The 249,116-nt window shown below is 59.7% G+C and overlaps 5 protein-coding genes, 4 long non-coding RNA genes and 1 other non-coding gene across 48 annotated transcripts, besides 34 other annotated features; 6 read left to right on the top strand and 4 right to left on the bottom strand.

Annotated features, from left to right (window-relative positions):
* Positions 5,650-5,799: a silencer, noted in NCBI's record as "fragment chr12:132949478-132949627 (GRCh37/hg19 assembly coordinates)". NCBI's record gives its function as "represses an EF-1alpha promoter that drives an FKBP-Casp9 reporter gene in an ReSE screen in K562 erythroleukemia cells {active_cell/tissue: K562}" and the evidence as "EXISTENCE:reporter gene assay evidence [ECO:0000049][PMID:32094911]".
* Positions 38,923-39,559: an enhancer, noted in NCBI's record as "H3K27ac-H3K4me1 hESC enhancer chr12:132982751-132983387 (GRCh37/hg19 assembly coordinates)". NCBI's record gives its function as "activates a minimal SCP1, AML or CMV promoter by ChIP-STARR-seq in naive H9 embryonic stem cells {active_cell/tissue: H9 hESC(naive)}" and the evidence as "EXISTENCE:reporter gene assay evidence [ECO:0000049][PMID:30033119]".
* Positions 47,701-47,839: a silencer, noted in NCBI's record as "fragment chr12:132991529-132991667 (GRCh37/hg19 assembly coordinates)". NCBI's record gives its function as "represses an EF-1alpha promoter that drives an FKBP-Casp9 reporter gene in an ReSE screen in HepG2 liver carcinoma cells {active_cell/tissue: HepG2}" and the evidence as "EXISTENCE:reporter gene assay evidence [ECO:0000049][PMID:32094911]".
* On the bottom strand, positions 57,265-70,774 carry LOC105370092 (uncharacterized). Of its 8 annotated transcripts, XR_007063544.1 has the most exons (5): positions 69,853-70,195; positions 64,816-68,969; positions 63,737-63,879; positions 61,735-61,869; positions 57,265-61,650 (listed from the first exon to the last, which is right to left on the bottom strand). XR_007063544.1 is itself a non-coding variant. In XM_047429966.1 (4 exons), exon 4 carries the CDS (start codon positions 67,124-67,126, stop codon positions 66,062-66,064), a length of 1,065 nt encoding a protein of 354 aa, XP_047285922.1. In that variant the 5' UTR covers positions 67,127-67,820; positions 68,713-68,969; positions 69,853-69,949; positions 70,563-70,774; the 3' UTR covers positions 57,265-66,061. The 8 variants fall into 8 exon arrangements, 5 of the variants coding, with proteins under 5 accessions (XP_047285922.1, XP_047285921.1, XP_047285920.1 ...); XM_047429966.1 differs by adding an exon at positions 70,563-70,774 and having other exon boundaries at positions 57,265-67,820; positions 68,713-68,969; positions 69,853-69,949; XM_047429965.1 differs by having other exon boundaries at positions 57,265-67,820; positions 68,713-68,969; positions 69,853-69,949; positions 70,071-70,195.
* Positions 61,433-61,967: an enhancer, noted in NCBI's record as "H3K27ac-H3K4me1 hESC enhancer chr12:133005261-133005795 (GRCh37/hg19 assembly coordinates)". NCBI's record gives its function as "activates a minimal SCP1, AML or CMV promoter by ChIP-STARR-seq in naive H9 embryonic stem cells {active_cell/tissue: H9 hESC(naive)}" and the evidence as "EXISTENCE:reporter gene assay evidence [ECO:0000049][PMID:30033119]".
* Positions 63,197-63,366: a silencer, noted in NCBI's record as "silent region_5116". NCBI's record gives its function as "represses an Ori minimal core promoter by ATAC-STARR-seq in GM12878 lymphoblastoid cells {active_cell/tissue: GM12878}" and the evidence as "EXISTENCE:reporter gene assay evidence [ECO:0000049][PMID:35858748]".
* A 3,819-nt stretch (positions 70,775-74,593) lies between the features above and the next one.
* On the top strand, positions 74,594-79,764 carry LOC112268102 (uncharacterized). The gene is made up of 2 exons (XR_002957440.2): positions 74,594-74,865; positions 75,090-79,764. It is a non-coding gene; the product is annotated as an uncharacterized LOC112268102 (long non-coding RNA).
* Positions 76,764-77,451: an enhancer, noted in NCBI's record as "H3K4me1 hESC enhancer chr12:133020592-133021279 (GRCh37/hg19 assembly coordinates)". NCBI's record gives its function as "activates a minimal SCP1, AML or CMV promoter by ChIP-STARR-seq in primed H9 embryonic stem cells {active_cell/tissue: H9 hESC(primed)}" and the evidence as "EXISTENCE:reporter gene assay evidence [ECO:0000049][PMID:30033119]".
* Positions 78,139-78,826: an enhancer, noted in NCBI's record as "H3K27ac-H3K4me1 hESC enhancer chr12:133021967-133022654 (GRCh37/hg19 assembly coordinates)". NCBI's record gives its function as "activates a minimal SCP1, AML or CMV promoter by ChIP-STARR-seq in naive H9 embryonic stem cells {active_cell/tissue: H9 hESC(naive)}" and the evidence as "EXISTENCE:reporter gene assay evidence [ECO:0000049][PMID:30033119]".
* Positions 78,827-79,513: an enhancer, noted in NCBI's record as "H3K27ac-H3K4me1 hESC enhancer chr12:133022655-133023341 (GRCh37/hg19 assembly coordinates)". NCBI's record gives its function as "activates a minimal SCP1, AML or CMV promoter by ChIP-STARR-seq in naive H9 embryonic stem cells {active_cell/tissue: H9 hESC(naive)}" and the evidence as "EXISTENCE:reporter gene assay evidence [ECO:0000049][PMID:30033119]".
* Positions 82,469-82,518: a silencer, noted in NCBI's record as "silent region_5117". NCBI's record gives its function as "represses an Ori minimal core promoter by ATAC-STARR-seq in GM12878 lymphoblastoid cells {active_cell/tissue: GM12878}" and the evidence as "EXISTENCE:reporter gene assay evidence [ECO:0000049][PMID:35858748]".
* Positions 82,549-82,618: a silencer, noted in NCBI's record as "silent region_5118". NCBI's record gives its function as "represses an Ori minimal core promoter by ATAC-STARR-seq in GM12878 lymphoblastoid cells {active_cell/tissue: GM12878}" and the evidence as "EXISTENCE:reporter gene assay evidence [ECO:0000049][PMID:35858748]".
* Positions 83,853-84,162: an enhancer, noted in NCBI's record as "active region_7376". NCBI's record gives its function as "activates an Ori minimal core promoter by ATAC-STARR-seq in GM12878 lymphoblastoid cells {active_cell/tissue: GM12878}" and the evidence as "EXISTENCE:reporter gene assay evidence [ECO:0000049][PMID:35858748]".
* Positions 93,524-100,014, top strand: LOC124903060 (uncharacterized). Its single transcript, XR_007063546.1, has 2 exons — positions 93,524-95,924; positions 99,134-100,014. It is a non-coding gene; the product is annotated as an uncharacterized LOC124903060 (long non-coding RNA).
* Positions 98,207-98,771: an enhancer, noted in NCBI's record as "H3K4me1 hESC enhancer chr12:133042035-133042599 (GRCh37/hg19 assembly coordinates)". NCBI's record gives its function as "activates a minimal SCP1, AML or CMV promoter by ChIP-STARR-seq in primed H9 embryonic stem cells {active_cell/tissue: H9 hESC(primed)}" and the evidence as "EXISTENCE:reporter gene assay evidence [ECO:0000049][PMID:30033119]".
* Positions 98,492-98,611: an enhancer, noted in NCBI's record as "active region_7377". NCBI's record gives its function as "activates an Ori minimal core promoter by ATAC-STARR-seq in GM12878 lymphoblastoid cells {active_cell/tissue: GM12878}" and the evidence as "EXISTENCE:reporter gene assay evidence [ECO:0000049][PMID:35858748]".
* Positions 102,077-102,126: an enhancer, noted in NCBI's record as "active region_7378". NCBI's record gives its function as "activates an Ori minimal core promoter by ATAC-STARR-seq in GM12878 lymphoblastoid cells {active_cell/tissue: GM12878}" and the evidence as "EXISTENCE:reporter gene assay evidence [ECO:0000049][PMID:35858748]".
* On the bottom strand, positions 104,154-107,345 carry MUC8 (mucin 8). The gene is given in 8 exon segments (XM_047429967.1): positions 104,154-105,640; positions 105,642-105,884; positions 105,886-105,924; positions 105,926-105,964; positions 105,966-106,004; positions 106,006-106,167; positions 106,169-106,261; positions 106,698-107,345. Coding segments are annotated over 8 exon segments (1,167 nt in total). The 5' UTR covers positions 107,115-107,345; the 3' UTR covers positions 104,154-105,505.
* Positions 112,425-112,926: an enhancer, noted in NCBI's record as "H3K4me1 hESC enhancer chr12:133056253-133056754 (GRCh37/hg19 assembly coordinates)". NCBI's record gives its function as "activates a minimal SCP1, AML or CMV promoter by ChIP-STARR-seq in primed H9 embryonic stem cells {active_cell/tissue: H9 hESC(primed)}" and the evidence as "EXISTENCE:reporter gene assay evidence [ECO:0000049][PMID:30033119]".
* Positions 112,927-113,426: an enhancer, noted in NCBI's record as "H3K4me1 hESC enhancer chr12:133056755-133057254 (GRCh37/hg19 assembly coordinates)". NCBI's record gives its function as "activates a minimal SCP1, AML or CMV promoter by ChIP-STARR-seq in primed H9 embryonic stem cells {active_cell/tissue: H9 hESC(primed)}" and the evidence as "EXISTENCE:reporter gene assay evidence [ECO:0000049][PMID:30033119]".
* Positions 114,646-114,775: an enhancer, noted in NCBI's record as "active region_7379". NCBI's record gives its function as "activates an Ori minimal core promoter by ATAC-STARR-seq in GM12878 lymphoblastoid cells {active_cell/tissue: GM12878}" and the evidence as "EXISTENCE:reporter gene assay evidence [ECO:0000049][PMID:35858748]".
* Positions 121,870-121,999: an enhancer, noted in NCBI's record as "active region_7380". NCBI's record gives its function as "activates an Ori minimal core promoter by ATAC-STARR-seq in GM12878 lymphoblastoid cells {active_cell/tissue: GM12878}" and the evidence as "EXISTENCE:reporter gene assay evidence [ECO:0000049][PMID:35858748]".
* Positions 122,190-122,259: a silencer, noted in NCBI's record as "silent region_5119". NCBI's record gives its function as "represses an Ori minimal core promoter by ATAC-STARR-seq in GM12878 lymphoblastoid cells {active_cell/tissue: GM12878}" and the evidence as "EXISTENCE:reporter gene assay evidence [ECO:0000049][PMID:35858748]".
* Positions 122,390-122,839: a silencer, noted in NCBI's record as "silent region_5120". NCBI's record gives its function as "represses an Ori minimal core promoter by ATAC-STARR-seq in GM12878 lymphoblastoid cells {active_cell/tissue: GM12878}" and the evidence as "EXISTENCE:reporter gene assay evidence [ECO:0000049][PMID:35858748]".
* On the top strand, positions 122,909-217,946 carry FBRSL1 (fibrosin like 1). 24 transcript variants are annotated; one of them, XM_011534812.3, is made up of 21 exons: positions 122,909-123,619; positions 140,010-140,146; positions 140,911-141,108; positions 158,492-158,581; positions 160,711-160,746; positions 180,761-180,790; positions 200,239-200,284; positions 202,684-202,999; positions 203,093-203,298; positions 203,826-203,894; positions 204,065-204,282; positions 205,046-205,102; positions 205,228-205,380; positions 206,848-206,916; positions 207,077-207,106; positions 207,251-207,322; positions 209,557-209,689; positions 214,071-214,274; positions 214,499-214,582; positions 214,820-215,024; positions 215,729-217,946. In XM_011534812.3, the coding sequence occupies exons 3-21, from the start codon at positions 140,917-140,919 to the stop codon at positions 216,534-216,536; spliced, it is 3,018 nt and encodes a 1,005-aa protein (XP_011533114.1). In that variant the 5' UTR covers positions 122,909-123,619; positions 140,010-140,146; positions 140,911-140,916; the 3' UTR covers positions 216,537-217,946. The 24 variants fall into 24 exon arrangements, 23 of the variants coding, with proteins under 23 accessions (XP_011533114.1, XP_011533105.1, XP_011533110.1 ...); XM_011534803.4 differs by lacking the exon at positions 140,010-140,146; XM_011534808.4 differs by lacking the exon at positions 140,010-140,146 and having other exon boundaries at positions 214,197-214,274.
* Positions 123,997-124,560: an enhancer, noted in NCBI's record as "H3K4me1 hESC enhancer chr12:133067825-133068388 (GRCh37/hg19 assembly coordinates)". NCBI's record gives its function as "activates a minimal SCP1, AML or CMV promoter by ChIP-STARR-seq in naive H9 embryonic stem cells {active_cell/tissue: H9 hESC(naive)}" and the evidence as "EXISTENCE:reporter gene assay evidence [ECO:0000049][PMID:30033119]".
* Positions 125,274-125,343: an enhancer, noted in NCBI's record as "active region_7381". NCBI's record gives its function as "activates an Ori minimal core promoter by ATAC-STARR-seq in GM12878 lymphoblastoid cells {active_cell/tissue: GM12878}" and the evidence as "EXISTENCE:reporter gene assay evidence [ECO:0000049][PMID:35858748]".
* Positions 170,801-171,302: an enhancer, noted in NCBI's record as "H3K27ac-H3K4me1 hESC enhancer chr12:133114629-133115130 (GRCh37/hg19 assembly coordinates)". NCBI's record gives its function as "activates a minimal SCP1, AML or CMV promoter by ChIP-STARR-seq in naive H9 embryonic stem cells {active_cell/tissue: H9 hESC(naive)}" and the evidence as "EXISTENCE:reporter gene assay evidence [ECO:0000049][PMID:30033119]".
* Positions 171,303-171,802: an enhancer, noted in NCBI's record as "H3K27ac-H3K4me1 hESC enhancer chr12:133115131-133115630 (GRCh37/hg19 assembly coordinates)". NCBI's record gives its function as "activates a minimal SCP1, AML or CMV promoter by ChIP-STARR-seq in naive H9 embryonic stem cells {active_cell/tissue: H9 hESC(naive)}" and the evidence as "EXISTENCE:reporter gene assay evidence [ECO:0000049][PMID:30033119]".
* Positions 183,450-183,663: a silencer, noted in NCBI's record as "fragment chr12:133127278-133127491 (GRCh37/hg19 assembly coordinates)". NCBI's record gives its function as "represses an EF-1alpha promoter that drives an FKBP-Casp9 reporter gene in an ReSE screen in K562 erythroleukemia cells {active_cell/tissue: K562}" and the evidence as "EXISTENCE:reporter gene assay evidence [ECO:0000049][PMID:32094911]".
* LOC124903061 (uncharacterized) lies at positions 185,060-187,254 on the top strand. The gene has a single exon (XM_047429968.1). It carries the CDS (start codon positions 185,153-185,155, stop codon positions 185,912-185,914), a length of 762 nt encoding a protein of 253 aa, XP_047285924.1. The 5' UTR covers positions 185,060-185,152; the 3' UTR covers positions 185,915-187,254.
* Positions 192,650-192,949: a silencer, noted in NCBI's record as "silent region_5121". NCBI's record gives its function as "represses an Ori minimal core promoter by ATAC-STARR-seq in GM12878 lymphoblastoid cells {active_cell/tissue: GM12878}" and the evidence as "EXISTENCE:reporter gene assay evidence [ECO:0000049][PMID:35858748]".
* Positions 193,220-193,299: a silencer, noted in NCBI's record as "silent region_5122". NCBI's record gives its function as "represses an Ori minimal core promoter by ATAC-STARR-seq in GM12878 lymphoblastoid cells {active_cell/tissue: GM12878}" and the evidence as "EXISTENCE:reporter gene assay evidence [ECO:0000049][PMID:35858748]".
* Positions 193,830-193,899: an enhancer, noted in NCBI's record as "active region_7382". NCBI's record gives its function as "activates an Ori minimal core promoter by ATAC-STARR-seq in GM12878 lymphoblastoid cells {active_cell/tissue: GM12878}" and the evidence as "EXISTENCE:reporter gene assay evidence [ECO:0000049][PMID:35858748]".
* Positions 193,910-194,249: an enhancer, noted in NCBI's record as "active region_7383". NCBI's record gives its function as "activates an Ori minimal core promoter by ATAC-STARR-seq in GM12878 lymphoblastoid cells {active_cell/tissue: GM12878}" and the evidence as "EXISTENCE:reporter gene assay evidence [ECO:0000049][PMID:35858748]".
* Positions 194,380-194,429: an enhancer, noted in NCBI's record as "active region_7384". NCBI's record gives its function as "activates an Ori minimal core promoter by ATAC-STARR-seq in GM12878 lymphoblastoid cells {active_cell/tissue: GM12878}" and the evidence as "EXISTENCE:reporter gene assay evidence [ECO:0000049][PMID:35858748]".
* On the top strand, positions 214,755-214,819 carry MIR6763 (microRNA 6763). The gene has a single exon (NR_106821.1). It is a non-coding gene; the product is annotated as a microRNA 6763 (primary transcript).
* Positions 217,947-225,788: 7,842 nt separating the features above from the next.
* Positions 225,789-227,222, bottom strand: LOC124903062 (uncharacterized). Its single transcript, XR_007063549.1, has 2 exons — positions 226,099-227,222; positions 225,789-225,931 (listed from the first exon to the last, which is right to left on the bottom strand). It is a non-coding gene; the product is annotated as an uncharacterized LOC124903062 (long non-coding RNA).
* Positions 226,886-226,935: an enhancer, noted in NCBI's record as "active region_7385". NCBI's record gives its function as "activates an Ori minimal core promoter by ATAC-STARR-seq in GM12878 lymphoblastoid cells {active_cell/tissue: GM12878}" and the evidence as "EXISTENCE:reporter gene assay evidence [ECO:0000049][PMID:35858748]".
* A 1,388-nt stretch (positions 227,223-228,610) lies between the features above and the next one.
* On the top strand, positions 228,611-234,546 carry LOC105370094 (uncharacterized). Of its 3 annotated transcripts, XR_007063548.1 has the most exons (4): positions 228,611-228,732; positions 228,806-228,952; positions 229,136-229,237; positions 232,825-232,909. It is a non-coding gene; the product is annotated as an uncharacterized LOC105370094 (long non-coding RNA). The 3 variants fall into 3 exon arrangements; XR_007063547.1 differs by having other exon boundaries at positions 228,611-228,952; XR_001749425.2 differs by lacking the exon at positions 228,611-228,732 and adding an exon at positions 234,355-234,546 and having other exon boundaries at positions 228,943-229,237; positions 232,825-234,075.
* Positions 233,689-234,224: an enhancer, noted in NCBI's record as "H3K27ac-H3K4me1 hESC enhancer chr12:133177517-133178052 (GRCh37/hg19 assembly coordinates)". NCBI's record gives its function as "activates a minimal SCP1, AML or CMV promoter by ChIP-STARR-seq in naive H9 embryonic stem cells {active_cell/tissue: H9 hESC(naive)}" and the evidence as "EXISTENCE:reporter gene assay evidence [ECO:0000049][PMID:30033119]".
* Positions 234,225-234,759: an enhancer, noted in NCBI's record as "H3K4me1 hESC enhancer chr12:133178053-133178587 (GRCh37/hg19 assembly coordinates)". NCBI's record gives its function as "activates a minimal SCP1, AML or CMV promoter by ChIP-STARR-seq in naive H9 embryonic stem cells {active_cell/tissue: H9 hESC(naive)}" and the evidence as "EXISTENCE:reporter gene assay evidence [ECO:0000049][PMID:30033119]".
* On the bottom strand, positions 235,909-243,340 carry LRCOL1 (leucine rich colipase like 1). Of its 7 annotated transcripts, NM_001195520.2 has the most exons (6): positions 243,081-243,340; positions 238,905-239,022; positions 237,464-237,589; positions 237,220-237,342; positions 237,012-237,134; positions 235,909-236,162 (listed from the first exon to the last, which is right to left on the bottom strand). In NM_001195520.2, the coding sequence occupies exons 2-6, from the start codon at positions 239,007-239,009 to the stop codon at positions 236,160-236,162; spliced, it is 480 nt and encodes a 159-aa protein (NP_001182449.1). In that variant the 5' UTR covers positions 239,010-239,022; positions 243,081-243,340; the 3' UTR covers positions 235,909-236,159. The 7 variants fall into 7 exon arrangements, with proteins under 7 accessions (NP_001182449.1, XP_011533082.1, XP_047284001.1 ...); XM_011534780.3 differs by having other exon boundaries at positions 235,909-237,134; XM_047428045.1 differs by lacking the exons at positions 237,464-237,589; positions 243,081-243,340 and adding exons at positions 237,618-237,776; positions 238,024-238,119 and having other exon boundaries at positions 235,909-237,134; positions 238,905-238,993.
* Positions 236,389-237,015: an enhancer, noted in NCBI's record as "H3K27ac-H3K4me1 hESC enhancer chr12:133180217-133180843 (GRCh37/hg19 assembly coordinates)". NCBI's record gives its function as "activates a minimal SCP1, AML or CMV promoter by ChIP-STARR-seq in naive H9 embryonic stem cells {active_cell/tissue: H9 hESC(naive)}" and the evidence as "EXISTENCE:reporter gene assay evidence [ECO:0000049][PMID:30033119]".

Genomic DNA, 249,116 nt, shown 5'->3' on the forward strand with positions numbered 1-249,116 from the left:
ACGCCATTAGCACGGCCATTCTGTGAATGCACAGCGCACCGCATGGCAGGCAGGGATGAGGTTCATGAGCGCAGATGAACCAGCACTGGGAATTTTAATTTTTATTTTACTTGAAATTCAACACCAGATATAACAGCGACGCCTGGATGGAACGCGCTTCCACATTCCATCACAACAGAAGCGATCATTTTTAGCAGACGCCCCGTAGGCGGCAGGCCCAAAGGTTGTGCAACTGAGGGAGGGGAAAGAGGCCACAAGCCCAGTCCTCCGGCACAGCCCCTGGCGGGAGATCCTAGGAACGCAGAGGGAAGTTGTCAGACCCAGGGCAAAGGCGGGAGCGGACAGGCTGAGCAATGGTCGAGAGATGTTTCTGGACTTGGCCGCATCCACCAGCTCCCAGCAGAGGGAGGAGGAGGAGCTGAGCCTCTCGGGCACCACCCCAGGATGCCTAGAACCGTGTCCCGTGGCTCAACAGAGTGGACTCCAGGAGTCAGGGCCACGGCCATGAGGTCTCATCGAGGTCTCAGCCCTCCTCAGAGCAGCCATGACCTCCGACCCCACAGCCCCCCACCTTCCCACTCCCTGTTCTCCCGTCACGGGGTTGCTCTGTTTCCTGCCTGAGTTCTGGGGTGACAAGGACAGGAGGGGATGCTGTGTCAGCACGCAAGCCCTTTACTCCATTCTCCCCGGTCACAGCAGAGAAAACCGACCAGGCGTTGGGAGAAACAGCAATGCCCAGCGACTCCCAGTGACCCCAGCAACGCCCAGAGACCCCCAGCGACTCCCAGTGACCCCAGCAACGCCCAGAGACCCCCAGCGACCCCAGCGACCCCCAGTGACCCCGAGCACGGACCCGGCACGGCTCTTCCATCCACCGCTGGCTTTGTCTGCTCAGCACCCGTCTCTCCTCTCTTGGAAACTAAACTCGATTCTAGATTTCCCTCCCTAGAATCTATCCCTCCCTCCTCAGCCCTCGATTTCAGTATAAGATGGTTAATTTTAGATGTCAATTTGGCCAGGCCATGGTTTTTGGCTAAGACCAGTCTAAATGTTATGAAGGTAAGTTTTAGATGCAATTAATTTTTTTTTTTTTTTTTGAGATGGAGTCTTGCTCTGTCACCCAGGCTGGAGGGCAATAGCACAGTCTTGGCTCACTGCAGCCTCCACCTCCCAGGTTCAAGCAATTCTTCTGCCTCAGCCTCCTGAGTAGCTGGGTTTACAGGCGCCCACCACCACACCCAGATAATTTTTTGTATTTTTGGTAGAGACGGGGTTTCACTATTTGGCCAGGATGGTCTCGATCTTTTGACCTTGTGATCTGCCCACCTCGGCCTCCTAAAGTGCCGGGATAACAGGCGTGAGCCACCGCACCCGGCAGCAATTAATTATTTTTAATTGTGGCAAAACATGCGTGACATAAGGTTTGCAGTTTTAACCATTTTTAACCATTCTTAAAACTGCATCTTCAGCAGCAGGAGGCACATTCACGTTGCTGTGCAGCCATCACCAGCACCCACCTCCAGAACCTTCCCATCTTCCCAAACGGAAACCCTGTCCCCATGAAGCGCAAACTCCCCACTGCCCTCCCCCGGCTCTGGCAACCTCTGTTCTACTTTCTCTAAATCTGATGACTCTGGGGACCTCATGTAAGTGGAATCACTGGCTCAGTTCACTTCGCCTAACGTCCTTGAGGTCCATCCACCTTGCAGCCTGCATTAGAATTTCCTTCCTTTTTAAGGCGGAATAATGTCCCATTGTATGGGTAGACTGCATTGTGTTTATCTGTTCACGTCAATGGACATCTGGGCTGTGTTCACCTGTTGTCTGTTGTGAATAATGTTGTATGAACATGGCCGTGCAAATATCTCTTTGAGACCTTGCCTTCAATTTTTTTTTTCTTGAGACAGAGACTTGCTCTGTTGCCCAGGCTGGAGTGCAGTGGTGTGATCTCAGATCACTGCAACCTCCGCCTCCCGGGTTCAAGCCATTCTCCTGCCTCAGCCTCCTGAGTAGCTGGGATTACAGGAGCCCGCCACCATGACCGGCTAATTTTTTTGTATTTTTATAGAGACGGGGTTTCACCATGTTGGCCAGGCTAGTCTCGAACTCCTGACCTCAGGTGATCCGCCCGCCTCGGCCTCTCACGGTGCTGGGATTACAGGCGTGAGCCTCCGCACCCGGCCGTTGCCTTTAACTATTTAGGGTGTCTACCCAGAGAGGAATTGCTGATCCTACAGTAGCTCTAGTTTTAATTTTTCGAGGACCTTCCACACTCTCTTCCGCAGTAGCTACGCCACTCTCCTTCCCACCAGCAACGCACGAGGATTCCAGCTTCTCCGCATCTTCACCAGCACTTGTACTTCCTGGTTTTCGGCAGTCATCTGACTAGGTGTGCGAGGTGGTTTCTCACTGCGGTTTGATCTGCACGCCCCTAACGATGAGTGATGTGGAGCATCTTTCCATGGGTTTGTTGGCTTTGCAGAGCTTCTTTGGAGAAGATGTCTATGTCTCCATTTCCTCTTTGGAGTAATTTGTATTTTCCCAATTTTTAAATGTTTTGACATAGAATAATTGTATAATATTCAAGGGTTACATAGTGCTCTTTTGATACATATAACCCACACTGATCAGATTAATTAGCATATCCATTGTTGAATCAAGTTTGGCCTAAAGCTGCAACCTTACACATTTTAAGTTCGGCCTGAAGGTTTCTCCGTACATGGTGAACTGTAGCCTACATGGAGGTGCAAACAGACCGTCACCTACTCTCATGCCAATCACTGAGCTTTGGCCAGTCGCAGGTGGTCAACTGTTCAAACCGTGTTCAAATAAGACAAATGCCGAGCTGCCGCCAATCCAGCCATTTCTGTCCCTCGCTTCTGTTTTCTGTACATCACTTGCCTTTTCCCGTCCATAAATCTTCTTCTGCCACGTGGCTGCGCGGGAGTCTCCATACCTACTCTATTTGCAAATTGTTCTTTGCTCAATTACACTCTTTTAGATTTAATTTGGCTGAAGTTTCTTTTTTTAAACACCATTGTCTCAAACACTTATCATTTATTTCTGTTAGGAACATTAAATGTCCTTCCAGCTGTTTGAAACTATATAACATATGAACTCTGGTCATCCTGTAGTGCCATAGACACTCACACCTCCCCCCCACTGACTGGTAATTTTGTTTCCTTTAACAAATCTTTCCCTCTCCTTTCCCCTCCCCTTCCCACCATCCAGTATGTTCTGTTCTAATTTTTACTTCTTTGAGGTCAACATTTTTTAGCTTCCCCATGTGAGAACATGTGATATTTGTCTTTCTGTTCCTGGCTTATTTCATTTAACCTAATGTCCTCCAGTTCCATCCATGTTGCCACCAGTGACAGGACTCATTGTTTTTCATGGCTGAATAGTATTCTGCGGTGTGTGTGCCACACTTTCTTCATCAGTCATCTGCTGTCGGACACCCAGGTTGGTTCCATATCGTGGCTGCTGTGAATGGTGCCGCAGTCAACACAGGGTGAGGATGTCTCTCTGATGCACTGACTTCCTTCCCTTTGGATAAACACCTAGAAGTGGTTTCTGGATCGTGTCTGCAGTTTGTTTCCCGAGTAGCCTCCGTGCTGTTCTCCACAGCAGCTGTGTTCGTTCACCTTCCCACCAACAGGGCGGATTCCCTTTTCTCTGCATCCCTGCCAGCATTTGTTACTTCTTGTCGTTTTGATAATAGACCAGTTCTGACTGGTATAAGATGGTATCTCCTCATGGTTTTGATTTGCAGTTCCCTGATGGTTAGTGATGTTGAGCATTTTTTTATAGATCTGTTGACCATTTGCATGTCTTCTTTTGAGAAATATCTGTTCAGATCATTCGCCAATGTTTAAATCAAATTGTTGCTGTTTAATCTGGTTTTTTGCTGTTGAGTTGTTTGAGTTTCTTGTATGTTCTGGACATTAGCCCCTTGTCAGATGAGTAGTTGGCAAATATCTTCTCCCATTTGGTAGGTTGGCTTTTCACTCTCTTGATTGTTTCCCTCACTGTGCAGAAGCTTTTTAGTTTGACACAAACTCCCTCGCTGTGCAGAAGCTTTTTAGTTTGACATAAACTCCATGTGTTTATTTTTGCTTGTGTTGCCTGTGCTTTTGTGATCTTACTGATAAAATATTTTCCGGGCCAATGTCCTAAGGCATTCCCCCTTTGTTTCGTACTTTTGGGTCTTCTACTTATGTTTTTTATCCGTTTTGAGTTGATTTTTGTGTAGGGTGAGAGGTGGGGGTCTAGCTTCATTCTTCTGCACATGGATATCCAGGTTTTCCAGCACCTTTTATTGAAGAGGCTGTCCTTTCCCCCAATGGGTGCTCTTAGCACCTTTGTTAAAAATCAGTTAGTGCTAGATAGAGGGATTAATTTCTAGGTTATCTACTCTGTTGCATTGGTCTATGTATCTGTTTTTTTAACGCCAGTACCATGCTGTTTTGGTTACCACAGCTTTGTCATATATTCTGAGGTCTGGTTATGTGATTCCTCCAGCAGGCTTTTTTTTTTTTTCTTTTTAGATGGAGTTTCACTCTGTGGCCCAGGCTGGAGTGCAGTGGCACAATCTCAGCTCACTGCAACCTCTGCCTCTTAGGTTCAAGTGATTCTCCTGCCTCAGCTTCCTGAGCAGCTAGAATTGCAGGTGTGTGCCACCACATCCAACTAATTTTTGTACCAGCTTTGTTCTTTTTGCTGGGAATTGCTTGGGCTATTCTGTGTCCTTTGTGGTTAAGAATGTTAATATTAAGATTATTAAGATCTTTTTAATGTTAAGATTTTTTTTTCTATTTCTGTGAATAATGTCATGGGTATTTTGATAGGAATTGCATTGAATCTGTAGACTGCTTTGGGTAGTATGGCCATTTTAACAATATTAATTCTGACCCATGAGCATGGGATGTCTTTCCATTTGTTTGTATCGTCTTCAATTTCTTTTACATGATTATAGAGACTGAGAAGTCCCACAGGCTGTCTGCACGCTGGAGAAACAAGGAAGCTGGTATCATGTCTCAGTCCAAGTCTGAAGTCCTCGGAACCGGGGAAGGTAATGGTGTGACTCTGAGTCCAAGGCTGAAGGCGTGAGAACAAGGGGTGGCGGATGCTGGCCAAGCCCTGGGGGCCAAAGGCCAGGGAACCTGGAGTTCTGGTCTCCAAGGGCAGGAGAAGAAGGGCATTCCTGGCTGAGCACGGTGGCTCACGCCTGTAATCCCAGCACTTCGGGAGGCCGAGACAGGCAGATCATGAGGTCAGGAGATTGAGACCACCCTGGCTAACACAGTGAAACCCCGTCTGTACTAAAAATACAAAAATCAGCGGGGCGTGGTGGCGGGTGCCTGTAGTCCCAGCTACTCAGGAGGCTGAGGCAGGAGAATGGCGTGAACCCGGGAGGCGGAGCTTGCAGTGAGCTGAGATCGCACCACCACACTCCAGCCTGGGCGACAGAGCAAGACTCTGTCTCTAAAAATAAAAAATAAAATAAGAAGGGCATTCCTGCTCCAGGAGAGAGAGAGAGAAAGAGAGGGTGAGAGAGAGAGAAAGAGAGGGCGAGAAAGAGAGACAGGAAGGAGGAGGCAGGGAGAGGAGGAGAGAGAGAGAGAGAGAGAGAGAGAGAGAGAGGGAATTCACCTTTCCTCCACCTTTTCGTTCTATCTGGGCCCCCAGCCGACTGGATGGGCTAGGGTGGAGCTTCTCCACTGGATGGGCGAGGGTGGAGCTTCTCCACTGGATGGGCGAGGGTGGAGCTTCTCCACTGGATGGGCGAGGGTGGAGCTTCTCCACTGGATGGGCGAGGGTGGAGCTTCTCCACTGGATGGGCGAGGGTGGAGCTTCTCCACTCTGTCCACCAACTCAGGCATCACGCAGACACATGCAGTAAGAATGCTTCACCAGCGTTCGAGGTATCCCTTAACCCAGGCAAGTTGATACCCAAAATTAACCATCACAGCCACTGAGGTTTGGCAGTAGCTTTTCCCTGCAGCGACCCCCAGCCTAGGTTGACTCGTACCCTGAAACAGCGAGGGAAGAGCTCCACATCCAGCAGGAGGAGACTGGCTGGATAAATGCGGTGTGTTTAAACAATGGCTACCCCTCCGGCATTTAAATCATGTTATAAAAAGTATAATGTATACAGAATCTATTACGTTTTTAAAATGTTACAAACTCATGCCCAGTATGTGCTCGGTTTTGTAAAATCGAGGCGAGTTATGTGGAATGCGTAACCGAAATGTAAAGTGTGATTTTCATGGAGCTACAGCTTTAGAGACAACACTTATTTTCTTTTTTATGCTTCAGTTTATTTTACAAGTTATCTACAATAAACATCAATTACTGACATAATCAGAAAAAGTTTGCTTTATTTTTCTACATGCGAAAGCACAAAGAACAATAAACATGTCACAGATGTGGCACATTTGCGCACAACCCCATTTTTAACACCGAGGACACCCCCGTCTCTCTGCTCTGCCCAGCCAGGTCCAGCGTCCTTGAGCCAAATCTCTGCAAATGTTCCAGTCAGGACAGATTAAGTTTCACCATAAACCAGCAGCTCATCTTTATTTCTAGGCAATTTATTTAAGAGCCTCCTAAAATCTACTAACTTCCAGGCCGAAAATCATTTAAAATCAAATGAGTTTCCTCGCCGATAAAACTTGAGATCATCCTTCAGCTTTGGAGATAATAGAACTGAGCGGTCATTTCCTCCCCGCGCTGAGGGAGCTGAGTGATGGAGAGGCGGCATAGGTCCTCCGAGGAGGCCCCGTGAGCCCCATGGCTGTTTCCCAACGCCAGCGGAAGAGGGAGGTTAGAGGCTCCCTCTGCTGTTATCCTGCGGGTGGAGGAAGCCCTGAGCATCCCCTCCAGCCCCTGAGGCCTGAGTCCTGGGGGGCCCCCCGCCCCCGCCAGCCCAGCCTGGCGTCAATCCCGCTTATGCATAGCCCAGACCACCCCCTGCCCAGCGAGCTCCCCTGAGGCTCTTCCTCGTGGCAAAAGAGATTCTCAGAGCCCTCTGCAGAGTGCCAAGTGCGCAGGGAAGTCACAGCTGACCCGTCACCCCAGCCCCAACTGCTCAGTGCCCCAGACCTCTCACTGCGTGTGGCCCAGGCCCTGCAGAGTCTGCCCCACCCCCTCCAGCCTCCTTTCACACTTCCTCACTGCATCAGTTTGCCTTTGTAGCAATAATGCTTAGAAACAAATCACCCGGAAACTCTGGTTTCAACCCGAGTATGTATTTAGCTCACAAGCCGCAGGTCAGGGGTCAGGCTGGGCTCAGCAGGTGGCTCTTCTGTCCTCGCCGGGGTCACTCGGGACTCACTCACTCGTCTAGGGCTGCTTGGCTCTCGGCTGCCATCAGGCAGCTCTGTCCCATCCCTCGAGTGTGTCTCATTCTCCACCGGGGAGCCTAGACACCGCTCGGAGAGGGTGACAGGAAGAGCCAGCAGGTGCCTTCCCAGCCTCCGCCCGTGTCCCATCCCACGGCCAGACACAGAACAAAGGAACGGGAAAGAGACTCTAGTAGGGTGAGCAGCTGAGTCACATCACGGGGGTGGGAGACAGGTGGGTGAGAGCCAGGGGGACGAAGCAACCCCTCCCTCAGCGCCTGGGCTGGGACCCAGTGGCCACTACTGACCGAGGCCCGCCCTCCTCACAGCTCAGCGGGCAGCGCCACTGGCCCAGGCGGCCTCACCTCCCTCCTCTCCAGCCACACCTGCACCCAGGACAGTCGTCCCCTCCAGAGAAGCCCCCAAGAGCACCGCAGCCTGAGTCACAGCCTTTGACACACTCTGACACTTTCCTTCCCACAGCTGTCACAGTTTGGGACAATAAATGATTCCCCAGTGCATCAGCCCAGGATGGAGGCCGCAGGTGGACAGAGACCTTGACCATTGCATTCCGCCAGGTTGGACCTCCTGGCCCAGGGTGTGGCATGGCAGGTGCTCAGTGGACCCTGGCCGGCAGAACAAACAGCAGAGGTGCCATGGGGATGGCCTGGGGGACAGAGCAACCGATGGAATGCAGGCGATTTGCTATACGTGATTTACTCCTCACCTGAGGGGGCCGAGCCGCGGCCCTGGCACTGCTCCCTCCCTCCCTGGTGGAGGGCCCTGTCCTGAGGGTGAGGCCAACGCCTGCCCTCCCCCCACCCACCCAGCCTGGCCCATAGGGTGCACTCACCTCACCCCATCATGAAGGACTCAGGTCCAGGCCCCTGCTCCTATCTCCAGCCCTGCTTGTGAATTCTGCACGGCAAAGAGAGGGCCCTTCCTGACAGCACGGGCTCAGCCTCCAGGAAAACATGCTTGGGAGAAACTGAGTGATGTGGATGAATCTCGCTAGGCAAATCGACCATGATTATTCACTACAGCACCCCAGAGCAGTGCCCTCTGGATTCTCATTGTCATTGTGATACGAAAATACATTATTTTTAAAGACTGTTGAGTGAGTCAAACCCCAGCACTCTCATTAATGTTCCCAGGCTCAGAGAAGCAAACCCTGGAGAGCTTCATCCCCCCAGCTCTGCCTGCCTGAGGCTTAGGAAACGGCCAGGACAGGGGAGAGCCTGGGGGATGCGGATGCTGTGGTTGGCTCTGTCTGGCAGCGGCAAAGGCTCCAGGACTCTGCACAGAGCCCCAGACCTGGGGCCTCCCCAAGGAGTGAGGGACACCCCTCCGATTTCGAGAAATAAAACCTGCAGGGAATTCACACTGTTGTGGGAGACCCAGAGCCCAGCGCCCCGGGCAGGGGCCATACCCAGCTGCGTGTAGCTGAAACCTGATGAAATAGCCGCCCCGGGCAGGATCACACCCGGCTGCGCGTAGCTGAAACCTGATGGAATGGCGGCTGAACACCTGCTCCTCAGAGTGTGGCCCCGACCAGCTGTGTCTGCATCACTCAAGAGGCCCTCGGGAATGCAGAGCCCCAGGCCCCTCCAGAGCTGCTGAGCCTGAATCTTACCAGCGTCTTGTGTGTTTTGTCACAGTCCCCAGAGGATCTCTACTCACAGCAAGAAGACCACGGGGAACCCTGCATGGCTCAAGGCCATCACAGCTGAGTTCTCTGCAAGACGATGCCGCTGGTCTCTTCCTCATGTTGCAGGACGCAGCCCCAGCCATCAAGGTGCCAACAGGAAGAAAGGGGGACAGGGGGCAGGGAGAGGGAGAGCATCTGAGGAGAAACGTCCCTTTAAATCCCCATAGACCAGAATCCGTCCCGTGGCCACATCTAACTGCAAGGGACATTTCCAGCTGGGCACACGGCTGCCCTGAACAGAAGCAAGGTTTGGTAAGAAGCGAGGTAGAGGGGAGTCGCTGTGTGGCAGGCAAGGTCTGCTACACCAATACGCAAAGGGTGCACATGGTGGTTCCCCACCACCCCACGCCCACAGGAGTCCCCACCTGAGGCCGGAAGAGGCGACCAGTCTGTGGCAGACACCCGGAGGGAGGAGTCCAGAGCCACCCACATGACACCAGAGCAAAGGGGGTATCTGGAAAATTACACTCCAAATGCCAAGGTCAAGATCACCTGGACACTACAGGGGGAGTGAGGAAAGAGAGATGGAGAGAGACAAAGAGAGAGACCGAGAGAGAGGGAGACCGAGAGACAGGTAGACAGAGAGAGAGGGAGGGAGACAGAGAGAGAGAGACTGAGAGAGAGGGAGACCGAGAGAGAGGAAGACAGAGAGAGAGGGAGGGAGACAGAGAGAGAGGAAGGGAGACGGAGAGAGAGGGAGACAGAGAGAGAGGGAGGGAGACAGAGAGGAAGGGAGACAGAGAGAGAGGAAGGGAGACAGAGAGAGAGAGAGAGAGAGACAGAGAGAGATACAGAGAGACAGAGAGAGAGGGAGAGAAGGGGGAGAGAGAAAGAGACAGAGAGGAAGAGAGAGACAGAGAGAGAGGGAGGGAGACAGAGAGAGGGAGGGAGACGAGAGGGAGGGAGACAGAGAGAGAGGGAGGGAGACAGAGAGAGAGAGAGAGAGACAGAGAGAGAGGGAGAGAGAGAGAGACCGAGAGAGAGGTAGACAGAGAGACAGGTAGACAGAGAGAGAGGGAGGGAGACAGAGAGGGAGAGAGACAGAGAGAGAGGGAGAGAAGGGGGGAGAGAGAAAGAGACAAAGAGGAAGAGAGAGACAGACAGAGAGAGACAGAGAGAGAGGGAGAGAGAGAGAGAGACAGAGACAGAGAGAGAGAAACAGAGAGAGAGAGAGAGAGAGAGACAGAGACAGAGAGAGAGGGAGACAGGGAGAGAGAGAGAGAGAGACAGACACAGAGAGAGGGAGAGAAGGGGGGAGAGAGAAAGAGCCAGAGAGGAAGAGAGAGACAGAGAGAGGGGGAGAAAGAGAGAAAAAAAACAGAGAGACAGAGAGAGACACAGAGACAAAGAGAGAAGGAGACGAGAGAGACAGAGACAAAGAAGAAGGAGACACAGAGAGAGGGACAGAGAGAGAGGGAGAGAAGGGGGAGAGAGAAAGAGACAGAGAGGAAGAGAGAGACAGAGAGAGGGAGAGATAGGGAGGAAGAGAGAGAGATGGAGGGGGGAGAGATGGAGAGGGAGAGAGAGAGGGAGACAGAGAGGGACAGAGAGGGGGGGAGAGAGAGGGAGAGAAGGAGACAGAGAGAGGGAGAGAGAGAGGGACAGACAGAGAGACAGAAGGAGAGAGAGACAGAGAGAGGGAGAGATAGGGAGGGAGAGAGAGAGAGACAGAGAGATGGAGAGGGAGAGAGACGGGGGAGAGATGGAGAGGGAGAGAGAGAGGGACAGAGAGGGGGGAGAGAGAGGGAGAGAAGGGGGGAGAGAGAAAGAGCCAGAGAGGAAGAGAGAGACAGAGAGAGGGGGAGAAAGAGAGAAAAAAAACAGAGAGACAGAGAGAGACACAGAGACAAAGAGAGAAGGAGACGAGAGAGACAGAGACAAAGAAGAAGGAGACACAGAGAGAGGGACAGAGAGAGAGGGAGAGAAGGGGGAGAGAGAAAGAGACAGAGAGGAAGAGAGAGACAGAGAGAGGGAGAGATAGGGAGGAAGAGAGAGAGATGGAGGGGGGAGAGATGGAGAGGGAGAGAGAGAGGGAGACAGAGAGGGACAGAGAGGGGGGGAGAGAGAGGGAGAGAAGGAGACAGAGAGAGAGGGAGAGAGAGAGGGACAGACAGAGAGACAGAAGGAGAGAGAGACAGAGAGAGGGAGAGATAGGGAGGGAGAGAGAGAGAGACAGAGAGATGGAGAGGGAGAGAGACGGGGGAGAGATGGAGAGGGAGAGAGAGAGGGACAGAGAGGGGGGAGAGAGAGGGAGAGAGGGGGCAGAGATGGAGACGGGGAGAGACAGAGAACACATGCAAAATACAGGCAGAAGACAGAAACACAGGAAACCTAGTTCTAGGACCAAAGGAAGTTTTCTATAATTTTTTCATAGCAAAACAATTTCATAATAACCTCAGTTCAATAAAAATAAGAACTTAAAATAATAAAATGAATTCATATGAAGAGAGAGATTACAGATCTTAGGAAACAAATCAAGGACCAAAATAACACCATTAAGGTCCTAATAAAGAACCTAAAAGTGCTGAGAAATATAATAGCACCATTAAAAATCAATGTTTTAAGAATTCCGTATCCTACTTTTATTTGTAAAACAACCCTTTTCTTATTATAGAGTAATAGATACGCATTGTAGAATATTAGAAAATATAAGCAAAATGAGAAAACACTTGTGGTCAGGAGTTTGAGACCAGCCTGGTCAACATAATGAAACCCCGTCTCTACTAAAAATACATGGCGGGCCGGGCGCAGTGGCTCATGCCTGTTATCCCTGCACTTTGGGAGGCCCAGGCGGGTGGATCACCTGAGGTTAGGAGTTTGAGACCAGCCTGGCCAACATGGTGAAACCCCATCTCTGCTTAAAAAAAAAAAAAATTAGCTGCATGTGGTGTTGTGCACCTGTAATCCCAGCTACGCGGGAGGCTCAGGCAGAAGAATCACTCCAACCCGGGAGGTGGAGGTTGCAGTGAGCCAAGATAGCACCATTGCCCTCCAGCCTGGGGGGCAAGAGCGAAACTCTGTCTCAAAAAAATAAATAGAAAATAAAAATACATGATGGCACATGCCTGTAGTCCCAGCTGCTCAGGAGGCTGAGGCAGAAGAATCACTTGAACCCGGGAGGTGGAGGCTGCAGTGAGCTGAGATCATGCCACTGCACTCTAGCCTGGGAGACAGAGTAAGACTCCGACTAAAAAAAAAAAAAAAAATTCCACGTTTCCACAGTGCAGACCCTTCAGCCTCTTCCTTATGCAAACACACACGCAGGCACACATCTGCATGGACACCTGGCACATGCTTCTCGCTGCTGCCCGCTTAGATCAGTCCGTGGTCCCCTTCGTTCCATTTCACTCTGTTTTGACTCAGTTAACACCCAGACCTGAATTGACCTAAAAATTGTCCCGGGCAGCAGGTCTGTTGAAAGCAGAAGCCATCGAGAGCCACCCGTGGCCCTGGGCTGTCGCGCCCCCGAGCAGAGTCCGGCTTGCTGAGGGGACCCAGGACACCCCCGAGCAGAGTCCAGCTTGCTGAGGGGACCCAGGACGCCCCCGAGCAGAGTCCGCTTGCTGAGGGGACCCAGGACGCCCCCGAGCAGAGTCCGGCTTGCTGAGGAGACCCAGGACGCCCCCGAGCAGAGTCCGGAATGCTGAGGGGACCCAGGACGCCCCCGAGCAGAGTTCGGATTGATTGCTGAGGGGACCCAGGACGCTTGTTGTGCAGGTGCCTCGATGGTCCGGTTGCTCCGCCTGGTGTTCTTAGCTTGTCCACCTCTGGCATTATCTGGAAACTGCAGGTTACGTTAAAGGCTTTCTGAAATCATGTGAAGAGTCTGGCGTGTCCGCTCTCCACAGGTCGCGTTGTGTATGTGGAGTTGCGTCACACCAATGACATCTGGCTGCGCCGCTGTGAGCGACGGTGAGATCAGCCTGGAAGGGAGGACCACGCTCTGCCTCCTGCATTTCCAGCCGCCTCTCCACGCCCACATCCGGAAGATCATCTTCATGGCGTTGCACGGGCGCCCTGTGGATGTGTCTCCGCGTCCGTCATTCCCGGAATTGTTTTAATGCTAGTTAATAATTATTGCCTGGAGCCACAGTGTCACCAGCATTTACTAAGTTATATTTTTCTAATTCTATTATCATTTCTATATGTATTATCTGCCACTGAAAATCAAATATTGCCAAAGGAGAAAAGCTTGAAATAAGCAGAGTAAATGTAGATGAAAAAGACGACTGAGAGAGAAGCTAATCAATGTAAGGAAAATGGGTTTCCCTGAAGTCAACAGCCAGAAAGTGGAAGATTTAGTGTATCCAAAGACAAATTTCTCTAAAATAATAATAATAATAAACACATTGGACTACCAGATCTGAAGAGGGTATTGTTTTCCAGAACATGTTGAAAGAAAACACCCAACCCTGAATGGATGTTAGTTCAGCCCCTGAACCCTGAAGGTAAAGAAAACTCTTTATGCAACAAAAAGGAAAACATTAACAAGAAAAAATGAGCCACGCTGGCCTCAGATGTTCCCATCAATCTTTGGAGCCAAAAGACACATGAAAACCGCTGTTGGGTATGGAGGGAACAGCTGCAGGGCCACAGAAGACATACCCAGCTAAGGCTGCACCCGGCACACAGGAGACAGAAAACATACTCAGCTAAGGCAGCACCCAATACACACAAGACAGAACACATACTCAGCTAAGACAGAACCTGGTGCAAAGAAGACAGAAGAGATACCAGCTAAGGCAGCACCCAATACACAGAAGAAAGAAGACATACTCAGCTGAGGCAGCACCTGCTACACAGAAGACAGAAGAGATACTCAGCTAAGGTAGCACCTGGTACACAGAAGACAGAAGACATACTCAGCTAAGGCAGCACCCGATACACAGAAGAAAGAAGACGTACTCAGCTAAGGCTGCACCGGATACACAGAAGACAGAAGACATACTTAGGTAAGGCTGCACCTGGTACACAGAAGACAGAAGACATACTCAGCTAAGGCAGCACCCGATACACAGAAGAAAGAAGACATACTCAGCTAAGGCTGCACCTGGGACACAGAAGACAGAAGACATACTCACCTAAGGCTGCACCTGATACACAGAAGACAGAAGACATACTCAGCTAAGGCAGCACCCGATACACAGAAGAAAGAAGACGTACTCAGCTAAGGCAGCACCCAATACACAGAAGACAGAAGACATACTCAGCTGAGGCAGCACCTGGTGCACAGAAGACAGAAGAGATACTCAGCTAAGGCTGCACCCGATACACAGAAGACAGAAGACATACTCAGCTAAGGCAGCACCTGGTACACAGAAGACAGAAGACATACTCAGCTAAGGCAGCACCTGGTACACAGAAGACAGAAGAGATACGAGCTAAGGCTGCACCCGATACACAGAAGACAGAAGACATACTCAGCTAAGGCAGCACCCGGTACACAGAAGAGAGAAGAGATACTCAGCTAAGGCACCACCCGATACACAGAAGACAGAACACATAGTCAGCTAAGGCAGCACCCGATACACAGAAGACAGAAGACATACGCAACTAAGACTGCACCTGGCACACAGCAGACAGAAGCCATACTCAGCTAAGGCAGCACCCAGTACAAAGGACACAGAAGACGTACTCAGCTACGGCTGCACCTGGTGTACAGAAGACAGAAGACATACTCAGCTAAGGCTGCACCCGGTACACAGGAGACAGAAGACGTACTCAGCTACGGCTGCACCTGGTGCACAGAAGACAGAAGACATACTCAGCTGAGGCAGCACCCGGTACACAGAAGACAGAAGACATACTCAGCTAAGGCAGCACCCGATACACAGAAGACAGAAGACATACTCAGCTAAGGCAGCACCTGCTACACAGAAGACAGAAGACATACTCAGCTAAGGCAGCACCCGATACACAGAAGACAGAAGACATACTCAGCTAAGGCAGCACCCGATACACAGAAGACAGAAGACATACTCAGCTAAGACAGCACCTGGTACACAGCAGACAGAAGACATACTTAGCTAAGGCAGCACCTGGTACACAGAACAAAGAAGACATACTCAGCTAAGGCAGTACCCGGTACACAGAAGACAGAAGACATACTCAGCTAAGGCAGCACCCGATACACAGAAGACAGAAGACATACTCAGCTAAGGCAGCACCCAGTACACAGAAGACAGAAGACATACTCAGCTAAGGCTGCACCCGATACAGAGAAGACAGAAGACATACTCAGCTAAGGCAGCACCCAATATACAGTAGACAGAAGACATACTCAGCTAAGGCTGCACCCGATACACAGAGGACAGAAGACCTACTCAGCTAAGGCAGCACCCGGTACACAGAAGACAGAAGAGATACTCACCTAAGGCTGCACCTGATACACAGAAGACAGAAGACATACTCAGCTAAGGCTGCACCCGATACACAGAAGAAAGAAGACGTACTCAGCTAACGCAGCACCCGATACACAGAAGACAGAAGAGATACTCAGCTAAGGCAGCACCCGATACACAGAAGAAAGAAGACATACTCAGCTGAGGCAGCACCTGGTGCACAGAAGACAGAAGAGATACTCAGCTAAGGCTGCACCCGATACACAGAAGACAGAAGACATACTCAGCTGAGGCAGCACCTGGTGCACAGAAGACAGAAGAGATACTCAGCTAAGGCTGCACCCGATACACAGAAGACAGAAGACATACTCAGCTAAGCCTGCACCCCATACACAGCAGACAGAAGACATACTCAGCTAAGGCAGCACCTGGTACACAGAAGACAGAAGACATACTCAGCTAAGGCAGCACCTGGTACACAGAAGACAGAAGACATACTCAGCTAAGGCAGTACCTGATACACAGAAGACAGAAGACATACTCAGCTAAGGCAGCACCCGGTACACAGAAGACAGAAGACATACTCAGCTAAGGCAGCACCTGGTACACATGAGACAGAAGACATACTCAGCTAAGGCTGCATCCGATACGCAGAAGACAGAAGACATACTCAGCTAAGGCAGCACCCGATACACAGAAGACAGAAGACATACTCAGCTAAGGCAGCACCCGATACACAGAAGACAGAAGACATACTCAGCTAAGGCAGCACCCGGTACACAGAAGACAGAAGACATACTTAGCTAAGGCAGCACCTGGTACACATGAGACAGAAGACATACTCAGCTAAGGCAGCACCCGGTACACAGAAGACAGAAGACATACTCAGCTAAGGCAGCACCTGGTACACATGAGACAGAAGACATACTCAGCTAAGGCAGCACCCGATACACAGAAGACAGAAGACGTACTCAGCTAAGGCAGCACCTGATACACAGAAGACAGAAGACATACTCAGGCAAGGCAGCACCCGATACACAGAAGACAGAAGACATATTCAGCTGAGGCTGCACCTGATACGCAGAAGACAGAAGACATACTCAGGTAAGGCTGCACCCGATACACAGCAGACAGAAGACATACTCAGCTAAGGCTGCACCCGATACACAGAAGACATACTCAGCTAAGGCAGCACCTGATACACAGAAGACAGAAGACATACTCAGCTAAGGCAGCACCTGGTACACAGAAGACAGAAGACATACTCAGCTAAGGCTGCACTTGGTACACAGAAGACAGAATACATACTGAGCTAGGGCTGCATCCGATACACAGAAGACAGAAGACATACTCAGCTAAGGCAGCACCTGATACACAGAAGACAGAAGACATACTCAGCTAAGGCAGCACCTGATACACAGAAGACAGAAGACATAGTCAGCTAAGGCAGCACCTGATACACAGAAGACAGAAGACATACTCAGCTAAGGCTGCACCCGATACACAGAAGACATACTCAGCTAAGGCAGCACCTGCTACCCAGAAGACAGAAGACATACTCAGCTAAGGCAGCACCTGGTACACAGAAGACAGAAGACATACTCAGCTAAGGCTGCACTTGGTACACAGAAGACAGAATACATACTGAGCTAGGGCTGCATCCGATACACAGAAGACAGAAGACATACTCAGCTAAGGCAGCACCTGATACACAGAAGACAGAAGACATACTCAGCTAAGGCAGCACCCGGTACACAGAAGACAGAAGACATACTCAGCTAAGGCAGCACCTGGTACACATGAGACAGAAGACATACTCAGCTAAGGCTGCATCCGATACGCAGAAGACAGAAGACATACTCAGCTAAGGCAGCACCCGATACACAGAAGACAGAAGACATACTCAGCTAAGGCAGCACCCGATACACAGAAGACAGAAGACATACTCAGCTAAGGCAGCACCCGGTACACAGAAGACAGAAGACATACTTAGCTAAGGCTGCACCCGATACACAGAAGACATACTCAGCTAAGGCAGCACCTGCTACCCAGAAGACAGAAGACATACTCAGCTAAGGCAGCACCTGGTACACAGAAGACAGAAGACATACTCAGCTAAGGCTGCACTTGGTACACAGAAGACAGAATACATACTGAGCTAAGGCTGCATCCGATACACAGAAGACAGAAGACATACTCAGCTAAGGCAGCACCTGGTACACAGAAGACAGAAGACATACTCAGCTAAGGTAGCACCCGATACACAGAAGACAGAAGACATACTCAGCTAAGGCAGCACCTGGTACACAGAAGACAGAAGACATACTCAGCTAAGGCAGCACCTGGTACACAGAAGACAGAAGACATACTCAGCTAAGGCAGCACCTGGTGCACAGGCAGAGGTGCTCACCCTCCAGCACGAAGGAACGTCAGCGCACAAGAGCCCTTCCTGAAAACACAGATTCCAGCCGGCAAAGCAATCCAGAGTGGATTCCGACTTCAGGAATAGAGAAGTGGCGGCCACTGTGTTTACTGGGAGCACCGGGTGGTGGAAAGACGGCCCATACCCAGTGGCGTAGGAATTATCGTCACAGAGTGCAAACCCACGTTGCAAAGCAAGACATTCTAAAAGGAAGGATTTAACCAACAACCGTCAGAACGTGGGAGGAAAAGAGACAGGCGGAAGAATCAACACACGAATTCTTCACGTTTTACAGCCATGTCTAAAAGTGTCATATATCCTTAAAAGATGACTCGCAGCTTGCAACGCTTTGTAAACTTTTTACAACAGCCTTAGAGAGTGCTCTCAGAAATAAGTTGACAGAGAACTACGCATTTGCAATTCAAAACTCCTTGAGTTTTCTCATCTGAAGCTCAAGTGAATGAAACATAACTCTGACTGAAAATAGCACCTGCAGCGTGTTCACATTCGAAGAGTGTTTCTGCTTCTCCGTTACTCACCTGGAGTCACAGTCACCGGAGGCCAGTGCCAGCTTTTCCTGGGCGAAGGCATCTTTTCTTGGCACATTTCTGCATGGATTAAATTCTTTGTAATGAGCATGTGTTATTTTTACAGAAACAATCAGGTACCTTAAACAGGGAAAACACAGAGAGGCTGGAAGCGAGCCTGCAGGATTTTACGCATTTTTAATGCTGGGTCATGACCAAAGGAACATTTCCACACTGTTCAGTTTTTAAAAATCTTTTTAAAGGAGAGGAACGCGGCTCCACCTTTCATACTGTATTTTCCTTTGTCTGTTTCTCATCTGATGAATTTCATCACAGTCCATGGATCCAACACAGCAAGGCGGCCTCACCGCCCTCAGGAGAGGGCCCCTCTGTCCTGGCTGTCCTTCAGGTGCAAAGTGATTCCCAGGGCTCCGGGAACATCCGCGTGCCTGGACGGCCCAGGTGGCATTGAACCAGCCACTGAGGTCACAAATGTCCCACAAGGAGAACAAAGGCCAAGAAGGGGTCAGCCGTTGGCCCCGGGCCAGGGGGTTCCTCCTGGTGGGCAAACTCAAGATTTCAGCCACTGCAGTGCAATCCCTGAATTGGGGCTAGAGGCACACGGGCAGGGATTGGAGCTAAGGGGGTGTTGGGGATGTGAGCGAGGCTCCTGCCGCCCCCAGAACGCAGAGATCAAAGACCCCAGAGCAAGCCTGGATTCCTGGAGCCCCGGCCTCGGAGCCGCAGCCGCCCTGTCGATGAGATCGTGTCCCTCCTCCACCTCTGCCCTCCCTTCCTCCTCACAGTTCCCACGATGCCGCAGATGTCCACCGGTCACCCCACCCGGGGCTGCAGCAAATTAATCCACAGCAGGGGCCCCTGTGCCCCAGGGCTCTGAGCCGGCCTCACGCCCTGTACCCCCGCCCGTCACCCCAAAACCTCAGCAGCTTTTCCCTCCTCGGGCAACTGGCTCCCTTCGGGCCTAGGCTGTCACCCTCCCTCCGGCCTCGGCGCCTCAGTGCCTCAGTGCGAGGAGAGAGAGTCGCCTGTGTGGAGCCCTGCACTGCAGGGGAGGGCGTGGGGAAGACAGGGGTCTGGGTCAGGGAGCCTGGCCTGCCGCACAGGGGCCCCCCTCCTGGGCTAGAACGCCAGAGACAGGCACTGCCCAGCCACCAGGAGCTGCTCGCTCTGGACGGGAGATTGTGTTTCTGAGGGCAAGGAAGACGAAGAGGTTCCCCACGGCCCTCCCTTCTCAGCCACCCGCACCCCAGCACACACCAATGTCTCGGAATGATCTCGAAGGACGTGGTTAGTCGCCAGGACATAGGGCCTAGAAATTCTGCCACAAGACGCTCGCACCTCCCACCCCTCATGGGGCAAGGGGCTCGCCAGGCCCTCTCAGAGCGGGAGAAAAGCACAGGCCAGGTCCTAGGGAAGGGGGTGGCCGTGATCCGGGGTGAAAATCCCTGTGGAGAGGCCGTCACAGCTGGGGTCTGGAACCAGCACGTCCTCCTGGGATGGGGAGAGGGCTCTGGCCCACGCACCGCCCATGTGCAAACTCTCAGCTCAGGGAAACTCGCTTGCCCACTCAACAGGCTTCCTGAGACGGCACCGTGGACAGAAGGCATGTGGACCGAGGGCACAGCTCAGGATAAATACGCCGCGTCCCTGCCCTCCAGTTGACCTGGCAGTGGGTGAGGTGTGTTAATGTCAGAAAGAAATGAGCTCCATAAAGGAAAACGAGTAGCAAAGGAGGAGGCGTCGCTTGAGTGGGTGGCGGGGACGGTCCGGGCCACTGCACTTCCCCCGAATGAGGAGTGGGGCGAGTGGGCGGAAGGGAGGCCCCCAGAACCACTGACCACGCCCACGCCCACGCCCCAGGGCCTGCAATGGGGCCTTGTTTGGAAATCGATGTCATTGCAGATGTACTGGGTTAGGGATCCAGAGATGACACCATCCCGGATTTAGAGGGATCCTACATCCAATGACAAGCATCCTATACATAAGAGAGAAAGGGGAGGGAGATGCGGGCTCAGAGAGAGGGGAGGGAGATGCGGGCTCAGAGAGGGGAGGGAGATGCGGGCTCATAGAGAGGGGAGGGAGATGCGGGCTCAGAGAGGGGAGGGAGATGCGGGCTCAGAGAGAGGGGAGGGAGATGCGGGCTCAGAGAGAGGGGAGGGAGATGCGGGCTCAGAGAGAGGGGAGGGAGATGCGGGCTCAGAGAGAGGGGAGGGAGATGCGGGCTCAGAGAGAGGGGAGGGAGATGCGGGCTCAGAGAGGGGAGGGAGATGCGGGCTCAGAGAGGGGAGGGAGATGCGGGCTCAGAGAGGGGAGAGAGATGCGGGCTCAGAGAGAGGGAAGGGAGATGCGGGCTCAGTGAGAGGGGAGGGAGATGCAGGCTCAGAGAGAGGGGAGGGAGATTCGAGCTCAGAGAGAGGGGAGGGAGATGCGGGCTCAGAGAGAGGGGAGGGAGATGGGGGCTCAGAGAGGGGAGCGAGATGTGAGCTCAGAAAGAGAGGATGGAGATGCGGGCTCAGAGAGAGGGGAGGGAGATGCAGGCTCAGAGAGGGGAGGGAGATGCAGGCTCAGAGAGAGGGGAGGGAGATGTGAGCTCAGAAAGAGAGGATGGAGATGCGGGCTCAGAGAGACGGGAGGGAGATGGGGGCTCAGAGAGGGGAGGGAGATGTGATCTCAGAAAGAGAGGATGGAGATGCGGGCTCAGAGAGAGGGGAGGGAGATGCGGGCTCAGAGAGAGGGGAGGGAGATGCGGGCTCAGAGAGAGAGGGAGATGTGGGCTCAGAGAGAGGGGAGGGAGATGCGGGCTCAGAGAGAGGGGAGGGAGATGTGAGCTCAGAGAGGGAGGCCATGGTAGGCAGCAGCCGAGGCTGGAGGTCCCACCACAGGCTCAGAGCCACAGGCGGCGTCAGAGGCAGAGAGGCCTGGAGTGGGGGGACTCTCGCTCAGCGCCTCCAAGAGCGTAGCCAGCACTCCTCGGCCTCAGCCCTCAGGCCTCCGGAATAGAGGGAAGGCAAGGTTCTGTGGATTCCAATGGCCCCGTGTGTGCTGTTCTAGGACAGCTGCTGCAGGAAACACATTTGAGGATAAAGAAGCAGCTGTGGGCAAGAGTTCTGGGCAGAAGGAGGAGCAGGTGCAAAGGCCCTGGGGCAGGGGCGGCATCAGGGCTGGAGGCTGAGGGATGGACCTGCAAATCCTGCACAACTTCCAGTGCAGAGGAGGCTGCTGCAGGTTCCCCGGCAGAGAAACAATGCTGGAGGCCTCTGTGTGAGGTGAGATGCACAGTGTGGCCAGCAGAACAAGAACTAGATGGGGACAAACACAGAGGCCGAGATGCAGGGCAGGGGTGGCACAAACCCCCACAGATCCAACCCTACAGACCCAACCCTGCAGACCATCCCCTAACCATCCCCCACAACTCCATCCCCAACAGGCCCATCCCCCACAGACCCATCCCATGCAGACCCAACCCTACAGACCCCACAAGTCCATCCCCTAAAATCCATCCCCCACAGGCCCATCCCCACTGGGAAGGGTGCAGGAGGACAGGCCACAGCTGCTCCTGAGAAGACACCAAAGGCAGGAAGGAAGCGTCGGTGCATGCAAGAGAACATTGGAAAAAAGCCACAGAGTCGTTTTCCAGAACTGCGAGCGGGTCAGAGGCATCGGCGTCGATGCCCCACGACGGCTGCAACGAGGCTTCTGCAGATCTGAGTTCACGGAAAGGACCATGAGGAGACACTCCCTCACCCCGAGCTGAGCCCACGCCCTCAGCTTCTGCGGGAAAATCATTTTCGAGTTCTGCATGTGTCCAGGTGGCCACAGCTCAGGGCTCGGAGAGGGCTCCGCCCTGCGGTTCTGAAACCCAGCAGCCACGTTAATTGCCTCTTAACGCGCGCTGCATGTTGCTGTATGAAAACAATCGGCATCCAGGCACTGTCCTCTGTCCACAGGTTGAGATTTGATTACTTTTTTATCTCTAAATTAAATTCCTTCTCGTGCTTGTCTTGTTACATCAAATCTCTTTAAATCTTAATAGACTGCAGCTCCTCCCTGCAGCTCAGGCCCCTGATAACAGCGTCTGGTACTCACGGGGCCCTGGGCCTCAAGGCAAGGATGAGGGAAGGGGATCGCCAGGGATGCAGCTGGATCCGGGGACCCGGACGCTGAGGCAGAGGAGAGAGAGTCCTGGGACCCAGGGAAGGTTCTTGCTCCTCAGAACTGCTGCAGACACCAGCAACAACCCAGGCCTCCCAGCACCTTAGAGGGGCCTCCCAGGGCAGGAACAGCACCAGCACCTGCAGAAACGGTTCGCCAGGCTCCTCCCCACTTCCCAGGCTCCTCCGCCCTTCCAGACCCAGCTCCAATCTCGCCCAAAGCTCCCCGAGCCCTGCCCCCACCCCCGCCCCCGCCCCCCACCTGGGCTCAGTCCAGCCAGGCCGACCCCAGCCCCGTCCTCTGCACACAGGGCCACCTAGCACAAAGGCCTTGGCACTCCTGTGCCTGCACCAAGTTTTGGCCTTTCCCCCAACCCCGTCTAGCTGGGAGTGGGGGTCTCAGGCCTGTGGCAGGCAGGAGGGCACAGCCATGGGCCGATGGGAAATGCAGTGGCTGACAGAAAGTGTCACTCTGGCAGGTGACAGGGTGGGCGGGGCAGGGCCGGGACGGGAGGTGGGCTTGCCCCTCAGCTCTCATCCATGCACTCTTCTGAAATTATGCTTGGAACTTGTACTGCGTCAATGACAATCACGGGCTGCCTGTCTCGGGTGTGCGGATGGGGCCTGGAACATGGCCTGCGTTCATCTTCTGAAACCAAGGACCCCACGCTCCCTGGCACAAAAGGGCTCTGGGGAGGCACAAATGGCCCCTGGTGGCCGCTGTGGCGACTGTGGCCTCGGGGCCTCCTTACCTGGGCCAGGTTAACCACCCTGTAAGCTGCACTGCACGGAGTACCAGGCACCACGTGAGCTGAGCTGGAGCTGGGGACGCAGGAGGTGCCGCAGCCCCAGCTCACAGGCGTGTCCCAATTCAAGGCCCCCGCAAACTGTCACAAAAGCAGGAGGAGGCACCAGGGAGAGAAGGGCAGGGCTGGAGATCCACAGCCGGCCGAGGGCACGGGTGTGGGCAAGGCCCTGTCCACCCAACAAGGGCCACCCTGCAGCCTCTGGCTAGCCTCCCCGTGCCCAGGGCTGCTGCCTCTGCTTTCAGGAGGAGCCACATCACCTGACTGAGGTGAAAGTAATTCTAAGTAACCACAGACTGAAAAAGAGGAGGACGGCTGTGTGGAGAGAATTTTGGTTAAGGGGTCCCAAGGCCCCCTATTCAGCTGACCCCACTCCTGACCCTCCCCTGTCCAGGCCCTAACACAGCCGTCACCCCTCTCTGCTTATGAAGAACCTCATATGGGAACACGGGTGCTCCTGGTTTCTCTGGCTGCAAATTCACGCCTGCACTCTGAGAAGAAAAGCAGATGGGAGATGTGTGATAGGTGCCTTCCAAAGCTGTGTGTGACAGGCGCACTCGAGCACAGCCGGACGTGGTCAGGGATGCAGCCACACCAGGATGTGCTTTCAGAAATCCTCCTTAATGCTTGCTCAGATGGCTGGGATCATTATTTATTTGCCTATTCTTACCTTTTGCTATTTCAGAGTGAAACACATTATCCTAAGAAGCTCCCTTTTCGAGGGAAGAAAAAGGAAAGAGGTACCGATTTCAATGTTACAGAGGGAAATTCAGAGTGGAAACAGAACGCCAGACGCTGCCCAGGATGAGGGTCCAGCGAGAGCAGGTGGCTGCAGCCAAGGTGACAGCAAAAGACCCCCAAGATCCGCCACCCGAGCACGTGCGCCCGTCAAGCTCCACCATCCGAGCACGTGCGCCCGTCAAGCTCCACCATCCGAGCACGTGCGCCCGTCAAGCTCCACCATCTGAGCACGTGCACCCAGCAGACGAGACGCAGCCGAGATGACAGCAAATAAGCACAATCCATTCACCAGACCCCAAACACCGCCACTGGAACACAGGCGCCCAACAGGCCAGACGAAACGCCGCTCTTGACGCCTCATGGGACCATCTCCCCTCACCGGGCCCAGCCATCACACTTTCTAACACTGGGGGTGGCTGCAGGTGATAGAGACCTGGAAGAACTGTTGCCTCCACGAGAGAGGCGTTTGCTCTCCTTCCCTCGAGAGCAGAGGCCGAGGGCCCAGGGCCACCATGACGAGTCCACTCCTCCAAGTCTCCCAGGCTCTGGGGCCCAGGCATCCTCTATCCGGCCACACCGTTCTCCCTGGAGACCCTCTGCCACCCCACTCTCCCCCGGGACCCTCCGCCACCCACTCTCCCCGGGGACCCTCCGGCCACCCCACTCTCCCCCGGGACCCTCCGGCCACCCCGCTCTCCCTGGGGACCCTCCGCCACCCCACTCTCCCCCGGGACCCTCCAACCACCCCGCTCTCCCCAGGGACCCTCCGGCCACCCCGCTCTCCCCAGGGACCCTCCGCCACCCCGCTCTCCCCCGGGACCCTCCGGCCACCCCGTTCTCCCCGGGGACCCTCCGCCACCCCGCTCTCCCCCGGGACCCTCCGGCCACCCCGTTCTCCCCAGGGACCCTCCGCCACCCCGCTCTCCCCCGGGACCCTCCGGCCACCCCGTTCTCCCCGGGGACCCTCCGCCACCCCGCTCTCCCCCGGGACCCTCCGGCCACCCCGTTCTCCCCGGGGACCCTCCACCACCCCGCTCTCCCCCGGGACCCTCCGGCCACCCCGTTCTCCCCGGGGACCCTCCGCCACCCCGCTCTCCCCCGGGACCCTCCGGCCACCCCGTTCTCCCCGGGGACCCTCCACCACCCCGCTCTCCCCCGGGACCCTCCGGCCACCCCGTTCTCCCCGGGGACCCTCCGCCACCCCACTCTCCCCCGGGACCCTCCAACCACCCCACTCTCCCCCCGGACCCTCCGGCCACCCTGCTCTCCCCGGGGACCCTCCGCCACCCACTCTCCCCCGGGACCCTCCGACCACGTTGCTCTTCCCAGGGTTCTGGCACAGCCCACAGGACATCGTGGGAATGCCTGGACTGCGCCGCCCCTGGAGCCCATAACCTGTCACTCTCATCTCAACTCCTGTCAGCGAATTTCCTCTTTGTGTGTGTGCGTAAACCACTTTGAGGTGTGCTCTGTCCCTGTGATTAAACACCTGGTGGATTATCAAAGCTGCGTGATGTCAGGGCTGTGATGCCTTTGTAGCAAGGTGAAGTCCTCAAGTTTCTGAGTTCAGATCCTCCGCGTGGACCCTGGAGCGTGGGGGCCACAGGGCCCAGAAAGTGCCTCAGCGTCGGACGACCGTGGAGCCGGCAGATGGCGCCCAGCAGCAGGTATCCCGGGGGACCTACCGGCTCCAGCCTGGTCTACGACCCTCACTGAAGATGCTCTTACCTGTAGGAAGGTGCCGGGGACCCAAATGACAAACATCCCACTGACTTGGGCTCCAGGAACCATGTGTGGTGCTGAGGTTCAGGCGGCGTATCCGACTGGACCATCTTCACTGCGATGGCAGCAGCTAACCTAGACTGGCTTAAGTAGAAAAGGAAATATGTTGATTTAGGTCAGTGAAAAGTCCAGACGCTGGTGGGCTCAGGGAGTGCTGGACACAGAGCCTGGTGTACCTGGGAGGATGCTCACCTCCCCAGCCCTGCTCTGCTCTCCCAGTTCCAGTTTCAAACAAGCTGCCCCCATGGGGCAAGACGGCGGCAGAGGTTGCAGCCAAACCCTCCTGGAAGTGGCTCCAGCCCAGGGTCATCGGTCAGAACTTGTGTTCGGGAAGAGGCAAGGCTCTGGCCAGCTCAAGAGCAGAACATGAGGCCCCTCAAAACACCGGATGGGGAAGGGAAAGGGGCTCAGTTCTCAGTGACAGTGAGACACAGAGACTGTGAGATGGCGTCATGCAAACGGACGGGGACGGTCATCCTCAGGGTGGACGGGCGCTGACTCACCAGGGAGCCACCCTGGAGAGATGGGAGGCGGGACTCAGAGCCAGAGGCAGGGACCGAGCCTCCAGACCAGACTGAGGACTGACTAAACAAGGAGAGGCGAAAGCACCTCCGCATGAGACAGGCCACCAGGGCCAGGTCCGTTTACCGTTGGGCGACCACACCTTTCCATAGCAACAACCCCACGACCCAGGAGTTACCACCTTTTTCTGGAAATGTCTGCCTAACCTGCCCCTTCATCTGCACGAAATTAAGCGTGGGTATAAATGAGGCTGCAGAACTGTGCTGTGCGGCTGCCCTCGACGCCCTGCCTATGGGGGGGCTGCAACCCTGCACCTCTGTAAACCTGCTTCTCCCACCACCAGCTGGCTCTTGAATTCATTCCTGAGTGAAGCCAAGAAGCCTCCCGGGCTCAGCCCCAGTTTGGGGCTCCCCTGTCCTGCATCACTGGGGGAGAGTGAAGGAGAAAGCCGAGTCACCCTGGGGAGGCCGAGTCAGTCATCCAAGAGAGAACGGGTGCTGAGTCACCTGGGACAGTGGGCGCCGAGTCACCCGGGGACAGTGGGCGCCGAGTCACCCCGGGGACACTGGGCGCCGAGTCACCCGGGGACAGTGGGCGCCGAGTCACCCCGGGGACAGTGGGCGCCGAGTCACCCGGGACAGTAGACACCGAGTCACCCCGGAGACAGTGGGTGCTGAGTCACTCTGAGACAGTGGGTGCTGAGTCACCCGGGGACAGCCACAGGCTCCATGGATTAAGACCCGAGGTCTTCAGAGGCCGTCACTGGCCTCCCACAGAGACCTGTACTGGAGGTGATGCTGACCAGCTCTGACTAGTGCGTTGCAACCGGGGAGCCGCTTAGCTGTGCACAGCCTGCAGTGAATCCTGAACTCCATCCTTACGGCGTTCTACACACACAGACACACAGACACGCCAGCAAACCCATATGCACATGTACATACACACACATATATGCACACATGCACTTCCAAACACACTTCTACACACATGCACACACAGACACACAGACATTCCAGCAAACCCATATGCATATGTACACACACATATATGCACACATACACATATATGCACACACGAATACACATGCAAGCACATGTACATGCAAACACATCTGGACACATGTAAACACATGCCACACACATGTAAACACATGCCACACACATGCTTGTATACACACATATACACACATGCCCCGCATACACACGTGCACAGATACAGAGCTATACACGTCCAGACATGAACACATACATGTACACATATGTGCACACATACATACACACTTGCAAATGCACATGCTCGTACATGGGCTGCATGTGTATGCATAGATACATGTGAGCACGTACATATGCACACACATGAAGTCACACATAGACATACAGACGTGCATGGATTGTGAACATACATATACACATGTGTGCATGTATGTGAACAAATGCACCTGTGCATGTATGCAGGTACACATGCATGCATACACAAACATGCACATATACACACATACACCTACATACATGTGAACTCAAACATGCACAGACAGACACCCCTGGTGCTTCCTGGGATCGCCTCCCAGTAAGCTACAAACACTTAGGCCCTTGTCTCATGCTTTCTGGGAGAGCCCCAGCCAGTGCCAGGGAAGCCTGTGCCCCCCCCGGCCCCGTGGGTCACCTGCTCACTCTGACCCACCGACGCAGCTGGGGGAAGAAACCTGCTCACTGGCCAGTCCAGGTCGTTGGCCCTACAGAGCGAGGGGTGGAGCCAGCACCTCTCGGGCCAGATGCAGCCTGCGGGGTGGGAGGTTCCTGGAGGAAGACGCAGGGCCCTGTTACCAAAGGAAGGGTCCAAGGATGCCAGGAGGCAAAACAAGAGACATCCAAGTAAAGGCTGGGTGTGCAGGGAGACCCCGATCGGCCCACTCCTGCATGTTCCACAGATACGGCATCTCAGGGACGCCAGCGCCCTGGGACCCGCATCGTCCTGGCTTTGAGGGTTCTGTGGTTCCATGTGTGAAAAAAATGAGCACCAATGAGCAGGATGCGCTCCTCTCTAATCTGCCTGATGCTTGATCCCGCAGCCAGCTCTGGCTGGTTTCCTACCACCTGTCCCCGGGGCCAGCGCACCCATGTCCAGTGACGCAGTGGCACGCTCCCCCAAAACGTGCAGGCACTTTGAATATGCGTAATTCAAAATGCACATGTTCACAGAAACAGGAGTGGCACGGCAGGGGTGGCGTGGCCCTCCACCGAGCAGAGGAAGCCTGAGAAGGGCCCAGTGCCTCCACCACCAGCTGAACGTGAAGGCAGGGAAGCGCCGGGGGCTCAGACCTGAAGTGCGCAGCCATGCTGCCTCGGCATCACACTGAAACCAGCCCTGGGTAAGCGTGTGTGGGAGAGAAACACACTGTAACCTGGACCTTGGGCCCCGGTCCTTCACAGCTCTGGAGTCACCCACGTTTCCTTAACGTCCAAATGAGGCGGCCTGGGTGCCCACCCCACCTGCTGGGAGGACCCGGCAAATCCCCCGCAGCCTGTCAGAAGCCCGAGGACCCCGGCCCCCATCTCCTGCCTCGTCTGTGGGACATTCTCCTTCCGTCTCACTCCCCAGAGCAGGCGACGGCCCCCGCGGCACTGCCGAGACCGGGAGGTTGCAGCAAGACACTGACCAAACATCTTCAGGAAACAAGCGAGTGAGCAGCTCCGCGGAACGTGAGGCAGCAGGAGACTCACGGGGGTCTTTGCGTCCCCACCCCTCCGCGGACCCTGGATCTCCAGGGACCCAGCCCCTCCAGCAGCAAGGCCTTCTCCTGCAGCCACTCCCATGTGCTTGGGACAGCCCTACTGAGGAGAGAGGCCATTTTTCTTATTGTCTCCTGTCTCTGAAGAGAAGGAGGAAGTAAAAGCTGAAAAATAACAGGAATGAAGTCAGTGGCAAGATCAGCCGGTGCCACTGATGACCAGAGGCCTGAGGTTAAAAGATTATCCCCCCACTCTAACCACATGTGCTCTCAACCTACCGCGACCCTTTCACGTGGAACCCCTTAGATTTGTAAGCCCTTAAAAAGGGCCAGGGAATCTGTCTTCGGAGAGCTCAGTTCTTGAGACACGGGTCTGCCGATGCTCCCGGCCGAATAAAGCCAAATCCTTCCTTAACCCGGTGTCTGAGGGGTTTTGTCCGCGGCTCGCCCTGCTACACCGCAACCATCCCCATACCCCCAAATCTAGAGAAGAGGAAAACCTCTGCCTGCCCCACTCGATCCTCTTCCCCGCAAGCACCTCGCTTGGCCAGCAAGGTGTGAAGGAGAAGTCTCCGTAAGAGGCAAAGGCAGAAATAAAACAATTCACGAATTCATTTCCTGAATAGAAACAGATTTGGTGCTTTTAAAAGCTGGTCTTCTTCTTGTCGTTTACATTTTTATGAAATTAACCTGTGTCCCTAAGTTTTAGAAGTGAGACCACAGTGAACAAGCAGCTGTGGCCACCCTCCCCTGGCCCCCCTGGCCTTTCACCTGTGTCTCCGGGCATTTGTCTACTCGGCCGCCCTCCCCGGGCCCCCTCCTGGCCTTTCACCTGTGTCTCCGGGCATTTGTCTACATGGCCGCCCTCCCCGGGGCCCCTCCTGGGCTTTCACCTGCGTCTCCGGGCATTTGTCTACGCAGCCGCCCTCCCCGGGGCCCCTCCTGGGCTTTCACCTGCGTCTCTGGGCGTTTGTCTACTCGGCCACCCTCCCCGGAGCCCCTCCTGGCCTTTCACCTGCATCTCTGAGTGATTGTCTACACAGCCGCCCTCCCTGGGGCCCCTCCTGGGCTTTCACCTGGGTCTCCGGGCTTTTGTCTACGCGGCCACCCTCCCCGGGGCCCCTCCTGGGCTTTCACCTGCATCTCTGGGCATTTGTCTACGCGGCCACCCTCCCCGGGCCCCCTCCTGGGCTTTCACCTGCGTCTCTGATTGTCTACACAGCCGCCCTCCCCAGGGCCCCTCCTGGGCTTTCACCTGCATCTCCAGGCTTTTGTCTACGCGGCCACCCTCCCCGGGGCCCCTCCTGGGCTTTCACTTGCGTCTCCGGGCTTTTGTCTACACGGCCACCCTCCCCGGGGCCCCTCCTGGCCTTTCACCTGTGTCTCCGGGCATTTGTCTACACGGCCGCCCTCCCCGGGGCCCCTCCTGGGCTTTCACCTGTGTCTCTGAGTGATTGTCTACACAGCTGCCCTCCCCGGGGCCCCTCCTGGGCTTTCACCTGCGTCTCTGGGTGATTTTCACCTGCATCTCTGAGCATTTGTCTACACGGCCGCCCTCCCCGGGGCCCCTCCTGGGCTTTCACCTGCGTCTCTGGGCTTTTGTCTACACAGCCGCCCTCCCCGGGGACCCTCCTGGGCTTTCACCTGCGTCTCTGGGTGATTTTCACCTGCGTCTCCAGGCGTTTGTCTTCACAGCCGCCCTCCCCAGGGCCCCTCGTGGGCTTTCACCTGTGTCTCCGGGCGTTTGTCTACACGGTGGGCAAGAGGGACCCACCAAGCAAGGGCGGCACCCACCCTGCTGGACGCAAGTCTTGGCCCTTTGCCCTGGCCCCTCAGTTTCTCATGGGAACCCCCTTTCTCAGCCTGGGGCAGGTGTGACTGGCTGCCAGGGCTCCAGGCTGAGGGCTGCAGGGGAGGGGGCTCCACTTACAGCCAGGGACTTTCTCTTCTTGCTCCTGTTTTCCCTGCACTCTCTCTGTGGCCTCTGACCCCGGCGTGGGTCATCCACCAGTGTCCCCATGGCCTCTCACCCTGGTGTGGGTCATCCACTGGTGTCCCTGTGGTCTCTGACCCTGGTGTGAGTCGTCCACCTGTGTCCCCATGGCCTTTGACCCTGGCGTGGGTCATCCACCTGTATTCCCGTGGCCTTTGACCCTGGCGTGGGTCATTCACCTGTATTCCCGTGGCCTTTGACCCTGGCGTGGGTCATCCACCGGTGTCCCCGTGGCCTGCGTCCATGCTCCAGCCGTGTCCCTCCAGGGCCTCCCGGTGTTGTGCACTGAGGTTTCCCAGCTGTGACTTTGCCACTTAAGGCAGAAACAGCTGTTGGGAAACACCTGAGTTCTTGAGCACCACCTCAGAACACCAGGCAGTTCTGCCTCCCCTGGCAGCCACCACGGTCGGCGCTGCTGCTGTACAGCTACACCTGCCACGGCAGCGCAGCCACCCAGGCCACGTAGAATGCTCCAGAGGCTGCCCAGTCTGTGATCCATGGCACAGATGTGGGGCCGCCCGCCTCCACCTGGTCCCGGCTCCAGCCCTCACTGATGTGTGATCCGGGGGTGAGGCTGCTGGCCTCTTGGTGCCTCCATGGGGACGGGTCTAGACCTGCCTCAGAGGCGGCTACAGGGATGGGAGGGATCCTCCACGAGAAGTGCTTGGAGGGTTCCCTGGACCCAGCAGACGCTCCAGAAACATGCGCTAAACGTTAACACAGGGGATGTGAGTCGGCACGAAGGTTTCAGATGTTCTGCTGTCTTCATGCTTCTTTCTCACAGTGTATGGCGCTGGTCTGTCAGGGGGCAGCAGGCGTGCCGGCCCAGCCCCTGCCCACACTTAGCTGCCGCCAACTTCTTGGAGCCAAGTCAGGCCAGACCCGCCCCGCCCTGACCCGCTGAGCGCATCCCGTCCCTCCACATCCCAGCTGCCCTCCTAAGGGGACGACGCAGGCTCAGACCCCAGGCCCAGCCCCCGGACCCCGTGAGGAGGAGGGTGAGGAGCACCCCCCAGCAGATGCCAAGTGCATGTGCTCAGCAGCACCAGCTCCGGCGAGCTTGGCTCCTGCACCAGGGCCTTCCTGGTGCTTCACACCCTGATCAGGGGAAACATGGATGCAGCATCCAGGGAACTTTCCAGAGGCTCATCCAATGAGTGGCAGGCTGGGAACCAAATAAGGAACTTCTGCCTCACCCGGCTCCCGCCCCCACGCACCCCCACCACTCATGTTCTTTTGCAAGAGGCCCTCCCTGCAGGGAGACATGGGGTCTCACCCCTCCCTGAGAAGCCCACAGGATTTGGGGCTTCAGTGGGAGTGACATCAGGTCTGGAGGGCGATGTGGCGTCTACCCGGGCCTCCTGGAACACAGTGCCCTCTGAGGTGACGCCCAGGCACCCCACGGAGAGGCCGGGAAGCCCGTTCCCCAGGACTCCAGCCCCTCCAACGCCTGAGTCTCCAGGAACCCGGGCTCACTCAGAACCATCTGCGGACCCGCGGGCTCCCGGACGCCTGGGAGTCAGGAGGAGCTGCCACCTGACCGCTGAATATTCTGACTGCCGCCTGCCCACGCCCGGGTGCGAGGGAGCCCAGCGGGAGGGAGACGTGCGCCCCCCATCCCGCCCCAGTGCAACCTGGACAAGCACATCCAAATCGCTGGAGGAAAGAGCAGGACGGGAGGGTTGGAGCCCACCCCAAACCCCTCTTTGCCTGAATGAGAACATGAAGACACACGGACAGAATTGCAGAGTTTAACAATCCAGCGACGGCTGCTCTCAGCAGGGGTTCCCAGTGCCAGCTGTGCCACACGCCAGGCAGCGGAAAAGCAAATTAGCCCTGGAGGTCTTCGCTCAGTGGCGGGTGCGAGGAAGCCCATCCCCCTCTCTTCTCGGCCCTCTGGCCCTGGCTGCATCCCGGCCTCTGGGTGTTCCTGCCTCGGGCCTCGCACAAGCCGTTCCGCGGCCTCCGTGTGGTGCTTCCCGGAAGCCAAGCCAGCCCCTGCCTGACCTACGGATCCCTGCCAAAGTCACGCTTCACAGAGGCCCCTGAGCCTCTCCCAGACCCCGGCGGGCTCCTGACATCTTTTCCGCTACCCGCTCCCGGCACATATGGGTCGGGTGTGCAGTGGGAAGCCCAGAGCCTGCTGTGTAGCAGAGAACCCAAAGCGTAGAGCCCAGAGGACCACTGTGCTGTGTCCACAGATCTGCAGTCTGGGCAGGGCGTGGCCGGGAGGGGCCTCTCTGCCCCGGTGGGGGTGGGGCCGCTGTAAACAGGGCTGGCCCTGGCTCTCTCCCTGCTGGGACCCCCGCAGTAAACAGGGCTGTCCCTGGCTCTCTCCCTGCTGGGGCCCCCGCTGTAAACAGGGCTGTCCCTGGCTCTCTCCCTGCTGGGGCCCCCGCTGTAAACAGGGCTGTCCCTGGCTCTCTCCCTGCTGGGGCCCCCGCTGTAAACAGGGCTGTCCCTGGCTCTCTCCCTGCTGGGACCCCCGCTGTAAACAGGGCTGGCGCTGGCTGTCTCCCTGCTGGGGCCCCTGCTGTAAACAGGGCTGGCCCTGGCTCTCTCCCTGCTGGGGGCCGGGGCCTCCTTTTCTCTCCAGGGCCTCTCCATGGGCTGCTTGGGCTTCATCCCAGAATGGCAGCTGCATTCTAGGAGCCCCAAGCAGAAGCTGCATCACCTGGAAGGTCTAGTTTCACTCCCACCGAAATCCCAAATCTCCCCAGTTTCACAGGGGACACAGACCCTTCCTTCTCAGGAGGGACCTCCTGCAGGAGAACCTGAGTGGTGGGGTGTTGCATTATCTTGAAAATCCAGAAGCTGCCACTCAATCACCTCTTGAAGAATGAATAAGCAAGTGAATGAACGAACTGGTGGAGAAGACGTCGAATAACCACCAGAGGAGGGGCCGTCCCTACAGGAGGAGGCTGGGCTGTCCAAGCCAAACTGGTCCCAATCCACTCATACACCTGCCTACTCACACATTCACCCACCCATCCAAACACACATCCACTCATCACCATCCACCCATCCATCAACCTATCTAGGCATTCACCTATCCACCCACCCACCCATCCACCCACCCACCCATTCATCCAATAACCCACCCACCCATCCATCCAATAACCCACCCACCCATCCATCCAATAACCCACCCATCCACCCATTCATCCACCAGCCAATCCATTCACCCACCCACCCATTCATCCACCAACCGATCCATTCATCCACCCACCCATCCAAACACACATCCACTCATCCACCATCCACCCATTCATCAACCCATCTAGGCATTCACCTATCCACCCAATAACCCACCCACCCATCCATCCAATAAGCCACCCATCCGCCCATTCATCCACCAACCAATCCATTCACCCACCCACCCATCCATCCATCTATCCACCCACCCACCCATTCATCCAATAACCCACCCACCCACCCATTCATCCAATAACCCACCCACCCACCCATTCATCCAATAACCCACCCATCCACCCATTCATCCACCAACCAATCCATTCATCCACACACCCATCCATCCATCTATCCACCCACCCATTCATCCAATAACCCACCCATCCACCCATTGATCCACCAACCAATCCATTCACCCACCCACCCACCCATTCATCCACCAACCGATCCATTCATCCACCCACCTACCCACCCATCCAAACACACATCCACTCATCCACCCTCCACCCATCCATCAACCCATCTAGGCATTCACCTATCCAACCATCCCCCCATCCACCCATTCATCCACCCACCCACCCATCCATCTATCCATCCACACGCCCATCATCCACCATCCATCCACCCATTTATCCATCTAGCCATTCACCCATACACCTACCCACCCACCTATCCACTCACCCATTCATCCACCCACCCATCCATCCATCTATCCATCCACACACCCATCCACCTGTCTACACACCCATCCATTCACCCACCCACCCACCCATTCATCCACCATCCACCCATCCATCAACCCACCTAGGCATTCACCTATACACCTACCACCCACCCACTTATCCACCCACCCATTCATCTAATAACCCATCCTGGACAACTGCTCCCTCCCAGGCAGAAAACCTGTGTTCTCATGGACCTTATATGTGGCCAGGGAGATGAAAGGTGTATGGAGGGCTCTGCCAACTGTGGGAGGGGGCAGACCTCTGAGGAGAGCTGATGTCCAGTGAGGGTCCCATCCCCAGCTGCCCAGGTGAGGACCAAAGTCACAGACAGATTTTCCTGTCTGGCTGGGCAGCTGTGGCCTCAGGGGGCTGGAGAAGGCCTGATGTGGCCTCACAGGCTGCAACCCAAGCCCCTGCCTCCACCTCCCCAACTTGTGGGGGGTGGGCAGTGAGGAGCCGGGGCCACTGCGGGGGCCGAAAGGACGTCCATGCTGAGCACGCATCGGCCGGCTTTGCATTTCAGGGAGGTGACAGGAGATTTGCTTATGTGTTTTATCTTTCACCCAGGGATCAGTAAAATGTAGTTAATTTTAAAAAAAAGACCACCAGTCTGTTCTGCACACTTGGTAAACGTGGGAGGCGTCTGCATCACAGCCGTGGAGGCAGGAGGGAGCAGGGACGCGCAGGAGGCCCTGCCAGGCGGCCGAGGAGGAGATGAAGGGACCCCTGGCGTCCTCCTTCCCAGGAGCAGCTTCTCCATGGACAAGAAACTGAATTCTCCCTGGAAGGAGGTGGCGTCTGGGAGGAATCACAGCCCTCAGACCAGAGAGCAGGGCATCTGCGAGGTCAAGGAAGGCCAGGAGCCGCAGGGCCGGGTGCACGGTGTGGAGTCTGCGGAGGGGCAGGTGGTGGGAGGCGCGGGGTGAGGGCTCCGGCCCTGCACTCACAGTGATGCTGTGGGACCAGCTGCTGGACTCTGGGAAGGAGAGAGGGGGCGGGAGGTCCTGAGGTGCAGCCGGAGGGGTAGCATGGTTTGCCCAGGGGGACCCCAGGCAGCCGCTGGAGCTGCCGTGGGGCCCAGGAGCCCTGTGGGGTGAGGCAAGTGTTCCAGGAGGCGGCCAGGGACCCTGCTGGATTCCAGGATCTCAGGGACCCAAGTAGGAGGCCCGCCTCATAGAGCCATCAGGGTAAACAAACAGCATTTAAAGGCAACAGAACCCTCGTGTTGAGGGCGCCTGGCCCTGGTGCGGAGCTGTGGTCTTCGGGGCTCAGAAAACAAAGCTTTCCCAGGACCTTGAAAATGTTTTAGACCAAAGAACAAAAGCCCTTGCTCCAAAGTACAAGAAAAGAAAACTTCGTCTTAGAAATCGATCGGGTTGGCTGACATGTTTAAAACCGGTGTCACCATATCAGGGAGGCAGGACAGTGTCTGATGCCACCAGGGCCAGGCCGACTTCCCGCCCTGCTCAGTCCCGGGCCCCGACGGACCCCTGTGCGGAACGACTCTGGGTCCCACAGAACGGCCTTGCCCTTGAGTTGCCAGCGGCTGCCTGGTGGGGATGGATGGAGGGTTGAGCCTCGTTCCCTGAGAGAATGGGTGGATGCATTCGAACCCCAGGACCTCGCCCAGGAGCCAGGGAGGGAGGGCACAACTTGGGGAGGTGAGGGGCCTGGGGAGGCGAGGGGGGCATGGGGAAGTGAGGGAGCCTGGGGAGGCGAGGGGGCCTGGGGAAGCTCCCAGCCCACGACAGGACCAGTGCTGTCACCTGGAGACCGGGCGCTGACGGCGGGAACTGCAGCCGCCACTCTCGTGGGGGTCTTGTGCTTTGGTGCCCGTCAGGGCCCAGTGAAGATGCGGAAATCCGCCAAGCAGGGCTAAGGGCCCAGTGAGGACCACGGAGTGAGGCGGAGGCTCTTCCCACGGAGGGGACCCAGAGCGGCAGGAACCGCCATCCCCCAGCCTGCAGGTGTGGGAGGAGAGGCCGCCTATGCAGGGACACAGCCAGGCCAATGACATTGGGGGACGGAGACCCCGACCTCTCGCCTCCCAACCTCTGACCTTCTGCAGGTGCCACAGGGGCTGAATCTGACCCAGAAGCCTGTGGCCAGTGCCACAGTCACAGCATAGGTGGGAGGGCATCTCCCCAGCCAGGGTCAGCCACCTGGGTTGGCTGCGGGTCAGGACATGGACAGGCTGAGCCACGTCTACTGTCTGGGGAAACACTAGGGTCTGTGGGTTCCTCCCTGGTGGATCCTGAGGGGCTGTCTCTGCAGGGTACAAGGCTGTGTCCATAGGCCCCGGGGTCCCCCAAGAGCTTCTGCTGTTCTGAGGCTCCTGCGTCCAAACGGGACCACTCGCCCTGCCCTGGAGCCCTAGCAACCCCACTCTGCTCCAGTAAGGAGCAAATCAGTGGCCCAGGACCACGGAGCCACCCCCACCCTCACCACCAGGCCCCAGCAGGGCTAGGCCAGAGGCCAAGGTGGACCCAGAATCCTGAGGACCCACGAGGCTACAGGGTCCCTTGCCCAGACTGCAGGCAGGAGCCCCCCACCCTCAGCCCCCTCTGAGGACCTCCTGCTCCCAGCAGCTCTGCAGGTAAAATGCTGCTTGATAAACACGCTCCTGTGTCTCCTTCCCTGGCTCTGTGCTAACGAGGGGGCGTGCAGAGCCGGCGGGGGGGGCGTCCAGAGCTGGGAAGGGGGTCGTGCAGAGCCGGGAGGTGGGGCTTGCAGAGCCGGCAGGGGGGGGCGTGCAGAGGCGGGAGCGGGGGCGTTCAGAGCCAGCAGGGCCAAGAGCAGATGGCAGCAGCTGCAGGGGCACCAACAGCCAGGCCATGATGCCGCGATGGCCGTGGAGGACTCGGGTCCCTGGCCTTCTCAGGAGGGGCTGCCTGTGGAGCACCGCCGGGTCCCCCGGGTGTGTGCACAGAGACAGAGGCTGTACTGGGAGGTCCTGGGAAGCAGGCGGCCCAGCTGTCCCCGCCGAGGGCCCTCCCTCAGCTGCCCTGGTCTGGCCTGGGGAGCTGCTCCCTGATTGCAGCAGCCGGGGTCCTCGCTCTCCGACTTCTCCTTGGGTCCAGCCCGTGGGGGTCACCGGCAGGATGGAGAGGTGGGTGCTTCCCTGCCCCATGCCTTGGGGCTGTATCCCTGCCGCAGCTCCTGTCCACTGGAGGCCCTTTGTCCCCAGCCCTGGCTCTCCTGGGTTCCCAGAAACTCCACTTCCTCCCCTCTCCCTTCTGGGGCGGGCACATGTGGAGCTGCAGTCAAACTCTCAGAGACAGAAAGCAGAAGGGAAGCCAACGGCTGGAGATGGGGCGCCGTGTTTCGTGGGGACCAGGTTTCTGCCTGGGAAGATGGGAAGGTTCTGGGCACCGCGACGGAGGGAATGTGCTTCACGCCACGGAGCTGTGCACTTGAAATGGCCCCGGGGTCGATTTTATGTTACGTGTATTGCAGCACATTTTTTAAAATAAATAAGTTTTTTAAAGCAGACGGCAAAAATGCCAGGTGCGCTGGACCTCGTTTGGGCAGGAAGGGGAGTGGCTGCCTCCTCTCTGCCACGGTGCAGCTCAGGTGCCCGAGGCCCGGCCTGTGCCTAGTGAGGGCTGAGCACATACAGATGGGCTGTTTCTGACAGGCAGGTTTAGGCTCTCGGGACAGCAGAGGCAGCCTCGGGGCCTGGGGCTCCCACCCCACGTGGCAGGGGTGTGCTGGGAAAACATGGGGCTCCAGGCGTGTCTAAGGCAGCACCTACCCAACCCGCAGGGCCCTGGGCTGGGGCCTCGCTCCTGCCCAGTCCTGGCCCCTGGAGGACCCTTTTGTCTGGCACCTCTCCCACAGAGCCCCCGATGCCTGCACCGGAGCTGAGGAAGCCGCCGTCCAGCCCTGTGGAAGGTGACGCCCTTTTCTGTTCAGAAGACAAAGCCGAGAATGCGGCAATGACCTGCGCCCCAGAGGGGATGACCTGCGGGCCACCCTGACCCCGGCCCGTTCCCCCACTGCCAGCCCTGTGGGCCTGACCCAAGGCTCTGTCCCCCAGGGAAGTCCAGCCACATCCTGCCTGAATCACAGACCCCAAGAAGAGTGAGACGAGAGGCCCGTGAACAGGACCATGGGGCAGGTGGGCAGAATGACCCACCGTGTGGAGACAAAGGCCCCCCTGCCTGGGGAGAAGAAAACACAGGCCCCCTGATCGTCCCGAATAGAGGGGCCAAGGGGCCTAAAATCTCCCTCCCCCAAGCTCCAAGCACCACAGCAGACGGGGTCTCCAGCCCTGGGGGTAAGAGATGGCCCACAGCAATGAGCCGGGCTTTCCTGGGTTGGTTTCATAGCTGAGCCGCCTTGAGCTGGGGGACGCCGCCCTCGACATCCCCAGCACAGACGCCGCCGTCGACGTTCCCAGTGCAGACACCGCCCTCGACGTTTTCCCAGCCAGGACGCCGCCCTCAACATTCCCAGAGGGGACGCCGCCCTCGACATTCCCAGCAGGCGCAGCTCAGGAGCACCTTGCCATCTGCAGCTCCCTGGGGGACGAGAAGAAACAGCAGCCACCCCTTTCTCGGGCACCTTCAGCTCCGCCGAGAACGCCCGACACTCAGAGACCCTGCTCTTTGTTAAATGGGAATGAGACATGACACAGACGCGGGGCAGCGGCCACTGCAGCACGGGTTGTCCACTGCCCAGCTCTGGGGCCAAACCCTCGGCGTCGCGCAAACCATACCTCCCGCGTGACGGCCGTGTCCGGCCTGCTCACCTGTGCGAGGCAGCCCTGCAGAGCAGGTCACCAGGCCACAGGAGCACCAGAAGAGAAGCCACGTCCACTGCGAGGGCCATCCGGTGTCATGTCCCTGCCTCCACTCAGCCCCAGGCCCACAGCTGCAGCCACGCAGCCCCGCACAGCGTCACCGTCTCCAGGATCCATCGGCAGTGGGGGGGGCCGTCTCCCACCTCCCTCCTCTTACCTCCCCCCACCTCCCCAGGGCACGCACTCCCTGGCTCCTGCGCGATGCCCAGCAGGGTCCAAAATGCACCTGGATGCCCGGGAGCCGTCGTCCGCCCCACAGGCAGCCCCAGGAGCCATCGCCCGCCCCAAAGGCCCCCCCGGGAGCCGTCACCTGCCCCACAGGCCCCCCCAGGAGCCGTCGTGCGCTCAGTCGGGTCGTAGCCTTCATTCCCGTGGCTGATGATCCAACAGCGGGGACCTGTGCGGCCCCAGCACCCGTTCCACTGATGCTTGGTGTGGGCGGTGGCTCGACCCCTTCGACCGCGCACGTCATACAGGGGGTGGTTCCTCCAGCACAAGCCGCGTGTGGCGGGCAAGCCCTGAGATGGCCCCAGCGCCCCCGAGGTGCCTGCACCCCTCCCGTGAGGGCGGGGCCGTGATGCGAAGGGCTCTCCTGCTGGGTGAAGTCTCCTCGTGGCGTTGGCGGTCGGGCAGTTACTCCGCCATCAGCCCCAGAGGCTCGGCAGAGTCTCCTGAGCTCCCGGAAGGGAGTCCGGTGCTGTGAGGGCCGCGAGCCAAGCGGGAGGCTCAGGGCCTGTGTCTATTGCAGCCATTTGGCCAAGGATGTTTCCTGAGGACGATGTCAACGAAGGGAGGCCGCCTGGGGGTGGGGCAGGTTTCACAGCCTCCCATGGATGTGGGTGCAGTGGGGCCAGTTCCAGCTCTTTGTATCCCACGAGCCAATAAATGCCTTTTTGGCACTGGAGCCAGTTTGAGGGATTTTTTTTTCTGCTATTTGTAACCAAAGCCTCCTAACCCATCAGGATCCCTAATAGAACAGCAGGAGGGGAAAGAGAGAGCTGTGGTGCCAGATAGGACAGGCATGGGACCCCGGCCCCGGCCCCTCCCCACCAGCCACATGACGGAGGCTCTGTGGGGGCACAGGGAGGCCACATGTCCCCAGTAGGAACATTTGGGTTGGAGCCAGGCCAGGGGCAGCCTCACAAGTTAAGACAAGAACATACTCTCTGTGGCTCGAGTAAAGATAGTGGCGGGGCCGGGAAGACAGCCCAGCCCCAAGTCCCCATCGGCCTCCGTGCCCGGAGACCAGAGACCCCTGTGTGGGGGTCCCAGCACAGAGCCCAGCTGCCTTTGTAATGAGGGGAAACCAGCGGAGCAAGGGGTTGGGAATAGAACCAGCTGTAAGAAATGGTCCAAATCCCCAGGTAGAGGTACCAGGGGGTCAAGCCCCCTCACCTGGTCTCTGCCCAGATGTTTGCTTCCAGGAAAGCCATGCGTCAGTCAGCTGGGACCCACCGAGTGACAAACAGCCCCTCATCCAGAGGCACAGAACAACCGGCCCACAAAATGGCAGAGCAAGCTCAGTGTCACGTTGTCACCACCCCAGGACCCTGCCAGAGGACAGACAGGACAAAGGTCCTCAGAGGGCCACACATGACCACTGCTGAGAGACGCTGGTCACGTCCACTCAGCCAGACCTGTCACAAGGCCCCACAGGAAGTGAAATTCCATCTGCATCCAGCGTGGGAAGAGGCAGAACATTCAGGGAGGACCACCAGGGCCAAATGTCCACACGGCCCCAGGGGAGCAGGCAGGGCCTGGGAGGCTCAGACCCCGGTTCGGGCCAGAACATGGACCCCAGGGCCAGCACCACCCGGAGCCCCGAGGGGCTGCCCACAGTCTAGCGAGTAACGGCTGAGGGGCTTGGAGCCTGTGTGCCTCAGTTTCCTCACCTGTGACGTGGGCCATGATAGCACGCCCCTCACAAGTGTCCTGGGGGCCAAGTGAGTTCAGAACACTGCTCAGAGCTCACCTGCTGCTGATGACAAGTCGTGTCACGGGACCTGTTGTTTTATGACACACTCAACCCCACCCCACATGGAGCCCCGTCCAGTCAGCCGGCCCCGTTCTCTGCTGAGCCACCAGCCCTGGGGGTGGCCGGGCCAGGCAGGAGCCCCACAGAGGCCCCTCAGTGAGCTCAGCGCAGGCCCAAGCACCGCCGGTTTCTCTGCCGTCCACACCGTCCCCAGACGGGCCGCACCCCTGACGCAGGGAGGGCTTCCAGGCTGCACTCGCCCTCGCCCTCCCTGCCTCTCGCTCAGAACCTGTCCTGCCCAGCCCTGCATCCCATGTCCCTGCCTCTGGTCCCGAGCCCTGCCTGCCCCCTCCAGCCCCTCACGTCTCTAAGCCTGAACCTCCCTCACAGGCGTCACTGCAGCCACCCCACAAATCCTTCCTGATACCAAAGGCCAGCAGGCTGGGGGACATTTGGGAGGGGCCGGGAGCAGGCCCTGCCTTTGCTGCAGCCTGTGGGGGGCTTCTGGGCGGGAGAGGTAGGGGCAGGCCCGGGGGATGGGAGCTGTGGGGCCAGCCCTGATCCGCTCCTCCTGCTGGGTCCTGGACACAGGATCGATTTCTCCCTGGGATTTGGGCGTCCGAGTCAGTGGGGACCTGTGCCCCCAAACCCCCTCAGCAGCAGAACGCAGAGAGCCGCGGTGCCATCTCCACCCTGGCTTTCCAGGCCCTGGAGGGCAAAGGTCAGTCAGATGGAGGGAGCCCGGGGTCCCTGGCAGGAGTGTGGCCAAGTCCCAGCAGCGCTGCCCCGAGAGAGGAGGACGGCGCAGCTCCATTGCTCCACCTGCCCGGCTCAGGGATGGAACCCAGAGCTGCCACCGTCCTGTGGGTGACGGCAGAACATCTGGCTGCCGGGTGGCCTCCGTAACCGCCACACACCTGCCTCTGCTGGAATCACCTGAGGCTCTGGTGCCTCACACGGATTGGCCAAAACAGGGAGCGGAGCCGGGAAGGCCACGGACATCTGTGTGGTGTCACGAACAAGGTCCGGCCACGTGTGTGGGAGACGCGGGCGCCGAGGCAGGCGCCAAACTAAGCCCGGCCACCAAGGGGACGCCCACACCCCACCTCCGTGGTGACCCCTGAACCCCCGGAGCTCACCATCCACACCAGGGTGAGAGGAGAGGATGGGCAAGGAACCGTCAACCAGAGGGGATGCTCAGCTGCGTGCACGTGGCGGGTGGTACATGGGGGCTCGGGGAGGCACCCAGAGAGGATGCGTGTGTAGTGCAGAAAATGAGGCTTTGGGGCCCGCACACCGAGCCCAGGACAGCACGGAGGCGGGAGACACTGCCAAGCCCCCCTCACCCTCCTTGATGGACGCCCCAGAGTCTCACCCTATCCCCTCCCCAGCTCAGGGCGACAGGAGCCCAGCCACGTGCGTCCCGGGGCCGCCATCACAGCCCCTCAGAAGCCGCCTTAACACGGACTAATCCTGCAGACCTGGAGCTGGGAGCCGAGGGTGGGGCCTCTGCAGGGCCGGGTGCTTTGAGGCCCTGAGGGAGAATCGTCCAGGGCCCGTGTCTGCCGCTCCCAGGCTGGTCAACACCTTCGCCTTCCCCCAGCATCCTCCCTGTGAGCACATCTGTCCAAATCCTGATGTCAGGACAGGGTCACACTGGTCTACGCTCCACTCCGGAGCCAGTTACTTCGGCAGCAGCTCTGTCCCCGTGAAGCCACGTGTGGAGGAACGGGGGTGAGGATGGCAAAGGACCTTTTTGGGGGATGTGATTCAAGCCGTAGAGAAAGGAAACCCCAGCAATGACTGAGTTGGGATTTCTCACCACCTAGAGCGTGGGATCGAGCTCTAGAGCCGCGGAGGCAGGGATGGGAACCGAACTCTTGTCCACCGAGGAGCCTGGGAGGAGGCGGCCACACCACACCCCAGCCTTAGAGGGACCTGGCCTGGCCCTCGGTCCGCAGGGGGGCCTTGGGTCACCCCCAAGGCATCCTGCTTCCTCCCACCCCCGGGCAGTACAGGCCACTCCTCCCTGGGCCTGTCGTCCTCCCAGGGCTGCAGGGTGGACCCCCTGGGGGGTCTAGAAGGGCTGATCCAGGCCCCTGTGACCAGTTCAGGGAGCACCTCTGGGGTGGCGGTGCAGGGCTTTGTACTTCTCAAAGCTGTCGGGTGGTTCTAGCACGTAACCAGGGTCTAGAACCCCACACACACACAACACAGGCCCACATGCACCCGTGCACATGTGCACACACACACCTCCCCCCCACACATACACGGGCACCCACACACACACACAACACAGGCCCACACGCACCCGTGCACACGTGCACACACAGCCCCCCACACACACACGGGCACCCACACACACACATGCACACACACAGGCCCACACACACACACGCGCACACACACACAGGCCCACACACACACACATGCACACACACACGCACACACACACAGCCCCCCCCCACACACACACACGTGCACACACAGGCCCACACACACACACAGGCCCCCACACACATAGGCACACACAGACACACACACAGGCACTCACACACACACAGGCCCACACACACACATGCACACACACATGCGCACACACACAGGCCCACACACCCACACACACACACAGGCTCACACACACACAGGCTCACACACACACATGCAGGTGCGCACACACAGGCACACGCACACTCAGCAAATCAAGTGACTTCCCAGAACAAAGAACATCCACTTTAAGATAATTTGCTGCCTAGACGGTGAAGAGCCAGCATTTTTCAAAAGGCAGCTTCATTTAATCACAAACAAAACTGAAGTGCTGCCCCACGGCCTGTGTGGTGAGTGGAGGAGGGATGTGGACGCCAGGCTCTGCCCTGGCCGGCCCTGACTGTGGAAAGGAGCAGCTTGGGAGGAACTGCCTCCTCGGACAGGGCTTGGCCAGTCAGTTCCACTGACCAGAGGGTCTGGGGTATTGGCTATGGGATCTGGGGGAGTCCAGCCGGGGGTCACAGGGTCTGGGGGTGACAGCCAAGAAGGCTAGGGGTGTGGGCAAGGGGGTCTGCGGTGTCGGCCAGGGGGTCTGAGGTTTCCTGCTGGGGAGTCTGGGGGCCAGGGGGTCTGGGATGTGGGCCACAGGGTCTGGGGGTGTCTGGCTGGGGGTCTGAGGGTGTCAGTCAAGGGGTGCATGGGTGTCCGACTGGGGTCTGGGGTGTCAGTGGGGGCCTGGGATGTCAGTGGGGCCTGGGGTGTCAGTGGGGTCTGGGGTGTCAGTGGGGTCTGGGATGTCAGTGGGGTCTGGGGTGTCAGTGGGATCTGGGGTGTCAGTGGGGTCTGAGGTGTCAGTGGGATCTGGGGTGTCAGTGGGGTCTGAGGTGTCAGTGGGATCTGGGGTGTCAGTGGGGTCTGGGGTGTCAGTGGGGTCTGGGGTGTCAGTGGGGCCTGGGGTGTCAGTGGGATCTGGGGTGTCAGTGGGGCCTGGGATGTCAGTGGGGCCTGGGGTGTCAGTGGGGCCTGGGGTGTCAGTGGGGTCTGGGATGTCAGTGGGGGCCTGGGATGTCAGTGGGGTCTGGGGTGTCAGTGGGGTCTGGGGTGTCAGTGGGATCTGGGGTGTCAGTGGGGTCTGAGGTGTCAGTGGGATCTGGGGTGTCAGTGGGGTCTGGGGTGTCAGTGGGATCTGGGGTGTCAGTGGGGTCTGGGGTGTCAGTGGGGTCTGGGATGTCAGTGGGGTCTGGGGTGTCAGTGGGGTCTGGGGTGTCAGTGGGGCCTGGGGTGTCAGTGGGATCTGGGGTGTCAGTGGGGTCTGGGATGTCAGTGGGGTCTGGGATGTCAGTGGGGGCCTGGGATGTCAGTGGGGTCTGGGGTGTCAGTGGGGCCTGGGGTGTCAGTGGGGCCTGGGATGTCAGTGGGGTCTGGGGTGTCAGTGGGGGCCTGGGGTGTCAGTGGGGCCTGGGGTGTCAGTGGGGCCTAGGATGTCAGTGGGATCTGAGGTGTCAGTGGGGGTCTGGGGGTGTCAGTGGGGGCCTGGGATGTCAGTGGGGCCTGGGATGTCAGTGGGGCCTGGGGTGTCAGTGGGGCCTGGGGTGTCAGTGGGGGCCTGGGATGTCAGTGGGGCCTGGGATGTCAGTGGGGGCCTGGGATGTCAGTGGGGCCTGGGGTGTCAGTGGGGCCTGGGGTGTCAGTGGGGTCTGGGATGTCAGTGGGGTCTGGGATGTCAGTGGGGGCCTGGGATGTCAGTGGGGTCTGGGGTGTCAGTGGGGCCTGGGGTGTCAGTGGGGCCTGGGATGTCAGTGGGGTCTGGGGTGTCAGTGGGGGCCTGGGGTGTCAGTGGGGCCTGGGGTGTCAGTGGGGCCTGGGATGTCAGTGGGATCTGAGGTGTCAGTGGGGGTCTGGGGGTGTCAGTGGGGGCCTGGGATGTCAGTGGGGCCTGGGATGTCAGTGGGGCCTGGGGTGTCAGTGGGGCCTGGGGTGTCAGTGGGGGCCTGGGATGTCAGTGGGGCCTGGGATGTCAGTGGGGGCCTGGGATGTCAGTGGGGCCTGGGATGTCAGTGGGGCCTGGGATATCAGTGGGGTCTGGGGTGTCAGTGGGGCCTGGGATGTCAGTGGGGCCTGGGATATCAGTGGGGTCTGGGGTGTCAGTGGGGCCTGGGGTGTCAGTGGGGGCCTGGGGTTGTCAGTGGGGCCTGGGGTGTCAGTGGGGTCTGGGGTGTCAGTGGGGGCCTGGGGGTGTCAGTGGGGGTCTGAGGTGTCAGTGGGGGTCTGGGGTGTCAGTGGGGGTCTGGGGGTGCCATGTTAACCACTGTAGGCTGTCCTGCAGAGCTGCCTGGGCTGTTTTAGGACGTTGAGGTTCCAGAGCAGCAGGAGGTTCCCAGAAGACAAGCTGGGCTCCAGCACCAGGACCTGGGGTTTCTGGCCCAGAGACCACAGCCCTGTCTGTGCCGGGCGCTGAGGGTACGGCAGGTCGTCCTGGCGGCCTTCTTGCCAGTCCTGTCAGGTATCAGGAGCCTAAGAGGCTGGTGAGGGGCTGCCTGCCCACCCTTGCTGACTCCGGAGGGTAACCCAGCTCCTGCCCCGTCCTGGCCCTGCTCTCCGGAGTGGGCTGTGGTCGGTGGTCCAGGGCCACAGAGCGCTGCTACCCTCTAGTGGGTACCTGGGGTCCTGCAGCTCAGAACCGCGACCCCAGCCCACGGGAGTCTCTGCGTCCACGCACCTGGACGTCCTCCTGCGGCAGGCGCCCCGGAGGCCCCTCCAGTGTTCCCACCTCAGCTCCCGGGAAGACCTCAGGGTCTCCCCCCACCAAGGCGCTTCCCCCAAGGGCCCTCCCTGCAGCCCGGGACCCGCCACACCCTGTCCCAGCTGCCGCCCCGTGCTCGGTGATTTCGAAGGACACTGGCTGAGGTTTCTACACTATCCCTCAACCGGGGGCTCCTCCAGCGACCACAGTGGAGTGGAGGGTCTGGGGCCTCCGTCCAGGCTGCGGTGGTCCATCCCTCTGCAAGCCGCTGTTTCTGGGCTCCACGCTCTGGCTTCGGAAGTGGGAGCGAGTGTTGAAATCCAGCCACCTTCGGGGGAAGGCCAGTAGCTGGGGTCCCGCCCTGCAGGCCTGTCCCGGCGTACAGAGCAGGTGACAGCTTCCAGGAGAAGGTGTGTTCTGGGGCTTGAAGGTGCCGGCGTGCAGGGAACAGCAGGTCACAGAGCCCCTGGAGACCCAGGCAGGAGGCAGACCCCACCTAGGCCCGGGTCGCACGCAGGGCAGGGCAGAGGCTGTGGGAGCCGGGAGGAGGCCCGGGGTCTGGGGAGCCCTGCCCCACCCCAGGGAGCTGTGGAGCACCCCCGACCAGGCGTGGGTGAGGCTCTCCCCTCGTTTCACGGCCGCCATGCACAACCCGGGGCCCCCGTGGGTCTGGGGCCAGGACCCAGTTTCCCTGAGGTTGAGTCTCTGTGATTTCTCCTCCAGCAGAGAGAAGGGCCTGGGCCTCGGCACCTGCACCCCTGGCACAGGGACAGTTCTGGGAAGGGCGTGGTGCCCGTCCTGGTGGCTGGAGGACGGGACTGACCCTCTGGCCACTAGGGGTCTCTCTTGCTCCGCTCTGTGCCAGAGCCGTCGCCAGGAGCCCTGGGATCCGGAACTGGGGCAGAATCCAGGAGCAGGGTGGGCCCCGAGCTCTCAGGCAGCGCTGCGGCTCCGCCCACGGCCCCTGGCAGAGTCACTCAGCCCCAGGGGCCCGAGGATGCCCCCACACACACCTGGCATGGTCGGGGTCTCTACACCTGGCATGGGGCTCCCCGAGGCTGGCTCAAGGCTGGTGGGGCCAGGGAGTCTGCATTCCTGACGTGCTCCCAGGTGACGTGGATGCTGCTGTTGAGGGACCCCAGCTGGAGAAGCCCGGTCCCAGGTGTACCCCCCTCCCCACCCCGGCAGCTAGGCCTCTGCCTGAGAACCGCCTCAGGATCTGTCCCTGCCCAAAGTGCTTCCCCAGCTCTACGGGTACAGACTCCTGGTGCTCTCCTGGCCCTGCACCTCTCCACCCTCTGCCAAGGGTGTCCCGTCCCATAGCCCTGAGGCAGCAGCTCCCTCTCGGATGAGCCACACCACCAGCTCCGTCTCCCGTGCCCTGGGGTCCTGGCAAGTGTCCTGGGGCCGGCGGAGCTGCCGCCCCATCCTCAGGCTGCAGAGGGTGACACGGCCATTTGTCCAGGCTCCCCACCAGGCCCCTGCAAGGACAGTGCGGAAGGTCGGCTGTGGTGGCCTCTGGTGAAGGATGTCCCCTCCCCCAGGAAGTCAGGGGCCCCTTGCCCTCACTGTAGCAAACACACACCCGGGACCCTCTCCCAAAGTCACGGCCACAGCCAGGCTGGGGAGGGCACGGCTCCCACCCCACTGGAGGACGGGGCTGCAGGGCTGTCACATGTGAGAACCTGGTCACGGTGGCGTCTCTGGGGACCAGGCAGGAGTGTCCAGAGAAGAAAATAGACTCACTTCCCATCGTTTTCCCTTTTCTGCAGCTTAAGTTATATTTGACCCAAGGCCAGAGCTCAGTGAGGTGCCCTGGCCTTTTCAAGGAGAGGACGTATTCATTGCGCCACTCCAAGTTTGCCAAGTGCAAATGGCTGCTCTCATGACCGCCGCTGACTGGCTCCCAGCACGGCTTGAGCTGTTCTCTAAAAGGACGTCAGGCCAGCCTAATGATTAAGGCCAGCTCGGGGCAGGTGGGTGGCCTTCCCAGGCAGGACCGCCCTAGCAGCCTGGCCCCAGAGCCCTGGAAACCTGGTCAGCAACTCTGTCCTGGCCTCCCAGAGAGGCCCCCATGCCCGGGGGATCCGAGTGTCCCGGCTCCCGGCTGCCTAACGAGCCACCTGGAACTTAGTAACAGCCCACCCCATCCTCGCGAGTGAGAAGGATTCTTGGTTACAGGTGAGCCACAGCCCACCCAGCTTCGAGCCAGGGCAGGGGCCATCTCCAGATGTGGGGAGGGGTGCAGGTCCCGGGTTCTGAGGTTTGGAGGAGCACGTGGGGACACGGCGGCAGCCGTCTCTGGAAACACGACTGTCTGTGGTTTGAGGAACGCGTTGCCACTTCCCGATCCCGGACAGAGCCTTCTGCTGGACAACAGGCCACAGACGCAGCCAGTGCCCCCAGCCTGAGACCCCCACTCAAATCCAGCAGACCCTGAGGAAGGAGAGCTCAGGCCGAGAGAGGAAGGGAGGGGGCCCGGTCAGGTCTCTGGAGTTTAGACCTCATCCCTAGAGGGAGGGGGGCAGCAGAGGGTCCTCCCTCCCCACCCCACAGTGGGCTCCTACAGCAGGAGAGGCCTCTAAAAAGACTGATGGCCGGCAGCACCCAGTGTGGGAAGGGCCCCACACCCCGGGGGTCAAGGCCAGAGGGCGCAGAATGGCCCCTGAGGGATTATAGCCCGGGGCCCTGACGCTCCCTTGCTGCCTAGTGCTACTGCCTTGGCCCACCCCTGCCAGCCCCCAACACCCAGGGGTCCGCATGGAGCCCCCCACCCCCTTGCTGGCGGCAGCCCCAAAGAGGCAGGGCAGGGGGTTCTCAGCCAAGGCTGACCAGTAGCTCAGCGGGGCCCCGAGTCCCGCCGTGGCCATGCCACCAACCTGGAACCAGGCCTGGTGGGCAGGAGGTAGAAACGGACAGATCCCACCTACCTCTGCCAAGACCACACGCTGAAGCCAAACGCCTCCCACCCACCCAGCCCCACGGTGGTCCAGCCACCGTCCCGGTCTCTGCATCAGGGTCCTCTGTCCCAGCACAGCCAATAGCTTGAAATGACACCTCCACTACGTTGTTCACAGTGCTGGGGTCAGGGACTCAGGGGGCCTGGCTGGGGGGTCCTCACTGGGGTCTCTCGTGTTGTGCCGCTGGCCAGGGCTGTGTCCTATGAGGGTGACTGGGCCGGACGTGGGAAACCACTGGCCCAGTTGCTGGCTGGGCACTCCCTGGCTTGGTGGGGGTCTCCCCAAGGTCCCCCACACAGTGGTCCCGGGGTCAGAATCCTCAGGCAGTGGCCACCCCTGCAGTGCAGTGGCTCCAAGAACCAGGCAGAGGCCTTGGGCCTTTCAAGAGCCGGCCGCGGGACTAAGCCCACAGTGTCACCCCTCCACGGTCCACAAAGTCAGGAACGGCCGGACCCAGCTCTGTGGGAAGCATGGCAAAGCCAATGGGTACAGATTTCAGCACCGCCCCAGCCTCCTGCCTGTCCCCTGCCTGTCCCCTCCTCCCACGGCCCAGCCTCCTGCCCAGCTGGAGCTGAAACCAACACCTCATGTGCTTAGACCCACAGCACCTTCCTGCTTGCAGGTGAAAGCCCGAGCCAGGGCCTGCAGAGCCTGCGGGACCGGCCCAGCTTCCCCTCTGGCCTCTCACTGTGCTGCCCCGGCCGTGGCTGCACCACCTGCTCTGCTGCAGACACTTGGAGCTCTCCCACCGCCAGGCCCTTCCCCGCCTGCTCCTCCTGGCTCTCCATGCGGCCAGATCTCGCTCCGTGCGATCCGTGTGTCTGGCGTGGTCTCGTGCACACCTTTGCTTCCCATCTACTCTGTCCCCACAGGGATCTGAGGCAGTGGGACTTGTCCTCTGGTTTCCAGCTACTTCCCCAGCAGCTGGAAGGCTGCCTGGCACTTACAGGCAGAGCATCCCTCCTGCAAAAATCCAAAATCAGAACGCTCCGGAATCTGAAACTTTTTGCGTACTGGCATGAGCTCGGATGAAATGCATGAAATGCCCATTGGAAGAGTTTGCATTTCAGAGTGGATTTTCAGATGAGGGATGCTTAACTGAATAAGTACAAGTCAAATATCTAAAATCAAAAAAGATTACAGGTGCGGTGGCCCACACCTGTAATCCCAGCCCTTTGGGAGGCTGAGGTGGGAGGATTGCTTGAGCCCAAGAGTTCAAGACCAGCCTGGGCAACATAGTCAAACCCTATCTCTACAAAAAATAAATGACTAGCCAGGTGTGGTGGCACGTGCCTGTAGTCCCAGCTACTTGGGAGGCTGAGGTGGGAGGATCGTTGAAGCGATCAGGTCAAGGCTGCTGTCAGCTGTGATTGCACCAGTGCACTCCAGCCTGGGCAACACAGCAAGACCCTGTCTGAAAAAGAAAGAAAGAAAGAGAAGAAGGAAGGAAGGAAGGAGAGAGAAAGAGAGAAAGAAAGAGAAGAAAGAAGGAAGGAAAGAAAGAAGGAGAGAGAAAGAGAGAAAGAAAGGGAAAGAAAGAAAGATGGAAGGAAGGAAGAAGAAAGAGAGAAAGAAAGAAAGAAAAGAAAGAAGGAAGGAAGGAAAGGAAAAAAGGAAGGAAAGGAAGGAAGGAAGGAAGGAAGGAAGGAAGGAAGGAAAGGCAGGCAGAATCCAGGGCTCCTCTAGACCTCTTGGTGGAGAATCTTTATTCTAACAATACCCGCAGTGGTTTGCTGCATGTTGAGTGTTGAGAAGCTCTGTTCCATGAAGTGGGCCCTGGGGAAGGGAGTTCCGTGGGGAGGGGGTGTCTCTCCAACAGTCCACAAAAGAGAAACAGGGAAGAAACACCGAGGGGCTCAGAGGTCAGAGGCTCCTCCTCCATACCCTCTGCAGCCTGAGAGCTGAGTAAGTGTGACGGTGGTTGTGAATTTCTCCAAATATATTGTCTTGTTGATGTAAAGTTACCCAAATAAACTCTGGACCCTGCAGCATTCAGTGCCTGCTGAGATCCCTTCAAAAAGGCATAATTCAGGGCCGGACGCGGTGGCTCACGCCTGTAATGCCAGCACTTTGGGAGGCGGAGGCAGGTGGATCACAAGGTTGAGACCAGCCTGGCCAGCATGGTGGAACCTCATCTCTTCTAAAAATACAAAAAATTAGCCAGGCGTGGTGGCGGGAGCCTGTAATCCCAGCTACTCAGGAGGCTGAGGCAGGAGAATTGCTTGAACCCAGAAGGCAGAGGTTGCAGTGAGCCAAGATCGCACCACTGCACTCCAGCCTGGGCGACAGATGGAGACTCTGTCTAAAAAAAAAAAAAAAAAAAAAAGGCATAATTCAGCTGCCACATGATAACTTTCAATGGGCCCCTCATTTTACCTGCAAACTGAAAGGGGGGTAACTCCGAGCTGCCCTCTAACCTTTTCCTTCCTTCCTCCACTCAATTTTCTTGCCCCAGGGAGATGCTCTGAGCCCTCTCGCACCTCAAACCCTGAAATCCATTCTCCAGCCTGAACCCACAGGGCAGCTTTCTTCTCTCTGCCTCCCCGTCCAGATGTTTTCTGTAGATGACTTGGCGTCTGGCTGTGCCCTCCCAGCCCTCTGCCGCCCACACACTCCGTTTCGTGAAGGCTCTATTCTTCCTGATCCAGCTTCCTAATTTTTTTAATCGGAAATGTTCCAGGAGCTAAATTGGCAAAGACCCTCCTTTATGGATGAAAGGGAAGGAAAACAGAAAGCTTTCACCTGTTCCTGAATCTTGCCGTGGTCAGTCACGGTAACACGTGTTGCCTGACAATCCTTTTGTGAAGGCGGAACAGCCATCGGGTTTTGGACCGCTGGCTGGCTGAGCGCATTCAGGCCGGTTAATTCACCAAAGCACAAAAAGCAAAGCCGGAGTTAAGAGATGCATGTTCCCATGACCAAGAAGCGGAGAAGTGGTATCAACGGGGCATTGTTAGAGCTATTTCAGCTGCAGATGTGTGGAAAGAAGTGAAATTTTTAAAAAAGCTGCATTTTAAGGTAAAGAAAATTAGCCACAGAGGAAACGTGATGCATGGTAAGTATGAATAACAGCATAAAGGCTGGGAATAAATGTATAACCCATATACATGCTCTTGAAAGACTATTCAATGGTCTCTATCAGGGATTATTTGTTTGGTTGCAAAACCTAGAAACACCCTCATAATTGGAAGCCACATTCAACTCAACAAATTTTTTTTTTTTTGAGACGGAGTCTCACTCTGTTGCCCAGGCTGGAGTGCAGTGGCGTGATCTCAGCTCACTGCAACCTCTGTCTCCCAGGTTGAAGCAATCCTCCTGCCTCAGCCTCCCGAGTAGCTGGGATTACAGGTGGCCACCACCACGCCCGGCTAATTTGTATTTTTAGTAGAGACGGGGTTTCGCCACGTTGGCCAGGTTGGTCTCAAACTCTTGACCTCAAGTGATCCACCCACCTCAGCCTCCCAAAGTGCTGGGATTACAGGCATGAGCCACCGTGCTGGGTCTAAAATGTTATTTTAAAAAAGGAATCAATTGTTTTGTTGTTGTTGTTGTTTGGAGATGGGATCTCACTGTGTTGCCCAGGCTGGTCTTGCCCCATAATCAAAATGTTCCAGTGCGTCAGGTAAGAGTTGATCCAGCATCTCAAATGTTGCCACACTCTGCCTCACACAGCTGGGTCAAGTTCAGGCTGCAGAAGAGGCTGCGTCAGGTGACCGGTCAGGCACATAGCTACTTCCTTCCGATGCTTGGCTGTGTCCTGGCCAGTGGTGAGTTCAGAGTGGACCAACATCTCGTCAATTGGGCTTTATGATTTCGGGGCCTGGCCAATGTTGGTGTTTGCCTTTGTGATGACTGTGAGAAAAGACTTTGAAGCAAATCAATGGTGCAAAATATTGAAGGAGAAAATGTCCAACTTACTATTTAAATCCCATTAGCAGAGTCAACATTGCCATGCAAAGGGAGATTGCTAATTTAGTTTATATATATAGAGAGAGACAGAGTTTCGCTCTTGTCGCCCAAGCTGGAGTGCAATGGCACGATCTTGGCTCACTGCAACCTCCACCTCCTGGGTTCAAGCGATTCTCCTGCCTCAGCCTCCCGAGTTTCTGGGATTACAGGCACCCGGCACCACGCCCAGCTAATTTTTTGTAATTTTAGTAGAGACGGGGTTTCACCATGTCGGCCAGGCTGGTCTTGAACTCCTGACCTCAGGTGATCCACCCGCCTCGGCCTCCCAAAGTGCTGGGATTACAGGCGTGAGCCCCTGCACCCAGCTGAGATGGGTAATTTGGGATAACGTCATCGATTCATTAAGACAGGTCCCGCAGATGCATTAACCCACATCAGAGGAAACAGATGAGAGGACGCTAGAAATGGGGCTGGGAATCCCCAAAAATCCCCAGGAGACCCCCCAGACAGGAAACTCCTGTGGATGTGAGATGCCCACTGGACATCGCAGAAGGGCATGGAGCGGGCAGGTGGGTGTGAGAGGCTCAAACCACAGGAGGCATCCAGGCCAGTGAGAGAATAGGCAGGAACAGGCATGGAAGCCACGAGGCCGGGTGAGATGCCGGGGGTGAGTGTGGACGGGGCAGTGAGAGGATAGGCATGGAGGCCATGAGACTGGATGAGATGTCAGGGGATGAGTGTGGATGGGGTATCCACAGAGGAGAGACAGAGGAGAGGCTGTGGGTACCAGGTCCTGTGACCGGATGAGAAGCCAGGGGTGAGTGTGCATCAGGCAGAGGAGAGGCTGTGGGCACTGCGTCCCAAGGCACCCCCTCAGGAGGCGGAGGGAGGAGAGAGAACCAACAGCAACCAGCCCCATAGCAGGAGGACAGTGAGAAGGAGGGGATGGGGGGTGCCTGGAAGTCGAGGGAAGACACCGATTCCAGGGGAAGGACTGGACGGGTCGGCGTGGAATTAGGACACCCGGCCACTGCGACAGGCTCAGGAACAAGCACAGACCTCAGAGGCTGGCTGACATCATTCCTCCTTCGGATCATGGCCTGGGAAGCCCCATGGCATCTCCACTGAGACAGTCACACAGTCAGGCTCCAGGGAGGGGAACAGACTCCACCTCTCAATGGGCAACAGTCAGTTCTGGAAGAGCAGGAGGTCCTGGAAACACCTGGGGAAATGCGAGCAGCAGCAGGATGCTGGACGGCTCAGCCTGGCTGGCCCAGGGTCCAGACCCTCCCACTCCATGACCAGGGGCGGCAGCTCCCCCTGCAGACGGGTATCCTTGCCGGGGCCTGACCTGCCAGTCCACACTCTAGGAGCTGCCACTGGCAACTGTTCCACCCCACACCAATGTGTGTCAGGGTCTTTCTGATGCAAGTTATGGAAACCAACTCACAGAAAACAAGGGGATGAAGGACTTTTAAACACAGGCATCTGGGCGCCTCAGATTTCACAGAGGGCTCAGATAACATCATCAGAGCACAGTCATCTCCGCCTCTCTCTCTCTCTGCCCCTTTCCATCTGTTTCTGCCTCTCTTTCTCTTCTGTTTCTCTGTCCCTGTCTCTTTATCTCTATCTCTGTCTCTGTCTCTCTCTCTTTGCCTCTCTCCATCTGCTTCTCTCTCTCTCCGTCTCTCTCTCTCTTCTCTGTTTCTCTGTCCCTGTGTCTTTCTCTCTTTATCTCTATCTCTGTCTCAGCCTCTCTTTGCCTCTCTCCATCTGCTTCTGTCTCTCTGTGTCTCTCTCCCTCTGTCTAACTCTGTCTTTGTTTCTCTGTCCCTGTCTTTCTGTGTATCTCTCTGTCTCTTAATCTCTATCTCTGTCTCTGCCTCTCTCTCTCTGCCTCTCTCCATCTGTTTCTGTCTCTCTGTGTGTGTCTCTCCCTGTCTCTCTATCTCTGTCTCTCTCCTGTTTCTCTGTCCCCGTCTCTCTGTTTCTCTATCTCTATCTTCGTCTCCGCCTCTCTCTCTCTCTCTCTCCATCTGCTTCTGTCTCTCTGTGTCTCTCTCCCTCTGTCTCTCTGTCTCTCTCTTCTGTTTCTCTGTCCCTGTCTCTCTCTGTCTATCTCCATCTCCATCTCTCTCTCCCTCCTGCCGACCCAGCCCTGTCGGCCTCAGGCTGCTCCACTCCCTCTGGGACCCCAGGGGCCTCTGCACCACCTGCAGGTGCAGACTCTCCCCTCCTGCTCCTGCGAACCCCGCCAAAATCCCAGGCCTGGCTTTCATTGGGCTAGCTTGGATCACGTGCTCATCACTGAGCCAATCACGGTGTCCAGGCGACCCAGAGCCGAGACGGGAGCCAATCAGCAGCGCTGGGTGTTACACTGGGCAGGGCCTGGGTGGCCACGCCCCTCCCCTGAAGAAGGCGGACCAGGGCAGGGAGCAGCGGCCCCGGGAGGGCGGGGCGGACGGGGTCCGCGGAGGGAGAGGGGCAGGGGGTGTGGCGGCTGCAGGCGGAGCAGGGGCTGGGCCTCCCGTGGGACCGGAAGGATTGTGCGGTGCCCAGGACAGGGCGGGACTTTCACAAAGGGCGACAGGAAGAGTGAATTACCGGGCCCCAGCTCTGCCACTGTGCTGTGTGGCCTCGGGCAGATCACTCAACCTCTCTGTGCCTGGTTCCCCGCCTGTGAAGTGGGGCCAGCAAGCGGGTGCTGTGGGGTTCACCCTGATGTGTGCGTGACTCAGAAGGGCGGCTGCACCTCTAAGTTACTGTCACAGCAGAGACCTCCCCTGGGCGAGGCAACTGGATCCACAGAGAGAACATGGGCTGCCCTCCAGAAAGCACCTCCTGCCCGCGGGGCACGCGGAAAAGGCCCAGCAGTTTCCCTTCCCAGGGCGGGAGCTACGCATCCAGGACCCAGCTGCAGACCCACAAGGGCCTGGGCTGCGGGATCCCCAGGCCAGTGACCTCCACCCTCGCCTAATTGTCCCAGCTGCGTCTCCTTCACGCCTAGTTAGATTTTGTTGTAAAGAGATAAAAGGCTGTTACTTTGTATCAGCAAGGCGTCTTTTTCTGCAGGACTGAGTTCACGAAAGGGGAAGGCGGTGGGCGGGGGAGTAGAAGGAAGCGGGGGCCGTTAATAGACTTTGGAATAAAATCCTGACAGACTCAAATTGATTCTGCAGCCTGAGAAAAATGGAGTGCAGAGGAAATGAGATTTATGCGCTGTTAACTCTGCAACTGCCTCTCAGTGTCTGCACCAAAGGCTGTTAAAATGGTGATCTTTAGTCACGTATGGAAATTGTGTGTGAAGAGACGGATGAACCGTCCAGGAGCAGGCTCCTTCCACGCCGTGTCTTATACACAGTGATATTATTATCAATGACATAATGCATTATGGGTGTAATTTAATCCGAGCATCTAAAGGTACACGCAAACCAAAGGTTCCTGGCACATGTTCCACGCCTGTGATTACCAGAGAACTCTGGGGGCTGTGAAGACAGTGGCGGGCCCATCAGTCACTGGCGCCTAGTGGGCTGTGGGGGTCTCACCTCTCCCAGCTTGGGGTGGGGAGGGCTGGACCCACTTTTACTCACACGCCAGCCCCGATCCAGGACACTGCTCAGGAGACCAGGCCCTCCCTCGGGGACAGGGCCCTGGGGGATCGTCAACTCCTTCCACAGCAGGGCAGAGCTGTGCCCACCCTGCCACGACCAGCTCCTCCACAGATGCCTCCTGTGGTGTTTCTTGTCATTGCTTCTGGGGGACCTAGGAGTAAGGTGTTCTGGACATCGCTGAGAAACAGCCCTGGGCCCCACTCCCCTCATTGGAGAGGCAGAGCCCTATTCATGCTTGAGGGAGTGTATCAGTCAGGCTGGGCTTGGCTGGGCTGTGTAACAAACAGCCCCACACCACAGCAGCTGAGCACTTCACAGATGCATGTCTTTCTCACATGTGTGTCCAGCGTGGGCCAGCAGGTGCCTTTGCTCTTTGTCATCACTGGGGGACAGGGACCCAGGTGTCAACACACATCCACAATCCCCAAAGCAGGAAGCATCATGAACTCGTGTTTAAAGGCTAGAATTTCATTGGCCAAAGCAGGTCACATGGCCGGGCCTAACTTGGAGAGAGAGGGAAAGCATAATCCTAAATGCGTCTGGAAAAGGAGGCCAAAATATTAGTGGGCGGCGCCACTGACTTCCACGTCTGCCTTCTGGACTAATCGACTGTGTTCACTCCCCGTCATGGCTCCCCAGGTGAGACGACCCCAAATCACAGCCATATCGGGTCTGGGTGACCCCAGACACCTCTTCACCGGAGACTCACAGACTGAAGAGATTGGTCATTGCCTCCCTCATGCTCGGTGCACAGTGGGTGGCAGGGAATGGACATGATGGCCCCAGCAGCAGGGAGAGAGAGAAGGGAGATGGCGGCAGTCGCTGGTCCACAGAGGACCTGAAACCCCCGGGAAGGCCCCTGAGCACCCACCCTGGTGCTGGTCCACGCTCCCTCACTCAGTCCAGATTCAGTTCCTACCTGAAGGTCACCTCCCTTTCTGCCATCCTCCGAGGCCCCTGGCTCTGCCCTCCGAGAGGTTTCTGATTCCTCCATGACCCTTCTCGGCCAGTACGAGGTGGGTACCCAGGACACGCCTTCCTTGGGGCCGGTGAGTCTTCGCCGCCCACCTCCTGGTCGCAGGAGTTAGTGGTGGTTTGCATTAACGCACACGTTTCTCTTGTAGACTGAGTGGGTGCCATCCTGTCATCGCGACTCTCTCGAGACCCCAGGAGCTTTCTCATCTCTGGCTTCAGCCAGCTCCACATGCAGCAGCCACCCCTGCAGCTCCTCCGCCATCGACCTTCCCAGGGCCACAAAGCCTTCCGCCCATGCCGATGGCTCAGCTGAGTTTCAGGGACGTCATCCTCCTCTCCCTACCTGGTCACTTTCCCCTGCGCCGTTTTGTCCAAGTGAAAATCACCATGCCCACATGGCACCTTCACCATGAGACGCCTCGATGCACGGGAGATGAACAAGGCTGTGACGCCGTGCCCTGCTTGAGACTTTTGTCAGTGCACTTTCTTGATCACTTGGAGTCTACAGTCAGCCGGCTCTTCCAGCTTTCTGGGAGTGTCATATTTTGAAATCTCCTTGTTCACTTTCACGCCTGCTGGCAGGATGGACAATTCCTGTCTGGGTCTGGCTCCTCAAAAGATCTCACTGGCATGTCTGCCGACGTGCGATTTTCCAGCCTTTCCCTAGAGCTGCGGTTTCGTCAGGTTCATGGTCCAACTTCCAAGTTGCCGAGTCCAGTCTGACCGAGTGTTCCACACCGAGTGTGCTCCGGCCTCTGCCCCGCCTTCTCTCTGTCCTCCACGTGAGCAGGACACGTGCTCCAGGTGCCCTGTGGCTGCGGCAGCACCTCATTTCTTGGAGCTGGTTTCTGCGCTGTCAGGATTGCTTGGTTCTGCTGCTCTAACAAACAGTCCCCAGACTCAGTGCCTTCAATGGCGAAGGCGTATCTCTCACTCAGGCAACTGCTCTCACACGTCCTCAGGGGACCTGCTGTTTGTCCTCACTCAGGGATGCAGGTGGAGGAATGATCTGTTTGACACACCTTTCTGCGAGGACTCAGTTGGCCAGAGGAGATGTGGCGAAACGCGCTGGGCGGGGGAGGCCTCTGCCGGGGTGGACCGGGGCACCTGCTCACATTCCCGCAGCAACGCAGGCTCAGGCTCACGCTTGGATTTGCCCTCCACTCCTGCGGTTTACTCCTTGAACAAATGTTTGCTGAGACTCCACCGTGTGTCAGACACTGCTCTAGGCCCTGGGGGTGCTGCAGGGGAGAGAGAAGACACAGGAGAACCCTGCTTTTGTGGAGTGTGCGTCCCAGTGGCAGCGGGGGTAGGTTGACAGCTGGAAGGGCCCGATGCTGATGAATCCTGCAGAGACAAATAAGCAGGAGCGGCAGGGACACGGGAGGAATCTGAGGCTAAGCAGAGAGATCAGGGAGGGGCTCACTGAGAAGCTGATGTTGGAAGGCGTGAGGGAGCAGCATCTCAGGCAGAGGGAACCTCCTGTGCAAACACAGTGGGAATGTTCAGGAAACTGCCCCATGTGGCTCAAGGCCAGGAAGCAAGGAAAGAGCAGGCGGTGGCCAGGGGGTGACGAACGGGGCGGGGCCTGGGGCGGGTGGCCGGGGGGTGACGAACGGAGCAGGGCCTGGGGCGGGTGGCCGGTGGGGGGGTGATGAACGGGGCGGGGCCTGGGGTGGGTGGCGGGGGGGGGTGACGAACGGGGCGGGGCCTGGGGCTGGTGGCCGGGGGGTGATGAATGGTTCAAGGCCTGTTGGGGGGGTGATGAACAGGGCAGGCCTGGGGAGCAGGCAGTGGCCAGGGGGTGACGAACAGTGCAGGGCCTGGGGTGGGTGGCTGGGAGGTGACAAATGGGGCAGGGCCTGGGGCTGTTGAGACACTAGGAGCCATGAGCAGGGAAGTGCTGTGAGCTGATCTGGTCTTGACATAATCATGCTGGCTGGGAGGAGAGGGCGGGGTGAGCCTGCGGCATCTACTGACTCCAGCATCACAAAGGGTCCCACACTTGGCAGCTGAAAACAGCACACACTTATCAGCTCCCATTTTCCTTAGATCAAGGATCAGGTATGGCTTGGCTGGATCCGCAGGCTCAGGGTCTCACAGGCTGCAATCCGGACTCAGCTGGGCAGGGGTCTCATCTCCCATGGGGAAGAAATGGCTCCGAGCTCAGGCATGTAGTTCTGGGCGGGATTCAGTTCTTCAGGGCCTCAGCTCCTCACTGGCGTTTAGCTGGAAGCCGCCCTCAGTCTCTTGCCCCATGGCAGCTCTCGGCACAGCCACTGGTTTCACCAGACCGTGGGAGAGGGTGAGAGGGATGAGCAAGATAGACCAGGGTCTTTCCGCGACCAGATTTGGAAGTGACACCCCATTGCTTTTGCCATTTTCTATTCATTTGAGATAAACCACAGGTCCCGCACATGCTCAAGGGAGGGAGCGCACAAGGACTGAGCACCAGCAGGGGCACCACGGGCCGTGTGAGGCTGCCCCATAGAGGGCGAGAGCAGCAGCTGCTGGCTACTGCACCAGTCCAGGCCGGAGACAGCAGTGTCTCGGACCAGGTGGCCGGGGTGGAGGCCGTGAGAAGCCATCGGATGCTGGGTACTTGCAGACAACAGGATCTGCTTCAGGCTGGGAGGAGAAGAGCCGCGCCTTGGCCTTCACCTGAAGGGGGCTGCCGTCACCTGAGATGGGGCAGCCGTGACCCATGACCTGAGATGGGGCAGCCCAGCTCCACTCTAGACAGGGTCCCTCCCGTGCCCTGGGACCTTCCTCCCAGTAGAAGGTGAGGAGAGCGTGGTGGGAAACGCAGAAGGCTTGTGAGCAGCGGGCAGGGCAGACAGTCCTCACGGGGAGACACCCCACGCCCAGCTCCAGCCACCCACCCGGGGCACAGCGGCCTGCCTGTTGTCACTACCAAGCTCGCCACCACATGAAGGGGCTGCCCCTGCTGGGAAGCCCTGCCAGCCCCAGAACCACCAACCCTCCCATTAATCCGCTTTAAACCCACGACGAGGTGGGGGCCCGTAAGCAGCTTTTCAGGTGAGAGACAATGTCCCCACGCAGCGCGTTGCCCAGGAGACCGCAGGGCTGAGCTGCAGGCTGAAGTCGGCCCGCTGTGTTTACGCTTCCGTATGTGTTCACCCTGCTCCACCCCAGGCCCAGGAGGGATTCAGAGGCTGAATTCCTGAGAGCACAAGAGCACAAAGAAAAACTCATGTGGGCAAACGCAGACAGGGAATTCGCTGTCAGTCCCAGTTTCCCCACGTACCTTTCGGCTCAAAATACTCCCTGATCTGCTCATCCCAACAGGTCCCAGAAGGGAGCAGAGCCAACAGCCAGCCTGGGAAGGCGCCAACTCAGACAGAAACTGATCCAAGCCCTCGTCTCTGTTCTCGCAGATGGCCTGGGAAAGGAAACCTGTCCGAAACCTGCCTGCGAGTCCCATCTGACAGCTGCCAACGGCAGCCACCCTCCTCCCTCCCTGACCACACGGCCTCTTCCCGACGGTGACGCTCAAGCTCCTACCCCACGCCCTGTGACTTGCCGACTTGCCCACCTCCCCACCTCCCGCCCACTTCCCCATTTTCACACATGAGGGTTCTCCCATCCTCAGGCCTCAGCTCAGATGTCCTTTCCATGGGGCCTGTGGGAAGCAGCCACCTGCGGCCACTCTCCCTCTCCCAGGGCACTGGTCACTTCCTGAAACCCGCTCCTGGCCCTCGCCCGTCTCCCTCCCCAGGCTGGAAGTTCCCAGGTCCCAGGCCTTGAATTTCCCCAACAGCCCCTGTGGCCCTGCCCACAACAGGAAACCGCGGGAAGGCAGCAGAGCCCAGGGTGCTCCTGTGGGATGCCTGCCTGACAGCGGGGCTCAGGCAGGGACCCTGATGGGCTGCAGCCCCTCAGCAGCCTGCGTCCTCTGGGCCTGGGGGAGCCACTGGTGTCAGGAGCCTGCGGGTGGACTCTGGACAGGAACCTGGAATTCCCTAGTTCCTGGGAGGCAGCCACCAGATGACAGCGTAGGCACGTCCTTGCCCGCCCCCTCCAGCACAGCCCCCAACCCCGAGAGGACTGGGCAGATGGCCAAGAAGGGGAAGGTGCCCTCCCCCATCCTGAGCAGGCGGCCATGAGGCCTTGGCAGACCTCCCACCCTGGAACTGGGCCGCTGGAGCCTGGGGTAAGACATGTGGAAGGGCCTCGGCTCCTCGTGCCTGGCACTCAACACACCTGAGCACACCTGCAGACACCTAGGCACATCGGCACACACCTGGGCACACCTGCACACACCTGGGAACCTCTGCGCACACCTGAGCACACCTGCACACACTGGAGCACACCTGCACACACATGGGCATACCTGCACACACTGGAACACACCTATGCACACCTGCACACACCTGCAACGCTCATCGTCCCTATGTGACCTGGAGCAAGTTATCTAACCTCTTGGTGCCTGAGCTTCCTTATCTGTAAGGTGATAGTGATGATGCCCCCCCCCAGAGAGCTGTCATGAGAATGAAATGAGGTGACGCCCTTACAGGTGTGTAAGGGCGATACCTGGCACACTGTGGGGCCATCTGAGGGTTGCTCATCATCCCCCATCCCGGGAGCTTGCCACCGTGCCCGGGTGTGCAGCCCACAGACAGCTGCAGCTGCCATGGTCACATGAGATCACAGAGAGGCAGGTCTGGGAAGGGGCTGCCAGCCCTGGTCTGGTGAGCGGCAGGTGGAGCGCCAGCTGCAACGCGGTGGGGAGCAGTGAGGGGCGTGGCACAGCAGGCAGGAGCCCGCGGGGCGAGGCGGCGGCCCGCAGACAGCTGCAGCTACTTCCTGACTCGCAGGGTGTGGACTCAGCCTTGCTCCACCTTCTGTTCTTTTAAAGAAAAGCTGGGGCCGGGCGCAGCGGCTCACGCCTGTAATCCCAGCACTTTGGGAGGCCGAGGTGGGCGGATCACGAGGTCAGGAGATCGAGACCATCCTGGCTAACACGGTGAAACCCCCGTCTCTACTAAAAATACAAATAATTAGCCGGGCGTAGTGGCGGGCGCCTGTAGTCCCAGCTACTCAGGAGGTTGAGGCAGGAGAATGGCGTGAACCTGGGAGGTGGAGCTTACAGTGAGCTGAGATCGCGCCACTGCACTCCAGCCTGGGCGACAGAGCGACACTCCGTCTCAAAAAAAAAAAAAAATAGAAAAAAGAAAAGCCGGAAGTCTGGATTTGGGGGCAAAGGTCCCACATTTAGAAACACCATGCTGTTCAGATTTGCAACATACCTGCCGTTGGCCACGGCCCAAGAGCCCGGGGGTGACGTCGACCTCAGCACTGAGGTGGGCTCTAGAGTGCACACCTGCGCTGCACGTTCTGTGAGTGTGCACCCGCCTCCCGGCAGGCCTGGGCTCCTCCCACAGGTCAGAGGCTGCAAACGACAGGATCTGCCTGAGATGGGGCTGCCGTGAGAAAGATGTCTTCTCTCTTGGATTTAGGGTCCACCGAGAGAGGTGGAGAGGAAATATCATTCCCCGGCCTAACCATATGAGGACTGCAGTGACGGCCCCCGCCAGCACCTGCCCCTCCTGCGGGCTTGGCTCCCCGGCAGGCGCTCCCCAGATGCGGCTTGGTCCGTGCTGAGGATCCAGAGACCTAGGTCCAGAGGCTCAAGTTTCCAGGTTTGGAACTGGCGTCTACTAATATGGTAGATTGTGCCAAAAATGCACACATGGCCGAAACAATATTTTCAGTCCTGCGTGTTCTTCCAGACCTTTGCCTTCCCCCTCAACCCCCCCGTGGAGAGGAGCCCCGCTCCCCGCTGCCTGAATGCACGGCCTTCATGGCGGGCTGGGGAGGAGCACAGGGCAGAAGGCTGCAGCCGGCCCACTTGGCCTGCTCCGGGCTCTGGGCTCTGGGCTGGGGGCTCTGGGCTCTTACTCATGGAACCAGCTGCCAGGCTGTGTGGGAGCCCAGACCACACAGAGGAGCCCCTGCAGGTGTCTGGTCACAGCCTGGCCAGGGCTCAGCCGACAGCCACCACGACCCACCAGGTGCCTGAGCGTTGGGCGAACTCGGCCCCCAGCGTGTGGGCAGCCCCAGCTCCTGCCAAGTGTAGCAGAAACAAGCCGTCCGCAGCAAACCTGCCCGAGCTGTGGATTCAGGATAAAAATCATCCCTGGTGTTGCTGCAGGTCACAAAGTGTGGGGGTGGTTTCTGGGCAGCAGCTGGCGACGGGGGCAAGTGCCCAGCACCCAGTGACCCTGTGCAGCTCAGCCTCCTCCTGGAACTTTCACGCCTGTAAACTGGGGACCATCAGGGGCCCCTCTCTTAGGAGCGTTGGAGGGTTCCGTGAGTATGTACATACGTGGTACTGGGTAGAATGGTGTCCACCCAGAACCTCAGGCTGCGGCCTCATCTGGAAACAGGGCCTTTGCAGGTGGAGTTGGTTAAGATGAGGCCCAGCTGATGAGGGTAGACCCTAAATCCAAACACAGGCATCCTTATAAGAAGAGAAAACAGAGACAAGGAGGAGACGCAAGGGAAGGAGGCAGAGACTGCAGCGCTGCAGCCACAGCCAGCACCTGGGTGCCAGCAGAGGCCAGACCGGGTGGCAGGATCCTCCCCTGGAGCCTCGGCCCCACGATGCCTGACTCCAGACTCCTGGCCCCAGGCTGGGAGCACGCGTTCCGCTGCGTTTCGTCACTAGCGTGCAGCAGAGGCCTGTGAGCATTGGCCGCTGCCTGTCCCGTTCCCTCAAGAACTTGCTACTCTAGATTCTCAGAGGGATGGAAAAGTTAATTTTTAAATTACACCGAAAGAAAATCCTCCTGCTGCAGGCCCGCTACCTCCTAACGAGACTCCTGGGTTGGAATCTTCTAGAAAGCACGTTCTGTGCTCAGTAGAGATGGTAGTTTCTCATGGGTTTTCCTAAAATTAGGGGCACCAGAGGGGGTGGGACGTGGGGCCCCTGACCAGCCCTGAGCACACACAGCCACAGCTGGTTTCTCCAAGATGCCCAGCACAGAGGCCCAAAGACAGAAGGCCAACCACAGGGCACAGCTGTCCTGGAGGCCCCCGGCGGCTCCGCAGCCCTCCCTGCCTGCTGCTGGAGGCCCCTAGCAGCTCCCTGGCCCTCCCAGAGCTGTCCTGGAAGCCCCTGGCAGCTCCGTAGCCCTCCTGGCCTGCTGCTGGGCTGCTGAGGGACCTCAGCATTGGCTGCATTTCCAAAACCAGCAGCTCAGAGGCCCTGCAGGAGACGCTGCCAAGTGGGGCCCCGAGAGGGACTGGGCTGCAGCTGTTTGGAGCCTTTCTTCCAGTGCACCACCTCCGCATCTTCCCTCCACCCCCGCCCCTGCCGTGGGGAGCCCTGCCGACGGCGTTTAACTGACTGTGTAAGGCTGGGCCTCTTGCCCTCCCACTCCTGTCCAGAACAGTGAGGACCTGTTCCATCCATCAGAAAGGCCTCCGCAGAAGCCGCGAGCCGTGCCTTCGCGTGTGCACACCTGAGAGCTCACGCGTGTCTGTGGGTACTCAGGGTGCGATGTGTACACAGATCTGAATGCAGACGCACGTGCCCATGAGCACGCACGTCCAGAGAGACGCACGTCTGCTTATCCACAAGGTGCACGCGTGTCTGGATCCGCACAGGTGCGCGTCTGCTCGTGGACACGCAGAGGCGGGTGGGGCTGTGCACGTATGCCTGTCTGCACAGGAGGCTGGAAACATAACCGCATGTGACTTGAGGGCCTGTGTGTGATGGTGTCGGGGTCTGCGGCGTGCCTGGTAGGCATGTGTGTGTGTTTGCCAAGGTTACATGTGCCTGTATGTTCATGCTTATCTTGGCGTGTCTGCATGTTTGGTGTACAGAGTAGATGTCTGTGTGCATGTGTGCATATGGTGGGTGCAGGGAAAGAATGTAAGATCGGGGAGCTGGAAAGGACACGCCCTCGCCTGGCCAGCCGAGGATGCCTGTCCTTGGTTGCCATGGCAAGCCCTGGCATCTGCACGTGGCCTCGGCACAGCCCCTCCCCCCGGGTCTGCTCCCAGGGCCCCAGGCAGGCGCTGCTTACCAGGGCAGGTGCTTCCCCCGCGGGTGTGGCAGGCTGGGGTGGGAGCTCATGGGCCCCTGCACCTGCAGAGGGTCTCCCCATCACCCTGGTCAGGTGCTGGAGGGACCCCTGAGCTGCCCCCGTTGTCCTGGCCTGGGCAGAGGCAGTGGCAGGCAGACAGCCCTGGGCAGGGACACACCTGGAATCAGACCAAGGCTGCGGCACAGCCCAGCAAGCAGGGCGTCGGCCTGTGGTTTCTGACTTGAGAGTCACTGGGCGACAGTATCTCCGAGGCCAGAGCAGTCCCTGGAGATGGAACGGGCATTCTCCCAGGGTGCCCAGAGCCCAGGGAAAGACGGGGACGGCAGAAGGAACTGCAGGTGGCGCCCACAGGTGCGCAGCTGAGACCCCATCACCACATCCCGGGGCCGTCAGGCATGAGTTGACCCTGAGGTGACGTCGGCGCCATGCCTGGGGTGACATCGGCACCATGCCTGGGGTCACCAGGGCCGTGCTGAGCCAAAGCGCCCTGGCAGCTGGCTGCGAAGCTCGTGCACCCACGGGTGCAGCCACGGGGCTGGTTCTGACCCAGGCCACGCCCGCCCACTCTGCAGCCTCCGTCCTCATTGGTACAACAGGGGCAACGGGGCTCAGTTTGCGTGTCCTGTTCCAGAAAGTTCTAGAGATGGCCTGTGCCCTGTTGCTGCTGTCACTGTTGCTGCTGTTTCATCTACACTGAAGATCTGCTGTGAGTGTAGCCGCCTTCATCCGTGATCTCAGCTGGATCTTCCATCGGGGAGCTGGACGTGCTGCCTCACCTGCACTTCTGTGTGATGGAGGTGGCTTCTGTCCCTAAACCTCAGGAAGCCACCTCTGCCAGCTGCCAGCTTTTCTTCTGGAGCTTCCTCACCTCTCTCAGCCTCCACAGAATTGAGGAGAGTTACAGCCTTGGTCTGGATCCGGCTGTGGCTTGAGGAGACGTCGTGGCTGGTTTGATCTTCTATCCGACCGCCACCACGTTTTCCACATTGGCAACAGCCTTTTCGCTTCCTTCCCAATCGTGTGTCCACTGGAGTAGCACTTACACTTTCCTTCAAGGACTTTTCCTTTATACTCAAAACTTGGCTAACTCTTTTGCACAAGAGGCCTGGCTTTCCGTCTGTCCAGATTTTGGCATGCCCTTCTCACCAGGCTTAGCCATTCCTAACTTCTGATTTGAAGGAGAGACCTGCAACCCTTCCTACCATTTGAACATCCGAGGCCACTGGAGGGTATCACGTGGCCTGACTTCAGTGCTCTGTGTCTCAGGGACTAGACAGGCCTGAGGAGAGGGAGAGGGATGGGGAAGCTGCTGGTCGGTGGAGCAGTCGGAACACACAACATGGATGGATTAAGCTTCCTGTCTTATATGGGGACAGTTTGTGGTGCCCCAAAACAATGATCATACTAATATCAAAACTCACTGATCACAGATCACCGAACAGATATAATAAAGATGGAAATGTTCTGGCCGGGCGCAGTGCCTCACGCCTGTAATCCCAGCACTTTGGGAGGCCGAGGTGGGCGGATCTCATGAGCTCAGGAGTTCGAGACCAGCCTGGCCAACACGGTGAAACCCTGTCTCTACTAGAAACACAAAAATTAGCCAGGCGGGGTGGTGGGTGCCTGTAATCCCAGTTACTTGGGAGGCTGAGGCAGGAGAATCACTTGAACCCGGGAGGCAGAGGTTGCAGTGAGCTGAGATCGCGCCACCGCACTCCAGCCTGGGCACCAAGACCGAAACTCCGTCTCAAAAAAAAAAAAAAGAAAAGGAACATGTTTGAAACTGCAAGAGCTACCAAATCATGACCCGTGGCGACGTGAGCACTGGCTGTTGGAAAAGTGGCATCGACAGACTTGCTCCACGAGGCGGCCGCACCCCCAGTGTGTGAAACACCCACAGGTGACTGCAGTGAGCGAGGCTGGCCTATGAGCCCGCCAGGTGGAAGTCAGCATTTTTCTCTCTTAAAGGGGCTGTGTGGATTCCAGCACGTTACAGTCAAGGCAGCCAGGCCCCCAGCTTCACTGCGGTAGGAGCGGAGGGTCGGCTCAGAGTGGGCCCCGTTTACTGACCCCGTGCTGTGGCTCTGCAGACACAGCCCGAGCCCCCAGCGCCAGCCCAAGGCAAGCCCCATCCTCGGGGTCCCCTTCCTGCGCTCAGCCCAGCCCCTCACCTGTTGCAGCAGAGAGTTTACCACCCCGGTGAGCGGTGCCAGCATCTCCCAGCCTTCACGACATCACGGCCTGGACACGTGACCTCGCTGGTGGGAGCCGGCATCCGTCATCATCGTCCTGATTGTAGGGCCCCGGCAAGTAGCGGCCTCTCCGGAGAACACAGACGAGCACCATGCAGAGAAGTGTCGTGGTTTCACTCACCCTCACATGCCCACGGAGAAGCAAGACTCCACCTTGGTCCCAAAGGAGAGAGAACCTGACCCCAAAGGAGGGAGAGACCCTGAGCCTGAAGGAGAGAGAGACCCTGAGCTCGAAGGAGGGAAAGACCCTGAGCCCGAAGGAGAGAGAGACCCTGAGTCCGAAGGAGAGAGAGACCCTGAGCCCGAAGGAGGGAAAGAACCTGAGCCCGAAGGAGAGAGAGACCCTCAGCCGGAAGGAGGGAAAGACCCTGAGCCCGAAAGAGACAGAGACCCTGAGCCCGAAGGAGAGAGAGACCCTGACCCCGAAGGAGAAGGAGAGACCCTGAGCCCAAAGGAGAGAGAGACCCTGAGCCCGAAGGAGAAGGAGAGACCCTGAGCCCGAAGGAGAGAGAGACCCTCAGCCTGAAGGAGGGAAAGACCCTGAGCCCAAAAGAGACAGACACCCTGAGCCCGAAGGAGAAGGAGAGAGAGACCCTGAGCCTGAAGGAGAAGGAGAGAGAGACCCTGAGCCCGAAGGAGAAGGAGAGAGAGACCCTGAGCCCGAAGGGGAGAGAGAGCCTGAGCCCGAAGGAGAAGGAGAGAGAGACCCTGAGCCTGAAGGAGAGAGAGACCCTGAGCCCGAAGGGGAGAGAGACCCTGAGCCCACCTGTCCCCCCGGCCCGCCAGGCTCCCTCCTGAATCGAAGGGCTCTGCTCCTGCCCCGAAGGAGAAGGAGAGACCCTGAGCCCGAAGGGGAGAGAGAGCCTGAGCCCACCTGTCCCTCCGGCCCGCCAGGCTCCCTCCTGAATCGAAGGGCTCTGCTCCCGCCCCCCAACCCCCACTGGCTCCCCTGCACCCTCTGCTCGGGGGCAGCAGAGCCGGCTTAGAGGCACCTGGCTTCAGCCCCAGGGCTTTGGGGTAAGAACACAATGAGACTGGGTAATTCTCACAGAAACTTACTTCTCACAGTGCTGGGGGCTGAAAGTCCAAGGCCAAGGCACCCGCATTTGGTGAGGGCTGCTCTCTACCCAAGACGGTGCCTGGCGTGCAGTGTCCCCTGGAGGGAGAAATGCGGGTCCTCAGGAGGCAATGGCGGGAGGGACAGACCCCCGATAAGGCTCTTTCTGGGGGCACTAATCCCATAAGGAGGGGCCCTCAGGCCAGTCACCACTTCACACCATCACATCGGCAAACGCAGGTTCCTGGCTTATTTCCTTCTCCCCAGACTCCACCCCCGACCTCACACAGAGCGGGAACTCAGTAGGTATCTGTCAAATGAATAAACAGAAGAAAGGAATGTGGGGGGTGGGAGGGAAGCACTGGAGAGGAGGGGAGAGAGGATGGAGGGGAGAGAAGAAGGAAGGGAGGGAGGAGGGAGGGGAGAGACGAAGGAAGGGAGGGGAGGGAGGAAGGAGGGAGAGAGGAAGGAAGGGAGGGAGGAGGGAGGGGAGAGAGGACAGAGGAAAAAGGAAGGCAGGGAGGAGGGAGGGAGAGAGGGAGGGAGGAGGAAGGGGGCAAGCGCTCAGTGGTGAACGGCAGACGGGTAGTGGCTGGCCAGGCCTGCCCAACACAGGGTTGGGTTGTTCCTGGGGCCGGGGACCCAAGGCTTATGCAATCAGGAGCCAGGCTTTGTGGGTGCAGGAGCCGGAGAGCAGCCCCCAGCCACACACCTCAGGCTCGGTGGACATCTGGGAGGGGTGCCTGGGCCGGTGCAGGCGAGCACTGCGCTGCCCCTGTGGCCCCTGAGCCAGGGCTGAGGCTGAGCGGGTGCTGCCTGCCTGCCTGCCCTCTCAGCCTGGGTCTGGGAGATCCACAACCACAATGGGGGTTCTCTGAAGCTCAGGCTGGAAGAGACGCCACGTGGAGGAAAGCGGAGGAAACAGAATTCCCAGAGACGGAGCTGGAGCCTGAACAACCTCCAACTGCAGCCTGGGAATCAAGGGCCAGGTCCCTCCTCCAGCGCTGTGTTGATCATGCTGGTGCCTGAACAACCTCCAACTGCAGCCTGGGAATCAAGGGCCAGGTCCCTCCTCCAGGGCTGCGTTGATCATCACGGAAAGTTGTGCAGCCAGGGGAGGAGGCTATGTGGCCCCACGCCCCACCGCACGCTCCCACCGCCAGCTTCTCTCTGGAGCTCTGCAAGGATGGGCTATGATCACCCGTGATACTGATCTGCCGTGTTTCGTGTTTAAATTGCTGAGCTGCAGCGTGGCTTCGTGGGGGCTGGCAGGAAGCTGGGACACCGCAGATGTGGAACAAAGCAAGAGGCCGCTCGAGGGTCGTCGGGAAAACAGTTAGAACCAATGAATGCTTGTCACCTTCACACTGCCTCCCACCACGGCAGGGTCCATGGCCACAGCCAGCGTTTGCGAGACCCCAGGCCTGCGGACGGTGGGGCTCCCGGGGTCTGAAGGGTTGGGGGCCAAGCACTAGCAAGAGTCAGGAGATTTCTGGAGACTGAGGTTGAGGTCATCGAGGACACCTCTGTTTGCCCCTCTTTCAAGTAAATGACCCCATCCCCCCAGCGGAGGGCAGGAACCCAGTCCTCGGGTTGGGGCTCAGGATCACTTCCAAAGGTATCCCTGTTTCCTGCACAGCCACAGGCCCTAGAGTAGAGCTGGGAGGGCTCCAGGGTGGGTGATGGGGCACGTGACACCAGTACCGCTATGCGTCCGGCCCACCCGAGCCTCCGTGCTGTGCAAGGAGCGGGCTGCACCCCAGAGCTCCCCGGTGGCTTCGGGGCGGCGGGCAGGCGGGCGGGCGGTCTGACGAGGCCTCATGTGTCCCACTCTCTCCCTGCGCGGGAGCCACGTGTGCAGCAGCCACTGCGTCTCTCGACAGCCCCTGAGGGCTCGGGGCCGCCGCCCCGTGAGGGAGGCGAGGATGTCCTGCCTGGTGGCCTCCGGGGCCCCTCGGCCCTGCCCATGCCTCTGGGAACATCTGTCTGCCGATGTTCATGTCAATGGCTTCCTGCTGGTGCCCTTGGTGACTGAGAACACCACTGGGTCTCCAACGCTGACTGAAGGCAGCCATGAGGCTGGAGGTGATGAAGCTGCAGGCAAGAGGGCCTCATGCAGCTCCGTATCCTAGAAACCAACACCCACTGCCGCCCGTCACCCCCAAGCCACCTGCTCACCCCACACCACCATGGTCCACAGTACTCACACCATCACTGGCCCCAGTGGCAGCACCGCCAGACACAACACCACCGCCCGCCCCAGACCAGCCCCACAGCACCCCCGGCCCTACCACCATCCCTGCCGCCAACACGGCCCCGCTGCCGGCCGGCTTGTCTTTGCCACCGACAGGCTGAGCATGAGCCCCCACGTGGGGCCTGGCCCAGTGTTGGGGAACCCAGAGTGAAGTTGACAGCCAGGGGCCCTGCTCAGGCAGTTTCTGGTCCAGGGACGGTGAGAGGCAGCGACAGATCAGCACACACGTGTGGCCTCGCCGGGGCCGGCTGTGGATCGCATGAGGCCTGGTGCAAAACCAACGGGCAGGGCCCTCGTTCTAAAAGCAGAAAACGGCGTGATCACAGGAACTGCGTTCCTTCCTTCCTTTTTTTTTTCTCTTTTTGTGACAGGGTCTCCCTCTGTCACCCAGGCTGCAGTGCAGCAGCACAATCTCAGCCAGAAGGGGGAGAAACCACAGTGAGCTCGAGCTCCACAGGCTGCAACAGGCGCAAGGCTGGGTCCATCTCCGCTATCCACAGACCTAGGAGGAGACGCCGCGGTTCCTGAGTCTGAACTGGAGGTAACAATATTCCTGCTCTGAGGAGCTCCCGGAGCTGCTCCGGAAATGGAGAAGGTGGCTGGAACTCTGTCGTCTGAAAGCGAGAGCTCACAGTATAATATACGAGCAAAAAATATAAAACTATGGCCTATCACTTCCAGACATGGGAGATCCAACCTCGTTCTCCATCCCCATCCTCCCCCATGGTGGAGGCTCGCAAGGCCCTGAGGCTCGCCAGGATCTCCAGATTTGGGGAAGGTGAAAGCCGTCTTTACCCTCCTCTACCTCGAACTGGACCGCCTGACATCTCAAGCCAGGAACCACCGCGCAGGGGCGGTCATGGCGAGGGACTCACAGCCTGGGGGACGCACACCGCATTTTTTAATGGCTCTAGTTTTATCAAAAGTAAACATCCATGTGGCTTAAAAAGCCAGTTTTACGGCCAGGCGTGTGGCTCACGCCTGTAATCCCAGCACTTTGGGAGGCCGAGGCAGGGGGATCACTTGAGGTCAGGAGTTCGAGACCAGTCTGGCCAACACAGTGATGTAGCAGGACAAGCCGCAGACAAAACTCCTCAGACACTGAGTTAAAGAAGGAAGGGGTTTATTCGGCTGGGGGCGTCAGCAAGACTCCTGTCTCAAGAGCTGAGCTCCCCGAGTGAGCAATTCCTGTCCCTTTTAAGGGCTCACAACTCTAAGGGGGTGTGCATGAGAGGGTCGTGATCGATTGAGCAAGCAGTGGGTACGTGACTGGGGGCTGCATGCTCCGGTAGTTAGAACAGAACAGAACAGGACAGGGATTGTCACAGTGCTTTTCCATACAATGTCTGTAATCTATAGATAACATAACCGATTAGGTCAGGGGTCAATCTTTAACTACGAGGCCCAGGACACGGCGCCGGGCTGTCTGCTTGTGGATTTCATTTCTGCCTTTTAGTTTTTTTTTTTTCTTTCTTTGGAGGCAGAAATCGGGCATAAGACAATATGAGGAGTGGTCTCCTCCCTTAGTGAAACCCCGTCTCTACTAAAAATACAAAAATTAGCCGGGTGTGGTGGCAGGTGCCTGTAATCCCAGCTACTCGGGAGGCTGAGGCAGGAGAATCACTTGAACCCAGGAGGCAGAGGTTACAATGAGCTGAGATTACACCACTGCACTCCAGCCTGGGCAACAGAGCGAGACTCTGTCTCAAAAACAAAAATGCCAGTTTTACAAGGCTGCTACAAACAAGAGCGGCCCCACCTTCTCATCCATCGTTCTCCCTGGAGACAGCCCCGTTTAGACTTCTCTCCCCTGATTCCCGAAACGCAGCCCCGGGTCTCTGCATGACAAGCAGGGCTTGCTGCTCCCCGGCTGTGTAGCACTAACGTTGTCTTCCGACTTCGAACTGTGAAGCAAGGATTCCTCTCTGGTCTCCCCCACCATAACCCACCCCACGTGGAATCTGAGGCCATGTTAAACATGCAGATTCCCTGGCTCTGCCGGTCTTGGGCAGGCGGTCCTAACACACACAAGGCTCTGTGGTAAGGGCCAGGGCCCCAGAGTAGGGGGTCCCTCAGGGGCTCTGAGCTGCGGCTCCAACAGAACCTCTGTCCGCTCCGCTCCCTGCAAGGGGCCTCCGGCCCTTGTTCTGCTCATCCGGACCACAGACCTCTTCTCGTTCCTGGGGAAGGACAGTTGGCCTCCGGCCTGGAGCTCTGTCTTTAGTTTTTTAGCCTCAAATCTGCCAGCTTCAGGTTTGGGGACTCTGCTGAGGCAGACTCGGGGGTGGCTTGACCCTGCCAGCGAGTGGGTTGAGGGCGTGTCAGGAGCCGGGTGTGGGTTGAGAGCACGTTCGGCGCCAGGCACAGGGGCTTCGGTCGGCTTATGTGCTCTTCCCGGGAGCTCCTCAGAGCAGGAATGTTGTTATGTCCATTTCAGATTCAGGAACCGCGACATCTCCTCCTAGGTCCATGGAGAACAGAGATGGACCCAGCCTTGCACCTGTTCCAGCCTCCAGAGCTCGAGCTTGCCGTGGCTCCTCTGCCTGTCTTCAGATGGGAAGAGCTGGGCACTGGCCTCTACCAATCCCTCCCCACTCAGCCATCCGTCTGAGTCCAGTGCCATGGGCCCTGGCATTCAGCCATGTGTCCAGGTTCAGTGCCACGGGTCCTGGCGTCAGCAGCTCCGGCTCTGCCAGAGGCCAGTGGAGGCACCCTGGTTCCCACGCCCTCCCTGCTCCTGCCATGCGTCCGGTCACAGCAGGTTTGCGGTCACCCTCTGGGTCCCTACCCCGGCCACCCACTCGTCTGGTCAGAGCAGGTTTGCGGTCACCCTCTGGGTCCCAACCCCGGCCACCCACTCCTCAGGCTTCGCTCTCCTAGGGGAGGCTCCCAGATCACTGGGTCTTCCTCACCTGCCTCGGTGGAATCCCGGCTGTTCGCAGCCGCACTGGATGAAGCTCTCGTCTCCTCTCTGGTTCCTCACAGGTGTCGGTGGACTTCGGGGAAGGCAGGTGCAGCCTCCTGCGTTGGCTCCATCGCCTCTGGCCAAGGCCATGGCACACACTCTGCCCGCGTTCCTCTGCACTCCCAGGAAGGCGATGCCCCCGGCCCCAGCCTCGGAGAAGTGGACACGAAGCCCCACTTGCTTTGTGGCCGGTTCCATTTTAATTTGGTCTCAACGGAGTAGAAAATGGGAGAGAGCCGGCGCGTGCTCCAGACAGAAATCAGCCAACGAGCCCATGAGACCCCAAGTCACTGAATCCCCCCACACTCTGGCGTCTCTGAACAACCCGCAAGGACGTCGGTGCCACGGCTGCTCTGGGGTCTACAGTGCACGTCCCCGTGGACCCCCGGCTCCTGCAGGTGAAACCCACCACTCCACGGTGATACAAGAACCTTCCCACGTCCCCATGTCTCTCTGCATGGCCTGGGCACCATGGCTGCCACACTCTATGCGTGTTTTAAAACCCACAGTGCAGGCCGGGCGCAGTGGCTCATGCCTGTAATCCCAGCACTTTGGGAGGCCGAGGCGGGCGGATCACAAGGTCAGGAGATCGAGACCATCTTGGCTAACATGGTGAAACCCCATCTCTACTAGAAATACAAAAAATTAGCTGGTGTGGTGGCGGGCGCCTGTAGTCCCAGCTACTCGGGAGGCTGAGGCAGGAGAATGGCGTGAACCCGGGAGGTGAAGCTTGCAGTGAGCCGAGATCGCGCCACTGCACTCCAGCCTGGGGGACAGAGCAAGACTCCGCCCCGAAAAAAAAAAAACCCACAGTGCACTGTGAATATTTTGTTTAAACAGTCAATTACCTTCGACGGATACTTCATCCATTTGTCAAATCTCAGGTATCTAATTCACCACGCCGTGGCTGTTCCGGGGGCTCCGCGTCTGTCGTCCCACATCTGCGCTGCTCCTGCCGGGAGGACACGCCCGTGCCCCACAGCGGGTCCGCTCACCACTGCTCTTTCAGGCATTACCTCCGGAGACACTCGTTCCACCTTTGTCTCTGAGAGATGTTCTTGCTGACAGGTTTCTTCTTACGACGCTGCCCTTGCGTGGGTTCACTCGCGTTGCTCCTCAGGAGAAATGAGAGCGTGTGTTTTCCTCCGGTGACCTGGAAAGGGACCTTCTGTGGCTGGCCGGGCACTCTGGCTTCCATGGGCCTCTGTCCCATTTCTTCGCCTTTCATGTCCTTGAGGCTTGTTGAGCTTCTATCATCTGTGAGTTCACAGTTGGCGTCAGATTTGGAAATTTTGGAGTCATGATTTTTTCATATCTTTTCAGTGTCTCCATGGTCGGCTCTTCTTCAGGGACCCCCATACGTATTACGGTTGTGCGTGGGGTACTCTTACACTCACGGGGGTGCCGGGCCCCTGGAACCTGCAACTCACGCAGGATGCTCTTTTAACTTACTCTATTATGTTTCCTGTTTTATACGGTGCTGTATCGTTGGCTCTGTCTTTAAGATCATTCACCTTTTCCTCCATGTGTGGTCTGTGAACCCCATCCATTGTAGCCTTGATTTCTAGAAGTTTGGTTTGCATATTTTTAAATGGTCTATGTTTCTACTTAGCTCTTTCAACACAGGGAATGCAGTCAGGATGACTGTCAGTGTCTGTCTGGCGATTCTAACACTTGTGTTAGTTCTGACCAGGATTTCGCAGTGGATTTTTCCTCCCCTTACGGGTGGGTTTTCCTGCTTCCCCGAATGTAATCTTTGAATCGATGGCAGACATTGTTAACATCGCCTTTGTTGGGTGTGGATGTTTGTGTTTATGTGGAAACATTCCTGCACCTTTTTCTGGCGTGCGGTTCAGTTACATGGAAAAGGTTTGGCCTCTCAGGTCTTATTTTAAAGTGGCCGTCAGGGCCGAATGTTCTGCCCATTTTGTCCACACTAATTATCCCTCTTTGGGGAGCAAGACCCTTGTGAGATGCCACCGCCACCCTCGGGAGGCCTCCAGGCTGGGGGACGGGCACTGTGGGCTGCTGGTGTAGGGCCGGACGCTCTCTGACAGTGTTGCCCCTGGCCTCCGGCGGCTTCCTCCCAAGCTGGGTTGGGGCTCTTCTGAACGCTCCCCTCCATGCCCTGTCCTGGGAACTTTAACCCTCTGGGCCTCCCGGAGCCCTCTGTCTCCCCTGTCCCAGGGGGTCTGCTGGGCTCCACCGGGCCCCGCCCTGAATGCAGCCTGGAGCAACGCTGGAGGCCGGGGCTAGGAAACTGTGAGCCCCGCCTTGTCTGTGTCTTTCTCAGGGATTCTCGTCCTTTCCAACCTGGTGCCCGATGTCCGGAAGCACCTCTTCTGTGTTTTCAAATGGGAGAGCGAATCCAGTCCTTTTCACTCCATTTTGGCCAGAAACAGAAGTCCTCCGTGATTTATATTTTTACTAGAATCTTTTAAAGGGGCACAAATGGGGGTGTTTTGCAGGCATACAGAAGCCCCCGTCACTCCTCCCGCCTTGTCTCTGAACCGCTGTGGGGTGGGGAGGGGTCTCTTCTCTCTCCAACCCACATCACTTTCACCCCCCGCCGGCCAAGGCTGCGTTTCCCTCGCCCCCACCCCAGTCCCCCGCGTTGGTAGTGGGATCGGTTTGGTATTCTGAGGCTTCTCTCATTTCTCCTTTATCACCATCTGCCCCACAGCAGGCAGGCCCGGAGCCTCTGCAGAAGGGGGAACCGGGTGCAGGCCCAACGCCGGTCTCTCAGTGTGGCAGCCTTGCGCGCGAGCAGAAGCAGAAGGCCTAGTTCCTACTCTGCAGCCTTGGCTGCCGGGCACGGAGAACGTTTTAGCAGAAACACCTCTGCAAAACCACTTCCTGGCCCGGGCCCAGCCAAACACCATCTTCTCCTCCACCCCAGGGCTCCGCCCCCATCTCCAGGCTCAGCCCAGCACCCCCACCCCCGAAACCCCCAGCCCCACTGCATCTGCCCTGGCCATCTGCCTCCGCCCTGCCTCGCTAACACAGTTATTAATGAGCAATTTTCCTGTAATTACAACGCAGTTATGCCAGTTACCCCGACCTGCTGACAGAGAGCATTCACTTCCATGTGGCACTAGCCCCCAGGCCTGAGAGGACGCAAACACTTGCCCCTCATTCGCTGCCCCCACCCCCACTCTGCCAGCCAGCACCACCCTCCACCCACTCTAGGCCCTTAAGAAAGGAGGGAAGGGCCGCGGGGAGGAGCTCTCAGATCCCGAGGCCCCACTCCCCCTGCAAGGAAGGCTGTGAGCTCGGCCCCAGCCCACCTGCCAGCTCCCCAAACACCTCCCACCTCCCTCCGCCGCCTCCTGAAGGGACTACACTCCCCTGGCTCCTCCAAAATCCGCTAATGAACAGCAGGCGCAGAGGCTCCGCCACCGGCGTGCTCCTGGCCTCAGCCCTCCCTGTTCTGAAACCGCCTTTGCTAAGACGGTAGTAGTGAGGAATCACGACAGTGGCAGAGGCCAACCTGACCCGCTCCACCTGCCTCCACCCCAACCCGCCCGGCTGCTTCCTGAGCGTGGGCCAAACTAACTTTGACAGGAACTTAGTTTACAGTTTAAGTTGGGAACAAAAAGGATAACAGCCCCTCCCCAAAACAGATTCCCTCCTCGCTTGGGGGGACCAGTCCCGTTGTAAAACCGACAAATAACAGCAGGATTAGGAATTCCGGCTCAGGATTCACGCAGCCAGACGCCACAGGACTCCTCCCCAGCCGCTCCTGTATATGACGTCACCGCCGTAAGACCACAGGACACCGCCCCAGCCGCGCCTGTAGATGACGTCACCATCGTAAGACCACAGGACCCTTCCCAGCCGCTCCTGTATATGACGTCACCGCCGTAAGACCACAAGTCACCGCCCCAGCCGCTCCTGTAGATGACGTCACCACAGTAAGACCACAGGATACCGCCCCAGCCGCGCCTGTAGATGACGTCACCATCGTAGGCCCACAGGACCCTTCCCAGCCGCTCCTGTGGATGACGTCACCGCCGTAGGACCTAAGATTGATGCTGGAGAGGTTCTTCAGACCCTGCGTTCTGACGGCTCCGCTGGCACCACCCAGACGGGTAAACTAGCTCTTCCGGTCTGTGGCCCTCACAGGAACCGACTCGGTGCAGGAGGACAGCTTCAGCCCCTGTGATTTCATCCCCGACCAACCAGCCAGCACTCCCCACTCCCTAGCCCCCTGCCTGCCAAACTATCTTTTAAAAAACTCCAGTTTCCAAATTTTCAGGGAGGCTGATTTGAGTAATAATAAAACTCCAGTCTCCTGCTAGCTGGCTCTGGATGCACTAGACTCTATTGCAATTCTCCTGTCCTGATAAATCGGCTGTCAGGCAAGAAGAACCCGTTGGGTGGTTACAGTTTCAAGGCTATATTCAGAGAACTATCCACTAATAAAATCTCTGTTTATGCAGTAGGTCCCACCCCACACCCTCCCTGCTCAAACTGCTGCAATCCCGGCACAGCTTTGTTGACAATGTACCCATCAGCCAACAAAATGTAACAAAATGCACTTTCTTTTAGTTATCTCCTGCTACGTAATAAACTTCCCCGGGAGGTGGAGGTTGCCATGAGCCGAGATTGCACCATTGCACTCCAGCCTGGGCAACAAGAGCAAGACTCCGTCTCAAAAATAAATAAATAAATAAATAAATAAGCCTCCCCGGAGCTTGATGGCCTAAATAGCAATCTACCGTGAGTGCTCAGGGCTCTGGAGTTGACTGGGCTGCGCTGGGTGCTTCCTGCCTAGGGTCTCCAGTGTGGTTGCAGCAAATGCAGGCTGGAGCTGTCCAGCATCTCTTTCTGAGTAGCCTCTCCACGCTCAGCTTGGACCCCCTCACAGCATGGCTGCCAGGGTCATCAAGCTTCTTGGCAGGCAGCTGGCCTCCCCTAGGACAAATCCCACAAAGCTGAGGCAGGAGTTCCAGGGCTACTAAGACGCCGTCTCAGAGTCACAGTCTGCCACCTCCAGCTCATGCCACTGGCTACACAGGCCCAGAGTCCGTGCGTCTGGGGAGGCACCATCCTGAGAAGCCATCTTACGAGTGAGAAGTGGGTGCCAGGAAATGGGGTGCCACCATGATTAGCACCCCAAATATGTGCTGTCACCTTTGGAGTCACGCAGAACCTGGGGGCCTCCAGGAGTCTACGGGGGATGGTGGGAAGGCTGGGGAGGAGGATGGGAAGGAGACCCCCGCTGAGGGCAGGCGGAGCGCTGGGGTGGCACCACCTCTGGCTGCGGGGAAGGTCGTGGCCCTGCGAGGACCTGTCTAGACAGAGGCTGAAGTTGGGGGCGGGGAGGTGGGGGGCAGGCACGTGAGGAGCCGTTGAGTTTGCAGAATCTGGAGGAATCAAGAGGGCCCAGGACAGTCTTTTAAGCCAGTACCAGGTTCTCAAAGTGAGAAATGGCCTCTGGCCTAAGGGTGAAGACCTCAAAGGCGTGGCTGAAGCAGCTTTATTGAGATTTGCAAGATTCACAAGCTATCTTTTAGACTCGATACAGTCAGGCCTCTGGGAACCTCGAGGGCGCCCTTCCGCAGCCTCCTGGGTCTCAGCCCAAGGAGACAAGAGCTTGCCCCAGCGAGCAGGTGTGGGTTAACTCAGTCACGCCCGCAGGAGACACACAGGGTTTCTGCAGAGAGCTCTGTTGTGGAAGTGCCGTCAGAGAGAGGCGGCTCGGTGTGGAAACAGGCCTCTTTATGCTCAGGAGGCAGGCTGAGAAGCTGCCCGGCCACAAGCACAGGCCACCTCTTGCAGAAGAGGGACCTTAACTCTGACCTCAGCCAAGAGCCCAGGAGACACAGCCTGGGGTCACAAAGAGTCAGCTCCTAGGAGCAGGCGGTGCTCACCTAGAAGCTGCTGGTGTGGACCTGGCTGGAGCTCAGGTTTCTGCCAACCGTGTCTGCTCCTCCTGTCCCTGCTGTTTGAACGGGGGTGTCGGCGTGTTCGTCCCGCCCCTGCCTTGTCATCGCATATTGGGTCTAGGGCCCCAGAGAAGTGCACGCCTGTGATCCCAGGCTTCTTAGTTCAGTTCCTCAGATGGAGATGTGGGTGAGAGACGCTGAGGGCCTCCTCCCCAGCCCTCGTTCTGATATGATCAAGGACTCCAAGCCTGGGCCTGAGGATGCAGCGGAATGAGAGGCCGAGGTCTCTGGAGATTGAGTGTGTTTTCACGTGGAGCTAAGGGTCACTGAGTGAGAGGGTGGCCGCCCCTTGTGCTGGCTTCTCCCTTGATGAATCTGGACTGGCCCCGAGCTACAGACTGAATCATCCCAAACTGGGAGACTTACACAAGCCTCCCTCCGGCTTCCAAAAGTTCCTTGGCTTGAGGATAACTTGGCAATCTCCCCTTGTGGAAGGACCCCAGTCCAGGATGGCCTCATCTTTGCTCATCACATCTGCGACACGGCCCTATTTCTAAATAAGCTCACCCTCTGATGACCCTATTTCATTCTTTTGAGACGGAGTCCCGCTCTGTCACCCAGGCTGGAGTGCAGTGGTGCGATCTCGGCTCACTGCAGGCTCCGCTTCCCGGGTTCAAGCCATTCTCCTGCCTCAGCCTCCTGAGTAGCTGGGACTACAGGCGCGTGCCACCACGCCCGGCTAATTTTTTCTAATTTTTAGTAGACACGGGGTTTCACTGTGTTAGCCAGGATGGTCTCGATCTCCTGACCTTGTGATATGCCCGCCTCGGCCTCCCAAAGTGCTGGGATTACAGGTGTGAGCCACTGCACCCGCCCTTTTTTTTTTTTTTTTGAGACGGAGTCTTGCTCTGTTGCCCATGCTGGAGTGCAGTGGCACAATCTCGGCTCACTGCAACCTCTGCCTCCCAGGCTCAAGCGATTCTCCTGTCTCAGCCTCCTGAGTAGCTTGAATTACAGGCACATGCCACCACACCCAGCTAATTTTCGTATTTTTAGTAGAGATGGGGTTTCACCATGTTGGCCAGGCTGGTTTCGAACTCCTGACCTCAGGTGATCCGCCTGCCTCGGTCTCCCAAAGTGCTGGGATTACAGGCGTGAGCCACCGCACCTGGCTGAAAAATTTATTTTTTTAAAAAGAGAGAAGTGCTTAGGAAATTCAATAAACTTACCTTTTTTTTTTCTTTCAAAAATTGCCCCGCTTGGAGCATGCTTTGAAAGTCACAAATAAAGGCTGTTATGTCGTGGCATTCAACCATTTTTGTCTGAAAAGCAACTTCCAAAAATCAGCTGTAGATTCATTGTGTTTCTTTCTAAAAATGAAGTGTTGTAATTAACACTACCCAGTTTCATAAATAAACAAAACATATTTTCTTGCATTCTAGTTTCGGGTTTCAGGATGAAACCTCCATCGATATCTCTAGTTCCTTCAAGTCTGCTGAAATGTCACCTTCCCTGCGGCAAGCATATTTTAGGTAAGGCGTAAATGCAGCCTGCCCCTCCCGGCACCCCACTTCCCCTTGACTTATTTGAGTGATGTGTTTACCTGTGATGACCGCGGCTCATATCTCCCCACCAACCTCCGGGGGCCCCAGGAGGGCAGAGAGCATGTGCTGTGTTCACTGTTGCTTTGAAAGTGCTTAGAACTGTGTCTGGTACATAGTAAATGTTCAATTAAATTTTTTTTTTTACAGTTTCACTTTTCACACTTAAGCGTTTAATCCACTTGCAGTATAGTCATCCCTCGATATCCTCGGGATTGGTTTCAGGACCGCCCTTGGATCCTGAAATCAGCAGGTTCCCAAGGCCCTGGTATAAAGTGGCCTGGTATTTGCATAGAGCCTACCCACCTTCTCCCAATACTTTCAGTCATCTCTGGATGATTTGTAATACCTAATGCCATGTAAATGCATCCCCTGGCGTTCCCGGATACCTGCCTGCATCACACAGTCCCTGCCTGTCCATCTCGCAGCTTTACAGCCCAGGAAGGCCCAGGCCCGGCTCCTCCCGACCTCTCCCGAAGTCCCTTTCCCCCAGCCTTGGTCCCAGAAACAACCAGCTCGAGGTGGGGGCAGTGAACGCTCAGGGTGGAGTTGCAGGCTAAGCCCTCCTAAGCTGCCAGGGAGAAGCGCTTTTCTGCCAGCAGCTCTGCGGAGGAAAATTGATTTCCTTGGTAATGAAGTGTTAACCCGCTGGGGGTGCTCGGAGCCGCGCCAGGCAGGCGGGAGGCCCCAGTTTGCACAGGCAGTCTTCCCAGACATGTCTCAGAGTCCTCGTCCCAAGCTGCCTGGGGCCCCGGGTGGGCCTGGAGTGACCAAGGGCACACAGACCTGCTTGCGGGGTGAGCTGAGCCGGCAGGGCCCAGCTCCCCAGGCCGGGAGGCTCCATCACCTCGTAATCATCTGGTGGTCTGGTGCCTGCCGGTCCAGGAGAGTCGCACACACAGTAAAATCCTCCAAAATCAAACACAGCTGCTTTTGCTCCTCCTGGAAAGGCAATGAGAAGCCCCAGAGGAGGTTAATGAAGTGCCTTGGAGCCCTCGGCCTTAGCCTGCAGCTGCTGATTTTCCAAGCAGGGCCATCTGAATGGGGGAGGCTTCTCCCAGGGTCCCTGGGCTGATGTAGGGGCTCAGCCATCTCAGTCCCTGAGGCTGGACCCCTCCTTGATGAGGGTCATGGTCCGACAGGGAGGGCCAGGCAGCATCAGCGCAGGTGTGGCCACTCCCTCCCTCCCCTCCTCCTCTGCTGGCCCCATGGCAGCCCCCCAGGAGCTACACAGCCTTGAATCCCCTCAGGGAGGCCCCCAAGGCCCGTTTGGGGAGCTGCCCACGCGGAGCCCAGCACGCCCGCCCGGCTTCTGCAGGGAGGGGCCCATCTCTTCCTGGCTGTGCTGGGTTTTCCAGTGCAGGCCAGAGGGGAAACTCCCATGATCGAGCCCAGCTGAGCCCCCTGCTCCAGCCCTGGGGGGCCGAGGAAGAGCAGGTTCTGAGACCCCGACCAGCTCAGGGCATCCAGGAGGGGCCAGGGCACCCTCTGTGCGGCTGGGGTGTCCTCCCAGTCTCCCCTCCTGCTGTCACTGGCCCGCGAGGCATCTGGAGGGCCCACACCTGCCAGTGACCCCTCTGGGGGGTTGTCCCAGGCTGCGCTGACTTCCTTTCTGTGGCGCGGGTGACACAGACGGCGACTCTCCAGGGCGGGGCAGGGGCTGGCAGGGCCGCCGGGTGTTCCCTGACCCTGGAGGCTTCGGGGAGGGAGGGGAGGACGCCAAGCAGGGGCGGGAGCTTAGAGTCCCCCCCACAGCTCATCAGGCCACGCGAGTCCTGCAGGGTGGTCTGGGATGGCCCCTCACCCTCTGACGTCCTCTTGGGCTGGGCCAGTGAGGAGCAGCCACAGGAAGGCGGAGGGTCGGGGGTGGAGGTTGGAAGGCAGAGGGCGGAGGGCGGGCGGGGGCATCCATTCTCCCGAACAGGGGTCTTGCTGCGCGACTCTTCCATCTCACGCTGCCGGACCTGTCTCTTCCCCGCCGTCCACGCTGGGGACGGTTTTAGTGATTTCCCCGGGTTCTGTGCCCTAAATCCTGCCACACTTCAGCCACATCCCCCTCATTACTCCTAATTTGGATTCCCAGGTGGAGGGGCCAGCCCACCCTGGCTGCAGTGGGAGGGCAGCCCCTGAGTGCACAGCCTGTGGCCCACAGAGGACGGGGTCTGCGCTCTGAGGAGGGTTCCCGGCCCGCATCGGTCAAGGCAGAGATGAGGAGGAGGCCATGAGGCTGGCGTGGTGTGGCCACAGCCCAGCTAGAGGGGAGGGCATTTGCACGGGATCCAGTGGTGTTTCCCCAAATTCGCATCCACTGAAACCTCGGAACGTGGCCTCTGCAGGTGTGATGTGAAGTGAGGATGAGGTCATCTTGGATTGGGGTGGGCCCTAAATCCAATGACTGGTGTCATAAGAGAGGAGAGACAGATACACACAGAGAGGGGATGACCGTGAAGAGGGAGGCAGAAACGCACACAGATACACACATACTCAGGGAAGAGGAACAACAGGCCAGAGGGGCCGTCAAACCCTCTCGGGGGTTTGAACTCCACCTACGGCGTGTTTCAGTCTTAAAATGTCCATGATTCTTTTGTCACGATTTCCAATTCTCTGATGAAATTCTCCCTCTTACATATTGTCTTGAATACACCGATGCTGCTGTTTTAAACTCCCGTCGCTGCTGCGTCTGTTTCTATTGACTTTCCTCTGCTGCTGCTGCTGGCCTTATTACCTGGTCCTGTCACCCCCATGCCTGGATATTTTTGATTGAATGCTTGGCGTTGTGAATACACATTTACAGTGGGCTTGGGTGATGTTGTCTTCCTCTGGAGATGAGTTGCTTTTCTTTAGGATGGTAGTTAGGGTTAGGGGTCGACTGCCATGACCCCATCAGGGCCGGGACCACTGGAGGCCGCCAGTCTCCACGAGGGCGGGAACTGGAGGCCGCCGGTCTGCATGAGGCTGCTCTCCTCTGGTCCCCCTCACTCCCAGGCTGCGGCATTCAAGGGCATCAACAGAAAGCCTGATGCAAGTTCTTCCCTCCCAGCTCTGACTGCCAGGAAACCTGAGGCTGCCTCAGGGAAATGAGGTCTCCTCCTCCTCCTTGGGGCCGTCACCCCTCAAGTCCCAGCTGCCTTGGTTACTCTCTGGCACCTTTGAACTGCCACCTGTTCCTCTGGCCCAGCTTTGAAAGCAACTCCCAGGAGCAGGTGTGCTTGGACCCTGCGGCCCTGCGGACAGACCCCTCACTGACCTCCCCTTCATTAATCCCATCCAAACGAGGCCACGTTCTGAGTTCATCCTGGTGAATTTCGGGGACACTCTTCAACCCAGTGCGCCGTCCCCCACAGAGCAAGCCAACATCCTGATGGGGCAGCCTTTGCCACTTTGCCCCCGCTGGCCCCATCACACTGCCCCCCAGCCACCACACCTCCCGGAGGGGCCTCACACGCTGCAGCCCTCCATCCTCAGGCCTGGCGTTGGCTGCTCCTTGGCTTGTGTGCCCCTCCCTGCACCCCAATATGCCAGGATCTCCCCGCACCTCCTCATTCTACCATCACCTCACGGAGACATCCTGGTCACCCCGTGAGGCATTGCTCACGCCCTCCCCGGCACTCCACAGCCTTGAAGGGCACTGACCGCCAGTGCCTCCACCCACTGTGCCTCCTGCCCAGACTGCAACCCCCCAAGCCAGGGCTCGTCTCCGGTTCACGGCTGTGTCCCACATGTCTGTGGTGCCTCCCAGCTCCAGGGAGGTCTGGGTCCTGTCGGGGGGTGGGGGGCAGCCTCCGTGGCCAAGGGTCTCCCAGGCTGCTGTCAGGCCAGGCTCGCCAGCCGGGCTCCTGATCACCTTCCTGGGCCAGCCTCTCCAGGAACCCAGGAGCCAGAGGGCGGCTGATGTAACTGAATTCCAGAATCCGTCATGAGCCGGGAAGTGAGTGCCTGCGGTTTGTGGGGCTGAGGTGACCGGCCAACGCCTTTGGGGCTTTGTTACTCCTCACACGGGGAGGTTGATTGGAGCCAGGAGCCCTGCAGTGGCTCCAGGCCTGCTGCTCCAATTAACCTCCCTGGCCCTGGGGAGCCGGGCCTTAGGGCTGGGGCTGGAGGGCTGCTGGCATCGGTGCCCGGGCTCAGCCTGCAGGTGGCAGGCCCTGAGGTGGAGGGGAGCATCCCGCAGCCCTGCCGCTCCCTCTGGGTGCTTGGCCTGCACCCTGCCAAGGAAACTAGCTAGTTAACCATCCCAAGTGCATCCCAGGGGCTGGGCAGAGCACAGCAGGCTTGGTCAGCAGTGATGGGGTGGAGAGATGCCTGCTCGGAGCCAGGGACACAAGACAGCTGTGGCCGACTCTGCCCCCCACCCCCAGCCCGGGCCTCCTGGGAAGGCCGTGTCTGAGTTCATGGGCCAGAAGAAGAGAGATGGATGGAGTCAGGCGGAACAGCTCTTGGCGCCAAGGAGACAGCCAGTCTTAGGTCCTGAGGAGGGACAGTTAGGGGTTAGGGTTAGGTGTGATTGGTGGTGGGGGTGAGGGGCGTGGGTGTTGTTAGGATTAGGGTTAGGGGTAGATGTGATGGGTGTTGGCGGGTGAGCGGGGAGAGAGTTAGGTTTAGGGTTAGCGCTAGGATTAGGGTTGGAGTAGATGTGATGGGTGTTGGGGGTGAGGGGGCGGGGATGTTAGGATTAGGGTTGGGGTAGATGTTATGGGTGTGGGGGTTGAGGGAACGGGGGTGTTAGGTTTAGGGTTGGAGTAGATGTGATGGGTGTTGGGGGTGAGGGGGCAGTGGTGTCAGGTTTAGGGTTAGTGCTGGGATTAGGGTTGGGGTAGATGTGATGAGTGTTGGGGTGTGGTCGCAGGAGGATTTGGCTTTTATTCTGGGGGAGGTGCTGCACTGGGCTGCACAGGGTACCAGCACCGGCCTCCTCTGACCAGATGCTATTTAGACCCCTCCCCCAACCCCTGTGTCCTTGGAGCCCCTCCCTCTGCCCAGCGTCCCTCCCTGAGTTTGCTCTTCTCTGTGGTAAGAGTGAGGGCTGCCTTTGGCTTCCAGGCAGGCAGCTTGGAGGGTGGGCAGGGTGAGGAAGTGGGTTCTGCATCTCCCGGGGAGTCTGAGGCCAGAGGCAGCTCTGAGCAGCCCGGCCGTGCAGGGGGCAGCTGGGGGAGGCTGCGGCCACCCCAGGGCTCTCCTCCATGCTAAGCCAGCAACTGGAAGGCCAGGGGTAGCCGGTTGCAGATGGGGTGGGAGCCAGGGTGACCAGCCACCCGTGTTCCCCAAGACGAAGTGGGCCGTGGGGGTCCCAGGTAAACATGGGGGAATCTGTCACCCTCTGAGAGCAGAGTCCAGTGGGGACGATGCAGGTCTGGGCACGACCTCTGGGAGGGGCAGCAGGTCAGGGGGACCCCTGGTTTCCAAGGAGCAGACACTGCCAGGGGAGAGGAAGCTGTTGACCCTGGTCAGAGGCCCAGGCTGAGGAGAGTGGGGTCAGGGCCACCAGGAACAGCCGGGGGCAGTAGCTCCAACCTCACAGCAGCACCTGGACAGACACCGACTGGGGACCACAGAAAGGTCTAGGATCCATGAGTTATGCCTGCCAACAGCAGACCCTGTGTATGTGTGCATGTGAACGTGTGTGAACATGTATGTGGATGTGTGTGCGTGTGGACATATGTGTGTGCATGTGGATGTGTGTGCGTGTGTTGTGTCTGCATGTGTGTGTGAACTTGTGTGTGTGTGCATGTGTGTGCATGTGAACGTGTGTGTGAACATGGATGTGTGCATGTGGGCGTGTGTATGCAAGTGGATGCGTGTGCATGTGGATGTGTGTGTGCATGTGTGTGCGTATGTGTGTGGACGTGTGTGATGCGTGTGGATATGTATGCATGTGCATTGCGTCAGTGCATTTGGACGTGTGTGTGAACTTGTGTGTGTGTGCGTGTGTGTGCATGTGAACGTGTGTGTGTGAACATGGATGTGTGCATGTGGACGTGTGCGTGTGGTGTGTCTGCATGTGTGTGTGGACTTGTGTGTGTGTGCGTCTGTGCATGTGAACGTGTGTGTGCATGTGAACATGGATGTGTGCATGTGGGCATGTGTATGCAAGTGGATGCATGTGCATGTGGATGTGTGTGTGCATGTGTGTGCGTATGTGTGTGTGGACGTGTGTGATGCATGTGGATATGTATGCATGTGCATTGCAGCAGTGCATTTGGACGTGTGTGTGTGGATGTGTGTGCGCGTGTGTGCATGTGAACGTGTGTGTGAACATGGATGTGTGCATGTGGACGTGTGCGTGTGGTGTCTGCATGTGTGTGTGGACGTGTGTGATGCGTGTGGATATGTATGCATGTGCATTGCATCAGTGCATTTGGACGTGTGTGTGTGGACGTGTGTGATGCGTGTGGATATGTATGCATGTGCATTGCCGCAGTGCATTTGGACGTGTGTGTGTGGATGTGTGTGCGCTTGTGTGCCTGTGGGCGCGTGTGTGTGAACACGGGTGTGAGTGGGTGTGCACGAATCTGTGTGTGTGTGTATGAACATGGAGCTCAGTGCGGGGTCTGCTTCCCCTCCAGTCAGAGCTGCCCTGGCATCTGGCTTTGACCTTAGGATGGGGCATGACCTCGGGAGGCCGTCCACTCTCCCTTCGTGCCGTGGAAGCCCTGGGGACTCAGGGCTGCGTGAGAGGAACCGTGCGGCAGCCGGCAACAGCTCCCAATGTGTGAGTGAGGCCAGGTGAGACCTCCGCCCAGCTGAGCAGCTGATGACCGACACAGAGGTGACCCGGGGAGCTCAGCAGAGGGGCCTAGACAGCAACTCCCTGCACCTGAGGCTCACAGACCCTCGGCAAGCACAGGTGTTCACAGTCTCACAGCAGAAGTGAGGTTCAGACGCTGGACCCCAGCGCACTCATCTGCCAGAGAAGAGGTCAGGGCCCCACAGGGCGAGGGGTCCATGGGGGCGAGAGGCCTGGTGTGGCTGAGGGTCCTGTGGAGCAGAGTGAGGAGACAGCTCCTGCCCTCACCCCAGGCTGAGCAGGACCACCTGGCCGGGGGGTGTGGAGCTCCTGGTGCTGGGTGCTGTCCCCAGGACTTGATGAGGCTGAGTCGTGCCCCAGACCAGTCTCATCCCGGCCCCAGCACCCAAGAAGGTGCCTCTGCGTGGAGAAGGGAGCTCGTGCTGGATGGAGGTCAGACGTGGCCGCCGTGCTAATCCCCAGAGCCTGCGCCTGTGTCGGGTTACCGGGCGGGGGAGTTAAGGCTGCAGATGGAAAAACTGCTAATCAGCTGACCTTAAAACACAATTACCCGGATTATCCGTGGGCCCAGTGCAATCACAAGGGTCCTCGAATGGGGAGGAGGAGGCAGGAGACGAGGCCGGGAGACGCTGCAGGGAGTCTCTGCGGCCGCCGAGGCTCTGAAGACGGAGGGAGGGCCTGGCCCGGACGGGCCACTCCTGGGGCTGACGAGGCAGGCGGCGGGTCCTCCCCAGGCCCCAGCAGAACCGGCCTTGCTCGCCCCACACTGGGCTTCCAACCTCCAGAGCTGCGAGATGATAAATCTGTGCGGCGTTGCGGTCACTTGCTCCGGCAGCCACAGGAAGCTCTCACATGGTGAGGCGTCGGGAGAGAGGGCTCCGTTGGCTTCCACGCCCCCCAGTCCTTGGGCTCGAACGGGCGGGGGAGTGGGTGGGTGGGTGGGTGGACGGGCGGGCAGGTGGGTGGATGGGCGGGTGAGTGGCTGGGTGGGCGGGCGGGCAGGTGAGTGGATGGCTGGGTGGGTGGGTGGGTGCGGGAGTGGATGGGTGGGTGGGTGGACGGGCGAGTGAGTGGGTGGGTGGGTGAGTGGACGGGCGGGTGAGTGGCTGGGTGGATGAGTGGATTGGGTGGACAGGTGGGTGGATGGGCGGGTGAGTGGATTGGGTGGACAGGTGGGTGGATGGGCGGGTGAGCGGGTGGGTGGGTGAGTGGACAGGTGGGTGGACGGGCAGGTGAGTGGGTGGGTGGGTGGACGGGCGGGTGAGTGGGTGGGTGGATGAGTGGACGGGTGGGTAGGTAGACAGGTGGGTGGATGGGCAGGTGAGCGGATGGGTGGGTGAGTGGACGGGTGGGTAGGTGGACAGGTGGGTGGACAGGCAGGTGAGCGGGTGGGTGGGTGAGCGGGTGGGTGGGTGAGTGGACGGGTGGGTAGGTGGACGGGTGGGTGGACGGGCAGGTGAGCGGGTGGGTGGGTGAGTTGACGGGTGGGTAGGTGACCAGGTGGGTGGACGGGCGGGTGAGCGGGTGGGTGGGTGAGTGGGTGGGTGGGTGAATGGACGGGTGGGTAGGTGGACAGGTGGGTGGACGGGTGGGTGGGTGATGGGTGAGCGAGTGGGCGGGTGAGTGGATGGGCGGGTGATGTGGCTGGGCGGGCAGGTGGGTGGACAGATGGCTGTGAAGCTTCATATCTTAAGTAGAGAGAGATGCAGATACGTATTGAAATCTCAGCCTTATGAATACAGGTATATATCGAATCCGGTTTCCGCTCCTTCAAACATTCTGTGTGCTGTCAGTATTGATTGAGCATTTCCCACACACACGTAGCATTCCCTGTGTGTCTGGCACTCTTCTCCACACTTCTTTAACTCATCTGGTCTTTGCAGCATCCACGAGGGAGGTGCTGCTATCCTCCCCCTTTACAGGTGAGGAGACTGAGGCCGAGGGATGGAGTGATCTGTTGGGGTTAGTGGCTGAGTGCAAATATGAACGCTGCCAGCAGCACCTCAGCCCTGTGCTGGCCTCAGGCCCCGGCTGCACTCTGCTGGGTCCACCCCACCACAGTGCACCCTCCATGCCGTCCGCTCCCAGCTCATTGTCCAGGAGTGGTGGTGCCCGAAAGCTGAGCCTGGGACAGGCCCCTGGGACCTCAGGGGTTGGGGGGCAGGAAACTGAGCATCACACTTTTGGCTTTAACAGCAAGACACTGCCTCTGCGTCCCACCTGCCCGTGAGGTGGAGAATTCCCTACACAGGATATGGGTTCAGATGCTGGGTAGGCAAAGAATGGCCAATGGCCACCGCACCTGTCCTGTCCGGAGAGGGCAGGATGCCTCCCCTGTGATGGGTTTTATCAAATTTCTCTTGAAATTCCTTTTTTTTTTTTTTTTTTCTTTCAGAGACAGGGTCTTGCTCTGTCCCCCAGGCTGCAGTGCAGGTGCGATCTTAGCTCACTGCAGTCTGGAATTCCTGGGCTCAAGCCGTCCTCTGGCCTCAGCCTTCGGAGTAGCTAGGACCACAGGTGCCACCACCACGCCCAGCCCGATTTCTCCAGTTTTGTGTGGTCTAGTTCTATTCCGCACTGCTCAGCACACAAAGGCTTTTGTGTCTGCTGAACCTTTGGAAGGCACAGGACATTTTTGTCCCTTTATAAACTCAAAGCATGATCCTATCTATGTTTAAAAAGCAGACGCGGACAGCGGCGGACATGAGGAAAGGCCAGAGGCAGCAGCCAGCCCATCTCAGGCCCGTCACCGTGGAAGCAGCGGCCGGAGGAGCCACAGAAAGCAAAACTCCCAAAGCCGCCCACGTACTTCGGGTCTTAGCTTGGATCTCCTGGAGACAGGCCCTGCGAAGGAGCTGGGCTGGGAGCAGGTTTATCAGGGCGTGATCTTAGGAGGCAGATGTAGGAGGTGAGGAAGGCAGGGTGTGTAGAGTGCAGCTGACCCAACCGGCCCGGCCGACCCACAGGACGCCCTGGGCTGAGACGCTGTCAGCACTGCCCCAGGCTGAGACCACCTTGGGAGGGGTGTAACCTTGTGCAGGGGGGCTCTCTGCAGCGGAGGGCAGTCCTGGGGAGGACACGGCTGAGGACACATGCAGTGACGTCCCAGCGTTCCCAGCAGTGGGGAGGGTCGGGGGGGCATCCAGTGCCCACGACACTCATGAACACAAAAACCAACCAGAGAAAACCCAGTCTCCAGCAAAGAGCCGAGTGCTGAGTGTGCAGCGTTCTCCGCCTGTCTCTCCCCCTTTCGCACCTCTATCCCAGGCAGGCCCTCCCTGGCCTTGCCACCATGCCGGACCACCGTGTGGACCCTGTGCTCACCCAGGCCTCACCTTTCAGCCCCCTAAGCTGGGCCCAAAGCAGCAGACTGTGTTATGGAGGGTGCTGTGGCTCACGGCCCCCACCCCCTGCTAGGCAGAGTTGCCGGGTAAAAGACAGGATAACCAATTAAATTAGAACGTCAGAGAAACACAGTGATTTTTCTTTTTTTCTTTTCTTTTTTTTTTTTTTTTGAGACGGAGTCTCACTCTGTCACCCAGGCTGGAGTGCAGTGGCGCAATCTCGGTTCACTGCAAGCTCCGCCTCCCGGGTTGACGCCATTCTCCTGCCTCAGCCTCCCAAGTAGCTGGGACTACAGGCACCCACCACCACGCCCAGCTAATTTTTTGTATTTTTACTAGAGACGGGGTTTCCCCATGTTAGCCAGGATGGTCTCGATTTCCTGACCTCGTGATCCGCCCACCTCGGCCTCCCAAAGTGCTGGGATTACAGGCGTGCACCACTGCACCTGGCCAAAACAGTGATTTTTCACATGAGTTCATCCCAAAAGGTGCATGAAACCAAAAAATTATCCATTGCCAGCAGGGGCTGCGGAGGAGGGAATGGAGAGTTATTGGTTAACAGTCACAGGGTTTCTTTTTGGGGCAATGAAAAAGACTCAGAAACAGATGGTGGCAGTGACGGCACAACAGTGTGACTGGAATTAAGGCCACTCCAGGCACGTTCACAACGGTTACAATGGCACATTTTATGCCATATATATTTTACAATTCTTAAAAAATAATCCCAAAAACTTCTGAATCTTACACTTTAAATGGGTAAATCGTGTATGTGAATTATACGTATCTCAACAACACTGCTGTTTAAGCCAATCAGAGCCCTTCCCTGGGACTTTGGAACCAGGTTGTGGAAGAAAGCTCACCTCTCTCCAACAGGGGGTGCTGTAGGGCACGTTTCCATATTTCACGCCGCCTGGGAAGAGGCTGTGCCTGGAAAGACACGGGACAGAGAGACAGAGGGACGCAGCAGCAAAAGCAGCTACGGATTCCTAACCATAGGCCAGGCACGGCAGCTCATGCCTGGAATCCCAGCATTTTGGGAGGCCGAGGCGGGCGAGATCACCTGGATCTCAGGAGTTCGAGACCAGCCTGGCCAACATGGTGAGACCTTGTCTCTACTAAAAATACAAAGATTAGCCAGGCGTGGTGGCACGTGCCTGTAGTCCCAGCTACTCAGGAGGCTGAGGCAGGAGAATTGCTTGAACCCAGGAGGTGGAGGTTGCAGTGAGCCGAGATCGCACCACTGCACTCCAGTCTGGTGACAGAGCGAGACTCCATCTCAAAACAAACAAACAAAAAACAAAACAAGTCCTAACCGCATGAAGCACGTTTGCACCCCCCTTCCAGCTGCTCCTGAGGCCCACCCACACCTGACCTCCTGAGGAGTTCTTTGTTCAGCCTTCCTCCAATTGGACAACCTCCAGGATCCTTCCAGTGTGGCCCTTTTTCTGCCCAAGTCAGTTGAAGTTAAAGTTGGGTGTCTGCCATTTGCAGCAACAGCAAAAAAGGAACATTCAGAGACACGGGTGTCTGGAAGCTCGTTCACCTGTGGGTTCTCCATAACCTGAGATAAATGCTGGAGTTCAGGGCAGCTCAGGAAATATTTGATGTATAAACAAAGAAAAGGACAGCTTGGTTCCTGACAGCTGTGGGTGCCAGACCCCTCAAGTCTGTCTCCTGACCTGAGCAGGCAGTTCGTGGCCTCAGCCCTGAGTGAGGGGCCGCCAGGAGCCTGGGGAGGGAGGATCAGGGCTCGAGGCCCAGGAGCTGGAGAACTGGGTCGCATCCCCCTTCTGTGGCTCCCTCAGCTCTGGTAGGTGATAGTGGCATTCCAGACAGCATTCTTCCAGTAAGATGTGGCCTGTGGCAGAAAACTCAGCTTACGCAGTGAGGGAATGCAATGAACCGTGCATCTGTGAAGTCCATGAGCAGCGTCAGCTTCAAGTATGGATGCATCCAGAGGCTACCGGTGTCCTCCGGTCTTTGTCTCTCTGTGTCTTTGCCCACCATCCTCCATGCGAGCACACAAAAACCCAAGCCTACACCTCCTGCCCCAAGACCTGAGGGAAGGAGGGAACTTTATTCCACTCACTGCCATCGAGGTCCTGGGCCATGCCCCAAGACTGGGCCAATCGTGGGGCAAAGAGGAACGGGGTGCTCCCACTGGCAACGCCTAAGGGACACACTCACACCTGGACCCAAGGATGGAGTTGAACCTCCCTAACTTCATGGGCGGAACACAGGAGAGCAGCGTTTCCCAGAGGAAAATGGGAAACTGTTGCCAAAGGCAGGGCATGGTACACAGTGCTACTGCCCACCACGTAGCCACCCGCGCCTCCTCTGTCCTGCTCAGAGAACCCCAGTTTTGTTCCAATAAGAGGCAGAAACCTCTTGGTCTCAGGAAAGATAGACTCCATCCCCCAGCCTTGTGATGAATTCTATTTGGGTTGAGACAGTCACAGTAAATCCATCCCCTTTGCCTGATTTCCACTTTCCCAGCTTCCTTCACCACAAGCAATGCCATGAGACACTCTTCTGGTCAATGAGATTTGAGAAGCCAGGTGGGAGCTCTGGCTGCTACACCACTGCTTACTTGCCTCTCTGCACAGGGTGCTGGAATGTGGACATGATGCCTGGAGCTGCAGCAGCCTTGTTGGGTCAATAAGACATCAAGTAGGAGAAACAAAAGCCAACACTGCTAGTAATATTCTATTTCCTGATTGTTACATTTGTAACATGTAACACACAACATTTTGTGAGAATTCAAGGAGCTGTGCATTTTTCTGTTAGTGTGTTATACCTCACCAAAACAGTTAGGTAAAAATCTAACACCCTGAGGATGGCAGAGCAAACCCCTGAAAACATGGGTGAACTGGTTAACCAGCCTCAAATACTGTAACTCGGAGCTTCTGATTAAGAGAATCAAAAGCCTTTGTTGCTTAATTACTAGGTTTTCTAATACTTGCAGCTGAATGCATTCTTGATTAACCCAAAGAATGACTGGAAGCTGGGTGGCAAAATACTAAGGTGCGCTCTTCAGGAAATCCCCACAGCATAAGGCTGACCATGAAGAGCAAAGTGCCCTCCCCCTTCCTGCTGACGGGTGAACCGCCCAGCACAAGGGCGCTCAGCCCTGAGAGCCATGCCTTCCCCATTCTCAGCTTCAGCAGGGAACTTGCCATTGCTGGACAGAAACTCCACTCCAGATGTCTCCCAGCCTTAGTCTTGTTCCAGAGATGCTGAGATTCAAAAGGCCCCCTGGGCAAGCACCCAGAAGGTGAGCTCAGATGTGGATGGGGATGCTGCCTGGGGACAGTAAACTAAGAGGCTCTTTCCTGGTGCCAGCATATCCAGCTTTCTCTCCTGGCAGACTCTTCCTCCCACAACCCCCTCCTTGTGAAAGCATAGCTGAGTTCTCTTTGAGAAAAAGAGTACAACACAGATTGGACACAGGCATTCTGACCACCCATACATACCAGCCAGTGACCCACAGTGTGCCTGAGGAGAAACAGGGGAGCCTAACTAGGAATCTGAACTGGATTAAATAACAGCACTATCACCATCATCATCAGCATCACCATCATTATCAGTACCATCATCACCATTGCCATCATCACCATCACCATCACCATCACCATCATCACCATCATCACCATCACCATCACCATCATCACCATCAGCATCACCATCACCATCATCACCATCAGCATCACCATCACCATCACCATCATCACCATCACCATCATCACCATCATCACCATCACAGTCACCATCATCATCATCACCATCACCATCATCACCATCATCATAAGCATCATCACCATCATCACCATCAGCATCACCATCATCACCATCATCATCACTATCATCACCATCACCATCATCACCATCACCACCATCACCATCACCATCATCACCATCATCATCACCACCACCATCACCATCATCACCATCACAGTCACCATCATCACCATCATCACCATCACCATCATCATCACCATCAGCATCACCATCATCACCATCATCACCACCATCACCATCACCACCATCACCATCACAGTCACCATCACCATCACCATCATCACCACCATCACCATCATCACCATCACAGTCACTATCATCACCATCATCACCATCACCATCATCATCATCACCATCAGCATCACCATCATCACCATCATCATCATCACCATCACCATCATCACCACCATCATCATCATCATCATCATCATCATCATCATCATCATCATCATCATCATCATCATCATCATCATCATCATCATCATCATCATCATCATCATCATCATCATCATCATCATCATCATCATCACCATCAGCATCACCATCATCACCATCACCATCATCATCATCACGATCACCATCATCATCACCATCACCATCATCATCATCACCATCACCATCATCACCACCATCACCATCATCATCATCACCATCACCATCATCATCACCATCATCACCATCACCATCATCACCATCAGCATCACCATCATCACCATCATCATCATCATCATCACCACCATCATCACCACCACCACCATCAGCATCACCATCACCATCATCACCATCATCACCGTCACCATCATCATCACCGTCACCATCACCATCAGCATCACCATCATCATCAGCACCATCACCACCGTCACCATCATCACCATCATCACCATCACCATCACCACCGTCACCATCATCATCACCATCATCACCACCATCACCATCATCATCACCATCATAATCATCTCCATCGCCATCATCACCAGTGTCACCATTATCCTGTGCTCTGGTTCCCAGTTGGGCTCAGCAGCAGCAGCCCCAGAGCAGGTCCTAGGGCTCCTGGAGAACCGCCTTCCTCTCCACTTCCTGTCTGCATCCCCTTTCCATGGCTGCCTCGTTTAGCCATGTTCTGGCACCACTAACTTCTCCCTTGCCCTTGCCGGCTTCTGGGTGGTGGTGGCTTCCCACAGTGCACATCCCTGGGTCCTCAGCAACCCTCATGGGCTCCCGTCCTGCCTGCCCCTGGAGAAGTCAGGCCTCATTAGCCCCCTCACAGCCTGTGCCTGTTTCTTGCGGAGACCCCCGCTGGCATGGGCTTAGTGAATACACACAGAACAGGCAGGCAGGCCCGGGGGCTTGCATCTCCAGGGAGCCCAGAGCAACAGCCCCTGCAGGTGCTCCCAGAGGCGGAGGACGACCCAACATCACCCGGACAGGAGGCAGGCTCTGTGTGTAGGAACACTCACAGAAGAGGCGCCGAGGCAGCCCAGTCCCCATGCAACTTGAGGGGGCCCAGGCCCCAGTGTGGACCTGAAAGTCTCGGGGGTTGGGGATGGTGAGTGTCCATGTTTAGGTGCAGGTTGGAGAGGAAGCAGGCTCTGTGTGTAGGAATACTCACAGAAGAGGCGCCAAGGCACCCCAGTCCCCATGCAACTTGAGGGGGCCCAGGCCCCAGTGTGGACCTGAATGTCTCAGGGGTTGGGGAGGGTGAGTGTCCATGTCTGGGTGCAGGTCGGGGAGGGACAGTGCAGGCCGTTCTGGGGATGGGCCAGGTAGCCCATAGGAAGAGCCTGCACACCTCGCTCTCAGAGGCAGGGCCCCGGGGCGGGAGCTGCCTTGCAGGGGAGGCCAGGGCAAGGGGCCCATCCCCCAGGGCCTCTCGGCCACCTGGAGTGCTTGCTGCTCAGTTTAATCCTTGTGTGCTCAGGAGAGCACTGACAGGAAATGAGTGTTCTGCCATGTGGGAGAGCTGCTCCCTCCCTGGAAGGGGGCACCCCTGTGTGCACAGAGCCTGAGCCCCTCCCTTCACTGATGGGAGCTTTCCCGGAGCTAATCCCAGAGGAGAGGCCCTGCCAGGCGTAATCTTGGATCAGATGCCAGGGAGTGAAGGATGGTGACACCCCCACACAGGCCTGATGTGCAGGGTGAAGGCAGACGGCAGCCCAGGGGTCTCTCCTCCCCTGCCAACCTCCGTTCTGTGCCCTGGCGGTGACTTACAGACCCTCACCGGACTGCCCTTCAGCTTCCTGTAAGATTTGGTCATGGAAAGCTGTGTGGGGAGCCTGGAGCCAAGGAGAGGGAGGTCGGAGGTCAAAGGTCAGAGGATTTATCCTTGACTCCAGAGGCTTTGAGCTGACCACAGCCCCTCCGGGTGGCCCGCTCCTCCCTCCCTCCCCTGGGGCCTCTGTGTCCTCATCGTCCCCTCAGCCTGGCCCACTTTTCTGGAAGTCTTCCCCAGGAAGGGCAGAATGGAAAGTGTGGTGAGGGGTCCAGGCACTGCAGCCTCCCTGGGTCTCTGCTGCCCGTCCCCCTCCTCCTCTTCCTCTCTCTTCATCTCTACTGGATGCTTTTCTCCAACCATTTCTGTTTCCCATTTCTTCTGTCTCTCACTCTCTTTTCTTTGTGTCTCTGTTTCTCTCTGTTCCCTGCATCGGCTTCCTGTGGCTGCCTGTGCCTGGGGACACCTGTGACCAGGAACTCCTGTGCCTGGGGACACCTGTGACCGGGACACCTGTGCCTGGGGACACCTGTGACCGGGAACACCTGTGCCTGGAGACACCTGTGACCGGGGACAGCTGTGACTGGGACACCTGTGACCAGGACACCTGTGCCTGGGGACACCTGTGACCATGGGTGCCTGTGACCAGGGACACCTATGCCTGGGGACACCTGTGACCGGAGACACCTGTGACCGGGGACACCTGTGCCTGGGGACACCTGTGACCTGGGACACCTGTGACCGGGGACACCTGTGACCAGGGACACCTGTGCCTGGAGACACCTGTGACCAGGGACACCTGTGACCGGGGACACCTGTGACCTGGGACGCCTGTGCCTGGAGACACCTGTGCCTGGGACACCTGTGCCTGGGGACATCTGTGACCAGGGACACCTGTGCCTGGGGACGCCTGTGACCTGGGACACCTGTGACTGGGGACACCTGTGCCTGGAGACACCTGTGACTGGGACACCTGTGCCTGGGTTACCTATGATCAGGAACACCCTGTGCCTGGGGTCACCTATTACCAGGAACACTGTGACCAGTGACATCCGTTCTGGGGACACCTGGACTCAGTCGTGAACAACCCCAGGCCAGCCGTGCAGGGAGGTCGGGCTTCCTCCATGGCACGGTGGAAGGAGAAAGCTGGGTGAGGACCAGGCCTCAAGGACTGAGGCCGGGATTGGAGCTTTGCCAGAGCCCGGAGCAGCTCCAGGTCCAGGCTCCTCCCTAAGAGCTGAAGGCCTTGAGCAACTGGCAATTCATTCTCACCTCGGGGTAATGGGATTACAAAAACAAAATCCTTCCATGTAGGGGCTGTCATCGTAGTAAATGAAATAAAAAGACAAGCAACCCAGTCAAATGTGGACAAAGGACTTGAATAAGCATTTCCCAAAGTAGATATACGAATCCCCATGAGCACATGGAGAGAGACTCAGACATCATGAGCCATAAAAGCAACGCAAACCCAAACCAGAGGGACAGTCTGCTCCACATCCACTTAGATGGCTATGTTTCTTTTTTCTTTTTTTTAAAGGAAAATGTTGGGGATGTAGAGAAATTGGAATTCTCACACATTGTTGGCAGGAATGTGAAATGGTGCAGTCACTGTGTTAAAACGCCTGGCGGCTCCTCAGAACGTTAAACGTAAAGTCACCATTTGACCCAGCAGTTCCACTCCTAGGCGTATGCCCAAGAGTGCACAGGAACGTTTATTCCAGCACTGTTCATAATAAGCGAATAGCAGAAGCAACCCACATGACCATCAACTGATGAGTGGGTTTCTAGCGGTGGATTCACACAGCAGACTATTAGTCAGCAGTAAAAAGGAATGATGGCCGGGCACAGTGGCTCGTGCCTGTAATCCCAACACTTCGGGAGGCTGAGGCAGGTGGATCGTCTGAGGTCAGGAGTTCGAGACCAGCCTGGCCAATGAGGAGAAACCCTGTCTCTATTAAAAATACAAAAAAAAAAAAATTAGCAGGACATGGTGGTGCAAACCTGTAGTCCCAGCTACTTGGGAGGCTAAGGCAGGAGAATCACTTGAACCCCAGAGGCAGAAGTTGCTGTGAGCCGAGATCACGCCACTGCACTCCAGCCTGGGTGACAAGAGCAAGACTTCATCTCCAAAAAAAAAAAGGAAGTAAGTACCGATATAGATGACAACATGGGTGAACTTAAACATCACAGCGAGTGAAAGAGGCAGGCACAGAAGACTGCACGCAGGTGTGTGAAATGTCCACAACCGGCAGATCCACAGAGAGATGCAGGTGAGCAGCCTGCGGCCAGGACCAGGGCTGGGGTGGGAGGAATAGGGGGAGGGACAGCTAGTGGGTCTGAAGTTTCTTTTAGGGATGATGAAAATGATTTAAAATTAGATGGTGGTGATGGTTACACAACTCGGTAAATATATTAAAAGTCACTGAACCGCACACTTCAATCCATAAGTGAACTTCAAGATTAAGTGAGTTATGCTTCTCAGACACATAGTCCAATGACTGCCATGTGCGTTGACTCCCTCACCCTTCCAGTCAAGACTGATTATGCACCTGCTGTATGTATACACTGTCCCAGACACAGGGGACCCAGCACTGAAGAATGGGACAGATGCCCCGCCCTCAGGAGTGCACAGCCCAGTGAGGAAAACATACAACAAACAAGAACATTTACAATATCCATGGCCAGGCATGGCGGCTCACGCCTGTAATCCCAGCACTTTGGGAGGCCGAGGTGGGAGGATCACTTGAGGTCAGGAATTCGAGACCAGCCTGACCAGCATGTTGAAACCCTGTCTCTAGTAAAAAAAAAAAAATACAAAAATTTAGCCAGGTGTGGTGGTGCACACTGTAATCCCAGCTACTCGGGAGGCTGAGGCAGGAGAATCGCTTGAACCTGGGAGGTGGAAGTTGCAGTGAGCCAAGATCATGCCACTGCACTCCAGCCTGGGTGACAAGAGTGAAACTCTGTCTGAAAAAAAAAAAATAGGCCGGGCGCGATGGCTCACGCCTATAATCCCAGCACTTTGGGAGGCTGAGGCGGGTGGATCACGAGGTCAGGAGATCGAGACCATCCTGGCTAACATGTTGAAACTCCGTCTCCACTAAAAATACAAAAAAATTAGCCGGGCATGGTGGCGGGCGCCCGTAATCCCAGCTACTTGGGAGGCTGAGGCAGGAGAATGGCGTGAACCTGGGAGGCGGAGCTTGCAGTGAGCCGAGATCGTGCCACTGCACTCCAGCCTGGGTGACAGAGTGAGACTCCATCTCAAAAATAAATAAATAAATAAAAATAAATAAGATAAAATATGTATAGTAGGTCTGGGGTGATTCATGCCATGGAGAAAAAGTAAGGGAGGGGGTGGGACATATGGGGCACAGGGCACCAGGGGGGCCAGGAAGGGTCCCCATGCACAGTTACGGCCAACTGACCTTCAGCAAAGGCGCCAAGGACACACGACGGGGAAAGGGGCATCCTCAATAGGTGGTGCTGGGAAAAGTGGAGGAGGATGAAAGGGCCTCATCCGACACCACCTACGAAAATCAACTCAACACGGATTAAAGATTCAAACCTAAGACCCGACACCATAAAACTCTTAGAAGAAAACGTAGGAGGAAAACTTCTTGAGGCTGGTCCGGGCAATGATTTTTTTAAAATATGGCCCCACAAGCACAGGCAACAGAAGCAAAAATAGACAGTGAGAGTGCAACAAACCAGAAAGCTTCCGCAAAGGAAACCAACAGAGTGAAAAGGCAACCCCCAGGGGGAGGCGGGGGTATTGGCAGGGAAAAGGCAGAACCCACGGGGAGGTGGGGGTATTTGCAGGGAAAAGGCAACCCCCATGGGGAGGTGGGGGTATTGGCAGGGAAAAGGCAACCCCCATGGGGAGGCGGGAGTATTTGCAGTGAAAAGGCAAAACCCCAGGGGGAGGCGGGGGTATTTGCAATCCATGTATATGATGAGGAGTTAATTTGCAAATTGTAGAAGGAATTCAACTCAATAACAAAAACAAACAAAAAAAATTTTAAAACGTGCAAAGGACCTGAATCTGCGTGTCTCGAAGGAAAACATGTAAGTGGCCGAAGTGTAGACGAAATAACGTCCAGCATCACTAATCATCAGGAAAATCAAATAAAAACCACAGGAGGTACCAACTGGCACCTATTGGGATGACTGTCATCAAAACGCAAAAGATAGCGAGTGTTGGCGAGGACATGGAGGAAAGGGGCCCGTTGCACTCTGTCCCTGGGAACGTCGTTGGCACAGCCACCATGGGAGACGGCAGGGAGGTTCCTCAAAAATGTGGAAATAGAGCTCCCACCTGATCCAGCAATCCCACTGCTGGGTGTATATCCAAAGAGTTGAAATTAGCGTGTAGGAGAGGCGTCTGTACCCTCGTGTTCATCGCAGCACTGTCCCAGCAGCCAGGACACGGAATCAACCCAAGTGTCCATCAACGGATGCATGAATGAAAATATGTGAGAAATATACACACACATGCATGCACACACACACAGGAGTGTTATTCCACAGGAGGGAAAGGGAAGGGTGGGGAAGGGAGGGGAGGAGAGGGGGGAGGGGAGGGAAGAAATACACACACATGCATACACACACACACACACACACACACGAGTGTTATCCCACAGGGAGGGAAAGGGAAGGGGAGGGGAAGGGAGGGAGGAGGGGAGGGAAGGGAGGAGGGGAGGGAAAGGAAGGGAAAGGGAGAAATATACACACATGCATATATACACACACACACACACAAGCGTTATTCCACAGAAGGGAAAAGGAAGGGGAGGGGAAGGGAGGGGAGGGAGGAGGGGAGGGAAAGGAAGGGAAGGGGAGAAATACACACACATGCATACACACACACACACACACACACACACACACACACGAGTGTTATTCCACAGGGAGGGAAAGGGAAGGGGAGGGGAAAGAAGGGGAGGGGAGGGAAGGGGAGGGGAGGGAAGGGGAGGGGAGGGAAGGGGAGGGGAGGGAAGGGGAGGGGAGGGAAGGGAAGAAATACACACACATGCGTACACACACACGTATACACACACATGCGTACACACACGTATACACACACATGCGTACACACACGCGTATACACACACATGCGTACACACACATACAGGAGTGTTATTCCACAGGAGGAAAAGGGAAGGGGGGGAGAGAGAGAGAGACAGAGAGAGAGAAAGGAGAGAGAGAGAAGGGAAGGGAAGGGAGGGCAGGGCAGGGCAGGGCAGGGCAAGCCCGCCATTTGTGAGGACACGATGAACCTGAAGGGCATTTGTGGTAAGTGAGATAAGCCAGGCACAGAAAGACAAACAGCACATGGCCTCACTCGAGTGACGTGTGAAAAAGCGGAACTCACAGAAGCAGAGTGAACAGTGGCTGTCAGGGCTGGAGGGGACCGGGAGTTGAGGGTCACAGGGAACAAAGGTGCAGTTATGAGATTAGCGGGTTCTAAGATGTAATGAACGTGGTGACTACAGCTGATAAGAATGTGTCCTTTATTTATTTATTTTGAGATAGGGCCTCCCTCTGTCGCCCAGGCTGGAGTGCACCGCAACCTCCGCCTCCCAGGCTCAAGTGATTCTCCAGCCTCAGCTTCCCAAGTAGCTGGGACCACAGGTGTGCACCACCACGTCCAGATAATTTTTTTATATTTGTAGAGACAGGGTCTCACTATGTTGCCCAGGCTGTGTGTCCTCTATTTAAAATTTAGTGTTCTCACCACAGAAAGAAGTAACCATGTAAGGTGATGGGTGTGTTAATTAGCCCAATTGTGGGACTCATTTCACAATGCCTACGTGTGTCAGGTTGTGATGCTGCATACCTTGAGTGCACACCGTCCTGAATTGTCAACTATACCTCAATAAAGCTGGAGAGAGAGAAAGAAAAGAAAAGGTATCCTGGGACGGTGACGTGGGTAACGGGCCCCAGGACACTCACAGAGAGAGGGAATGCAGGTGCAAAGGCCCCGGGGCAGTGACAAACAGGAAGCAGGAAGAAGGGCCAGGGTACGGGGATGGGGCCTGGCCGACCTCCATGCCCAGAGCCTTCCTTTCCCGAGTGGGAAGAGCCGGGAGGTTCCTGCGGAACAAACGCCTGGGTTGAGGTGGCGCAGAGCCCTGAGGGGGCTCAGGCGAGGGTCCAGGCCAGGTGGGCAGGCGGGGGCAGCACTCTGCAAGGGCAGGAGCCATCAGGAGAGCATCGGCTGTCCCTGGGGAAGGCCCCTCATGGAAGGAGTGAGCCGGTAACAGGGAGTTGGGGGGCGGATTTGGGGGTCAAGCACAGGCTCCTGAGCGGCCAGGCGGTGAGCGTCTGCACTGCCCTGCAGACCTCAGGCATCACTGGCATCTTGAAGCAGAAATGACATAATCAAGTTTTGCTTTAGGAAGAAATATCTCTATCCCCAAAGCCAGCAAACATATGAAGAGATGCTCGAAATCATCAGTCATCAGAGAAATGCAAATTAAAGCCACCACGATGATCCCGTCCCACCATCTAGCTGCCAAGATGAGAGGCCGGATCTGCCAAGTCCTGGCAGGGGTTTGGGAGCATCCCCTGGAGGGACGGAACCCTCGTCCACTGCCCCCTGCCCGAGGAAGGGGTGAGGCGGCCCTTAGGGAGAGCAGCTGGAGCCGGGGAAGGGCTGGGAAGTCCTCACCCAGGTCCATGGGGGCAGGTCCAAGGCTGCGCACCGAGGCGCCATCATGGACCCCTTCTCTGCCGGCCGCCTGCAGTTCTGGGGCTCAAGCACAGGGTGCCCTGCCAGGGAAGGTGCGGCAGGAGATCCAGCCCCTCCACCAAAGCCTGCCTGGAGAGAGAGGAGGGCCTGTTCCTCATCTTTCTTCTGATTTACACAAAGGCACGATGTGGGCCGGCAGGAGACCTGAACCCGGGGTCCCTTCCTGGAAAGTGCGTGGGCAGCTCGTGAACCCGGTGTCCCCTCCTGGAGAGGACGTGGGCAGCTCGTGGACCCGGGTCCCTTCCTGGAGAGGACGTGGGCAGCTCGTGAACCCGGTGTCCCCTCCTGGAGAGGGCGTGGGCAGCTCGTGAACCCGGTGTCCCCTCCTGGAGAGGACGTGGGCAGCTCGTGAACCCGGTGTCCCCTCCTGGAGAGGACGTGGGCAGCTCGTGAACCCGGGGTCCCTTCCTGGAGAGGGCGTGGGCAGCTCGTGAACCCGGTGTCCCCTCCTGGAGAGCGCGTGGGCAGTTCGTGGACCCGGGTCCCTTCCTGGAGAGGACGTGGGCAGCTCGTGGACCCGGGTCCCTTCCTGGAGACGACGTGGGCAGCTCGTGGACCCGGGTCCCCTCCTGGAGAGGGCGTGGGCAGTTCGTGGACCCGGGTCCCTTCCTGGAGAGGACGTGGGCAGCTCATGAACCCGGGGTCCCTTCCTGGAGAGGGCGTGGGCAGCTCGTGAACCCGGTGTCCCCTCCTGGAGAGGACGTGGGCAGCTCGTGAACCCGGGGTCCCTTCCTGGAGAGGACGTGGGCAGTTCGTGGACCCGGGTCCCTTCCTGGAGAGGACGTGGGCAGCTCGTGGACCCGGGGTCCCTTCCTGGAGAGGACGTGGGCAGCTCGTGAACCCGGGGTCCCTTCCTGGAGAGGACGTGGGCAGCTCGTGGACCCGGGTCCCTTCCTGGAGAGGACGTGGGCAGCTCGTGGACCCGGGTCCCTTCCTGGAGACGACGTGGGCAGCTCGTGAACCCGGGGTCCCTTCCTGGAGAGGACGTGGGCAGCTCGTGAACCCGGGGTCCCCTCCTGGAGAGGACGTGGGCAGCTCGTGAACCCGGGGTCCCTTCCTGGAGAGGACGTGGGCAGCTCGTGAACCCGGGGTCCCTTCCTGGAGAGGACGTGGGCAGCTCGTGGACCCGGGTCCCTTCCTGGAGAGGACGTGGGCAGCTCGTGGACCCGGGTCCCTTCCTGGAGACGACGTGGGCAGCTCGTGGACCCGGGTCCCCTCCTGGAGAGGGCGTGGGCAGTTCGTGGACCTGGGTCCCTTCCTGGAGAGGACGTGGGCAGCTCGTGAACCCGGTGTCCCCTCCTGGAGAGGACGTGGGCAGCTCGTGAACCCGGGGTCCCTTCCTGGAAAGGGCGTGGGCAGCTCATGAACCCGGTGTCCCCTCCTGGAGAGGACGTGGGCAGCTCGTGAACCCGGTGTCCCCTCCTGGAGAGGGCGTGGGCAGCTCGTGAACCCGGTGTCCCCTCCTGGAGAGGACGTGGGCAGCTCGTGGACCCGGGTCCCTTCCTGGAGAGGACGTGGGCAGCTCGTGGACCCGGGTCCCTTCCTGGAGAGGACGTGGGCAGCTCGTGGTGGACGTGCACTGGTTCCGTCAGGGCTGGCATCATTTGCTGCAGGAACAAACAGCCCCAAAACGGAGCCACTCGCAGCCACACAGGCTCACTGCTCACCCACGTTAGGATTTGCGGGGCTCTGGTCCACTTCATCCCCTGCCGCCAGGCCCCAGGCCTGGGCGGCCTCCCTCTCACCGCGCCTGGGTGGGTTTGCCCGTCCTCAGGGCTGTGGCCTGGCTGCGCTCCTGGAAGCCGGGGCCCCGTGTATCTCCCTGATTCCCCGGTGGGCGTCCAGCAGAGGCCGGTCAGGGCAAGAATGCCCGACCCTCAGGGTCCTCCTCAGAGTCGCTGCGGGATCACTTAGGCGCCTCCGGAAACAACACTGTCTTTGCACTGGAATTTTCAAAACAAGACTGCCCTTCCCCTCCCTCCGCGGTGCCCTTCCCCTCCCTCCGCGGTGACCCCGCCCCCTCCTCCGCGGTGACCCCGCCCCCTCCTCCGCGGTGACCCCGCCCCTTCCTCCGCGGTGACCCCGCCCCTTCCTCCGCGGTGACCCCGCCCCCTCCTCCGCGGTGACCCCCGCCCCCTCCTCCGCGGTGACCCCACCCCTTCCTCCGCGGTGACCCCGCCCCCTCCTCCGCGGTGACCCCCGCCCCCTCCTCCGCGGTGACCCCACCCCTTCCTCCGCGGTGACCCCGCCCCCTCCTCCGCGGTGACCCCGCCCCTTCCTCCGCGGTGACCCCGCACCCCCCGCGGTGCCCCTCCCCCTCCCTCCGCGGTGACCCCGCCCCTTCCTCCGCGGTGACCCCGCCCCCCTCCTCCGCGGTGACCCCGCCCCTTCCTCCGCGGTGACCCGCCCCCCCTCCGCGGTGACCCCACCCCTTCCTCCGCGGTGACCCCGCCCCCTCCTCCGCGGTGACCCCACCCCTTCCTCCGCGGTGACCCCGCCCCCCCTCCGCGGTGACCCCGCCCCTTCCTCCGCGGTGACCCCGCCCCCTCCTCCGCGGTGACCCCACCCCTTCCTCCGCGGTGACCCCGCCCCCTTCCTCCGCGGTGACCCCCCCGCCCCCTCTCTCCCCGGTGAACCCTCCCCCTCCCTCCGCGGTGAACCCTCCCCCCCCCGCGGTGAACCCTCCCCCTCCCTCCGCGGTGCCCCTCCCCCTCCCTCCGCGGTGACCCCGCCCCCTCCCTCCGCGGTGACCCCGCCCCCCTCCTCCGCGGTGACCCCGCCCCTTCCTCCGCGGTAACCCCTTAGAAGCTCTAAATGGCGCTGATGTGTGTTCTTAGGAATATGTTCTCAACCTTCAAAGCTCAAAAGGCTCACGTGATGGTGTCTAAGCAACGTGTGCGCATCCGTGAGGACGTGGTATCTGCATCCGGGTGGCCGGCGTGTCCCTCTAGAAACGAACAGGCCCCTCCCGTCCTCCATGGCGATGTGGCCCAGGCACACCCTCATCAGCACTGCAGGCCCCGGCATCTGAGCAGCCATCCCTGCAGGAAGCCCCTGAGGCTTGGGGTGGCCATTGCCGCCACATGGTCCTGCCAGCCTCACTGCAGGTCTCCTGCCTGCGGCTTTGGCGTGTCCACCACACTCAGCTACCGTGCAGGTCTCTTCAGGCCACCACAACAAACGACACAGGCCAGCGGCTCAAACCACACGCACCCGTCGCCCACCCCGGAGGCTGGGGCACCCGTCGCCCACCCCGGAGGCTGGAAGTCTCCACCCTGGGGCCGGCAGGGCAGGTTCATCCTGTGCCTCCCTCCTTGGCCGGCAGTCGGTGTCTCCTCTGTGCGTTCACCTGGTGGCCCCCTGTGCCTGTCTGCATCCTTACCTCTTCCTTGTCCTTCACGGGCTGGTCATCACGAGCCAGTTATCACCAGCCAGTTATCACGGCCGGTCATCACGGGCGGTCATCACGGGTGGTCATCACGAGCCAGTTATCACCAGCCAGTTATCACGGGCCGGTCATCACGGGCGGTCATCACGGGTGGTCATCACGAGCCAGTTATCACGGGCCAGTCATCATGGGCCGGTCATCACGAGCCAGTTATCACCAGCCAGTTATCACAGGCCGGTCATCACGGGCGGTCGTCACTCTCAAAGCCGCTCTCCGGGGCCTTTTCCTCCCTGATCGCCTCTTCGTATTGTGTCACCCATGGGACTGGATCAGGGTCCACCCCAACAACCTCGCTTTACCTTGACACCCTCATTAAAGACCCCTTTATGCAGTCACATCCTGAGGTCGTGGGGGTGGGACTTCAGCATGTGGATTTGTGGGGGACACAGCCCAGCCATCACAGCTCCCGAGCCCACATCTCCTCGGAGCCCCTGGCGGCCCCCCAGGAGTCCCCTCACCCACGTGCTCAGAACTGAACTGGGGACTTCTGGTCCATGTCCAGCAGAACCTGACTCCATCGCGGTCTCCAATGCCCATGCCGGACACCCCACGGCCCTTGTCCTGTGATCCCGAACCTCACGGCTGCCGCCCCCCTCACGGACCGTGCAGCCTCTGACCCCACAAGTCTTCCTGAAGAGGTCCTCAGACTCGCAGCTATGCAGACCAGGCTGTCCCCGCACCCTGCGCCCTGGCAGGAGCCCCCAGAGGCCAGGACGGCTGGAGTCCCCCCAGCTTCCATCACTGTCCAGTTCTCCCCAGCCTGCCCTCTCCTTCCTCAGACACATTCACCCCATGACACCTGGCCTGTTGGAAACAACCCAGCCCTGAGCTGCCCTCAGTGCTTCCGGCCCCTCATGGGATGCAGCTTCCCCACCAGCCCCCAGGCTGGGCTGCACCCCTCCTACCACCGGCCCCTAGGCTGAGCTACACCCCTCCCAACGCTGACCCGGCCGCACCTTCCTCCTCCCTCCAGGTGGCTCCCGGCTCCACTGGCCTCCCCAGCTCTGGGCCTCTCTGCAGGGCCCCCTCACCCCGAGTGCCTCCTCCAGGGGAAGCCCTGGAACGCACAGATCAGATCGGCTCCTACCCCTGAGCTTCCCTCCCCAGCCCTGCTGCAGCTGCTGCGGTTTGCTTGGGTGGGGCCTGTGCCCCGGGTCAGCGTCCACCCCCTGCACGCCGCAGAGGTTCTCCAAGTCCCTGCAGAACCAAGGGCCAATTTGCAGCCTGACCACACTGCAGCTGTCACACAGCCTGGTGGAGCAGTGACGTTTGGGCTGATTGTGGTGGCTCCTCCCAGGTTGGGAGCCTCAAAGTGCCCTCCCATCCCCCACCCCTCCCCCACCACAGCTGAGGCACTAGGAGGTCCTCCCCAATCATGATCACCAAGATGCATCCCCAACTGTCCTCTCACCCCACCTGCATCTCTCTCCCCTGCCTCCTCAGTGGGCTAGCCTGGGCTCCTCCCAGGATCAGTGGGCTAGCCTGGGTGTGTCCTCTTGGGATCAGTGGGCTAGCCTGGGTGTGTCCTCTTGGGATCAGTGGGCTAGCCTGGGTGTGTCCTTTTGGGGCCAGTGGACTAGCCTGGGCGCATCCTCCTGGGATCAGTGTCTGGAGTTGGGCTCGTGATAGGTTCACAATCACTTCCATCCCTTCTGTGAAGCACCACAGCTGGCCAGACCCTGAGGTAGGGGTGAGAGAGGCCGAGGTGGGGGTGAGAGAGGCCGCCACCCCCAGCACTCTCCTGCCCCACAGCCTGAGGATCTGCCTGGGCCGTGCACCTCGGGGGCCCTGGGCTCCATCCACTACATGTGGTGCTCAGCCGGGGGCTGATTCTTGAGCTCTGGCCCTGGGGATTCCCCTTCTGGATACACCTTTTCCTCTTTCCTGACTGCACAACCCCACACAAGTCAGGGCATTCTGAATTGTGACAGAAAAGGCAACAAAAGTGGTTGAAGCCAAGGGAGAAATTAGTGACTCACATAACCAGGACGTCCTGGAGTGGGTGGCTTCAGGTCTAGCTGGATCCAGGGGCTCAAAGGACGTCATGGGGGCCTTGCTTCTGTCTCCCTCTCACCTTCACTCTTGGAGTCAGCTCCACTCTCAGACCAGCTCACCCTTCCCGCACGATGCCCACAGGGGCCTGGTTTCTATCCTCCCAGGAAACATTCTCCCCAGGAGCCTCCAGGAGGAACCTCCTGGCCCACACCTTGATCTGGGCCTCATGAGCACCGTCCAGAGGCCACCCCCCTCGAGGTATCCCACGCACCAGGCCGCCCCCCTCGAGGTATCCCACGCACCAGGCCGCCCCCCTCGAGGTATCCCACGCACCAGGCCGCCCCCCTCGCGGTATCCCACACACCAGGTTCTCTGCTGGGAACCGTTTTCTTCACGCCACTCATGTGAGCAGCTCCCTGTGCACCAGGTGATGTTCCAGCCGCGGGGGTCAGCAGTGAAGGGACAGTGTCCCCGGGGCTCACGGTGTAGTGCAGGCAGCACTACACCAGTGAGAGCCACCATCGGTCTTGTGGGCACCAGCGTGGGGCAAGGTGACCTGATGCCACCCTGAGGAGCCCTGCCATGCCCCTCCGAGAAGGCATGAGTGGAAGCTGCCAGCAAGGAGAGAACACAGGCAGAGGCCCCGAGGCAGAAGCCGCTCTGAGGCGGGGATGCAGGGTGGGCAGGGGTGGAGAGAGTGCCCAGAGTTGGTGGGGGGGGGGGTGTCCCAGGACTCAGGCCGCACTGGGAGTTGGCATGTGCTTCTGAGGATGCCCGTCTATCTGTGCAGGCCACGGGGCACCATCCAGCCCGGCAGGAGCAATGCTCTCAGAAGGGAACCTGCGTTGTATGACTCACAACCTCCCAGACCTGCCTTAGGAATGAAATTCAGACCTCCAAACTGACGAGGCCACAGGAGGCTGGAGTGGGCCAGAGTGGACTGTAGGAGGCAGGAGTGAGCCGCAGGGGGCAAGAGTGGGCCGCAGGAGGCCGGAGTGGACCACAGGAGGCTGGAGTGGGCCAGAGTGGGCCGCAGGAGGCCGGAGTGGACCCTTCCTTGTGTCGCCTGCACGGCGGGCTGCTCTTCTCACTTACGCTCCTGATGCAGGGATTGCAGCCGCCTGTCGCTGGAACACCATCTCCCTTCCTGCAGCTGCCGTAATGAACCACCACACACTGGGCTGTTTAAAACCACACACTTACCTTCTCATAGCCTGAAGTCCCAGAGGGGCTCCTGGGGCTGACGTGGAGGTGTGGGCAGGCCGGGTTCCTCTGCAGGCTGTGGGAGGGTCCCACCCTTGAATCTTCCAGCGTCCGGAGGGTGCCGAGCCTCCCACAAGGACGCTTGTGAACACATCCAGGGCCGCCTGGACCATGCAGGGCTCCGTCACCATCTCAAGATCTTCAGCTCAACCATATCCACCAAGTCTCCTCACCACGGAAGGTGCTACATCCCAGGCTCCTGGGACCGGGCATGGAGCTCCCGGAGCCCAAGGCTGGTCCCCACGGCCTCAGCATCCTCCCTCAATGCCCTGAACAGGCTGGTGAGGGTTCAGGCCTGCACCTCCGGCTGTGGCTCTCAGCTCTGCCTCACTTCCCAAACAGCCAGGAACAAGTCCTGTTGGAAACACTCCCCTACTGCCCTCCAAGTGAGCCCCCATGCTGGTCAGGTACAGGCCACCCCTGCCTCTCCCTGGGCCCTGTAGCAGCCTCCTTGGCCCCTCAGCACTTCTACTCTTGGCCCCTGGCCCACGGTCTACAGTGCTGTGCAGGAACCCTCCTAACTACAAGTCAGATGTCGGCACTCTCGCCCCAAACTCAGACTGGAGAAATGGGGAGGAAAGGGCTCCAAGGGCCGTCCTGGGAGGATGTGTGGGCTGCACACCATGACGCTGGGAAGTGCATGGGGGGAATAGGGAGGTGGGGAGCTCAGCTTGGCCCCTCGCCTCACCCCTGACCTTGCCAGAGGATTGAGCTCTGCAGATGCAGCCCCCCCAGGGTCGCAGGTGGCCCTCACAGCCCACCCCTCCAGGGTCACGGGCGGCCTCACAGAGCCTCTGGGAGAGCCACAGGGATGCCTGGGCTGCCGCGGCACCACCACCTCACGCACCCCAGAACACACGCCCGTATCTTGGTGCGCTCCAAAGCTCACACTTGCTGAAAAAATAAGGTTCCGAGTGTGGCGGCAGGGGGCCACCTTCCAGACCTTTCTCCGCACTTTCGGACACTCCCAGGGACCCTCGGGAAAGGCATAGCACCGTCCCACGGGGCTCCTCCCGCTCACACGAGCGGCTGCACCCCTCCTGCCGTATGGCCTCTTCCCTCCGCGACGTCACCTCCAGAGCAACCTCGTGCCTTAGCCGCAGCAGCGTTTGCGCTCAAGGATGCCGCCGCAGCGAGCCTTTTCCGTAACAAAGGCCACGGGGACTGTTTCTAATGTTCTATCGCAGATGGGGCTCTGGGGCAGCTGCTCTCCTCCAGGGTTTCTAATGAAACTCCCGGCTCTCAGCCGGGACTGTCCCCTGTGTCCTCCAGGAAAGACACTGGCTTCAGGGCCCGTTCCCACCGGAGCTGCTGCATCCGACACGCTGGTCGGCTTCTGTGGGTTAAGTTTGGGTTTGTGGGATCTTCGAAGGACTGATTATGCATTCAGGAAAGAGAAACTTCCAGACTGTCCACGAGGCCCCAGGCCCCTGTCATTTCCTCCTGGCAGCACCCCAACCCTGGGGCACGGTGCATGAGCGGGCCGGCCGTCCACACCCTGTGTGCCCCAGGCTTCCCTGCAGCTGGGCTTCCAGGTGGCCCTGCCAACTGGAAGGGAAGCTGTTCGGCCTCCACACCAGTGAGGCTGCACCCCTAGGGACCCAGCGGCCCCCTCCCATCAGCAGCCCTGGCCCCTGTGCACTGTGGGCCTCCCTGAGGCTGTCCTGCTGGGCTCTCATCTGTGTGGGGTAGAAGCTCCCCTTCTTGGGAGCACCCTGTGGTCGTTTCCCAGGCTCCATAGCAAAGTGCAGTGGAAGGCTGGGTGCAGTGGCTCACGCCTGTAATCCTAACAATTTGAGAGGCCGAGGCGGGTGGATCACTTGACATCAGGAGTTCAAGACCAGCCTGACCAACATGGTGAAACCCTGTCTCTACTAAAAATACAAAAATTAACCAGGTATAGTGGTGAGCACCTGTAAACCCAGCTACTTGGGAGGCTGAGGCAGGAGAATCGCTTGAACCCAGGAGGCAGAGATGGTGGTGAGCTGAGATCGCGACACTGCACTCCAGCCTGAGCAACAGAGTAAGACGCCGTCAAAAAGAAAAAAAAAGTACAGCTTAAAGCACAGAAATGTCTTCCCTTGAGATTTAGAGACCTGATGTCCAGAACCAGTGTTATTGGAGCCACGCTGCCTCAGGAGGCTCCAGGGGAGGACCCGTGTCTCTTCCTGTTCCTGGTGGTGTTGGCCTTCCCGCCTGTGTGGTTGCGTCGCTGCAGCCTCTGCTCCCGTCCCCACACACCGTCTCCCCTAGGCCTGTGTGTCTTTTCACAAGGGGGCCAGTGTTTGGATGTAGAGACCAGCCAAATCTGGGAACTTCATTTTAACATTTGCAATTACATCTGCAAAGACCCAATTTCCAAATAGTGTTACATTCTGGGGTTCTGGGGGTTGGGACTCCAGTGAGTGATACTGAGGACACACGGTAACCCATAACACAGCCTCCTCACTTCCTTCACCTCCAGCACAACTGTGTTAGTCAGGGGTCTCCAGAGAGACAGAGCCAACATGACACAGAGAGAGAAGTGAGCAGGGTCTGTTAGGGGAACCAGATGATGGAGGCTGGGAAGTCCCACAACAGGCTGTCTGCAGGCTGGACAACACCGGATGCCGGTAGTGTGGCTCAGTCCACGTCAGAAGGCATCAGAACCCGGGAAGCTGATGGCGCGACTCAGCCCGAGGCCACAGGCGTGAGACCCGGGGCTGCCAGTGCGAGTCCTAGAGCCCAAAGGCTGGGGCGCCTGCAGTTCTGTCTGAGGGCAGGAGAGGAAGCGTGCATCCCAGCTGCCGTGGGGAGAGACACATTCCCCTTTTCTGTTTCTGTTCTCTCCAGACCCCAGCTGGAAGGTGCCACCCACACTGAGGGCAGGTCATCTTCACCTCCGCCACTCGGACACACACTGCAGTCTCCTCTGGAAACACCTGCACAGAGGCAGCCAAAAATCATGCTCTGCAGGTCACCAGGAGCTCCCCAGCCAGTCCCATTGGCCCTGGGAGTGTCCCAGCCCCCTCATGTCCGGTCCCATTGGCACGAGAGCATCCCAGCCCCCTCGTGTCCAGTCCCGTTGGCACTGAGAGTGTCCCAGCCCCCTCGTGTCCGCGATGGCCGCACAGCCCTTCCGACATTTGTGTACCTGTCCCCACGTTAAATGCCTCTCTGCCTGAATACAGACATGTTTTTGTTTCCCCAAACTGATGCTGTCACGTTGCAGCCAGAGGCCAAATCCATAGGATGCAAGTAACAGAACATCCAACAAAGAGCAGCTCAAACTGTACGGACAGCTACTTCCCGGATGAAATGTCTGGAGGTAGCTGGTCCAGGCCGCCAGCTCCCCATTCTGTTGTCTCTGTCTTTCTGCCCCACTGTGTCAGCACGTTGGCTCTTCCTCCTGGAGCTCGCTGCCTCATGAGTGCAAAAAGGCTGCCACAGCTCTAGGGAGCATATGCTCACAGGGCAGCATTCAAAGCCAGGAGTGGGGCGAGTGGGCAGGATGAAAAACGGATGACATCTTTGTGTGTCCTTCTCTCTTCATCACAGAGGGGCATCTTCCCCAGACGCCCTTGCAGACATTGCCTTATACCTCACAGGCCTGGCTCACCCATCCCCTGGTCTCACATGGGGAAACACAGTCACCCAGGCTCCAGCCGGGCATGACTCCTCCCTGGGGTGGATGGGAGCCCTGCAGCTGACCTGCAGAGCTGAGAAGAATGTGAGCGCTCACGGCCGCAGACACTGAGATTTGCCATCGCTGGGACACAGCAATGACTGACAGATGCGCCCAGACCTAACTGGGACCTAACCTGGAAATAACCGGAACATAACAGGACCTAACCCGGACATAACCCAGAAATAACCGGAACCTAACCCGGACATAACCCGGACATAACCCGGACCTAACCGGGACCTAACGCGACATAACCCGGACCTAACCGGGACCTAACCTGGACGTAACCAGGACGTAACCTGGATGTAACCCGGACATAACCAGGACCTAACCTGGACATAACCTGGAAATAACCGGGACCTAACCCGGACACAACCTGGACATAACCGGGACCTAACTGGGACATAACCCGGACATAACCGGGACCTAACCAGACATAACCCAGAAATAACCGGAACCTAACCCGGACCTAACCCGGACATAACCGGGACCTAACCAGGACATAACCGGAACACAACCGGGACATAACCTGGACATAACCAGGACGTAAACCGGACATAACCGGGACATAACCGGGACCTGCTGGGCATGGGAGGTGGGAACAGCTCGGGCCCAAGAACCAACAGTGTGGCACAAGTAGCAGAAAGGTGTCCAGAGAGCTGCCCGGGCCTCAGAGACTTGTGTGGGGCAGCCGGGACACGATGTCCAGAGAGCTGCGTGGGGTGGCCGGGACACTGCGGGGAGGTGGGTAGGTGGGGTGCAGACTCGAGCCCCGGTGCTGGTCCAGTGAGGCAGGTGGGCCTCAGGTGGGGACCTGGCCCCCTACGGTGTCCGTTCCCATCTAGTTTTAGGGCCCGCCTCTGCCTCCTCAGTCTGTGGTCTCGGTAGACCGAGGCCTGTCAGTCACAGCTTCACACCCCCGAGCTGCAGGGACTTGGCGGCCTGAAGATCCCATTCAGAGAGGACTCGGGACTTTGCTCAGAGCTTCATAAAATTCTATTTTTCCTGTCGACATTGAACCCCTTAACTCCCCACTTAAAGCTGAGGCTGCTGGAACCCCTGTCCCTGAATCCAGCCCTGCCTGAAGCCAGGGCGTGTCGGGAACCCCAGCGGGTACGGGGTGCTGCCTGAATCCAGCCCTGCCTGAAGCCGGGGCCTGTCAGGAACCCCACGGGGTACGGGGTGCTGCCTGAATCCAGCCCTGCCTGAAGCCGGGGCATGTCGGGAACCCCAGCGGGTACGGGGTGCTGCCTGAATCCAGCCCTGCCTGAAGCCAGGGCGTGTCGGGAACCCCAGCGGGTACGGGGTGCTGCCTGAATCCAGCCCTGCCTGAAGCCGGGGCCTGTCAGGAACCCCACGGGGTACGGGGTGCTGCCTGAATCCAGCCCTGCCTGAAGCCGGAGCCTGTCGGGAACCCCACGGGGTGTGGGCTGCTGCCTGAATCCAGCCCTGCCTGAAGCCGGGGCCTGTCGGGAACCCCACAGGTACGGGCTGCTTTGGGTTTGCATTTCTGCCACTTTCAAGGGAAAGAGCCCAAGCTAATCCCGGCTGCTTGTCCCTGGCCTCTCCTCCTTCCCACAGCCTGACCCCACACCAGGCTGGGCACCCCACTGCAAGGGGCAGACTCGGGGGCCAGGGCCTGGCACAAGGACCCTCCTCCCAACCTGCAACGTCCCTTTCTGGTGTGAGCACCTGTGCAAGCTTGTGCACTCTCACACTGCACACGGAGCATGGCCAGCTGAAACACTCTCCAAGGAGAGCCAGGGAGTGGCTGCCAGGAGAGAAAGGTAAGTGTGGTAACGGGGAGAGCCAGGCGCATGGGAGCTCACGGACATCATGACGGTGACATAGCGTCCTGAGGAACTGACTGGGAGACTCCAGTGCTCCTGACACAGACTGGGAGGGGCAGTGGCAGGAGGTGGCTGGAGCCCACGGTGCTGCAGGCCTGGAACGGCCCAAGCCCGCTGAGGTGCGGGGACAGGGGGTCTGCAGCAGTCACACGACGGCAGGAGTGTAACCTGGCTGCTCCGTGTGGCTCCCTCTGCCTTCTGCATTCCACTCCTGCTTTCCAACATGCCTGCTGGTTTTCTGTGGTCAGCCCTAACCCAGAGCCATCTGGCGATGAAAATTCTAAGAAATTCTCTGCTGCTCAGCAGGGCCCACCTCACGCAAAGCCACCATCAGCCTCAGGAAGGAGTGGCATTGGGTTAGGGCTTGGGGGAGAGGGAGGGTCCAGGGGAAAGGACGGCAGGTCTCAAGCCCCTGCGGAGGGAACACGCCTGCTCCCCTGGGTGAACAGGGAGGGGGCGGCCCGCAGAGCTGCAGCAGGCTCGGAACCAGGCAACAGCACATCCTCAGGAGCAGGATGACTGGAAGGGGGCACGTTGAGGACTCCAAACACTCAATTGCCTTGACATGTGGCTCAAGGCACATTCTAACTGCAATGCCAGGAAGAGGCCACCTGACTGGTGTCACCTGGGTCACCTGCATGACAAACTGAGCCATCACACCCCACCAGAGCAGAAAGCACGACTTCTCTGCCCCGTGGAGGCTGGTCCTAGCCTTGAAACTTCCTTGACAGACACAACATGAGGCTTCAAGCACGGGCTTCTCCTAGGTTTATATGGCTCTGCTCAGCCTCCTGAGCCACTGAGGGAGAATGAACGCCTGCATCCCACAGAAAGAGGCCAGTGGATTATAGCTGGGCCTAACCAAAGTCCAAATGAAGAAGCAAAGCCCCTCTTGTCACCCTGCAACCCTGTGAGCAAGGCATTGTCACTGAGGGCCCAGGGGCTGTTTGTTACACAGCGTTCTCCAAGCAAGAGCTGACTGACGTTCCTTTGTTCCTTTTCTAGGGGAGCATGGGGCCTTAGGACCTGCTGTGTCACCAGACGGCACCCACAAGAGCAGACTATGCATCCAAAATACACTGAGGTGCCATTACGGGAAGGAAGAGGGGTGCATGCGGAGGGCTGGAGCTGACAGCCGGCTCACAGATGGGGCTGGGGGCTGCAAGAAATGGAACATACTTTCTACTTTTTGGCTGTCACCCCACAGGCAAGTTTGAAACCCAAAGGGCAAATGGCTTAGCTGATTTATAGAGCCTAATTTGGATCCGTTGCCCCAAATTGAATTTTGAATACAATTTCACATCAATTAACTTTGCACAGAGCCTTACAGATGGCAGGGAAGGACTCTCTAAAGCAAAGGCCAGTGGCTACGATGGAGGAGCTGATGTGCCATCCCGGAGCCCACCGATGCTCATAGCACCACTCAGGGCTCTGACCCGGGCGGGTTGGAAGGATGAGAGCTAAGGGGTGTGACGTGAGCAGGAAAGGGACCCGGGCTGGTTGGAAGGATGAGAGCTAAGGGGTGTGGCGTGAGCAGGAAAGGGACCTGGGCTGGTGGTGGGGCCAGAGAGCTGAGCCCTAGGGGCTGGGAAGGAGTTGTGGGCAGGAGCTGTGGGCCTCCAGCAGAGTGGAGAGAAAAGGGGTTTTGCTGGCAAGAGCTGGGGAAGAGGGTGGGGAGGGGCTGGAGGGCTTGATGAGCACCCACCTACGGCCCTGATTGTACCAGGGCCCTGACTGTGGTGCATTCAAACCCATGGTTCCCAGAGTGTGGTCCCCGACCAGCCCCAGAGAACCTCAGACGTGAGGGGTGGGGAACCCTGGGGTGGGCTCAGCTGTGTGTGCTCACACCTCCCTCCCGTCGTGGGTCTGAGGCCTCCATTGACTCACACACCGATTCACACACACCCAGGGGCTTTCACACCCCCGACGGCGGGACGCCTCATCGCCACGCCACCCCCACTTTATAGACGGGACGATGGAAGCACGTTAAATCATTTGCCCAAAATATTCTAAGTGGGTGGCACAGCTGAGGCTGGGGCCCAGGCGAGCCGGTCTAGAACTTCCCTGTCCAGCATGGTAGCCACCAGCCCCACAGGCTATTATATTTTAGATTAAAGTCTGTAAGTAAAATGTATAATCCAGTTCTTCAGCTGCACTTGCCACACTGCAGAGGCTTGAGCCACTCGTGGCTGGCGGCCACCGTCCGGACAACCCAGCCATTCCCTCCACTTCCGAGCTCTGCAGGCCACTGGCCTGGAGGTCTCCTAACCGCTGCAGTCTCTACCTTCCAAAGCACCCCATCCTGCCCGGGGCAAGAGAGGGCAGATGTGTGAGCACACAAACTGAAAAACCAAACAAGCACAGGAGGTCCAACCTGCACCACACCAAGAAGTCAGTGGGAGTGTGGGGGGTGGGGTTCGTGCTGCAAGCTCTGCCCAGGGCCCTGGCAAGCCCCAGGGAGGTTCGGAGTCCTGGGTGGGATGTCCGGTCACTGTGATGCGTGCTCCCGGAGACACACAGCCCGGTCCGCAAGCAGGCAAGTACGCATCTGTCAGAAACCACCCCCAGAACCACCCCCAGAACCACCATCCCTCCCAAGGGCTTCCCATCCAGCACGTAGCCCAGCTGCTTTCTTCTGTAAGAGAAGGTTCCCAAAGCAAGCCCTCCCTGGGGAGCACCTGAGCCCAGAACTCCAGAGACGGCGGCTGGTCCCTGGGGAGCACCTGAGCCCAGAACTCCAGCATCGGCGGCTGGTCCCTGGGGAGCACTTGAGCCCAGAACTCCAGAGATGGCGGCTGGTCCCTGGTTGGCCATCTGGACACCTGGAAATGGATCAAAGGAGAGAAGGCACCTGGGGACGCCTTCCCCAGGACAGCCAGGGAAACCCGGGGGGGAGCCCAAAAAGGAAGCCCCTGAGGAGGTCTACAGAGCCCCTGCCCTTCACTGGGGTCACACATCTGAACATCTTCGGAGATCAGATAAACAAACAGTGTATGTCTATAATCAGAAACTTCAGGCTGGGCACAGTGGTTCACGCCTGTAATCCCAGCACTTTGGAAAGCTGAGGCGGGTAGATCACCTGAGGTCAGGAGTTCGAGACTAGCTTGGCCAACATGGCGAAACCCCATCTCTACTAAAAATACAAAACATTAGTCAGACATGGTGGCATAGGCCTGTAGTCCTGGGTACTCGGGAGGCTGAGACAAGAGAATGGCTTGAACCCGGGAGACGGAGGCTGCAGTGAGCCAAGATCACGCCACTGCACTCCAGTCTGGGTGACAAAGTGAGATCTGTCTCAAAAAAAAAAAAAGAAAAAGAAAAAGAGAAAGAAACTTCAAATCCAAAACCTCAGACCTTCCCAAGCAATTCTTCTGGGGGGGAGGGGGTGCCCACAGGATGCCCCTTGCAGTCTGACTGACCTCTGGGCCCAGCCTAGGGTGGGATGGCCTCTGGGAGCCTCGGGGAACAGGTGAGGACTCCCAGGCTACTTGGGAAGAGGCCTGTATTTAAACAAGAGCCTCAAATGCCACCTGGGTGACCCTCGCCCACATTTCCTGGCCTTCTGTCCAGGGAGGGGAATTCGGGAGCAGGCGTGCATGGAGAAACTACTCGGGGTCCGTTTCTGTCTTCCTAATGAGGCTTTTAAAAATCAAAAGGGAGGATGCTGGAGGGTGAAACCACGGTTTAACAAAACCCGGAATGGGAAGAGGGGGAGGGGGACCCTGCCCCCACCCTGGGGAGGCTTTGACAGGGAACCAGAGAGCGGGCTGGGTGGACTGGAGGAGGCTGGGTGAACAGGAAGTCCCCCCACCCCAGTGAGCTACTTTCCCAACTGCCTCAGCCCAGCAAACAGCCAGTGGTGCCTGGACCACACCCTTCCTGCCCTGCACAAGAGGCCGCCAGTAGGCTCTCCCAGAGGCAGGGTAAAGTGGACCCCGCAGAGTGGGCGAGGACCCGTTCCCACTAAGGGCAACCGAGGGCAGGGTCCCACCACTGTCTTGGGCACCCTCCCCTCCGCCCTCCAGCAAACCACCATTCTTCTCCGAGGGCCTGTGCAGGGGTGTAGCCCCGACCTGAAACAGGGTGCCCATGACTGCTGGGGCTCGGAGTCGTCACTCCTCGGGGAGGCCCTCTGGACCACCCAATGCCCACTCTCTGTGACACCTCCCCGTTCGATTTTCTTCAGATTATCCTTGGCTGATATTCTATTTGGCCCTGTGTTCAGGGTCTCTCTCCCACTTCTAAGAGGGTAGTCTATCTCAGCCGCTGCGGGGTCACCAACAGAGCCTGGACACAGGAGGCATCTGGCAAATACGCGCTGCATGAATCAATGACTCCAGTGCCCACGCGCAAGGGGCCCCTGGGCTCAGAAAACCCCACCAGGCGGGCCCCTCCGAGCTCGGCCTGTCCTGGGGGTGGAGGAGGAAGTTCGCCCCGCGCCTGCCTCGCAACCGCAGCCGCCTCCGTGCGCTTCCTGCCCGCGCCGCCCTCCACACTGCGCTCCGTGTCTGGCAGCAGCCCCCGCCTCGCTGGGCGCGTTCCCGGGGGTCTCGGTGGCGGGAGCCGCCTTCTTGTGGGACTTGGGGGCACGTGGCGCGGGGCGGGGACGCGGACAGACCCCTCCCGCATCCTAGGAGGCCTGGGAGGGTCCGCGGGGACGCGGGGAGGGGGCACCGCCTGGCCGAGGACCCTCCCCCGGTCCTCCCCGCCCCTTCCCCGTCCCTTCCACGCTCGCCGAGGGCAGGACTTCGGTTCCGCGAGACCGGAGGCCCCTCGTCCTCCTCGGAAGCCGCCCGCGGCCGGGGACCCCAGTCCCGCAGAGGAGGGCGGCGCTGCCCCCGCCTCCCGCTTGGAGAGCGCCGCCCGCAGGTGCCCACGGAGGGGCCGCGGCATCCCAGCGCCCTCCCAGGAAGGAGCCGAGCGGATCACCGCCGGCTGCAGCGGAGGTCGGGGCGCCGGGGAGGGGCGCGGCTAGGGGGCGAGGTCGAAGGGCGGGCACCTGCGGGTGGGGCGGGGCCTGAATTAGCGGGAGCGCCCGGGAGGGGCGGGGCCGGGGCCTGCGTGAGCGGGTCGGGGAGGGGGCGGAGCCTGCGGGGGGCGGGGCCTGCGTGAATGGGGCGGGGAGGGGCCGGAGCCTTGTGAGCGGGGCGGGCCGCGTGTGCGGGGTGGGGGCGGAGCCTTATGAGCGGGGCGGGGCAGGGGCGTGGTCGGGGCGGGGCGCGCGGGCGCCCGCGGCGGCCCTCACTTCCTCTGGCGAGCGCAGCCGGGCGGAAGTGCGTCAGTTGTTATCTGTTCGGGGCGCCGCCGCCGCCTCACGAGCCCGGTGCCCAGGAGCCCGGCCGCCTCCCGCCTGCCGCCTGCCGCGCCCGCCCGGCCCCGCCCGCTCGGCCCGATCGCCGCGCCGCGCGCATGGGGCGCGCCCCCGGGGGGGCGGCCGAGGGCCGCTGAGCGCCGGGCCCGCCCCCGCCGATGCGCCCAGCCGCCCGCGCCGGGGGTCCCAGGCCGCGCCGGGCCCGGGGCTGAGCCGCCCCCCGCGCCCGGCATGCCCGGCCCGGCCCGCCGCCCGCCGCCGCCCAGGGCCCGAGCCCGCGCGGCGCACACTCAGCCCGGCGGCGCCGCGTAGCCGAGGGAGCCCGCCTGCTGCGAGCCAGGCGCGGGGCGTCAAGGTCACCGGCCCGACGGGGCGCACGCGCGGCCATGGAGGCCAAGGTCCGCCCGAGCCGGCGCTCGCGCGCGCAGCGGGACCGTGGCCGGCGCCGGGAGGCCGCCCGCGACGCCCGCGCCCAGAGTCCGTCGTCGGGCGACGAGCCCGAGCCCAGCCCCGGCAAGGAGAACGCGGGCCTCCGCGGCGCGCCCCCCCGAGGCGCCGCCCCCGCGCCCCGCACCGCGCGTCCCCCGCGCCGCCGCCGCCGCGAGTCCAGCTCGCAGGAGGAGGAGGTCATCGACGGCTTCGCCATCGCCAGCTTCAGCACCCTGGAGGCCCTGGAGGTAGGTGGACGGGTGCGGCTTCGCAGGCGTTGAGGCGAGAACGGGGCCCGGAGTTGACGCGTCGGGCGATCCCGGGACCCCTGGGCTTGCGACCGCCCGCGCCGTGGGCAGCCCTGAGGGAAGCCCCGGCCACTTGGTACCCGTTCCAGGGACCCTGGGTGCCCACCGCTCGCCCAGACCGTCGCATCTGGAAGACCCAGCAGCGTCGGGTGGGTTTGGGGACGTTTTAAGTTGCAGAGGCAAAAAAATCTACGCTTCGAAATTGGGGGCTGTCTGACAGCACCGTCGGCCTTTTATCAGTTGTGTTTCTGTGGCCAGCATATCGCTCTGCCTGGTTCAGGACGTGCTAGGGAGCAGTGCTGGATCTTAGGGAGGTGGTGATAAAATGGATACTCCGCGGGCCATCCCGTTCCCTCCTCCCTTCGAGGGCTCTGCTGAGAAGGGGAGAAGGAGGGTTAATCTCAAGACCCCTCTTGGTGACTGCTGCCTGCTGCATGGTTAATAGATTGGCCAAAAATATTGCTTGTCTGGCTGACGGACAGTATTTGCTGAGCAAATACTGCTCCTCTTACATGAACTCAGCTGAGCAGAGAAGGAAATTAAATGCTGTCTGAGAGTTGGGGCAGGCGCTGTCTCCCCAGGACTGGCATGGGCAGGAATGCTAGCAAGTTGCCCTGCACCAGGGCCGAGACCCGCCCAGCGAGGTGTGCCCCGTGCAGCACTTACTTTGGGGGACCCTCATCTGCTGGACTTTGACTCCCAGAATCACCCCATTTCCAACCCCTCTCACTTTTCCAGGGGCTTGGGAGCCCATGGCCTGGGATCCCCCAGTCTCAGAAGCTGAGCTTTGGGAAAAGGGGAGATGCCTACTGCAGGCCCCTGAAGCAGCAAGTCCTCTTCAAGTTCTCATCCAAACTCTGGGGACTGTAGAGAGCCTTGGGTCAGGGCCGGTGGCCAGGGAAGTGGCCCCAGAACAGGTGCCGCATCGTGTCCCGAGTGCACAGTCAGAGCTGGGGCTTCGTGTCCCAAGTGCACGGACAGAGCTGGGGCTCCTGTGGGCCCAGGACGGGGTGGGTGGTGGCCAGGCTCATCACACAGGCTGGCCATCCTCTGTCCTGCACATTATTAGATGGCTCCAGGGCTGGCACACGCCATTGCTCTGTGCTGGGACGGGATGGCCCTGGGGCTGTCTTCTGCCCTCTCAGTGGTGATAATGACACAGACTGTACGTGTACTGAGCAATACTGCAAGCCAGGCCCTGCGCTCGGCTCCTGCACTGCAGCTGAGACCACGAGGATGCCCACTTTCCAGAGCTGTCGCCACCCACCTGCACCTCCTGGGTCCCTAACCGCGGCTTCCTCACTGCTCCGAGCGGGTCAGCCCTTGTACCCTGCCGTTCTCTGTCTGCTTTATGTTTGGTGCCATTGTGTCTTTGCAAAAACGTCACCTCAGACTCCTCTGAAGTGGTGCCCCCCACCCCCGTCGACGTTGCCCACCTTCTTTTTGTCATCCCCACTCTGCAAAGCTGTTTTAGAATGTCTTTGCTCTCCATTTTCGTCTCCCACAAGAACTTGTAAGCTGAAAGAGAGCAGACACTGTGCTGTCCTGTGTGTCTCCTATGGGGTCTGGTGCCGGGAAGAGCTCGATGTGTAGAAAGTGCCCCAGATGCGTGTGTCAGGAATCTGAGTGAGGAGATGAACTGTACTCAGGAGATCCAGGGCCAATCCCAGGCCCACGTGTTTTGCCCGCAGCGGCTCTGACTGGCTGTCCACCTGCTCTGGCAGGGTCACGTGCCCCCAGCCTGCAGGCAGTGGGTTCAGTGGGTTTTGGTGACTTCGGCTTAGACCAGCTGGCCCCTCAGGTCATAGTGAGACAAGTCTGCTGCTGCGTGGCGTTAACACAGCCACAGCACCCCAGGGTGGTTTCATGTCCCTTCCTCTGCCCTTCGGAGCCTGCCTGGGAAAGTACGGGGCTTCTGCACAAGTCATAACCTCGTGATCATCCCATACGTGTCTCTTGGTTGTCTACATTTTTTGCCAAAGTATGGTGGTTTTTCCCCAAAGTTCAGATAATTCATAATTATATCAATAGTAGTGACTGGTTCAGTAAGCATTCTCTCCATCAGGCAGTGTTCTGAGCTGCCTTTCACAGACATCAACTCATTTACTCCTCAAATGACCCACGAGGAGGGCTGGATGCCCCCATTCCACAGATGGGGACCTTGAGGCTCCCCATTGAGGCAGAGCAAGAGCAAGGAGCACTGGGTGCCACGCCTGTCCGGCCTTAGAGTGAGCGGGCGCTGCCCTGCGAGGCCACCCACACGGGACACCGAGGGAGATGTGGCCACCAGGACCCAGCCCAGAGGCACAGCCTGCCCTTGGCTCTGCCGCCTTTGCTCACAGTCCCTCTGCCCCCACCCGCGTCTTGAGGGCTCTTCCTACTCTGGGATGCTGGAGGATGGGACGCTCAGGAGTTGGAGGAAGCCCTTGTAACCCCAGAGGCTGGCTTGTGCCCGCGGGACACTGCAGTGGTATAAACAACCAAACACAGGTGTAGACTTGCCGGGGAGGTGCAGCCTGCCTGCAGGAGTCCTGTTACCTCACCCCAGACCCCACACACACTGGGACCAACTCTCGGCCCCAGCCCTGGCCCCTGGGGCAGACCCCCACTCGCAGCCCCTTCTGACCCCAGGCAGACCACCCTCTCCGCCTGTCTGAACAGGCACCCCTTGCCCTGTGCCCGGGGCAGGTCTCTGTACCTGTTTTGTGCCCCCGGCAGGTCCCTGCCCCTTTTCTGTGCCCTGGATGGGACACACAGGCTGTTCTGTGCCCGGGGCAGGCCCCCGCCCCCTTTGTGTACCCTGGGTGGGACACATAGGCCGTTCTGTGCCCGGGGCAGGCCCCCAGCATCTGCACATTTATATGTGCTCCTGTAGGGGAGGAGGAGTCCCCGCTTGTCCTGGGCCTGTGTGTGCTGTGAACACAGCAGGCACTCCCTAAATGGTGGTGGTGGTGGTTGTGGGCTGAGGAGGGCCAGGGTCTGGCCTGGCTCAGGGTGTGCCTGCAGCCCTGGAGACAGCATTAATGATTAACTGCCCATAGAGATGGGAGCCCTGTGGCAGGGCTGAGGACCTGCAGAGGGGCGTGCTGGGCTGGGTGTGCTGGGGTGGGTGGGGCGGCGCGGCAGACCTGAGCCAGCCCCCGCTTGACTTTCTACTCTGTAACCAGGGGCCGTGGTATGTGGGGACAGGAGGCCTGAGGAAGCCCCGCTGGCCTCTCCCCTGCTCTTGTTCTGACCGGGAACTCTGGGTGCTTGGGAACGTGGCTCTTGCTGTCCCTTTTGTTTCCTGTGACAACTCTGTCCCCTGGTTGTACTGACCAGAGGACACTGGAAGCCCCCTACCCCTGGAGCAGTGCTGTGGCCATACGTGCCTGGTCAGTGCTGCTGTTCTCTGCCTGGGGTCCTCCCAAGAAGACTGGGGTCTGAGAGGTGTATCCAGGGCTGTGTCAGACCCCATCTTCCCACATAGCAAAGGCCATCCTTATCTGGCCTCAGGCCACAGAACAGGTTGTGCCGGTCCCTGTGTCTCCTGGGAGATAGGCCAGGCCTGCTTAGCCCAGTGGGCTGCACCGCCCACTCCCACATGCTGGCCGCTCGGCCCCAGTGACGCTGGCCATGGTGCTCTGGGCTGCGCCTGGGCCACAGGGAGGTGGCAGGGTGCCCAGGAGCACATTGGCCACTAGCTCCAGGCGGACACCACCATTCTGGTTTGGTGTCTGTGATTTTTGGTTAATTTGCATTTTTCAAACAGCAAATCACTTTCACCTGGTGACTTTCACTTGGTCCACACGTCAAGCTCCATAAGAAGGTGCGTGCTGAAGCTTGAGCTGTTCCCTGACTGGCACACGGGCCACGCAGAAGGTCCACGTGTGTCCCAGGAATAAAGGCGGAAGGAAAGCACCCAGCCTCCTGGCTCGGTGGCCAGCGGTCTCCTCTAACGCCTGTGCTTCCACATTCTCTGCTCAGCATAAACCACAGGACATGCACCCAAAATGCTGCTGAACCTGCACAGACGGTTGTGCTTAAGAAACCCCAGGCTACTGATCGTGTGCGGCCCCCGGCCTCCCAGGGCTGTCTGTGGGCGAGCTGTGACCCCTGCTGAAAATGGCCCAGAACCCTGGTGGGCATAGGGTGTGAGCCTGGAGCCGGTGGGCCTTGGCCAAGGGGAGGGTACAGGTTTTGAGACACGGCCCGTCGTGGGGAATGTGAGGGTGTGAGGGACTGGCCCAGACACTGCCCTGCCCTGCATCCTGGAGGCTGAGCCAGGTGGTCTCTCTGTGAGCCCCTAGTGGGCCTGGTGGGCTTCACAGAGGGGCCAGGGTTCCAGGAGCAAGAGCCCAGGCATAGGATCTGGGCTGGAAGTGTGACCTGGCCATGTGGGGGCGGGGCTGGGCCCGGCCTGCCGAGCACCGCGTGTGGGGCCTGACAGTGTCACTTGGACCTCCGGGGACCGCTGAGGCCACACTGTTGGTGGTGCCAGTGGGGGCTGAGTTTGCCAGGGGCACTGTGAGTCCATGCCTGGCCCATCTCTCAGATGGTGGTGGGGGCTGAGACCGCAGACATTTGGGTTCAGTGAGGAGAGCCAGGGAGAGGGCAGGCTTCGGCCCAGGAACTCCTTGTGGCTGCTTCCTGGTCTCCAGGTGGGGAAACTGAGGCACAGAGAGGGGAAGTGCTTTACCCACAGCCATGGGGCAGGGGTGCGGAGCTGAGCCGGGGCCTGCCCTGTGACAATGAGGGGCTGCCTGGAAGCTGCATGGATTCCTGTTCCTCCCACAGAGTCCCACAGCTGTGGGCAAGGGCTGCTCCCTCCGGGGAGGTGGACTCAGAGGCCCTGAAAGCAGCGTCGCTGGCCCCTCGGTCCACGTGGGTGCCCGCCACCTGTCCAGGCCCTGTCTGGGGGCCAGCAGCTCCTCAGGCCCTGCCATGGCTGGAGCAGGGCTTGCACCTGGCCTGCTTTGGCTCTGGGAAGGGTTCCACGTCCTCTGCCTGTGCTTCTGCCCCTCACGGGCCCCTGCCCAGTGGCTTGCTGGCCTCGGGGTCGGGGCTGTTACAGCAGGAGTCACCGGCCCTCTTCCCCATCCCCTCCCTCCCGGCTGCTTGGGCCTGTCAGTTCTTGGCTCAGGTTTCCAAGGCCTTCCTGTCCTTGCCGTGGCTACGCCGCGTGCCTGCACCTCCGCACGTGCTGCGCACCTTCGCGTTTGGGGCCTGGTGCCGGCTGCCCTTTGCCTGGAGGGGTCTCCCGGGGTCCCTGTGAGTCACCGCACAGTCCTGCAGCAGGGAGTCAGACCCACACTAGACCCTCCTTCCCCACTAGGCTCTCGTGCCCCAGCTGTCCTTACGGGGAGGTCTGTCGCCAGACGTCCGCCATATCCCGCCTTTGTGTGATTGCTTCTCTGGAGAAAGAGAAGTGCCCAGAACTGGCCCTGCTGTCTGTGGCTGGCAGTTTTAAGGCTCCTGATGGTTGTGAGGGTCTGTTCCCTGCCGAGGGGCCCGTGTTGCGTATTTACCCGGGCTTGTGTTTTTGTCACTCTGGAAGCCTCGTTTCACTGTGTTTTCTGGCTGGTTGTTGCTGTTTGTCTTCCCACCTGACATCTCTACCTGGGTACTTTGTTGGATTCCCTCCTCAGCACAGGCAGTTTCTAGGGGACTCTTAGGGGGTTGTCATTGGCCCTGCTGGCGTCTGCACATGGCTGTGACGTTGCTGCTTCCCTGCGGCTGCGCTGGATTTGTGAGTGTGTCCAGAGCGTGAGGATTGGTGTTGCTGTTTGTGGGTATCTGTGTCCCTCCCTCCTTCCCTGTTTCCCCACATTCTGATGGGCGCTCTGTCTTGCACGGGACGCATCTCTGGTCCAGCATCAGGTAGGGGTGACCCTGCTCACCCAGCTTGTGCCGCCGCCCCGCGCTTCCTTCCCAGGCCCTGCGGTGTCCTGTGTTGCGCGGGGCGCGTCTCTGGTCCAGCATCGGGTAGGGGTGGCCCTGCTCACCCAGCTTGTGCCGCTGCCCCGCGCTTCCTTCCCAGGCCCTGCGGTGTCCTGTGTTGCTGTCAGGCTGTCCGTGAACTCCGGACGTGGCCCTGGCGGGCCGTGTTGGTGGAGTCTCATTTCGGGTTGTTTGCCGACGGTTCGGATTTTTGCCACCCTGTTTCTAGTAAAGTTAGTCTGGTAGTCTTGCTTCCGCTGGTTTTGCTGCATTTTGGTTGGGAACTTTTCATTTTTTTCTGTAACGTCAAAATGGCATAAGAATTTATCACTTTCTCAGCACCTGGACAGAATACTCGGGTCCCAGCACTCCAGCCCATTTACTGGTGACCAGTTAGAGACCCCAAGTCAGCATGGTTTGGGGTGGGGACACGGGTAATGAGGGAGAGGTCATGGGACCACCTCGCTAGGAGTGGAGGCTGGGGGAGAGGAGCCCGGGGTGGCCTGGCTGGCTCAGGAGGGCCCTCTAAGTAGGAGGACCACAGAGCTGGCCCAAGGTCCCAGGGCAGACCCAGTCTGGCTGCCCTGAGTCAGAGGCAGCCACGGGAGGAGCCCAGCCCACCTGAGTCTCCAGGAGTCCCTGAGTGACCCCTGTGTCCCAGGCTGCCCCCTCCCTCCGGACTCCCCCTCCATACTCCCCTACCCAGATGGCACCAGGACCCCCTCTGGCCTCAGCTCCTGCTTTCAGGAGCCCACGGGCCTGACCACCCTTCAGTGCCCCCAGGCCTCCTGCCCCTGTCCAGATGAGCTGAGTGAGTGGCCCCAGGCTAGAATCCAGGCTCTGGGCCTCGGGACCCCTAGGGCGCCGCCTCACACCTGCTGAGGCAACCCCGGGCTGGGGATCTAACCCTTCTTAGTGGCCCGGGGTCAGGCCCTGACTCCCGCCATGTGGCCCATGACAAAGCCATTTGTCCCTAAAGAAGGGTGAGCATGTAAGCAGCCCCCAGGTCCCTGAGGGAGGGCCAGGGCTTGTGGCGTGCGATGTGTGTGTTTGTGCCACGCATGTGCCTCCCCTAGAGACCCCTCGGGCCTGGTGTCCTCCCCGGCCCCACCCCAGGAGTGTATGGCATCTGAAGTGGTCGTGTGGCAGCAGCTGGGAGGCCCATTGCTGAGCCTGGCCTGCACCCCTGGGAGAGCTGGGGGGCCCGTCACAGCCTGGCTGGCTGCACCCCGGGAGAGCTGGCCCACAGGGCCTCTGGGGAGGGTGCCTGCTGTTTCTTTGGGAGCCTGGGGAGGTGGCTGGCAGGGAAAGCCGGCCGTCCAGATCTGTCAAGCCCCACAGCTACGTGCCCCCTGTGTGGGTGTGGGTCTCTCTCCGGGCCCCTCGCTCACAGTGAGGCCTGTGTCGGGGGCATGGGGCCGGGGGCTGTGTTGGGATGTGACAGCAGTCGGAATGTTCCAGTGGGGAGGCCTGCGGGACCCACAGGCCCCCAGCCACCCTTGCAGAGGCGCCGCAGCAGCTACCTGCCTGTCAGACACCTTCTGGCCAATCCCGGCTGGAGGCTGAGCTACAGGCTGTCGAGGACCGCAGCAGAGTGGATCTGTGGCTGCCGACCCCTCCCGGCCCCTAGCCCTCCACTCTCATCCTACAGACCCTCCAGGGAAATGAGGAGGATGGGCCATCCCCACACACCTGTCCTGGGCTGCCCCCACCACCCCCATGTGGGGATGTGGGTCATGGAAGTCTGGGTTCTCCTGCTCTACAGCCTGGAATGTCCAGATCCCCTGGGAGCTTTGGGAGGTGCCGGGGCCCCTTGAGGTGCTACTGCACAGGGCCCCCCATCCTGGTCAGCAGGCGGCCCTGCGTGGGCCTTGCAGAGCTGGGTGGGGCTGTGCTTGGGTGGCCACCAACCTATTCTAGGGGAGGGAGGTCAGAGGCTGAAGAGCCATCAGGTGCTGGTGTCCCCGTGGGCCAGGACAGCTGGAGGCGCAGCTGCAGCTACCCTGTGTGATGCGTGGAAACTGAGGCTTGGCCATGGTACTCACCCCACTGGGGGCTGGGCAGAGAGGCCGACAACCCCAGCCAGGTCCCGTGGCCACCTGCCCATGCTCCCGTCTGCTCAGCGGGCTTCCTCTGCTCTCACCACGGCAGGCTGGGCCCCTTCTGCCTGTGTATGTGACCAAGGGTACCTGCCACCTCTGCTGTCCCCTGGGACAGTGCTCTGCAAGGCCTCCAGGAGCTTGGGTGGCCAGACTGGTCCCTGGGACTGGTGGGCCTCATCCGGCCTCGGCAGCCGCCCCGCCCATTCCAGATCTCTGCTCTGCCCAGGTCTTGATGCTGCACAGTGGAGCCTCCAGGGCCGGCCAGGCAGGGATGGTGCCGGGCAGGGGTGGTGCCGGGCAGGGGTGGTGCTGGACCTCTGGGAGAGGCCAGGTGAGCCGCTGGCCAGCAGGGAAGGGCCAGCCAGGCAGGGGTGGTGCTGGGCAGCAGTGGTGCTGGACCTCTGGGAGAGGCCAGGTGAGCCGCTGGCCAGCAGGGAAGGGTTCTGAGCTGTTCTGCTTTCCCTGACAGACTTTATAAGCATTTATTGAGCACCGGCTGTGTGCCAGGCCCTGGGCCGGCCCCCAAGATACACCCACAGGCCCCATTGCCAGTGAGTATTGGGATGGCAGTAAAGAGTCTGTCGTCGAAGGCTAGGAGTCACAGAGGAGGCCACGAGGGCTTCTGGGGAAGAGTGCAGGCTGTGAGGGGCAGCACCGTGGCGTGGCGGTTCCCGAGAGCCCGTCAGGAAGGGCACATGTAGCAGGTGGTACAGGTTTGGGGTGCCGGTGGCAGGCAGGCTGGAGACAGCTGGGGGCTGTGGCTGGGGGGCTGCAGGGCTGGGGGGTGGGGCGCTGCGCAGCACCTAAACTCCGTGAGATCAGGTGCTCTGGGGACTCAGGGCAAATGGGGTACTTGGTTCCACGTACCTGTGGAGGACGGCAGGCGTCCTCAGGAGTGTGAGGGACAGAACGGCCTCTGAGCCCCAGCTCCGTTGGCGCAGCAGAGCTGTGCTGATCTGGTTTGTGAGCTGGCCTGTGGGGTGGATGGGGTTCCCCAGAGCTGTGCTGGCGTCAGGGAGGAGGCTGGGTGGGCTACTGGGCTCTCCGCAGCCCAGACAGGTGTGAAGGTCTCCACGCCCGTCTTCCCGGCCCACGTGTGTACCATGTACGTGCACCCGGGACCCTCTGGCCGGAATCCGTGGTGTCTGGCTCAGGAGGCGCCGGCACTGCCCTCTAGACTCTGCGGGAGCCATCAAGCGTCTGGGGCTGGGAGCCGCACGCCGTGACCCTGCCCCACTGAGGCCAGAGGGACACCTGCCCAGTCTGTGGCCGCCACCTTCCCTCTGTTGAGAACTTGGTCCTGGCTGGCGGCTTTAGGGAGCAGAGCAGCCGAGTGTGTCCCAGGCTTACACCCCCACTGTGGGTGCTGTGCTGTCCCCATGCTGCACATGAGGAACCTGACGCACAGAGCCGTGCAGTCACTTCCCGTGTCTACACTGCTGGCGAGTGGCTGAGCAGGATCAGAACTCAGGCAAGGGCTGGAGGCTGGGGCTGCCCCTCTCTGGCCTGGGCTCATGGGGCCGGCCTCTCTGCTCCCTGTCCTCTGTCCCCCATAGGGCCAGCCGGTCCTGCTGTGTGTCCAGACCAGCCTCCGGGGAGTCCTGGCCCTGTTGCCATCCCCTGTCCTGGCCCCTCCACCCACCCAGTCCATAGTTTCCTGAATCCGACCTCATCCAGCTGCTGTCCTGCCTGGGAGCCCAGGGCCCTGCAGACTCCATCCAGCCCGGGACAGCCCATTCACACCCTTACAGGGATCCCAGGCCCTGCAGACTCCGTCCAGCCCGGGACAGCCCATTCACACCCTTACAGGGAGCCCAGGCCCTGCAGACTCCGTCCAGCCTGGAACAGTCTGTGTCCTCACAGGGAGCTCAGGCCCTGCCACAGCCCCACCCTCTCTAACCTCTCCTGCCGCAGTGTCCCCCACAGCCCTTGGCCCCTGCCCCAGTTGCTGCTGCTCATACCCCAGCAGGCCTCTGGCTGTCCTCGGCCAGACCCTCATCCCATGCCTCACTCGCCTGCCCCTCACACCCTGTCCTGTGGCCGGCGTGGCTGCGTGCCTCTCCCCAGGGACCATGTGGCCAGGAGCTGGGCGGGGAAGGAGCCCAAGGGGCCTGCAGCCACTGCCAGGGAGGGGACCCTGATGTGGACCGGGCCCCTGACGTGGACTGGACTGGGTGGGGGCTACATTGGTCCCCCTGCAACTCTGCTCCCTGGGGCCCTGAGGTCAGAAGTGGGTCGGCCTCGTGGTCCTGTTCACTCTGGGAGCCCAGCCCCTACCAGCCCCTAGCCCCAGGGGTCGTCAGTTCTGTGGGCACAGCTGGACTAGAATTCCGGGATAAAGCTGGGGCCGAGCGGCGGCTGCCCCTGTGGTCCTCGCGCCCCAGGCCTGTGGCTTTAGCGACACCTGGCTAGCGTGGGCCCGGGCCGCCCTCCCCATGGCTGAGGAAGAGGCTCTGTGTGTCCCAGGCTGCTGCGTGGGATCGCCAGTGGCAGCTGTCAGCAGGGGTGATGGCCGGGGGAGGGGCTCCCAGGGCCAGGAGCCTCAGAGACCAGTGTGGGCTGACAAAGCCCAGCCCCAGTGGTTGGTGCGCTGGGTGCCCTCACTGCTGTCATGAGTTCACAGGGGCCAGTGTGGGCCATGGAAATGAAGCCTGAGCCTGCCTTCCGCTCGGGGCCCAAGGCCTTGGACAGGAGTGAGAGGGGCTGCCGTGAGCAAATGCACGGCCCATTCCTGTGCAGGGGCCAGTGAGGGGAGGGGCCAGGACAGGGGCCTCTGGAGAGGGTGGGACCCCAGTGGTGGATTCCTCGTCCCAGCAGCGCTGGCCACACAGCAGGGCCCAGCATGCAGGGCGGCTGAGCAGGAGCTGGCGGGGAGCAGGACACCCAGGCCCGTGGCTCCTCTCCTTCCTTCGACTGCCCAGATCTCTGCTCACAGGGTCCTGCCCTGCGTCCCCCCTTTGGGGACAGCCTCACCTGCCCGGTGTCTCCAGCACCTGGCTTCTTTCTGTTGTCTTCCTCTAAATCTAAATCCAAATGACTTGCCTTTCCTTTTATTCTTTTCGTTATTGTGAGGAAGTCTGTTTGTACAGAGAGTGCATGGACGGGACATATGTTGGTTTTGAAGAGGTGACCTCCCGGGTCTGAGTGATGCGTCCCACTCAGTGTGTTGACCACCATCCTGATGCGTCCTCATGCCCCAACCTGCGGCAGCCCCGCATTTCCTTAGGGACAGAGGGGGCAGCTGCCTGCTTTCCCCCACCTGCCAGCAATGGTGTGGTCCGTCCTTCTGGGGGCCCTTCTAGAATCCTTGGCAGACCCCACTGGTGGCCGGGGCAGGCTCCAGCCCTTTGTCACCTCCCTCCTGGCAAACTGCCGCCCTGGGCCATCTTCCCTGGTGCCACCTCAGCCCTCCACCCCCGGCCCTTATGGCCACCCAGAGGAATCCTGCGGAAGGCCTTTGGTTTGAAGGGTGAGACTGCGGGCCACAGCCAGGTGTGATCCGTGGTCTTCCAGTAAATCGGAGCTGGAGGGAGGAACGTCCGAGTGCACAGCAGGACTGACCTCCAGGCCTGGCACGTGACAGTGGCCTCCCAGTCGGGCTGGTCAGAGGGTGACTGGGCAGCCTCTTTCACCCTCCAGGCTCAGCCCCTATCAGACGGTTCTCCAGGCGTGGCTGGACTGGAACCCTGGGATAAAACCAGGGCCAAGCAGTAGCTCCACTGCAGTCCTCACACCAGCCTGCCCCTTACACCATCCCCCACCTCCCTGCTTCAGGCCTCGAGCCCGCTATCCCCATGCCTGCCTGTCCCCGCCCCCTCCTGTCCCCGCCCCCTACCGTCCCTGCCCTCTCCTGTCCCCGCCCCCTCCTGTCCCCGCCCCCTCCTGTCCTCACCCTCTCCTGTCCCCGCCCCCTCCTGTTCTCACCCTCTCCTGTCCCCGCCCTCTCCTGTCCACCTGCCGTGCCCCCTGCATTCACACCCGTCCTGGCACCACTCCATCCCAGGCAGCACTGCTGTTCTCCATGACACCGTCACCAATGGTCTGGGTCTCCGACTTGTCTGCAGGTAGCTCTTCCCGGCCCGCACAGGGCCAGGCCACAGCCTCCATAGCTCCCAAGGGGTGGAGTGCAGCAGTAACGGCCAAGCTGGGCCTCACAGTGCCCCGCCTCCCACCCCACCCCCCAGGAGCCCTGACCCTACCTCCTTGCCCCTAGAGTGCAGCCACATGCCCTCACTGGGTGCTTGGGAATGTCAGCCAGCCCCGAGAGGCAGCAGCCACCATGCTTTTGGTGGTCCTGCAGGGGCAGCCCAGCTCCCAGCTGCTGGTCCGTTGCTAGGCGAGAGCCGCAAGCCCGCAGGACCACATCCTGGAGGCCATAGGAGCAGCTGGGCACGACCTGGAGGCCTCTGGAACAAGTGAGGTGTCAGTGAGGCTTGCCGGGGCAGTTTCTGTGGGTGCGTGATGTGGGGTCCCCATCAGAAAAAACCGGCCAAGGCGACATTGGACATGGGACGCCCTGGGCGGGGGGAGATGTGGGGGCTGTCGCCCACCAGGTGAGTGTGAGCCATGGGGGAGATGGGTCATGGTGGGAAAGGGTCCCGTTCCCACCTTCGCAGCTGGAGGGGTAATTAGACCCAGTCCCCACACGGGGCCATGGGTGGGCCTCCCTGTAGGGTCTCCTGTGCCAGTTTCTGTTCAGCTTTTGACCCAAGGCAGAGAGGATGTCGGGGCACAGGCCACCACAGGTCCCGGGTATGGGAGGCAGCCATGCCAGCTGGGTGCTGAGCAGATTTTCAGGTGCTCTGCAGGGAGAGCTGTGGGGTTTGCACACAGACTGAACACAGTTGAGAGTCAGAGGCTCTGGGCTTTGGGCCTGAGCTCTTGGAATGACAGAGACAAGCCTGACGAAGGTGTGAGCCAACAAGGTTCTGGGAGCCAAGCAGCTGCAGCCTCCCTCAGCCTCCTGCCCCCACTGGAGAGCAGCTTCCAACCCATCCGAGAAGACCCCTGGGGGCTCCCTCAGCCCCCTGCCCCCATGGAGAGCAGCTTCTGACCCATCTGAGAAGATCCCTGGGGGTTCCAGGCCTGACTTTGCCCAGGGGAACATGGTCATCACTCTAGGTGGGAAGCAGAGGGGCCTGCCAGGGAGGTGAGGTCTTGGGTAGGTGGTTCTCCAGAGCCTCCTGCCTGGTGCCAAGGAGGGGAGAGGCCCTTGCTGTGGTTTCAGGAGCAGGGCGTGGCCACCTGGCTGCAGGGGGTGGGCCAGGCCTTGGTGCAAACAGGCAGCCCCGTCCCAAAGAGGGGCAGCAGGGCTCTGTGTGTGCTGAGGTAGAATTATTTTATCTCTCCGTGTCTGGTTCACTGTAGCGTGATTAGGAATGTTATTGGTGCTGTATGGTAATGACATTAAGAGAGCCAAAAGCAGTCGCATAGAATTGCTACAGGAAAATCTGTCTAGCAATGTCACGGCAGCCTGCGCCCAGCCCTGGTGGTCCTCCTGGGAGAGGAGCAGGGAGGTCTGGGGCCCTAGCCACTACTGGGGGTGCTGGCGCCACTGCAGGGCAGTGGCGTTGCGCAGGGAGGGCCTCCACCGCGCCTTCTTGGAGGGCCCCTGTGTGCGCAGGTGTGGTGCCACGGGTGCTGACCCAGGTGTGCACTGCACACCTGTGGGGGGTTCAAGGCCTCCGCTGCCTCAGCCTAGCAGGGGTTCCTGCAGCTGGGACAGTGGCCTGAGGCGGCCCTGGCTGGCACCCCAGGGCTGGGCTGGGTGGTGGGTGGTGCTGGGGACAGCTCCTGGAGCCTTTCCAGGCCTCTCTGTGTCTCTTGTGTCTTCATTCGACACTGGGGTGGTCACTGCGACCAACTCATGGGGTCCTGTTTGTGTGGATTAGATAAGCGGGGCCCAGGCCAGGCACGGTGGCTCACGCCTGTAATCCCAGCACTCTGGGGGGCTGAGGTGGGCGGATCACCTGAGGTCAGGAGTTTGAGACCAGCCTGGCCAACATGGTGAAATTCTGTCTCTAGTAAAAACACAAAAAAATTAGCTGGGCGTGGTGACCTGTAATCCCAGCTGCTCAGGAGGCTGAGGCAGGAGAATTGCTTAAACCCGGGATGCAGAAGTTGCAGTGAGCCAAGATTGTGCCACTGCACTCCAGCCTGGGCAGCACAGTGAGACTCCATCTCAAAAACAAAAAGATAAGCGGGGCCTGACCCACCACTTAGCAGAGCACCTGGCACAGACCTCACTGCGGTGAACACGATGAAGTGGGTGAGCGCGGCCGCTGCTGGTCTCCTTGGCTTGGTGCAGGGCCCCCACCCGGAGCTCATGTCACTTCCCCATGCGAACCTTCTGGGCCCTTCCTTCCACGGAGCCCAGGCATCCTTGGGGTGTGGTGGTTGGCACCGCCCATGGGGTGGGGCTGTTGCCTAGCTTACAAATGAGGACACTGGGGCTGCCCAGGGCACGCACTGTCCCTCAGTCCCTGGGGACTGCCCCCCGTCTGGCCTGGACTCCTGTCCCGGCCCCACCCCCACCCGTGGTCTGCCCCAAGGGGAACTCTGGTCCTCACAGGAGCGGGGGTGACCACGCTGCTGCCTGTCATGGTGGCCTTGGACGGGACGCTGTATGGTCTCTGAGCTGCACCACCAACCCCTCAGGTGTACGTGGAGTGACTGAGCGACTGGGCAGAGTGGGGTGTTGGGTGCAGCGGTGGGGCTGGCAAGGGCCCCTGCCTGGGCCTCCTTGGTCGTGCCTCTCTCAGCAGCTGGGCAGGGCAGTGCTGTGGCGTTGCTGTGGGGCCTCTGAAACCTGCCAGGCGAAGCCCACAGGGCCAGCCTTACCCTGGAAAGCCCCGGAGTGACCAGCAGAGGGGCCAGCCGCACGGCTCTCCCAGGCCTGGGTACCTTTCCCACCGTCTTAAGGTAGCAGGCGAAGCGCTGGCTGGCATCTCAAGAGCAGAGTGCTGGGACAGCCCTCCCAGAGCTTCCTGGGAATGGCCTCTGTTCTCTGCAGTGAGCGTGGCTGCAGTGCTGGCTGGGGGTGTGTGGGCACAGGGGCTGCGCCTGGAGCCGGAGATGTCGGAGGCCTCTCCTCCTCGGTGTGGGCACCCACCCCATGCTGTCTGTTCTCTAGAATGTTCACTCAGCAGCACTTGTGAGCCCTGTCTGGGGCTGAGCAGGGGGCAGGACAGATGGACATTCTGGTGGGGGTCAGACGGGACAGGAAACTGCCTTGTGCTTGGTGTGACTGTGGCCGGGGTGGGGAGGGAGCTGGAGGGTGGGTCTGTGGATGGGAGGAGGGGCCGGCAGAAATCTTTATATTTTTTTGAAAGCAGAGTAACACTAGAGCAGGTTTACAGAAAATGTGGTAAATTTAAACAATTTGCCCTTGACACATGCGTCCTTCTGGCCAGCTGTGAGCACTGTGGCAATGGGGAGAGGTGTGGAGCGGGCCTGGGGGAGCGTCTGTGCCCCGAGGGTACCACCCGGTCCCGCCTCCTCAGATCTGCCCTCTGCCTGTCCCCTCTGACTCTTTGCCCAGTAGAAAGACAAATCCCAGCACAGTGGTGCCCTGCGTGGCAGGCTGCCCTTGCAGGTTTCCTAGTTACTGTGAAAGGTAACACCTTGATTTGTTCCTGCTTTTGATCCAGCGCTGCAAACAGCCGTTCTCTGGGCTGCAGCCTTTGATTCATCCAGGCTGAGACCCTCAGAGCTCACTGGGAACCGTTTCTGCAGTGTTAGCAGATTGCGTCCACAGCTGCCTGGGATGGGCAGCCCTGACAGATCCTGGGTGGGCGAGCAGGAACTCTGGAGGCCATGGGCTCTCGGGCTTGTGCAGGAGCAGGCCGCTCACAGCAGGGCTCTGGGCCTTGAGTGGTGGCTCTGCAGAGAGCATATGGCGGGAGCTGGGCCTCGGGGAGGCAAGGAGTCTTCCTGGAGCCGGAAACAGCAAAGAGTTGGAGTGACAGGATCAGCCCTCGTGGGCAGGGGGCCCGGAAACGCTGCTGGGCCTCTCAGGGCCTCCAGCTCAGACTGGTGGGGGTGGCGCTTGTGTCATGGGGCGGGCGCCCAGCCGGAGAGGGCGTGGCCGGCACCACCATGGCTCTTGTCTCTGTCGTCTGCCCTTACCGGAGGGACAGCCAAGGTCCTTCTCCCCAGGGACACCATGGCTCTATGCGGGGGCGGGTCCTCCTCGGGGACACTGTGGCCCTCCGTGGGGGCGGATCCTCCCCAGTGGCTTCCCAGGGTTCTTGGCAGCAGCTCTGACATGGGTTCTGTCCTGGGCTTCACTGCTGCTGTTTTCCTCACAGCTGTGCCCTCCCCGAGAGGATTCTGTCCTTTCGTGGACGCTTCTCCCTGGCCGGCTGGCTCCTCTGGACCCTAAACTTGACGCGCCGTATCTGTCTGCACCAGCCCTGGTGCCAGGAGCTGAGCCAGCATACAGAAGGTGCTTACTAGTGGTTTATCGAGTGTGGAGGTGGGGACCCCAGAACCTGGGGCTGCCCGATGTCCACCGGCAGGGCGGAGGCTGGAGTGTCCTGGGGCTGTCCGCAGGCTAGAAGGTGCTCTGAAGGAGTCGAGATGGGACGAGAGGGGACCAGGGGAGGCCAGCAGGTTTACAGGGGGCCTGGGGGTGTCCCCAGGGTCTGGTAGCCCAAAGGTGAACACGGGGAAGCATCTCTGTCCCAAATCCACAGACCCGTCTGGGAGCACTGGCCAGAACCCCTCAGGCCCTCTGGAATATGGTGTCACCTGGGGGAGCACTTCCTGTGGGCTGTCACCTGGGGGAGCACTTCTTGTGGGGCCTGGGTGTCCCCTGGAGAGGCTCCTGTGGTCCCTGGCCCCCACTGCAGGGCACTCGCTCTTGAAAGGTAGCCCTGGTCTCAGCAGGGAGGGGCAGTCCTGGGCAGCCCTGGGCTGGCCTCCTGTGAAGCTTACTGGAGACTCCCTGCTGGACTAAGCTTTTTCTCGTCTGGCCCCTTCGATGGCTGAGCCCTGGGAAACTCCCATCCCCCATCCCGCAGCAGCATCTCACCTGCCATCGTCCTTCCCCTCCCATCCCCCGTCCCACAGCAGCCATCTTCCTTTCCCTCTGAGGTGCCCCTCCCAAGTGGGGAGGCTCCTTCCCAAGAGCTGCTCAGGTGGGTGCTGTCCTGGGCCCAAGGCCCTGGGGTCCCGCCAATTAACTGGCGTTTCCCTGTCTCCCTGCAGAAGGATATGGCCCTGAAGCCACATGAGCGGAAGGAGAAGTGGGAGCGTCGTCTCATCAAGAAGCCCCGGGAGTCGGAAACCTGCCCCCCTGCGGAGCCCAGTGAGAACAGGCGGCCCCTGGAGGCAGGCAGCCCCGGGCAGGACCTCGAACCCGCCTGCGATGGGGCGAGAAAGGTCCCACTGCAGCCCTCCAAGCAGGTGAGCAGGTCCCTCCCCGACCGGAAGCTCTGCGGCGGGTCAGTGCTCACCGCCCCAGGGCCATGCCAGCACCTGGACACCACGCCACGTGGCCCCCGGGCCTGCCTGGCAGCGCGCCCATCGTTGTCAGGCTTGGGGTGCAGGACACGTGGACAGGGCTGGGGCCTAGCAGAGGCAGGAGCCGGCTGGGTCACGGAGGGGCCGTGACGTGCCCAGGGCCACAGCAGGAGAGGTGCCTGTCTGGGGCAGCAAGGCGCGCGTTCCGGGCTGGGGCGCCAAGCTGATAGGCCGGCCCCGTTTCCCTGCCGTGTCCATCAGGCTCCGCCGACTACAGGTGTCCAGAGTGTCTATAAGGAGGGGGTCCAGGCTCATTGCCGAGGGCTGTCCTGTCCACACGCAGCGCCATCCGCTCACGTGTGCGGCGTGGGGAAGGGAATACTTGGTCCCGGCAGTGGCTGCAGGCACGTGACTGTGGTCAGTGGTCAGGTGCGTGGCCCAGCTGGGAACAGGGCTCTGCCTGCCCTGCCCAGGGGCCTCCTGCCCAGGAGGGGCTGTCAGAGCAGGTGGGGGCTTCCCCAGCGCGTGGGGCTCTGTCCTGGGTGCAGCTCAGCCTGCAGCTGCTTCCTCCGCGGGGGTCCGCTGGTGTGCGCCTTCCTTCCAGGGTGGGGCTCTGCGCGGTGTCCTCGGCTCTCCTCGGCCCCCTTGGGAATTGGGCTGCTGGAGAAGGGCAGCATGCCTCCTGGGCCCGGGCTGGACGGGGGTTCCGCGGGCGGTGACACCTGCCCAGGTGGACACGTGCTCTTTCTTCCATGCAGGTGTGCTCCCCAGAAGGGGGGCCGCTCCCAGCCAGCCACTGGGACCAGAACGGCCCGGCCCAGCGCCAGCAACAGCTCCAGCCCAGCCAGTCCAGCCAGCCCCAGGGGTCCCTCCCAGCCCCGTCGGCACTCCCGGACCCTGGGCAGCCCTGCCAGCCCTCCCAGCGGCCACTCCTGGGTCAGCGCAGCTGGCCCCAGCGGTCACTTCTGGGCCTGAAACAGCCCTGCCAGCCCCGGCGGTCACTTCTGGGCCCCGGTCAGCCCTGCCGGCCCCAGCGGCTCCTTCCATCCCCAGATCAGCTCTGCCAGCCCCAGCGGTCACGCCCGGCCCAGCCCTGCCGGCCGCATTGGGCACTCCCAGGCCCCAGGCAGTGCTGCAGGCGCCTGCGGTCCCTGCTGACCCCGTGTCACCACTGCCGGCGCCTGCGGTCCCTCCTGGCCCCACGGTCCCTCCTGGTCCCCTGCCTCTACTGCCGGCGCCTGCGGTTCCTCCTGGCCCCAAGGCACCGCTGCAGGCGCCTGCGGTCCCTGCTGACCCTGTGGCACCGCTGCCGACCCCTGCGGCCGTGGGCCAGCCCGTGTCACTGTGGCCAGCCCGGTAGGGCATCCTCAGGACAGCGCAGCCGGCCCCTGTGGTCGCTGCTAGCCCAGTGCCAGCGGTACCAGCCCCCGCGGCCACTCCTCACCCTCCGACCACGCCGACGGCCCGCCAGCTTCCTCCCAGGACAGTGCTGCTGCCCCCGGCGGGCCTTCCTAGCCCCGTGTCAGTACGGCCAGCCCCGAAGGTCCCTGCTGGGCCAGCCCAGCCGCCCCCGGCGGTCGCTGCTGCGCCCCAGGCAGCCCCAGCGGTTAGTGGAAGCCCCAGAGCAGCCCGGCCCACTCACGCCTTCACTCCTGGGCCCGGGACGGCCGAGGCAGCAGAAGCAGCCGCTCATGGGCCCGGAGCAGCCCTGCCCACCCAAGCGGCCGCTCATGGGCCCAGAGCAGCCCTGCCAGCCCCTGCGGCCGCTCATGGGCCCCAACAAGCCCTGCAAACCCCAGCCGTTGCTCCCCATTCCCGATCGCCCTTCACTCCTGGGGCAGCCGGGCCCACCCTGCCGGCCTCTCCTGGGGCTCCTGTGCCAGCCGCGGCGGTCCCTATTGGATCTGGTGCCGGCCCGTCAGCCCCGGCTCTCGCTCCTGGCCCTGGGCCATCCCTGCCGGCCCCTGCGGTCCCGGTGGACCCGATCCTGTGCCCCCGGGATGGCCCGTCAGGCCCCATCTGTGAGCCCTGGAGCCTGATGCCTGCAGGCACCTCCCCATATGGGTTTTCCAGCCCACTCCAGTGTGATCTGCACCCTGGCAGGGCCCCAAGGGCCAAGGCCGCATTGCCCTTCGGGCTGGAGATGCTTTGCCGGACTAGCCTGAGGCCTTGTCTAGACAGGGCTGAGCTGTTTGTCGTTGGAAATTGAGGCTCGGCCAGAGGCGGGAGCCCCTACAGTGCCACGATCAGGCTGAGGCTCACCACACCAGGAAGAGAGATGAACCCGCGTCTGCCTGCCGCCCCGCCATGCTCCCTCTCCCCCCACTGGCGTCACAGTGCCCCCACCCGCGTTGCTGCCTGTGGTGTGCGTGCCCTGGGAGGGGAACACAGCCCCTGAGGGCGGGGACCTTGCTGGGGGCCCCTCAGCGTCTTTCTGTGCCTCTGAATTGCCAATACTGTCCTTGCATCTCTGAGTCTACGTGCACGCTTGCCCCTGGCGTGCCACCTGTGCGGAGCGCGTGAGCCTGGTGTGTGCGTGCTGTGTGTGCATGTGTGCGAGAGGGTGTGAGAGTGAGTGGCGTGCTGGGCATGAAGGATCTGTGGGGTGCTGCAGTTCCTGCAGAGTGGCCCAGTGGCGAATGGTGAAGGTGTGGGTTTCAGTCCAGGCCCTCCCCCTGGTAGTCAGGAGGTGCTGGTGTCCACCTCCAGGGCCCCCAAGCTACAGGGGGCACATGGGCCCATCTGGTGGGTCAGGACCTGCAGGGGACCCGGAGGCTCCCACCCCCACCTCTCAGGACTCTGCCTCCACCACCCCCGTGGGCATGCACTGAAGGGTTGCCTGCAGGGTCTCCAGGCGAGGGGGACCCCACAGGGTGGGCAGCGCCTTCTCCCGGCTTCCCCACAGTCCCCTGCAGCGTCCCGTCTGGCTGTTGACCTACATGTGGTCGGGCACACCTCACACTACAAGGCTACCCCTGGGCCCATCCCTGCCCCTTCCACGGCCCCCACCTGTGGTCAGGTGTTGCCACCCCCTCAGGACCTGGTCTCAAGGCAGCCCCACTCGAGTCTTCTGGAGTCCAAGGCACGCCACTCGCCCAAAAGGGAGGGGGTGTTTGGGGGGGCTTTGACTGTCTCCAGACCTCAGGGGAGCTGGGCAGGCTCTAACCAGTGGTCCTCCAGAGAGCAGCGTTGACCACCTGGACCCCTGCGCCACGTGACAGGAGGCTCTGGTCCTGCAGGCCTGGTCTTGCCCAGCTGGGCTGCCTCAGGTGTCAGGAAGGGGATGGGTGTCCCTGGCTCCCAGGCCAGGCAGCTGCTGACCTCCAGCACCCCGCACTTGCTCATGAGGACCCCACCCCCGCAGGCCCTCCCGGGTCCTGACCAGCCTCTGGTGCAGCATCTGCTTTGGCCTCCGGGCCCCCTCGCTCCCCACCCACCCGGGCCCCTTCCTCCGGTGCTCACCTGGGGCCTCCATCCCAGAAGCGCAGGGCTTATTTTTCTGATTAAAGAAAATAAAAAGTGCCGTGCCACTATTTTTTATAACAGCATCAGCGTTTGTAATTTAAACAGACGAGCATGTGTCTTACGTGATTTATTCCCACAAAGGGCTTTTGTGCTGGGCTTGGCTCGGGATTCATTGCACTCTGACCGAACAGAGGGGAGACCTGGAGCATCTGTTCCTGACCTTCCTGCCCACCCATCTGAGGCCTGGAATGGGGGTTTGTACTGTGCTCAGCATGGGGGCACCGGCCTCCAGATCCCCCCACCGCAAGGCTACTGTGTGGGCCAGTGTGACAGGGGTCGAGACCCCCCTCTCGGCTCATGCCTGGGGGGCACCCATCCCCGGGATCAGTGTCCTGGGGACTGGTGAGGGAGGGTGGTTCAGCTCAGAGTCCTCTGCATGGCCTGGGCACGCGTGAGGGAGCATGGTTCAGCCCAGCATCCTCTGCACAGCCTGTCAGGTGCTTGTGTTCTGCTCACGGAAGGCCGGGGCATGGAGGGGCCGAGTCCTGGCTGCAGCGCCCTGGCTGAGCTCCAGGCTGGACCTGGCACACTTGGGGTGCGGGCTTGGAGGGCGGTGCCATCTCAGAGTCACCCACACAAGCCATTGCCCCGCAGAGGGGCTGAAGTTGCCTTCAGACGTCCCTGTTGTCAGGCGTGGGGAACAGTGATGATTTAAACAGTCTCCTGCCCTCTTTCCACTTTCAGGCCCCTGCCCCTACCCCCGGGCTCCTGTGAGTACAGAGGGGGCCGAGTGAGTAGAGCCATGTCTGGGGCAGGCCTGAACGGGCTGAGGGAGTGGGGAGGGGCCATCCATGCTGGAGCTGAGCAGTGGCACTTGGCTGCCCCTTAATGGGGAAGGCCAGGCTGCCAGGGAGGGCTGAGGAGAGCTGGAAACTGCAGCCTGGGTCCCTGTGGCCAACAGCTGGGGGTGCAGAGGACACCCGTGGAGGAAACATTCAGGACCCAGAGGGGCTCTCGAGGCCTGGCCATGACCCTGCAGCCTCCAGCTCGAACCCACTGTCTGCACTGGCTTGCGGTCGGGGTGCCGCCATGGGGAGGGCAGAGACACCAGGGCGCTATGGTGCTGGACATCCATGTTGTGTCCTGGGGCCCGCGCCCTGGTGGGGACACTGCTGCCAGGCGTCGCCCTGGGAAATGCAGATTTCGTGTGGCCAGATCTTTGATGTTTCTGAAGAGCTGGGAATCCAGGTTTCTCTGGATTTGGCAATGTTGAAATGTTGGTGGTCAATTCTAATTTTTATGACTCACTTTGCTGACCAGAAGATGCAGCTGTGGGCCTGCGAGGCCTCCGGCAAGTGGGATTTGGCTCCCATCACAGGCAGCAGATTGGAGCCTGAGGCCTGGTTGGAACATGGCTTGTTCCCTTGTTTCTGGAAGGGGTTGGTACTCAGTGGGGCTGCGCCTGCCCAGGAAGATGGGCTTGTGTCCTGGCTGCTGTAGAGGGGGTGGGGGCAGCCCAGCCTGAAGGTTGAGGATGGAGGTGTCTTCCGGGGGGTGACAGTGGGGATCTGGGGGAGGCTGCCCGCTGCCCGACTACAGAGACCCTGTTGCTGCCTCAGGAACCCCTCTGGAGACTGGGGCCTGCGTGCAGTGCTTTAGTGACCATCAGCCCTCTGGTCACCTCTGTGGGGGCCTCTGCCCACCTTGTTGTTGTTGGCACAGGCAGGCTGGTCCCCTCCCATCTGCAGAAGGGGTTATGGGGAGGGCGTGAGCCTTCTGGGAGAGGCCGAGGCGTGTTCCTGCAGAGCCCACGGCAGACGAGGGCAGTGGTTGGTTTGTTGTTGGGGGAGGAGAAGGGGAGGTCGGGGTGGATTCCTGGAAGATGGGTGACACTGAGACTGTGGCGGTGGGGCCAACCCCACGAGGGGCCTGGAGCTCTAAGGCCCTTGGGTCCTCCCCAGGTCAGGCCAAGTCCATGAGCCATCGCTGAGCAGCCCCCAGGGAGGGAGGGGTGTGAGCGTGGGTGGGCTCCCGGCACCTGGCCCAGCATCCACGCCTGGTGTGTGGGCATCTGCCTGCAGACCCTCGTCCGAGGGCCCCGTCTCTCTGGACCCCTCACTGCAGGTGAATAGCCACAGTCCCTCCCCCAGGCCCTGCCCTGCGTGTTGGAAACACCACCTCCTGGGCCTTCCCCGTTTGCTCATTCGGGATCCTTGTCTGGGCACTGAGGACGATGAGCTCCGCCTCTGTTCTCGCGTCAGGGCTCGGCTCCTCCGTGTGTGGGGAGACAGGCTGGGATAGCATGCTGGGCGACTGTGGTGAGGGCAAAGACACAGAGGGCATGAGTGGGGGGCTGGGGGGGCACCTGGATGTTCAGAGGCCAGAAGGCAGGACTACCCGCAGGTGCCCAAGGGAGACCCAGGGCCGCCCAGAAGTCCAGGGGGAGTCCTGGGGCCTCGGAGGGATCTGAGCAGGGCTGCGGCCTGACCCAGGATCTCTCTGGCCTCCCTGGCGTCTTCCCAGGTGGCCCAGGACCGCAGTACCAGACTGAGCTGGACTGGCATTGACCAGGCCGAGGCCACCGGCCATCCTCCTCCGGCCAGAAGCTGCAGTGATAGGGGACATCCCTAGCAGTTCACAAAGCTGTGGGGAGACCCCGAGGGGGAAGGGTTTCCATGCTGAGCCACAGGCCCGGCCACGGTGCAAAGCTGTGGGGGGACTCCGAGGAAGAAGGGTTTTCATGCTGAGCCACAGTCCCGGCCATGGTGCAGGGATTTGGCACGAAGCCTCTCCTAGGGCCGGTACACGACCTAGAGGGCTCCCTGGTGTACCCTGGGACCTGGCAGAGTGCAGCTTCTCATCCAGCAGGGGTGGGTAGGGCCCTGGACTCTCCTAGGGCAGCACTGTTTAATAGGAGTGTTATGTGAGCCACATATAGAGTTAAGAAGAAATAAGTAAAATTCATTTTAATGAAGTATTGCGTTTCACTCCATGTACTTTGAAAATAGTATTTCAACAATGTAATCTATATAAAAATTGTCACATCTTTTTTACTCTTTTTTTTGTAGAGTCTGGGAAAGCCAGCAGGTGTTTTACATTTACAACACTTGAGTTTAGACTGGCAGCTTCTGCGCCCAATAACCACAAGGCTGACAGCAGGGAGGTGTGGGGGGTCCAGAACAATATACCCTCTGTGAGTGCTTATCTCATGCCCATGCTGTTCCCAGGCGCCTGCTGTCTGTCTCCTCATCCTCTACCTCATCGGCTCTATGGTTTGAGGCCAGACCTCATGCATCAGGCCAGAGTGTCCTGCCGAGACCCAGGATGCACCCCTCACTTGGCACAGACAAACCAGACACACCAGCTTCTGTCTTTCCCCATTTCAGTGGGTGAACCTGGAACCACCCAGATGACTGGGCTAGAAGTTGACAGTCATTCTCCTCTCCTCACTCCCCTGTCCTCCCACCCAGCACACCCAGCCAGGCAGGTCCTTAGCTTCCACCTCCTGAATCTCTGACCTGAATTTCACTAGAAAATAAGGAATACTACGTCAAAATTTATGGGATGCAGCTAAAGCAATCCTTAAAGGAAAACTAGCTTGTGCTTATATGGGAAAAGAAGAAAGGTCTAGAATCTTAAGGTTTTACCTTAAGAAACCAAAAAAAAAAAAAAATGGAAGGTTTGTAAACCTATAAAGGAAAGCCATAGTATAGACAAGAACAGAAATACAGAAATTAATGAGGCAGGCCAGGTGCGGTGGCTCACGCCTGTAATCCCAGCACTTTGGGACCCCAAGGAGGGTGGATCACTTGAGGTCAGGAGTTCAAGACCAGCCTGGCCAACATGGTGAAACCCGTCTCTACTAAAAATACAAAAAATTAGCCAGGCACGGTGGCGCACACCTGTAGTCCCAGCTGCTTGGGAGGCTGAGGCATGCCAATCACTTGAACCCAGGAGGTGGAGGTTGCAGTGAGCTGAGATCACGCCACTGCACTCCAGCCTGGGCAACAGAGTGAGACTCCGTCTCAAAAAAAAAAAAAAAAAAAAAATTAATAAGGTAGGAAACAGACAATAGAGGAAATGAACAATGCCAAAAGGTGTTTTCAAAGTTGAGAAATCCCTAGCTAGATCAATCAGAAAAAGAAAACACAAATTATGAATATTAGGAACAAAAGGGGAAATATCATTACAGGCACTATAGACACGAAAAAGGTGAAATGGGGACAATTTTATTCCAACAAATTCAACAGCTTAGGTGAAGTGGGCAAATTACTTGGAAAACAAAACTGACACAAGATGAAATAGATAATCCGAATAGTCTTTTTTTTTTTTTTTTGAGATGGAGTCTTGCTCTATCACCCAGGCTGGAGTGCAGTGGCACAATGTTGCGCAAGCTCTGCCTCCCGGGTTCAAGCAGTTCTCCTGCCTCAGCTTCCTGAGTAGCTGGGATCACAGGCAAGTGCCACCACGCCCAGCTAATTTTTGTATTTTTAGTAGAGATAGGGTTTCACCATGTTGGCCAGGCTGGTCTTGAACTCCTGACCTCAGGTGATCCACCCACCTCGGCCTCCCAAAGTGCTGGGAACAGGCGTGAACCACCACGCCCGGCTTAGATAATCTGAAGAGTCTTACATCTGTTAGATGGAGTTTCTGGATGTCCACGTTTTCTGTCTTCAGTGCCACCTCCCCCAGCCTGCTCAGCACCCTGTCGCCAGCCTAGCCTAACACTTGAAGTCTTTTCTGATCGTACCAGGCACATTTCCACCAGTTAACATGCATCAGCTTGTTTAACTGCAACCCTGTAACTATTCCCATTTGCCGGATGAGGATGCTGAAGAAAAAAAGCCGCCTGTAAATAACTTGCCCAAGGTTCACACAGTGAGCAGCTGGACCAGGATTCAAGCCCAGCGGCTTGGCTTTGTTGTGGAATCTGTACCCTGGGCCATTACCTGGAGGGCAGCTTTCTGGGCCTCAGTTTTCCTGTCTGTAAAACGGGGATGTTACTAAATAGTTCATTTGTTTTCGGGTTGTTGAGATGATAAAATGAGCTAACATGCAAGGTTTGTACTGTCTACATAGCTGCCATGATGATATCGATTCCTGCTTTTATTATTATGAATTCTCAGAGTAATTTCTCCCGCCTCCTGGGCCCAGCCTGGCTGGTTTGAGGCCCAGACGCTAGAGGCTTATCTTTGTCCCGGTTGCCAGGCAAGGGTCCTCCTGTGCAGGGCCTGTGGAGAGAGGCACTCAGTTAATCAGTGCCTTAGACACTGGGCCTGGGCCTGCCACCTGCAGGGAGCAGCAGGCTGGGTCACAGGGTCCTAGAGCTTCCTCCCACCTGACAGGGCCCTCCTACAAACCAAGAGTTGGTCCAGGGGAAGGGGCCACTCAGGAGGGCTGGGGGCCACGCCGGCCAGGGTGCTGTTAGGTGGGAGTGGAAGAGGAAGGCTGAGCACCTGGGCCTAGCAGGCACTGCTCCCCACAGCCTGGGGCTAGCCGTTCCGGGGCGAGCATGGCCACCTCTGCTTTCCCAGCCTCACTCTGGTCGGGAAGGCTCTTCCGACTGGCATCCATTTTGTACTTTTGGTCATTCCGCCCCTGTTCTGGGCCTGGGGCTGCAGTGACAAACAAGACAAGTGACCGTGCTGCCCTCGAGAAGTTAAACTATAACTGGGACAACAGCAGAGCGGGTGGAGACTGTTCTGAGTGTGAGCACAGCTGTGCCTGGGAAGGAGAGAAGGCACCGTTAGACCAGGCGGTCAGGGAAGAGCGCTCTGGGTAGAGGGTGTAGCCACCCAGGCCTCTGGTGGCGTGTGCCTGAGGAGCCGAGCGGGCATGGGGTGGGCAGACAGGGCTAAGGAGGGGCCTGGTCTCATACAGAGGGAAACCACTGAGGGTTTTAAGCCAGGGAACAACGTGAGCTCCTGTGTTTTTACAAACTCGTGGGGGAGGCAGCACGGTTGTGGGGGTGGTGGCGCCTGTCGGGAGGCTGCTGCAGCCGTTCAGGAGGGGGTGGCAGTGGCTTGAATTAGGTCATTCTTCTGTTGGACAGGGCGCCAACTGAGCAAGACCAAGTGATGCAGCCCAGGCGGCAAATGTGGTGGAGCCAGGAGTCCAGTGGCCCCAACTCCAGAGCTGGCGGCACACACCTGCTGGAGTCCACTCTGACACAGCATAGCTGCTGTTCCCACCCCTCCTCCGGCACACAGGACTGCACAGGCAGGGCCTTGCAGACACTTACCTGCACTTGCCCACACACACTAGTGTCCCCAAGAGCCTGCTGGCAACGCACTTCCTAGGCCTTAACTCAGCCAGCATCCCTCATATCATCTGTAGTGTATCTCATCCATCCATCCACCCATCTGTCCATCATCCACCTGTCTGTCCATCCATCCACCCATGCATCTACCCATGCATCCATCATCCACCCATCTGTCCATCCAGCCACCCATGCATCTGTCCATCCACCCACGCATTCATCATCCACTCATCTGTAGTGTATCTCATCCATCCATCCACCTGTCTGTCCATCCATCCACCCATGCGTCCATCATCCACCCGTCTGTAGTGTATCTCATCCATCCATCCACCCGTCTGTCCATCCATCCACCCATGTGTCCATCCACCCATCTGTCCATCCATCCACCATGCATGCATGCATCCATCCATCCATCCACTTGTGCATCCATCCATCTACCCATCTGGCCATCCATCCACCCATCTGTCCATCCATCCACCCGTCTATCCATGCATCCACCCATCTACCCATCTGTCCATCCACCCGTGCATCCATCCATCCACCCATCTGTCCTTCCATCCACCCATCTGTCCATCCATCCACTCAGGCATCCATCATTCACCCCATGCATCCATCCACCCATACATCCACACATCCATCCATCCACCCATCTACCTGTCTGTCCATCCATCCACCCATGCATCCACCCATCTACCCGTCCATCCATCCACCCATGCATCCATCATCCACCCATCTGTCCATCCAACCACCCATGCATCTATCCATCCACCCACCCACCCGTCTGTCCATCCATCCACCTGTCTGTCCATCTATCCACCCATGCACCCATTCATCTACCTGTTTGTCCATCCATCCACCCATGCATCCATCCATCCACCCATCTGAATCACAATAGAAGAAGGTGGAGCAGCGTACTGGAGTGTCCCGCACTGGGCGGGCAGTACCCTGCTCCCTGACACTGTGCTGACTCAGGGAACACTTGGTCTCTCCCAAACATTGCCTGAGTCCCTGTTTACTGTGTCTGCCTGTGCTAGGTAGGCAAGGATAAAAGACAGCCCCGCCCACTGGATGCTTACAGTCTACTGAAGAGAGACACAGAAACAAGCAACCCCACTTCTCTTTTAGAGAGACACTTAGGGGACTGTGGGAGCCTGGAGGAGCTCTTTACCTAGCCTGGTTGGCATGTGGAGTGAATGGAGTGTCAGGAACGGTTTCAGGAAGAAGCAGGGCCACAGCCATACTGCGTGGTGTTAGCCTGGAGGAGGGGATGGCATGCTTTGCTAATACCAGGGTCCTGGAGACAGACAACAGAGTTTCCCTCATTCTGGAGCTTCTGACTCCCCACTCCCAACTCTGAGAGTCGTTCTCCTTCCCATAGGCTATGCAGTCTCATACAGCTGGGCTGCAGTGCCACACCTCACCAGTAGGTGCTGCCTTCAGCTCAATGTGACTCCAGCCTGAGCTTCGAGCTGTGGGTGCTAAGAAGTGGCTACCCCTGGCTGGGCGCGGTGGCTCACGCCTGTAATCCCAGCACTTTGGGAGGCCAAGGCAAATGGATCACGAAGTCAGGAGTTCAAGACCAGTCTGGCCAAGATGGTGAAACCCCATCTCTACTAAAAATACAAAACTTAGCTGAGTGTGGTGGCAAGTGCCTGTAATCCCAGCTACTAGAGAGGCTGAGGCAGAGAATCGCTTGAACCCGGGAGGCAGAGGTTGCAGTGAGCCAAGATCTCACCACTGCACTCCAGCCTGGGCAAGACTCTGTCTCAAAAAAAAAAAAAAAAAAAGTGGCTACTCTTCCAGTCTGAGGGTTGTAGGTTGAGTATGTGTGGAAGAGAGCCCAGAGGCTGTGCAGGCAGCGTGTATGGGTGGTGAGGAAGTTGGGCCCCTCTTCCAGTGCCCCCACCAGCAGGTACACAGCCTTCCTCGCACTCCTCCAGCACCCCCTCCTTGCACCCCTCCAGCACACCCTCCTTGCACACCTCCAGCACCCCCTCCTTGCACCCCTCCAGCACACCCTCCTTGCACCCTCCAGCAACCCTCCTTGTACCCCTCCAGCACACCCTCCTTGCACCCCTCCAGCACACCCTCCTTGCACCCTCCAGCAACCCTCCTTGCACACCTCTAGCACACCCTCCTTGCACACCTCCAGCAGCTGTGGGAGAGCTCCCTTTCCCTGGCTGCTCCTGCTGTCTGGGACGCTCCCCAGGGCTCTCCCATCTCTTTCTTTGCAGATGGCAATTTTCCCGAGGCAGCCCCTGCTCAGGTTGACCCCGGAACTGGGTCACTTCCTTTCCCCATCAGGCTCACCTTAGGAGTACAAGTTCTGGAGCAGCACCAGTGACTGCCACAAAGCCCCTGCCCTCCAAACGCCCGAGGGTGGGGACAACAGTCCACAAAACAGAGCAGGATGCAGTCGCTGGTGTCACGTGCTGTGGGTGCGGCATCGGCTCCTCCCGACCAGGGACATGAGCCCAGCCCCCAGGAGGTAGCAGCAGGGGACTGTGGTAGGGCTGAAGGCAGGGCGTAGCATCTGCCTGCAAGTCCCTGTGGCCTGGGCAGGTTCGGGACAGAGGGGCCCCAGAGTCGGGCTCTGCTCTTGCTGAATGTGAGGGGCCCATAGTCATCATCCATGGCTCAACCAGGCCTGGGGACACTGTGAGGGCTCTGGGACTGTCCCTTCGGGAGCGAAGGCAGCGGAGAGAGGTACCACCCACCCACAGTTGTGCCAGGCACCTGCTCTCAGGATTCGGGGACGGCTTTGTGGGCTCCCAAAACAGGCAGGAAACCAGGACCAGCTGGGAGCTGGTAGGGACTGTGGGAGGTGGGGAAATGGAGTGTTGTGGACGAAAGCAGCCACTCCCTCTTTGCCCTGCCCTGCCCTGCCCTGAGCCAGGGAGCTGGACACCCACTGCAGTCCCCTGAGGCTGCTCAACCTTGGTGGGTGGGGAACTTGGAAAGTCTCAAGTCTGGACCCATGACATCCAGTCCCTGGGGGAGGCCCAGGAGTCCTGAAAGCTCCCCGAGGGAGCACTGTTTGCACTGGGCCAGGAGCCATGTTCTAGGGGCTCAGCTCCTTAAGAGGAAGCGGGAGCTGCGAGGAGGAGGGAGCGCAGGCTGTGGGGCTGGGGCAGGGGTGCGCTGTGTCCACACTCATTTCCACTCAGACACGGATGGCGGCAGCTCCGCCTCTGCATACCTGTGCTCCATTTCTGCAGGGGCGTCGCGTTCCCGTCTCCTGCTGGAACTGTGGCCCAGCCCAACTAGGGGGTGTGGGGGCCTGACCTCTGCCCCATCTCCCAGGGGGCCTGTCCTTGGCCTGGCAGGTCTGAGGAAGCCGTAGGCCCCTTCTCAGGGTTCTCCAGGGTCTGCATTAGAACAGCAGCCCAGGCAGCCCCCGACTCTCACCCTCGCTCCCAGGCCTGCAGGTGCAGAGGCTGGAGGCATCGTGGCCGGCCAGTCTCAGTTCATGCCCCTGTAGGATAGTCCTTGTCTGAATGTGATGCCATGGGATGGGGTGTGAGAGTCGCCCTGGTGTGATCCGATTGGTGTGAGACTTCACCAGGGCTGCAGAGTATGGCTGTCAGAGTTGTGCACTGCACCGCTCCAGGGCTGCCATTCCCACCGTGCCGTATGTAGTGCGTGCATTTGCCCTGACCATTGCACATTCCCCGGGAGGGCACCTTCTGCTCAGTTTGCACAAGAGGACACGGGGGCTGGTGTGGGGCCTCTTGGGTGCTCCACTTTGGGCGGGGCCTGCGCAGGACAGTGCGTGCTTAGAGCCTTGGGGCGGGTCTGGGGAGCAGGTGGGGCGATGAGTCCGTGTGCATGGGGTGAGGTGTGTACAGGGCCAGTGTGACTGCTGTGGTAGAGAGGGGTGTGGGTGTGTGTATGCAGCCAGCGTGGCCCCTCAGCCTGCCGGCGCCTGTGGGTCTGCGTGGGTCTCTGTGTGCAGCCGGCGCGGCCCCTCAGCCTGGGGTGGTGTGTGTGCCTGCGGGTCTCCGTGCACCCTAGAGGGTTTCCTGGCTGCATGGCGGGGCCACTGCTGGCTCCCGTCTCTCTGGCCCCTTCCCAGCAACAGGACAGCTCAAGGGCACTAGAACCGGACAGGCCAGGCCGCACCTGAGCCCCCGACTGAGCCCGAGCCTCCCAGTGGAACCATGTTTCTGTGGGCAACCCAGAGGCAGTGATTTTTGGACGTGCAGCCTGGAGCTGGGGGACGGTGTGGAGGGAGGGGGTTGGTGAGGGGAGGGGACCTTGGGGGAGGGGCTCTGTGCGCCTGGAGCCACCATGTTCCTACGGTTACTGCCAGAACCCTCAGGGCCCCAGTGCTCCTGGTCCCACCAGCGGCTGGTCTGCGGCTGCCCAGTGGAGTGCAGCTTGTAGGAGCAGGTTGCTGAGGGTTCAGGAAATTTGAAGCCGGCTGTTAAACTGTTAGTGGCTTCCATCAGCTTTGGTTTGGATACTGACGTCACAGAAACTGACAGGCGCTCCATGCTGGCCCACAGGGAGCTGTTCCTCCTGCCCTGCTCCTGCTGCACGCCCCACCTGCTGACATAACTGGACAGACTCAGCCTTCCTTCCCCACCCCAGGAAGCACAGGCTTGGTGGAGCAGCAGGGTGCCCTGTGAGGAGGGCAACTCAGGGCTGCAGTGTGTGTGCTGGGCCGTTGGTGCCGTCAGTGAGCTGTGTCCGGGGCCCTCCCCGGCCTGCGCTGCCTTTCCCCCCGCACCTGCCGCCTGGCAGACGGAGCCACCTTCTGTGTGCACTGGGAACAGTCACTCCTTTGTCACTCTAGGGGGGGCAGGGGCTTGGGTCGGCTCTGCTCACTGCCCAGAACGGTACCTGGCTCGTCAGGGCTCCATAAGCATCGGTTGGACGGGTGGACAGATAGGTGGGCAGACCACAAGGCTGGGGTGGGCACAGGTGCAGTAGCTCCTGCCCACCCTCCAGGGCAAAAGGGGCCCCCTCTGGCCCCAGACGTGGACTTGTCATCCAGGGACTGTGATCTTGTCCCTCCAGCTCCTGCTGGGAGTGGACGTGTGGCCTCCCCGGCCCCTGGTGTGGCTGGCAGCACTGAGAAGCGGCTGGGCTGAGGGCAGCCACCTTGGCTGTTTGAGGTCCTGCCTGGGGACAGAGTGGGGTGACCAGGACACAGATTCCCAGTTCTACAGGGTTTTTCGAGACGTGGGACTTTCAGAGCTAAAACCGGCCACCCGAGGAAGGGGAAGAGACCCCACCCCACGACCGGCCTGGCCACCTTTCAGGGCCTCCGGGTTTGGGAGGAGCACACGCAGGGCAGCCCACCGAGCCCCTCTGTGGCATGGGGGTGACGCGTTCCATCTGCGCCCAGCCCTGACCGGAGGTGGCTTTTGTGTGGGTGTGAAGTGTAGAGAGGTGCCCTACTCCTCACGGCTCAGCTGTGTGGGTGTTTCCGACCCACCTCCCTTCCCATCGGCCAGGTGTCCTTGGGCAGTGAGCAGCCTGCACCACTATACTCAGCAGCCCTGTGGCAGCCTTTCCCATCGCTGCCAGGTACTGCCCTGAGCCTCTGTCCCTAGAAGTGAGTGCAGGGCTCATGGGGCCATCGCCAATGGTCAGACTCCCCAGGGGGCCGGTGATACACGGTTCCTGGAGCGGGCTGGAAACTCATTCCTTGCAGGCTCTGGGAGACGATGATGCATTCCCGGGACCCCGCGTTGAGAACCGCTAGGAGTGGGACACGTGGCTTCCTGCAGAGGTGGACAGAACCCCTGATGGCCCCAGCAGGGCAGCAAGTGTGGGACCCGGTGGGCAGGGCTGCCCAGCTGGGACCGTGGTGCCAGCTCCGGGGGTGAGAAAGGAGAGGTTGTGAGAGTCCAGCTGGTGACAACAGTGACCCCTGGTGGCCTGGAAGGTGCCGGCCCCGGGCTCTGCTGCACAGGCCGTGCCTCCACCTAAACCTCATTGCACCGAGGGGCCCTGCCAGGGTTCCCGAATGTTACAGTTACAGATGCCGAAACTGAGGCTGGGGCAGGCCAGTCGCTTGCCCGAGGCCACAGTGCCAGGAAGAGCCGGGCAGCCTGGCCAGGGCCTGTGAGGGCTACTGTGCAGCTGAGCAGGTCACTAGCCCACCACCCTGCCCCCGGCTCCCGCCCAGTAAGGCTCAGACTCCTCGGGGCTGCATCCCTGCCCGGCCAGGGCCTCCTCCAGTGTGGGTGCCTGCTACTGTGCGGCTTGATGGACCTCATGGGCCGGGGGCATTTGACCTCAGGGGCCTGGGTGACATCCCTTAATTCGCACTGGCACCGTCTGCCTTGTGTGCACCCTGTCAGCCACCCAGGGAGGCCTGTTGCTGCAGGAGGTGCACAGAGCGGGCCTCTGGCTGAGCCGAAGGTCGGCAGGGAGCCAGGCTCATGGCTGCAGCGAGCCACACCAGCCAGTCCTGGGACGGGTTTCCCCGGGCTGGGGCGTGCTCCTGACTTGGATGACTCAAAGTAAAGAACCTCACCAGGGGCCCTGGCATGCGAGGCCTGGGGGCCCAGATGTGCTGGGGCGTGTCACTACAAGGTGCAGAATTGTTCCAGATCCAAGTTGGCCAGAGAGGGAGACCGCTGGGCTTCCACGTGAGTCTGGGCGCTGGCTGTGCAGGGGCGTCCCTGCTGGGCGCTGGCCAGCAGGAGCTCTGGCCTCTCACTTCCCTCAGCTTTGTGCAGGTTTGAAATTATTTCCAAGTAAAAAAAGTAAATACATGCAGGGCTCGGGGTCTGGTCCCTGCATGGTCACTTAACCTGTCTGCGCCTCTGTTTTCTCATCCGTGAAATGTAAAGGAAAATAGTTTCTACTCGGGGCCACCGTGTGAGCAAATGTGTGAGTGTGTGCAAAGCGCCCGGGCCAGGCCCTGGCACGCATCGGCGCCCATGTTGGCTGGTGTCAGGGGTGGTGGCGGTGGGCGTGGGGCGTGGGGGTGGGGTGAAGGGAGTATGGGTGCTCCCTTCAGCAGGTGATGAAACTGAGGCACGGGGAGGCCGAGCAGTGGCCCAAGGGCCCATGGCCAGGGTCAGGCAGGTCCCACCACCACCTCGCTGCTTGCTCTGGCATGGAGCCGACCGAAGGAGGTGCTGTGGGCACAGCCAGGGGACAGTGGGTGGCACTGAGGCTCGACCTGGAGGTCATAGCCCTGTACAGCCAGATGGGGTGGTGCGAACCAGCCAGGGTGTGGGTGGAGGCCCTGCCTGTGGTCCCTAGCACCCCCAGGATGCCTTCAAAGTCAGCGGCTTGTGGAAGGGGCGGCTCCAAGCACGTGGCGGTTCTCGTGTCACTGAGCCGGTGGGTCCTGGGTAGGTCCTCCCCGTCCTGGTAGAGTGTGTTATCAGTGTGTGCGCTGTCAGCTGGGATGGCATTCCTGGCTGTGCAGAGCTCTGTCCTGCTGCTGCTCCCGCCCCCAGACCAGGACCCAGCCCACCACAGCTCGTCACATCCCAAAGCGCCCAGCGGCTGTCGGGGCGCCTGGGGCCGGGGTGCTGGGGTGCCGGGAGCAGGCATGTAGCCCTAGCCAGGGGGCCCCGATGCGGACGCGGTGAGGTGGGGGTTTGCCTGAGACAGTGTCTCTCTCTGTCCCAGATGAAGGTCACCGTGTCCAAAGGGGGCGACCGGGACAGTGACGACGACAGCGTCCTCGAAGCCACCAGCTCCCGGGACCCGCTCAGCGATGTGAGTACCCAGCTGCCCGCGCCCGGAGGCTCCGAGTCTGGGCCGCCTGCCCGCTGCGCCCCGCACAAGGGCGTCCAGTCCGAGTCTGGGCCGCCTGCCCACTGTGCCCTGCACAAGGGCGTCCAGTCCGAGTCTGGGCCCCCTGCCCGCTGCACCCTGCACAAGGGCGTCCAGGAAGCCGCTGGTTAGGGTCCGGTTTCCCACCAAGGCTTTGTCTTAGCAATGAGCATTTTGCCTTCGTTAAAGCGTGATTTTTTACTCATTAGGACTTTCCCATTAGGAGAGATTTAAATGAAGAAATGGTGAGTGAGCTGGCAGGAGCCCAGAGGCCAAAACGTTAAGCCTTGGACGCTGTGCCTGCACTGCTGGCCTGTGGGTGGAGGGCAGGCGGACGGCCGCCGAGTCTTGAGATGGGCACTGGCGGGGCAGTGGGGAGGTTTCTGCTGACTGGAACTTGAGGCATCTCATTATCATTTAAATGAAGGCCTCACTGCCCGGCTCCCCATCTTGTTGCCACAAGTTAGGAAAATAGGCTGGGAATTACCTGGGACTGCCGCTGCCTTGGTTTGTCCTCTAATTGCCAGCCCCTGGTGAAGGAAGTCACATTCTGGGCACAATGCAGCAGCTGGGGCTGAGGCTCAAACTCAGGGCAACGAAGGCCCTCCCACCCCTCTGGCAGCTGGGAGCTGGCGGGTGGGCCCATCGGGACCCAGGGCCTTGGGCTCTGTCCCCTGACATCCTGGGGCCCTTCAGGAGCTGACCTGTCCCCGGCAAGGGTCTGTCTTGGGAAGGGGAGGGGGTGTCCTCCCTGACTCTGCAGTGGGGGTTGTGGATTGATTTGGGAGAGTGGAGGACTGCCGTCAGCTGGCCCCAAAGCCCTCCTTTTCTTCCTCTGCCTTGCCCCTCAGAGGGGGTGTTGGATCTTTGCATCTGCCCCCCACTCCTCAGGGGGCTCTGGACCCTCCCTGTGAGCCCCACTTGCCCAGCTCAGTGACCCACCCCATCCACTACAGCAGCCCTGAGCCTGTTTCCCCACCCCTCCTGCTGGGGGAGGCCCTGGTGGTCTGAGTGTGTAGCTGGTGTGATCCATACCTCTGTCCTGAAGACCTCACAACACCCACTCGAGCCAGAGGGATCCAAGGGTGTGGGGGACCTCAGCAGCCCCTGCAGGCCAGAGGGATCCCCACCAGAGGTGTGGGGGGCCCCTAGCTGCCCCTGCAGACCAGAGTGTGCCCTGATGTCTGAGGGGCCCCCAGCTACCATCCCCCAGCCCCAACCCCCACCACCTGTCAGGCCCCTGTGGTGAACCCTCCTTTGAGGGCTCCATCTGGTACCTCCTCCCGGAAGCCTTCCTTGTCTAGCCAGGGCACCCTCCCCAAAGTCCTGCAACCATGGACCCCTCTGGCGGGTGGGCACGGAGGGAGGTCAGCAGAAGCTGGGGCCCTGGGCTGACCTCCCCCAGGTCTTCCTGCCTCCTCTGAGGAGCATTTCTGGTGGGGCCTTCCCTCTTGGGGACAGGGAGCTAGCCAAGGGCGTCCCTGTGGGAGCCTCCTCGGGTTTGGATCCCAGAGCTGCTGCAGGGGAGCCTCAGACTGGCTGGGCCCCTCAGGAGGACGACAGCCCCTGGGGAGGACCCCACCACGACGCCTAACTCTGTCCTCCTCCCTGCGGCCTCAGCCCTCGTGGCCCCTGCCTGAGAGGATGTCTCGCTGGTGGTCTTGGGTCTGGGCATCTGGACCTGTCCCCATCCGAGTTGAGGGCTGCGGGGCTGCGGGGCAGGGTTGAGGGCTGCGGGGCTGCGGGGCAGGGTTGAGGGCTGCGGGGCTGCGGGGCAGGGTTGTGGGCTGCGGGGCTGTGGGGCAGGGTTGTGGGCTGCGGGGCTGTGGGGCAGGGTTGTGGGCTGCGGGGCAGGGTTGAGGGCTGTGGGGCTGTGGGGCAGGGTTGTGGGCTGCGGGGCTGCCGGGCAGGGTTGAGGGCTTCGGGTCTGTGGATCTGCGGGGCAGGGCTGTGAGCTGCAGGGCTGCGGGGCAGGGCTAAGGGCTGAGGGCTGCAGGGCAGCTGTCGGGTGCATCCCTGGGAGTTTGTTCCGAGTGGCAGCCTCACTGACTGTCCCCTCTTCCTTCCTGCAGAGCTCTGCGCATGCGGTCTCGGGGAGAGGCTACTCTGTAAGTCTCCCAGCACCCCTCCTCCATCTTTGTCCCCCTGGGGCCTTAGGACCAGGTCCCCACCTCACCTGTCCGAGGCCCCACAACTTAGCTCACCCCAGTCCCGTGCCCGCTTTCCCTCTGGAGCCCCAGACTGGTTCTGGCCTCAAACACCATGGGGTTGGTGGGGGGTGGACAAGCTCCAGAGTGAAGATTTGGGGGTGCGTCCTGCTCACGGTTTGCCAGGGGGCCCCCAGGCTAACATGCTGCCCCAGGGGGACGGGCTGGCCCTGTGGCTGTGGCCTTGCCAGGAGCCTCAGAGTAGTCAGCCTGCACAGACCCCAGCTGCAGCTAAGGGTGCCGGGATCCGCGGGGCCAAGGCCGGGCTGCTTCTTGGGGTCCTGTTGGGGGCCTGGGACATTTGGTGTGGGAGGTGCCCATGGTGTGAGCAGCCACCTCCAATGCCCTGACCGGCACCTGCCTCACCCCGGACAGAAAGGCCTGGGCCCAGGCTGGGCAACACCCAGGGAGCCAGCACCCCGTGGCGGGCAGGGGGAAGGAGACCTGTGTGCAGCCTTCATGACGGGTGTGTGCCCAGGGGGAGCGGGTGTGTTTCCCGGGGGGAGCGGGTGTCTGCCTGGGGGGAGCGGGTGTGTGTCCGGGGGAGCGGGTGTGTTTCAGTGTGTGCTGTGCCTCCCCGTGGGTGCACGGGTGTGTTTCAGTGTGTGCCTGAGAGAAGCAGGTGTGTTTCAGTGTGTGCCGTGCCTCCCTGTGGGTGCACGGGTGTGTTTCAGGGTGTGCCCGGGGGAAGCAGGTGTGTTTCAGTGTGTGCCGTGCCTCCCCGTGGGTACACGGGTGTGTTTCAGGGTGTGCCATGCCTCCCCGTGGGTGCACATGGCACGGTGGAGGGCTCCTTGCACATGTGCCTGGACTTGCTGTGGGAATGGCCTGGGAGGCTGGGCGCCGACCCCTGCCCCCCGGACCTGGAGGCCCAGCACCATCTCCCCGGCCCCCATCACCACTGTCCCCTGCCCTCCTCATGACTGTGTTTCATTTTCCCTTAAGTATCAGGAGGAACATTAATGACAACATAAAACCCAGAGCTCCATAAAAGCCATTTCTACAGATTGACGGCCTGCTGGGCTCGTGGGAGGGTGGGGGCCTGGACTCTGCCCACCCCATCCCTGCAGCCCCCGAAATTTCCAGGCCGTAGAGGCTCCCTCACTAAACCACAGCAGCTTTTTATAGGGTGTGTAATTAAACCAGGAATGACCCAGTGTGGCCAGGCCAGAGGGGACACAGCCTGGTGGGGACGGCCCCCCACTGTCTCTGTCCCACAGCTTCTGCTGGTGGCAGAGCAGGAAGCGGCAAGGGAGCGGCATGGGCGGCGCGGCCACAGGCCAGGAGTGGACCCCAGGATCCCTGGACCCAGCCTCATGGGCAGGAATTGGCCACTTGGCTGGGTCACAGCAGGGGCTCAGCCAGGCCCTTTGCACCCCCACCCCAGCTCCCCTGAGGCTGCCCTTTCACCTGAGGTTCTGTCTAAAGCCCTGGGCTCAGCTCTACCATCCTGGGCTCTTCTCTGCCACCCTGGGCTCGGCTCTGCCACCCTGGGCTCTTCTCTGCCACCCTGGGCTCTGCCACCCTGGGCTCTTCTCTGCCACCCTAAGCTCTGCCACCCTGGGCTTGGCTCTGCCACCCTGGGCTCGGCTCTGCACCCCTGGGCTCTGCCCCCCTGGGCTCTTCTCTGCCACCCTGGGCTCTACCACCCTGGGCTCTTCTCTGCCACCCTGGGCTCAGCTCTGCCACCCTGGGCTCTGCCTTTGGCCTCTCACCTGGTTTGGCCCAGAGTCCGTGAGCTGTTGACCTGGGGTGGCTGGAGCTCACTTCTGGGCAGTGGTTCCTGGAGCAGCTGCCTGCCCAAGGGCCCTCTTCCTAGGGTTTCCTTCCTCCTGTGCTGCATGGGGTCTCAGGCAGCCTTGCTGTTGTCACCTGTGCGCGGGGGCAACCCCTCAGAGGTGGCTGTGGGTGTCCTGACAGCCATGGTCATGAGTATGATGACACTCCTCCGCCCTTCCCATTGTCATGAGTATGATGACACTCCTCCGCCCTTCCCATCATCATGAGTATGATGACACTCCTCTGCCCTTCCCATCGTCATGAGTATGATGACGCTCCTCCGCCCTTCCCATCATCATGAGTTTGATGACACTCCTCCGCCCTTCTCTGGGCAGTGTCCTGACAGACCAGCTCCTGGTGTGCGTGTTCAGGGTCAGAGTGTGGAAATGGGCTAAGGCCACCTGGCTCCGGCTGCTGGGAGGCACCTGGGTCAAGTGGGGTGTCCTGATGCAGACTCCATGGGCAGGAGGACTGTGGCCCCCACATAGGTGCCAGACTGTGAGTGTCAGTGACATCTCCGAGTGCTGGGCAGGACTCCTGTCGGCTCACTGTGGGTCAGGGGGAGGGCCGGGTCTTAAGCTCTGGAAGGTGGGCTCTGCCCCCTGTTGCTGGTGAGGTGTGCACGTGGCCACCTCCTGTGGCCACCCCAGCTGGTCTGAGGTCCCCAGGGCACCTGGGTCTCTCTGCCCTGAGCCACTGGGTGCCCTTCTGCTTCTGGGTCTCCACTCATTATTCAAGTCTTCTCCCCAGAGCACTCTGTGTTTCCTGAGAAAGCCCGTTATTAACTTGCCAGCTGCTTGCAGCTTAACCCCCACAGCCGAGGCACACAAGTGACAGATGGCGGGGTGGGGGGTGGGGCTGGGGGGTGGGGGGAGGGGGAAGGGGGGAGGGGCTGGCCTGCTGCACTGGGGATGGGGTTCCCCTCCAAGCCGCAGGAGCCTGGGAGGACCCTGAGGGCTGCAGAGGGTCCTGTGCGTGTGCACTGGGCCCCAGCACACACATACCTGTTTCAGACCCTGGTGCATACAGATGGGCCCTGCCATGTGCAGGTGTGCACCCGGGGCCTTGGTCCAGTGTGGCCCTCAGTTGCCCATGCTGTCAGCCCTGCGGGCCCCTTGTGTCCAGTGTGGGGGGGGGGGTGCAGGTGAGAGCCCGGGGTGCAGGTGAGAGCCCAGGCTCCAGGCAGAGAGCAGGGAGGTGCCTGGCCTCCTTGGAAGTGCTCTTCCCCGGCACTGAGGACTGGAGGCAGGTGGAGGCCAGACCACCCCAGGGGTGGAGGACCAAGAACCGGTCCCATGGGACGCATGCCCAGGAGCAGGACAGGACCCAGGAGCAGGACAGGACCCAGGAGCAGGACAGGACCCAGGAGCAGGCGAGGGGCCCAGGCGAGGGTCTGGATTGTGCTGAAGCCTGGGACCCACTAGTGGGGGTTTGGGACTTCCCTGAGGCCTCAGACTCCTGGGTTGCTCCCTAGGCTGAGGCTGCCATGTGTGTGTGGGCGTGTGTGTGCATGTGCATGTGTGTATGTGTGTGTGCGTGCATGTGTGCATGTGCGTGTGGGCAGGTCTGTGCCTGTCCTGTGTGCAGCTCGTGTCCGTGGTACCCCCGTGTGGTGGGCTGCATGGGGCTGTGCGTTGCCTTGTAGAACAGTGTCACGGGTTCCTCTCTGGGCCTCTGTGTGTGCGTGTGTGTGTGTGTGTGCACCCGCGTGTGTGTGACCTGTGTTTGTGTGTTTGCATGCTGTGCATGTGGCATTGTGTTGTGCACATGGCGTTGCGTGTTGTGCACTTGGCGTTGTGTGTTGTGCACGTGGCGTTGTGTGTTGTGCACGTGGCGTTGCGTGTTGTGCACGTGTGCACCCCTTGCCACCTGCCTGTGACTGGGGCCTCCAGCCTAATGAGAAGGCACAGCCAGGCCAGCAGCCTCCCGTGTTGCTGAGTGGCACAGGCATTCATCACCTGGTCTGGTTTTATGAACCATCCTTAGAGTGGTGTAATTTTGTCCACATTGGTGGCCAGCAAAGCCCCAGCTATTGCTCATCCTCAGCAGCTTGTGCCCCAAGTGTGTGGTTTGGCCTTCTCAGCCACCGTCAGTGCTGTAAGGTAGAGTTGCTTCCACCCAAGGATGTGGTGACTGACTCCAGCGTGGCAGGGGGCTAGTGGATCGATTAGACAGAATGAGGATCCACAAGAGCTTGCTGGGGTTGGAGCCATTCCTGCCGGCACAGGACCCTGGCTTGCCCTCCCACACCCATGCACAGAATGTTCTGGAGGGGCCTTTGGCCAGCAGGAGCCAGAGTGAGGGGCTGGGTGAGCTGCAGGGTGGTGGTGGCAGCCCATGGTGAGGCCCAGGCCTCAGGGACCCATCTCACCCTGCACACGGCATTTAGTTACCAGATCATCCCGTTCTCCAGACAGGATCACAGGCCCAGAGAGGCCAACAGGGCCCCCCACCTCAGTGACTGGGAGCTGAGACCCTCAGACCTCCCTCACCACTCGGCCATGCCCACCCAGAATTCTCCTCCATGCGGCTGCCCAGCCCCTTGTGCCCATCAAGAAGAGCCATCTGCCTGGCTATGCCCACATGCCCTACTCTGCCCCCAGTAGCACCCACTTGGCCACAGCCCCCCCAGGCCCTTCCTGTCCCCACTGGCAAGGTCCTCCATCAGGGTCACAGATGCCCACCCTGCACAAACTGAGGTGTGGAGAAATCCGTCCCCTTGCCTCCCCTCCAGCCCATGTGTGCTGAGCGTGTCCATGGCCGGGCATGCACACAGGGAGAAAGATGGGAAAGACCTGGGTAAGGGAAGCCAAGGAGTCGCTGTCCCAGGCGGGGTGTTAAGCGCAGTGCAGGAGGGTGGGAGGGGGGGCCAGGCCAGCCGAAGCAGGCATAGGTTTGAACAGAGGGGCCGGTGAGAGGCCCTGAGGCCCCTGAGGAAGGAGCCCACCCCGTGTGCTTGGGGGCATGCCTGGGACAGGGAGGCTGGAGGTGGGTGGGAGGAGCAGAGACCCAGCCAGGTGGGACACTGCAGATGCCCACCAGCCGCTGGGGTCCCGCTGCCCTCGCTCTGTGCCAGGGCCCGATACAGGCGCTGTCTTTACAAGGCAGGTTTGTGACACTCATTACGGGGCTCCTTGGGCCTCTTCTGAGCAGCCACAACTTGTACAGAAGCAATAAAAACCCATCAGCCTCTCCCTGGAGTCAGAGAGCCACGGTCTCCTCCCAACCCAGCCTCTCCCTGGAGTCAGAGAGCTGCAGTCTCCTCCCGACCCAGCCTCTCCCTGGAGTCAGAGAGCTGCAGTCTCCTCCCGACCCAGCCTCTCCCTGGAGTCAGAGAGCCACAGTCTCCTCCCGACCCAGCCACAGTCTCCTCCCGACCCAGCCTCTCCCTGGAGTCAGAGAGCCTCAGTCTCCTCCTGACCCAGCCTCTCCCTGGAGTCAGAGAGCCTCAGTCTCCTCCCGACCCAGCCTCTCCCTGGAGTCAGAGAGCCACAGTCTCCTCCCGACCCAGCCTCTCCCTGGAGTCAGAGAGCCTCAGTCTCCTCCCGACCCAGCCTCTCCCTGTAGTCAGAGAGCCACAGTCTCCTCCCGACCCAGCCTCTCCCTGGAGTCAGAGAGCCACAGTCTCCTCCCAACCTCTGAGCATAGAAGGGTCTTTCAGGCTGGCTGCTGTGTGGGTACCGTAGGGGTGGGGGCTGAGCCATGTCCTCGCCCCATGGTGGGCACAGCCCGCACCCATCTGCTCACCCATTTGTCCATCTGCACCCACCCACATCCATGCACTTACCACCTGTCCCTCGTCTGCCACCCATCTGTCCGTCCATGCCACAGTGATCATGTGCCTGAGGGCAGTGGCCTCAGCACAGCCTGACTCTGGGCTGGGCTCCATGCCAGGCACTGGGTTGTGAGGAGCACGTCACACAGGGTCCCTGCCCCCAGGGAGCTGCCATTCCAGAGGGGAGAGGAGCCAGTCAGTAAAGAGAGCAGCAGCTGCCAGGTCGGAAGGAAGGTGGCCGGGGTCAGGGCAGCATCTCAGAAGGGGCAGGCCAGGGTGTCTGAGTAGGGGCAAGCCTGTGTGTGCAGAACCTGAGGCGGGTGGGTGCCACTGTGGGAGAGAACAGGGAGGGGTGCAGGGGAGCTGGGCCGTAGAGGATGGGAGGCTGTGCAGATAGTACCACTATCCCCCACCACCCCAGGCTAAGTGACAAAGGGGCTGACCCACCCAGTGCTGAGAGGGGCAGGGTCCAGGCCAGGTTTGTTCCAGCAGCCCAAGCACCACCACTCAGCCCTGGGAGGTCAGCATGGGGGCAGCAGGGACTTGGGGTCCTGGGAGGTGGCCATCCTGCCGTCCGCCTCCACTCCAGTCCTGGCCTCCATGGGCTGCGGGAGGGTGGGACGCCACGTGCGTTGTCGGGCCCCAGGTGAAGGGAGTGTCTGCGTGTGAGAACACCTTCATCTCCATGGCATTTAGATCATCTGACTCCTCCACCTGTGGTATTTGATTGCAAACAGGTGAGGTCCATGAGGAGACCTCGCCTCCATCTGCAGATGCGGAAGCCGAGGCCCAGGCATCAGCTGCACCTGTCGCACCCTCTGCCAGGGCGGGGTCCAGATGGGGCCAATGGATTTGGTCCCCTCCCTGTCCACCTTTTTCTCCTCGCCACCTCCCTGCCCCACATGTGCCCACACAGGGCTCACTTCCCGCAGCGGGCACGCGCTCTTTTATCTCCTGTTTTGTGGGTCAGAATTGAGCAAGGCTCAGCCCGGGTGGCTCCTCCATGCTGCACTGTGCTCACTGGGGTCTCCTGGGGATGGTGGCTGGGCTGGGTGGAGGGTTCAGGGTGGCTTTGCTGACGTGCCTGGCTTCTGGGCCTTGGTGGCTCAAGGCCCAGGCAGCTGTGGCCAGCCCTTGCAGAGCCTTAGCCAGGCTGGCAGCACCATTCCAGCACATTCTGCAGGTCAGAGCCCCCCAGCCCAGCCCAGGTTCTAGGGGAGGGGTTGGACCCTGGCCTGGAGGGGCCTCATGAGTGCCGCCTTTCACCCCACCCACAGCTCCCTGCAGCGCTCCCAGGTATGGGGGCCACAGCCATCCACCAGGCAGGACAGCCCCACAGGGCAGGGAGATGCCTGACCAAGGAGGGTGGCACAGGCAGTGAAGGTGGCGGCGCACAGCCCTGCTGGAGAGGGCCAGGCCAGAGTCTGGGGTGCCCATCAAGCTGAAATCCAATTATGAGAACAGGCCGGGCTGCTGTGACACGGGGGTTAGGAATTAATGTTAACACTGTTTCTGGTTAAGACTTTTTGTGTTGATAAATAATTCATGAGGCAGTTAGCACTTTGAGCCTGACAACACGAGAATATATTAATACGGTCGGCTCCAAGAAAGGTCAGCCACGTGCTTGGGGCCAGGGGGCCATCTTTTATTCATTCCCTGACACAGGCTCATTAATTATTCTGGCCCAGCCGGAGCTGTGCTCGGAGGGACACTAATGAGAAAAAGGAGAGTGGATTTGAGATCCACACGCCATCCGCTGTGGGGACGTAGAGGGAGAGATGGAAAGAAACACTGGTGAGGCCTCTGAGGCGGGATGGGGCCTGCAGCCTGGCTCCCTGACAGTGCTGGTTGGGTGTGAAGAGGTGAGCGGAGCTGATCCGCAGGTGTGTGGGGCACTGGCTGCCACATCCCAGCTCTCCCAGAGAGATGAGGAACAGGAGCAGATGCAGCCAGTATCAGAGAGCAGGAGGTGCATGGGGAAGTGAGGCTGAGGCTGTGGGTGCCCCAAGCACACTAGGCCCAGCGGGTGCAGGAACCCCCAGAGAAGCCACTGAGCAGAGACCCAGAGGGGAGGCTCGCAGGGCCAGCGGTTAGGAGTCCTGCATGTGTGCACGTGTACATGACAGTGTGAGTGCACGTGTGTCCATGATGGTGTGCGTGAGTGCACGTGTGTCCATGATGGTGTGAGTGCACGTGTCCATGGTGTGTGAGTGCACGTGTGTCCATGATGGTGTGAGTGCACGTGTCCATGGTGTGTGAGTGCACGTGTGTCCATGATGGTGTGTGTGAGTGCACATGTGTCCATGATGGTGTGTGAGCACACGTGTGTCCATGATGGTGTGAGTGCACGTGTACATGATGCGTGGATGTTTGTACATGGTGTGTTGTTTACATGTACATGACAGTGTGTGTGCCACGTGTGCATGATAGTGTGTTCTGTGTGTACATGGTGTGTGTGTGTGCATGTGTACATGACAGTGTGCCATGTGTACATGATGGTGTGTGAGTGCACGTGTGCATGACTGTGTACACGATGGTGTGTGAGTGCACATGTACATGATAGTGTGTGTGAGTGCACGTGTAAAATGGTGTGAGTGCACATGTACATGACCTCGTGCCATGTGTACATGATGGTGTGTGAGTGCATGTGTACATGACGGGGTGTGTGAGTGCATGTGTACATGATGGTGTGTGTGCCACGTGTACATGACAATATGATTGTGTACATGATGGTGTGTGTGCCATGTGTACATGACAATATGATTCTGTACATGATGGTGTGTGTGCCATGTGTACATGACTGTGAGTGCATGTGTATATGACAGTGTGTGAATGCACATGTACATGAAGGTGTGTCGTGTACATGATGGTGTGAGTGCATGTGTACATGGTGTGTGCTATGTGTACATGACAGTGTGTGTGCCATGTGTACATCACAGTGTGTGAGTGCACGTGTACATGACGGTGTGTGTGTGAGTGCATTGTACATGATGGTGTGAGTGCACGTGTACATGACCTCATGCCATGTGTACATGACGTGTGAGTGCACGTGTACATGATGTACATGACAGTGTGTGTGAGTATACGTGTACATGAAGGTGTGTGTGCCATGTGTATATGATGGTGTGTGTGAGTGCACATGTGTATGTGAAAGTGTATTGTTATGTGTACATGCGTACGTATAACTGCATGTGCATGCATGACTGCATGTGAGTGCACGTGTGTACATAAATGTATGTGGCTGTGCACATGTGTGTACGTAACGGTGTCTTTGCATGCATGTATATGTGATCATGTTGTGCCATGCCTGTGTGGTAACGATCACAGTGAGGCCAGGGGCTCTGCAGGCACTCGGGGGTCTTCAGGCTGACGTGGGGTGGGGTAGAGTGGAAGCGGCTGGTGGCCAGCTCTTGTCACCAGGAACCCCCTTGCTGTGTGGAGACAGCTGGAGGGCCAGAGCACAGGGGCCCCAGGTGGCCACGCTCGACAGGATGTGAGGGCAGAGGGTTAGGGATGGCCGCCCTGTCGTGTGGTGGGTGCCCTCTGCTGTGGGTGTGAAGCCCACGGAGTGTGTGGCCAGGGACATGTACTTAACAGGAAGAGGTGGCACTCGGGTGTAGAATGGAAAGCTGTTCAGAGTGAGACTGTTCCTGTCCAGTGTGTGAGTCGGGCCGAGCCCAGAGGTGGCTGAGGTGGGTGCTTTCCCCACCCACGTCCCATGGCGTCACAGCACAAATGCCAGTCCAGCCTGTCCAGTGTGTGGGTTGGGCCGAACCCAGAGGCAGCTGTGGTGGGTCCTCCCTGGCCCGTGTCCCAGGGCGTCGCAGTGCAAATGCCAGTCCAGATGTTCCTATTTGTGGCAGTCGCGACTTGAGAAAATTAAAGGTGATTTTGTGCATTTTAAAGCATTTAGACCCAAGGCTCAGGTGGTGCTAAGCAGGTGTCTAATTCTGCACATGTCTGATGGAATGTTCTGGAATTGTATTGGGGCTGGGCAGTGCTCCCTTGAGGACTGGCCCCCAGCACCTAGTGCCCCAATCTTTGTGACAGTTGGGAGCCCCCACGAGGATAGTTTTGTCCCCTCCAACCACAGTGTGGGGCAACAGGCAATGCGGACTTCAGAGCCCAGGCCGCCCACACGTGTGCCTGCTATGTCTCCAGCTAAGTGGACCCCATGGATCCTTGGGAACAGGATCCATGTTCTCAACAGACAAGACCATGGATAACAAATAAGCAGCTGATCGGAGATCATCGCTGGGTGGGATCAGGGTCCTGAGCAGGAGCTGGCCACACTCGTGTGCAGGCGCAGTGGCCACCACTGCACGGAGAGCTCGGGGGAGGGGCCGCAGAGCCCTGAGTGCCAGGAGGAGCCAGACTGGCTGGGACTCGAAGAAGAGCATTGGGGGAACGGGCTCACCCAGATCCCTGGTCAGAGTGAGCTTGGGTGTGGCTGGGCTGAGGCCCTGTGACCCAGGGGCCGGTCCCTGGGGCCAGGCCTGGGAGGGAGTTAGTTTGATTCATAGGAGGTCCTGAGACGGAAGGGGCCTGGGAGGGTGTGTTCTCCAGCTGCCTGTCCTTCTAACCAGGGCTCCAGCCCCACGTTCTCGCCGACGCAGGGCTCTCCAGGCCTGCTCCCTTGGCAGCTCTCAGGGAAAGTTCAGAAATGCATCGGGAGATCCTGGGGCCAGAGGCAGGGGTGCCAGCCCTGCAGCCCCACCACTCCCCTTTCCCATCCCCAGCTGTCTCTTCACGGGCCTGGACTGGAGGTCAAGGGCTGCCTGAGTCCTGCAAGGCCCAAGGCAAGCACGGACTGTGCCAGGTGCACTGAGTGGGGGCCTCCAGTGGGCGACGCAGAGCCCAGAGCTTTCCCTGGCAGTGATGGCCACGGGGCCGCCACGTGGCACAGCCTCTCCTGAGGGCTTGAGCCCCCACCGGGAGGCACCCTCGCAGGCGGGCGCACAGCCCATGGGGCCTTGGCACTGTGGGGAGGGTGCACAGGCAAGTCCGGCTCTGGCGTGTCTGCTCCAGAGCCTCACTCACCTGCAGCTCCTGGAGGCTGTGGCTGTTGGCTGCAGTGACTTGATTGCTTGTTAATTGCTCATTAATTGGGTAATTAGTGCTTTGTTGTGCTTTGAAGCCTAAATACTCATAAAAACTGAATTTGCTGAGTAAGCAAATATAGCATTTTTCTTCAGGACCCACCACCCGGTTATCTTGTGTAACCAGGTTGCAAGGGTGCCTCCACCTCCCAGGACAGCGAGAGGAAGGTGGGCCTCAGTGTGGCGGGGCCCTGACCGGAGGGTGAGAGTGGCCTCCAGGGCTTCTGCCACAGATTCCAGAGCCTGGATTCAGGATTCAGAACCCACCCAGTCACCCCCGGTCTGTGCCCTGGTGGGCTCCCATGCACTCAGTCCTCAGTTTCCCCATCCGGCAGCAGGTGGGTCTGTGGCGACTTGCAAGTGAGCCCAGTGTGAGCCGCATCCCCACACACTGCCCGGCCCCCACCCCTCGGGCTCCATGGCAGCTCTTTCCAGGCGCCTGCTCTTCCAGTCTCCAGAGAAGAAAGGCCTGGGGAGCGGGCGGAGAGTGTCTATGCTAGGATCAGGGTCAGAGAGGGAGGAGCTGGCCGTCAGGTGGGCCAGGAAGCCTCAGTCCCATGCCCCGGCCCTCCAGCCCGATGCCCACCCAGTCCTGCCCTCCAGCCCGATGCCCACCCAGTCCTGCCCTCCAGCCCCATGTCCACCCAGTCCTGCCCTCCAGCCCCATGTCCACCCAGTCCAGTCTCCCAGCCCCATGCCCCACCCACCCAGTCCTGCCCTCCAGCCCGATGCCCACCCAGTCCTGCCCTCCAGCCTCATGCCCACCCAGTCCTGCCCTCCAGCCCCGTGCCCACCCAGTCCTGCCCTCCAGCCCGATGCCCACCCAGTCCTGCCCTCCAGCCCGATGCCCACCCAGTCCTGCCCTCCAGCCCCGTGCCCGCCCAGTCCTGCCCTCCAGCCCCATGCCTACCTAGTCCTGCCGTCCAGCCCGATGCCCACCCAGTCCTGCCTTCCAGCCCCATGCCCACCCAGTCCAGTCTCCCAGCCCCGTGCCCCCACCCACCCAGTCCTGCCCTCCAGCCCCGTGTCCCCACCCACCCAGTCCTGCCCTCCAGCCCCCATCCACCTAGTCGTGTCCTTCAGCCCCATGCCCACACAGCCCAGTCTCCCAGCCCCGTGCCCCACCCACCCAGTCCTGCCCTCCAGCCCGATGCCCACCCAGTCCTGCCCTCCAGCCCGATGCCCACCCAGTCCTGCCCTCCAGCCCCGTGCCCACCCAGTCCTGCCCTCCAGCCCCGTGCCCACCCAGTCCTGCCCTCCAGCCCGATGCCCACCCAGTCCTGCCCTCCAGCCCGATGCCCACCCAGTCCTGCCCTCCAGCCCCGTGCCCACCCAGTCCTGCCCTCCAGCCCCGTGCCCACCCAGTCCTGCCCTTCAGCCCGATGCCCACCCAGTCCTGCCCTCCAGCCCCATGCCCACCCAGTCCAGTCTCCCAGCCCCTGCCCCCACCCACCCAGTCCTGCCCTCCAGCCCCGTGTCCCCACCCACCCAGTCCTGCCCTCCAGCCCCCATCCACCTAGTCGTGTCCTTCAGCCCCATGCCCACACAGCCCAGTCTCCCAGCCCCGTGCCCCCACCCACCCAGTCCTGCCCCCAGCCCTCTCTCAGTTGACCCCAGGTCCCTCCCGCCAGGTGCCACCTCCCCTCGGCCTTGGGCCCCATTCCCTGTGGGCCACCCTGAGAGTGCGCCCAGCTGGTCCCGGCCACCTACCCACCCTGGCCCGGGCCACCTACCCACTCTGGTCCCTGGCACACCTCCATCTGGCCTGGTGCAGCAGCAGAGCCCAGCCCCACACTGTCTCCTGCACCCAACCCTGCCAGAATGGAGGCCAGACATCCCCTCTCAGTGGACTCCACACGCCCCCTGACCCGCCCACCACACACTGTCACTGCCAGCCATCCCGTGGGCTTCCGAGCCACCTGTGGTGTGTGTGGCGCCTGCTCTGGGCTCAACACATCAGCACCTGGAACCAGGCTCCAGGGCAAGCCCACTGCTCACTGCACCTGCCTCACCCGGGGGGGCCCCTCCCCGATGGCAGGAGGACTCCCAGCCCCACACCTATGGCCCCACAAGCCCAGATCCCCAGATCCCCAGATCCCCAGCTCTGAGTCCTGGGCTCAGCTCCAGGCCCTTGCTGAGTAGCCATACAGCTGAAGAAAGTTATTTCCCTCTGAACCTCTGCTTCCTCACCTATGAAATGGGCTGATACTGCTGTGACACTGGGGGTACAGCCTCCCACCACACCCCTACCCCAAGGCACGTCAGGTGCAAATCCACTGTGAGCCTGGGGGGCAGAGCCCCACACCACACCCCTACCCCGAGGCACGTCAGGTGCAAATCCACTGTGAGCCTGGGGGGCACAGCCTCCCACCACATCCCTACCCCGAGGCATGTCAGGTGCAAATCCACTGTGAGCCTGGGGGGCACAGCCTCCCACCACACCCCTACCCCGAGGCACGTCAGGTGCAAATCCACTGTCAGCCTGGGGGGCACAGCCCCACACCACACCCCTACCCTGAGGCACGTCAGGTGCAAATCCACTCAGTGGGCCCCACCCATCCATTCTATGCCAGTACCGTGGATGGCCAAAGGTGCCTCACCCTCAAGTGCCAGATTTGGGCCCTGCAGCTCCAGCACCCACACCCGTAACCCCCTGCCCACGAGGGGCCAGCAGCCCCGCCAGAGGTCATGCACCCCCCCACCCCGGGGACAGCTGCCCAGCTGCGTGGGGTGAGTGCACAAGTGGCTCCCACCTGGCGGTGCCCCCCCAGGCAGCCCAGTTCTGCCCATGCAGGGGAAGGGAAGTGGAGCCTGGGCTAAGCCCACATGGTGGAGGGGTGCGGATTCACAGGACTGAGGCGGCCGAAAGGGGCTGAGAGTGACCTTTCCAATCGTGAGACATTTCACACAGTGTGAAGCTCAACTCGAAATCTCCCCAGCTGCTCTCAGCCCTGGGGGCTGCCGGTGCCACGCCAGCCCCTGTCCCTTATTTCAGCCGAATCGCTTGATTGGAATGCATTGCATATCCCGCCCGAGCGTGCGGCCCAAATGAAGGTGGGCCCCTTGGCACTGCCATCTGGGAAGATGGGGTCCCACAGGGCAGGGCACGGGGCCCACAGCCACTCATGCTTCTGCCCCATCCCTTCCAGAGCTGCTCCCCCCACCACCCCGAACCATCCGGGTTGCTGGAGTTTCTGGGCTGCAGGTTCAGACAGAATAGGTGAAGCAGCCAAGCTGCCGTCTGCCCCACGAGGGCCCAGCACAGGTGGCGCAGGTGGTCCTTTTCCCCACTCGGCGGCACGTGGCTCTGTGGCAGGTCCTGAGGCACCCACATGCCACGTACAGACATTGGGACACGTGGCAGGACACTGAGGGCAGAAGCCACCAAGGGCAGGATGACCAGATGGCACAGGGAGGGGCCAGGAACTGGCACACGCAGGACGCGCCACGGCACATGTGCACACGGCAGATGCTCCTCGTATCCCCGGGCACCTGGGTGGGCACGCGAGGCTCAACAGGGCCCCACGGAGGACACATGTGCACACTCAGGCCACACATGCTCAGCCAGGGTGGGGCTTCCGCACCGGTGTTCCCAGCAGCTCGGCCTCTCACCCGACACTCAGGCTGGGCCTTTCCACTCCATCCTGCCCACACCTTGCCACTGTTAGAGGTACCTCGGGTTGGTGCAGGCGCCCGTGTTGTTGGGGTGTTTTTTCTGCTGGTGAGGAGGGGTCAGGGCCCCCTGCCCCAGGTAGTTCTGCTCAGGAACCTTCATGCAGTGCCTCAGAGCAGAAACCCGGCCCTCACTGGCCCTGCCTCAGCCCCTCTCCCACCCACTGGGCCCAGACAGCTCTCCTGGATGGGAAGCTGGGGAGGTGGAAGCAGAGGCTGGCAGTGTTTCCAGCACCCTTCCCCAATGCTGGGCCTAGACCCTCCGCAGGACAGCCCCTTGGCCCCTCTGTCTCCTATCTCCTCCCCACCCTGCCTGGTCGGGGCCAGACACTGAGGGACCCCTGGGAGCAGCAACCTCAGCGCAGGGTCCCTGCTTATGAATTTTTCATGCCTTTGTTTGAGCAGTGGGATCAGGCGGCCCCTGAGCACACCGAAGCCATAATTAACACTTGCACTGGGAAGGGGAGGCATGTGTTCTTTGCTGCTTAATAGCCGTGCTGCTGATTTGTGTCTCCCCATGTGTGGGGCTGACAGGCAGCCCCAACCCCAACCCGTAGCCGCCCAGGGTCTGGAAGGGGTGCAGGGAGGCCTGGGTGATGGGGGCCAAGCCCCCTCCAGGCTCTTCGGGTAGCAAGGGTGCACTGCCTGGCTGTGGGGTGGGCTCAGATGCCTCTGAGGGATGAGGGAAGGGGGAGGGGTTGGTGGCAGTGGTGGTGACAGTGACAGTGAAGATGACACTGATGGCAGCTCCCATTTATGAAGCCTGGCCGCCAGCGGCTGCTGTCCTGAGCCTGCCACGCACGTTGCCTCCTCCGACTCAGAAGCCCCATGAAGGTGCCACTGTCTCTGCAGATGAGGAAACAGGCTCGGAGAAACGAAGAGACCTTTGCCACGGTGTCCAGTGTCCACGAAGCAGTGGGGCCAGGACCTGCCCACGCCGGGCTCCGTGAAGCAGTGGGGCCAGGACCCGCCCCCAGACTGAGTTCCAGGGTGCACGTTAACTCTGGGCTGTGCCCAGCATTCGACACCCCAGGGCTGGGGCCCAGAAGCTGGGGGAGGTGTTGGGAACCCACAGGGAGCTGTCAGGTGGGGATGCAGTTTCCTGTTCTCAGCAGGAAGCAGCCATCGGTGCTCATGAGAAGTCTCCAGGTGCTCAAATGTTGGCAGCCAATTTTAAAAAAATAAATCAGGCCAGACCAAGCCCATGTGCCCCCCTACCCAGCTTGTGGCTCTAAAAGCCATGTCTCAAGGCCGTTGTCCACCCACGGGTGAGGGTCTGGGAAGGCCGCTAATGGAGCCTGGAGGTGCTAAGCATCCCCACCGCATAGCCACATCTGTGAAAACAGTGACACGCAGTGGCCCCTGGGGTGGTTGGGGAAGCCACTCTCACGGAGGACGAAACCGGTGCCTGTGCTTCCGAGCCCCACTGCGGCTCTCACACCCAGCCCGGGATGGAGGTGGGGCAGATAGAGCTTCCCAGGGCCTGGGGGAGCTGAGCTGCGGGCTTGGGGTGGGGAGCCCTGACTCACGCCTGGCCTCTGACTCGTGCCGCTGAGTGGTCTGGAACCCCTGTCGGGTGCCTCCCTCTGGCCACCCCACACCTTAGGCGTGAGGGCCGGGGCCCTGGGCAGGAGGAAGGAACAGAGCCCAGTGGTTCAGGGGCAGAGCCTGCCCCCACGGCCAATCACCGGAATCACCCGGCTGCTACTCCCCACCCCAGGCACCCGGGTTTAAGTGGTCTAGGGGCCCCGAGCCTCGGTGCGGCTTAAAACCAGACTGACTGAGGGCGTGGGTGGAGACAACAAGTACTGAGAAGTGGTCACGAGGGCCATTATTGGATGGTGAGGTCCGACAGACTCAGAGGGGCCTTGTAGGCTGGCAGACCATGGTACAGGGAGCTGCTGCCTCCTGGCTGCCATTGGAGCTCAGGACAAGCAGAGAAGGAGAGACTTGATATCGGGGTCTCCTCGTGGCTACAGGAAGGCTCACCTTTCCAGCCTTGGCCATCAGGGTCATAGACAAGCGTGAGCACTGCCAGGGCTAAGAGACTCTAAAACTCCCAGACCAGGACTTCACCTACGCCAGGGTAAATGGCATCTTCTCGTTCTTGGCTTTGTGGGCAGACAATGATGGTGATGATGGTGGTGAGGATGAGGGTGAGGACGATGACCTGATGGTAACGACAGTGATGGTGGTGAAGATAACTGATGGTAGTGCTGTTGAGGATGGTGACGTGAGGACGGCGATACTGATGATCATGGTGGTGGTAATGAGGATGGTGTTGGTGGTGGTGGTGTGAGGATGGTGACGATGGTGATGGTGATGGTTGTGACAATGGTGATAGTGATTATGGCGGTGATGGCGATGGTGAGGATGATGGTGATGGTGGCAATGGCGAGGATGATGGTGAAAATGGTGGTGAGGATGATGGTGACGGTGATGAGGGTGATGGTGATGAGGATGGTGATGGTAGTGATGATACTGTCATGTGTATAATGTACTGACTATATATCAAGCACTGCCTTAGTGCTTTGCACATATTCACTTATTTAAGCCACACAGTAATCCTATGAGCTGTAAGGGACAACCCTGTAAATTGTTCCTATTTACAGAAGCACAAACTGAGACACAGAGAGCTCAGGGCCTCGCCCAGCATGGGGCCGTGCGGCACGGAGCTCAGGGCCTCGCCCAGTGTGGGGCAGTGCGGCACAGAGCGGGCGTCTTCTTTGGAGCCTGAGTCTTGGCCTCCTGACCATGCCCAGCATGTCCCTTCGGGGCCTGGGGTCTGTCCTCTGCTCCCAGGCATTCCTGCCTATCACAAACCCACACCAGGGTGACGTTCCCTGAGCCCCCGAGCCCAGCCCCGGCGCCGTGAATGGTCGCCTCACTCGGGCAGCTTCCGAGAGGTGGATGTGTCTCTCCTTTTCTCCTCGCCCTGATTAATTGCCTCATTCAATGCCGACTCCACTGCAGTTAAACATTAATTCAGTAGGACTTAATAACACGAATTCATTCACGCCCCTGCCTGCGCCTGGCTGACAGTGCCGTGCTATTTGGTTAATGAGAGGATCCATGCAGCGTCCTCTGGTGCGCTTGCTGGAAAGCACCCCTCAGTGTCTCCTTGCTGTTGGATGCATTAAACCCTCGCCTGTGTGGTCAGCCTGGCTGGGTCCAGCCACAGACCTGAAACCCACGGGGAGATCCGTAACCAGGTCCGGGCTTGTGGGAGCTGCTGGCTCTGGCCCATGGGTCTCGGGGCCAACCCAGGCTCAAGCAGGGATCTGGGTGCGGGGATAAGAGCAGAGGCTGGACTGGGCAGGTGGCCCCCAGGCCACGGGTGCACCCATGTGGCCCCAAGTGTCAGGCTGCTCTCGAGGCCTGATTGGCCAGAACCCTGACAGTCTGGTGGGATTGCAGTTTCCAAGTCAAAGGCTCTGCAGCGCAAATTCAGCAGGGAGAGGCCTCACTGGGGGTCCCCAGAAATCCCACTGTGAGGCTAGAAGGGCACCTGACTCCCCTGCAGGCCTCTGGATGCTGGTGGGGCTGCCTCCTGTCCCACCTCCAGGGCGCACTCCCTCTCGGCCCTCCCCAGGCTCCCCATGTGCAGAGGGCATCCTTGGCACAGTCTCGGCTCCTGCTTTGCCCTCTTCCGGTCCCCTCAGCCCTGGCGTGTTCTGGCATGTTCCTCCCCTCCCCTGCGCTCCCCGCAGGAGCTTGTGGCTTTCCCCTGCCCCACGTCCTGGTCTTTGCTTCCTTTGCTCCTGGCTGAGCCTGGGCAGTTCCATTTCATACTTTCCTCACCAAACACCAAGGCCCGCCCATATCACAGCAGGGGAGATGGAGGACTCAGAGGCCCAGGGCCACCAGCAAAGCTGGTCTGCATGTCGGGGTCCTGTGGCCCAGCCCTTGGTGAGCTCCGCACCTGCAGCCTCCGGGGCGGGATGGGCCCGGTTCTGACTTGGAGCCCTCAGTTCTTGTGTGGTGGGCCGGGCTGGGCGGGTGCAGGTGGGACTGAGGCCCTTCTCTACCTCTCACCCTGAAGGCCAGACCGGGGGAACCCTAGGAGAGGGCTTGGCCACGGCTGAAAGGCCAGACCGGGGGGACCCTAGGAGAGGGCTTGGCCACGGCTGAAAGGCCAGACCGGGGGGACCCTAGGAGAGGGCTTGGCCACGGCTGAAAGGCCAGACCGGGGGGGACCCTAGGAGAGGGCTTGGCCACGGCTGAAAGGCCAGACCAGGGGGGACCAGCACACAGCCGGGACAGACAGCCTGGGGGAGCCTGTCAGCCTCAGGAGACCCCCCCCACAGGCCCACCCCAGCTGCCCAGCTTCCCCAGGGGTCCCAGCTGGGGTCCCACTTGTAGGAGCCACCTGGAGTGTGACTCGTCATGCGCTGGGAGCAGCACGTTCTCGCTGCAGAGTGTCTGCTAAAGCGCATTTCACACCGTACTGTGAGCTCCGTCGCTGAACACTCGGCAGCCGCGGCTGCACATGGAGGGTGGCTGTGCGTTTGGTTCCCTGCATTAACCCAGTGGGCTCCACATAGGAGGGCGCCGCCCACACATCCGGCTGGCACTCACCACCCTCCGTGCACTGGGGGGTTTATTCTTCCACCAGGTCATTCATTCGACGTGAATGCCTCATAATTGCAGTTGCCAGGAGGGGATTTTTCCCCTTTTGACTGTTTCGGGGGACATTGCAGTCAGTGTGTTCTTCGTAGAGCTCTGCTTACTGAAAACGGAGAACGGACAGTCAGTGTGTTCTTCGTAGGGCTCTGCTTACTGAAAACGGAGAACGGACAGTCAGTGTGTTCTTCGTAGGGCTCTGCTTACTGAAAACGGAGAACGGACAGTCAGTGTGTTCTTCGTAGGGCTCTGCTTACTGAAAACGGAGAACGGACAGTCAGTGTGTTCTTTGTAGGGCTCTGCCTACTGAAAACGGAGAACGGATTTGTTTTCGGGATTATCACACCCCCACCCTAACCAGCCAAGCTGACAAATGGCGCTGGCATCGAGTGTCTAACCCTGAGCGGCCGTGGCCCTCCGTGCGCTGCCAGCCCCTCCTCTGCCCCCGGCTGTCCTGACCCCAGGGGCTCCCAGGCTCTGCCCACCATCAGGAGCTGGGGTGCCTGGATCTCCCAGCCCATGTGGTGCCATCGATCCCCTCAGGGGGTCACTGGGGACAGTGGGGCTGTCCTGGGCCGGAGGCTGCCCTCCTTCCTGGTGTGAGGAAGGCTCTGGCTGGCCCAGGATGGGGGTCTTCATGGCCGCCCTGCTCTGAGGGTCTGGCCAGTGAGGGCTCCTCTCGGGCTGCAGGGCCAGTCTTGTCCCCATCGCTGGCTAGTCGGCCTGGCTGTGCCCCTTTGTCCATCCCACCCGGGGGGCTGTGATCCAGGTCTGTCTGGTGCAGCACTGGGCCCTGGCCCAGGTTCCTCCTAACCGCCCCGACCACCTGGGCCTGCTGGTACCTCCCTCTCCTGGCAGCAGCCAGGGCCGCCCCACCCGTGCCCCTGCAGCCTGGCTGCTGCCGTGCCCCGGGGGGTGACACTGGTTGGTGGGGCCCCGACTCACTTCTGTCTCTCTGTCCCTGCAGTGTGACAGCGAGAGCGGCCCGGACGACAAGGTAAGCCCAGCGTCCTCCTCCTGGGCTCGGCTGACAGCCCTGCCCTTCCCTGCTGACCTTGGCCCTGTGAGGTGGGCCCTGGAGACCAGGCAGAAGATCGGGCCTTGGGGGGATCCCCCCGCCCGGTGGGTGCAGGGGGCTTGTGGCCTCCCAGGTATGGGGGTGCTGGCCTCTCCTGGCTGTGGAAGAGCCTGTCCAGGGCTGGGGCCGGTACCGTGTCTGGAGGGACACAGGCCCAGGTGGGCATCAGTGCTGCCCCAGCCAGGAGGGTGCCCTGGGCAGGGCTGCCATGGGGTCGAGCACATCAGCTCCAGCTCCTGGGCAGCAGAGGGCAGCTGGGCCTGTGCCCCAGGACTGGCCCCATCAGTCCTGAGGGAGCAGGGGCAGAGCCCAGCCCCCACCCTAAACCCGGTGGACCCCAGAACCAGGAGGTAGATGCGCAGCCTATGACCACATCACAGTCACCCTCAGTGCTCAGGAGCAAGCAGGATTCCTGCAGCCTCAGCCAGGAGTGAACCCCCCGGGCAGCCCCTGAGCCACGTCCCCTCAGCCTCGGAGCAGCCTCCGGGGGGGCTCTCCTTCTGCCCCGCTTGCCCCAGAGCCCTGCGGGGAGGAACCGTCACCTGCTGTGGCCGAGGAGCATCAGGCCCCGGAGGGCGAGGAGGCCAGGCAGGTGGCGTGAGGTCCCGGCCCGTAACCACTGCACCTCACTGTCTCCCTGTGACTGCCAAGGGCTACCCGGGGGCACCTGGACGGGGGTGAGGGCCCTGCCAGATGTGCCAGGGGAATGGTCACCCCGGCCTCAGGGACGGCCCTGCAGAGGCCCGAGGCGGACTGCATGTGTGCGACGATTCTCGCCCTGAGCCAGGGAGACGCTGCCCTGGGTTTCCAGGCAGGTTTTTATGAATGGAACAGTTCCATGAGGGGTCTGCACAGGGGTTAGGGGACGCCCACTGTGGCCCGTGGCCTGGCAGGAGCTGTCTGGGCTGTGGGGTCTCACAGCTGAGGGCCCGGTGGGGGTCCAGATATTGGAGTCAGTGGCGGTGGCCGGGGGAGGAGGGTCTGGGCGGTTCAGTTTTCGACGTACCAAGAAGTCAAGGTAAGTCGCCGTGGAAGCCAGAGGCCGCACCGTCGCCGCGGCCTGGGGTCTGGGGCAGGCGCCGTGTGGGCCGCAGTGCCGGGCTCAGCCGTGTCTGGGGCTCCAGCATCCTGGGCTGCTTCCAGCCACGATGTCCCTGCCCAACACACCTCTCCTCGCCCGTCCGCAGATGGACACTGTTGGGGACGCGTCCTGGTGGTCACAAAGCCCATAGGAGTGGCCTCACCCGGGACCCCGCGTGGCTCCGCGTGGCCCTCAGCCCCTGCCCACAGCTTCCGCGCCCGAACCGTGACGGGCCTAACATTTCAGATGAGTAACCTTGTCCTGATCTCAGGAATGAAATGAGGTCACGGGCACCCAGGAAATAGCCACTCACCCCCTCCCCACCTCCTTTCATTTAAAAGCAGTTTTTGGGGAAGACACCCTCCACAACCAAGGGTTGCTCTGAGAGAGGCAGGAAGGAGGGGATTTCGGGAGCCTGGGGCCTACTGGGGGCTCCCTCTCCCCTCCCCGCCTGCCTTACCGAGATGAGGCAAAGCCACCTGTGGCCCCGGAGGCCAGGTCCACGTGGAGTCGGCGATGCCGGCGGGGAAGGCTGACAGCCGCCCCCATAACTGCACGCCCCCCATGTCCAGCAACCAAGGGTAACGCCAGCCTCCGAGACCCAAACGATGTCTGTGCAGGCTGTGCCTGCAGAGATGCGGCCCCTGCCCGGGCCTGGGCTGGAGGCCGAGGGGTCCATGGGAGAGCACAGGCTGAAAGAGGGTTCTAGAATGGGGTCAGGTGGAGTCTGCACACTGGGGCGTTTATTTCTGAGACGCCCAAGCAGCCCCAGGGGAGATGACCAGCTCTGGGCGGTGTCGGGGAGGCTGAGTCCAGTCCAGGGCTCTGCACACGGAGGGTCCCGGCAGGGCGAGTTTGGCATTCCTGCACACGGAGGGTCCCGGCAGGGAGAGTTTGGCATTCCTGCACACAGAGGGTCCCGGCAGGGCGAGTTTGGCATTCCGTGCCGTTGGGGCCGTGTTGGGGCTTCTAGGGCTGTGGTGGCCACAGGTCCTGAGGAGGACAGCAGGGGAGGGAGAGGGGCTGCGGAGGACGGCAGGGGAGCGGAGAGGGGCTGCCAGCCTTTCTCCAGGGCAGAACTTCGGGTCACGCCCACTCTGGGGAGAGCAGAGAGGCCTGGCGGGGCGGGGACGGAGAAGGCAGCTCCGCCAAACACTGAGTCCCCGTGATGGTGGCTCCTTCTGGCTGCGGCAAGGTCTGAGCGCCGGCGCACAAAGCGGGGGCACGGTGCTGGCAGAGTGGGTGGGACCTGCCTGTGGCCCCGTTTGCTTCTGTTGGGGGGCAGCTCCCGGAGGCTGCTCGGGGAGAGCAGCAGGGTGGGCCAGGAAAACTGCAGGGGCCTCTCCTTGTTGGCCCGTCAGCCTGTCCGTCTGTGTGACCTTGGGGCATGCTCTGAGGGGTGTGTCCCAGGCTGACTCAAGACAGCTAAGCCAGAGGTGGGGACGACCCTGGTGCGTTCTGGGAGCCGGCAGTGCATCCTGGGCTGCAGCGGAGCGAGAGAGAGGAGCCCAGAGCCGGCAGCAGGAGTTTCCGTTTCCCTCCGAGTGCATGGGATGCTGCACCGTAGGACTCCCCCGTCCAGACGTCTCCGTTTCCCCATGGCATCCAGCCCCTGATGCTCAGAAATTAGCTTCCTGAGTTTGGGAGAGTTGGGAGGGCAGGAGGCCTCAGGTCCCTCCTGGTCTTCTCTGCCCGGCGCTGGGTTCAGGGGGTCAGGAACTTACGCTGGGCGGAGGGTGTGCGTGGAGCCCATCCAGACGCACACAGAGGCGTAGGCAGGTGTGGGAAGTCAGCCAGCACCCCACTGGCCGTCCCCAGCCCTCCTCCCTACCCGCTGGGAGCAGAGGCACCCAGATCTCTGTCCCTGGGCACTGCTGTGCGAGGCCGGCACCCCTGCCAGGGAGCAGGCAGGAGGGACAGAGCCCTGCAGGCTCCAGATGGCAGAATTCCCGGCTCTGAGACAGGAACATGGGGGTGCTTCGCATCAGCAGTGCCCAGAGCCCCTCAGCAGCCCCGGGCTTGTGTGGAACCCGTCTGTGAACTGGATATGGAAGGAAGGTCCCCGAGTGCCCACATTTACAGGGACCCTCAGAGACCTCACTCAGACCTGGGAGGCCCATTGCTCACATGGCCTGGCTGCTCCCGGTGGGCAGAAGATGGAGAAGCCACAGACAGCGTCCTGCGTGGGGTCTGTGGGCGCTGACCCAGCAGCCGTGCAGGGAACAGCCCTGCCCGCAGAAGCGGATGCCGGGGCAGGTGGCAGTGCACCCCGAGGAAGCCTTCTGGACGGAGTGGTGGGGAGGGCGCGGGCGCATGTCTCAGGCCAGTGCACTTCACATCTCATCCCACACCTGCGGGTTTGAGCTTGGTTTGGGGTGCCAGCTCCCACCTGGCCAGCCACCCCTTGGGGACTCACCCTGGGCTCTCCTGCCAATCAAGGTGGAGACTTTGGGACAGCCCTCCTCCACGTGAACAGACTGACCGAGACACCTCTCCACCACCTCCCTCACACTGTGCCCGCCCAGCCGCCCCCTCCCCTGGCCCTTGGCAGGAGGCTCCTTGGCAGCTGACGGGAGGCTCGGGCACTGCCAGATGGCCCCTTCGCAAGTCTTCGGTTTGTGTCTAACCACTTTTTCCTTGGAAAAGTGTGGGGTGAAGAGCGATATGGGACTCCATAGGCAGCCGCCAGGTGGTGGTGGCCTCGCTCCTCCTGCTGCCGGGGGCTGCCACGGCCACCTCCAGGGATGGCTGTCTGGCCCGTCTGTGGAAGCCCATCAGGAAGCACCCCCAGTGCCGGGCCTCAGCCAAGAGCACCGGCCTGGAAGGGGCAGGGCTGGGGGACAGTGGCATGAGGTCAGACATGGCGTGGGGCCGACCCCGCAGGCAGCCCACCATCCACAGCCTCCATGTTCTGTCTGCAAAATGGGGCCACAGTGGGGCCTGGGCAGAGGAGAGAACTGCCCACTGCCCCAAGCACGGTCCCCAGAGAGCTGGAGGCCAGCCAGTCCTCCACACCCAGCCCCTCCCCAGCAGACCCTTCTTCCAGTGGGGCGCTGTGCCCGACTGGGTCCTCTCTGAACCTCTGCCTTTTCGTCACTGAAGTTCGTAGGTTCTTGTTCTTGGGAACTGTGAGTTCAGGCACTACCAGCACGACAGCCAGAGGGACGGACGGACGGCTGGACAGGCTGGAGGCCCCTGCCATGGGCACTCACCCCGTGGGACAGACAGAAGGATGGATGGACGGTTGGACAGGCTGGAGGCCCCTGCCTTGGGGCACTCACCCCGCAGGATGGACAGAAGGGCGGATGGATGGCTGGACAGGCTGGAGGCCCCTGCTATGGGGCACTCACCCCACGGGACAGACAAAGGATGGATGGACAGCTGGACAGGCTGGAGGCCCCTGCCATGGGCACTCACCCCGCGGGACAGACAGAAGGACGGATGGACGGCTGGACAGGCTGGAGGCCCCTTCCATGGGGCACTCACCCCGTGCGACAGACAGAAGGACGGATGGACGGCTGGACGGGCCGGAGGCCCCTGCCGTGGACACTCACCCCGCAGGACAGACAGAAGGACGGATGGACGGCTGGACAGGCTGGAGGCCCCTGCCGTGGACACTCACCCCGCAGGACAGACAGAAGGACGGATGGACGGCTGGACAGGCTGGAGGCCCCTGCCGTGGGCGCTCACCCCGCAGTTGCTGGGCCTCCGTGGGGTCCTGGGAAATTTCAACAGCAGTCCAGTGTGCGGGCCGCGCCTTTGTTCTGTCCAGCCAGCGGCCCAGGCTGCGCCTTTGTTGTATCTGGCCGCCGGCAGGCCAGGCACCTTCTGAGGAAGGGTTGCTGCGTGTCTGTGGCTCACGGAGGCCTTCCTCTGTGTGTGACTCACACCCCCCACCCACCCCAGCCCACTTCTGGGAGCATCTTCCTGGGGGCTTTGGAGGCCCATCCATTCTTCCCTAGGGACAAAAGTGCAGGGAGCGGCGTCCCAGGTGCCACCGTCTCTGGGGAACGTGGGCCAGGACTCCCTTTGCTGGACACAGACCCTGCCCACACCGGGTGACCGTGGGGTGACCTCACAGGGTGTGTGGGGTTCCGAAGCCGCCACCCTCCTTCCTGAGCCTGCACTTTGACCTGGGACTGCTGAGCCCAGAAGGGCCTTGAGAGGGCTGGCTCAGTGGCACGTGGGGGCCTTGGGTGGTTGGGTCCCCGAGACAGGCCATCTCGCTCCTTGTGTGGCAGGCTGCGGGGCCCTGCTTGCCTGGGTCCCACGTGGTAGAACTCGGCGTTTGGTGGGGGCCTGCTGGGGACAGGAAGGGACAGCACCCCACCCTGAGCTGGCACTCATGCTTCACTGGAGCCAGGCGGAGGGGCCGAGGGCACCGGCACAAGGTGCAGACGTGTCGGTCCCTTTGAGGACCGAGATCATGACCACCACGGAGCAAGCGCCCGGGTCCTCAGATCAAAGGCCCAATAGCCAGTGAGGCTTCTCTGCACTGGTCCCAGCAGAAGCGGGGCCTGGCTGAGGCAGTGGCATCAGAGACTCGGGGCAATGGGAGTGCGAGGGGGGTCTCAGCGTCCCACAGCTGCTGTAACAAGTCGCCGTAAACACAGTCACTCAAAACGGCACGAGCTGATGGCAGCAGTGGAGCTGGAGGTCCAGGATGGGTCTCACCAGGCTGAAGTCAAGGTACCGACCTCAGGGGAATTGGTGTCCTGCCTTTCCCAGCCTCAGAGGCCCCACTTGGCTGTACCTGGGCAGCTGCTCCGCTCCACGGGCCTAGCCTCGCTCACAGGGCTCCAAGAACAGAGCCTGGATCGTCCTGAGGGCCCCGTGATGTCCCCGTCACAGCAAAGGAAGATTTAGGATGCACTGGAAGCCCAGAAGTCCAGAGAAGGGGCTCAGAGCCATCGGTCGCCACGGGGCACCTCGGGGGTCCCACGAACACTGCAGCGGGCGTCAGACCCTCAAGCGTCGGTAAGGGCCTCACCGCCTTGGGAGGGGTCAGCAGTTACCGGAGGACTCTGGGCAGTGGCAGGGAGCAGCAACAAGGGCCCCCCATTCAGGCCCTCACCCCCGGCACTTGGAGGAGGTGCCGCCCCTGCCTCGGAAGCCTCGAGGGCAACCTGCACCCTCAGGAGGCCCAGCTGGGGGCGTCACTGCAGGGCACCGGCAGAAACTGGGGTCTGAAAACAGCAGCCCAGAGTGGATTTGGAACAGAACAGGGTGTCACAGAAAGGATGTTTCATGAGGTGGGTTTTGATGAGTATGTTTAAATAAATGTAACTTAATTGATGTTAAATATGCATCTTAATGCTTTTCTAAAATGTGCAATTGGGCCAGTTGCGGTGACTCATGCCTGTAATCCCAGCACTTTGGGAGGCTGAGGCGGGCAGATCACTTGAGGTCAGGAGTTCAAGACCAGCCTGGCCAACACAGCAAAACCCCGTCTCTACTAAAAATATAAAAATTAGCTGGGCGTGGTGGCAGGCGCCTTTAATCCCAGCACTTTAGGAGGCCAAGCGGGTGGATCACCTGAGGTCAGGAGTTCAAGACCAGCCTGGCCAACGTGGCAAAACCCCGTCTCTACAAAAAATACAAAATTAGCTGGCTGTGGTGGTGTGCGCCTATAATCCCAGCTACTCAAGAGGCTGAGGAGGGATGGTCACCTGAACCCCGGAGGTGGAGGCTGCAGTGAGCTGAGATCGCGCCATTGCACTCCAGCCTGGGCGACAAAGTGAGACTCTGTCTCCAAAAAACAAAAAAAATGTGCGGTTGGAACTATATCTCGAAATCGGAAACCAGACATTCTGAAGACAAGCTTGTGTGGCCTTTGGCGCCATCCTGCCCCCTGCTGGGGGCGACCTCCACCGCAGACGACCTTCTGAGCCCTGGTTTCCTTGCCTGTAAAATGGAGTAGCGCCTGCCAAGGACGGCTGTGGGGATGGCTGAATTCAATGCATTTGGGGGAGGTACGTGTTTCCTGTGATTTAATATTTCACGAACGTTAAACCTGTGCTGGGCACAGCTCTCCCTCGGGTGGGAGTGTAGCTGTGGTGTATCTCTGGAGGGGGGTCACGGCTTTCTCTGGCAGGCAGCATGGGGCCCTGGTGTCCCGTGGCCTCCACGGTAGCCGCCCCACCCGAGCGTGAGCGTGGCCTCCACGGTAGCCGCCCCACCCGAGCGTGAGCGTGGCCTCCACGGTAGCCGCCCCACCCGAGCGTGAGCATGGCCTCCACGGTAGCTGCGCCACCGGAGCGTGAGCGTGGCCTCCACGGTAGCCGCCCCACCCGAGCGTGAGCGTGGCCTCCACGGTAGCCGCCCCACCCGAGCGTGAGCGTGGGGGCCACGGTAGCCGCCTCACCCGAGCGTGAGCGTGGGGGCCACACCCACAAGTCTGGCATCATGGTGTTGGGTTCATGCTCCCTCCAGAGGCCCCAGAGGAGGATCCTTCCTGCCTCTTCCCACTCCTGCTGACTCCGGCATCCCTGGCTGGTGGTTGCATTGCTCCTATCTCTGCCCCTGTCCGTCCTCACATGGCCCCTCCTGTGTGTGTGTCTTTGTGTCTCTTCTCCTCAAAATGACGCCAGTCCTCGGATTTAGGTCCACCTGGATAACCTGGGAGGGCCCCATCTGAGGGTCAGGATGGGTGTGGGCTTGGGGCCTGCAGGCGGCCCCACCTTTCTCCCCGCAGGCACTCGTGCCTGTGTACCAGCCTTCAGGGCCGGTTGTGGCCTCGGGGTTCCAGGAGGCGCTGCCATCCAGGGCCTCGGGCACAGCATCCCTGGGCTCTTCCCCCAGCCCCTGGGGTCCTCTCTTCTCAGAGGCTTTCCCTGGGTTTCTGTGTTTCCGCGAAGTTCCGGTGCCTTCTGCACTTTCCCTGGGAGCTGAAATTCGCTAGGATTTGCATTTCCAGGCCGGCAGCCTCCAGGGATGCTGAGCAGCATCTGAACATCCCTATAGGTGGTTCTGGCTTTTGCTTTTCTCCCGACATTCCGGGTGGAGATGGTGAACACACGCTTCTCCGGGCTCCCCCTGATGCTGCCCTCAGGCCTTGGGGGTCTGGCCTACCCCTCACCTATGCACCACAGCCTTGCTCAGAGAGTGCACACCTCTGCGACAGACAGAACCTCAGAGTCGTTCCATGGCAAAGCCACACTGCCAGCGTGGCTGTGGCCTACACAGGCCGGGCAACAGCAGGCGCAGGCCCTACCCCCCACGCCACGACTCAAGGCCCAAGCCTGCTGGGTGCGTCTGAGTGTTCGTCCTGTGGGACGCTCCTCTCCAGGCCTTCGTGCTGCACCCCAACCCCTGTCCTGTGGGACGCTCCTCTCCAGGCCTTCGTGCTGCACCCCCCTCCACCCACCCCTGTCCTGTGGGACGCTCCTCTCCAGGCCTTCCTGCTGCCCCCGCCACCCACCCCCCTCCTGTGGGACGCTCCTCTCCAGGCCTTCATGCTGCCTCCAACCCCTGTCCTGTGGGACGCTCCTCTCCAGGCCTTCATGCTGCCTCCAACCCCTGTCCTGTGGGACGCTCTTCTTCAGGCCTTCGTGCTGCACCCCAACCCCTGTCCTGTGGGACGCTCCTCTCCAGGCCTTCGTGCTGCACCCCCCTCCACCCACCCCTGTCCTGTGGGACGCTCTTCTTCAGGCCCTTGTGCTGCCCCCCAAACCCCCGTCCCGTGGGAGGTTCCTCTCCAGGCGTGAGAGGACACGGCCCAATTCAAGGACACGTGCCCCGCGGAGTGGCAGCCTTGAGGAAGCAGTCTTGTGGTCTCCTGGCCCCAGCGCTCGGCTAACCATGGCCGAATGGAGGTTGGGTGCCCCCCAGGGTGGTTTCCAGGGCGATCCGGTGTCCTGGGGTGGCTGGGGCAGCATGGCTGAGAGGACCCTGTGTGCTCTGCACTCCTGGTTAATGGTTGGGGCCTCCAGCACCTTCCCATGCCTTCCCATGATGGCACCCCCTGGCCACCCGCTGCGTAACGATGGCAGACGCAGTTACAGTGTTGGTTTCTGAACCGTAAGCTCTGGATAAATGTGCCTCTGAACACCACCGTCAAGTCCCTAACTGGATTATGTATATTTGGCCTGGAAGCCTGATACTTAATATCAGCCTGCTCTCCGGTGAATGCCTTTCTTCCCCCGGATAATCTATTCCCACTCCGCTTCCTTCTAGACTTCTAACCTCACTACATCTTTCATATCAGAGCTACTCTCCTTTCTAAACAAAACACAGACCTGCCCCTGGTTCTGAGTCTAGTTTCACCCCCAAACTGGGGCGCAGGGCTGTGGGGCGGGGCTCGGGGCTCGGGGCTGGGTTTTCGGCCCCGTTGACCCAGGCCAGGATCTCTGCCTGTTCCAGGATGGTCAGTGCTGAAGGCGGCCTCAGGACTGAGGTTAGAAAGTGGGGTTGGAAGCCTCGTTTGTGGCAGGAAGATGGCTTCTCCTGTGATTCCAGTGGTGAGGTCCCAAGAGAGGAGCCGGCCACATTGAGACTGGCCGTAGCCCAATTGGAGCTGGCCAGTTGCTGCCCCTCAATTCCTTCTTCCTGCTCCCCCAACTCCCCAGCCCCCTGGGGTCTCCAGTCAGCAGGGAGAGTGGGCACAGCTTGGCGGGACCGAGGCCTGCTGGGCAGCCGCTTCCCGTGCCCTGTACCCAGAGAAGGAGCTGATGGCAGCACAGCTTCTCAGGGGGCTGAGGATGCACTGGATCCATCTGTGCCGAGTCCCCAGAGCAGGGCCTGGAAGAGGGGACTGGGGATGGCATCCTCCCAGGGCCAGGCACGCAGGAAGGGGCTGAGCTAGGGTTCTGCCTGAGTCTGTCTTCTCTCCTCCCCTCCCCCCGCCCGTTCCCTCTCTGTGGGCCTCACCATCTGGACCCCCCATGGACAGAAATGACCTCGTCACAGGGCCCCTTCACGGCCTTTGTCCTCACGGCCCCTCCTGGCTGGCTTTGCCCAGGCCAGCACCCTGGGCCTGACCTTAACCCTGACTTATCCCTGAGGGCTCCACGCATTTCAAATGGAGCGGCCCCATCCCCATCTCAGGAGTGGCCCACCACCTTCCCAGGGGAGTGTCCCTGCTGAGCCATGAGCCCTGCGGCCAGCCTGCCGGCTCAGCCCAGCCCAGCTCTGCCACAGAGCAGCCACGCCAGCAGCACGTCTGTTTTCTCGTCGGTGAGACGAGTGGTGGCTTATCCAAGTCCTCAGAGTACAGGCTTCAGGGCCCTGTGGCTTGCGGCATGCAGTGCGCCCGGAAGTGCCTATGTGGACACAGTGTGTGTGCATGGACGCAAGCGCGTGCCGTTTTCATGGCAGGAAACAGCAGGGCTTTGGGGGCGACTTGTTGGTAAAGGGAGTACGTGTATTTGGTAAGTAGTTCAAATAGAACCTGAGGGCTGGAACTCCCTGGCTGAGGCCGACCTTGGTGATTCCTTCTATACCGTTGGAGGCATCCTGCGAACGTTGGCGCCTTTGGGAGCAGAAAGTGCTGGTCCAGCTTGCAGAGGGCTCCATCGAACCCGTGTGGGAGCTGCTCCCGCGGTTTGAATGGCTGCGGGCTCCGCCATGGATAGGCCCTGCCCGGGGCCAGGCCTTCCAAGCCCAGAAATAGAAACGTGGCCACAGCTCCCACCTCAGTCCCGAAACTGGAGCCCAAGCCCTCTGTCCCTGGCCGCACCAGAGCCGGCCTCCCTGTGTGCTGCCAGCCACGCAGCAGCTTGGAGAGGACCCGTCCTTAAACACTTCCCGACTGCCGGGTCCAGAGCTGCGCCCTCCCTCCCTTACTCATCGCGTTTGAGTTCGCAGTTGGTGTCCTGGTTTTCCACCTGAGTGGGCGCTGGGATGGAAGGGTCCCGCCCAGGCGTCTGGTGCGGTCAGGCGCACATAAGCAGCCTTTGCAGGAAGCCGTGGCTGGGCCTCGATCCGAGTTCTAGCGCCCCACCGTAAGGGAGAGCCAGGTGCTTCCTGTCCCTCCCGGCCACCTCAAGTGTAAAATCACGGGGTTCAGGGCGGTGGTCTTGGGGGCTGCGCTGCACAGCCGTTTGCAGCTACAGCAGCTGCTCGGAGCTGTCTCCGACTTTGCACCCCCGTTTCACAGAGGGAGAAACCGAGGCCCAGGGAGGGCGGGGCTTGCAGCGGACGGGTGGGGGAAGGGCTCCTCCTTTCAGGTCCCAACTCTCCACAGTGGCAATGAGGTCGCTCTTTTTTCCTTTTTTTGAGACCTTGTCTCGCTCTGTCACCTACGCTGAAGTGCAGTGGTGCAATCTCGGCTCACTGCAGCCTCCACCTCCCGGGCTCAGTTGATCCTCCCACCTCAGCCTCCCCAGTAGCTGGGGCCACAGGCGCGTGCCGCCACCTCCGGCTAATTTTTTTATTTCGTAGAGACGGGCGGGGGTGGGGGGTCTTCCTATGTTGGCCAGGCTGGTCTCGAACTCCTGGGCTCAAGTGATCCGCCCACCTCGGCCTCCCAAAGTGCTGTTTCAGGCGCCGGCCACCGCGCCCGGCTGTCGCCCTTTCTGACTCAGTTTCCCCTTCTGGGAGCGGGGTGGCAGGTGTCCGTAACTTCTTGTTGTGAGGACCAGAGGAGCAGCGCCCACACAGCGCTCAGTGAGGCCGGCGCTGCGCGCCTTTCCCCGGGTGGCCGTGATCGGAGGCAGCGCGTTCGGACCCCGGGCCGGCGGCGGGCGCGGGTGGATCGGCGCCTCGGGGCTGGATTAGTCGGGTCTGCCCGCGCCCCGCCCCCGCCCCGCCCGCGCTCCCGCCTCCCGCGCGCCCAGCTCCGCGCCCGCCGCCTCGGGGCCCGCGCCGCGCCCGACGTCCGCCCGGGAGCCCAGAGCGCACCGAGCGCCGCCCAGAGCGCGCAGAGCCGGCGCGGCGGACATGCGCGTCCCCGGCCCGAGCTCCGGCTGAGCAGGGCACGCGGGGAGAGGGGTCGCCTGGACGGGCCAGGGCCACCCGGGGCTCGCGCTCCACGCCCGCGTCCATGCAGCCCGGCTCCGGCCCCGGGACTAGGGGCGACTGCCTGGGGCGCCGGCGAGGTGAGTGCGCGCTGCGGACTCCAGAGAGGGAATTGGGACTTTGGGGGGACAGGGGAGGGGGAGCGACCGCCCCCCCAGAAGAGCGGGACGCCCGAGATCTCCGGGCCTTCTGCCCACACCGCCTCTCCCGGAGCCAAGCGCGGAGACCGCGTCCTCCCGGGGGCGCACGTGGCGGCGGGCGGGCGGGGGTGCGGCGCGGCCGAGGGTCCCAGGCCCGGGTCAGGGCACCCGGGGTCCGGGGGTGGAGGCGGGGCCGAGCGTTGTGGGTGGCGCGCGCCTTTGTCTGCGCCCAGGTGCGGAATCGGCCACCCGGGTTCCCGGCGCCGCGCTCACCTGCCCCGAGTTGGAGTTCTTTGTCTGGGGCGGGGCGCGGCTGGCCCAGGCTGCGCCGCGTGTCTGGCCGAGGCTGCTCCGCGGGTCGGGTCCTCGCAGACAAAGCGCGCCCTGACCTCCGCCCGCCGCCGGGATTGTGCACCTCGCGGGGGCTGAGGCTTGCCCGGGCGCCCCCGCTGCCTCTTCGCAGGGACCCTGAGCCTGCGGACCCGGAGTCCTCCCACCTGTACCCTGGGCTTGAGTGATCCTCTACCCCACGCGGGCTAGGAGGCAGAGGCGGCTGCTCGTGCCTGGGTCACGTCCCTGCAGACCATGGCCGAGAAGTTAAGCGGGTCTGGTGGCCCCTGGGGCTGCCACCCCATTTGGGTCATCTGGCCACTGCCAGAAGCCCTGTCCTAGAAGGGAAAGAGCTGAGGGACCGCGTGGAGGAACGAGCCCCAGAAGGTGCAGCTGCTGTGTGTGGTCTAGGAAGGGGTTGGAGCCTGGGCCAGGCCCCCAGAGGGCCGGCCCCTGTTCTGCTCTCAGCCCTCCCGGATGGGCGTGGCTGCACCTGGCCAGGTGTTCAGGTTCTCACTGTGAGGTGGAGGCCACCTGCCTCCGGGGCCTCTGCTAGGGCCGAGGACCCCTGGAGCACCCATTCTCAGCCTCCCTGAGCAAACTCGTCTGCTAAGTGTAGGGCCCACTGTGGCGTGACCAGAATGGGTGCTGGATGGCCCCAGCCGCGCGGCCCGTGCGGAAGACCCTCCCCTTCCTTGCAGCCCTCTTGGCTTCGCTGGTGTCTGGGGCGCCCCCTTGTGGCCCTGGGGAGCTTGTGTTCGAACCTGGGACGTGGAGCGGAACCCACTAGAGTGTTTGGGTCCCAGTGAAGGGGAGGGCAGCAGAGCCCCAGAAGGGCTCCAACCTGTGGTTACCCTAGAGACGAGGGCCGGCTTTGGGGGCTGTGCTTTGGGGTCTGCCTTTTGGGTTGGCCGTCAAACTGCGGGCTAAGCTGGCTTCTCCTCCCTCTGCCCACCTGGGAGGCCTCAGCACCCGCCTCCTTCCTGGCCCCTGGAGAGTCCTGGCGGCGTGGTGGGGCCTGCTGCCCCAACCACAGAGGGGGCAGTTAACAGGTGGGCCACCTGGCGAAGAGGCCACTCAAACCCGGGACGCCAGCCAAGAAGAGGGCCCGCGTGCGTGCCAGAGACAGTGCAGCCCCTCAGATGAGGGGTCCAGAAGTCCTCCCAGGAGGATGGTGCAGGCCCAGGAGAGACCCCAGGGGTCTGTGGCAGGCCTGGGTGTTCAGTGCCTGGTTCATGGCTGGCATGGAGCAGCACTGGATCCCCATCCTTGCTGTGTGAGGGGCCCAGATTTGGGAGCCTGGCCCAAGGGAGCACTTGGTGCTGGCACTGCTGGGGGATGGGCACGGCCAAGGAGGTGCCGAGGCCTTTCTGGGGAGCCGCAGTGCCCCCTGGAGGCCCAAAGGCTGGTCTGGACTCCTCCCTGCCCACCTGCACAGGCCCCTTCACTATTCCTCCTGTTTCTCTCGGAGTCCTTCCTGTTTCCGATGCTGGGATGGTCACTGCGTAGCCTGGGTCACCGGCAGTGGCTGGACGGGGCAGGGAGGTGGAGGCGGACCCCATGGGAGCCACACTTCTGGGGGATGATGTTGAGGCGAGCAGAGAGGAGAAAGCCACATGCCCCAACCTCCAGGCCCCCTGGCTTCCCAGGGGTGAGAGGTTCCTGTCCTTCTTTCTTTGTAACAAGCCAGGATTCTAGGGGTGGTGGCCGCAAGGCTGGGGGAGGGAGAGGGTCATCGGGGCCCTGGACTGGGGCTGGGAGGGTCCCTTTCTGGGGTGCCGGGGTCTCCTAGCTTCCATCCGACCCGGCCCCTGTGTGGTTGAGCTGGGTCTGAGCAGAAACAACCTCCTCAGAAGGATGTCCTACGTCACTGCCTGGGGGTTGGTGGCTGGGGGCGCTGGACATAGAGTTGGTGTTTCACCCTGCAGAAGCCTGGGCTGCAGGACCCCGACCCCGGGGACCGCACAGGGTGAGCAGACCAAGTAGCGTCAGTGCCAGGAGCTCAGCATCCCTTCCCACCAGCTGCACCGCAGCCCTTTAACACACGAACGTGCGGGGCCCAACCGCTGCTCCTTTCCGAGGGGCCCACCTTCCTCCAGTGCAGGGGCCCTTCCGGCGCGTGTGGGTGTGGCAGGCCCGCCTCGGCTCTTGCCATCTTACAGGCATGGACCTGCTGCTCTTCTCTGTGGTTCAGGCCCTTGCGACGTGACTAGGAAGGGCTTCCCATTCCAGCAAGAAGGTGGAATCCACACCTGGTCTTCTCTGATACGTTGATGGTTTTTCACTTCTATGTTTGCGATCTGTCTGGAATTATTTTCAGATAAGAGGTGAAACAGGAGCTTGCTCTGAAGGACCTACGCCACACCTGGCCCCCACAGCCTGCACCCCACACCTGGCCCCCACAGCCTGCACCCCACGCCTGGCCCCCACAGCCTGCACCCCACGCCTGGCCCCCACAGCCTGCACCCCACGCCTGGCCCCCACAGCCTGCACCCCACGCCTGGCCCCCACAGCCTGCACCCCACGCCTGGCCCCCACAGCCTGCACCCCACGCCTGGCCCCCACAGCCTGCACCCCACGCCTGGCCCCCACAGCCTGCACCCCACGCCTGGCCCCCACAGCCTGCACCCCACGCCTGGCCCCCACAGCCTGCATCCCATGTCTGGCCCCCACGTCTGGCCCCCCAGCCCGTACCCCATGCCTGGCCCCCACAGCCTGCACCTCACATCTGGCCCCCCAGCCCGTACCCCACGCCTGGCCCCCACAGCCTGCACCCCACATCTGGTCCCCACAGCCTGCACCCCACACCTGGCCCCCACAGCCTGCACCATGTCTGGGGTTTCTCATTCGGTTCTGTGGATCTCTGTCCGTCGCGGCATCTGTGGGAACTCTGGGGCTTCTCATTGCGCTCTTGGATCTCCTTCCGTCTGTCCGTTTGCCTGTCCGTCTGTCCCAGCATCGTGTCACATCTTTTTGTTGGTTTCCAATGCTGTCATTTACTGGCAGTAAAATTCACCTATTTATTTTTGCAGTAAATGCAGCTATTTTAAGTGTGTGGTTTGCTTTTTGACACATACCTACGACTGTATACCCACCCCCGTCGCCCCTGAACCCCCGAGCTCCTGTGCACCCCCTGCACCCCTCCGGCTGACACATACCTACGACTGTACACTCACCCCCGTCGCCCCTGAACCCCCGAGCTTGTGTGCACCCCCTGCACCCCTCCGGCTGACACATACCTACGACTGTACACTCACTCCCGTCGCCCCTGAACCCCCGAGCACCTGTGCACCCCCTGCACCCCTCCAGCTGACACATACCTACGTCTGTACACCCACCCCCGTCGCCCCGAACCCCTGAGCTCCTGTGCACCCCCTGCACCCCTCGGCTGCTGTGGCTGGGGCCGCGCTCACGGTCACACGGCTGCGTGCTCTTTGTGGTCTGGCTTTGGCTCCTGTGATGTTTCTGAGGCTCACAGAGCGCGTGCCGACAGCAATTCCATATGTGGCTGAGGCAGACGCGCTCACTGTTGATCCGTCTGCCAGTTGCTGGACACGGGTGTCCCTCTGGGCAGCTGGGCCTGGCTTCACCCCAGCCCCACACCAGGCCCCGGTGGACCCTGAGCCGCCTCCCTTCTGCCCTGAACAGCAGCCCAGCTCCCTTGGCTGGGCCACGTGGGATTCAGGGGAAGCAGCTCCCACAGTGAGGACCTAGTAATCCACGTGTTCCAGATCCCTGCTTGGGATTTTGGTTGGGGTGATAGGAAACGTGTGCTGTGGCATGGGGACAGCAGGTCTCTTCCCAGCACCAGTGCCCCTCTGGGCTGGCTACGCCTGGTGAGCCTCCTGGCTCTGGGAGGGCCCCTGCCCTCGCCCTCCAAGGTTTTTTTTTTTGAGACGGAGTCTCGCTCTGTCGCCCAGGCTGGAGTCCAGTGGTACGATCTCAGCTCACTGCAAGCTCCGCCTCCCGGGTTCACGCCATTCTCCTGCCTCAGCCTCCCGAGTAGCTGGGACTACAGGCGCCCGCCACCACGCCCGGCTAATTTTTTGTATTTTTAGTAGAGACGGGGTTTCACCGTGTTAGCCAGGATGGTCTCGATCTCCTGACCTCGTGATCCGCCCTCCTCGGCCTCCCGAGTAGCTGGGACTACAGGCGCCCGCCACCACGCCCGGCTAATTTTTTGTATTTTTAGTAGAGACGGGGTTTCACCGTGTTGGCCAGGATGGTCTCGATCTGCTGACCTCGTGATCCGCCGGCCTCGGCCTCCCGCAGTGCTGGGATTTCAGGCGTGAGCCGCGGCCGGCCGCCCTCCTAGGTTTTAGTAGGTTGGAGAGCTGTGGGTCTCGCACGCTTCACCAGCCAAATTCCTAAGTCCCTTTTTATCGTTTTAACCCTAAGAGTCACAGGTCGTGTTACAGATCAGGGGGACAGACAAGCACAGAACCCCCATCTCCCAGCACCCAGCCTCCGAGTCAGATGCCCCCCGCCCTGGTCTCTCACAGCTGTGCTCACTAGGCAAGCCTGGCCGGCCCCTCCCTGGTAGCAGTGAAGCTGTTGATTATGTTTGTCGTTGTTGCATTTCAGTTACACAAGTGTTACCAGAATGCAGTCTCCTTTATACAAACTTAAAAGTATGAGTTTAAGCCTAGTCTCTTGTGCCCTCCACCCCCGCCATTCCCAGAGGGGACTGCTCTCTCCTGGTGGACACATTCTACAATTTCACCAACATAGACGCCGACACGCGGGCACCTACGTAAACACACATGTGATGCTCATGTAAACAAACATCCATGCACACACTGCCACCCAGGTACACACACCCGAGAATGTGTGTGTCCCTGTACGTGAACCCGAGTGTGCCCACGTACACGTACCCAACTGTCCTCATGTACACGTACCCGAGTGTGCTCATGTACACGTACCCGAGTGTGCCCATGTTCATGTATCCGTGTGTGTACGTACCCGAGTGTGTGTATGTGCCTGTGTGTACGTACTTGAGTTTGTGCCCATGTACGTGTACCCGAGTGTGTGTACGTGCCTGAGTGTGTGTACGTGCCCAAGCACAGGCACATTGTCCAGATCCACATAACACTCCTTCTTTGCAGTTGCTTCCTCCACACACAGAGTGTCCCCCATCTCTCCAGGGTACACACTGCAGTGTGGGTGAACGTCAAAAGCCGTGCAGTGAGAGAAGCCAATCACAGTAGGTCCGTGCCGCCTGACAGTGTTCACATGGAAGTTCGGAAAAGACGGCTCTGTAGAGACAGACAGATTTGTGGTTTCCCAGGGTTGGGGGTGACGGTTAGGAGTCAGGGTTTCTTTTTGGGGTGATGATAATGTTCTGTAATGGATCGTGGTGACAGGTGCATCACTGTGAACATACTAAACGCTAGTGAATTGTAAGCGTTAGACGGTGAGTTGGATGGTATGTGATTTACATCTCAAGTCTTAGTCCGTGCGGGCTGCTCTGGCCCAGTTCTGCAGCAGACATTCACAGCTCACAGTGCTGGAGGCCGCAAGCAGGTCAAGGCATGGCAGAGTCCCTGTGAGGGCTTCCTGGTCCATAGAGGGTGCCTCTCCGCTGCGTCCTCACATGGTGGAAGGGGCTAGGTGGCTCTGGGGCCCTTTATAAGGCACTGATGCCGCTCGTGAGGCTCCACACTCAAGACCTCATGACCTCATCACCTTCCACCTCCTGATCCCATCACCTGGGGGTGAGGATTTAAACATGTGAATTCTTGATAGACAGAAACGTTGAATCCACAACTCAATGAAGCTGTTTAATCAAAAAAAAAAAAAAAAGAAGAAGAAGAAACTAGGAGGGAAATATCTATTTAAGGTCATTCTTATGAAGCTCATTCCTGGAAACTGCCGTGAAGTCCCCCAGAGCATGGGGCCCTCCGTCCACCCCTCCCCATCAGCGGCCACATTCTCGCCACCTGCTTGTGGCAGGTGGTTGAGCGAGTTTCTCTGGAAGAGATGGAGGAGTGGGGCTGAGCAATTTCTGCGATTGACCCTCTGAGAGCTCCCCCACATAGCCTGGGACACTCAGCTGCCTCTCAGCAACACTGGGCACCAGGCCTAGAGCTTGGCCGGCCTGGGAGCATAGCGCAGCATTCTGTGGCTGCTGGGAGCTTGGCCGGCCGCAGGCACATAGCGCGGTGTCCTGTGGGCTCTGGGCACCAGGCCTAGAGCTTGGCCAGTCCCCAGCACATAATGCAGTGTCCTGTGGGTGCTGGGAGCTCGGCCGACCCCAGGCACATAGCGCGGTGTCCTGTGGGCGCTGGGCACCAGGCCTGGAGCTCAGCCGGCCCGGGAGCATAGCGAGGTGCCCTGCAGCCTTGCGGACCCACATGTCCAGCCTGGTCGGTATCCTGGTTCTCTCACTTTCGCCAGGGCGCCTGTGCTGGGCAGTGGTTGGGAGCAGGAGGTGTGTCCCGGGGCTCTCCATCATCCGCCTCTGGCCTGATGGGTGGGGGCCCAGCAGGGCCCACAGCTACTGGTGCTGGTTCTCCTGGGAGGGGTGCAGATTTGCCAAATGCCGGCGCTCCCCCAGTCCACGCCAGCAGCAGCCTTGGTTCCCGATCCCCCCACAAACCCCGTCTTCACTCAGACCCCCTCTAGGAAGCCTGCTGCTCTGAGCAGAGAGGGGCCTGTGTGCCCCCAGCGTGAGCACATGTATACACATGCGTGGAGCTCAGGACTAAGCGTGTTCACCTCGTACACGGGGGCATCCACAAGGGCACATCCCGCCTGGCCCTGCTGGAAAACCACCCAGACTTGTGTGTGGGCATTGGGCGCAAGGTCCACGAGGATGAGGACCACCCTGACTGCCCCTGACCCCCCTTCTCTCTCTCCAGGCATCCGTGGGCTCTGAGAAGCTCTTTGCGCCGGGAACCGATAAAGGTAAGTGGGTCCCCTCGGCCCAGCTCCTGGGCCTCTGAAGAGACACAATGCGCCCTGCGTCTTGGCGGCAGGACATCCCCCTGAAGTCAGGGGAGAGATGGTCTTGGCACCTGGGGTGCAGAGCTGGGTGGGACCAGGGTGCTGGGATTGCTGGGAAGCCCCCAGGAGCAGGGGAGAGTAGACGAAGCCACTGAGCCCTAGGCAGGGCCTGGGCTCCGCTCGTAGCAGCGGCTCCCAGAGTGGAACCGTTAGGAATGTGTGCTCTCAGGCCCTCCCCAGGTTCGTGGGGTCAGATGCTCGGTACTGAAGGGCCACCTGCCACGAGCACCACAATCACCTGTGGCTGCTGAGTTAAAGAGAAACGGGACTGAGACTCACTTCCCTGGCTCTGCTGCCTGCGCGCCTCTGTGGTGCAGTGGAGGGGCCTGGATTGCTGTTCCAGGCCAGGCCTTCGAAACCTGTGGCTGTGAGCTATGGGACAGGGTGTCTACAGGCCAGCAACCCTCTCCAGAGGGGGTAGCCCCGGCGTCTTAGGGGCCTTCGTAACCTGTGGCTGTGAGCTGTGGGGCGGGGTGTCCACGGGCCAGCAACCCTCTCCAGAGGGGATAGCCCCAGCGTCTTCTTAGGGCCTCCCTGGCGCTGGGATCCTGGGATTCCCACACCAAGGCCTAGGCGGGCAGCATCTCCGGCAGGGCCACGGGGTCTCGGCTCCTGCCTCCCTGGGTTTCCAGCTGGAACCACCCTTTTGCTGGGACGGCTTCATCCGGATGTGATTGGACAGGACAGGCCCTGCCAATGCCGGCAAGGATGGGCCCTACTGCCCTTCAGCAGGCATGGCCTTCACCTGCCTTCAAGTTGGAAGCCTGTTCACATCAGAGCATCACAGCAAAGCAGGCGCAGATGGGGTGGTGTCAGAAGGGGCGTGCATGGGACGGGCCCCGGTAGGAGAGGCAGCTGGCTTCGCAGACGGTGTCACGCGGGGCTGCTGAATACTCAGCTCACTGCCGCGGCTGCTGCCGCATCTGGACGGACAATGTCCCAGTGAGGGCTGGAGGTGCTAGAAGGGCACAGGAGGCCCCGCACGTGGGGTCTAGTCCAGGTCTGTGCGGCCCAAGCCTCTTTCCATCCTGATCACAGCTCTTACTATATGCAAGGCTGGCTTGGAGATGTGGGAGAGAGGAGGAGAGGTCCCGTGGGGCTGACCCAGGGAGCTGGGAAAGCCGGTGGAGATAGTGCCCGTGGGCTCCCTCTCTCCTGTGTCCTCCGCGCAGCCTCTCTGTGGTCGCTGGGTGGTGGCTGCTGTGGAAGGCCTGGCCCCAGGTGAAGAGTGAAGATGGGGCTGCTTCCTGCTGCCTGTTTTCACCTGGGAGGAACTCCTTGAGGCCCCAGAAGACCAGGCCCCATGGTCACATGGGGCAGGGACGGCCGCAGCTGTCCCCATGGGCCATGGCTCACTGTCCCAAGGCCTCAGGAAGGAAGCAGGGTCTGCCGGGGACGTGAACAGGAGGCATGCGGCACGTGGAACGTTGTTTTGTTTCTCCTGCGAAACTGGCCCCCTGACCGTGGCAGCTCCTGACCCCAGGCAACAGGAGCTCCACCACATGGACGCTGCCCTCTCCTGACTCCTGGGGACTTGATCTGAGACCTGCCCGAAGGGGCCTGAAAAGGAGGGTTTGGGGTGTGCGGGGGTGGGGGGGGCAGGCCCCAGGGGCTCAGAGGGGCCCACAGGACCTGCGGGGGACGTGCCTAGGTGGGCAGAAGGGTGGCCAGGGAGCAGGGCTGAGGGTGGCGGGTGACGGGCAGTCACAGTAGGGGGAAGCCTCCCACCCAGTCCCTGCCCAAGTTTCCAGGAAGTGGTCAAGCCTTCCACCAGGGGGTTCCAGAAAGAAAAGGTGGTTACAGCTGTGGGCGCTGCTGTTGGGGTGGGGCAGACCCATGCCCTGGGCTGAGGGCACATCCAGGGGCCGTGAACATGAGGCCTAGGTACACAGGCCCTAGCTCCCGTGTTCAAATCCAGCTCCCCTCTTGGGCCAAGTCCTTGATGTATCTTGGTTTTGTCTGTTAAATGAGGTCATAGCAGCCCCTGTCCAGGGACTGACTCTTGCAGGGCCTGTCCTGTCCCTGCCAGTGATGCGTCTTCGGGCAGGTGGGCTACCCACCCCCACCCCTGGCCACGGCCCAGGCTCCCAAGCCAGCTCCCTCCGCCGGGCGGGGCCTGGAGCCTCGGGTGAGATCCAGCTAGCTGTGTGGCCTCCGTGCCTGCCTCCTCATCTGAAATGGGGGCATAGCCGGAGCCCAGACATAGCCTGGGCACCGGGCACGTACCAGGGCTCCCTGGGCCACAGGAGGGGCAGGGACGAGGCCCTGCTGGTCTGAACGCAGCCACCCTCTCTCTGCAGGCCCAGCGCTTGAGAAGTCGGAGGCCAAGGCCGGGCCGGTGCCCAAGGTGTCAGGCCTGGAGCGCAGCCGCGAGCTCAGCGCCGAGAGCTTCCTGCCCACTGCCAGCCCCGCGCCCCATGCCGCGCCCTGCCCGGGGCCCCCGCCCGGCTCCCGCGCCAATCCCTTGGTGAAGAAGGAACCCCCCGCCCCGCACCGCCACACCCCGCAGCCGCCACCCCCGCAGCCCCGCGGCCTGCTCCCGACACACGTGCCTGCATCCCTGGGCGCCTTCGCGGGCCACAGCCAGGCGGCAGCCAACGGCCTGCACGGCCTCAGGTGGGGTCCCCGCGGGGGACGGGGCCTGTGTGGTCTCAGGATGGGGGCTCTGCAGGGGTCGGGCTGGCAGGCACTGAGCCCCGTGTCCCGCAGCAGGAGCAGCAGCGCCCCCCTGGGCCTGGGGAAGCACGTGTCGCTGTCGCCACACGGGCCGGGCCCCCACCTGTCTACCTCACACCTGGCGCTCCGGTCCCAGGCGCAGCACCAGCTCCACGCGGCCATGTTTGCCGCACCCCCGACACTGCCCCCGCCCCCGGCGCTGCCGGCCAGCAGCCTGGTCCTCCCAGGACACCCGGCCGGTAGGTGTCTCGGCCACAATCTCGCCCAGGGCAGGGGTTGGGGGGTGCGGGGACACGGCCACCGGGGAGGGGCGCACAGCCTGGCCCTCCACCTGCTGTGGTCTCTGCGGACCCTGCGCGCCTCTCTGAGTGGTTCCCCCAGGTGTGCCTTTCCCCAGGAGTCTCTGCTGGGCCACAGGCCATCTGTGTGCGGGGACAGGCAGGACACGTGCCCATGCACGTACAGACGCGTGTTCACACTGAGACGGGCGCACGGGCCTCCCCTCCTGGGGCCAGGCCTCCCCCGCAGCCTGCTGGGTCCTGAGCCCTGGGAGGAGGGGGCCGCACATCAAGCAGGCGCCATCCCAGTGGAACCCCGACCGCGAAGGCTTCCTCCCTCGGCCCCCAGGCGCTTCCTGAGGCTCCGAGTCAGCCCGGCCCAGGCTGGGGACGGCCCCGTGTCCCGGGATGGGACCAGGATGCTGGCCTGCGGGTGGCTGGACCCTGGCTCCCGGGGAGGGGCTCACCGTGTTCTCTCTTGCCTCTAGATGCCAGCCTGGCGGTCTCATTCAGCCAGCCAATCATGTATTGCCAGCCTCATTCGGGAATTCTGATTGGTACTTGGTCACAGGCTCCTCTCTTACCTGCACCCCTGGGCCCGCACGTGGCGAGCGGCCACCCCGGCTTGGCCTGCCGACCCCGGGAGTGCCAGGTGACTATCCGCCTCGCCCCGCCGGGAGCCCGCGGCCAACGTGCCTCTCTGTCTCTCTCTCTTTTTCTCTTGTAGATCACGAGCTGCTCAGGCAAGAGCTGAACACGCGGTTTCTGGTGCAGAGCGCCGAGCGGCCTGGCGCCTCCCTGGGCCCGGGGGCTCTGCTGCGGGCGGAGTTCCATCAGCACCAGCACACACACCAGCACACGCACCAACACACACACCAGCACCAACACACATTCGCCCCCTTCCCCGCAGGGCTGCCCCCGACGCCGCCCGCCGCACCCCCGCCGGTGCGTAGGCCCGCGTGCTGGCAGGGGGCGGGGGCGGGCGTGGGGCGGGGACACGCAGCAGGCACACACAGACACACGCTCGCACACACACCAGCCCAGGAGGAGGTGGGGGGCCGGCGGCACCTCTCTGTCGTCTGTCCGGTCCCCAACGTGCCTTCTGGTGTCCCCACCCCAAGCTGTGCCATGAGGCCCCCACCCTCGGCAGTGGTCCTGGACTTAGGCAGGCACCCCGTGCCCACGTGCATGGGACACCCTCACGCCTGCACTAGATCCCCAGTGCCAGGGCTGGAGGCCCAGACAGGCCTGAGGGCACAGGGACCATGACTCAGGGTGCCTCCCGTGTTCCCCGCCCCGGAGGCCCGGTCTGAGGAGGGAGTTGCTGGGGGCTGGAGTCCCCTCCACTCTCTCGAGTTTTATTCGGAAACTGGCCAGTTTGTCAGTAACCCGGTGTGTCCCCAGCGCGACCCAGCAGCCAGGGCTTCACGCCCCAGGCCTCAGCCAGGCACACAGACTGCCTGGGGGGGCCGAGTTCCCACCCCATGCAAGGGGACCCTTAGAATGGCAGGGCCGCCCTGGTCTGAGACTGAGTTCAGAGCCGTGGGGCTGGCGCTCTAGAGGAGCCTGGGACGGCTGGCCGAAGCCGCCAGCCTCAGGAAGCACAACGCCGTCCTGTCACTGCCCAGCCCGGCCAGGTGGGCGGGGCCCGGGGCCCAGCAACGGTGTCGTGTGTGCGGGGCCTCACCCTCCTCTCCTTCCCTTCCAGTTTGACAAGTATGCGCCCAAGCTGGACAGCCCCTACTTCCGACATTCCAGCGTGAGTGTGAGTGTCCCCGAGGGGCCCGGCGCGTGTCGCTGTGCACGCAGGTCCTGGCCACGGGGCGGTGGGTGGGGCTGCCCCTCGCCTGGCCTCGCCCCTGCTGCATTGGTGCCACCTTCTGGTTACAGGCAGAGGGTGGGGTGAGGACTTGGGCCCCCCCTCCATCCGCTCTCCTTCTCTTACAGTTCTTCCCGTCCTTCCCTCCTGCCATCCCGGGACTGCCCACCCTGCTCCCACACCCCGGCCCCTTCGGGTCCCTGCAGGGCGCTTTTCAGCCTAAGGTACCGCTGCCCCTGGCAGGTGGGGCGGGCACAGCGGGTGGGTGGATTTTGGGGGGAGTGCATGACAACCTCGCCAAACTCTCTGCCCACAACCACCCCCCTTTCCCTCCCTTGTACCTGTCGTCATCTGGGTGCTGGCGTGAGCAGCCCCTGCCAGGATGGGGGGCCCTGCGGTCTGTGTGTGGCCACCGTGGGAGGGACAGGGGGTCCAGCCTGGGAGCAGCCCTGGGAGGTGGTGGGACCGTGTGGAGAGCACACTGTGGAAGCCTCGAAGGAGAACATTCCAGTCCTTGGCAGGAGGCCCTGGTGTGGACAGCAGCCTCACAGGCCGTCCTTACCGCAAGGAGGTTCTTACGGGGCCATCCACACTGCGAGGAGGTTCTTACGGGGCCGTCCACACCGTGGGGGACCCGGGCCTTACGGGGCCGTCCACACCCGCAGGGGACCTGGGTAGCAGGAGGTTGTGTGCCATCTCAGCCAGGGGAGAGGGAACCCCGTGACCCTCCTCACTGTTCCTGGCCTTGTGCTGTAACCCCACCCTCTGCGGAGGGGCACACAGCTCTCAGTCCTGAAGCCGCCTCACCTGTGGGCCTCAGGTTCTGAAGACGGGGCCTGGACCATCCCCGGTAGCTGCCAAGCCCTTGACCTCCCAGGATCCTGCAGCGCCCACTCATTGCCCACAGCTGCCCTGAAGGGCCCAGCACGCACCCCTGGGCTCCCCTGGGGCACCGCCCACATCGTGGACGGGCAGATAGTGCTTCCGAGGACCAGGCACCCCTGGGCACTAGAGGGTCTTGGACCCCCAGACCCCGTGGTTGAGGAATTCAGAGGAATGGAGAAGGGATGTATGTGGCCCACCTGCAGGTGTCGAGCAGGGACCCCCAGACTGGGACTCGGGGGTACTGCCCTGAGCCCAGACAGCCAGGACGCTGAGGCCCTGAGTCTGGGAGGGAAGGAATCTGTCCCGGCCGCACCCCGAGCACAGCTGCTTCTGGGCAGGGTGGTAGCCCAGAGGGAAGGGGCGGTAGAGCCAGTCTGGGGAGGAGGGGGCTGTGGTGTGATGGCCGGTCTTTGCTGTGGGACCCCCCTTTCCCTGGCGCCCCTGGTGGGAAACGACCATCTCCCCTTGGCCCATCCAGGCTCACAGCAGCTCCTCCTGGGCTGGAGACTAGGTGTGCACCACTCCCCCTCTGGGTGGGGCTGTCTCGGCCCTGGTGGCAAGTGGCTCCCCGGGGAGGGTCGCCCACCTTCCCTGGCAAGAGCACCTGCTTCCCACCTTTGCAGAAACTGGCGGGCCAAAAGTGTGGTGGTCCTGCGAGGGAGGGCAGGCTGTCCCTGGGAGACAGCGTGCGGGGCCCCACGGCAAGGCAAAGCAGGGCACAGGCCCACGCCAGAACCAGGAAGCCCGAGGCGTCCTCCTGCCTGGGCGGCCCCAGGCGCACACAAGCTGTCTCTTTCTCCCCTCAGACTTCAAGCCCCATTGAGGTGGCCCGCCGGGCTGGTGCGGTTCACACACTCCTGCAGAAAGCGCCTGGGGTAGGTGTTAGTGGGCGCCCGTCCCCACCCCGGGGGATGGCCTGCCCCGGCCGGGCCCTGTGCGGGCTGGTGGCCACAGCAGACGGGCTGTGTCCCCTGCACCCCCAGGACTCAGCCTCCTGAGGGGCCCGGACCTCACACTCCTTTCCTGTCTCCACAGGTGTCTGACCCGTACCGGGCGGTGGTCAAGGTGAGCACGTGTTGGGAAGGCCCGTGGCAAGGGAGGACTCTGGTGCCCCCGGGGCGGCCTCGGGGGGCCCGTGACAGCAGGAGTCTGCAGAAAACATGGGTGGGGGTGGCACCAGCCCCACTGAGCGCTTCCATCCTGTCGCAGAAGCCGGGGAGGTGGTGTGCCGTGCACGTGCAGATCGCCTGGCAGATCTACCGTCACCAGCAGAAGATAAAGGTGAGACCACCTGGGCTGGGGCAGGGCGCTTGTGAACCCGACTCCAGCCTGGTCGGGCCCTGAAGGCCAGGCATGAGGCTGTGTGTGTTCACACGCGTGTGCACGGGTGTGATCCTCACGCGTGAGCCGCCTGCCCCTTCCTCTGGGTACTGGGCTTTTACCGTAAGCAGGTCAGCGAGGCCACAGGGCAGTGCTGGGTGCCCGGGTGCCGCAAGGCCCTCTCCTCGGCAAGGTGTGCCGGCTGGGCCACGGGGAGCAGAGCAGGGGCACGGGGTGCCGCACCAGCTCCCCACGTCACTGGGGTGCCTCTGGGGTCCTCTGCCGCCCCCACTCCCCACAGTGATTGAGTGTCTGCTGTGTTCTTCGGTCTTCAGCAGTGACCCAGGGGGACCGTGAGTGCTCACAACTGATGTGCACCTGGGAAGGCTGAGGAAGGCGGGAGCCCCGCGGGCAGCTCGGTGCAGGTCCCACCAGGCTAGGAGCTGCGGGAGCGGGAGAGGGTCCTGGGAGGCCAGGACAGGGGGACTGTTGCCTCAGCCCCGTGGGACCCTGCACCTCTGCTGTCCCTGCGCTGTCCTGATGACGCACGTCACCTCCGCACACAACTCTGAAAAATCATTGTCCTAAATGCCCTTTGGGACGGGACTCAGAGCAGAATGCTGTATGTCTTTCTTTTTTTTTGAGACGGAGTCTCGCTCTGTCGCCCAGGCTGGAGTGCAGTGGCGCGATCTCGGCTCACTGCAAGCTCCGCCTCCCGGGTTCACGCCATTCTCCTACCTCGGCCTCCCGAGTAGCTGGGACTACAGGCGACCGTCACCACACCCGGCTAATTTTTTGTATTTTTTGTAGAGACGGGGTTTCACCATGTTGGCCAGGATGGTCTCAATCTCTTGGCCTCATGATCCACCCACCTCGGCCTCCCAAAGTGCTGGGATTACAGGCGTGAGCCACTGTGCCCGGCCAGAATGCTGCATGTCTTTATACTTGCATGTCTGGGTGGAACTTCTGGACACACAGCAGAGGGATCAGGTGCTCCTGGTGGGGGGCCGTCCACGGCAGAGTCGGGAGACCTCATCACTCCTGGTTTTGTCCTTGGAACTCGGGGCATGGTTGCTCCACAGAGGAGGGCAGATCCTGCAAGAGGCCGGCGGTCCAGGGAGAGGGCGCACACAGGGTCTGCCCAGCCCTCACGCCTGCCCCCACGTAGTGCCAGAGTACCCCAGCATCATCATGGCCAGTGAAACCACCCCAGTGCCAGAGCACACTGCAGGGACCAGGAGGGGCCGGCCCAGGCCAGCCTGAGTGCGGGTCAGAGGCAGGACAGGCAGAGGCAGCGCAGTCACCAGGACAGTGGGGTCTTGTTTGGCTACACCCCTCCTGGCTCTGGGCCCCTCTGCTCCCATGGGAGGGCATGGGCATCCCCAGTCTCCACCCAAGCCTGGCCCTGCCTCCCACAGCCGCCTGGCAGCGTGGGCACCTGAAGTGTGGCCAGTGCAGGTGAGGGGCACATGTTGTAGTTTCATATAATTTTTAACACATTTAACTTTGAAAACTGATACCAAATTCAGTCACTGAGAAACTTTTCAGCATATTTGGAACAACTTGGGCACGTGAGCATGCTTTTTCAGTTTCTTTTTTTTTTTCTTGAGATAGAGTCTCGCTCTGTCACCCAGGCTAGAGTGCAGTGGCATGATCTCGGCTCACTGTAACCTCCACCTCCCGGCTTCAAGTGATTCTCCTGTCTCAGCCTCCTGAGCAGCTGGGATTACAGGCGCCCGCCACTGCGCCCAGCTAATTTTTGTATTTTTAGTAAAGACGGGGTTTCGCCATGTTGGCCAGGCTGGTCTCGAACTCCTGACCTCAGGTGATCCGCCCGTATCAGCCTCCCAAAGTGCTGGGATTACAGGCGTGAGCCACCGTGCCTGGCCTTAACTTTTAAAAGAATCTAAATACAAAAAAAGTAAGTTATTTTCCATGACAGCGTAGCATCCCAGCTGCCATGTGCCAAGTACGTACCACAGTTCAGAGGACGTGAGCTCTCCCGTTCAGCTTTTTTGCTGATCATGTGTAACATTTCCGTCATCCTGAGTAGAGAATACACCCTTGAAATCCATCCCACCTGCTCCCCTTACTGGACTGGCTCACACCCAGTCCCTGTGGCCCCTCAGGCCTGGGCTCCCTGTGTTCAGGGCCAGTCCCCGGGCAGGCGGCCCTCACCCGTTCTATCCTCCCAGGAGATGCAGCTGGACCCCCACAAGCTGGAGGTGGGTGCAAAGCTGGACCTGTTCGGCAGACCCCCTGCCCCGGGCGTGTTTGCAGGCTTCCACTACCCACAGGACCTGGCCCGGCCCCTCTTCCCCAGCACAGGTGAGACTGGAGTCGGGCCAGGTGGGGGGCACAGAAACCTCCCGCTCGTGCCCAGCTGAGCCTGCCTTCCTGTGCCAGGAGTGAGAGCGCTCTCTGGACCGCAGCACCAGCCTTTGCTTCTTGATGCTCACCACTTATTCAGGTCAAAGCCTGGCAACTCCCTCACCTCACCCCACCCCTCACCTCTCTTCTCCTCACCTCTCCTCTCCTGTCCTCCCCACCAGCCTCCCCAGGGTGGACCTGGGCCTGGGGCTGCTGCTCCTCCCCACCAAGTCCTGCCCAGTGTGTCCTGGGGGGCCTTCAGCCCACGCCACACGGCTCTGAGGCGGCTGGTCCTGGCCACCCCTCCTCCCTGGGGCTCCCTGTTCTGGCCCCACCAGAGGCAAAGGAATGGCAGGGACCCAGGCCCACGCGAGGCTGCCCCTTTCTGTCTCCCAGCCCCCGCTTTCCCAGGAGGAGTTTGGCCTCTCGCTGAACAGTAGGAAGCTGCTCCTGAGGCCAGGCTGGGCCCACACCCCAGTGCCCCTTCCTCACATGCATGGTTGCTCCCGGGGTCCCAGGACGGGCCCAGCTGCGGTGGTTTCCTAGGAAGGGTTCCAGGACTTGGCCTGTACTGTCCTCAGTAGCACGGCCCAGGGTGGGATCTGCCGGGAGCAGCGAGGGCCTCCCTGCCCTCAGTCACCCACTCCCCCGAGTCACCCCCTCCCCCGGGTCACCCCTCCCCCAGCAACACAACGTGACCACACCCGAGTGTCATCCTCCAGGCACGCAGAGGCACGAAGACTCTGGGGTGCTGATCTGTAGGCACCACTGCCTGGCACAGGCCCCCAGGAGGAAAGTGGGCTCGAAGTTCAACCCACAGTGTGGGATGGACACAGTCTGGGTGCCTAGAGGCTGGCTGAGGGCCAGCTGTGTGCACAGACCTTTCCAAAGATGGTGTCTCAGCCTGCACGGTGCACGCCTTTCTACACATACACAGTTACACACAGTTACACATCCACATCCACGCGTGTACGCACACGTGAAGCATGAGCATCCACATACAGCTGACCCTTGAACCACACAGAGGCTGGGACACTCCCCACCACACAGTTGAAAATCCAGGTATAACTTTTGACTCCCCCGAAACTTAGCCTACTGTTGACAGGAATCCTTACGATAGCATAAACAGTTGCTGAACACCTGTTTTGTGTGTTACATGTATGATGGACTGTATTCTTACAATGAAGTCCACTAGAGAAAAGAAAACCTTATGAGGCAGACCATGACCAGGCGTGGTGGCGCACGCCCGTGGTCCCAGCTCCTCAGGAGGCTGAGGCAGGAGGGTCGCTTGAGCCCAGGAGGTCAAGGTTGCAGTGAGCCGTGATTGCACCACTGCTCTCCAGCCTGGGCAACAGAGCAAGACCCTGTCTCACACACACACACACACACACACAAAATCATAGAGAAAAGATATTTGCCATTCGCTGTGTGGAAGTGAATCATCCTAAAGGTCTTCATCCTCGTCCTCACACGGAGTGGGCTGAGGAGGAGGAGGGGCCGGTCTCGCTGTCTCAGGTGGCAGGGATGGGAGGAAATCTGTGTCTAAGTGGCCCGCACAGTTCAAACCCATGTTGTTCAAGGGTCAGCTGCATGCACACGTACATACCCACGTGTACAGGCACACGTACACACAGGCACAGGCACACACATGGGCACTGCGTTGCCCAGTTGTCCTGCTGATGGAACCTTTCCCAGCCACCAGGTCCTTGAGGCCTGTCCCTTCCTCAGAGCTCCCAACCCCCGCTGCAGCCCCCCCTCACTCTCCCCTCACCGTGTTTGGTCTCTTCCATGTTCATGAGCATTTGATGGCACGTTGCATGTGGACGTGTGAAGGCAGAGCCCTGTCCACATAAGGGTGATGGGCGTGCCCAGCAGCCACATGAGGCTGGCTTCACAAGCATGGTGGCCTCTGGGCCATGGAGCATCCCAGTAGTCTGGCTTTCTCAGAAAGCAGAAGTCCAGGCTGCAGTTTCTGGCTGTCCGCATCCTGGCTCAAGCCCCCCGGACACGTGCTCAGTGTGGCGCCCAGTTCTGGGCCCTCCACACTGCCCGCCCCACCGACCCTGCTCCTCCCCCGCCTCCCCTTCCCTCCTCTGGATACCTGGTGGCTGTCCCTCGGTGCTCTGCCATTTGTCCTGCGAGGCTGGGCCCCCTCAGTCCCGGGGCCAGTGCTGCCTCCTCCATCTCCTTGGCAGGTCTTGATATCTTGCTGGCAGGGGGCAGGATGATTCCTTGTTGCTCTTTTCTCTCTTCCATATAAACTTTCAATCTGCCTGTTAGGTTCCAGCTTTCACTGGAGTTGGGTTAAAGGGGTACATCGACCTAAGAGGGATTCGTACGTCATCTCCGGTATCATTTTCCTATCCCTGATCATGGTGTATCTCATTTATTTAGGTATTAGTAGAATTACTCATAGATGCTTTATATTTTACTAATATTATGATTGGAATTTGTAAGTTACATTCTTAAGCTGTTGCTAGAAAACAGAAGTGCGTATCTGTTTTGAAGATTTGTATGCCATCTCTTGATGCTGTAACTAGCAATCCTGCTAAATTCTTACGAATGCAAAGACATTTGTCTGTCAATTCCTTTACCTTTTCTGTGTAGAAAGTCATATCTAGGAGTGGGTGGTTTGCCCCCTTGTGTAAACTGTCGGTACGTTTCTGGAGCCACTGTTCCAGCGCTTTGTTCCAGATGAGTTTCCTGAGTAAGCCTGGCCTTTACTTTCCTGTGCTGCACCTGGCAGGTTTTGTCACGAGGGCTCTTTGCCGTCTTCAGTGAGTTAAGGCGCTTTCCTTTTTTCTGCTCTCTGGAAGAGCTCTTGTGAGGTCTGATCCTCACTGCCTTCAAGGCTTGGAGGCTCACAGTTCAGGTTCCAAGTACTGATTTTTTTTCTCCACTGGGTGTGGTATTCCTCAAGCTGTTTCTTCTGGCATCGGTTTCAGTAACGCGAGTGTTTCCAGTAAGTTGATTTGGGGCAGGCTCCGTAGCTGTCGGTGTCCATCCGTCACGCCTGAACTCCGCAGGCCCTGGCAATTCTTAATGTTGCTTGGCTGTGTCGTCTTTTTTCCTTCATTAATCTCACCAGAAGTTTGTCCATTTCACCAGTATTTTATTTTAATTTATTTATTTTGAGACGAAGTCTTGCTGTGTCGCCAGGCTGGAGTGCAGTGGTGCGATCTTGGCTCACTGCGACCTCCACCTCCCGGGTTCAAGCGATTCTCCTGCCTCAGCCTCCCAAGTGGCTGGGACTACAGGCAGGCGCCACTACACCTGGCTAATTTTTGTATTTTTAGTAGAGACATGGTTTCACCATGTTGGCCAGGCTGGTCTCAAACTCCTGACCTCAGATGATCCTCCTGCCTCGGCCTCCCAAAGTGCTGGGATTACAGGCGTGAGCCACTGCGCCCGGCCAATTTCACCAGTATTTTTAAAGGAGCAGCTCTGACCTCGCTGCCTTCTCTGTGTGTTTCCCTGTGTGTCGCTCACTTTTCTGGCCCTGTCTAGCTTGATCTGGTGGTTGAGAATATTAATTCCTCAGCCTCTCCCAGTGCGGGCATTTGAGGCAGTGTACTCTCCATCTCCTCCTGCACACGCTTTGACAAGCTGTGTTTTCGTAGCATGGGGCAGGCTGTCTTCCTCTCTAGTTTAGAAGAGTGGCATCAGCTTTCATGCCACAGCTCAGTGGAGACCAGAAGCTCTGAATACAACTTGCCGCGTCCTACATGGGAGGCATGAGCACCCCATCTTTGAGGTCCCTAAGATTAGGGCTGGGAGGGAGTCGGAGTAACCTAAAGATGACGCCCTGCTGGTCTTTACCAGAAACCTGCTCTCTGGACCCATGTGGAGGACGGCCCCTGACCAACAGCACTGAATCCCCTGCAGCAGCCCCTCCCAGGGCCCGGGCCCAGGCCCCACACGGTTGCTCTCCAAGGGTTGTTGGGGGGCCAGGGCTGATGTTGACGTGGTGCTGTGGGCTGGGCCTGTGCCCAGGAATGCCACAAGGGGCTGCCATGTGCAGCCTCCAAGACAGAACCGTGTCCATCCAGGCCTGAGGCCCAGCACCACATTAAGAAGTGAGGACCATCTATCAGCTCCCAGGTGAAAGCTCTGAGATAAAGGCTTCAGGAGTGGTCCGATCAAGGTGCATGTTACTTGGACTTTGTCTCTGCCCAAGTTGCAGCCCCTTTGCTCCGAGGGTTGCATCGCACTCAGCACCTCCCTCCCTGCCCCCCTTGGGGTCCCAGGATGGCTGCCACTGCGGCTCCAAGTCAAACCTCCTCCGAATTGTGGGGTAGATTCCACCTCTTACTCTGACTGGACACGCTTCACCCCTCAGGGCATGCGAGAGAATGGGAGGTGAAGGTTCACAGAGGAAATTGGGGTGCTCCCTGTGAACAGAGCTGCAGATGGGAGGCCCTGGTGCTCTCTCCTGGCTTCTGTCAAACCTGGCTGCCCCCCCCAGGTGCCGCCCATCCTGCCTCCAACCCATTTGGACCCTCAGCCCATCCTGGCAGCTTCCTGCCCACTGGCCCCCTGACAGGTGGGTGTCTCTGAATTCAGCCCACGCAGCCTGGCTGGTTCCTCAGCAGCCTTGTGGCGGGGGAATTAGGTGGGCGGGAAGGTGGCCCCGAGCCCCAGGGAGCCCCTTGGGTCATGCAGGCAGTACCCACCAGGCCCAAAGCCTCTACAGCAGCCCCCACTGGGCCAGGTGGGAGCCGCAGCCCACGCCTCACAGACCTCTGGGTCCCGCGGTTGCCCCCACAGACCCTTTCAGCAGACCGAGCACCTTTGGGGGCCTGGGCAGCCTGAGCAGCCACGCCTTTGGGGGCCTGGGCAGCCATGCACTGGGTGAGTGACCCAGCCTGTGCCCCCCTCCCCCGATGCCCGCGCCCCTCCCCCATGCCTGTGTCCTCTGCAGGAACCCCGATGCCTGGCTGACCTCCCTCCTCTCTGGGCTGGGCCTCCTTGGGGCACCCCCTTCTCAGTGTCAGCCTGGGACCCTTCTAAAACCCCTACCGGGTTCTCCTGGGGAGTGGCTGGGGAGCAGACAGACCCAACCTCATGCTCCCCGGCCTCTGCCCCCAGCTCCCGGTGGCAGCATCTTTGCCCCCAAGGAGGGCTCCTCCGTGCACGGCCTGCCCAGCCCCCATGAGGCCTGGAACCGACTGCACCGGGCACCGCCCTCCTTCCCGGCTCCGCCCCCGTGGCCCAAGTCCGTGGACGCGGAGCGGGTGTCAGCCCTGACCAACCATGACCGAGAGCCGGACAATGGCAAGGAGGAGCAGGAACGGTGAGTGGCCCTCTTGTTCCGTATCCCCACCACACACCCCTACCCCGTTCTTTCCCCCCTCCCGTCATCCCCGGTTCCCCCTCCCCCGTTCCCTCTTCTCCCCGTTTCCTCTCCCTCACCGTTCCCCCTCCCCCTGTTCCCCTTCCCCGTTCCCCCTCCCCCATTCCCTCTCACCCTCCTCGCCCCACTGCTGCGCACTCACAGTCTGTCCAGCTCTGCTGAGCCCCGGGGTACGGGGGCCAAAGCTCTGCTCCCCGGCGACTCCTCCCTGCGGTGGGGAGTGAAGCCTGGGCCCTGGGGCTAGGAAGGATGAGGAGGGTGAAGACCCCACCACAGGCACCCACACCTGCCATCCGGGAGACCTCCAGGTGGCCGCGCCCTGACCCACGGAGTTTGAGGGAGGAGTTCGGGGGTGCGGCTGCCGGGAGGCCCCCCTGTCCTAACAGGGAGGGGCCCGTGGGGAGCCGAAGTCGCTGCAGGCGGCTCATCCCGCTTCCGTCTCCCGGCCAAGGTTTCCAGGCCGCCCAGCGGGGAGAGGACGCGTAGGTTTTGGGAGCCTGTGGGGGTGCGGGAGCTGTGGGTGCTGAGGGGTCACCGGCCACCCAGAAACTGGAGGCCCCGACAAGCAACGGGAACATCCCGGGGCTGCGCCGCGCGGCAGGACGGAGGTCTCGGGAGTGACGGGTCCGCCCTGCCGCCCCCAGGGACCTCCTGGAGAAGACGCGCCTGCTGAGCCGGGCCTCGCCCGCCACCCCCGCTGGCCACCCCGTCAGCGGCCTCCTGCTCCGGGCCCAGAGCGAGCTGGGCCGGTCCGGGGCCCCCGCGGAGCGCGAGGCCGAACCTCGGGTCAAGGAGAGCCGCTCCCCGGCCAAGGAGGAGGCCGCCAAGATGCCCGCGCGCGCATCCCCGCCCCACAGCAAGGCGGCCCCTGGAGACGTGAAGGTCAAGGAGGAGCGCGGGGAGGACGAGGCCTCCGAGCCCCCGGCGGGCGGCCTGCACCCCGCGCCCCTGCAGCTCGGCCTGGGCCGCGAGCGCCTGGGCGCGCCGGGCTTCGCGTGGGAGCCTTTCCGCGGCCTGGAGCTGCCACGTCGCGCCTTCCCCGCTGCCGCCCCCGCCCCGGGCTCCGCCGCCCTCTTGGAGCCCCCGGAGCGCCCCTACCGCGACCGCGAGCCCCACGGCTACAGCCCCGAGCGCCTGCGCGGGGAGCTGGAGCGCGCGCGGGCCCCGCACCTGCCGCCCGCCGCCCCCGCCTTGGACGGCGCGCTGCTGCCCTCGCTGGGAGCCCTGCACTTCCCGCGCCTCTCGCCCGCCGCGCTGCACAATGGGCTCCTGGCGCGGACCCCGCCCGCCGCCGCCGCCCTCGGCGCACCGCCCCCCCTGGTGACGGCGGCCGGGCCCCCCACGCCCCCCGGGCCGCCGCGGAGCCGGACTACTCCGCTGGGGGGCCTCGGGCCGGGCGAGGCGCGCGACTACTCCCCGTCCCGAAATCCCCCGGAGGTGGAGGCGCGGTAGCCCCGGGGCCGCAGACGCCTCTCCGAGCGGAGCGCACCGCTGTCCGTCTCTCCATCAGTTCCTAGAACTCAAGCACAGCTCCCGCCGATCCTGGGGCGGCGCCGCCTCTCCACCCGCAGCCTGCGGAGGCGGGGACTTGGGTGTCGGCTTTTCTGAGGGTGATCTTTTGTTTTCCGAGTTTGGGATTCGGCTGTTGGGAAAAAAAAATCGCGTTTGTACCTTTTCCCCCCACAGATGAGAAGTGTTTGTAATGGATTTGTATTTTTCTTAATTTTATGCTCTTTAGACGTTTAAAAGAACCAAAAAAGAAACTTTTGCTTCTTCGTTTTCGGTTGGGATTTGCAGTTTAATGGCCTCAGATCCTTCTCCAGATCCCCAGGGTTTCTTTGTCTTATTTATGGAGAAAAACCGGTCACTTTGTCCAGCGCACTGTGAGGCCCCCACTCAGGCCAGCCCTGGCCCCCCCTTGGTACTTGGAACCGAAGTTACAGATTATATTAAAATAATAATGTACAAAACTTTGTTTTTTTGCCTTATTATGCAGAAGTGTAATTTCTTTTTTGGTTTGTTTTTTTAAAAGCAAACGAAACGTGTAAATAGTCTGTTGATATAAATATATGACGTTACTAAATTCTTAATCTAGATAGACTTTATAAAAACCGTTTCCAGAAACCCCTCTGGTTGTTTGTCTAACATGGTCACAAAAACCCAGGCGCTGCTGGCTGTAAACATTATCAGAAGTTTAATGGCAGCAACTTTCCTTCAACTATGCAAGCGCTTCCCGGCGGCTCTGCTGGTTGGGGGAGGAAGGTTCCGCCAGCGACCTCCCAGCCCCTGGGTCCGTGGAGGGGTTGGGTCCCCCAGCAGAGCCCCTGGGCCAGCAGAACAGCACTCCTGGGCGGCTCCTGTGGGCTTCAGGACTGGCCGGCTCCAGCCGCAAGGGCGATGCTGTGGACGTTTGTGTGGATGGTGCAGTGTTCTTGGAATCTGTAGACCAGATCGGTGGAGGTATAGAAGTGCAAGAGTCTAAAGGCTGATTTTACACACACACACACACACACACACACACACACAAAATCACTGCTGTGTGTTTTCTTCCGCCTGAGGCATCAGCGTCACCTCGGTGTGGTCGTCGCCTCCCAGGCCCTTGGCCTGGCCTCCTCTCAGTTTGGGTTTTGCCCTCACCCACATGAGCCCCCCCATGCCCTGCCCCCCTTGCGGCCTTTTGTGTTCCCCGATGTCTGGGCTGTGTCCCTGCCGGGATTCCCAGCCTTCGGGGTCAGCCGTCGAGCCACTTGCTTTGCTCAGTTCTGTGTTTCAGCCACATTTCCACGGTGGACCCTGTTTGTTTTAAATATTCTGTTCCCATGTCAATCAGTGACGATAAATACAGCCTTGATTTGGATGAAACTGTGGTCGCGTGTTCTGTGGTGTTGGGGGGCCAGGCTCACCCAGGCTGACCCCTGCAGCCGTGCGTCCCTCCTGCAGCACCTTGGGATGCTGGGCGCCTCGGCGGCCCCACGCTGTCCGGTGCCATCGCCCCGGAAGTGAAGCACAGCAGGTCCCAGCTTCCCAGCCCTGCTGCCACCCCGGCTCTGCCCAGCCCCCTCCCCCAGTGCCACCTCTCCCGGTGGAAACCCCAGCTCCTGGCTCTGCCGGATGCCCCATTGTGCTCCTTCGTTCTTGGGGGTGTCACGCGGCCTCCCGTCGTCCCACCCCCAGCGACCCCGCTGGCCGCCTTCCCTCACATCCACGGGGTTTTCTGCATAGAAGGTGCTCTTAGTTCCCGCCTTTGTGCCAGAGAGTTCTGGCCCCGCAGGGACTTGTGGGATTGGCTTTGCCCTGGCTGTGCCCGAAGGAACAGGAGCTCAGAGGGCAGGAGCCAGGTGCAGAGGTGGCAGCCCCCACCCTCCAGTGCAGTGAGCGCCAGGCCCACCTGCCTTGAGTGATGGTCAGGAAAGCTCCAGGTGCACACCTGGCCTTGACCTGAGTGTCACCCCCACCCTGTCCCTGCCAATTCACTCCTCACTAAGGGGCCCCAGGGCTGCAACCTAAGAAGGAGGCCTCGTGGGCCCACCGCGCGCCCAGCAAGGAGTGCCCTGCGTCCCACAAGACCCTTCCAGGCTGGCAGGAGGGGCAGGTCCCAATCCACGCCCCACCAGGTCATTGTCTGGGGCCTGGACCATCTGCCATGTGGGGCTTCTATATAAGGGTTTGCTTCCTATGGAGTCAGCCCCACCACCCTGCAGGCCTGTGTGTCCCAACTTGGGCTTCAGCCTTTACGGTGAGCTGCCACTTAGCGATGGGGAGACACTGGGAAATGTGTCATGCGATTTTGCCACTGTGTGAATATCACAGCGCGTGGCACACACCTGGATGGGGCAGCCTATTGCTCCTGGGCTGCACCCCATGTGACTCCTGAATCCCATCGGCAGCTGTAACCCGGCGCATGAAAAGGTACAGTAAGAATGCAGCATTCTGGCCAGACGTGATGGCTCACGCCTATAATCCCAGCACTTTGGGAGGCTGAGGTGGGCAGATCACCTGAGATCAGGAGTTTGAGACTAGCCTGACCAACATGGTGAAACCCCATCTCTACTAAAAATACAAAAAATTAGCCGGGCGTGGTGGCGCTCGCCTGTAATCCCAGCTGAGGCAAGAGAATCGCTTTAACCCAGGAGGCAGAGGTTGCGGTGAGCTGAGATGGCACCACTGTACTCCAGCCTGGGAGACAGAGGGAGACTCTGTCTCAAAAAAAAGACAGAAAGAAAAGAATCCAGCATTCTAATCTTCTAGGGCCGCCCCTGCCTATGCAGCCTGCCCTTTCCCACAGCGCGGCTGGACGGCACATGGCTATGCTTCACGTCCCCTTGTCTTGGTTATTCCAACCTATGCATCTAATCTTCAGGAAGACCCCAGGAATGCATATTCTGCCCTGAGTGAGCTGATTGTGTTAGTCACCCACACAGGCCTGCTCTGCCCTGGGGCTGGTCTGACCCAAAGCCCCAAGGCCCCTGCAGGGCAGCCCAGCAGCGAGTAGGAGGCAAGGCCAGGACCCAGCGGCGAGGAGGAGGCAGGGCCAGGGCCCAGCGGCGAGGAGGAGGCAGGGCCAGGGCCCAGCGGCGAGGAGGAGGCAGGGCCAGGGCCCAGCCCTGTGGCCCCAGAGATCTGGGAACATACCTGTAAAGCGCAGCTGGAAGGTGGTCAGCAGTGCGGCTGGAGGGAGGGCGGCAGTGCGGCTGGAGGGAGGACGGCAGCTGGAGGGTGGACGGCAGTGCGGCTGGAGGGAGGGCAGCAGTGCGGCTGGAGGGAGGGCGGCAGTGCAGCTGGAGGGAGGGCGGCAGTGCAGCTGGAGGGTGGACGGCAGTGCGGCTGGAGGGTGGACGGCAGTGCGGCTGGAGGGAGGACTGCAGTGTGGCTGGAGGACGGCAGTGCAGCTGGAGGGAGGGTGGCAGTGCGGCTGGAGGGAGGGCGGCAGTGCGGCTGGAGGGTAGAGAGCAGTGTGGCTGGAGGGAGGACAGCAGTGTGACTGGAGGGAGGGCAGCAGCTGGAGGGTGGACAGCAGTGCAGCTGGAGGGAGGACGGCAGTGCAGCTGGAGGGAGGGTGGCAGTGCAGCTGGAGGGAGGACGGCAGTGCAGCTGAAGGGAGGACGGCAGTGCGGCTGGAGGGAGGACGGCAGTGCGGCTGGAGGGAGGACGGCAGTGCAGCTGGAGGGTGGGCAGCTGGAGGGTGGGCAGCACTCCAGGGCCATCCGCTGGCCAGAACTACCTGCGAGCCCAGGGATGCCATGTGAAGGAGTGAAATGGTGAAATGTCCGCCTTTAAGTCAAAGCACACAGCCTGCATTGAGGCACAGAGAAGGGGGGAGGGGACCCCATCCAGGCAGTCCCTCTGGGCTGCCTTCCAATGTAGGGCCAGCCCTGGCACTGAGGCAGCCATCCCTCCCCAGGCATCATCCTTGAGGGGAGTAATCTCTGATGGTGCAGAATCCAAGGTAGACTTCTTCCCAGGAGCACTCTGTGGGGGGTACACTCCTGGGAGCACTCTGTGATAAGAGTACCTTCTTGGGAGCATTCGTGAGGGAGCACCCTCCTGGGAGCACTCTGTGAGGAGGGGCACCTTCCTGGGAGCACTCTGTGAGGGAGCACCCTCCTGGGAGCACTCTGTGAGGGAGCACCCTCCTGGGAGCACTCTGTGAGGAGGGGCACCTTCCTGGGAGTACTCTGTGAGGGAGCACCCTCCTGGGAGCACTCTGTGAGGAGGAGCCCCTTCCCGGGAGCATTCTGTGAGGGTACACGCTCCTGGAAACACTGTGAGGGGGCACACAGCTCAGAAGGTCAGCAGTCCAAGCAACCCACCCCCTGGCCCTGGAGGATTTTGGTCAGGCTATTTCCATCTCACCTGGTAACTTAGAACTTGGGCTAAGTTACCCTCCTGTAAAACTTGGAACCTGGGTAACTTAGAACTTGGGTAAGACTGACCCTGCTGTAAAAATCAGGAGTTGAAATTCTACTTTATTTCAACAAGACCTGAAAGATGCGGTCAGGCAAATGGAAGTACATCTGATGTTGACAGAAAAATAAAGGTTTTAATATATGTTTTAACATTCTATCCTTCATAGAATAGATACAGGGTTTTAAAAACACTCAACCTGGGTGACATTTGTCAAGCAGCTGCAGTGACTCCTGGCCAGCCCAGGAGAGAGAGGAACAGCATCAAAGTCCATTCTGTTACTACGAGACTCAGGGCCTGGCACGCAACAGGGGCCAGGTGTGTCCTGGACGGGCAAAGGCACCGAAGAAGGAGGAAGCCTCCCAGACGCCCTGCTGGGCTCCTCCTGGCAATGCCTGGACCCCTCACCAGCAAGGGAGTGGAGTCCCAGGACAGGCATGGACCCTGGAATGCCCTGGGTGTCCAAACTAGCCTGTTCTCCGTGCCTTGTCCTCAGGTGGCCACCTCTGTGTCGGGGCTTCCCCTGCTCTCTCGTGAGGACTAGTCTGCGTTTACACTCTACCTGGGTAATCCAGGAAAGCTGCACAGCCTCCACATCCTTACTTTAATCACATTTGCTCAGACGTGGCCTTCTAGGTGACGTACTCGCAGGTTCCAGAGATCGTGCCATGGAGATCTTCCTACCACTGACGGGAACCTGGAATTCAAGGATCTTGACGCAGGCTGTAAGTATTCACAGCTGACAACGCTGAGTTCTCTGCAGCGTCGGCTGGGATCCTATCCACAGCCCAAGGGCACATGGCGCTGCTGGGAGAGGCCAGTGGCCAGTGCTCTTGTGTCCAACAGGCTCTACACGCTGGGGAAGGCCCAGAGAGAAAGGAGTGTGCCTGCAAGTACAGGATCTATGACCACGACGCTGTCAACACACAGGGTTTTCCCACAGGACACGTGTTCTGGAGGCAGAGGTTCAGGAGGTGCTGCAGGAGCTTGAGTCAGGCCTGGCATTTCTGTGATTCTCTTGGCCTTTCCTTGCTCATTGCCTCATAGTTATGAAATAGCTGCTGTAGCTCCAGGCATTACATCCACCTGCCAAGGAGAGAGATCAGTGAAGGGGAGATGGTGAGTGCCAACCTTGTCTGGAAAGACAGGGCCTCCCCAGGGTTCCCCCTCACCACCAGAGGGTCTCTGCTGAGGTGTCATCGGCTGACACTGGGGGGCCTGCACCCCTCGTCAACAGGGCAGGGGAGGTGGGCCGCACCTGGCCTGCTGGCTAAGGGCCCAGGTTCTTGGTGGGAGCTGGACTAACCCAGGGGCCTTTGGGAAACCTGAAGGTCATTTTACATCCGGCATCCGCACACCTGAGACCTTCATGGACTTCAAATCCACAACATTTTACTATAAATTATTTTTATTTTTCTGTTATACCACAGTTTGGGGCTTATATATTTGGGGGCCTTAGATATTTTTTCCCTAAAATTATATGTGAAGCTTTTAAGAACTGAATTTCATTTCTAGATAGAAAAGAAAGCATCATAAAATATTTACCATGAAGGCTTCAGACCGACTGCCTCACACTGACCCCAATTCCTTCCTTCCTGGGTGGTCTCGGGGCTGCTCGGAGCTGAACAGGGTCCCCTTCGACAGGGTTCGGGGGGATGGATGTGGCCTTGCTGAACACAGCAGCAAACAGGAAAAGAGGCCTCATGGAAACAGCTGAGCCCGTGTGGCCCCCTGGAAACCTCACCCCAGCCCCACGAGAGGCTCAGCATCCAGCCGCCAGGCCGGAGGGTTCTGGGGGCAGGGAGGGTCAGAACCACATCTCGTAATCCTGCAGCGGCTTGCGGCTGAGGATTGTGACCGCCTGTCCCCCCACCCTGCCACTAGGGAGGCCACCAGGACACGGCTGCCTCCTAGTCAGGAAGAGGCTCGAGGGCTGAGTTGACCAAGCAGGGGCCAGGTGTCTGCACCTGGGCGGCCCAGAGGCTGCATGGTCCCTGGGCCTGACACTCACGGCTCCTGTTTCTGCCCCAGAGAAGCAGATCTGGCACCCCTGCTCATCAAGTTCAACGTGTAAATGGAAACAGCAACTCAACTGTTGGGATTTCCCTCCTTTACATTTTTGTTCTAAAATTTTTTTTTTGGAGACAGAATCTCGCCCTGTCACCCCGGCTGGAGTGCAGTGGCGCAATCTCGGCTCACTGCAACCTCCGCCTCCCACATTCAAGCGATTCTCCTGCCTCAGCCTCCCAAGTAGCTGAGATTACAGGCAGTAGCTGAGATTACAGGTGCCCACCACCACGCCTGGCTAATTTTTTGTATTTTATTAGAGACGGGGTTTCACCATGTTGGCCAGGATGGTCTCCACCTCCTAACCTCATGATCCGCCAGCCTCGGCCTCTCAAAGTGCTGGGATTACAGGCGTGAGCCACCACACCCGGCCTAATTTTGTATTTTTTAATAGAGACAGGGTTTTGCCATGTTGGCCAGGCTGGTCTCAAACTTCTGACCTCAGGTGATCCACCCACCCTGGCCTCCCAAAGTCCTGGGAGTACAGGCGTGAGCCACTGCGCCAGCCTAGATTTTAGAAAAAGAAATTATAGGACTGATGCATGTTCCTTGTCACAAGCAAAAGAATCCATGAGTGATCAGGAAAGCAGCCACTCCCTCTGGGGACACTACCTGTGCTGTGGAACCGTCCGAGGGAGCTGGACTCCTCATGCTCCAGGAAGAACCGCGGGTGCTCCATGATGCCAGCCCCTGTGGCTGTGTCCGGTTCGTGGATTAAGTCTTGTCTATCAAACTGCACCTTCTGGGACAAACATTTTTTGTGGGATTTGATTCTCCAACGTGGAACTGTGGGTTCAGAAACGGTGCTTATCTGTAACTTGTATTTGTTATTTTAAAAATTTCAGCTTGAAAAGTTGCAAGCGCCGTTCACATAACTCTTTCCTGACCTCAGAGCGAGCTGGTAACCCTCCACCTTCGCTCTCGGCACCTTCTGTCCGTTCCGGCAGGCAGGCTGTCCGTCCCAGTCCACACCGCAGCCCCCCAGCATCAACGAGCAGCACAGCTCCCTGCCTGGTGCAGGGCCTCAGCATTCACGCTGCTTCCTCCTGGGAGAGCCCGCCCCGCCTCTCAGGGACTCTCACAACCTTGGTGCGCAGAAGGTTCTGGACCGCAATTCGGGGACGCCCTCACTGGCTTTCTCCGGAGCGTGGGCATTGGAGTGGAAATACGTAGAATTGCTGGGGATCCTCGAAGCCGCCGGCAGCGCCCGATGCCAGCTTGTCCCATCAGGCGTTGGTCCCGACCTGCACTCAGCCACCTGCCCCCGGTTTTGTAATTGAGCATTGAGGGGAAGATGCCTGAACCCATATGAAACCTCTTTCCCCTCAAACGTTCCCTGCACGCATCAATTACATCAGCGCAGCTGGGCCTTCCCCTGAGCGTGATGTCCAGGGGCGAGGCCAGTGGCTTCCTGCGCGTGCCCGTCCCCACTCACAGCCCCTGACCTCCGGGGCCCCCACGCACCAGGCGCTCCCTGCCCGGCCCCATCTCCCGGAGCCCTGGAGGCTCAGCCTGGGTGTCGTGTGTGCCTCGTGCTCTTGGGAAAGTTACCTGTGTTTCTTCACATCTATATTTATTTACTTCCAAAACCACCAAGGTGTGTTGAAAACCCTGGAATTCCAGGCCAGGCGCGGCAGCTCACGCCTGTAATCCCAGCACTTTGGGAGGCCGAGACGGGCAGATCACGAGGTCAGGAGATCAAGACCATCCTGGCCAACATGGTGAAATCCCGTCTCCACTAAAAATACAAAAAAAAAAAAAAATTATCCGGGTGTGGTGGCGGGCGCCTGTGGTCCCAGCTACTGGGGAGGCCGAGGCAGGAGAATGGCTTGAACACGGGAGGTGGAACTTGCAGTGAGCCGAGATCGCGCCACTGCACTCCAGCCTGGGCGACAGAGCGAGACTCCATCTCAAAAAAAGAAAAAAAAGAAAACCCTGGAATTCCAGTCCGACCGCACAGGGCTCATCCCGTGCTCCTGGCATCCACTGGCTTCCCCACGGCGGGGAGCCCGCCTGCTCCCCTTGCAGATGCCCCTACTCCTCACCTGAGCCCAGCACCCACCCGGGGCCGCCCACCCGGCACAGCGCCTGCCCTCTGCTCGGCCCCGGCCACCCCAAGCCGGCGCAGGGTCCATGCTGTACTCCCAACCCCTGGCTCCCCACGGCCCGTGAGGATGCTCAGCCTCATGCAAAGGTCTCAGGACGAAATTGTCCAGGAAGGGAAGGCGAGCGGGAGGAAGGGGGCGGGCAGACAAGCTGTGCGGCCTCTTCTCGCCTCTCCTGGCTGCGCCCTCAGGTCCCCGATTCGAGCTTCCTGCCCCCACTGCCTGCATCCTACCGGCGCCTGACTGCACTTAGGGCCTCCTGGAAGTGCAGACTCGCCTCTCCATCTCAAGACCCTTAACTTACTTACACCTGCGAAGCTCCTGTTACCACATGTGGCAGCACTCCCAGGTTCCACGGCGGGGATGCGTCTCCGTGCCGTCGCTCAGCCGACCACGCAGCCCTCCCGGCCCCTTCCTGTCTTGGATGCGGCTGAGATTTCTGGAGCACAGCAGCCGTCCTGCAGCTGCAGCGAGTATTTAGAGTTCATAGCACAAGCCTGCCCCTATTTAAGTTGCAGAAATAACACATTTATCTCCAGGATTTGCCCCAACCCTTGCTCATCTCCAGGCCTCAGCCTTCCTGACACAATTCCACCTCCCTGGTACAGATGCTCGTGGCTCCTCAAGACACATTTTAAATCTTTTTTCTTTATTGAGCTGAAATTCACATCACATAAAATGAACCGTTTTAAAGCGTACAATTCGGTAGCATTTAGTCCATTTGCGATGTTGAGTGACCCTCACTCCCGTCTGGTTCCAAACGCTCTCCACCTGGAAGAGAACTCCCTCCCCGTGAGCATCTCTCCCACCGCCGCCCTGGCAACCCGGGCCTCCTCCCGCCTCCGGACCCGCCTGTTCTGGGCCTGCATAGAAACGGAAGCTCACAGTCGGGGCTGTGTGTCTGGCTTCTGTCCCCCATCGCCATTCTCCAGGCTCACCCCCTGCAGCCGTGCGGGCCTCATTCTTTTCCTGGTGGAATCCTGTTCCCTGGTGTGGAGGGCCACGCTGGGCTTATCTGTCGATCGTTTGTGGACACCTGAGCAGCTATGAAGAGTCTGCTTTGAACATCTGTGGACAACAATTTGTGTGACGTCTGTTTCCGATTCTCTTGGGTTTGTCCCAGGAGTGAGCTTTGGGGTCAGATGTCCAAGTTCACAGTCACACTCGAGCCGTGACCTCGGCCGGGGCCTTGCCAGGTCCAGTCCTGGCCTCAAGATGCCCCTTCAGGGTCAGCCCGCAGCCAGGGGTCCCAGAGCAGGCAAGGGCTTGAGGAGGGCCTCCCGGGGCTGGGGCACCTGCCTTTCAGGTGAAATATCAGAGTGTTCAACCCAGACCATACCAATGGCACCCGCGCGGAGTGCAGTCACCAGGGAACCGCCCTGCGGCGATGGCCCCGGCGGGGAGAGGGTGGGTGACGTGCGCTGCGGAGCATCTGCCCTGGTGGAGGTGCAGCCCCACTCAAAAAGGTTCACCGTGTGAGTTAAAGATGTTTACTGTGAACCCTGAAGCAACCACTAAAACAACAAAACAAAATTCTGGCTCATAAGCCAACAACTGCAATCAAACAGGATCATCAAACAGAATCCAAGGAAGGAAGAGGAAATGGGAAAGGGAGAGCCGGTGACAGCAGCGGGAGCAGAGAGCAGGACGGCGGGCGTGGCCTCTACACAGTGAGACCAATGGGAGCAGAGAACAGGATGGCAGGCGTGGCCTCTGCATAGTGAGACCAAAGGGAGCAGAGAACAGGAAGGTGGGCGTGGCAACTGCACACTGAGACCAATGGGAACAGAGCAGGACAGCAGGCGTGGCCTCCACGCAGCCACAGCCACACCGGAGCAAGTGGTCAGACAGCCCCAGTTAAGAGCAGAGATTGCCAGGGAGGGTAGGACAGCAAAACCCAACGCTAAACTGCTCATGAGAAATGCACTTTAGATATGGACACCAATAAGTCAAAAGGACAGGAAAAGCTATGCCATGCAAACAAAAATTTTTAAAACCTGCAGTGACTATGTCAATATCAAAGTAACTTCAGGGGCCGAGCACGGTGGCTCACGCCTGTAATCCCAACACTTTGGGAAGCTGAGGCGGGCAGATGACTTGAGGTCAGGAGTTCGAGTCCAGCCTGGCCAACATGGCGAAACCCTATCTCTACGAAAAATACAAAAAGTAGCTGGGCATGGTGGTGGGCGCCTGTAATCCCAGCTACTTGGGAGGCTGAGGCAGGAGAATCACTTGAACCTGGGAAACAGAGGTTGCAGTGAGCCGAGATCGTGCCACTGCACTCCAGCCTGGGCAACAGAGCGAGACCTTGTCTCAAATAAAATAAAATAAAAACAAATATATATTAAAATTTTAAAAAATTGCAGCTGGACACGGTGGCTCACGCCTGTAATCCCAGCACTTCGAGAGGCCGAGGCAGGTGGATCACCTGAGGTCAGGAGTTCTAGACCAGCCTGGCCAACATGGTGAAACCCCGTCTCTACTAAAAATACAAAAATTAGCTGGGCATGGTGGCGGGCGCCTGTAATCCCAGCTACTTGGGAGGCTGAGGCAGGAGAATCACTTGAACCCAGGAAGCAAAGGTTGCAGTGAGCCGAAATCCCGCCACTGCACTCCAGCCTGGGCGACAGAGTGAGACTCCATCTCAAAAAAAAAAAAAAAAAAAAGAATTCCCAGGCAAAGAGCTATCAAGGATGAAGATGCTCTCAGGCAGTCTCAGGCAGGCAAGGGTTCAGGCACACATTTATTCCCTGCATATTTTCTTTGGAAGCTACCAGAGGAAACATTTAAGTAAAATAAGAGTGCACACCAACAAAAAGAACCCAACTGGAAGGACAGCAAAGAGAAGCTCCAGATGACCGCCTCGCAGCAGTTAGAGGTGGAGTCTGGGCTGGCTGCAGCGGCTTACGCCTGTAATCCCTTTGGGAGGCCAGGATGGGAGGTTCGTTTGAGGCCAGGAGTTTGAGACCAGTCTGGGCAACATAGCAAGACCCCATCTCTACAAATAAATAAATTAGCTGGGCATGGAGATACGTGCCTGTGGTCCCAACTACTTGAGAGGCTGAGGCGGGAGGACCCCTTGAGCCCAGGAAGCGGAGGCTGCAGCGAGCCGGGATTGCACCACTGCACTCCAGCCTGGGCAACCATATCTGTCCTCACGAGACACAGGAACCTCATGCTAAGGGAAGAGGCATCGGGGAAGAAAACATGCAGCATAAAGTTCCTGATTTCTCACCCCATGAACTCGACAATTAGCTTGTCAAATTGTGTTAAATTTTTTAGCTGTGACCTTTATGTTGGGATAGCACTGGATTTATAAGTGAATTTGGGGGAGAATCGATGTGGATCTGAAACACCACACAGCTCTCAGGGCTGATTCCGTTTCCTCTTTCGTCATCTGGTGAAGGTTTTGATTTTCCTCATCTAAGTCTCGGAGCTCCTGGTGAGTTTACTTCCAGGTGTTCAAGCTTTGACGACGGTGGTGAGTTGTCGCGGGCCACTGTGGCCCGGGTGACTGGACGTTTTCTGTTTGTATCTTGCTCCCTGGCTATGGCAGATGCTCCACTTGCCAGGTATACTCAGCTCCCCACACCGCGAGCACACGCAGGACTGTGCGTCCAGCCCTCATGGCTGTTCTGGTTACAGGCCCGTTGGGGAGCGTGCGCTGCCTTGGGCCCGGAGCACTCAGCGCTGGCATCATCCTCTCCAGAGCCTCTCGTGTTCTCTGACACAGCAGCCAGGAATGTTTCCAAGGGTGACATTACAAGGATATCTCCAGCAGCCTGGCTCTCGGTGAGGAAGATAGAGCAGGGCGCCCGAGGGGCACACGTTGGACGGCAAGGGCGTGTGGCTGTCCCAACCCTGGGAGCAGGGCTGCTCCTCAAGGCAGCATGGCCTCACCTGCCCTTGCTGACAGGCCGGCTGACCCCTCTGACGCCTTCCAGCAGCGTTTCCAGTGCTTTTCTTTCTTCCCAGGAAGATACTGGGCCAGCGCCATCAGGGGTGGCTCATCGGTCGTCGTGGTGGTCTCACGTGTCTCCTGTGCTTTTTGACGCCAGCTGGGACTTCCCGGTCACGGTGAGTAGGACGGGCAGCGGGCATGACTTTCCTTGCTCCTGTCTTTGGTGGGGACGTTCCTAATGCTTCCAGGAAAGTATGATGCTTGCTGTAGGTGTATGCGGAAGAGTTTAATATTCAATTACTAGATTTTCTTCAATGTTAGCTTTTGTTTTTGTTTTTGTTTTCTTTTTGACACGGAATCTCACTCTGTTGCCCAGGCTGGAGTGCAATGGTGCGATCTCAGCTCACTGCAACCTCCACCTCCTGGGTTCAAGCGATTCTCCTGCCTCAGCCTCCCAAGTAGCTGGGATTACAGGCGCCCACCACCACGCCCGTCTAATTTTTGTATTTTTAGTACAGACGGGGTTTTGCCATGTTGGCCAGGATGATCTCAAATTCCTGACCTCAGTTGATCCACCCGCCTCAGCCTCCCAAAGTGCTGGGATTACAGGCATGAGCCACTGCACCTAGTGATGTTAGCTTATTTTATTTATTTATTTATTTATTTTTTGAGATGAAGTCTTGTTCTACTGCCCAGGCTGAAGTGCAGTGGTGCAATCTCAGCTCACCACAACCTCCGCCTCCCGGGTTCAAGTGATTCTCCTTCCTCAGCCTTCCGAGTAGCTGGGACTACAAGCATGTACCACCATGCTTGGCTAATTTTTGTATTTTTAGTAGAGACGGGGTTTCACTATGTTGGCCAGGCTGGTCTCGAACTCCTGACCTCGTGATCTGCCTGTCTCGGCCTCCCAAAGTGCTGGGATTACAGGTGTGAGCCACTGCGCCTGGCCTGTTTATAATTTTTAAATCTTCCTTTTTTCTGTGGCTTTTTTACCTGTCACATTTCTAATGCTGATTGCTATTTCTTTTGTCAATTCAACGCTTGTCTACCTTGTTCTATTTGGTGAAAAACAAATTTGGGGTTTTCTCTTCTTCTCCCCCCACTCTCTCTGTCTCTCTCTTTGTGTCTCTGTCCTTGTATGTCTCTGTCTCTGTGTCTCTTTGTGTGTCTCTGTCTCTATGTCTCTTTGTGTGTCTCTGTCTCTGTCCTCTGTCTCTGCGTGTCTCTGTGTCTCTGTCTCTGTGTCTCTCCTCTGTCTCTGTGTATCTCTGTCTCCATGTGTCTGTCTCTGTGTCTCTCCTTCTCTCTGTGTCCCTGTGTCTCTCCTTGTCTCTGTGTGTCCCTGTCTCTGTGTCTCTTTGTCTCTGTCTCTCCTTCTGTCTCTGTGTATCTCTGTCTCTCTGTCTCTGTGTCTCTTCTGTCTCTGTCTCTCCATCTCTGTCTCTGTGTATCTCTGTCTCTGTCTTTGTGTGTCTCTGTCTCTCCTTCTCTGACTGTCTCTCCTTCTCTGTCTCTGCCTCTCCTTCTCTGTCTCTGTGTCTCTCCTTCTCTCTGTGTATCTCTCTGTGTCTCTGTCTCTGTGTCTCTCCTTCTCTGTCTCTGTCCATCCTGCCATCGCACCGTCTACTGAAGTGCTCACTACGCGCCCCGCCTCCTCTCCGCGCGCCCCTCCTCTCCGCGCGCCCCTCCTCCTCTCCGCTCGCCCCTCCTCTCCGCGCGCCCCTGCTCCTCTCCGCGCGCCCCGCCTCCTCTCCGCGCGCCCCTCCTCCTCTCCGCGCGCCCCTCCTCCTCTCCGCTCGCCCCTCCTCTCCGCGCGCCCCTCCTCCTCTCCGCTCGCCCCTCCTCTCCGCTCGCCCCTCCTCTCCGCCCGCCCCTCCTCCTCTCCGCGCGCCCCTCCTCCTCTCCGCTCGCCCCTCCTCTCCGCTCGCCCCTCCTCTCCGCGCGCCCCTGCTCCTCTCCGCGCGCCCCTGCTCCTCTCCGCGCGCCCCTCCTCCTCTCCGCGCGCCCCTCCTCTCCGCGCGCCCCTCCTCCTCTCCGCTCGCCCCTCCTCTCCGCGCGCCCCTCCTCTCCGCGCGCCCCTGCTCCTCTCCGCGCGCCCCTCCTCCTCTCCGCGCGCCCCTCCTCCTCTCCGCGCGCCCCTCCTCTCCGCGCGCCCCGCCTCCTCTCCGCGCGCCCCCTCCTCTCCGCGCGCCCCTCCTCCTCTCCGCGCGCCCCCTCCTCTCCGCGCGTCCCCTCCTCTCCGCGCGCCCCTGCTCCTCTCCGCGCGCCCCTCCTCTCCGCTCGCCCCTCCTCTCCGCTCGCCCCTCCTCTCCGCGCGCCCCTCCTCTCCGCTCGCCCCTCCTCTCCGCGCGCCCCTGCTCCTCTCCGCGCGCCCCTCCTCTCCACCCACAGTCAGGATGCAGGAGGTTTCCAAGTTTGCATCCTCACTGTTGCTCTTCCTGCTCTGAGAAACCCTCCTAGCGACCAGGCTGACTGGCCTCCTCTGCTGTGAGTGAGGGTCCTGGCCTCCTGGCGTCCCTACGGTGGCCACAGCCCTCACAGTCGCTTCCTCACCTGGGCCCAGACCGCGGGCTCTCGGGACCCTTCACGGCTGAACCTCCACTGGGCAGCTGTGCGGAGACCGAGTTTCCTCCTGCAATTGCAGACTTCCATCTCCCCCGGCAGACATTACACACCAGCAAGCGCCCGCCTTCCCCCACCGCGTTATTAAAGCCACAAAGCACTTTACACGTTCCCTGGAGCTGATGGCCCCTCCGGGGACTAGAGCACTGTGCGGGGGGGCTTCATCTTGAAAAAAAATGCAAAAATTAGCCGGGCGTAGTGGCCCGCGCCTGTAATCCCAGCTACTCGGGAGGCTGAGGCAGGAGAATCGCTTGAACACAGGAGGCAGAGGTTGCAGTGAGCCGAGATCGCGCCATTGCACTCCAGCCTGGGCAACAGAGCGAGACTCTGTCTCAAAAAAAAAAAAAAAAGAAAGAAAGAAAGAAAGAAAAAGAAAAAAGAAAAAACAACCGGAAAACCAAACCAACACAACTTGTTCTTTTTTTTTTTTTTTTTTTTTGAGATGGAGTCTCCTTCTGTCGCCCAGGCTGGAGTGCAGTGGCGTGATCTCGGCTCACTGCAACCTCTGCCTCCCGGGTTCACACCATTCTCCCACCTCAACCTCCTGAGTAGCTGGGACTACAGGCGCCCGCCACCATGCCCAGCTAATTTTGTTTTTGTATTTTTAGTAGAGATGGAGTTTCACTGTGTTAGCCAGGATGGTCTCCATCTCCTGACCTTGTGATCCGCCCACCTCGGCCTCCCAAAGTGTTGGGATTACAGACATGAGCCACCACGCCCGGCCCTTTCTTTTCAGACAAGTTCCTGCTCTGTTGCCCAGGCTGGAGGGCAGTGATGCAATCACAGCTCACTGCAGCCTCGACCTCCTGGACTCAAGTGATCCTCCTGCCTCAGCCTCCCTAGTAGCTGGGACCACAAGCATGCACCACCACACCCAGCTAAGTTTTGTATTTTTTGTAGAGATGGAATCTTGGTATGTTGCCAAAGGTGGTCTCAAACCCCTGGGCTCAAGCAGTCCTCCTACCTCAGCCTCCCGAAGTGCTGGGAGCCACACTTCTTCCAGATGCTTTCAAGTTTGATGGGTTATGTTTACCTATTCTGTTCTGTCTTTTAAAAATTATCATTTTGTTAGAACTTGAGGATGAGTGGTCAAAATAACAACGATCACGTTGCGGCGTATCTGGCTTGTTCTCACTGTTAGGGTGGAAGCAACGGTTTCTCAGGATTTCGCTACAAGGATCGTCTCAGCCTTCTTGGACTGCCGTGCGGAACACCACACACCCAGCAGCTAAAATAATGACATTGAGATCCGGGTGCCAGCAGGACAAGCTCCATGAGGGCCCCCCTCTGGGTTGCAGGCAGCTGCCTTCCCAGGGCGTCCTCCCCCGGCAGGTGGGCATGGCAGGGCAGGGGGAGCTGGCACGCTCGGCTCTGTTGTCTCTTTTTTCTCACAGTGCGTGACTGTTTACCACCATGGTCACCTGGAGCCTCTTATTACAAGGGCGTGAATTCCCTTCTCGTAAGGCCCCTCACGGCCTCATCAAAACCTCAGTCACCTCCCAGAACCCCACTCCAGTCCCGTCACGCTGAGGCTCAGGGCCTGAACCCATGAATGCGAGGACACGATCAGTCCACAGCAAGGCTGTGTCCCTGAGGAGCAGGGGCGGACCCTGGCCACACTCTGGCCAGGCAGCGGCCGGGAGAGGGGGCCCATGCGGAAGGAACAGCCAGGCAGAGGCCGGGAGAGGGCGCCCATGTGGAAGGAACGGACAGGCGCACTCAGAAGCGGTGGCGTCTGACGCCCTTTCACGATGTTGTTTCGTTTTGTAATTTTCTTAGACTTCCAAATTCATAGTGAAGTTGACCCAACATGACAACAAACAGGATTCGAGGGGTTTGGACAGATGGGGGGATCATCGGTATCCTGGGGCCGGCAGCCTCACACTGATAGATGGTTCTGGAACTGCCCACCGGCAGCCCCTCTGCCATGGGTGGGTGCAGCGGGGGCTTCCCGGTTCAGTGGCTCCCCTGGCCGCGTAGACCCAGAGGTGCTTCCCTCTAGCGCACAGTGCTGCTGGCCCCGCTGTGGGCCCCCGGCCTCAACCCAGAGAGCTTCTCCAAATCAGTGGCTGTGGCCCCACCGTCTCCCGAGCGCCAGGCAGGGAACCCCTTCTGCATCCACCCTGGGGGCTGCCTGCTGGGCTCACTTTGCTCCTCCTGGAACCAGCGCACAACCCCTCACCGTAGACGCCCCTGTCCCCATGTTGGTGTGGCGTCTGCCGCCAACTGACTCTGACAAACACACGGTTGATGTTTCTGTGAAGTTTGGGAAAATAAGATCTTTTCACTGTACTGGGTCAAGACCTGTCCCTACTCGGCACGGCCCCCGTGTGCTTCCGGTATCTCTGCGGGAGGAGGAGCGCCAAGCAGCCGGGAGCTACCTGTGGGGAAGGTGAGTTGAGGAAGCTTTTCCCTGGTGTTGCTGGGCTCACCCCCGTGGGAATGGGCCCCGCGCCATGGCTCACTTCCATGGGGACGGCCCCCATTCCCTGGGTCACCCCCGTGAGGACGGCCCCCGAGCCCTGGCTCGCCCCCGTGGGGTCGGTCCCCACTCCCTGGCTCACCCCCATGGGGTCGGCCCCCACTCCCTGGCTCACCCCCGTGGGGTCGGCCCCCGAGCCCTGGCTCACCTCTGTGGGGACAGCCTGCAAACCTCAGCTCACCCACATAGGGATGGCCCCCGTGCTGGGCTCACCCATCTGACATCAACATGAAGGTAGGAGCCTGATGGTGTCTCCGACGTGTCCTGCTGGCATTGGGCAATCCTGTTTGAAGATTCCGGATCTAGACACTGGGGTGTGGGACGGCTTCAGACAGGTAGAGGTATGCGTGGAAAATTCAGTTCTCAGCAGCTTCTAATCAGGATGGAGGTTTGTTTTGACTTCTTATGGGAATCGCGTGATGGAGGCTGTGTCTGTCGCCCACACACGCCCAGGGAGGTTCACACCTGAGCAACTTGTATCCACAGAAAACATCGCTCAGCCCCATCCGTGGGAAGACTAAGTTGATTTTCCATTCTCCCATAGAAAACGTTACCAAATTGCCGTTTTGTAAACGTGATCCAAGGCTGTGCAGTCAGGAACTTTAGGGTAAAAAACGTGCTGTGCGATTCTGTGTGTGACGCCGCCTGTGTGAGCCTCCGATTCTGTGTGTGACGCCGCCTGTGTGAGCCTCCGATTCTGTGTGTGACGCCGCCTGTGTGAGCCTCCGATTCTGTGTGTGACGCCGCCTGTGTGAGCCTCCGATTCTGTGTGTGACGCCGCCTGTGTGAGCCTCTGATTCTGTGTGTGACGCCGCCTGTGTGAGCCTCCGATTCTGTGTGTGACGCCGCCTGTGTGAGCCTCCGATTCTGTGTGTGATGCTGCCTATGTGAGCTTCCTACACTCATGGTGTGCTGGGTCTTTCACCGTAAGTATGTTCAGTTTTAGGCCTAACACTGTGTTCATAATGTCATATGACTTTTCTTAAGGAAGTCGCCAAAACTATGTAACTTCAGGCTGTGCAGAGTTGACCGCGGCCAGGTGTTCCTGCCCCTGCAGGTCTCTCCTGGGGGAGCCTCAGATGGTCCGGCAGTCACAGAGATGGAAATCGTTTATGATTAGTTAGGAAAGGAAGACCCACGTGCCAGGGAAGGACTCGGGAACAAGACAAAAACAAATACACAGCAGCCCAGGCTGAAAACGGCAGGGATGGGGTGGGCTGGGGATGGAGGCATTTCCGGGAAGGTCAGGCAGATGGAATCAGAAACCGAACGAGGCAGAGAGACCCGCCCCCAGCCGCGCAGAGCCCAGTGCTGCCCTGGGGAGTCAGCGGCCAGAAGAGTTCTCGGCCTGAACCAGGGATCCTCCGAGGGGAGGGGAGGTGACCATGGAAGCTCAGCCAGGGCCTGGGGAAGGGGAAGGGGCCTGGGCTTGCGTCCCGGACGCGGGTGCCTATGTGCTGAGGACTGCCCGTGCCAGGGACAGGGAGGGAGCGATTTTTACCTGCGGTGACCACACGGGCTTGCACCCCTTTATTTGACGCCCCTGCAGTGTGGGGAGGTGACAGCAAACCCGATACTCTGGCCCTGGCCTCGCCTCCCACAGCATGGCCTGTGCCTCCCCAGGCTTCCCAGAAGGCCGCTCTGGCACGGACCCAGCCGACGCCACCTCTCTGTGACCTCCAGGTTTCCTTCAGATTTTATGCTTTTATTATTCAAAACACAGAAGGGGTGAGACACGGCTGCTCAGTCGGCCAGGAGCCTTTATTGATGTTTAACAATCAGGCTACACCCCAGTGCCTGGGATTTGTTCTCACAGACACTTCGCGCCACCAGGCTGGTCACAGCCTTTCAGTTCCCACAGATTTTCAGAGCCCCAGAAACAGCAGCACAAACCGTAAGGGAAGCTTCCGCTGGAACCAGCCCCCGCGCAACGCGGTCCTGCGTGAACATCCCAGGGCCCAGGCCGGTCCCTCGCGCCCAGGTTCGAGCTCACATCACTGAAGGAGAAGCCAAAGCTGAGGAAACGTGCAGGGGACGGGCCTCGAAGCGGCCGCGGAAGGAGGACGGGAACCCGGGGCCACAGCATCTCCCGGCACCAGCCTCGTGGGGGTCGGGACAGCACCCAGAGGCCGACGCCCACGCTCAGCTCGCGAGAGGGACGCCCACGAGCCGCGCCAGGCGCCCGGAGCTGCTCCCAGCGCCCACGAGGGCGCCTGGTGGTACCCGAGGGCGCCTGGTGGTACCCGAGGGCTGTGAACAAACCTCACCTCTGGGTGCCACGACCCTTTCACCCCAGACGGGAGCTCTGGGCTCCAGCAAACACGCACTTGCGCCCCCACCGCGTTTGCGCCGCTGGCGACCTGGCCCCCTCCCCTGGCCCCAGGGCTCAGCAGAGCGGGAGCCTGCACCGAGCACGGCTTGTCCCATGGATTTCCCGTCAGGAAAAGCCACAGCAGAGGTCGGGGGAGGGAGGGGAGAAGCCAGGACCCTCCTCCTCCAGGGCTGGTGAGGCTGTTCCCTCTCCGGCCTGAAGACGTCCAACCCCAGCTCCCACGGGGGATGGTCCTGGGTCCCCCTCCCCGCGGCTCCGCAGGCTCTGACGGTCTCTGACCGGGCACCCGTGCCCTGCGGGGCCTGGTGGGCTCAGTGCCAGCCCAGGAGCCTTCTCTGCGGCCCCCACCTTATGAGATGGGCGGTGAAGCGCCGGCCTCTCCCAGCAGGGGTGCCTGGGTGCTCAGAGCCCACCTCTCACAGCCGCGGTCCCGGTCCAGTTGCTGTGTTTCTGTGCGACTTCCCTGTGGCGGCCAAGGGAGGGCCTGGAGGCTGAGCCCCCGCCCGGGACTTACCAGGGGCAGGCACTGGGCCAGGATCCCGGTCCGGGGAATGCAGCGGAAGGGGCTGTACTCCCTCAGCTGGATGCAGCACTGGCTGTGACACTCCTGATGGCTGCTGCAGAAGTCGCCGTTGGGCTGGGGAGGCAGCCAGGCAGCAGTCGTGGAGAGGGGCTGTCTCCGGCTACCCCTGCTCCATCTGCCCCGGGTGCCCGCAGCTCACCTTGCGCCAGGGCACACACTGCAGGAAGACGCTTTGGGGCGTGCACAACTCCTGCGGGCTGTTGTTGCGGACGCAGCAGCTGCTCTGGCACTCTGAGTCGTGCGAGCATCTGTACCCATTGGGCTATGGGACAGGAGACGCGTCATCCCTGCACCCACCATCCACTCCCTGGCTCTTCAGGGGCAGGTAGGAGGGGGCCACAGGCAGTCTCGCTCCTCCACCCCCGCCCCTGCACGCACCTCACCTTCCTCCAGGGCAGGCACTGCAGGAAGATGGTCTTAGGGGTGCAGAGCGTGTGTGGGGCCAGGCTGTTGATGGTACAGCAGTTGCTCTGGCACTCCTCGTGTCTCCTGCATGGCTCCCCGATGCCCTGAAACACCACTCACCAGCTCGCTCACCTGTTCCTGGGCAGGGCCTGCAGACTCAGCACTCAGGAAAGGCCTGCCCTCTCCTTGGCTCCCCTGTGTCACCATCCTTCAAACTTGGGTTTCCTGAGAAGTTTCTGGAACAAACCCAGACTGCCGTGGTTCTGGCAGGTCAGTGCTGGGGGCCCGGGGCTGAGAAAGGGAATGTCTACTGTGAGCCACGTGGAAGAGGGTAAACCAAGGCACTGAGGGCAAGGATGCAGCAGCAGAGCATGGGTGAAGCTCTCAGGCCAGCCCAGTGCCTGGCATTTTACAGGAGAAGAAACAGGCTCAGGGAAGGCGAGCAAGGTGCCCAGGATTGCACAGCTGGCAGAGGTGAGCTGAGAGCCAGGCCTCCCCCCTGCACCACGGCTTGTAGCCACCCCCCACCCACACACACGCAAGGTGCTGCTGTGTGCGCGACCTCTGGTCTTGTTTGCTCAGAGTGTTGTGGATGAGGCTATGTCTATTGACGTTACTGGATTCCACCCTAAAACTGAGAGAATTTTAAGATAAAAACAGTAATCCCATTGCATGTTAACATAAATAACAACTTTTTATTAAAAGTGGGTATATTTTCTGGCCAGGCGCAGTGGCTCATGCCTGTAATCCCAGCACTTTGGGAGGGTGAGGCCGGTGGATCACCTGAGGTCAGGAGTTTGAGAACAGCCTCGTCAACATGGTGAAACCCCATCTCTACCAAAAATGCAAAATTTAGCCAGGCGTGGTGGCGCGCGCCTGTAATCCCAGCTACTCGGGAGGCAGAGGCAGGAGAATCGCCTGAACCCAGAAGGTGAAGGTTGCAGTGAGCTGAGATCGTGCCACTGCACTCCAGCCTGGGCGACAGAGCGAGGCTTCATCTCTCTCTCTCTCTCTCTCTTACACACACACGCACACAATTTAAAAAGTAATAAAATAAAAAAGAAAAATGGGTATATTTTCAAAAACAGAAGTGCACACTGGTGCAGCTCCCATGTGGCCCCGCTCTCTCCTGCCTGGTTGACGGTGGCCGTGGTGGCCCCAGGGCTGCTCCTGGTGCTGGGGTCGCCGTCCCATAGCCTCAAGTGTGCTTGGGCAGCACAGCCGGGCGTGTGGCCAGGAGAGCGAGTGCAGCCTCAGGGAGGGTTTCATCCAGGAAGGCGCTTTGTGTCCCTTTGAGACCCTCCTGACGGAAAGTGGCAGCCCTCGCGGGTGGGGACTGCAAGGGCCTCAGGGGCGCCCGGCACCCACCTTATGGCGCGTGTGGGGCCTGCAGGGGCATCAGGGGTGCCCGGCACCCACCTTATGGGACAGGTTCAACTTCTTCTGTGGCCCATACCCTGCCATGGACCCCAGCAGCAGCAGCAGCAGCAGCAGTAGCAGCAGCGTCCACCCCGGGCCGGCCATCGGGTGTGTGGACCTGCAGAGACCCAGGATTGTGTGGGAGTGTGTCCACGCCAGCCTTGTCCTGCCTGGCACCTGGTGCTGGCCTCCCCACTCCCTTCCCATCCCTTCCCGATCCTTTCTCTTGCAAGACAGACTTTTAAAAACTTAATGGACTTTATTTTCTAAAGCAGTTTTATGCTTACAAAAAAAGTGCAGAAAATATAATTCTCATATGCCACCTTCTTTCCCCTGCCTCAGTTTCCCCTATTATAAACATGCTGCACTCGTGTGACACATCTGTCCACCATTGATAGACCCACAGGGACGTGCCATCATCACCCGGAGTCCACAGCTCAGCCGGTGTGTGCCTGCTGCGGGTTTGGGTGAGTGCGTTCTCATAACTGCCATTTCAGTATCCTGCAAAGCCGATCCGATGCCCTAAACATCCCCGTGCCCCGTCTATTCGCTCCTCCCTCCCCAGCTGCTGACAGCCACCGAGCTTTTCACTGTCAGCTTGGTTTTGCCTTCTCCAGAATCCCGTTTGGTTGGAATCGGTCTGTAGCCTTTTCGGGTTGGCTTATTTCACTAAGTGCCATTTAAGGTTCCTCTGTGGCTTTTCGTGGCATAATGACTCATTTCTTTTTAGCACTGCATGGAAAATGGATTTTTTTTAACACATCGAGGCAAAACGTGAAAAATGGATTTTGAAGAAGACTTTTCCCAGCGGACAGTGGTTCCCCTGATGAATTTGAACGTGAGCACCTGCTGTGAGCGGGAGCGGGGGCCTCAGCCTGGGGTCCCTCCTGGAGGGGCCCTTGCTGCCCAGCCCCGCAGCAGTGCGGGCATCAGATGAAGCAGCGGCATTGCCCTGCGTGTGGTCAGCGGCCAAGCTATGCTCATTGTGAGCCCCATGCCCGGACGGCGCTGCCCCCACCACAGCGACCGGCCCAGTACAGGGTGGATGACAGGAACCCTTCCTCGGGACTCTTCCAGCCGGGCCCAGGCGGAGACGTCATTAGGAGGGTCTCTCTTTTCCTCCTGGGTTCCAAAGCCATACGGGAAAACCCAGTAGACTCCACAATTCATGAAAACTGACAGGAGAGGCCAGACCAAGATCAACACAAAATTCAAAACGATTTCTCCACACTGGCCATAAATAACCAGAAAATAGAAAATGAACACCATGCACGATAACAAGATAAACCATTCGTTATGTAAGATGAAGGGCGAATATGAAGTCCACACAAAGAAAGTCCACCCTTGGCCTCCCCCTCGGCTCCCTCACCCCGTGCTGTGAGACCACATATCACTCAGGGCTGCGCTAGGGCCAGGGGGCTGGGCAGGGTCTCCCTGTCTCTCTGTCTCTGCCTCTGTCTCTCCCTGTCTCTCTGTCTCTCCCTCTGTCTCCCTCTCTCTGTCTCTTTCTGTCTCTGTCTCTTTCTGTCTCTGTCTCTCTCTGCCTCTCTGTCTCTGTCTCTCCCTCTGTCTCTGTCTCTCTGTCTCTCCCTCTCTCCGTCTCTGTCTCTCTCTGTCTCTCCCTCTCTTTCTCTGCCTCTCCCTCTCTCTGTCTCTGTCTCCCTCTCTCTGTCTCTTTCTGTCTCTGTCTCTTTCTGTCTCTGTCTCTCTCTGCCTCTCTGTCTCTGTCTCTCCCTCTGTCTCTGTCTCTCTGTCTCTCCCTCTCTCCGTCTGTCTCTCTCTGTCTCTCCCTCTCTTTCTCTGCCTCTCCCTCTCTCTGTCTCTTTCTGTCTCCCTGTCTCTGTCTCTCTCTGTCTCTGTCTCTCTCTGTCTCTGTCTCTCTCTGTCTCTGTCTCTTGAATCCCCTTGATTATTATTTTTCTTAAATTCCTCATGTTATCTCGCGTGCACTCAGGGGAAAGGTGGAGCTCTGGCCACAACCTATAGCCACCTGCTGGGGAAGCCGCAGCAGATCAGGACTCAGTCAGTGACCCCACTCCACACTCAAGACCAGCCAGAGGAACCCAAATATGGATGCCCACCTCCCCCATGCCCATCGCAGGGGCAGCTGAGCCCCGGCAGTGGCCTCCCCACGTGATCAGTCCCCGCACCCACACCTCTGCCTGCGGCTGGGCAGCCTCCCCGCTCCCAGCACTCCCTCCTGTCTTTCCTGCCACTGCGTGAGCACCACGAGGTCAGGAACTGATTTTACCTCCCTCACAGGAAGTCAAAGGTCAAAGGTCTTAGATGCCCCTGGCACCTGATCCTGGAGCCCTGACCCCAGACAAATGAGTCATGTCGACACTTTCCAAGATGAATGGCCACATCCCCAGCCATCAGGCAAACTTAGTAAGCCCTGTTTCCAATCATATCAAGCCTGTTCAATATAACTTTGTTTAGAGATGGGGCCTTGCTCTGTTGCCCAGGCTGGAGTGCAGTGGCACAATCGCAGCTCACTGCAGACTCAACCTCCTGGGCTCAGGTGATCCTCCCAGCTCAGCCTCCCGAGTAGCTGGAATGAGAGGTGTGAGCCACTGTGCCCGTCTTAAATATAATTTTTAATGTAACTACATAAAAGCTAAATTGAATCACAACTAGAACTTTTCTAAATTTCAAGCTTGCAGTATCTTTCCTGTACTTGGAACCAGGAAAAATTTTTTTCTGGTCTCAAACCTTTTCGTAGGTCCTTGCAAAGTTCACAGGCTTCGTTTCCAAATGGAGCACGATGTGCCTGACAGATCAAAGGGCCCTGCTCAGCCCAGGAACAGGCAGCTGCCTGTGCTGGGAAAGTCCGGTGTCTAACAGGTCACAGGTCACACCGTTCACAGCAGCGTTTTTCACGACGGCCAGAGGGTGGACGAATGTGTTACATGACCCCTGCCCCGAATGTGATATGTACGCACAATGGGACGTCAGTGGTCCCAGAAATGGAAGGCACCTCGGACCCAGGGGCCACACAGCCACCCTGAGGACCTGATGCTGAGGGAACGAGCCCCTCTCAGAAGCTCAAATACCGTTTGATCCCACGTGTGAGGTCTCCAGAGTCGTCAAACCTACAGAGACAGACAGTACGATGGTGGTGCCCAGGGCAGGTGGGGGTTGGTGTTTGATGGGGCCGGTTGACATTTGGGAAGATGTAAAGCTCTGCAGGTGGATGGCAGTGATGGCTGCACGGCAACGTGAATGTGCTTCATGCCACTGACCTGTGCACTTAAAAATCATTAAGACGGCCCGGGCATGGGGTGGCTCACGCCTGTAATCCCAGCACTTTGGGAGGCCAAGGTGGGCGATTACCTGAGGTCGGGAGTTCAAAACCAGCCTGACCAACATGGTGAAACCCTGTCTCTACTAAAAATACAAAATTAGCTGGGTGTGGTGGTGCATCCCGGTAGTCCCAGCTACTTAGGAGGCTGAGGCAGGAGAATCGCTTGAACCCTGGAGGCAAAGGTTGCAGTGAGCCGAGATCACACCACTACATTCCAGCCTGGGCAACAGAGTGAGACTCCATCTCAAAAAAAAATTGTTAAAATGGTCAACTTTATGTTAAAGGTATTTTACCACAATAAAAGCAAAGGTCACAGGCAGACCTCATGAGTGCCCTGGAGGTGCTGTTGCCCCTGGGATGGAAGCTCATTATTTTCAAATGTTCTATATATGGGGGTCTCTATTCCGGGACATTTGCTTAAAAATCTCTTGGATCAGACCCTTCTTCAGTTTTTCCTGCAATTATCAATATCTAGTTTGTTTCTATAGTAGTTCAATCAGCTAAGTAAAAAGCTCGATGCTAAATCTTGTCAAAGACATTGCAAATCTCCATAGATCGTCTGCGAAACCACAGCTTTCATGTTTTGAGCGTAAGACCCTGGGGCTGGTGCTGTAACCCCTGCCCAGACTCTTCTGAGTTTCGGCGGCCCAGCAGGGCAGGGCCGGGCACCTGGCAGGTGGGGTCATCCCCACAGGGCACCCCGGCCGAGGGCAGAGCTGGTTCCGCCGCAGGGTCGATCCTGGGCTCTGGGCTGTGCACACGTCCTATTGACACCCCGAGGACAGGACGTGCGAGTGACTCGTGAGATTGGGCCTCCCTTGCTGAAAACTTCCCTGGTGGCTGACAGCTGCGTGGACATTCAGCGGCCCTACCTTTTTCCGTCAGGCGCCAGCAGCCCCTCTGTGTAGAGGTGAGACAGGCCAAGCTGCAGCTTCTAGACGAGACGCCCGAAAGCAGAGAAGTACCCAGAGCAGGGACCCGGCAGCCCGGCAGTACGCTGGGCACAGTCGCAGCCCCGCCTCTTCCTTCTCCGTCTTGTTCCCTCCTTCGGTCCCAGGAGAAAGACGCTCATCTCCCCACATGAGAGGCTCAGTGTAGGCGTCTGGACAGGGGCCAGTCCCACAAGGCTACTGACTCCGGACCACAAAGAAGCTGGAAGCAGCAGCTCCGCCTCTGCAGCCAATTGCAGAGCTTTTTTCTCTGTGTTCTGCCCCCACTTCCAACTCAGGACCAACCAGAGGACGCCAAACACGTCCTATCACCAACCACCGGACACCTGACTCTCCATCAGCCGCCCCTGCCTTCCCCACAGCATCCCCACCACCCTAAGCGGAGGGACCTGTGCCCCTCCCCCTGCCTGCTGATCTCAGGGTGGGGCGCTCCCAAGCTCCGAACTCAGAGCCTGGGCTTGCTGTCGTCTGGGTGGTCTTTCTTTATCTCCACATGCATCTGCTTATGCAGTACACACGTATGGGCTGTTTGCTCGTTATTTATTTGTGATCGACCATGTGCCAGGCGCCGCGGCAGGCTCAGCGGGGGAGCAGGCTGTGCCCCGGTGTCAACTTGGTGCTCTCAGTCCAGTGCAAGAGCTGGGCCTGGCAACGAACACACTGCGCAGAGAGTGGTGGGCGTCGTTAGGGGCACGACGGAGGTGCCAGGGGGACACCGCACAGCAGGGATGCCAGGGAGACTTCACAGAGACACCTGCAGGACACCTGCTGCCAGGAGCACGGCCCAGTGGGGATGGGAGAGCGAGGAGAGCGCCGGGCACGGGGAGGAGGGGCGGGGCACGGCCCAGTGTCTGGGGAGCTGAGGCGGGGAGGGTGGGGAGGCCAGGGACAGCCCAGGGGGACACTAGAGAGGGCGGGGAGGAGCCAGCCCTGGAGCTCGAGTGCCAGTCATGCTGCCCTTTTGAACGCCGAGACCATTAAAGGGGTCTCGGGTGAGAACCACAGGCAGGATGTGGAAGCTCCTGGGTGCATGGTGGCCTCTGTAATGGGCAGGGCGAGGCTGGAAGCAAGAGGACCCATGCGATAGCATGCATGCCCGGCCAGAGGGGATAGGAGGCTCAGTCAGGCAGGGCTGGGGGAACAAGGAGCAGAGAGAGAGGCAGGGAAGAGCAGTGGGGACGCTGAGGGGTGTGAATGTGGGGAGTCAGGGTGGGAATTCAGAGTGAGCCCTGGCCTCTGGCAACAGGAACGAGGAGCACATGTACCCAGTCTAATGCAGCACCTGCACTGTCGACCACCAGAAAACAAAGCACCCAAAACTCAGTTAGCCCAAAAACATGACTTGTGATGGTCGCTGTGTCTGTGGGTTGACTGTGCTCAGCTGGGCGGTTCTCACACGTGTTGCTTAGGCATCAGCTTTCAGGTAGTTTGACTGTGCTCAGCTGGGCGGTTCTCACACGTGTTGCTTAGGCATCAGCTTTCAGGTAGCAGCTAGGCTGCCGACAATTATCTGAAGACTCAACAGGGCTGTGTCCAAGATGGCTCCTTCACTCCTGCATCTGGTAGCTGGAGGGACTGATGGGCTGGGAGCCCATCAACTCTTCTCCTCTTCACGCGGCCCCCATGAGGCTCGCAGAGGCTTCCTCACAACATGACGGCCCCAGGGTGGCTAGCACCTTCCCCAGAGCAAGAGCCCCAGGAGGATCTGCAAGGCTTCTTCTGACCTACCCAGAGGTCACACAACATCACCTCAACCACATTCTATTGGCCAAAAGTGAGTCCCAGAGACAGCTCAGGGACTACACACTTCCTCACCCAGTGGAAGCGTGTAGGGCAGGAGGCAAGGGGAGGCAGGGCGGGATGGGGAGGGGAGGGGAGCAAGCTTTTTGGAGTGATGAAAGTATCCTAAATTTACATCATGGTGGAGTTTGCACAATCTTGTAATTATACTAATAACAATGAAGGTACACTTTAAATGGGTGAATTGTATAATATGTGACTTATATCTCAGAAATGTTATAAACTTTTTTGAGAGAGAAGGCTTTAAACAAATAAAAATAAATCTGTTAGTGTATAGAAAATGTCCAGAACAGGCAAATCCATAGATACAGAAAGTAGATTAGTGGGAAACAACCTAAATGCCCGTTGATGGATGAATGATGGATAAAGTGTGGTGTGTCCAGGCAACATAATACTGTTCAGCCTTAAAAAAGAAGAAACTGCTGCCATATGCTACAACATGGGTGTCCCTTGAGGGCAGTATGCAGTGAGACAGGCCAGGCACAGAAACACAAATGCTACATGATTCCACTTGCCTGAAGAATCTAAAATAATTAAACTTGGCCAGGCGTGGCGGCTCACACCTGTCATTCCAGCACTTTGGGAGGCTGGGGAGGGTGGATTGCTTGAGTCCAGGAGTTCAAGACATGGGAAACCCTGTCTCTACAAAACATACAAAAATAAGAAATTAGCTGGGTGTGGTGGTGCATGCCTGTATTCCCAGCCACTCAGGAAGCTGAGATGGGAGGATTGCCTGAATCCAGGAAGCGGAGGTTGCAGTGAGCAAAGATGGTACCATTGTACTCTAGTCTAGGTGACAGAGTGAGACCCTGTCTCAAAAAAAAAAAAAAAGAAAGAAAATATAACTGATTTTTGTATGTTTATGTTGTATCCTGAAACCTCTCTGAACTTAATAGCTCTAACAGTTTCCAGTGGATTCCTTAGGGTTTCCCTTATACAATATCATACCATCTGCATATAGAGATGATCTTTCTTCTTTTGCAGTTTTTCTCAATTTATTACCTACTTGTCATAACTAGAATTTCAGCATAATATTGAATAGAAGTGGCAAGAGAGGACACTTTTGTCTTACTCTTGAGTGCAGGGGAAAAGCAATTATTCTCTTCACCATTCAAAACTATGTCAACCAGGTCAGGTGGGGTGGCTCAAACCTGTAATCCCAGCAGGGGCCAAGAGCCCTCTTTTAAGAGCCTTTAAGAAAGACCATGCTGGCTGGGTGCTGTGGCTCAGGCCTGTAATCCCAGCACTTTGGGAGGCCGAAGGGGGTGGATCACCTGAGGTCTGGAGTTTGAGACCAGCCTGACCAACATGGAGAAACCCTGTCTCTACTAAAAATACAAAATTAGCCAGGCATAGTGGTGCATGCCTGTAATCCCAGCTACTCGGGGGGCTGAGGCAGGAGAATAGCTTGAACCTGGGAGGTGCAGGTTGCGGTGGGCCGAGATCACACCATTTTACTCCACCCTGGGCAACAAGAGAGAAACTCTGTCTCAAAAAAAAAAAATTATGTCAACCGGGCACAGTGGCTCACACCTGTAATCCCAGCACTTTGGGAGAGCAAGGTGGGAGGATCGCTTGAGCCCAGGAGTTCGAGACCAGCGTGGGTAACATAGGGAGACCCCATCTCTACCAAAAAATAAATAAAAAATTAGCCAGGCATGGTGTCTTACACCTGGAGTCTCAGCTACTCAGGAGGCTGAGGCAAGAGTATCGCTTGAACCCAGGAGGTGGAGGTTGCAGTGAGCCAAGATCGTACCACCACACTCCAGCCTGGGTGACAGAGTCAAATACTATCTCAAAAAAAAAAAAAGAATTATGTTGTCACTTGAGCACAGTGGCTCGTGCCTATAATTCCAGAACTTTTGGAGGCCAAGGCAAGATCAGTTGAGCCCAGGAGTTCGAGACCAGGCTGATGGGTAACCCAGTGAGACCCTGTCTCTACAGAAAATGGAAAAAGTAGCCTAGCGTGGTGGCACGTGCCTGTGGTCCCAACTACTCAGGAGGCTGAGGTGGGAGGGTCACTTGAGCCCGGAGGTCAAGGCTGCAGTGAGCTAGGATTGCACCACTGCACTCCAGCCTGGGCAACAGAGTGAGATCCTATCTCAAAAAAAATTATGAAAAAAAATTATGTTGTCAAACTCATAGAAGTGGAGAGTAGAATGGTGGTTGCCAGAGGCTGCAGAGAGGGTAAAAGGGAATTGCTCCTGAACAGGGATAAAGTTTCAGTTTCAGTTATGCAAAATGAGTATGTTCCAGGTCTGCTATACAACATCACACCTGTAGTTAACAATACTGTATTGTTCAATTAAAATGTTGTTAAAAGGGTGGGTCTCATGTTAAATGTTTTATTACAATAAAAAATAATTTTTAGGAAGAAAGTTGTTAACTGGGTTTTTGTTTGTTTGTTTGTTGTTTTGCAGATATCCTTTAACAGACCTAAAGCTGTGTGATTTCTAGTAATCCACCTTTCAGAGCGTGACTTCCACCCGTCTAAATCCCTGGGAGTGAACTCATGGAGTTCTGGGGGGAAAAAAAATCCTGGGAGGTCGGGTTGGCCACAAAGCCCAAGATGTTCCCCAATTTACTAATTAGGTTAGAATTCCACACAACCAGCACCTCACCACCACCAAGAATTCTAATGGAAACTTTCTTCAGTGAAAACTAACTTCATTTATTTCAAGGCTGGTGCTAATTTTGGTTGTTGACTGCTTTGGCCTCCGATTATGGGAGGTATCCTGGGTGGGAACTGTCAGGGGAAGCTACTTGGAAGGCAGGACTGAGCCGGACCAAATTGCAAGATTCAAACCAGTGAGGAGGCCCAACAGCGGATTCTCCACAGACCCAGCAGAAGCTCTCGGGGGCTGGAAAAGGGCGCCACCTGGTGGCATCTGAGCAGAAGTCAGTGACACGTTTTCACCCACATGTCAGTACAGCTCCCGAAGCAGGTCCAGCGGAAAAGCTCCGGTATGAAGCTTTTCCCTTTACAGTGTGCTGTGAGGGTGTGTAACCACAGTTAATGGAAAGGGACCTCACTGGACTCAATCCAGTGACATCACACATGCCGTGTCTCCCACCCACAGAGAGAACTCCCAGGTCTTGAGTATGTGATGCCTGGAGCCTCATCTACCTTCTGAAGGCATCGTTCAGGCACGCTTTACATATGAGCAGTGTTTGGATTATTAATTGGAAAGGTCAGAACACCGTTTCAGCGGGTATATGAAAGTGATAGCAGCGGTGTCTGGAACATAAAGGAGAGTGTGTTTGTCCACTCTTCCTAGGGACACAGGGACGGGGACACTCCCCACTCTCCCCTGGGACACGGGAATGCTCTCCACTCTCCCCTGGGACACAGGGACGGGAACACTCTTCCCTGGGACACATGGGGACGCTCCCCACTCTCCCCCGGGACACAGGGGGACACTGTCCACTCTCCCCTGGGACACACGGGGACACTGTCCATTCTCTCCCGGGACACACGGGGACGCTCTCCACTCTTCCCTGGGACACACGGGGATACTCTCCCCTGGGACATATGGGCTGTCCACTCTCCCCCGGGACACACGGGGACGCTCTCTAGTCTTCCCTGGGACACACGAGGACTCTCTCCACTCTTCCCTGGGACACATGGGGACACTCTCCAGTCTCCCCTGGGACACATGGGGACGCTCTCCACTCTCCCCTGGGAGTTCCAGAGTGACCGTCATCGTGAAAAATGACAGGGATTGATGTAGTTTCCTGGCTTTTGACATTAACCCACAAACCCAACTACCACTCTGGGTTTTTCCTAGAGCGTAAGCCTTAGCTGACGCCATCCACACATTATGGTGCTGTGGATTTTCCTGTAATGAAAAGGAAAAGATTCAGACAGCAGGAAATAAGGGGCCAGGGGGAGGCTAAGGCTGTCATGATGGCAGAGAAGTCTCAACCCATGATCTTGGAAAAGCTGTCCACATTTAGGATCCCGTCTGCTTCTGGGGAAAACTTCCCTGGTTAGCTTCACCTTAAGGTCTCCGAAAGGTGTACGGTTCCAAGAATCTGGAGGGGTCTTTTTGAGTTTGGGGTTAGCCGATTTTTCTAAAATGTGCACAAGTTCTGGGTCCATAGTTCTTACACACATAATTAGCAAACGTCCCAGAAGGCGGCACGCAGACTCCTTGG

Source organism: Homo sapiens, chromosome 12 (genome assembly GCF_000001405.40).
Source record: "Homo sapiens chromosome 12, GRCh38.p14 Primary Assembly".
NCBI lineage: Eukaryota > Metazoa > Chordata > Mammalia > Primates > Hominidae > Homo > Homo sapiens.

Excerpts from the sequence above, each read along its gene's own strand:
- LRCOL1 (XM_011534780.3), bottom strand. The coding sequence starts at position 239,009 with ATGGCCGGCCCGGGGTGGACGCTGCTGCTACTGCTGCTGCTGCTGCTG. Across the intron at positions 237,590-238,904 it reads AGTTGAACCTGTCCCATAAG|GGCATCGGGGAGCCATGCAG; the intron begins GTGGGTGCCGGG and ends GTGGTGTTTCAG. Across the intron at positions 237,343-237,463 it reads AGTGCCTGCCCTGGAGGAAG|CCCAATGGGTACAGATGCTC; the intron begins GTGAGGTGCGTG and ends CCTGTCCCATAG.
- FBRSL1 (XM_011534803.4), top strand. The coding sequence starts at position 123,329 with ATGGAGGCCAAGGTCCGCCCGAGCCGGCGCTCGCGCGCGCAGCGGGAC. Across the intron at positions 123,620-140,910 it reads GCACCCTGGAGGCCCTGGAG|AAGGATATGGCCCTGAAGCC; the intron begins GTAGGTGGACGG and ends GTCTCCCTGCAG. Across the intron at positions 205,103-205,227 it reads TCCGACATTCCAGCGTGAGT|GCAGAGGGTGGGGTGAGGAC; the intron begins GTGAGTGTCCCC and ends TTCTGGTTACAG.
- LOC105370092 (XM_047429966.1), bottom strand. The coding sequence starts at position 67,126 with ATGAGGACGGAGGCTGCAGAGTGGGCGGGCGTGGCCTGGGTCAGAACC.
- LOC124903061 (XM_047429968.1), top strand. The coding sequence starts at position 185,153 with ATGGGCACTCACCCCGTGGGACAGACAGAAGGATGGATGGACGGTTGG.